We start from the raw sequence: 234,654 nt of genomic DNA, 5'->3' as shown, positions 1-234,654 counted from the left end.
GTAAGGAGGCCATAGTAGGGTCGGCTCCCCGGACTCTACTCTGATTTTCTTACTGAGGCCTCAATACTTTGGGCGTTTGGTCAACTCTTATATTTGAGGATATTGCTCTATGAAGTCAGTTGGTAAAAGTTTGTAAACTTTTTTTAATGTGGAGTGAAATTATGATTTAATGCTGTTGTAAACTAGCCATTTTTCACATAAAGAAAAAAATCTGTCCTGTCATCGCAGATCATACTCCTGACCTTAGCTGCTGTTGCTGCTGCTGCTAAGTCGCTTCAGTCGTGTCCGACTCTGTGCGACCTCATAGATGGCAACCCACCAGACTCCCCCGTCCCTGGGATTCTCCAGGAAAGAACACTGGAGTGGGTTGCCATTTCCTTCTCCGATGCATGCAAGTGAAAAAGGAAAGTGAAGTCGCTCAGTTGTGTCCGACTCCTAGAGACCCTACGGACTGCAGCCTACCAGGCTCCTCTGTCCATGGGATTTTCCAGGCAGGAGTACTGGAGCGGGTTGCCATTGCCTTCTCCGTCAACCTTAGCTACTTATCTGCAAATACAGGCAATTAGTCACAATGGGTAATGTGACAGGAAAGCCAGAGGCTCAGGCAATATAACCCATCAGCAGCACAGGGAAAACAGCTCAAGTGTCCAGCCCTGATTGCTGGTCCACAGTATCAGTTTTGTATTTGAAGGGCAACCCAAACCAAATTCTCCAAAAATTCTATAACTACTGTCTGCTAAAAGGAACTTAATTTTATCTATCAAAACAGAAGAATTAATATTGAAAGCATTTGTAACCGTTGAGAAACTAGATTAAAATCATAAAAACAAATCACACAAAGCAGTCCTGTTTGTACATATCCTTTTTAAGATTTTTCTTGATGTGTACCATTTTTTAAAAATCTTTATCGAATTTGTTACAGTATTGCTTCTGTTTTATGTTTTGGGTAGTTTTTTTGTTTGTTTGTTTTTGCATTGAGGCATGTGAGATCTTAGCTCCCCGACCAGGGATCGAACTCACATGCCCTGCTTTGCAAGGTGAAGTCTTACCACTGGACTGCTAAGGAAGCCCCTGTACATATCCTTTTAATGACTTCAGGGCTTTTCATCCTTATTGCTCACTTTCCTCTTTCTTACCTCCGATTGATTGATTTTACTCCAGTCCCTGTTTCCATCTATTCGTCTTTGTGGGGACAATAGTTCTTCCCATTTCAAGCTCTTTTATCTGAAAACTTCTCAACTCACACCCGCATTGTGACCTCTGTTAATCTAACCCCTCTTAGCCCCTCCTTTTCTTCTTCCCTCCCCAGTTTGCAGCCTTTGACCCTGAATATTCAAGCAAGTGAGCAGGCGAGTTGAGTTGGTGTGCAATTTTTAAAACTAAACACTCCAAATTTAGATTTGGAAAAACTGTTTATAGCAGAAATGGGATTACGTTTTTATTATTTCCTTTATGACGTCTGAGATACCAACTAATTCTATTTAGTATGTTTTACTGAGAAGTCAAGAGCATCTTTTTCAATAATTTTTAAGGTTATGACTTTCTGTGTCATTATATGTTCAGTCATGTCCAACTGTGGCCCCATGAACTGTAGCCCACCAGGCTCCTCTGTCCATGGAATTTTCCAGGCAAGAATGCTAGTGTGAATTGCCATTCCCTTCTCCAGGGTATCTTCCCAACCCAGGGATCAAACCTACATCTCCAGCATTGGCAAGATTCTTTACCACTAGCACCACCTGGGAATCATAGGAGTATTTTATTCCAGTTACAAGACACTTTGTTATATTTAAAAGCTGTAAAGAAGAATTTTATGAAGAATTTTATTTCATTTATTCAAAATATGTTTAATTTTCAGTATCCGGGATTTTGTCAAGGTTACGGCCACAGAGATAAAAGGGGTAACTTGTGACTTCAAGGAATCTGAGTCCAGGGAAGGAGGCAATAGATGATTACAAAATAAGCCCTGAGCTCCTAGGGACTCGGAACCAAAGCAGGGAGCGTTGGCACTGAGCTGGGGCTTACAGAGCTTGGGCTTCCTAGTGTGGGCAGGTCCAAGTAGAATTGATTAAAAAGAGCTAGGAGTGAATGTATTTAGCCCCAAAAGCCTGGGTGGTGACTCATCACCTTTGTGGTGGTGAGTCAAGAGAGGTGTGCTAAGGGCACATCACTAGGGCCTCATGGGTCTGACCAAAGAGTGGTTTGTTTTCTTTTTTTCTGTCTGAAAGCAGAAGGGCCATAGTGGGGGTTGGAGGAGCCCATGAGGGGCTGAGTGCTAGGAGATGAAGTCAGAGAGATGAATCACAGGTCCAAGCAAGATGAGAAGCCATTGCAGGGCTTAAACAGAGAGGAAACCATCTGATGTGTTTAAAGGCTCACCTTCCCGAAGTTCAGTGAACAGACCACAGGATGGGTTGGGGTGGGGAAATCAGATGAGAGGCTGAGACAGCACACAGGAGAGATGACAGTAGCCTGGACAAGAATGGGAGCAATGAAAACGGACTAGGTCACATTCTGGATAGACTGTTTTTAATCTTGAACTTAAAAAATTTCAAACATGCAGAAGTAGAATACTATGGTGGACTCCAGTGTATCTACCCATCATCCAACTCCAACAATCCACCATTCGTAGCCAATTTTGTTCTGCCTATACCCTCACCTGCTTCCCCTCTGTACTGTATTGTTTTGAAGCATATCCCAGACATCATACTATTTTGTCGAAATATTTCAGAATATATCTTTTTTTAAAAAAATAAGCATTTCTAATATAACCATACTATTATCACACCTTCAAAAATAATATTCCTTAATATTATCAAATTCATTCATTAAAATTTCTGAATATCTTATAATTGTCATAATCGTCTTTACAATTTGAATCAGCATCCAAATAAGGTCCCACACTACAACTGGTTGATATAGCTAAGTATCTTTTAATCTTTGGTTCCCCCATCGCTTTTTCCCCCTTTGTAATTTATTTATTTTTAATATTTATTTGGCTGCACTGGGTCTTAGTTGTGGTACTTGGGCTTAGTTGCTCTGCAGTATGTGGGATCCTAGTTCCCCAACCAGGGATCAAACCTGAGTTGCCTGCATTGCAAGGTGAATTCTTAACCACTGAACCATCAGGAAAGTCCCTGAAATTTATTTTTGAGGAAATTAGATCCTAAAGAGTTTCTCAGTACCTGTGAAGCAGCAAGACAACTTCCTAGGGAGGTTTGTATGGTCCAGCTGAGCTTAGGGATGTACTGAAGATAGGATTTGCAGGTGATTTAAGTCCTGAAAATGGACTTAAATCCATTTAAGTGGATGAGGAAAACAGAACAGTCAAGAATGACTCTGAGCTTTGGGCCTGAGCAATTGGAAGGATGGAGTTGCCAATAGACAACTAGATACACAGATCAGAAGTTTGTAACAGAGGACAGTCTTCAGGTATGTGTCTGCAAGTTATGTTTCATTCATTCAGAACATATTTGAGCCAAGTAATGAGAATCCGAGAGTGGGTGAAACCATTGGTCCCTGGAATTTGTGATCTAGTGAAAAACATAATACGCTAAATAATTACAACTATGGTAAGTGCTATAAAGAATAGATACATATTGTTATGGGGATATTTGATGGGGGGACCTAACCAAGTCTGGGAGTTCAAGAGAAGACATCCTTGAGGGAGTAATTTCTGAGCTGAAGTCTAAGGGATGAATGAGAGTTGAAATGGGAGAGAGTTTCCAGGTGGAATACAATACAAAAGTCTGCCTCTAGAACGAACAGGGTGCCCTGGAACCAGTGGTGGCCAAAAGACAAGAGAGATGGATCTGAGATGAGACTGGAGGACCACAGCCAGTCCACATGGCCCTCCCAGATCACACTAAGGACTTTGATCTTACACTCAGATCAGCGGGAAACCACTGATCTGTTTCCAGCAGATTGGGACAAAAGGAGGTATTGTCATCAGTTTTGTGTTGTTAAAAAGTCACTGTCACTGAAATGTAGAGCACAAACTGGAGGAGGGTAGGAAGCAGGAATAGAGCAGTTAGGAAGCTATTGCCATGGTCCAAGCTGGAGATGATGGCATGGGTTACATATAGACAGTAAAGATAGAAAAGGGGAGGATTTGAGAGCTATTGAGGGACTTCCCTGGTGGCTCAGGTGGTAAAGAATCTGCCTGCAATGCAGAAACCCAGGTTTGATCTCTGGGTTGGGAAGATCCCGAGGAGAAGGGAGTGGCTACCCACTCCAGTGTTCTTGCCTGGGAAATCCCATGGCCTGAGGAGCCTGGCAGGCTACAGTGCATAGGGTCGCAAAGAACTGGACACAACTGAGCAACTAACACTTGCATTTAGGTGACAGAATCAGCAGGGCTTGTTGGACTGGTCTGGGAAGGAGGGCTAAGAAGGGGTAAGGCTAACCTTTTGAATTCATAATTGTAGAAACTATGGGAATATAAGATGTCCTCTATAAAGCTTCTATAGGAAAAGACAGAATCTCAGAAAACACCAATATGTGAAAGATGAGTTAAGTAAGAGCCTATTATAAGAGGCTGAGGCAAAGATGGTGTCAGAGAAGTCAGAGGAAAACTGAGGGAGTGGCAGCTAGGAAGCCAGAGATGAAGAACCTCTAAGAAAGGAAAGCATGGTCAGTTGTGTCGAATGAATATAAAGCCAAGTAAGGAAAGTCTAGGAAGTGCCCTTTCACCCTCAGCAACAGGAAGGTGACTGGCAGGGATGTCCTGGTAAATGGTAACCCTGGCTCTTTAATGGGGAAAGTGAAACTGAAGTCGCTCAGTCGTATCCGACTCTTGGCGACCCCATGGACTGTAGCTTACCAGGCTTCTCCGTCTATGGGATTTTCCGGGCAAGAATACTGGAGTGGGTTGCCATTTCCTTCTCCAGGAGATCTTCCCAACCCAGGGATTGAACCCGGGTCTCCCTCGTTGTAGGCAGATGCTTTACCGTCTGAGCCACCAGGGAAGTCCTAGATTTATAATATGTGTCAATTTCTGTGGTGTAAATACGCCCACAGTGGATGATTTTAAGCCACCAATACGATGTCACTGGTGGCAGATATGAGCCTGCTCTAGGGTCTCAACTTGTAATCTTGACATGAGTGGCTCCAGTGTGGTGGTGCAGGCAGGAATGAGGGGTGGATGCAAGAATGGGGGTGCAGACAGTGAGTGAGGCTCTTCTGTCAAGATGCTTAGCTCTGAAGGGGAGAAGAAAAACAGGCAAAGGCAACTAAGATCTGAAGATTGAGATTCCACCTGAGTCGAACAGGATGAGGAGGCAAGGGAGTTGAAGAGACTGGCAAGAGACTGGTTATAGCCAAGAAGCATGCTGGTGGGTGTTATTTAATTGATAAGTTGTGTTTGACTCTTTTGGGATCCCATGGATGATAGCATGCCATGGGATTTCCCAGGCAAGAATACCGGAATGGCAAGAATGACATTTCCTTCTCCAGGGCATCTTCCCAACCCAGGGATCAAACCAGCAACTCCTGCATTGGCAGGTGGATTCTTTAACACTAAGCCACCAGGGAAGCCTAACAACTGTGGAGCTGGGGTTTAATTTAAAGAAATACAGACCTCAGTGTCTGATAAACACAAATGGAGGGTCAGACATGGGGTGTCTCAGTAAAGGTTAAAGAATCTATGTTCTACTTAGCGAATGCTTAGACTTGTAAGTTTCCAGGTTTTAATATTGTTCTAGGTGTTTTCTCTGTTTTCTTCACTGCTGTGTCTCCAGTGCTTCGGACATGGTCTAAGAGAGTAGATCTTTTTTTTTTTAAGAATTTTTTGATGTTATTTTAAGTCTTTTATTGAATGTGTTACAACACTGTTTCTGTTTTATGTTTTGGTTTTATGACTGTGAGGCATGTGAGATCTTAGCTCCTCAACAGGGATTGAAACTTCACCTCTCTGCAATGAAAGGTAAAGTCTTAACCACTGGACTACCACAAAGAAGTCCCAAGAGTAGATCTTAAACGTTCTCATCATGAGAAAAAAAAATTAACTATGTATGGTGATGAATGGTAACTAGATTTATTGTGATGATCATTTTGCTGTATGCACTGCTGAGCGCAGGACAGGCCATCCCCAAATAAGCCACAATGGCATGTTGATTATTTTGAATTAAAGTTACTTAAGAAACAGCCAAAGCAAGTGGGACGTGCTGATCCTCCTCTCTGTCTCCCTGGAAGCAGGAAATAAAGCTCTCAAGTGAGAAGGGCACCCCCTGTGTCTGGAGGTAAAAGGACAACCTTATTGCTGGAGACAGGGAACTCCATCCTTGAAGCCTGTGTGTAAGCAAACCTTGTCACTTCTTAAATTCCCTTCTCCAAGCTCGAACTCCATTTAGATTCTTCACTGAGAACACAAAGCCCAAGTTTCTTTGTCCTGTATGTAAAAAGTATAAAAGCTGTCCATTTTGGCCACTTCTTCGGTCCTATTTCTATGAGGCCTCCACACACATGAATTGAAATTTGTTCCTTTTTCTCCTATCAATCTTTCTTGCTGCTGCTGCTGCTAAGTTGCTTCAGTCGTGTCCGAATCAGTGTGACCCCATAGACAGCAGCCCACCAGGCTCCCCCGTCCCTGGGATTCTCCAGGCAAGAACACTGGAGTGGGTTGCCATTTCCTTCTCCAATGCATGAAAGTCAAGAGGGAAAGTGAAGTCTCTCAGTTGTGTCCAACTCTTCACGACCCCATGGCCTGCAGCCTACCAGGCTCCTCCGTCCATGGGATTTTCCAGGCAAGAGTACTAGAGTGGGGTGCCATCGCTTTCTCCGATTAATCTTTGTTAGGGCAATTTTATTATCAGTCCTGCCACCAGAACTCAAGAGAGGCAGGGGGGTGAAATTCCCCCTTCCTAATAGTATAAATATCGAATCGTTACGTTGTACACCTGAAATTAGTACAATGTTGTACCTCAGTTTAAAATAGAAGATGACAGTGTTAGTCACTCAGTCATGTCTGACTCTTTGTGACACCATGGACTGTAGCCCGTCAGGCTCCTGTGTCCATGGAATTCTCCAGGCAAGAATACTGGAGTGGGTGGCCATTTCCTCCTCCAGGGGATTTTCCCGACCCAGGGATCGAACCCGGGTCTCCTGCATTGCATGAAGATTGTTTACCATCTGAGCCACCAGGGAAGCCCTAAATTAAGGAAGCCGAGGGAACCACTAGCTGAAGATGATAAAATAAGTTAATTTTTAAAAAGAACAGGGTTTATAGCAAATAGCAATGTTTAATAAATATTTGTTGCACAACAGCAAAAAATCTATGTTCTTCAAAACTCTTTCACAACCATTTTCATATCTGCCCTCTTATCAGTCCTATTGTGGTAGCTGTGACCACTGTCTTCATTTAAAAGCTGTGGCCATGGAGGCATAGGGAAAGCCAGCGACTTGTTCAGGCTCAGGATCATGGGACAAACACTGAGCCTTTGGGCTTTTATGATACTGTTTACACCATCAACAGACTTTACACTGACTAAGGTATTTTTTGGAAGACCAAGGACTGGGATGGTAACTATTGTGCTTTCCTCAAAAAGGGTGTTTATTAGCATGAGACTATAATACATTTCTTCAGGGGCCTATGTCATTCACTTTTTCATTCAGTATGTTCTCATATGGCAATTAGTGTTGCCAGGCACTATTCTGAGCCTCTAACAAATATTAACTCATCTAATCCTAATATCCATCCTGTGAGGGAGACACAATTGTTATTATCTCCATTAATGTTCAGTGTAGTCACTTTGCTGCACAGTGCCACCAAACTTAGTGGCTTAAAACAACCATTTATTATAGCCAATGGAAACAACCCAAATGCCCATCAACAGAGGAACAAATAAAGACCATGTGGAACATATACAAGGGCATAGTACTCAGCCATAAAAAAGAATGAAATATGGCCATTTGCAGCACCATGGACGGACCTAGAGATTATCATACTAAGTGAAGTAGTTCAGACAGAGAAAGACAAATATTATATGATATCACTTACATGTGGACTCTAAAAAAAATAAATAAAACTATATACAAAATAGAAACAGATTCGCATAGAAAACAAACCTGTGGTTACCAAAGGGGAAAAGAAGGGATGAATTAGGAGTACGGGGTTAAGAGATCCAAACGACTATACGTAAGGGGTTTCCAAGGTGGCACTAGTGGTAAAGAGCCTGCCTGCCGATGCAGGAGACATGAGACGCAGGTTTGATCTCTACGTCGGGAAGATCTCCTCAAGGAGGGCATGGCAACCCACTCCAGTATTCTTGCCTGGAGAATCGCATGGAGAGAGGAGCCTGGAGGGCTACAGTCCATAAGGTCACAGAGTCAGACATGACTGAAGTGACTTAGCACGCACGCACACACTATATATAAAATAGATAAGCAACAAGGATTTATTATATAACACAGGGAATAATATTCAGTATCTTGCAATAACCTATAGAGGAAAATAATCTGAAGAAATATAACTGAATCACTTTGCTGTATACCTGAAACTAACACAATATTGTAAATCAACTATACTTCAATTTAAAAAACAACCACTTATTAATATTTAACATGTTCTGTAGTTTGACTGGGGTCAGCTGAACAGGCTTCCCATGCAGTTGTAATCAGATGGTGGTAGGGTGGAATCAGCTAAGGGCTTGACCTCACTGGGCATCAAAGGAGTCACAGCCCAGCCCAGATCCAATAGGGTGAAGGACTGGACCCCACGTCTCGATAGCGGAGTGGCAGTCACGTACAGGGAGGGAAGGAATTGCTGGCAGGTGTCTTTAGAGACAAGCTACTGTAAGGGATCATTCCCAGTGAGAAAACCAAGGCACAGAGAAGTTAGATCACTTACTCAAGCTCTTACAGCTTCCCAACTGTGGAGAAACAGAGTTAATCCCAGGCAGCTGAATTCCAGAGCCTGCTAGAAGAGGCAAAAGGGGCCCAAGAGCACAGCACAACCTCTCACAAGAAAAGCTGTGGTGGTCAAGAGCACAGAGTTATCCGTGGTAGAACCAGAGAGTTCCTGGGGCTCTCTCAGGAATTTGGGAGAGAATAAATTCTAAAAATACTATGAATGGAAAGAAATGAGGAGAGTAAAAATTGGGTCAAATTTCAAGGCTCTTTTTATGTTGAGGGTGAAAATATGGTCTTGTGTGGCCCAAGGCAAATGAAAGATTTCATACTTCTGCCTGTCTCCCTCCAATCAGGAAATGGAAATGTGTGTGTGTGTGTGTGTGTCTGTAGGTGTTATTTTTTCCTATAAGTAGTTGAAATCTAAAAATGTTACATATCAACTCAAAAGAATCTGACATAAAGGGAGCCTACAGCTGGGACCAGAGAGTTAGAAGTGAGGTGTAGAGCAGCCAATGCAGGAGACACGAGAGACCCAGGTTCAATCCTGGGTCAGGAAGATACCCTGGAGGAGGAAATTGGTAACCCACTCCAGTATTCTTGCCTGGGAAGTCCCATGGACAGAGGAACCTGGTGGGCTACAGTCCATGGGGTCCCAAAGAGTCAGACACAACCGAGCATACACACCCAGCAGAGCAGCCTCAGGAAGGTTTCCCAAGCCCCTTCAGCGCCCCCTGCTGTACAATGTCACAGCCCTGAAAATCTGCATCATCGCTTACTTTAGGTAGATCCTGGCCCCTCCATGGAAGGACAAGAAAGTGACATCCCTACTTCAAAAAGCTTACTCATTTCACTGGAGCAATGGGATGTTGCCAGAGAGAAGCTGATTCGTTCCCAAGTAGCCCTTCTCCCCAACTCTGACAACCTGAAAGAATGTATTGTTTAAATCCATCCTATTAATTTTTAGCTTCTCAGTTTTAATCAGATGGAGAAGGAAATGGCAACCCACTCCAATATTCTTGCCTGGAGAATCCCATGGATGGAGAAGCCTGGCAGGCTACAGTCCATGGGGTTGCAAAGAGTCGGACACAACTGAAGCGACTTCACTTTCAGTTTTACTTGGTCATAAGGCTAAGTCTGAGACTTCCCTGGCGATCCAGTGGTTAAACCTCCATGATTCCAATGCAGGGTTCAATCCCTGGTTGGGGAACTAAGATCCCACACACTGCGCAGCACAGCCAAAAATTAAAAAAAAAAAAAAAGGCCTGGTCGTACATTGACTGTGACATGCCCAGTTCCTGTATACATGCGGTGAGTGGGAAAAGCAGTGGGCCATTCTTAGGCGTTTTCTGATATTTTTCCTCCCAAAGACCAAAGGCGAAAATTCCGGGTCACAGTTTCTGTCATCTCTCATCACAGTGGGAACCAGCACAGCTCCTCCTCTGCTATTGCTCAGGCTGATATGACAATATTCCAGGCACTGGAAAGCGCTCACCACCCACTCAGCATTGTTCTTATACCAGGCAAGAGGCCCTCACCCCTTAGGGCAAAGAGTCTGAAGGGCCAGCAGAGATGCGCCAGCCCAGAGTCTGAGCCATCCCGCACACCACACTCTGAACACGCAGGACCTAAGATTCCCTGTCCCCTTCCAGGATCTGCTCAGGCCTGTTCTCTGCCAGTGTCACCCACCCCAGACCCCAGGGACCAGTAAGGGGCAGCTGTTTGCAGGGCATGTGGACAGAGTTGGGATGTAGTTTTAGGGTCCACGTGAGGTCCCCAGCCTTGAGGTAAGGAGCAGAATTGAGGGTAGGAAGCAATGGGAGGAAGACCAGGGCCCAGTCCTTCTTGTGCTGTCTTGTTCCAGTCTGAAACAATAAAGAAACAGGAACTGCAAATTCAAACCCGACCTTTCAGGTTGTTAGGAGAGTGTGTTTGTCAAGGGAAGAGAATAGAGTGTATTTAATTAAATGCTTGTTAGGCTGATTTATAACTTTTAAATATTTTGATATCTAGACCTCCGTCTATGTTCTTACCCTCAACCCTGCAAATGTTTGGGGCGGGGGAGGTGTAGCTGTCACTGTTCCTTAAAATGCCTGCCTTTCCATCACAAAGTCTGTGTACAAGCTCTGGGATGTATTGAAATGTCCGTACCCACCTTTACCCCACCCTTATCCACAGGCATAATCATTTCTCGATATCTAGGTCAAAAGCCCCCTTTACTGCAGCAACATGGATGGTCCTAGAGATTGCCATACTGAGTGAAGCAAGTCAGACACAGAAAGATAGATATCATATAGTATCACTTATATGTATATATATTTAAATATATTTGTGTATTTAAAATATTTAAATATATTTAACATATTAAATATATTTTATATATTTAAATATATCGTACATACTTAAATATAAAATGTACAAATGAACTTATTAACAGAACAGAAATAGAGTTGTGGATGTTGGAAACAAACGTATGGTTACCAGGGGATAAGGCAAAGAAGGGATACATTGGGAGATTGGGATTGACATATACACATTACTATGTATAAAATAGATAACTAATAAAAACCTGCTGTATAGCACAGGGAACTCCACTCAGTACTCTGTAGTGGCCTACATAGGGAAGGAATCTAAAACCGAGTGGCTATATGTACACATATAAACTAATTTACTTTGCTGTATGTCTGAAGCTAACACATTATAAATCAGCTATACTCCAATAAAATTTTTTTAAATAGTAATAAATAAATTAAAAGCCCCTTTAAAAGGGTCTTATTTATAGCACTGGGGGAGACAGCCCCTCACACCTCTGTTGGCCCTCCCCTTGGCCCCACACAGCAATCTGAGATCATCATTTTACATTCCAGCCCTGCTATCAGACAACCAACCCCTCCAGGCTGAGCCCAGAACTGGCTTATTTAGCTCCCTGTAGACAGCATCGGACAGCACTCTCAAACATGCGTCACCTATCAAGAGCTCCATTCTAGGGTGACCAGCCATGCCCGGTGCATCCAGGAAGGATCTTTTTCTCAAGATGCAGGTCTTGCAGTGCTAAACCAAGATAGCCTTGAGAAGACCAGGATGATGGGTCACCTTCATGGGGGAGAAGTCCAGAAAGAAACAGGACATCAGCAGCCAGCACACATGAACAACAAAGTGGCCAGTGTCCATCTGAAACAACGAACAGGACTGCTGGCTTTCCACCGCCCACCCCTGAGCCATGAGGAAATTTCCAGAGCATGCAGACGTCTAGCCAGGCTGTGCAGGTCTGGGCTAGCAGAATGGAGGGGCAACCATGGTTAAAGATGCCCTCATCTTTATTCTTTGGAAGAACCTGGAGAGAAAATCCTGTTTTTCACCAGTTAATAATTATTCATTTAATTTAAAGAAGTAGAGGATTTTTAATAGCGGCAACTCCTCCTAAAATCCTTTAATTATTTCACAAAGACCCCCCTTGAGTCTTTGGTTTCTCTGAAGGATCTTCTGGGGAAACAAGCTCATCATGCAGCTTCCAGATGCCCTCACAAGGGATTTCATAGAGTCCGCTCTAAGGAGCAGTGATAGTCTGACTGAGTCTTCCCAGCCCTCTCCCCGCCCCCAACCCCCATCCCGCATCTGTCCTTCAAATGTAGTGGATGGGCTTTCCTGCTGAGTTCTTTTCTGTTTTTAGGGTTAAAGCATCTGAATTTCCTTTAGAAACCACCCCTTAATCCTTCATTCCCCAATCCTGCCTTCAGGCCTTCAGACCATGGGAGTGGGATGGGGTGGGAGTAGGGGGCAGGGCCTGGATGGGTGGGAAACAAAAGATTTGGTTTCTAGCACACTGATTTCTGGACTTTCCAGGTGGTACTGGTGGTAAAGAACCTGCCTGCCAATGCAGGAGATGAAAGACATGTGCACTCGATCACTGGATCAGGAAGATCCCCTGGAGAAGGGCTTGGCAACCCGCTCCAGTATTCTTGCCTGGAGAAGCCCATGGACAGAGGAGCCTGGCAGACTACAGTAGTCTATAGGGTCTCAAAGAGTTGGACATGACCGCGCAACTTGGCACGCACGCACACTGTATTTCTACATCTTAACATAAGAACAAGAAAACTGAGTCAACCGCCATATCCAGTTGTCAGTTGGATCTTCTCAATTGCCATAGACAGAATACTTGGCTTTAAGAAAAACTGGATCCAAGGGCTCAAGCTAAATGATATTCTTTCTCTTCCACTCCTGTCTTTCCTCTGTCTCACCCTTTTCTCTCTGCTCTGCTTTCCTCTGACTTTAGTCTCAGGGTGGTTCTCTGTGATTAATGACAAGATGTCCATGCTGAATGGAATAAGGTTTTCCTCCCCTCAAAAAAGTCTTCAAAGAGAGCAAAGGCATTGAGGGAAGAGGGAGGTGCAGGGGTCGTTTTGAATACCAGCAAGTTGATATCCATGGGAGGAACTGCCAGCAATCTGGGTTCTTATGTTCTGTGTGGATTCTCATCAGAGAGGTGACAGCTTTGGACCTGGACCTTTTGCATCTATTAAACGATGAAAACAATACCTTCTTTTCAGGTACTTCTGAGGAATAGAGACGAAAGCATATGGCACAGTCACCAGCTCAGTCTTAGCTGAATGCCGTGTGTTTCGTGGTCCTTTTGACTGATTCTTCTACAATATGTCCTAGAAGGAGGTGCGTAGTCTCTACTAGTAGAGATTGAATGTCAGCCATGATGCTGGAAGTTCCTGCTTTGAAACCAAGAGAAGCTACCACAATGAATACTGACGCACCGCAACTGGAGAGTAGCCCCCACTTGCCACAATCAGAGAAAAGGCTGCACAGCAAGAAAAACCCAGGACACCCATAAATAAAATTACTAAAAAAAGAGAATATATTTTTTTTTAAATAGTATATCATGGAGAAACTTCCATGGTGGGACATACGGATCTGTCTTATTCTTTTAAGACCTGCATGGTACTCTTCCCTTACGTGAATCTCTAACCAGTCTCCTGATAGACATTAAGTTGTTTCCAATCTTTTCTTTACACAAGCATTTTAGGCAGATTTTTATAACAAAGGTTGGAGACACACAGAAAAAGAGTTTTCTGCTTACCTCTCATTTACCTGGAAAATCCAACTAATAAGAGATCTCATTCCATCCTAAGTATTCCTGGTAGTTTGAATCAACATAATTCAAATTCCGAGCTCTCAAGCAAAAGTTTTCAGAATCATTTTGCTCTGAATTGATTGCAAATTAAAGAGAAGCGCACGTGTCTTACAGGTCTTTTGTTGTTTAAGCAAAATGGAATATGGGAGGAAGATAAAGGTATAAGACAGAATTGAAGGGAGGATGGATGAAAACTGGAATCAGGAAGTAGAAGCCTTCTGTCTCTCCTTGTCACCCTATATCTGTGCCTGCTTCAAGTCACCTTTATTAAGTCCTCTCTGCACTGACTGGCCTTCTCTGCCTCTCCCTGCCTGCAGTGGAAGATGCTGGCCATCTCTGCAGGACAGGCAGAGTTTCCATCAGAGACTGTCTGCTGTGCCTGTGTTCTAATTGCCAATTTCTGGAAAAGGAAATCTAATTCCCACCCTCCCCTACTCCCCACTGAAGGGCTTGGTTCCCCTCCTCAGTTTACTCTTGATGGAATGAACTCTAGTTAAAGGGATGGAGTTCTATTAGAAGGTGGCTGCAGAGGCCCAACCCTGAGAGCAAACCATGATCAGAGAAGGCAAACCAGGTCAGAGAAGGCGGGTTGACTGGGAGGGGCCTTCAAGTGCCCAGCATGCCCCATGGGGACAAGAACTGCTTACTCTATCGCTGCATCAGAGTATCTCACAACACCTATCATGGGGACCTCCCTGGTGGTCCAGAAGCTAAGACTCCGAGGTCTCAGTGTAAGTGGCCTGGGTTCAGTCCTTGGTCAGGGAACTGGACCCTGCATGCCACAACTAAGACCCAGTGCAGCCAAATAAGTAAATTAATAATAATGTTTTTTAAAAAACTGTCATGATTGCTTCAATTTTGCTGCTCAGCTTTTTTTTTTTTACTAACAATTTTTTGTTGAGATAGAGTTGCTATGTAAGATTGTATATGCTTAAGGTATACAATGTGTTAGTTTGATACATTTATATATTGCAATATGATCATCACTGTAGCATTAGCTAACACCTCTATTATATTATTATATTTCTTTTTTGTGGTGAGAACAACTAAGATCTACTCTCTTGGCAACTTTGAGGTTTCTAATTCAGAAGTGTTGATATAATCATTATACTGTGCATTAAATCTCCAGAACTTATCTATTAGTTGAAAGTTTATACTCAAAATAACATCTCCCCACTTACTCCCACCCCAATCCCTGGTGACCCCATTCTACTCTGTTTTTTATGTTTATTTATGAGGCTGCATCAGGTCTTAGCGGCACACAGGCTTGTTATTGCTTTGGATCTTCTGCCATGGTGCAGATTCTCTAGTTGTGGTGCATGGGCTCTGGAGCTCCAGGGCTCTGGAGAGCGCAGGCTCGGAAGTTTTAGCATGCTGGCTTAGTTGCTCCGCAGCATGTGAGATTTTAGTTCCCTGACCAGAGATCACACCTGCGTCCCCTGCATCGCAAGGCATATTCTTAACCTCTGAGTCACCAGAGTACTCCTTCTACTCTCAAGTATGACTTCTTATGAGTTTGCTGCCCAGCTCTCTACTCCAGTCTCCCAATACAGATACCCATTTATTAAAAAGTCAGCCTGGCTAGAGGTAGGCTCAGGCCTCATCCAGCAGAAGCATTTCACAGGTCTTTGTGGGTGAGATGACACGTGGCAAGGTGAAGTGTGGGATTTGATGGAGGTGTTTGTAAAAAACACCTCATTCTTTACCTAAAAAAAGTGAACTTATTTTGACAGTGTTTTCACCTCACTTTGTCAAATGCAAACATGTTATTCTTAAGACATTTTGAAAGTGAAAGTGAAAGTGAAGTCGCTCAGTCATATCCAACTCTTTGCGACCCCATGGACTGTAGCCTACCAGGCTCCTCTGTCCATGGGATTTTCCAGGCAATAGTACTGGAGTGGATTGCCATTTCCTTCTCCAGGGGATCTTCCCAAACCAGGGATTAAACCCCGGTCTTCCACATTGTAGATAGACACTTTACCATCTGAGCCACCAGGGAATGTGAAACCTGTGTTTTCAATGTTCTTTTTGGGGAAAGTATTTTTTTTAAACACTTAGTTCAGTTCAGTTCATTTGCTCAGTCGTGTCCGACTCTTTGCAACCCCATGAACCACAGCACGTCAGGCCCCCCTGTCCATCACCAACTCCAGAGTTCACCCAAACCCATGTTCATTGAGTCGGTGATGCCATCCAACCATCTTATCCTCTGTTATCCCCTTCTCCTCCTGCCCTCAATCTTTCCCAGCATCAGGGTCTTTTCAAATGAGTCAGTTCTTTGCATCAGGTGGCCAAAGTATTGGAGTTTCAGCTTCAAAATCAGTCCTACCAATGAACACCCAGGACTGATCTTTAGGATGGACTGGTTGGATCTCCTTGCAGTCCAAGGGACTCTCAAGAGTCTTCTCCAACACCACACTTCAAAAGCATCAATTCTTTGGCACTCAGCTTTCTTTATAGTCCAACTCTCACATCCATACATGACCACTGGAAAAACCATAACCTTGACTAGACGGACCTTTGTTGACAAATGTCTCTGCTTTTTAATATGCTATCTAGGTTGGTCATAATTTCCTTCCAAGGAGCAAGCATCTTTTCATTTCATGGCTGCAATCATCATCTGCGGTGATTTTGGAGCCCAGAAAAATAAAGTCTGACACTGTTTCTCCATCTATTTGCCATGAAGTGATGGGACCAGATTCCATAATCTTAGTTTTCAGAATGTTGAGCTTTAAGCCAACTTTTTCACTCTCATCTTTCACTCTCATCAAGATGCATTTTAGTTCCTCTTCACTTTCTGCCATAAGGGTGGTGTCATCTGCATATCTGAGGTTATTGATATTTCTCCCAGCAATCTTGATTCCAGCTTGTGCTTCCTCCAGCCCAGCATTTCTCATGATGTACTCTGCATATAAGTTCAATAAACAGGGTGACAATATACAGCCTTGATGTACTCCTTTTCCTATTTGGAACCAGTCTGTTGTTCCATGTCCAGTTCTAACTGTTGCTTCCTGACCTGCATACAGGTTTCTCAAGAGGCAGGTCAGGTGGTCTGGTATTCCCATCTCTTTCAGAATTTTCCACAGTTTATTGTGATCCACACAGTCAAAGGCTTTGGCATAGTCAATAAAGCAGAAATAGATGTTTTTCTGGAACTCTCTTGCTTTTTCCATGATCCAGCGGATGTTGGCAATTTGATCTATTGTTCCTCTGCCTTTTCTAAAAACAGCTTGTACATCTGGAAGTTCACGGTTCACGTATTGCTGAAACCTGGCTTTGAGAATTTTGAGCATTACTTTACTAGCGTGTGAACACATCTTTTATTTGTCAACCAATAAATATGTATGCTACACCAAAATATTTAAACAATCAAGACTGCATTAGTAATGCATGTGTATGGTGAATGAAACTGCACCAATTTGAATGTTTTGCAAATAGCATAATCATTGAATAATACACCTTGAATGTACAGCTGTCCCTCATTATACATGGGGGATTGGTTCCAAGATTTCCCCTGCTCCACCCCTAGGATACCAAAATCTGCAGATGCTCAAGTCCCTTATGTAAAATGGTATGGTTTTGCATATAACCTATGCACATCCTCCCATATACTTTAAATCTCTAGATTACTTATAATACCTGTGTATGCATTCTCAGTCACATCTGACTCTTTGTGACCCTGTGGACTGTAGCCTGCCAGACTCCACTGTCCATGAGATTCTCTAGAAAAGAATTCTGAAGTGGGTTGCCTTTTCCTTCTCCAGGGGGAAAGTATTTTTAAAAATGAAAGAAAACATGCTTATATCTGGAATATGAGTTTTGTAAATAAGCTGTCCTCATCAGATAAAATTGATGGAGGCAGGAATAGGATCTGTGTTTAAATTCCTGACTGTGTCACCTCTGACCCCCTAGTAAAAGTTTTAGCATGAAAACCCAGTCTACCCTACCCACTCTGAGATCAATCTTGCAGCATCTCTTTGAACACTGAACCAGACACACAGACCTGAAGGAGATGCTAACACCGTGAGGACCAGAGAGGAAAATCCTACCAGCAGAGGTCACTGATGCTCCAGCTGCGACTCAGCAGGACAGTACACTCCAATAATGCTGTGCTTGCCCCTTCTACAGCCCCTGTCCGTTAACCTGCTCCCTGCTTAGTCTATTGAAGGGAATAAATGTCGCTGGTGTACTCCAAGTGTGTGCATGCTAACAGCAACTTTTCTCAGTAGTACCTCCCTTGATATCCTGAACCTCAGAGTTTTTCAGTTCAGTTCAGTTCAGTCGCTCAGTCATGTCCAACTCTTTGTGACCCCAGGAATTGCAGCCCGCCAGGCCTCCCTGTCCGTCACCAACTCCCGGAGTTCACTCAGACTCACGTCCATCGAGTCAGTGATGCCATCCAGCCATCTCACCCTCTGTCATCCCCTTCTCCTCCTGCCCCCAATCCCTCCCAGCATCAGGGTCTTTTCCAATGAGTCGACTCTTTGCATGAGGTGGCCAAGGTATTGGAGTTTCAGCCTCAGCATCAGTCCCTCCAGTGAACACCCAGGACTGATCTCCTTTAGGATGGAGAGTTTTTAGATTAACATTAATAGAGTCTGCTTCCCAGGTGGTGCAGTGGTAAAGAATTCACCTGCCAATGCAGAAGACACAAGAGATGCAGGTTCAATATCAGAGTCAGGAAGATCCCCTGGAGAAGGAAATGGCAACCCACTCCAGTACTGTTGCCTGGAGAATCCCATAGACAGAGGAGCCTGGCAGAATGAGACAAACAATAACAGGACATCAAGTTCCGCTTCAACCTTGGGTTGTACTTGACCAAGTGTTCCCATTCTAGAAACAAGTTATACTTACTTCTTACCTGGAAGACTGGGAGGTGACCCCACCACACACATGCACACACAGACACATACATACCCACTCACACATACATACACACACAGGGTGAAGTTACATGCAAAAACCCCTAGAGCAAGGTTAGACACCATGGTATGGAATGGCATGATGCTCCCAGAAGGGTAAAAAGAGGTGTTTGTAGATGGCCTGAAAAGAATGAGGAGCATCTATGAGCCATGTGTGTGCCAAAAGCTGCTGCTGCTAAGTCGCTTCAGTCGTGTCCGACTCTGTGCGACCCCATAGATGGCAGCCTTCAGTGCCAAAAGCTAGCCATGGACAATTGCTACAGACCATGGACCAGCTTGCCTGCATTCTCAAGTGGCCACCAATAGAACAAAGAGATGCTACCAAGGGTCATCTACCCATAAAGGGTAGAAAGGAAGAAACTGCATTTGCAGAATCGGGGAGGAAGGAATAGAGCACCTGAAAACCATTGAATTGCTGAACGGTAGCACCTACCTTCAGAGAAGGCAATGGCACCCCACTCCAGTACTCTTGCCTGGAAAATTCCATTGACGGAGGAGCCTGGTGGGCTGTAGTCCATGGGGTCGCTAGGAGTCAGACACGACTAAGCGGCTTCACTTTCACCTTTCCCTTTCATGCATTGGAGAAGGAAATGGCAACCCACTCCAGTGTTCTTGCCTGGAGAATCCCAGGGATGGGGGAGCCTGATGGGCTGCTGTCTATGGGGTCTCACAGAGTCGGACATGACTGAAGCGACTTACTGGGCTTCCCAGGTGGCACTAGAGGTAAAGAACACCACCTGCCAATGCAGGAGACGTAAGAGATGCAAGTTCGGTCCCTGGATCAGGAAGATATCCTAGAATAGAGCATAGCAACCCACTCCAGTATTCTTGCCTGGAGAATCCAATGGACAGAGGAGCCTGGCCTCCTATGGTCCACAGGGTCATGAAGAATCAGACACGCATGTTGCATACTGGCCAAGGCTAAGATGCTGCCAGCCTCTGAGGCCAAATGAGAATACCAGCTTTGTAAGCCATTAGGATATGTGGTCTGTTTCCCACGCAGACAGTCGGGCATTGCACCTCACAGTCACTGGGTAATCGATGTGTGATGGTCTCATGAAGCCAGAAGGAAATACAGAGGTACCTGTGGCAGCAGGAAGCCTTAAGGGAATGGGAGGAAGCTGTCCATTTGGAAAGAGTTCAAAGGAAGAAGTACATGAGCTAGGCCTACGCCAATCAATGCATTGCATTTTCATGGTCACAGTGATTGGATCAGCAATGTGCACGTGACCCACTCAGAGCCAGTGAGACTTAGTGACTCCTGGAAATGCTGTAAATGAGAAGAGGTGATTCTCTCCTGACTGGACTTGGAGCTGAGGAGATAGAGTCTGGAGATATTGCCTCCTCCTGGCCTGGAGCTGAGCGTGGCCACCTTGAGCTCCTGAGATCGTGACTGTCTCAATGGAAGAACCTCAAGATGGAGGGAAGTTGAGTCCTGATGACATTGTTTGAGCCACATCTGAGTCCAGCCACATCTGAAGTCAGTGCTACTCCTGGGTTTCCAGCGAGGCAATGAGCTCCCCTTGTACCCCTTAGGGCAGCATTCCTGTTTCTCCTGGTGTGAGAAAGAGGAGATGGGTGTTCTCTGAGCAAGTTCTGACATCTAAGGATTCCTGATATGCAGGTGGAACTGAGATAAATCCAGGCAGCTGAGGCAAGCTCCTCAGGCTCGAAAGGTCACCAGAAGTTGTTCTCTTACAAACATCCATGCCATTCTCAATCTTGATCAACATTCCTGACCCCAGAGTGGGAGCCAACAACTTCAAGGTATGAATTTGAACTCTAAGATCAACACCAAGATACCAGCATTTCTATTGCGTATCTCCCACAGAAAACAGCATATATTTAGAAGCATCTCACTGAAACTGAAATTGAAACTTCAGCTCCAGCTTCCAGCTGGAGACAAATGATAAATTAATTGGATCACTCCCATGATTACTAATTTAAATGTGTAAAGTCTCACACATTTAAAAAATGTGTGAGGGGAAGTCTCTGATTTTCCCTTTATTCAAAATTCTGCCTTTATCCCTTTCTTTGAGTGGTGGTTTAAAAAAATACATATGAAGGGTCATTTTTTTCTTCTGTTCTTTTTTGCTTTTTTTTTCTTAAAGAAAAAACATACACAAACTAAAGTGCAAATTTCAAGTGTACAGTTGCTTGATGGATGTAACATGTAAGACAAGCAACTCCTCCTCTCTGGGTGTGTGTCCTCTTCTACCAAGAAAGCACAGGAGCATTTCCTAAGTGTCTCCACAGAGACCTCTTCCAAGCCAGTGACACCCGTCCTGCATGTTTTGATGCAACAGCACCTCTATCTTAATGGCAGTGTCTTTCACCCCACACCTTACGCAGGGGCCCTGTGTGATTGGCCCCGGATCAATCCCTGTTAGGGTGAGTTCCCCCCAACAGCCACCTTGACACTGCCTCCAGAAGAGCTCAGCTTTGGGAGCAGGAGCCTGTTGACCAAAAAGCCCACGGCCCGTAGGGACTGCCACACTCGTCATAGTGCTCACAGCGCCTGGCTAAGGGGAGCCAGGCACCCCCGTCACAGCCATCCTAGCAAATGCTCACACACAAATTTAATACATAATTACCAGGTGGACGGATGAATCTCTGTTCCAAATCCTTCAGGGAGAGGAAAAGGACTAAAAGAAGAAAGACGATCCTAAGGTAAGCAGGCTGTTGTCTTGACGGGAAAGGGATTCCCTGGCCATCTCACCTGATGTTTATTTCCAAATCAATTTCCAGTTCCTCTGCAGTGTAACTGTGCAGTCAAACTCCCTGGAAATTCTCTGGAGTCCAGCATCTTGCTTTAAATCATAATGAAACCAGAGTGTGTATAAATTGTTTGCTGAAGGGTTTATGCCTAATACTGTTAGATCCCTTGTGATGGGGGGATATATGTCAGTTAAGATGCTTTGGAGAGCTATCTACAAAAAAACCAACTTGACAAGAAATTCTGAAACTTGGTTGTGTCAACAAGGACTCAGGCCTTGATTCACACCTGTCAGCGTTGTAGTGTGTACCCTCAAAGAGAGAAGACGATGGCCAAAGCCAGTGCAAGCATCAGGCCTTACACCAAGAGCCAGAAGAAAGGGCAGCGTGGCAAGGCCTTTCTCCCTTCTTCCAAGTCTCTCAGTAGTCCACAAGTTAGACTAATCCTCGGTAAAGAGGAAACAGATGGTTGTGATGAGTGTTATCCTGCAAACTGGGCTCATGGTCACCAAATGGCTGGAAACCTGGACTCTTTGAGCACAGAAGGAGAAGAAATGAGTTATGAGTAAGCAACCAACCTGTTTGCTGCAGCACAGCCACATGGGCAGTTATTGGCAATCATCCAGGTCAAGCCAAATTGAACTAAATAAATTATTTTTTAACTTTAAATAATCCATTTCCATAGTAAAATTGGATGACAGCCAATGGACCAGGCAGCCAAGGGCTCTGTGCAAAAAGCCCTGGTGGCTTCTGGAGGCCTTCAGTGACAATGAGGGCCTTCTTGCTCTGTTTACCACAGATTGTCTCCAGCAAATGCAGAGACTCAATAAGTGTGCTTGGCCTCTTCCTGGGTAAAGGTCACAGCTCTGGGAGAAAGCCGCTCATTGTATGGCCTCACAGAACAGTCATCATTTGTTCCTTCTCAGTGAAACTCAGCAGCCTGGGAACAGAGCTGAGCGCCCTTCAACTTCCCTGGTGAGCTCTGCCTCAAGAGCACACCCACAGGAGCCGGGATAAATGGCCCCGTGAAGGAGGCGTGGGGGAGGGGTGGGCAATGACCCTGGGAGGGCCAGAGGTTGAGGGCAAGGGGTGATTTCCTGGGAAGTACCAAAAATGTCACCTAAGAGGCTCATGTACTAACAATTCGCCTTTTATTTCCACCGTTTCTCTGCAGTTATGGAGGCAGGACCAAGGCTACCCTGATTGCATTGTGTGTGTGTGTGTGTGTGTGTGTCTTAGAGATCAGGAGCTGGGTATGTGTGTGTGAGTGAGAGGGAGGTGAGCAGTACCAGAGGGCCAGAGAGCAAGTGGCACCTGTTGTAATTAACCCACCCCCCACCCCTGGGATCACCCTGGGTCCACAGGGTACCACACTTTATCCTCCTTCCCAGGGTTGGGAGGAGCCCATGAGATCATCTGGGCAGAAGAACAGGTATATGCTGGCTCGTTGATCATTGTCATGTGCTCTCTGGGCCTCTTTTTAAACTTCATCCACTTCCTGCTTCTACTCTCATCCTTTCTCCTTGTTTCTAGACAGGGCTGGAGAAAAGTCAGGAGTCCACTTCCTCCAAGAACAGGATATAACCACTAGAGGCACCCAAGATTATTTCAGGATAAATGAACATTTTGTGGTTTAATAGACATGCATTTTTAAAAGTTTTTCAGTCAGTTCAGTCATTCATTCATGTCTGACTCTTCATGATGCCAGGCTTCCCAGTCCATCACCAACTCCTGGAGCTTGCTCAAACTCATGTCCATCGAGTCGGTGATGCTATCCAACCATCTCATCTTCTGTCATCACCTTCTCCTCCTGCCTTCAATCTTTCCCAGCATCAGGGTCTTTTCCAAGGAGTCAGTTCTTTGCATCAGGTGGCCAAAGTATTGGAGCTTCAGCTTCAGCATCAGTCCTTCCAATGAATATTCAGGACTGATTTTCTTTAGGATTAACTGGTTTGATCTCCTTGCAGTCCAAGGGACTCTCCAAAGTCTTCTCCAACACCTCAGTTCAAAAGCATCAATTCTTCAGCACTCGGCTTTTTTTATGGTCCAACTCTCACATCCATACATGATTACTGGAAAAACCATAGCTTTGACTACATGGACCTCTGTTGGCAAAGTAAAAACTAAAACTTTTTACTAAAAAAAAAAATTGTGAGTTGTATGGTAGTAATGAGAATTCCTTTGGTTCTTGAATTATTCCTTCAGGAAAAGAATGTTGAACTCCCCATAGTGCTAGAGGAAAATGAGACCTGGATGAAGGGAATTTGAGTGGATGGCATCTTGAGAATAAAAGTAGTGATTTCAGTATTAAAAAATCAAGTGTTTGGGCTCCTCCACATCATATTCCTGTTATATATATATATGTCTCATCTGGAGCACTTTCTCTTTGCACATTAACAAAAATCTTCCTGTAAATTATTCAATGGAAATAGCTGCTTTTTAGGGAACAATATAGGGAGTTGATAATTTTTTGATTGTACCCTGATTTCTAATTCTACTTTCATCTAAGTCTTTCAACAAACCTCGAAATATCTTTCTTTTTATTTCTTCATCCAGGAAATTATAGAACATTTCTGATGTTTCAATGAGTTTTTAGTTAAGAATTTTAAAGGTAATACCTATAGTCTTTCAAGGGCTTCTCTGGTGGCTCAAAAAAGAATATGCCTGCCAAGCAGGAGACATGAGTTCAATCCTTAGGTTAGGAAGATCACCTGGAGAAGGAAATGGCAGCCCACTCTAGTATTCTTGCCTGGGAAATGCCATGGACAGAGGAGCCTGGAGGGCTACCGTCTATGGGGGGTCACAAGAGCTGGACATGACTTAGCAACTAAACAACAGCAATATAGTCTTTCAAAGAAAGTTTAACTGAAATTAAATTTCAGTACCCTAGAGACTTCCCTGGTGGTCCAGTGGTTACTGCTCCGTACTTCCATTGCTGAGGGCATGGGTTCGATCCCTGGACATGGGAACTAAGATCCCACATGACATGTGGCCAAAAAAAATTTTTAGTACCCCAAATAAGAAGCTACTTCATATACAAGATTACATAGCTCACTTATCTGTGCCATTCTTTTTAATTAATTCTTCTTTTCTTGTTACAGACTCAATGTAACTGAGACATCTACTGTCCAATCCTAAGAAAAAACAAATTTCAACTGATTTCGGGTTTAAAGAATTCACCTAGTCAGTTTTATACCTGTGAGTAAAACTGTTTCCCCCCTACCCTGCACCAATCTTGGAAAACCTCTTCATGGTGCTTCCTGGACTTAATACTTTCCCAGATAATAAATATTTTCATATCACAGCAGCTCAAGAAATGTTTCCCACATTTATTGTTCTTGTTCTAATGAGTATTGCCATCTCCTCAGTCCCACTTCATCCTCCTCCCACTTTTAGAAAAATGTCTCAGGTTGAAAATGCCTCTCAGGTGTTCCCTGGCAGTCCAGTAAGGACTCTTTCACTGTCGTGGGCCTGGGGCCTGGGTTCAAACCCTGGTCAGGGAAATAAGATCCCATAAGCCTCGTGGCTCAGCCTTAAAAAAAAAAAAAAAAAAGAAAGAGAGAGAGAAAGGAGAGAAAATGCCTGTCTTCTTCAATGGAATTTGAACCTAGGGTCACATCTTGTTTTCCAGTCACTAAGAATGTACATATAAGCTTAAGGTATTTAAATTACTGTACACACACATATACAACTAACATCTATTTTCATATCATGATAACTTTTAAAAGTGAACTATATCTTAAATATGAGAGCAAAAGCAACAAAGGAAAAAAATAGATAAATTGGACATTATCAAAATGAAAAACTTTTTGCTTCAAAGGACTTTTCAATCATTTGGAAATGAAATACACCCCTCAAAATGGTAGAAAACATTTGAAAATCATTTACCTGATAACAGACTTATATCCAAAATATATAAAATACAGTGATAACTCAATAATAAAAAGATAAATAACCCAATTTAAAAATAGGAAAATGATCTAAATATACGTTTTCTCAAAGAAGGCACACAAATGGCTGGCAAGTACATGAAAAGCTGCTCAATACCATTAATCATCACGGAAATGCAAATCCAAACCACAGTACAGCACCCCTTCACACCCAGTAGAGTACCTATAATAAAGAAAGAAAGATAACAGCAAGTGTTAGGAAGAAGGCTGAGAAACCAGAACCCCCATACACAGTTTGTGACAGTGTGAAATGTTGCAGCCTCTTTGAAAGCAATCTGGCAATTCCTCAAAAGATTAAACATCGGATTACTATATAACCCAGTAATTACACTCCTAGGTATGTACCCAAAGAAATGAAAGTATATGTCTACATAGACTTGTACACGAGTGTTCATAGCAGCATCTGGCCATTCGTAATGTCCTCAAGGTATAAATAACCTAAATACCCATCAATTGATGAAGGGATAAATAAAATGTGGTCTATCCACACTGTGGAATATTATTTGGCATAAAGAGGAATGAAGTACTAATACTACAACATGGATGAACCTTAAAAACATACTAATAAGTTAAAAACAATCCAGACACAGAAGATCCCATGTTACATGACTCCATTTATATAAAATTTCCAGAATAGGCAAATCTATAAAGATATGGAGTATCCATAATCACCGAGAGCTGGCTGGAGGGAAGTGGAAAGTGACTCCTCATAGGCTTGGAGCTTCTTTTTGGAGTGAGGAAAATATGGTAAAATTAATTGTGATGACGGTTGTATGAGTCTGTGAATATATTAAAAACCATTGAGGTGTACACTTTCAATGAGTGAATGGTATTATGTGTGAATTTCACAGTTACTAAAAAGTGAATTATAAGTAGTAACACATTTTAAATAATCAGTGAAAAGATTTTCCCCCTCTTTACAGCTGCCTTAATTGTCTTGTGTTCAAGTATTCTGAAAGACCTTGATGAATAATATGAAAGGAGATAGCCTTTAAAATATTTAAAGCATCTTACAAACATAGGAAGTACACTCAATGTTGATGCCATTGTTATTTGGTCAATGTGTATTAGTTCCTTCATATCAATGCTCAATAAATACTTGTTGAATAGGATGGAAAGGGGTGAATCAAAGTTCTAAAGTTGTATTTGGGGAAAGAGCAAGATCATTTGAATAGTTCATTTGGAAGAGAAAACAAGAATCAGTTCAGTTCAGTCGCTCAGTCGTGTCCGATTCTTTGAGACCCCATGAATCGCAGCACGCCAGGCCTCCCTGTCCATCACCAACATCTGGAGTTCACTCAGACTCACGTCCATCGACTCAGTGATGCCATCCAGCCATCTCATCCTCTGTCATCCCCTTCTCCTCCTGCCCCCAATCCCTCCCAGCATCAGCGTCTTTTCCAATGAGTCAAGTCTTCGCATGAGGTGGCCAAAGTACTGGAGTTTCAGCTTTAGCATCATTCCTTTCAAATAAATCCCAGGGCTGATCTCCTTCAGAATGGACTGGTTGGATGTCCCTGCAGTCCAAGGGACTCTCAAGAGTCTTCTCCAACACCACAGTTCAAAGGCATCAATTCTTCGGCGCTCAGATTTCTTCACAGCCCAACTCTCACGTCCATACATGACCACAGGAAAAACCATAGCCTTGACTAGACGGACCTTTGTTGGCAAAGTAATGTCTCTGCTTTTCAATATGCTATCTAGATGGGTCATAACTTTTCTTCCAAGAATAGGTAATCACAATTCCAAAGGGAATAGTAATAAAGAAGATTTAGATGTCAAAAGTTATTAGTTATTGGAGTTAAATACGTGTGGTATTGACATAATAATTGACAAACTGCTTGAAGAAACAGAAATAAGTCACAAACTGATTTTTACTTATAAGATTATGCAGTTTGTAATAAAAGAAGGAACAGAAACCAATGAAAAGAAATTGGCCTGTTAAACAAATGGTGTCGAGATTACTGCCGATTTGGAAGAAATATGTGAAACTTGGCTCAAGCGATGCACTCAGTGTCAAATGAATTAAGGAGTGCAATGGAAAATATAAAATCAGAAAAAACAGGGCATCCCTGGTGGCTCAGTGGTAAAGAATCTGCCTGCCAATGCAGGAGACACGGGTTCGATCCTTGGTCCAGGAAGACCCCATATGCCGTGGAGCAACTAAGCCCGTGTGCCGCAACTGCTGAAGTCTGCATGCCCTAGAGCCTGTGCTCCGCAACAAGAGAAGCCACTGCAATCAGAAGCCCACACACAGCAACTAGTGAGTAGCCCCTGCTCGCTGCAACTAGAGAAAACCTGTGCACAGCAACGACAACCCAGCAGAATCAAAAATAAATAAATAAAAATCTTTAAAAAGAAATAAAATCAGAAAAACAAAATAAAAACTAAATGCACATATACCTAAGTCTCTGGTCAGAAAAGATATTCTGAGCACAAAAGTGGTGATAAAAATTATCACAAAGGAAAAGATTGAATTTGGATCCATAAAAACTGACAATTTCTATGAAAATATTACAGAGAAGGTTATACACACAAACACACACACAGAGACTAGGAGAAAATAGCAGCACATCATATACATATAAATGGTTTGCATAGTGGCAGTCCAAGCATTGGTTGGAAACGAATTTCCAGACACAGAGTATTTCAGAAAGGGGTGAGTTTATTAAGAGCAGGGAGCAGAGATAATAAGGGCACTGCAAACGCAGCGGACTGACCTCCTGATAGACCAAGGAGAGCCAACCATTAAAACAGCAGGCTGGCCTAAGGGCGAGCCGGCCCCTTTTGTGTGTTTGTAGCCAATTTTTATAGCCTTCAGACAAAGAAAATTACTGCTGGCAGGATGGCATCAGGTGATCGGTTAGGGTGCTGTATGGTGAATACCTGGGTGGGCGTTTTTGCCTAATTTAGGGTCAGGAAACGGGCTGGTAAGGACTGAGGGGCTTTTGGCCGCAGTTACTATGGGCCTCAATCAGTTCCAGAGGTGACTGGGCTCTGCATCTGTGGCCTTGGTACAAGGGCTCACACCTGTGACCTTGGGCTAGGACTCCACAGTTCTGCTGTATACATAGTTCAGATCTGCTGTATATAACTATTTCCTAGAAATCAGTAAGAAGAAAACATGCTTCTCCTCCCACCTCCCCAAATAAAAGAATCATAAAGAGGTTCCACTTCTGATATGGAACCTGGAATCAGGAAAGCAAATAAAAGATAAAATTTTGTTGTTCAAACAGTTGCTCAGTCATGTCTGACTCTTTGTGACCCCACAGACTTGCAGCATGCCAAGCTTCTCATCACCATCTCCCATCACCAACTCCCAGAGCTTGCTCAAACTCATGTCCATTGAGTTGGTGATGCCATCCAACCATCTCATCCTCTGTCATCCCCTTCTCCTCCTGCCTTCAATCTTTCCCAGTATCAGGGGTCTTTTCCAATGAGTCAGCTCTTCACATCAGAGGGCCAAAGTATTGGAGTTTCAACTTCAGTCCAGTGAATATTCAGGGTTGATTTTCTTTAGAACTGACTGATTTGATCTCCTTGCAGACCAAGGGACTCTCAAGAGTCTTCTCCAGCACCAGTTCCAAGGCATCAATTCTTTAGTGCTCAGCCTCTTTTATTGTCCAGCTCTCACATCCATATATGACTACTGGAAAAACCATAGCTTTGACTAGACAGACCTTTGTAGGCAAAGTCAAGTCTCTGCTTTTTAATACACTGTCTAGGTTGAATACACTAATACAATGTCTAATACATTGCTTTTCTTCCAAGGAGCAAGCATCTTTTAATTTCATGGCTTCAGTCATCATCCACAGTGATTTTGGAGCCCAAGAAAATAAAGTCTGTCACTGTTGCCATTGCTTCCCCATCTATTTGCCATGAAGTGATGGGACCAGATGTCATGATCTTTGTTTTTTGAATGTTGAGTTTTAAGCCAGCTTTTTCACTCTCCTCTTTCACCTTCATCAAGAGGCTCTTTAATTCCTCTTTACTTTCTGCCATAAGGAAGATGTCATCTGCATACCTGAGGTTACTGATATTTCTCCCCACAAGCTTGATTCCAGTTTGTGCTTGGTCCATGGGAGAAGGGAATGGCAAAACATTTCGGCATTCTTCCCTTGAGAACCCCGTGAAAAGTATGAAAAGGCAAAAGAAAAAGATAAAATATCAAATACCAAAACATTGGACTTTAAAAGAGAGTTAGGAAATCTGTCCAGACTGGCAAGTGAACATTTCCTCTTCCACACTGACTTGATGAGACCACTGACAGGGGCCCCTGGGAACTCAGCATCATTTAAGTCACACATTTCTCCTAGAACGGACAGATAGGCCAAGATGTGCACATGTGTTTGACATATAGTGTTTGAAAATATATGTGTCCCTATAAAGTATAATTAGTAACATCTTTGTTTGGAATTCCATTAACTGTTATGTTTGTGATTTTCCAGTTTAATAACAGGTGTTTATAATAATGACCAAGGCACTGCATGTTCTTGAAGTTTCCTTTCAATAATCCTTCATCAACAAAAGTGCTGTCACACCATTGTTCTAGAATGTATTGCTATCACAGATATCTGTGTCTTAAAGTCACTAATACATACACTGTTTTTTCTACTATACACTCCTTATGTGTAATGGAAATTTTACTATTTACTATAGAAGATTTCTTTCTCTGAAATGTGGTGAATGGAATTAAACAAAGCTACTATTTAACAGAGAAAGAGTTAAAAATGGTAAGTTTTGCTGAGGAAATGAAGCCAAATGTTTTTAATGTATAAGAAGAAAATGTAAATGACAGAGAAGATCCTCAATCAGCAAAAATTAGACGGGACTTCAGTGTGTTTAAAGAAATAAAATGATTGAGCAAAAAACTAGACTTTTTGTTTTCTCCAACAGGTGGCACTACTCTAGCACCCTGCCGCATGAACACAGGCTGGGGAAAGGCCACCAGAAACCACCAAGCCCATTTCCTGTAGCTGTGATCATGGGATCTGTTATTTATGTTTGACTGTGGCCCTCAAGAACCTCCTTCTGTCATAAAGCATAACCTAGCACAGGCCCACACATAGAATAGCACTTCATAAGTGTATCTGTGTATTTGTGGAGGATGATTCCAATCATTCTTCCTAAATTCACTCATTTGTTCACTCATTTACATAGTCAATAAATATTTATTGTGTGACCCTCAAATATCAGGTGGGCCCCATGCTTAGGGCTGGAGATATAATTATGAAGAAAATACATGGACCCTATTCCTATGGTTTAGTGGAGGACACAGACATTACTGAAATGCTCACTTTAAGGAACTCATCACAAATTACGATAAGTGATCCAAAGGAAAAAGTACAAGTCATTTAACAGTACAGACACCAGGATAAGATGAACTAAGGCAGAAAGGCTGCACAAATATGGATGAAATTCTGCACAGAATGAAACAGGAATTGTCTAAAATGTTCAAATCTACCCCGTGACGATCTATTATTAGGAGGATAAATAGCATTCTTCAGAATCATCCGCCACCCTTGCCATGGTAACCGGTAGACCCAATAACCAACAGGCATGGAGAACTGTCCCATTCATCTCCCACTAAAGACTGCACTTCAGCCAAAGTCTGGGGTAATTCCATATGTTCTCTCCTAAATGGCTTTCCTTCCTCTAGCTTTTCTCCCTTGGAATATACTAATTCCATCAGAGGCTACATATAACCTACAACTTAAATTTCCCCAACATGGTTTTCTTAATATTAGTTCTCTTCTCATGAAAGAGTCAAAAGCTCTGACTCCCTCAAAGCTGACATTCCAGTTTCTCATCACTTCACAGAAGGATCTCCATGACATGCTCTAACTTCCTTTCAGTCTGCTTCCCACTGGGCCCTCTATAAATATTGTAGGCATTTCTTAGTATACCTACCATCTTGGGATAGACATTGCCTATCTCTGTCCCCCGCCTCTGTTCCATGCCTTTGCTCCTTACCATTCCAGGCATTTGTGTGGTTTTCTTTCTTATCAATAAATGATGTTTTCCTTAAAAGAAAACCACCGGCTTTTTAGGTGTTGAAAGTCCTTTTTAAAAAGAAATAGACACTGGAGTAGAAAATGGCAACCCACTCCGGTATTCTTGCCTGGAAAATGACAGGGACCGAAGAACCTGGTGGGCTACAGTCCATGGGGTCACAAAGAGTCAGACACAACTTAGCATGCACACAATGTATAATATATAATTTTTACTGTTGTGTAAAGCAAATAAAATCTTTCTCAAAATATTATCACTTAATACAAAATCTTGAACACACAAAAAAAGAAGGAAACATGAGGATAGGAATAGGGGGTTTGTTTTAAACGTACTTGCTTGGCAAAGTAGAAGTTGATAACTCACATGTGGAATCTAAATATGACACAAACAAACCTATCTATGGAACAGAAACAGACTTACAGATATAAAGAACAAACTTGTGGTTGCCAAAGGGGAGGCAAATAGGAGAGCGACGGATCGCAAGTTTGAGGTGAGCAGATGTAAACTTTTGTATACAGGGTGGATAAACAGCAAGGTCCTACAGTATAACACAGGGAACTATATTCAATATCCTGTGATGAATTGTAATGAAAAAGAGCTTGGAAAAGAATGTGTATAGATGTGTAACTGAGTCGCTTTGCTATACAGTAGAAATTAACCCAACATAATAAATCAACTATATTTCAACAAATGTATTTTTAAAATCGTTAACTCTATGCTAGTCCCCTAATTAAAAATATTTTATTACACTGATCTTTTGAATTGTGGAGTCTGGGAAGCACAGCCCTACAAAGAAGTCTCCCTTGGCAGGCTCTGGCCCAATTTCATTTGGGAGAGAAAATCATCCCACACATGGGAGAACTGTCCTAGTCCTGAGGCCCTGTGATTCCAGGCCAAGAGAACTTAATGGATGGTAAACAGATCTCCTTTCTGTTCAGGTTTGCCCTCAGAGTTCTGGTTTCCTGTCTGAGGACCTACATCTTTTTCCGGCCATTCACCGGACAGACGCGGTCTACCCACAGGCTGCGGTCTTGGCCTTCCAGGCCTCTATGGAACAACCACATTAGAACATAACATGTGATAGAAAAAATGATCAAATTCATAACGGTGATAATTTCATTTTGGAATATCCAAATATGCTGATTCTTTTTTTTTTTTTAATTTCCTTATACTGCCCTTCCCCCTGCTTCATATTTCTAGCACTTTCTACTTGCCTCAGGGAGGTTTAGAGTTGTTACAGAAGGGAACAAAGAGAAAGAGGAAAAAAAAAAGTTAAGTATCAGCTTCCAAATAGGATTTTAGGATTTTTCCGCCAGATAATCTTGAAAGCTAGGTTTCATAAAAGAAATAAAATATGTTCTAGATTCCTTGATTTCTCTTGTTGGCATAGCTTGCAAGGCCTCCTCTGTCTGTGTAGGCTCTGGAGTCCTGAGAGCCACCTATCCCAAAGCCTTCTTGGGAATCAGCCCTGGGGTCCCCCGCCTGGGATGGGAATTTGCCAGTGCTGGTGGAAGCTGAGTGCTGAAGCTCTCAGGAGAAGAGAACAGATCTGTGCTGATGGAGACTGAGTGCTGAAGCTCTCAGGTGAAGAGAACAGATCTGTGCTGGTGGAGACTGTGCTGAAGCTCTCAGGTTGAGAGCAGATCTGAGGAAATGACCACTGTTGGCTGTTCAGCTAGCACAGAGGAGACAGGAGTGAGGGGCTCCGTGGCCAGGAATATCCCTAGAGGAAGCGTGGTCTGCCTAGGAAATGAGGTGCCAGTGCTGAGTGACACACGAGGGGTAGGGCCACCACCACCCCTACACACCAGAGCCTGCCTCCACAGGCTCTGGAAGGGGACTCCCACCAGAGCAAGCGAGCCCCAGTTTGCTGCAACTGCCTGCAGATCTCTGCCGCCACGGACGCTGTGTGCATAGCCCAACGTGGCCACCGTACCCCTCCCTGGCCTGAGTGAGCAAGTGTGTCCCAGTCAGCCACTTCTTTTACTCTCTCTCGTCTGGGCAGAGAACAGATGCCTGAGGGTGGCGCACACACAGAAGTAGGGCTGAAACCAAAGCTGAGCCTCAGGGGCAGTGCAACTAAGGAAGAGGAATGGAAATCTCTGTGCAGCTGCACAAGCCATGGATTATTATCCTCGCAATTAGCATGGTAAATCCTGTGTCTGGAATATCTGAATAGACAGCAAGCATTCCCACAACTGAGAATGGTCTAACTTCAGCAGGAGTGGACTTTATGAGCAGGTACACACAGGAGTTGGACAGCTCCAAGTCTGATCTGGCCCCACAGTGCCCACATCAGGTCCAGATATCTACCCTGAGGGTCTCCTGGGGCGGCAGGGGTTGGCTATGACTCACCATGGGAGTACAGACACTGATAGCAGAGGCCCCAGGAAAATACTCTTATTACAATTATTCTTTTTGTTTTGTTTTGCTTTGTTCAGTTGTTAGTGTTATTTTTATTATTTTGCTTTTATTTTTAAAATTTTTTTTATTTTTCTATTTTAACTTTATGGTTGTTTTTTGTTTTTATTCTTGCTTTTGCACTTTTTATTATTATTTTTATGAGTTTGTTTTATGTTTTGTTTGATTTTTTTTGTTTGCTTTCTGCTTTTGTTCTCTTTTTCATTTTTGTGTTTTTATTAGTTTAGTCCTTATTGATTATTTCCATTTTTTAAATTCTTTGTGCCGTGTTTTTTTTCTTTTTTTAATTTTCTTTGTGTGTTTTTGTTTTTTGTTGGTTTTGCTATGTGTCTTGGGTTTTTTTTTTTTTCTTTCTTTCTTTTTTCTCTGGCTGCACTGTGTAGGCTCTTGATTCCCCAGCCAAAAAGAGGTCAGGCCTGGGCCACTGGAGGGGGAGAGCCAAGTCCAGGACATTGGACTGCCAGAGAATTCCTGGATCCAGGGAATATTAACTGACTTGCACATTCCTGGAAGTATTCATCTCAACACCAAGAACTGGCTCCTCCCAACTGACTACAGGCTCCAATGCTGGACACCTCATACCAAACAACTAGCAAGATAGGAATACAGCCCCATTCATCAGCATACAGGCTGCCTAAAGTCATACTAAGCTCACAGACACCCCAAAATACCCCATCTGACACAGCCCTGCCCATCAGAAGGAAGATTCAGCTCTACCCACCAGAGCACAGGCACCAGTCCCTCTCACCAGAAAGCCTACACAAGCCCCTGGACCAAATTCACTCACTGGGGGATAGACAACAAAAGTAAGAGCAACCATAGTTCCTGCAGCCTGGGGAAAGATCATAAGCACAGTAAATTAGACAAAATGAGATGACAGAACTATGCTGCAGATGAAGGAGCAAGGTGAAAAAAACAAAACACACAAGACCAAATAAGGAGGAAATAGGCAAACTACCTGAAAATAATTCCGAGTGGTGTTAGTAAAGATGATCCAAGATCTTGGAAATAGAATGGAGGCACAGATTGAGAAGATACAAGAAATGTTTAACAAGGACATGGAAGAACTAAAGAACAAACAAGGATTGATGAATAACACAGTAATTGAACTAGAAAACACCCTAGAAGAAACCAACAGCAGAATAACAGAGGCAGAAGAATGGATAAGTGAGCTAGAAGACAGAATGGTGGAAATAAATGCTTTGGAGCAGAATAAAGGAAAAAGAATGTTTTTTTTTTAAATGAGGACAACCCCAGAGACCTCTGGGACGACATTAAGTGTACCAATTATAGAGGTCCCAGAAGCAGAAGAAGAAGAGCAAGAGGAAGGGGTCTGAGAAAAAATTTGAAGAGATTATAGTCGAAAATTTCCCTAATATGGGAAAGGAAATAGTCAACCAAATCCGGGCAGTGCAGAGTTCCATACAGGATACACACAAGGAGCAGCATGCCAAGACACATGTTAATCACACTAACAAAAATTGAATACGAAGAAAAATATTTAAAAACACAAAGGAAAAGCAACAAATAATATACAAGGGAATCCCCATAAGGTTATCTGCTGATTTTTCAGCAGAAACTCTGCATGCCAGAAGGGAGTGGCAGGATATATTTAAAGTGATGGAAGGGGAAAACCTGCAACCAAGATGACTCTTGCAAGGATCTCATTCAGATTGGACAGATAAATCAAAAGCTTTACAGAAAAGCAAAAGCTGAGAGAATTCAGCACCGCCAAATCAGCTTTACAACAAATGCAAAAGGAATTTTTCTAGGCAGGAAGCACAAGAGAAGAAAAAGAAGTACAAAAACAAACTCAAAACAATTAAACTGGTAATAGGACATATATATCAATAGTTACCTTAAATGTAAATGGATTGAATGCTCCAACCAAAAGACATAGACTGACTGAATGGATACAAAAACAATAACTTATATATGCTGCCTACCTAGGACACATACAGACTGAAAATGAGAGGATGGAAAAAGATACTCCATGCAGATGTAAATCGAAAGAAAGCTGGAGCAGCAATAATTATATCAGACAAAATAGACTTATAAACAAGAGACAAAGAAGGACATAACATAATGATCAAGGGAGCAATCCAAGAAGAAGATACAACAATTGTAAATATTTATGTACCCAACATAGGAGCACCTGAAGATGTAAGGTAAATGCTAACAGCTGTAAAAGGGAAAATCGATAGTAACGCAATAACACTCCACTTATACCAACGTATAAATAATCAAAACGAAAATTAATAAGGAAACACAAGCCTTAAATGACACATTGAACCAGAGGGACTTAATTGATATTTATAGGATATTCCATCTGAAAGCAACAGATACACTTTCTTCTCAAGTGTACACAGAACATTCTTCAGGGTAGATCACATCTTTGGTCACAAATCAAACCTTGATAAATTTAAGAAAATTAAAATCATATCAAACATCTTTTCTGACCACAATGCTAAGAGGTTAGGCATCAATTACAGGGGGGAAAAAAACTGTAAAAAAAACCCAAACACATGGAGGCTAAACAATATGCTATTAAATAACCAGTTGATCACTGAAGAAATCAACAAGGAAATTTAAAAAATTAGAGACAAATGACAGTGAAAACGACCAAAAACCTATGGGATGCAGCAAAAGCAGTTCTAAAAGGGAACTGCAATAATCCTACCTTAAGAAACAAGAAAAATCTCAAACAAATAACCTAATCTTACACCTAAAGCAAACAGAGAAAGAACAAAGAAAACCGCAAAGTTAGTAAGAGGAAAGAAATCGTAAACATCAGAGCAGAAATAAATGAAATAGAAACGAAGAAAACAATAGCAAATATCAATGAAACTAAAAGCTGGTTCTTCGAGAAAATAAAATTGATAGACCTTTAGCCAGATTCATCAAGGAAATAAGGAAGAGGATTCAAATCAATAAAATTAAAAATTAAAAAGAAGTTACAACAGACATCACAGAAATACAAAGGATCATAGGAAACTACTACAAAACTATATGCCAATAAAATGGAAAACCTGGAAGAAGTACAGACTCTTAGAAAAGCACAAACTTCCAATACCGAACCAAGATGAAACAGAAAACATGAAGAGACTGATCAAAGTAATGAAACTGAAACTGTGCTTTACAAAACTCCCATCAAACAAAAGTCCAGGACCAAATGTCTTCACAGGTGAAGTCTATCAAACATTTAGTGAAGAGCTAACACCTATCCTTCTCAAGCTCTTCCAAAAACCTGCAGAAGGAGGAACACTCCCAAGCTTATTTTAAGAGGCTACCATCATCACCTTGATACCAAAACCAAACAAAGATACCACAAAAAAAAGAAAATTAAGTGTTCTTGCCTGGAGGATCCCAGGGACGGGAAGCCTGGTGGGCTGCCGTCTATGGGATTGCACAGAGTCGGACACGACTGAAGCGACTTAGCAGCAGCAGCATCACTGATGAAAATAGACACAAATATCCTCAACAAAATACCAGCAAACCAAATCCAGCAATGCCTTAAAAGGATTATAATTAAGTGGGATTTATCCCAGGGATGCCAGGATTCTTCAATACATGCAAATCAGTCAATGTGATACACCACATTAACAAATTGAAGAATGAAAACCGTATGATTGGGTCTTCCCTGGTGGTTCAGCGGTAGAGAATCCAACTGCCAATGCAGGGGACATGGGTTCAATCACTGGTCCAGGAAGATCCCACATGCCATGAAGCAACTAAGCCCATGTACCACAACCACTGAGCCTGTGCTCTAAAGCCCAGAAGCCACAACTACTGAAGCCCACGTGTACAGCCCATGCTCTGCAAAAGAGAGGCCACTGAAATGAGAGGCCCACATGCCCCAGTTAGAGAGCAGCCTCCACTGACTGCAGCTAGAGAAAAGCCTGCACAGCAACTAGGACCCAACACCACCAAAAATACAAGGTAAATCATTTTTTTAAGTGTATCTGTTAAAAAAACCATATGATCATCTCAGTAGATGCAGAAAAGCTTTTGACAAAATTCAACACCCATTTATGATTAAAAAAAAAAAACCTCTCCAAAAAATGGGCACAGAGTATAATAAAGGTCATATATGACAAACCTATAGCAAATATCACTTTCAATGGTGAAAAACTGAAAGCATTTACTCTATGATCAGGAGCAAGACAAGAATGTCCTCTCTTGCCACTATTATTCATTACAGTTTTGGAATTCCTTGCCATGGTAATCAAAGAATAAAGAGAAACAAAAGGAATCCAAACTGGAAAAGAAGTAAAGCTGTCACTGTTTTCAGATGACATGATACTATACATTGAAAATCTTAAAGAGGCTACCAGAAAACTTTTAGAGCTAATCAATGAATTTAGTAAAGTTTCAGGATACAAAATTAATATACAGGAATCTCTTGCATTCCTATGCACTAACAACAAAAGATCAGAAAGAGAAATTAAGGAAACAATCTCATCTACCATTGCAACAAAAGAATAAAATACCTAGGAATAAACCTGCCTAAGGAGGAAAAAGACCTGTATGCATAGAACTATAAGCTGCTGATGAAAGAAAATAAAGACAACACAAACAAGTGGAGAGATATGCCACGTTCTTGGATTGGAAGAATCAATATTGTGAAAATGACTATATTACCAAAAGCAATCTACAGACTCAATGCAATCCCTATCAAATTACCAGTGGCATTTTTTCACAAAGTTAGAACAAAAATTATACAATTTGTATGAAAACACAAAAGACCCTGAATAGCCAAAGCAATCTTGAGAAAGAAAAATGGAGCTGGAGGAAACAAGTTCCCTGGCTTCCAAATATACTACAAAGCCACAGTAATCAGGACCATATGGTACTGGCACAAAAATAGAAATATAGATCAATGGAGCAGGATAGAAAGTTCTGAGATAAACCCACTCACCTATGGTCACCTAGTCTATGACAAAGGAGGCAAGAATATACAATGGAGAAAAGACAGCCTCTTCATTAAGAGGCATTGGGAAAACTGGACAGCTACATGTAAAAGAATGAAATTAGAACACTCCCTAACACCATACACAAAAATAAACTTGAAATGGATTAAAGACCTAAATTTAAGGCCAGACACTATAAAACCCTTAAAGGAAAACGTAAGCAGAACACTCTTTAACATACATTGCAGCAAGATCCCTTTTTACCCACTTTCTAGACTAATGAATATAAAAGCAAAAATAAACAAATGGGACCTAATTAAACTTAAAAACTTTTGCACAGCAAAAGAAACCATAAACAATATAAGACAATTCTCAGAATGGGGGAAAATATTTGCAAACATATACAATAAGTTCATGCAGCTCAATATCAAAGAAACAAATAACCTAATCAAAAATGGGTAGAAGACCTAAATAGACATTTGTCCAAATAATTTATACAGATGGCCAATAAACATATGAAAAGATGCTCAACATTACTAGTTACCAAAGAAATGCAAATCAAAACTATAATGAGGTTATTACCTCACCCCAATCAGAATGGCCATTATCAAAAAATCTACAAACAATAAATACTGGAGAGGGTGTGGAGAAAAGGGAACCCTCTTACACCGTTGATGGGAATGTAAACTGATACAGTCACTATGGAAAACAGTATGGAGGTTCCTTGGAAAACTAAAAATAGAACTACCATATGACCCAATAATTCCACTACTGGATATATGCTCAGTGAAAGTGAAAGTCGCTCAGTTGTGTCCGACTCTTTGCAACCCCATGGACTGAATAGTCCATGGAATTCTCCAGGCCAGAATACTGGAGTGGATAGCCTTTCCCTTTTCCAGGGGATCTTCCAAATCCTAGGATTGAACCCAGGTCTCCTGCATTGCAGGCAGATTCTTTACCAACTGAGCTATGAGGGAAGCCCAAAGTAAACTATAATTCAAAAAGATACATGCACCCCAATGTTTATTGCAGTACCATTTACAACAGCCAGGACATAGAAGCAACCAAAATGTCCATTAACAAAGGAATGGATAAAGAAGATGTGGTGCATATATACAATGGAACATTACTCAGCCGTAAAAAGGAACAAAATTGTCTCCTTTGCAGAGAAATGGATGGAACTAGAGACTGTCATACAGAGTGAAGTAAGTCAGAAAAAGAAAAACAAATAATCATATAATTAGCTCAGTTGGTAAAGAATCTGCCTGCAATGCAGAAGACCCCAGTTTGATTCCTGGTTCAAGAAGATCTGCTGGAGAAGGGATCGGCTACCCACTTCAGGGCTTCCCTTGTGGCTCAGCTGGTAAAGAATCCACCTGCAATGTGGGCGACCCAGGTTCGATCCCTGGGTTGGGAAGATCCCCTGGAGAAGGGAAAGGCTACCCATTCCAATATTCTGGCCTGGAGAAATCCATGGACTATACAGTCCATGGAATCACAAAGAGTCAGACAAAACTGAGCAACTTACACTTTCACTTCCACTTTTCAATGAATGACTAATGTATTAATCTAGAAATCTAGAAAAATGTGGAATCTAGAAAAATAGTAAAGATGATCTTATTTGCAAAGCAGAAATAGAAACACAGAGGTAGAGAACAAACGTATGGATACCAAGTGGGAAAGTGTAGGGGGAATGAATTGGGAGATTGGGATTGACATATATACTATGGGGATTCCCATGTGGTGGAGTGGTAAAGAATCTGCCTGCCAATGCAGGAGATGCAGAAGACATGGGTTTGATCCCTGGTTCACGAAGATTCCCTAGAGTGGCAAACGGCAATCCACTCCAGTATTCTTGTCTGGAAAATTCCATGGACAGAGGAGCCTAGTGGGCTACAGCCTGGTGGGCTACATGGGGTTGAAAAGAATCAGACACAACTGAGCACACACACACATATAGAACAGATAACTAGTGAGAACTGCTGTATAGCACAGGGAACTCTACTCGGTGCTCTGTGGTGGCCTAAATGGGAAGGAAGTACAAAAAAAAGGTGATATATGTATATGCATAGCTGATTCACTTTGCTGTGCAGCAGAAACTGAAACAACAGTGTAAAGCAACTATACTCTAATTTTAAAAAAAGAAAGAAAAGTAAAGGGGACATGCCTCATTCCCTATGCTGCTGCTGCTGCTGCTAAGACGTTTCAGTTGTGTCCGACTCTGTGCAACCCCATAGATAGCAGCCCACCAGGCTCCCCCGTCCCTGGGATTCTCCAGGCATATAAAATCGAATTGGTCAAATAAATAGGAATAGGCACAGAAAAAAATGTCCTCTGATGCTTCATACATAACATGCCCAACTTTTTGGTACTTTGCATATTTCCTTTAGTGACATGGTGGCTTATTCCTTTAGCACTTTTTTCTCTTGGAGTTTTGAATCTGTAAGTGATTGATACCATAAAGACATGTGTTTGTCCACTGGCTAAAAAAAAAAAAATAGACTTGTGGTTGTCAAGGGTGAGGGAGATGGGGGAGGGAGAGATAGGGACAGATTAGGAGTTGGGAATTAGCAGATGCAAATATTACATATAGAATGGATAAACAAGGTCCCATAAGGAACTATATTCAGTACCCTGTGATAAACCATAATGGAAAATAATGTGAAAAAAAATATATATATATGTAAAACTGAGTCACTTTGCTGTAACAGAAACTAACACAACATTGTAAATCAACTTATGCTTCAATAAAATAAATTAAATAAAACAAAACTAAAACAAAAGTCAACTTGATCATAGAGCTTTACACGGGGAAGTAGAGAAGGAAAAGAAAGAGGAACCCCCACCTCCCCACCCCCCACCCAATCAGTACTAGATTGTCAGAGATGACTCTAATCTCCCTTTCCCTGATTCCACCCAAAGTGGGCAGGTTTGTTAAGTAGGTGGGGGAAAGGCTGGGAGCATCTGAAGTCTTCCTCTTTGGGGCTTTGGGAGGGGCTCACCTTGCAGGTTGGCTGGCATCACCCTGGGAGTGGCTACATCCCAATTGAACTCAGTAGCATGGCATGATTCTGCAGGGAGAGAGGCAGAATCTAATTTCCTGGGCTGCCCCCAGGAATAAATTGGGTGAAGGAGCTTCCATCTGGTCCAGAGAAGAGGCCTGGGGAGTAACTGAGTTGAGAGCCAAGAGACCACACCTCACCTCTCAAGGGAAGGTGAGTCAGCAGCAAGACCCAGGGTGAACATTCTCAGCAAGAGCCAGGTGGAGGATGAGGGATCTGAAGCAGCAGCAGCCAGAGCAAAGACAGAGTCATCAGTGAGCTTCCAAGCCAGGAGGATTCAGACCACAGTTACTGTAAGCACAGCCTCAGCAGCAAGTCCTCACTGAACTCCCAGGGAAGGGGTAGATACAACCCAGGAAAGTCCAGACCCCTGCCCCCGACAACAGAAATCAGCAAGGAAGCAGAAGATGCTACATGGGTCTGAGGTTTCCATATTCTTCTCTCTGTCCCTCCAGGGTTGTCAGCCATAATTCCACCAAAAACCCAGACACCATCTCAAAAAAGGAGGATGCAGTTGCCTAAGAGATAGCATTTTTTAATACCTAAAAAGATGATAATACCTAAAGGTAAATACCATGTACCTAAAATGTCAATTTAAATTGTGCCAGAATATTTCTCCTTCTATTTAGTGGTTGGAAGCTTGTAGGAAAGATGAGAACAATTTTGGAGAAATGAAATGCTATGTCTTCTTTGCACATTTGTGAGTAGGGTGAAAAACTCTGCAACTCTTCACACATGTGCGTGCTGCCAGCTCTCCCTGTCCTCCTCCTGGCTGCTAAATTTGGTATAGCCTGAGCCGTTCAGTCCCTCCCATCCACCCACATCCAACTGTGGAGAAGAGCTGGGAAGGTCCAGATTACATCATTGGAGAATCAGGGAAAAGGCAAAGGGATAGAGTACAAGTCACAGGGGTAGATTCTAAGGGGGAATCGAGAGTTGGGGTATGACTTTATCAGAGGCAACAAGTGGAAGTGAGCAGGGGCCGCAGATGGATGTAGAGAGAGAATGGGCGGGTGAGAGCTGCTAATCTAGGGAGAGAGAGTGAAGAATGGAGGGTTGGATATTAGAGAAAAAGAAAGATATTTTGATAAAAACTGCTCTAGATTCCATACTGGGGCCTCATTTATATTCCTTGTGATAGAGGCCTCCTTGGTGGGATAGTGGATAAGCATCTACCTGCCAATGCAGGAGACACAGGTTTGATCCCTGATCAGGGAAGATCCTACATGGTGCAGAGAAACTAAGCCCGTGTGCCACAAGTACTGAGCCCACACTCTAGAGCCCAGGGACTGCAACTACAGAGCTCACACACTGCAACTACTGAAGGCCAGGTGCCCTAGAGCCCATGCTGGGCAACAAGATAAGCCACTGCAATGAGAATGAGAAAGCTGTGTGCCACAATTAGAGGATAAGGTCGCACAGTAACAAAGACCTCACACAGCCATAAATAGGAATATATGTATATTATATATTAATTATGTATATTATATATATATAAAATGTTTAATCTCTCAGTTGTCTCCAAATCTTTGCGACCCCATGGACTGCAGCCTGCCAGGATCCTCTATACATGGGGATTTTCCAGGCAAGAATACTGGAGTGGGTTGCCATGCCCTCCTCCAAGGAATCTTCCCAACCCAAGAATCAAACCCAGGTCTCCTGCACTGCAAGCAGATTCTTTACTGTCTGAGCCACCAGGGCTTATATATATATATTCCTTGAGATGAAATGTGTAAATCCTATCAGGACTTTGCTTCTTGGAACCCCATCCACTTAGGGCCTAGACCATGTGGATCTCAGTTTTGACAGGTCTCTGATTTACACACACAGTCACCCTGCTACTATATAAGAGATGCATTAATATAGATTTTGCCTCTGATTTTGCCTCTGAAATGACATTTGGTGATGTCTGAAGACATTTTTGATGGTCACAACTGAGAAGATGCTAGTGGCATCTAGCCAGGCATGCCACTAAACATCCTACAATGTGCAAGACAGTGCCTCCCCCAGCAAAAAATTCTCTCAGCCAAAATGTCAATAGAGCCACAGCTGAAAAAACCCAATACAGGAAAATGGAGGAAAGGGGCCGTTGTTTCCTTTCCTCTTCTCTTCCCAAAGACCAAGTGAAAGACAGTTTTTCTTTTTCATTTTAAACATTTTGTAATGTTAATTCTTAAAATGCACTACTTACTCACAGTTATATCAGCCAAATCATAGAATTCAGATTTCTGAAACATTTAGGATGGGAGAGGGTCCATTGAAGAATTTCACACCCTATGGAAAAATAGAGTTGAATATGAAGGTTTCTAGAAAGTTCATGAAAAGTCCTTATACATTTTTTATTCTTTATATAAAAATACAAAACTAACACACCAGATTAAATAACTATCACATTTTAGATGTGATCAATATGAGTAGTCATGGTTACTCTCCATCTTTTGTTCACTACTAGTGAATCCTAAAGGAAATCAACCCTGAATATTCACTGGAAGGACTATTGCTGAAGCTGAAACTCCAATGCTTTGGCTACCTGGTGGGAAGAGCAGACTCTCTGGAAAAGACCCTGATGCTGGGAAAGACTGAAAGCAAAAGGAGAAGGGGGTGGCAGAGGATGAGATGGTTAGATAGCATCACTATTCAATGGACCTGAATTTGAGCAAACTCCAGGCGATAGTGGACAGAGAAGCCTGGCATGCTGTAGTCCATGGGGTAACAAAGAGTCAGACATGACTTAGTGACTGAACAACAGGAAAATTGAATCCTCAGAATCTAGCTCTTCTCCCATCCCTCCCCTCAGGACACTTTCACTGAGATCCTAATAAATTCCTTTTGTGTCATTGCAGATAAGACATCTATTAAAATGGATTATTGGGGGTAAGGAGGTAGCCACAAGCTGATAAAGCCCTCTGGAGATCTCACCATAGTAACCAAGCATGAAAACAACTTGAAACTTTGAAATTAATTTTCCAGCTTCTACAACAACTCACAAAAAATAGAAGATGATTAGATTTAGCCGACTACTAGACAACAGTTCACGACCCATGAGCTTCTGCTCTCCTCCCCTACCTCTGCCAAAAATGAAAAAAATTAGCTGCTTGTGAAATACATAGCCTCAACTCAGGGGAAGGATTGCAAACCCCAGACCCTACCTCCTTCCCTTCCGCCTTCCTCATCTGACTTCTGAGATGTTGCCTTTTCTTTGCACCTAAGCTTTCTGCAATGGTTATGTGGTCTGATTGGTTTCCTTTGTGGGCTTTAAATTCAGAATTTTAAGCTCATTTGTTAACAGCTTCTCTGAACAGACGATCTCATTCATTTGCTCATTCATTCATTCAGCATTCAGCAATCATTGAGTAACTGCCTTCCGTGTTCTCCTGTGTTTTCTATGTGTAAGAGAGGCAAAGAAATAAAATATTGTCCAGTTGTAATAGGAAAAAGCAAATCTGACTCAATATTAGATCAGTTTCTTTAACTTTAACCTTTTTATTCTGTTGCTTTTTCTACAAGAGTGTTGCCTATAGTCTGAAATATACAGGATAGCCTGTTGTCAAGGCTCTGACCTTTAACTGTGTAACATTTTTCCATTAGTATAGACAGAGAATAATCAGCTTTGTGCTGCTGCAGGTTTACAGGAACCTCATAGCCTAACCTCTGGTGGACAGCTGCAAGAACAAAGGATACTGACACCAAAAAGTTTGCAACAACCAACACCTCCTCCCCTCTTAATATAAAAGAAGTCTGAATTCAAACTCCAGTAATATGATTGTTTGGGACGCTAGTCCACCATCTTCTCAGTCTGCTGGCTTTCTGAATAAAGTTGCTATTCCTTACCCCAACAACTTGTCTACAGAACAAACTTAGATGTGGTAACACAGTCTTTGAGAATCTTACATAGAGGTGAACAAATAGGAAAGGTGAATGTGTTTTGGGCATTACAGTGAATGTACACGCAGCGTACTACAGTGGAACCAAGAAGGAAGAGGCCAGTTCTACAGGGCAAGCCAGATGAATCCCAGGTGTCCATGTATTACAGAAATATTTTCGGTTGAACCTATTATTGAAAGATAAATAGGTATGTTGGTGTGATGCACAGAACTGGCTGCCTGTTCTGAGGCTGTTTCTCCTCCTTTTTTTGTCACAACACTAATTTTGTTCAGGTCTCAGGGCTCAGGCAGAAATGCATTTTGGGAAGGAAAGTCCATCTCCAGATTCAGGGGTATTAATGTTGACTAGACTAAGACAGTTATACATTCATCATGAGATGTTAAGGAGAAGAAACTTGGTCAGGGTTTGAAGGAGTATGGTGGGGATGACTTGCAAAAAAAAAAATCTGGGAAGGGTTTTCCCCTCTAATAAAAAATAAAAATTACATTTTAGGAGAAAATGCTCATTCCTGTCATTGGTTATGAGATATCTGGAGCTGCAGCAGTCATCTTGTGCCCATGGGCTCGAAGTAAGAAAAAGGCAAAGAAGATAACTCAGAACCTTGACATTGTTGTGTTGATAAATTAAGCATCCCGGGGCTGTGTACTTGACTATCCTCCACCCCAATTTTTATTGTAGTAAATACACATAACATAAAATTTACCATAGATTTGGATGTACACTTCAGCCGTTTATGTATAGTCATGCTGATGTGCAACCGTCACCTCTATTCATCTCCCGAACTCCTTTCATCTTGCAAAACTGAAACTCTGTACCCATCAAACAATAACTCTCCACATCTCTCTCCCCTCAGTCCTTGGCAACCACCATTCTACTTTGTCTGTAGGATTTTGACTACTCTGCTGCTGCTGCTGCTAAGTCACTTCAGTCGTGTCCGACTCTGTGCGACCCCAGAGACGGCAGCCCACCAGGCTCCCCCGTCCCTGGGATTCTCCAGGCAAGAACACTGGAGTGGGTTGCCATTTGACTACTCTAGGTTCCACATAAAAGTGGAATCATACAGTTTATATATTCTTATGACCAGCTTATTTCACTTCACATAACAGCCTCAAGGTTCAGCCATGTTGTAACATGTCAGATTTATCTTCCTTTTTGAGACTGAATAGTATTCCATTATATGTATATACCACATTTTGTTTATTCATTCACCAAATTTCCATTCATCAGTGGACATCTATGTTGCTTCTGCCTTTTCACTATTGTGACTAATGCTGCCATGGACGTGGGTATACACATTTTTTTGAGACTCTGCTTTCAGTTCTTCGGGGTATATACCCAGAAATGGAATTGCTGGATCATGTAGTAATTCTATTTTAAAATTTTTGAGGACCCATAGGACTCTTTTTTTATGGACAAAATAACCTGTAATTGTTTAAGCCATTTTCTGACAGTTTTTCTGTTACTTGCAGCCAAACACCTCCTACTTAGTATGATGGAAGGAGGGAGGGAATATTAGACAAAGAACACAGTTGAGTACAGCAGATCTGCACAGAACTACCTGGCACATTTAGGAAATGGCAAAGAGCTTGACATATCAGCACATAAAGTGCAGGAATGCCTCAGTTTTATTTGTTGTAGAAAAAACAGAGCCCACCCTAACTACTTTAAGCAGGAAACAAATGCATTGAAAGTATCTGCTACTGCTGCTAAGTCACTTCAGTTGTGTGCGACTCTGTGGGACCCCCGAGACGGCAGCTCACCAGGCTCCCCTGTCCCTGGGATTTTCCAGGCAGGAACACTGGAGTGGGTTGCCATTTCCTTCTCCAATGCATGAAAGTGAAAAGTGAAAGTGAACGCTCAGTCATGTCCGACCCTCAGCGACCCCATGAACTGCAGCCTTCCAGGCTCCTCCGTCCATGGGATTTTCCAGGCAAGAGTACTAGAGTGGGGGTGCCATTGCCTTCTTCGTGAAAGTACCTGGTAACTAAGAATCTCCTGGAGGGTCAAAGAGTCAAGTTGGAAAGTTTTTTTGCCTAATTACTCAATACCCAAGTAATCACAATCCCCAAGTCACACATCTGGTAAACACACACAGGCACTGTGGTTTGCACAGGATACAGTAACCCAGGCTTCTACCTTTACTTCCTGAGGTCTTTCTGCTGTTTTGCCACCTTCATCAGCAATGTCCTCTTCTTCCTCGTATTTCTGTCCTCTGAATTAAATTCTCTCATGGCTAAAGCTTGGAGAAGGAAATGGCAAACCACTCCAATATTCTTGCCTGGGGAATTCCATGGACAGAGGAGCCTGGCAAGTGACAGTCCATGGGGTCACAAAGAATTCAGTTCAGTTCAGTCGCTCAGTTGTGTCCAACTCTTTGTGACCCCATGAACCACAGCACACCAGGCCTCCCTGTCCATCACCAACTCCTGGAGTCCACCCAAACCCATGTCCATTGCGTCAGTGATGCCATCCAACCATCTCATCTTCTGTCATCCCCTTCTCCTCCTGCCCTCAATCTTTCCCAGCATTAGGGTCTTTTCAAATGAATCAGCTCTCCGCATCAGGTGGCCAAAATATTGGAGTTTCAGCTTCAACATCAGTCCCACCAATGAACACCCAGGACTGATCTCCTTTAGGATGGACTGGTTGGATCTCCTTGCAATCCAAGGGACTCTCAAGAGTCTTCTCCAACATCACAATTCAAAAGCATCAATTCTTCGGTGCTCAGCTTTCTTTACAGTCCAACTCTCACATCCATACATGACTACTGGAAAAATCATAGTCTTGACTACTTAGACCTTTGTTGGCAAAGTAATGCCTCTGCTTTTTAATATGCTGTCTGGGTTGATCATAACTTTCCTTCCAAGGAGCAAGTGTCTTTTAATTTCATGGCTGCAATCACCATCTGCAGTGATTTTGGAGCCCAGAAAAATAAAGTCAGCCACTGCTTCCACTGTTTCCCCATCTATTTGCCATCAAGTGATGGGACCGGATGCCATGATCTTAGTTTTCTGAATGTTGAGCTTTAAGCCAACTTTCCCCCTCTCTTCTTTCACTTTCAGAAATCAAGAGGCTCTTTGCTGCTAAGTCACTTCAGTTGTGTCCGACTCTGTGCGACCCCAGAGACGGCAGCCCACCAGGCTCCCCCGTCCCTGGTATTCTCCAAGCAAGAACACTGGAGTGGGTTGCCATTTCCTTCTCCAATGCATGAAAGTGAAAAATAAAAGTGAAGTCCCTCAGTCATGTCCGACTGTTTGTGATCCCATGTACTATAGCCCGCCAGGCTCCTCCGTCCATGGGATCCTCCAGGCAAGAGTACTGGAGTGGGGTGCCATTGCCTTCTCCTTCAGTTCTTCATTTTCTGCCATAAGGGTGGTGTCATCTGCATATCTGAGGTTATTGATATTTCTCCCAGCAATCTTGATTCCAGCTTGTGCTTCCTCCAGCCCAGCATTTCTCATGATGTACTCTGTATATAAGTTAAATAAGCAGAGTGACAATATACAGTCTTGACATACTCCTTTTCCTATTTGGAACCAGTCTGTTGTTCCATGTCCAGTTCTAACTGTTGCTTCCTGACCTGCATACAGGTTTCTCAAGAGGCAGGTCAGGTGGTCTGGTATTCCCATATCTTTCAGGATTTTCCTTAGTCGGACAAGACTAAATGACTAACACACATGGCTAAAGCTCCCTGGGGGAAACTGCATCCCAGTTTGAAAGGAGACTTTGACCTTGAGAAGGTAGAACACAATGTTCTGAGACTCATTCAAATTCAGTAGGAAAGAGGGACTTCCCTGGTGGTCCAGTGGTTAAGACTCCACACTTCTACCTCAGGGAGCACAGGTTTGACCCCTGGTTGGGGAATTACAACCCCGCAGGTCCCACAGGGCAGCCAAAATAACCCTCAACCAACTAAACAAAACAAAACAAAAAAACCCAAACACCAAATTCTACAGAAAAGAGTGCTCTAACTGAGTATGCCATGGGTATGAAAAAGGGAAATATGGGAGCTTATTATGGACTGAGAATTTCCCAGGTGGCAGAGTGGTAAAGAATCTGCCTGCCAATTCAGGAGACGCAAGAGATGCAGATTCGATCCGTGGGTCAGGAAGATCCCTTAGAGCAGGAAATGGCAACCCACTCCAATATTTTTGCTTGGAAAATCCCATGGACAGAGGAGCCCAGTGGGCTACAGTCCACAGGGTTGCAAAAAGTCAGACACAATTGAGCACACACATGCACATGTGGCCGGAACGTCTGTGTCTCCCTGAAATTCATACTGAAGCCCTAACATATATATGATGGAGTGTGGCTGTGTTTGGAGATGGGGCCTTTAAGGAAGTAATTAAGGTCAAATGAGGTCATAAGAGAGGGGCCCTGATCCAATAGAATTTGTGACTTCATGGGAAATAGATGGGGAAACAGTGGAAACAGTGGCTCACTTTATTTTTGGGGGCTCCAAAATCACTGCAGATGGTGACTGCAGCCATGAAATTAAAAGATGCTTACTCCTTGGAAGGAAAGTTAACGACCAACCTAGACAGCATATTAAAAAGCAGAGACATTACTTTGCCAACAAAGGTCCGTCTAGTCAAGGCTATGGTTTTTCCAGTGGTCATGTATGGATGTGAGAGTTGGACTGTGAAGAAAGCTGAGCACCAAAGAATTGATGCTTTTGAACTGTGGTGTTGGAGAAGACTCTTGAGAGTCCCTTGGACTACAAGGAGATCCAACCAGTCCATTCTAAAGGAGATCAGCCCTGGGTGTTCTTTGGAAGGAATGATGTTAAAGCTGAAACTCCAGTACTTTGGCGAAGAGTTGACTCATTGGAAAAGACTCTGATGCTGGGAGGGATTGGGGGCAGGAGGAGAAGGGGACGACAGAGGATGAGATGGCTGGATGGCATCACCGACTCGATGGACGTGAGTCTGAGTGAACTCCGGGAGTTGGTGATAGACAGGGAGGCCTGGCGTGCTTCGATTCATGGGGTCACAGAGAGTCGGCTATGACTGAGTGACTGAACAAGAAGGGACACCAGAAAGCTCATTCTCTTTCTCCATGTGTAAGCATCAAAGAAAGGCTGTGTGAAGACAGAGCAAGAAGGCACCATCTGAAAGCCAGGAAGAGTGCTCTTGACAGAAATAGAGTTGACCACAATCTTGATCTTGAACTTCTGGCCTCCAGAACTGTGAGAAAATAAATTTGTGCTATTTAAGCCACCCAGTCTGTAGCATTTTGTTATGGTACAGAGGTGCAGTACATGTGTCACATCGTTCCCATCAATGCCTGAAAACCTCCAGATTGCAACTACTTCATTAAAGATTTTTAGGTAGGAAAATGCAAATTGGCATTTTTGAAAGACAGCTCTGGTGGTAAAGCAGGTAGGATGGGAGAGGGATAGGAAGTAAAGAGCCTACTTAGGGGTATCTCAGTAACTGAAGTGGAAGATGATGAGAAGCTGAGCTAAGCAGCGGCAGTAGAAACAGAGAAGACCAATTTGAAAGGAGTTAAAGGGGCAGCATCTACAGAATCTGGTTACTGAATACAAAAGACAAGGAAGAAGAAAGTGATGACTGTCTAGTTTCTAGCTTGGGCAGTTGGCCAAGTGAAGATGTAATTCATCCAAGCAGAATATGTAAGGAGGAACACGTGTGGGGAGAAAAAGAAATTCACTTCTATTAAATCTCAAGTACCAACCCACAAGGTACTTATTTATGACATGGAAACAGAATGTCTCACAGAGGACAAAGCTGGCAGACACCACCTTAACCAGGTGATCAAAAAGGTAATGTCACCAATAGTGGAATGGGTAGTCACCAGGAGCTCCCCAAAAAGATGTACAGAGGAGAACTCAGCATTGCTTATGTAGTATTCCTGCCAAAAACGCATAACACAAACTGGGGGAATAGTCTGTCAAGTAACTGACTGGCCTGTATTAATAAAAAATGTCAAGGTTGTGAAAGACTAGGTAAAATCAAAGAACCTTCCCAGATTAAAGACATGTAACAGTTGAATGCAACTTGTGATCCAGGATTTTCTTTTTCAATAACGATCATCGTTGGGACAGTTGGTGAAATTTGAATGCGTTAGTCACTTTGTTGTGTCTGACTCTTTGCGACCCCACAGATGGTGTTGCCCACCAGGCTCCTATGTCCTTGGACTTCTCCAAGCAAGAATACTGGAGTGGGTTGCCATTTCCTTCTCCAAGAAATTTATATATATATATATATATATATATATATAGTATTGTTAATTTCCTGACTTTGATCATTGCACTAACTCATATAAGAGAACCCTTGTGTTTTAGGGTATATACATGCAAATATTTAGGGGTAGAGGCACTACACATACCCCAAAATGGTTGCAAGAGATGGGAAAAGGGAGGGAGGGATAGAAGAGAGGTGAGGAGAGAGAGATTCGGAGAGAATGGCAAAGCCATAAAGCAAATATTTTTAAATGACTGGCCTGTATTAATATTAACTGTATTCACATTTGGATGTATGCCCAGGTGGCTCAAGTGGTCAAGAATCCTGTTGCCAATGAAGGAGAGGCAGGCAGGAGACATAGGTTCAATCCCTGGGTCGGGAAGATCCCCTGGAGAAGGAAATGACTACCCGCTCCAGTATTCTTGCCTGGAGAATTCCATGGACAGAGGAGCCTGGTGGGCCACAGTCTATACAGTCACAAAGAGTCGGACATGATTGAATAACTTTCACCCTCACTTTCATCTATGAGCCTAAAATGATATCTAAAGACAAAGTGTCTTAAAGGAATTTTAAGAGTCTTTAAAGTCTTTTAAGAATCTTAAAAGTCTTTAAAAGAATACGTTTTGTGACTCAACAAATTAGATGTAGGTGCTTGCAGTTATCAGAGTTTTGTGCATTTTTTATTAAGTAAGCATCCTCCATTCCTAGAGAGTGAGCCCTTAGCAAACTCACCTCCTGGGTTCACGTCATCTGTCCTTCCTCCCCCATGCCGCTTTGCAGTCTCCCTGGAAGATACACATTCTCAGGCCTTCACTCTGCTTTCCCCAGGAACAGCCAGTCATTCAGATTCTGAGACTCCATGTGCCCCTGGGCTGAGAGTCCCCTGGACCTACAGCCTCTTGGAGGGAGCATCCTTCACCTGCTGTCCTCCTGGGTCAGTCTCAGAGTTCCAGCCTCATCAAGCTCATCATCCCTATGTCCCATCCTTTCAGACTATCCTCCTCATAAGAAGTCAGAGAGAGTCTCTGGATCACTCCCTCCCAAGAACTAGGAAACCTTCCCCAGCCAGTCTCTGTAAAGGCCCATCACTTTCTTTTGGAGTCTGGGGGTGATGAGTGGCTTGATCAGTCTCTCTTGTCTCACGTCTCACTTTCTTGGTGTGACAGGACAGTACTATGGGTGCCTCCTCACATCCTTATATGAGAGGTCAGATCTGTGCAGGATCCACAAGAGTCTGGGAGACCCATTCTGTGGGCAGGCTTTGGCTGTCTCCACGTTCTGGCCTATAACAGCAAGAGGCTAGAACAGTATACCCAAAAGAGTTGTATCTGGCCTATGGCATTTCTCCACGCCCTTCTAGGGGGCAAAGATAAGGAGGGCATTTCTTATTAAGACAAGTGAAAGTGACCTCCAAGTGATGCCTCATTGCACCTGGGGGATGCAATATGACAGATCTGAGAAATCTAAAGGCAAGAGGCTGAGGCTACTGCCCTAAGGTTTCAGAGTGAGGGAGAAGGAGGAAACTGGGATGAGGTGCAGTGGGAGGGAGCTTCTGTCTACTGAGAGGGCACACGATTCCCAGGAGGGATTGACCAGAGACATCTCTTAAGGGATTCATCCGAAGTGGGGGGTGCCAGAGGGATTGACCTAGCAGAGAGGGGTGCTGAGGAAATCTAGGGGCCAAATGTTTGGAGTTGTCAGCTGTTGGCTGGAAGAGACATGGCCAGAATTGAGATTCAGAACAGAATCTCCAAGAAAGTCACCTAAGTGGTCCACGAAAGAAAGAGGCTGCTTTGAGCATCATCAGGCTCAGAGAGCCACAGGGCCACATCATGCCAGGACAGGTCATCTAAGACCGTGTCATTCTCCATCCCCCTTCCCCTGGACCCCGCCTATCCCTAAGGAGTCAGCAACCACACTGAGTGTAGAAGGAGCTCAGGAAAAGGCAAGAAGTCAAACTCATCCTCCCTCGTCTCGACAACCTTCCAGCCTGTTGTCATTCAGTCACTAAGCCAACTCTTTGCCACTCTGTAGACTGTAGCACAACAGGCTCTTTTGTCCTCTACCATCTCCCAGAGTTTGCTCAAATTCATGTCCACTGAGTCTGTGATGTTACCTAATCAACTCATCCTCTGTTGCCCCCTTCTCCTTTTGCCTTCACTCTTTCCCATCATCAGGATCTTTTCCAGTGAGTCCACTCTTCACATTCAGCCTGGGGCAGGTCTAAATCAGGGCAGAGAAGAAGGCTTGATACTGAAGTGAGAAGTTTGGATTATTAGTTTGAACTAGACACTTAAATTACTGTCGTGAGACAGTTTGGGTCACTAAAAGTGACTAGACAAGCAGCAGAACCTGTATGACACTTCACCCCGGGCTGAAAGAGGAGACCCAGAGCAGGGAGAAAAGCACTTGGAATCAGAAATAAAATTGTTTTGTACACACAGGATTCAGCTTATGCAATAAAATGGCCAGTGCAGGCAGGAATTGCTAGCTCCTATTCCTCCGTCTCAGTGAACTCCGGGAGTTGGTGATGGACAGGGAGGCCTGGCATGCTGCGATTCATGGGGTCCCAGAGGGTCGGACACAACTGAGCGGCTGATCTGATCTGATCTGATTCCTCCATCTGGGCTTCCCAAGTGGTGCTAGTGGTAAAGAACTTGCCTGCCGATGCAAGAGATATAAGAGACGCAGGTTCTTTCCCTGGGTTGGGAAGATCCCCTGGAAGAGTGCATGGCAACCCACTCCAGTATTCTTGCCTGGAGAATCCCATGGACAGGGGAGCCTGTTGGGCTTTGGTCCATAGGGTCACACAGAGCTGGACACGACTAAAGCAACTTAGCATGCACGCACTCCTCCAGTCAGATCCTTTCTTTCTGGAGTCATTTTTGTCTCCTGTTCCCTTTTTTGTTCAGATAAGATTCTCCTAAGGGTTCTTTTCTGGAGCTGGTGTTGCTGCTTTGGAATTAAATGCCCAAACAGCTTTTTCACCTCCAAAACACCATGGAAGCTGCTCAGAAGTTACTCTCACCATCAGGAGTGACTGACTGCCTTTCAGAACCAGGGTCTCCCAAACTTTCACCACTTAGAAAACTGCCCATTGGGAGATGTATCTTCCTCGGATGACCCTGGAGTGGTGTGACTGGGAACGTGCACTGTGGTCAGAGCTGCATCAGTTCCTGCCCCAGGTATCCTATTTACTAGCTGTCTGACCTGCGGGACTTTTTAAAAACCATCCTGTGCTGAGAGATGCAGAATAACTACAACTACAAAAGCAATAATAAGCAACAATCATATCAACCTGTGTGGGTTCATATGAAGAGACTGGCTCAATACAGGGCACTATTAGTTCCTGTGTTTTGCTGGAAAATAGAGATATTTTTCAGAAGAGTTCCTTTGTTATTGAATCTCTCCACCACTGAGCTTTGCTGCCGGAGGAAGCTTTGGGCCAGTTCTGTAGCCAGCGCCTTTCAGTGCATGTATGCTCAGTCGCTTCAGTCATGCCCGACTCTTTGTGATCCCGTGGACTCTAGCCCACCAGGCTCCTCTGTTCATGGGGATTCTCCAGGCAAGAATACTGGAGTGGGTTGCCAGGCTCTTCTCCACAGCTCCTTTCTACTGCTACCCAAGTCTCCTTTCTCAGGGTTTGGAAGAACTCAAGGGTATCATGTACTGAAGCCCCACTGCATTATTCTCCCACAGCCCTGGGGAGGGATGAGCCAGTGGGTGACACATCGATCTTTAACCTGCCATGAGTAGAGCCTGGTGGGTCTCCAGCCCCAACCTTTTTTTTTTTTTTTTTGAGTTTAAATGCATTTTATTTTTAAACAACCTACATGATATGATTTTTTTTTTCCCTCAAAAACAATGCCTCCACTCCAAACAAATCAACTTTCAAAACAAATGAAGAGCTTAAGATGACATCAGTCTCCTTTGTCTAAGTCCTGGTGTTGCTGGATGAAAAGCAGCAGTCAGTTATGATCATGGTGAGAGATCCAAAGTCATTGTCAAATTTGTTAATGTTTTCCATTTCTAAGCCATCTTTAAAGAAAATCATCTATGGGGTCACATCATCCTCAGGGTAGTCCATCAGAGCAACCCTGCCATCTGGATCATTTTCACCGATAAAGAGCTAATAGTGTTTGAAATCAGCAAGAATGTGCTTGATTTGTTCTGCAGTCCTTGTCATAAAAGGTTTTACTCCTTTTGGTCTCTGTTCTTCAAATTTCCCTTTGATTGACTTCATGTAATCTTTGATGGCCTTCTTGTAGGCTTCTTTTGTGAAGCTGGTTTCCTAGAAGGGACGGTTCATGACAATCATCGACACCAATGATTACTTACTGTACTTTCGGTTCCTTTGCCCTCTGGGCCTTCAGGGGAGGCATTTCCACCAATGAGCCAGTCATCAATGTTACCTTCTGTCCTCCTGACCATCCTCCCCACTCCTCCAGACACAGATGTCTGGAAAACATCTCATCATGGCTGATAAGGTCCCGGTAGATTGTCATGGTAGCAACTGGAGGGACGCATTGGTGGTGTTAGCTTAGTATGAGCACAGAGCTCAGAGCTAGTGCAGTGCTGCCCGAGAAACACTGGAGTGAGATGGGGGACAGCAGCGGAGTGGGCGGAAAAGTCCTATCCTTCTTTGATGACCACTGGAGGTACAAACTCAAATGTGTACCAAGCAGGCAAGTGACACAGTTCTTGGCCTCAGAAGACCTTAGCTATGTCTTCAGAGCATGAAAATCAGCTGGGCCCTGCTCTGGGTCTTGCCAACTGGATAGAGCATGCTTCCAGTGTTCAGGGTGAATGGACAAATATACCCAGACAAACACAGAAATTTCTTGAGTACAGAGTAGGAGATGAGACAAGTGCATGATTGTTCAACTTTCCAGTTTTCTTTTCAGACCCATTATTGTATCAGTCTAAAATGACAGGAAGGGACTTCCCTGGCAGTCCCGTGTTTAAGACTTGGCCTTCCAATGCTGGGGACTCAGGTTCAATCCTTGTTGGGAAGTTAAGATCCCACATGCCTCCTGGCCACAAAACCCAAAACATTAAAAAAAAAAAAGAAGATAATGTAAAAAATTCAGTAAAGACTTTGTAAAAAATAAAATGACAAGAAAAGTCACTGTCCGCAGTGGAGGCGGAGTGGATATACCATCACAGTTTAAAAGGAAGGAGGCTAAGAAGTGACTGAAGTCAGGCAGGCTTAAGGGCATAGACTGTGCCATGCTCCAGCATTCTGGCCTTCAAGGTCCTGTTCTGGAAGCTGGGCAAACACGAGAATATTTTTAATGGAGGAGCTAGAGGCTTTGGGATAAAAATTGGCATGTGTTTTTTAACACATCCCTGTCATGGCCCTGTTTGATCTTGAGGTAAACTGTTAAAAGAACGTTTTGAATATTCTGCAAAATATTCTGAATGTTAAAGGTATTGCTTCACCTTTCACCACTGTAACTTATCAAAAAGAAAAAGGCCAGTTGCATTTAGAGGCAAGTTGTACAGTGTAACCGAGTGCATAATACTTGAGATACAAGTGAGATGAATAGGAAAGCAAGTCATCAATGACCAAAGGAATTTGCCTCTCCACTAATTCTGCCTAATGAGTGTACAGCCCTATGGAAATGATCTACATTTCAATATTAAAAACAAGCACATTTCTCTTCCCCATGACTCACCAGAAAGAATGCAAATAAATACTCAGGGCCAGGAGGTAGCCCTTATATTGCTGTTATGGGTTGGTGGGTGCTGACTCAAAACACTCCTCTATTTAGGGATTAGTTCCTAGCTGCAGGGCATATTCTTAATGAGTTCCCCTACTTTAGCCACCATGATGCCAGCCAACTTATGGCGAAATGACTGAATGGGTTAAAAACTTGTGAAGAAATAGGAAAGGGCAGAGTAGTGAATGGAGGGGGTAGAGATAGGAGTGAGGGCCTTTAAACACATTCATTAATAATTTGAGGAAGGAAGTGAAGGGCAAGTTTGTGTATGATGCAATATTGTTCCAGTTACTAAACATCATGAAGAAATGAGAGGAACTGTAGTTGAATTTAAAACACAATGCAAGGGCCATTAAGGGAGGGGGATACAACAGGCTTCTTGTCATAGTGAGTAAATCTTGACAGAACCTTATTTCCCAAATATTTTACATTAAGGAAACACTGACTTTGCTAAAAATCTCTGCAAAACAGACCAGTACTAGCAAAAGAATAGTAATGTCCTTAAATGTTTATTCAGAAATAGAGTAATTTAGGAATACTTTCAGATGGAGAAAAAAATGGAGTTTTTGAGTTTTAGTGAAATAGTATGATAATTCTGAAATCTGCAACAGGATGTCTGCCTGGGAGGGAAAGGGTACTTTTACACTTTATGTAAAATTGTTTTCAAACAGTTTAGTGATAGAGCTATGCACTTGAGGTTAAACTGGTGGAAAGACAGAAAATTAAGAGAATCTGTACAGACAATATTTTAAAGAAAGGAAGAAACCTTGAAAAACTAGCCTTCAATTTAAAATTACAGGTTGTTATTAAGGTGTCCCATTCTTATCTTAACTATTTGGACAGGTATGAAAAGGAATAATAAATACAAATCAAGAATTTCCCAAACAGGAACATTTCAAGTCTGCAGAGTGGAGGAATAACTGAGCTAATACGATTCAAATCATTCATTCAAAAGATATTTATTGGGAGAGTTAAAAAAAAAAGTGAACCTAGAAGAAGAGATAAACAAGTACACAGGTAACAAAACACCAGGTGGAAAACGATCAATGCCACAAACAGGTACAAATCAGAACCTCTGTCCAAGAGAACCTCTTTCTGAGAGAAAAAAAGAGATGGATGGGGCAGCATTTGGTCAGGGAGGAGGAAGAACCGTACTAAAAGAGTCAGGCTGGTTGGAAAAGTGGCTCAGGGTGGTGAGGGATGCAGCGTCAGGTAGGCCTGGTCCAGGACCAACCCTGAAGACTCGCTCGAGGAATCTGAACTTTACTCTTCATTTCTAGTACTCTTTATGACCTGTAGTGTAGCTTGCTGCAGGCTGAAGGGATGAATGAAGCCATTGAAATGCTTTTTTGAGCAGACAAGCGACAAACTCCAATTTTTGTTTTAAAAAGATTAAGTGGTGTGTAGGAGGGAGGAGGATGGGAGATCTATTCTAAAAGTTTACTGAGTTAACCCTACTTTGTGCCCAATACTCCATTAGATGCTTCACACACACATTCTCAATAATGATTTAATCCCGAGAATCACCCTTTGAAGAAGGAAGAATAAGGACAGAAATTTCCATTTTACTGTTAAAAAACAGGTTCAGAAAGGTTGCATAACTTTCCAAACATCACACGTGTAAAAGTGATAGAATTAGTCTCCAACCCAAGTTTGTCTCATAAGCTCCTTCTTTTTGAAAACACACACAAACACTGCACGTTGACACTACTCAAATGAGGACACGATGGTTTTAATAAGGACAATGACAGGGAATGGAAAGGAAGGAAGAGAGAGAAGAGATTTCAGCAGAGTCAGAAGTATGTGGCAACTGAAAACTGTAAGGGGATAAGGGATTCAAAAAAAGAGTCTAAGTTTCCAGTCCAGATAACACAATACGGCTGTGAACTCAGATCTGCAAATGAAGATAAGGAATTAAGTTGAGGGTTTATTGTTTTTGAGATGACAGCAAAACATTCATACAAGGGGAGGCAGGTTCATTTTCTCCAACATGTGTAAAAATCACATAGAGGCCACTGGCAACCCACGCAGAATGTAAAGTGTCAGTCCTAGGCCACAGATGCACACCAAGGCCATTGTCTCTGGCTGTCCAGCCTTTGCACAGGTGGCTTCTGCTCCTTGGTACCTTTCTACCTCTCTCCATCTTCAGTTCATCCCTAGGCCCATTTCCCAGGACAGCCTTCCCTGACTCCCCAGTTTAATCATCTTAATTCTTTTCTCCCAGTGCCTCTGTCCTTTTCTGCGTCTCCTCCCAGACTGACCAGCTGGAGGGCTGGGGCTGTCTTCACCTTGACATTGTGCAGTCTCTGAAGGTATCTATTGTTAAAGTCTGACCCTCAAAAAATATTTGTTGGCAGCCTGACTGATTGCTATTGTTGCCCTAGAGAACAACCCTACCCTGCCCTGTTAAGTCACAGTTTCTTCCTTCTTAGGACAGTGCAGTTAACCTCAAGACTAGGAAATCATCTTCCTCCTCACATACCAGGCTATTATTCATGCAGTTTACTCACTGCAAAAATTTCCCTTGAAAAAAAGCTAACAACTAGTCAAAGATTTACGAGCTTCCTAGTGTCAATCAACTTTTCCAACAGATCACTTCTGGGCTGGGGTGTGGGGGATGAAACCCTTCTTTGCTCTTTGTTTTCAAAATACAAGTGGTGGTAGAGGCTCTTCAAAATTCCTCTTTGGGAGGGTCTCAGGCGCTGCACTCAGGTTGTGATTGGGAGTATGGACCTTTTTTTGAACCAGCTTTCGCAGAGTAAACAGTGTTCTTACTTGAAAGTAAAAATTTCTCTCTGTGTGGTCCAGCTTCAGGGTGAGGGCATGTGGCTATCACTGGGGAAGTGGGGGAGTCTCTAAGGCACCTCGGCTCCTTTTGAAAAACGTAGCTTTGAGGTCCAGTGGCAACTGTCAAATTCCATTCTATGTTCTTTCCGCAGGGATTTCCCTTGAGCGTTAGATGTATAAATCCGCTGAGGGGCGGGGAGGGGGGGGTGCGGAAACCAATTCCCAGAAGGGTTTGGGGAATCTCGGGAGGGCTGGGGTTTTCTCAGTGGGGTTTTAAGGCTGCTCACAGCCACGACTTGGAGCCACACTTGGCTAGAGTGTTGGCTTTTACAAGGCTAAGCCGAGGAAACGCACGAGGTGGGTTCGCGCCGGGCTGTCCCGGTTCGGTGGAGCGGGGGCGGTGACTGTGGGGCCGCGGGTGGGGCGGGGGCGGGGCGGGGCGGGGCTAGCCAGGCCGAGGTCCCGGGGCGGAGCAAGGCGCGCGGCTCGCCCTCGCGGAGGCCGCGGGCTGGGCTCCGCCTCGCCGGGCTACGCAGGCGGCGGAGCTGCGGCACAGGCCGGGCGGCACCATGGCGGCGGCGGCGCCTGATGCTCCTGCGGGTTTTTCCGAGGCGCCGGCTCCGACTGCGACGGCACAGCCAGAGGCCGGAGGCGAGGACAGTCGTGAGGTCCGAGTGCTGCAGAGCCTGCGGGGCAAGATCTGTAAGCGGGGGCCGGGGTGAGGGAACCCACCCGGCTGCGACGGCGGCCGCGGGGCTGAGGGGGGCGGCGGGCGCGCGGGGGTGGCGGCGCCGGGACCGCGGGGCCGAGAGGGGCCTGGCCGGTGGCCGGGAGGAGGGCCGGCACAAGAGGCTGGAAGTGGGGGTGTGTTGGGGGAGGCGTCGCTCAGACGGGGCGGCGTGGACTGAGGCTGCCCCTGTCCGGGGAATTTGCCGGGGACGGGGATGGGGGTGGGGGGAGGCAGTGCTGGGGCAGCGCCCGCGCGAGGGGCTTGGCTTTGGGGCGCGGCCTGGACGAGGGGACGCCCCGGCCCGGGGTGCGGCCGGGGGCGCGGGCCGGGGGCGTGAGGAGCTTCCGGCTGTCCTCCGATGCAGGCCTCCAGGCGGCTGAGGGCGTCGGGAGCGGCACCGTGGTGGGAGCCGGGCGGTAATTACCGGGGGGCGCGGCCGGAGGAGGAGGGCGTGGAAGTGGGGCTGGCCCGAGGGGAGGGGGCTGCCTGTTTTTCTGGGTTCTCGAGGTTGGAGAAGGCGCCCAGAGCTGGAGGAAGAGATACGCCCCGGGACTCCAGCGGCCGCACGGGTGCTCGAGAGTGAGAGCGCCGGGAGGGGCAGGGGCCGGACACCTGTACTCGCCCCACCTCGCTGCGGCGGGGACTTGAATCGAGAGACAGCGTGACTGACAGGTTCTTGAGGCAGGATGTAGTGGCTTCCTGTGAGCAGGTCTCAAAACACAGTCATCCAGCCCTCACTTAACCCACTTAATTCCTTTCTTTCTCATGCATTTAATTGTTTGTGAGTAAGCCAACCTACTTGCCTTCACATTTTTACTTAGAGGCCCCGAGTAATAGACAGACTATTTGAGTTCAGTCATTTGGACTTTATTTATTTTTTTAAATGACCCTTTGGCTTTCGATTTCCAGTTTTTTTTTCATAGTAGTTTATTCAGAAGAAACGCTTTTGGGGGGGGGGGCTATTTGTAATTTATATCAAATACAGCATATTTTTGCTTTGGTCGATAATTAGCTTTGCTTCCTTGATTCTGTATCCTCAGATTGGAAACATGCTTCATATTTCATTTAAATAGCCCTTAGTCATGAGTATTTTTTGCCTTGAAGAAAATCAAATTGCTTTAATATGGTTAACAATGCTCTTTCTTGCACAGGGTGTAAAATTTTCCTCTTTCCTAATAGTGATACTATTAATTGAGCTTAAATTTCCCCACTTTATTTTTTTCAAGTTGCTCCCCCTTTCAAGAATTTAGGATTTTATTAAACCTCAGAAGCAGACATCTTAAATTCTCTCACCTTTTTATTTCCACAAGTAATCCTGGGGTTCTTAAGAGAGTACAGTTCTCAAAACCTGAAAAAAATGACAGCAAAGAAGAAGATCTTGTCAGTATCTGAGTTACCAACATAACCTTCTAGGATATAAAATGTTTTCAGTATTCAAATTAAGTATTATGCTTAATACTTAATAAATCTAATATTTGGGAAAACTATAAATGAATGGGTCGGAGAAGGCAATGACGACCCACTCCAGTACTCCTGCCTGGAAAATCCCACGGACAGAGGAGCCTGGTAGGCTGCAGTCCATGGGGTCGCTAAGAGTCAGACACGACTGAGCGACTTCACTTTGACTTTTCATTTTCCTGCATTGGAGAAGGAAATGGCAACCCACTCCAGCGTTCTTGCCTGGAGAATCCCAGGGACGGAGGAGCCTGGTGGGCTGCTGTCTATGGGGTCGCACAGAGTTGGACACGACTGAAGCCACTTAGCAGCAGCAGCATAAATGAATGGGTAGAGCACCTCTCTTGATCTAGTTTTTCAGATTTTCACTGCTTTATATTTTAGTGGCACTCGATGTTAGGCAGCATCTATTGGAGCCTTGCTGATTTATATAGCTGCATGTTATACCGTGGAACTACATATACACATGTCTTGGAGTTGAGAGTTGGGCCGTTTTCCAGGAGTTAGCTGCCCAGCACCACATTCTCACCTCCTCCATGGCAAAGGTAGCACTGTAAATGATAACATTGTGAGTGAAACTCTAGCCTACAAATAAAAAAACACAACTTTGTTTCTATGGGAGAGAGCAGCTCCACTCCCCCAGACTTGGAGATTGAACATCTTATTGCCCAGAATGCAGTTACCTCTTTAGCCATAGTTAAAGTATTACATCTGTTATTTCAAGTCAGTTTCTTGCTTTTTGAATTGCTCAGCCTATAGCTCAGGTCATGGAATGTCTGTTGCATAGAAAAAAGGTATTAGGACATTTATTTATGAAGGTTCTCTCTATTTCCCTCTCTGTTTTCTTTGCCCTCCTTTTAGCTGGTCGGTTGACCTTCAGAACCTGTGAAGAGATGCAGTTTTCTGTTTCCCTGAAACTGACATGTGGGTTTTGCAGGTTGGGGGCTGGGGGGCTGGAAGAGTCATTATTAGCAGGTGCTAAAGTCACAGAAATGGGATGATAGTGGTTCTGACAGTGCAGATATTAAGCAGCTTGGGGATGGGGGTAAGCTTGTCAGCTCTCCTCTTCACAATGCTAGGAGACCTTGGAGCCACTGGCTTGGAGATGTGGTGGCAGATTGCAAAATGCTGATTGAGAGTCTCTGACTTGGGGAACTAGAGATTCATAGGTCTGAAAGTGAGCCTGAAAGGAAATGTCCTTTTTCATGGACTTGGACCCTTCAACTCCAAATTGTGCCAGCATAAAGTGAGGAGGAATGGGTTTATGTATACACACACACACACACACGTATGTATATATTTAGGGGGCTTCCCCAGTGGCTCAGCAATTCCCGTGAATTGCTCCTGCAATTCAGGAGATGCTGGTTCCATCTCTGGGTCAGGAAGATCCCCTGGAGGAGGGCATGGTAACCTACTCCATTATTCTTGCCTGGAAAATTCCATGGATCTTTAGACATTTCATTCCAGTATTTATTAATTTTCCCACATCCCATATAATTTTCACATGCATTTCCCATATACTCCTCAAGGTGAAATGACATTTTGTGGTCACTCTCCAACAGTCAACTTACATTTGCAAATCCAGGGTTGCTATAGTGTTTGAGCTTATATGCTGATCCCCAGTTCCCTGAGGTCATATTAGTGCAGTAGGAAACCATGGAAGCTCCAAATATTAATAATCAGGGAGCAGGTTTGGTTGTTGGATGTCCTAGAGTTGTCGTATGAACCTTTGATACAGGAAAGTTAAGGCTTCTCCAGACTCCATCCTTTCATCTGAACTCTGTGCAGTGAGTGACTGGTATGTTAGACTTCTAGAAGCACTTTGGCCCCAGCCCTCTAAAAACAGCATACATAAGTGAAAGATAGGGATTAGGGCTTTCTCCTTTATACTCTCAAGTCTTCACGCTCTTATTGTGTGATGTCTTCCTTTTTGGTTAGTGCTTTTTGTGAAGTTTGCTCTCATCCAGTTAAATCATGTTGTAAAAATGTTACTCAAAGAGCCCACACCACCTTATGCATGGATTTACCTGCTCAAGGGAGACCAGATTGATAAGGGAGCCAATGAGAATTTGTGTGAATATTGAGATGTTTTGTACAGTTTGAGATCTGTGGGACCGTGATATGTCCCAGAACTTACATGTTCTCCCTGGTATCTTCAGATGAAGAATGACCTAGGACTGTTTGACAGAGTAGGATGGTTAAGTGCTTGAGTTTAGATGCTTGGTCAGGGGAGTCGCCTAGGTTTGATTCTTCACTTAATTTCTGACTTTTGTTAACCTCTGTGTGTCTCTGTATTCTTGTGTGTAAAGTGGGGGTAATAAAAACACGTCTGTCTCACAGGATTGATGTGAGGATTAAATAAAACCCCTTCTCTGATCATTTCTCTTTCTCCTCCCAAGGAGGTGAATCAGACTCGGACCATCTCTTAGGAAGGAGTAAAGTAATAAATAAAAACAAACGTTTATGTTCTTGTACAGTATGTGCTGGCATTTCCTGATGTACAAAGCTGATTAGAATCGAGAGTCCTGAATTCTGTTTCATACACTGTTAGTTATTATTCATGTGACTGTAGGCAGCTCACTTACCTCTGTCATCTTTAAAATGGAAATAAATGCCTCATCACTAGGCGTTTTTACTTGTTGTTCCCTCTGCTTGGGAGTGCCTTCTCCTTTCCTCCACCCCATATTTATGTCAGGGAACCCCTGCTCATCCTTCAGAAGCTTTCTCCATGTGATCTCCTAACTAGAGTCTTTTGGGGGAGCATTGCTACCTTCATTCCTGGAGAGACTATGTTAGGCCTTTGTACTGTTGGGGGATCACAGTTTGTTGTTGATTTCCTTATTACGGCACATTTTATAGAAATCATTTATTTCCTCCATTAGACTGTGAATTCTTCCAAGGTAGAATTCATTCTTGTTCATGTTCTCTCTTTTTTTTTTTTAAAAACTATCCAGGTGTCAGCATGGTGCCTAGAACAAAATCAGCCTTTAGAAAATGCCTTACTTCTCTATATTATCCTGAGGGAGATTTTAGATACATGCTAGACATGAAAGTGTTCTGTAAATTTTACAGCTAAGCAAACTAGTGTATTCTTAAAAGAAAACTACATGGGCCTATGGCAGGAAGTTCATCCCTTTCAAAATCACAGTGCCAGGTGACCTTAGGTTTGAACTGTTGCCAAAGTTACCACATTAGGAAAAGTATTAAATGTTTCTAAATGCTCAGATTGCTTGTTATTAGGGGATTGAATATTGTTATCTGACTGTATTCCATGAATATTGTTACTAATTGGTCCTGACCCTGTAATAGAAAAATCTCATAATCCCACCTTACACATTAGATGTTTTTATTTGTCATAGCAGGTTTAATTTTTTTGGTAATCAAATACAAAACTAAGACAATTTATTGACCATGCAATAGAATTGAGGAGAGATTAAAAAGTTTATTCATGCTGAGAATTTTTTATTATCAGATATTTGAAATGAGATGAGTTATTTAATAAGTTAGTAGAAAGAGAGAGGTTGAAAGGGTTTGTTCATGCCAAGAACTCATTATTGTCAGAAATTTAAAATGAGATGATGAGTTATTTACGATGGAGGAAGAATCCATCTTTCAAATGGATAGAAATGAGAGAAAAGGGTTCTTTGTAAAAGTTCACAGAGCAGTCTGCTAATCATTTGCTCTGAGGAAGACAGGAGGTAAACCTCAATGAGTTCATAGAATTTTTCTTTTTTAACTTAGGACTCTTTGAATAGACTCTTAAGAGACTGTGGAACTAATGTAGCTAAAATAAAACTATTGCTTTATCCTTTAATCGTAGATGCTAATCCTATTTCTTGTTAATGTGCTTTATGAAATTATTTGACTGTAATAGCAGATTATGTTTTACCTGCTATACTAATGAAATTGTGTGTGCTTTTGAGAGCTGCTAACAGTTTTGTTGTAATCAGTTAATGCAAATTCAGAAACTTTCTGAAATTCAGAAATTTCTGTGATAATCTTTAGTTTTGTATGTCATTGTCACCAAAAATCCCTAGCTAAAATAATTACACTTTATAAGGTTATACTAGTACAACTCATGCAAACATGAGTGTACAGTACTTGATAAATTTGTTACTGTGAACTTGGTTCTAAGAATATCATTAATGACAGAATGGGTTTGGGCAAATTCTTTAACTTTGCTGAGTTTCTGTTTTCTTACTTGTAAAATGAGAGATCTGGATGTGGTCTTTCCCGTCCCTTCCAGCACTGAGTCTTTGATTGTTGCGTTTTAACTTGAACCAATTAGTTTGAGATAGCACATCAGGCGCTTTATTTTAGTGCTTAAATGTATTTAGTATACTTACTGTGTATGATATTTAGTATTTTTAAAAACTTAAAAACTTATGTAAGATTTACTAGATAAGATTGTTTGAATGCTAACAGTTTTTTTTTTTTTTTCTGTGACTGTTACTTTATTCAGCAGTACTCAATGCATATCTGAGTTTCTTTGAGGACCCTAGCTTACTAGACTATGAAATGGGCCTAAGTGGTAAATGAGATGAAAAAAGGTTCTTACTAGTTTATCCTAAAGTGATAGTTTCTTTTAAACACCTGTATTCTTAGAGAATTATAGAAGGTTAGGTGGGGGAAGTGGAGAACATATCTTGTTCAGTCCTCTCACTTTACAGATGAAGAGGTTGACACTCAAAAACCCCATTAACGGCCCGCTGGGTATTAGTCCACTGCTATCAGTTTTTGCTAAAATGCTACATGGGATGAACTCATTAGTGTGAATGTTGCAAAGGTACTGTGTTTAGTATATGAAGATGACACTGACTATCTACTGATAATATCCAGAAGTAGTAATAGATTTTCACTGTACCATCTACACACTCTCATCTGTTCCTTTTTAAGAACTGCGTGAAGTGGTTAGGGTTAGCAGTGAAACTGTGTTTGTAATTTAAGTAGAGAGTGAGCCTGGATGTTTACCTGTTTGTGTCACGCTCTTACCTCAGTTGTTTTCAGACGTGGCTGTCCATCAGTGTCACCTGTGAACTTAAAAAAATTCTGATGCGCAGGCTTTACCCCAGACCTACTGACTCAGAGTCTCGGAGTGGTACTTGGACATCTGTCGGTTTAAAACATTCTGCAGGGTGGGCAGCTAGAATGGTGGGCCTCTGCTTTTACCCATTGAACAGACTAGCCACCCACTACTTGAATGATAGCAACCTGCTGTGTGTGACTGTTTAAAAGATACCAGTAGAAATGTCAGTGTGATCACAGGGAGGTTTTCATTTGATTGTTTTTAAATGTTTTCCTTTTATTTGATTAGATAGTACAAATACTTGGTACCCTATTCAAAAGGTAAGTAATGGCATACATTAAAAAGTTAACTGAGACTTCTTTTATCCTCTAGCCGTTCCCTTCCCAGAAGCAAGCATTACCAGTTTCTTGTTTATCCATACAGAGTTTATTTAGGCACTTACACTTAAATGTATGAGTATTAGTATCTCCCTCTCACCAATATACACATCACAACAAAATATACACATGGTTTGCATCTTGCTTTTTTATGCTTAATGGTAATCTGAAGATTTTTCACAAATAAATGTGTGTGTGTGTATATATGTGTGTTTATATATGTATACATATATATGATTTGCTTTGCATGTGTGCTCAGTTCTGTCCCACTCTTAGTGACCCATGGGCTATAGCTTGCCATGCTCCTCTGAACTTGAGATTTCCCAGACAAGAATACTATAAGAATTTCTGCTCTAGCGGATCTTCCCGACCCAGGAATGGAACTGGCGTCTCATATGTCTTCTACATTAGCGAGCAAGTTCTTTACCACTGAGTCACCTGGGAAGCCCCACATTTATGTGAGGTCTCTCTCTCTCTCTCTCTCTCTCTCTCTCTCTCTCTCTCTCTCTCACACACACACACACACACACACGCGGGAGAAGGAGGGGAGGTGAGGGAAACTACCTCATTTTTTTAACAGCTGCATAAAAGTTCATCATCTCAATACACCACAGTTTATATAGCCAGTCCCCTATTGATGGACATTTAGATTTTTTCTGATCTTTGCTATTACAAACTTTACTGAATAAATAAATATGTTATTTTAAATATTTTTTAAAATATGTAAGTTTATTAATATATAAATAAATAGGTATGTTATTTTTAATATGATTGCATGTGTCTATAAGATAAATTCCTAGATATTAAGTTGATGAATTGAGTGGTATGTGCATTTTTATTCTGGAAAGACAGTGCCAAATTGCTTCTCATAGAAACTAACAATTTATGCTCCCATCAGCAATGTATGAATGCCTATTTCTTTATACCCGGATAGTGTGTATTTTAAAACTTCTTGATCTTTGTTTGTCTGTAAGATGAAAAGGAACGCTAATTTTTAGTTTTAATTTACACTTCTAAAACAAAGTTGAGAATCTCTTTATATTTTTAAGAGTCATTTTTATTTCCATTTTTTGGTGTTGATTTGATTTGCCTTTTTTCCTGCTGAATTATCAGTCTTTTTACTAATTTGTGGGGACTATGCTAGTAAGGAAGTTAGATTTCTTTAGTGGAAAGATTTTTTAAATTTAGATGTCTTGGCTGATGTCTGCTTGTATTCTTGAGAAGTTGGTTGTGAGATACAATGAGGGGGTCTTGTTGGTTTTGTCTACTTAAATAATTTCTGATATTAGAATAGGGATGGAAAAAGAACTGTTTGAGGAAAAGTAAGTGAAGACTTACTGTAAACAGGAACTAAAACATAAACAATAGATTGGGAGAAGATATTTGCAACAAATTCTACAGACAAAAAGAAAACTCTTATATAACACTTAACCTGTGTGCCAAGCACTGTTTTAAAGCACTTTAAGTATTTCAACTAACTTAACCCTCATGGTGACTGTAAGTACAGTTATTATCCCCATTTTTACAGATGAGGAAACTGAGGCATGGAATAGCTAAACTAAGTAACTTGCCAAGATCTGTCAGCTAGTGAGCCCTGGGCAGACTGGCTCTGTTACTCTTAACCTACTGTCTATGCTCCCTATATGTTCATATCCAGAATATATAAAAAGTTCATCCAAATTTTTAAAAGGAAAAGGCCATTAGAAAAATAAAGGATATAAATAGGCATTCCACAGAAAAGATACAAAAGGCCATAAACATAAGAAAATACTGGAAAGATTTAACAAAAATTAATCAGGGAAATAAAATTTTAAAAAGTCATCAGTTTGTGAAAAAATAAAAGCTCATTAATTTCAGTACTTGGTGAAAGTTTAGGAAAACAGGTACTTTCTTCACTGTTGCTTGAGTTTAAATTGGAAAGCAATGTTGGAGAGCATTTTTCCAATATCTGTTAAAAATTTAAATGTGTATTGCGCTTCCCTGGTAGCTCAGCTGGTAAAGAATCTGCTTGCAATGCAGGAGACCGTGGTTTGATTCCTGGGTCAGGAAGATCCACTGGAGAAGGTATAGGCTACCCACTGCAGTATTCTTGGGCTTCCCTGGTGGCTTAGATGGTAAAGAATCCACCTGCAATGCAGGAGACCTGGGTTCGGTCCTCCTCCCACCCTCTGGAGGAGGGCATGCAACCCACTCCAGTATTATTGCCTGGAGAATCCCCAAGGACAGAGAAGCATGGAGGGCCACAGACTGGGTTCACAAAGAGTTAGACATGACTGAGCGACTAAGTATAACACAGCACAGCACACCCTATATATTTCTACTTCTACATATCTGCCCTACAGAAACACTTAAACATTTGCAGAAGAGGTATATACAAAGATGTTTATTGTTACCTTGTTGGTAAAACAAAACAGAGGCAACTTAAGTGTCCATCAGTAGGAAAATGACTAAATAGTATATTCATGTACATATTTTATAACAGCTAAAAAGAATGAGATGTATCTATAATGTGAAAGGAAAGAACTTCAAGAAGTATTATTGTGGAAAAAGGAAGCCTGTCTTTAGGGTGATATGTATAGTTATATGTATCTTATCTTCTTTATATGTATATGGAAAAAAAGACAGAAAGATGTTTGAAAAGATGAACACCATGGGTTGTCAGTGGTGGACAAAGGGAATTGGCCTTATAATGATTTACTTTTCTAGGAAGTATATTTATGTATGAGCTATGTTATCAAAAAATGACTATTTGTATAAATGAATTTGATTTAGTATTAATCTTATGCTGTAAGAGCCTCTCTTTCTTTAACTGTTGAAGAGTATTCTGTCTGCAAAAACAGTAACCAAAGGTTAGGTTGGATAATATTTTGAGTGCACATAAAGACAATTTTTCTCTGAAGTTTTTGGGTAACTGATAAAACTTCACACCCACAAAACTGTAAGAATAATATAGTGAATTCCTATTTGCTCTGCCTATTTTCAACAGTTGTTTGCATTCAGAAAGTTGACTTTAAAAAAATTCAGTGTTTCAGAGGAATGTAGTAAAAAGAATATTCCAATCTCTTAAAATACTTTAACATGTGAGTGGTACAAAACCTTTTCATTTTGAATTTGGACAGTTTTATTTTATAAAAAAATTTTCCTAGTGGATGGGGGAAGTGGACTAATATTTATTATTTACTCTTTTCCAAGCACTTTCCAGGATATTTTGTAAATTGTTTCATTAATTCAATTTCATGAAGAAATTTGTGATTAATTCCAGTTTTAGCAAAGGAGCACACAGAAAGGTTATTTGCTCAGGGTTCAATGGGGCAGAGCCAGGTATTCAGAATGGCTTTTAAGACATCAAAAGCCATGTCTTTTTCTCTGTCAAGTTGCCTGTCATGGCATATTGGGAAGAGCTGATGAGTACATTTCTTTTGTCAAGAAGTTGATAATTATCACTAGATTGGTTTCTGTCTAAAGTAATGGATAGTCAGTAAAATTAAAATGTTGAAATGCTATAAAAATTTATATTTAGTTCTGTTTTGAGGATCACAAAAAAATGTTACTCGTCCATCAGCTTGACTATGCTCATGTGAATTTCGGCATGTTAATTGTTCTCTTAGAACACAATACTCACATACATTGACCTGTGTGGTACAGCTTCTTTATATCTTTTTCTTTTTTTAAAAAAACACTAGGTCATGACTGAATCCCATTTTACCTTCCTGGATGCTGTTACTAGAAATAGTAGCCTTATCCCATGTATGACTTGTCCAAGTAGCCCTTAGTTCTGCCACCACCTGGCTATGGCCTTTAATTTACTTGCCATAGGAGGCTCTCCTGGTCAGCTCAAAAGCCTCTAAAGATTCATGTCACCATAGGGACCATGGGTCTATCCTAGGAGAGCTTTCTACCATATGTGTTTCAGAGTTTGGGCTGCTCCTCGAGAAGGGGGCTGTAAGAAGCTTGGGATCAGCACACGTTCACAACTGAAACCAGAAGTGGGTAAGGCAAACCACAGGAAGATCCTGCCTGCAACTTGGTGACGTTGCTCTATGACCCATGGACGTTTCCTGGCAGTACCTTGCGAAACTTGTCTTTTCATGTACAGTCGTTGGTTCTGGACTGAGCTGCAGTCAGAGGTGATTAATATGATAGTGATATAGATAACTGTATGATAATTATTGTGCACATGACTTGTGTAAAACAATCGGACTCTAATTACATTTCTGTAGATTTTCACACTGAAGAGCTGCATCTTCACTACTAGGACATTCTGAGGAGTTGCCATGGAATTCACGCTTTAACCTTGGCTTTCTGCCTTGTCAAGAATTGTTCAGGTATTAAAACCACCAAGCAGTTCTTGGCTCACCACCTGAACTGTGCTGGATTCTGGGAGTCCTTTGCCCACTCAAGTGCTTGCTCAGTGCTATTACCTTGTTTGTGTTTTCCTAGGAATTGCACAGTACCTTATTTCCATGATGGAGCAGGAGTGCAGTGTTAGTGACACTTTATTATTCTGTATTTATTTAACCTCCAGGTCCTAGGTTAATATCATAATGGCCATTCTTAGGTAGAATCAGATTTATGATAATAATTATGTAATGTGTTGATTTTTTTAAGGTTGCCAGTTGAATGGGATTATAGAATCTCAGATGACTTTTTTTTTTTTTAAAGGTAATTTTTCATTTACTGGGAGTGAGAAAAGCTGCTTGACAATCCAGTTCTCTAATCATGTTAATTTTAGACACTGGAAAACCCTACTTACTAGATATTCCAGCAGTCTCCATATGCCTGTTTGTGACTCATTCTCTACCTGAATAATATCACAAGTATAAATGTCTATCTTTTCAGTGGTGCTTTTAAAGTGACAACTAAAGATGAGGGAAGTAATAGCTGTGTAACATTTGTCTCTCTTCAGTAGTTCTTAGGTGAGCTTCCAAGGTGTCTCAGTCGTAAAAAATCCACCTGCCAATGCAGGAGAATTGGGTTCGATCCCAAGGTTGGGAATATCCCCTGGAGAAGGAAATGGCAATCCACTCCAGTGTTCTTGCCTGGAGAATCCAATGGACAGAGGGGCCTGGCGGGCTACAGTCCATGGGGTCACAAGAGTTGGACATGGCTTAGCAACTAAACAACAGCAACAGTTCTTGGGCGCCCCACCTCCTCGTTGGCTACTGTACACCTGGGGCAGTCTGACATACTCTGAAGAGGGTGCCTGAGAAACCATTCGAAAGGTGTTTTCTGGCGGTTTTTCTCTTCTGTTCTTCTTTGAAAGCTGTAAAGAGAAATAAATGAGAGAGCTCTTGTGTCAGATTTCTTTATTCTGTAGAAAGTATTTATTAGATTAGGTATATAGAAATTGGTTGAATGATAAATGAAAATGGAGCGTGTTGAAAGCATGAATTTTCTGCTACTTTTCTAGTAATCACCTAACCTCTCTGAGCTTCAGCTTCCTTTTGTATAAATTGGAGGTAGTAGTTATTCTCATCTTACAGAGTGGTTATGAAAAGATTGGATGACTTGGTGTACTACCTGGCACATTGTGCTCAGTTAAGTGCTGGCTGTAACTTGAGTAGAAGTGAGAATTGGTAAAGTTTATGTTCATAGTTTTCTTGATGAACAGTTTATTTAACATAAATGTGTATATAGTTCTTGTAGTGTTTATCAGATTCACCTGGCCCAGGGTAGCAATATCTAAAAACATTTGAAATCAGTGTTGCCATGTGCTCTTTTTACAACTTTTCAGGATCTTAAAGTTAGGGGAACTTAGAGGATTAACTGATTAAGGAGTTGCAAACTCCAGTCTACAGAGACCACCAGGCATAGTGAAGGAAAGCCAGGTGGGGATTGTTAGGATTTCAAAAGAGTATCTTGTCTACAGTTTCCATTCAGAACCTCATTGCCAGGACTCTGATTGTTAAAGAGAAACCAGAAATGTGGATTTATTTATTATTAACTCTTCCAGTTCTAGATGTTGGCTACATTTTTCCTAACACTGTGCAAGCCAAACAAATCTCTGGCTGGCTGACCCCCAATTTTTGTCCTCCCCCTCCATCTGAAAGAGTTCAGGCATCTCATTTTAGAGATTTGGAGCCTGAGATACAGAAAGGCCAGGTGTTTTTCATTTGTTTCTTCCAATAGAAATGCATTATTTCTGTAATAGAAGTTCATTAAAAAAATGAGCTCCTCTGGTGTGTCCAGTTATTAAATTACAGGTTATCTTTGGTCAGACCTAGTAGCTTGAGTGAAGGGAATTGTGTACAGACGCTGTTTCTTAGGGATCTGTAACCAGGAAGGGCACTGCTAGTTACTGTTTACTGAGTGCTTATTTTGTTCTAGGCATTATGGTAAGTGCTTTACCTCAGCTGGGCTTCCCTGGTGGCTCAGCTGTAAAGAATTTGCCTGCAATGCAGGAGGCCTGGGATCAATCCCTGTGTTGGGAAGATCGCCTGGAGAAAGAAATGGCTTCCCATTCCAGTATTCTGGCCTGGAGAGTTCCATGGACTATATAGTCCATGGGGTCACAAAGAGTTGGGCACGACTGAGCGACTTTCACTTCACTTACTCAGCTGATGGCCACAGTAGCCCTTGAAGCGTTGTAATGACTTCTTTTTACACAGGAGGTTGAGACTAGGGCATGTAGAGAATTAAGTACAAAACTCACACTGAAACTCCCGTCTCCAAAATGAATTTGTTCTAACTTGCTGTACTATGGCAGTACTGTAGATGTTTTCAGAATTATTTTCAACTTTTGTCTTACTGGGAAAGTTAAAATTAAACTTTATATGAAAATTGAAAGATCTTATATGTTAACATTACATAGGATTGTCTTGAGACATCCCTGCGGTCCAATGGTTAGGACTCTGTGCTTCCACGGCAGGAGGCACTGGTTTGATCCCTGGTTGGGGAACTAAGATCTCACATCCTGCATGGTGTGGCCAAAAAGAAAAAAAATTATATAGGATTGTCTTATGTATCTATAACTAGATGGTATAATAGCGTTTTATTCTAAGCTTGTGTATACCGAAACTTATGTTTTTAAGTGTACATTTGATTCCTTCACTCCATTTTTTGGTTGAGTACATAAATGATAATGTTTGCATATTTTCATATCTTCCCCCCATCTAAAGTTCTAATCCTCTGCTTAGGTTGATACTCCAGTTATTAGAACATCATATCCTGAGTCTGGCCAAATTCTGGATTTTCCCTCTGCAGTATCTCTTCCATATTTCTTTTCCTCCATTTCCCCTTTGTTACCTTAGATTAGGCCCTGTAACTGTCAGTGGTTTTCCTGAAGCATAGATTTGATCACACGGAAACTTCTAGTGACTCTGTTGCTTGCTGAATGAAATTAAAACTCCTTGGCTTGACATCACAGGTTCTGTGCAGTGCCACCTTTCTTTTACAGCTGCATCCTTTCTACTCCCCTTTCATCTCTCTGCTTGAGTCAGTTAGTACTGTTAACTGCTTTCTTGAAGGTGCTCCTGCTGTTTCCACCTCCTGAACTTGTTCCTGTTATGCTTTACCCCTGCAGTGTTATCCCTCCGTCCCCAATTTCTCTATTTAAAAAAAATTGCTTGGAAGAAGTTATTACGAAGATTAAGTGACATACGTGTGAAGTCCCTAAAAAACATCATCTGTGTGTGTGTGTATAATGTAAATATTTGATAAATGGAAACTATTATTATGATTCAGCGTTCCTCCCACTGCAGGTAATCTTTTTCTTAGGATCATCTTGTCCAGGACCCTGGCCCTTTGCAGTTTCTCTTGGGAGTTATTCACATTCTGAACCTCTTATTTCTGTGTTTAAGGTATCCTTTGAAATAGACTGGAGATCCTACAGGATCTCTTAGGATAGTTTCAGAAAGGAATAGCTGTCTGTTCCTCTAGGCACTTCTCTGTTCAGAAAGACATGAATAGGAATGGAAAGACTAGGCTTTGGAATTTGATTTTTGTCAATTCACTGTACTGCCAGTGTAACTATGATTTTTTTTTTCAATTTATAAAGGAGAACAGTAATGCTTATGTCAAAGGTTGTTGTACCAACCAAGTGGGATATTTTAGAAAATGTTTAGTATTGTTTTGGAGCATGCAACTGCTTGAGAAATACTTGTCTTCTATTCTTACTTATCCCAGTAATGTCTCCCTCTAGGACGCAGAAACACACATGCAAACCTACAGATAAAATGCATGCACATAGTCCCTGCAAAACATCCACATAAACACGTATGTGCATACTTGCATTCATGCCCAGAAGCATATACACTGGAATCTCTCCCAGTACCCTGATATTTGGAATTCTAGATTTAGGTAAAATTATATGGTAGGATCTGGATTTATGCCCTTTGACCTTTGCATAGAATCACTGATCTTGTACACATAGAGTGGGCCATCTTTCTATTTCTGTTAATCTAGGTTATCAGTTTTGATTTCCAGTGGTATTTATCTTCTTGGTTTAAATTGTTTACTTTTTGCCAATGACTAAAAGCTATTTTCTGTAAAATACTTACTTGGCTTCCCTTTTTCTTCAGATATTTATGCAGAAGTTACCTTGTGGGTGGAGCCTTCCTTGGCACCCTTCCCTCTGCCATTTCATGTGGTACCTGTTCCTTCTTAATACTAACATACCATTTAATTTATTTATTATCTGTTCATCTTACTAGCTCAGTGTGGACACGGTTTTTGTGTGTTTTTCGCACTCATGTGTCCTTACTATCTTAGTAGGCACTCAGTAAATGAATGTGTGCATCTCAGGAGTGTTTTGTTTATTTTCAGTACACTGTCTCTGTTTTCGTACTATGGAGATTTTTAAATTTAGTGCTTTTGGTAACTATACAGGAGACATTTTCTTTTTAAACCTTTGGAGCAACTGACATGGATCAGCTTATATCAAACATATAAAAAGAAGTTTATTTGCAATTTTGTAACTTGTGATGTGATGTTAGAACCTCTTCTTTGCCCATGCTAAAGTTATAAACATACACATTAGTAGATATTTCATTATCTATTATAAGCTAAGCATGGTGCTAAGAATTGGTTCGGTGAGTTTATATTCAGTGAAGAGACATACAGCAGTCTCATTTGCTGGTTCCTTCTTAACTCGACTAACGCAAAATGATGGAGAACTCTGAGGCTCAGTCGTCAAATCTCTTCTCTTTTTTCCATATTTACTGTTCTTGTAATTGGATAGTCTTATGGTTTGAGAAATACTATGTAGTTGCTAATGATTCTCAGGTTCTATCTCTGGCCAGCACTTCCTTGCCTGCTGCACATCTGCACTTGGATATGTAAAGGCGTCTCAGACTTAGCACACTCTCTTTGCCAACAAGAAGCTCTTTGCTCTGGAAGTGGCATCTCTGTTCATCCAGCTGCTCTGGCTGAAACTCTTTAAGAAGTGATCCTTGACTCCCTTCCTCTTACACCCACATCCAAAATATCCGTAATCCTGTTGGCTTTGTCTTCAAATTATATGACCAGTTGGCCACTTCTTTGCATGCCAAGACTGCCTGTCTGGTCTAAGTTAACTGTAATCAAAATTATTACAGTAGCCTCCTGTCCAGCTTCCGGCTTCCACCTTTTACCTTCTGCCATGATTCTTTAGAACAAAGTAAGATCATGCCATTCTTCTGCCCATAATCCTTCAATAGCTTCCCATCTCATTCAGGAAAGCCTAAGACTTTCCATTGGCCACAAGACCCTATTTAACCTGCTTCCTTCCCCACTCCTATCTCATCTCTTACTGTTTCCTCCTCCTTCCTACCTTGTTTATTGTTTTACAGCCGTACTGGCTGCCTTGCTGTTCCTTCAGTATGCCAAATTATCCTCTGTCATGACCTTTGCATATTTTATTGTTTCTGCTTGTGTCTTTCCCTAGGTATCTGGGTGACTCATTCCCTCACTGACCTCCTTCAAATATCTCCTCGAATATCTCCATATAAAGGCCTTCCTCGTATAAAATAGCATTGCTGTCCTCCCTCTCTCTCCCCTCTGGGCGTGGCACTCCCTAAGTCTCTTACCTTTATTTTCTTCCATGGCAATAAATATTATATACTTGGTTAAGAGTTTATGATGTTTGTTTCCACTGTCTAGATTGTACAATGGTTCCATGTGGGCAAAGACCTATATTTTTTATTCATTGTTATATTCCCAGTATTTAGAAAGGTGCCTGGCATCCTGTAGGCACTTAATATGTTAAATGAAACAGAACAGGTGCAATACAATATGATCCTTATAGTAGAAGTACAGATACAATGCAGTAGGAAAGAGAGGAAAAGGTGACATGACTACCTAGGAGTTGAGGGAAGATTGTACAAAGATGCCTTAAGCAGAGCTTTGTGGGGGAAAAGATCAGGTGAGAGCATCTCATGCAGTGAAAATAGCGCTGTAAATGTCCAGAGGCATGAGAGAATACAGTGTTTTCAAGGAACTAAAAGTGCAGTACTGTGGAGCATAACTTGTGTGGTTATGATTAAATAGTAGATGGTGCCAGATCATGAAGCATTTTTATACCAGACTAAGGAGTTTTAGATTTTATCCTGCAAGGCGGGCAGTGGTAGGTAGTGTGCAACCACTGAAGGCTTGAGCAGGAGTGCTATGTAACGTATTTAAAAAAAGGAACTAGCAACAGTGTGAAGGATGGGGATCCAAGCTAAATATACCATTTTATTACATGCTGTGTATTTGATGTTATAAGGTTTCAATGATGCAGAGAAACAATTACTATCACATGAATGAACAGGCGGCTGTTTCATTTTATGGTTGAACAAAACCAGTGATGTGTCTGTCATATGAAGGTGTTCTTGGCATACTTGCAGCCCATCTGTGAGGGGGAAGAAACAAATGCCCGGTGGATAATTAGTTCATCTCTAAAACCCTTGCTTTAAGAGAGAATGTGTTTTTTTTTTTTTTTTTTTTTTTAATTTGGTTAACAATTAACGTTGTAAGGCATGTAGACTAGAAAAGCTCTTAAAGAGCTGTTGTTTAGTTGCTAAGCATGTCCTACTCTTTTGCGACCTCATTTACTGAATGTAGCCCACAAAACTCCTTCTGTCCATGGAATTTCCCAGGCAAGAATACTGGAGTGGGGTAACCATTTCCTTCTCTGGGGAATCTGCCCGACCAGGAATCAAACTGTCATCTCCTGCATTAGCAGGCCAGTTCTTTACCACTGAGCCACCAGGAAGCCCTCTTAAAGAGTACCAGTTATGAATTCAACAAGAAATGGTCTTATTACAGAGTAAAAGATGTTGTGCTTGAAGGCCAGGCTCCTTTCTTCATAGAGGAACAGTTGTTTTGTTAGTAATATGCCTCCTGATAATTGATTCTTTGTTGAAGGAAATAGCGACACTTCTAAATGTAATCAGATCTATACTGTTTGCTGTGGGGCCAATAATACATCTGCCTTTATAGGACAAGTTCCTACCTTTGTGTATGCACAAAATTTTTAAAATAAAGACTAAGCTAAAAACATCTCCTACTTTCATTCAAATGCAGGTAAAAATTATTTCCATTATTTCAGCTATCTTGCTCAAGTGTTGTATCTTAGCAATTTATTGAATGTCTTGAACACTTTAATCTTAATAGAGTTAAAATAGGATGTGTAAATTTAAGGATAAGATGGAGGTACACAAAGTAGTGCACATGGTTTACATATTGAGAATTTGGGAGTTCCAAATTCATGGAGACATGATATTGTATTATCAAGCATGTTTTAAAAATCACATTTTTTTTCAAACTTAAAACTTTTTATTTTGTATTAGGATATAGCTGATTAACAATGTTGTGGTAGTTTTAGGTGAACAGCAAAGGGGCTCAGACATACATACATATACACGTATCCATTCTCTCCTGAACCCCGCCTCCCATCCATGCCAGCACATAATAGATTATAGTTCCGTGTGCTATAAAATAGGTCCTTGTTGGTTATCCATTTTGAACATAGCAGTGTGTACATGACCTTCCCAAACCTCCCAGCTCTCCCTTCTCCCCGGGCAACCATAAGTTCATTTTCTAAGTCTGTGAGTCTCTTTCTGTTTTGTAAATAAGTTCATTTGTATCATTTCTTTTTAGATTCCAAATATAAGGGATGTCATACGATATTTCTCCTTTTCTTTCTGACTTACTTCACTCAGTATGACACTGTCTAGGCCCATCCATGTTGCTGCAAATGGCACTATTTCATTCTTTTTAATGGCTGAGTAATATTCCATTGTATATATGTACCACATCTTTTTTATCCATTCCTCTGTTGATGGCCATTTAGGTTACTTCCATGTCTTGTCTGTTGTAAACAGTGATGCAATGAACATTGGGATGAGTGTAACCTTTCGGATCGTGCTTTTGTCTGGATATATGCCCAGGAGTGGGATTGCATATGGTCATATGGCAGCTCTATTTTTAGTGTTTTAAGGAACCTCCGTACTGTTCTCCATAGTGGCTGTAGTAATTTACATTCCCACCAACAGTGTAGGAGAGTTTCCTTCTCTCCGCACCCTCTCTGGCATTTATTGTTTGTGGATTTTTTGCTGATAGCCATTCTGACTGGTGTGAGGTAATACCTCACACCAATTTGCACAAATCACATGCAAATATTTGATTTGCATTTCTCTAATAACTAGCAATATTGAGCAGCTTTGCATGTGCCTATTGTCCATTTGTATGTCCTCTTTGGAGAAATGTGTCTTCAGGATACTGTTAAGCATCATAAGCTGTTTGTAAATTTTGGAGACTAATTCCTTATCAGTCACATCTTTTGCACATATTTTCTCCCAGTCTGTGGGATGTCTTTTCGCTTTGTTTATTGTTGCCTTTGCTGTGCAAAAGCTTTTGAGCTTAAGTAGGTCCCATTTGTTTATTTTTGTTTTTATTTCCATTATTTTGGGAGATGGATTGAAAACGATGTTGCTGTGATTTATGTCAAATAGTATTCTGCCTATGTTTTTCTCAAGGAGTTTTATAGTGTCTGTGTAGGTCTTTAATCCATTTTGAGCTTATTTTTATGTATAGAGATAAGGAATTATTTAATTTCACTTTTTTACATTTGGCTGTCCAGTTTTCCCAGCACCATTTGTTGCAGAGACTGTCTTTCCAGCATTGGGTAGTCTTGCCTCCTTTGTCAGAGATTAATTGGCGGTAGGTGCATGGGCTTATTTCTGAGTTTTCTGTCCTGTTCCACTGATACATATTTCTATTTTTGTGCTAGTACATACTGTTTAAAAACCACATCTAAATGCTACAATAAGAAATGCAGAAGTGTTCTCTGAAAGCAGATAGTAACAACCATGCAGAGAGTCAGGCTGTATCCTTCTCCCGTTTCCAAGTTGACACTCACCTTTTGGGTGTGCTGTGCTGTTCAGCTCACTGTCTAATGGAACACAAAAGTCGTTGCAGTGAGATATTACTTTATAATTTCTGAGTCCATGTTTGATCCAGATAGCCACATCTATTAATAGCTGAAAGATTTACCAAGCTCTGATGACCAGTAATATGAAATGGGATTCTTAGATTTTTTAGAAAAGATAGAAAGGATAAGAAAAGAAGCTAGTCAGGATTAGGTTACAGAATCAACTCTAGCTAGTGTAAGCAGAAAGAGATTTAATAAATGATTTTAAGTGACTTATATAGAATTGTTGGAAAGACCGAAGGAACACACTTTAGTCAAACTTTTAAGTGCTCAGTTGCTTTAGTTGTGTCCGACTCTTTGCGACCCTAAGGACTGTAGCCCACCAGACTCCTCTGTCCATGGGACTCTCCAGGCAAGAATAGTGGAGTGGGTTGCCATTTCCTTCTCCAAGGGATCTTCCTAACCCAGGAATTGAACCCATATCTCTTACATCTCCTGATTGGCAAGTAGGTTCTTTACCATGAGCACCATCTGGGAAGCCCTTAAACTTTCAAAAATAATGTTCAAAAGCCACATTGCATCGGGGCCATGATGGGAGTTACCACCTCTTTTAGGATCAGAAAGGTGCCTGAAAAATTAGGAAATTGTAACTTTTAGCTGCTAGTCTTTAGAACCTTGTCACCTGGGCCATGATCAGAAGTCTGCCACTGTTAGGAAACGGCCGGCGACAAGTAAATGGTTGTCACTGCTGCTGGCTTGTGCTGCTGCCGTCATGCACACGACCTGTGTGACAGAATGGATGCTGTGTATCCTTCCTGATACCTGTGAAACCTGTGACTGGATACCAGGACTGCAGCAAGTGCTGCTATAGAAAACCTAGACATCTCCATGACAGTGCTTACTAGTAGAAGCAACCTAAATGCCACCTCCATTCTCTTTTGTCCTCCAAATTTCCAGAGAGCATCTAATTGATGGAATTTAAATCACAGCCACAACTCTAACTGCACGAGAGGCTGGGAAATGTAGTTTTTAGCTTTCTAGTCTCTGCAGTACAGGAAGTCATACTGACCCACCATATCTACCACAGATACAGACCCTGATTTTCCTGAAGGCCAACCATCGCCAAATAGGCTGCAGATAAATTGAGAAAGATTGCAAGTAATACCATGAAATAATGTTGAGAAGCTTGTAAGTTTGTATTTTAGTATATTTTTATTGTTTTATAATGAAACATTAAAAAAATAGCTGAAATTGGTTCTCCACCTGTATGATGAATTTAATGGTCTGTGTATGCCCAAAGTTTCCTGACATTATTACCACAGAGGTGGCTCAGTGGTAAAGAATCTGCTTGCCAATGTGGAAGTCGTGGGTTCAATCCCTGGGTCAGGAAGATCCCCTGGGGAAGGAAATGGCACCCCACTCTAGTATTCTTGCCTGGGAACTCCCGTGGACAGAGGAGCCTGGCAGGCTACCGTCCATGGAGTCACAAAGAGTTGGACCCAGCTGAGCAACTGAACACACACATCCACACGCACAGTATTATTAGCAGAGCTTCCCAGGTGGCTCAGTGGCAAAGAGTCAGACGTGATTTAGTGACTAAACAACAACAAATATTATTAGTGTTCTTGGGAGTTACAGTAAAGAAATAGGTTCAGAAGCCAAATTGCAGATTCAGGCTGTGAGTAGGAGGGGAAGAATTGGAGCAGAGATTATAGAATAAGTTTTCCAGATGCTTGCCTTTTAAGGAGCAGTAGTTTTTTGTTTGTTTATTTTTTGACCAGTGTACTTACTTATTTATATACAGTAATTTACTAGAACTAGTGAGGCCCTATGAAAATACCATATGCAGGACAGGTATCTTCTCAAGTTCCTCATTTCTTTTTGTGTAGCTTAATATAAAGAGTGTGCTCTTAAAATAATCTTTTTGTTTAGAGATGTATGGAGTGCAACATTATTTTTGTGAATTCTCTAACCTTTAGTTACTTCACTTTTGATCTTTTTAAATAATGTGGCAATTAATTATTTTGATTAATGCCAGTTAGTTACTGCTGCAGTTTGAAGGTACAGTTTAAAGACTCGAAAGTTGACTTAACCTATTAGCATGGTCGATTGGTGATCTAGCATTGATTAGATGATTTTACTTTATTTTGAACAGCAGTGACAGATATTCAAAGATTATGAACAACTTTTTTAGGAAGTGATGTTGAGTGCATTTTAAATTTAAATATTCTGTAGAATTTGAATTTTTCCTTATTCTAAGTAAATATCTAATAATGTCACTTTCATTGGATTCTGCAGAGAAAATAATCCCGTTTCCCTCTTAAAAAGGTGGGTGGCGGAATATGTGTACATTTATATAGTGTAGTTTCTCAAGTTGCGCTTGTGTGAATGAAATAGCAACATGTTCAAGGGCAATGATTTAGTATTCCAGATTCCCTCATTAGATATGGAGCATGTTTATTATGATTTTAATTCCAAATTTGTTTATATTGCAAGCCCTTTATGGTGACCTAGGTGGATTTTTCGCTAAAAAAAAAAAAAAAAAACCCTCAAACCCTCTGGATTGTACAGAGGGGAGGCAAAAAAGGAAAGACTTAAAGGAGAAAGTCGAAAATAATGAAAATGAAATTGTTGGGCAGTGTGCTAGAGTGAGAGAGAGGAAACGGGGATGAGAGAACACAGCAGAGGGATGAGCTGTGGATAATAAGGGCGGACATGTAATCTTCTGAGGAAGAGGAGACTAGATGGATACAAATTCAGATGTACAGTATTTTTGCCTTTTAGAAAACTAGTGAATTTGTAAAGGCCAACCCATATTGGGCAATTTAGGGGTCATTTAAAAGATTAGATTCCTTTATTTTGACTTGAAATGAATATGTTTATTTTGTGACATGGTAACTTGATTTTTTTTTCTAATCTCTCAGTGGTGAACTAAATAACAGTATCTTACTGGTGCTCTTCCATTGATTTTTCTAATTTTACTTTTAATTTTTAAGAAGTATGTTTTATTCAATAGTGGACTTACTCAGGACTTAAGCCGGAGAGACAGTCTCCCAGATGGCTCTGAGGGACTTCTCCCTGATTTTTCTAATTTTAATTAAAAAAAATCATTTGTGTATTGAGTTTTTCGCAGGTACTTAAGTTTCTGATAGACTTCTTTAAAGTAAATTGGTTCAAATGGCCTTTTGTTTTAAAGTTGGTAAGCAGAAAGAGACCTGGGTTTATCCAGCCCAGACTTTTTTGTCAGGAAAACTTGTTCTTCCCAGGTTTGTCTGAAGCCATTTGGCCACTTAGTACCAAAGGTAATATGGAAATACTTAGTTTCATGATTCTCCGGGAAATGCTCTTTCCCTAATGCCTACCACCTTTTTTCCTAATTTAGCGGGTGTCTGATTTCAGCACCCGCTTCTCACAAGAACTTCAAAACTAGACTTACTTGATTCTTTAATATTCATTCAGCACATATTTCTCAATAGTTGACAGTCACTATTTGAGATCCTGAAGATCAGTTAAGTTCTCAGGCCTTGAATGAGGTAGCTAAGAACTCCCTAAGAATGAGGGAATCAGATATAAAAATGAAGAGTTTCAGATAGTTGTAAATGCTATCAAGAAAAGAGAGAAATAGAATATAGTAGCAGGATTATTTTTGTAGATAGAATAGTATGGACGGGTTTCTCTGAGGAAGTGGCATTTGCACTGAGACCTAAATGAGAGGAAGAGACAGCCATATGAAGATGGGTTAGAGGACTCCAGACAGAGGTCCTAAGCTTGAACAAGTTTGACATGGTTGATGAATGGAGAGAGGGTGAACACTGGGGAGAGTGGGAGGAAAGAGGTCAAAGAGAGGACAGTTGAGTGGGGCTGGGTAGACCAGGGGAATTTAGAAATGGATTGACTTCTGTTCTCTGTTTAGTTGCTCAGAAAGAATCTCTGTCTGATTCTCTGTGACCCTGTCCACAAGATTTTTCAGGCAAGAATACTGGTGTAGGTTTCAGTTTCCTCCTCCAGGGCATCGTCCCAACCCAGGGAGCAAACCTGAGTCTCCTGAATTCCTGGTGGATTCTTTATCCTCTGAGCCATTGGGGAAGCCCCGGTGAAGTCAAATGGTATTGGAGTAGGGGAGTGATTGATCTGAATATTGTGTTTAAAAGATCACACTCCTTGATGAGTGAATTGTAGGATTATACTGATTAAGGCAAGGAGAAGTGATTTCATTTGGGATTTATTATGGAGTTCAGTGGATTTACTGATGGACTGGATGTGGGAGTGGGAAGTATGGGGAACAGGTGAGAGAAAAAGAGGAAGATGGTGGTAGACTGGGGAAAACAGTGGGTTTTAGGGGAGGAAATCAGATGGTTTGGGACTTAAAAAATTTGAGAACTCTACTGGATATTCGAAGAGGCAGTTGAATATTCACATCTAGTGTTGAGGAGGAGAAATCAGGCCTGGAAATGACCTCAGGCCTCTGAGAGGCATGGGCGTTAACACCATATACTGAAGGAATTTGCTTAGGGAAAGAAGAGAAGGTGGCCCAGAACTGAGCCCTGAGGCACTGCAACATTTATAGGTGAGCAGGGAAAGATGTCAGCAGAGGGCCAGTGATGTAGGAAGAAAACCAGAAATACTGTGTTATGGAAGCCAAGAAAAAATGAGTTTTAAGGAGAGATGTTAGCCTTCACTTACATTAAACAGTGCTGTCAGATCAGGTATGATGAGGACAGAGCAATGTCCTTGGGTTTGGCAATATGAAAGGCATTGGTGACCCTGCCTAGAGTAGCTTCATTGTCGTCATGGAGTTAAAAGCTGATTGGATGGAAGAATGAATGGAAGGTGTGGAATTAGAAACAGTGACTGTAGATGTTTGCTTTTGAGAAGTTTTGCTGTGAAAGGGAGTCTAGAAATGGAATGATGTCATGAGGGGGAGGTGGAATCAAAGGAGATTTTTTTCTTTTTTGTGCTGTTTTTACAATTGGGAAATACCAGAGTTTATTTATGACCTGATGGTAATGATCCAGTAGAGAGGACAGTTAGTGATACAGGAAAGAGGGATTAGTTGTGGAGGCAAGTCCTTGGGGTGGTGCCGGTGGGATGGGGTAAGAGCACAAGCTGGGGGCATTGCTCTTTCCTGGGACCAGGGATCCAGTGGTACAACATATCTCACGTGCCCCGTTACACACAGCTCCTCACCTCCGTCTCACCAGACTATTTTTGACCAAGTTTATTATCTTTCTGTAATCACTAATACTATTTTCTGTGCTATATCTTATATGTTCTTTTTCATTTAATGCATCCCATATAAGGTTTAGCATGAAGCAGCCAGTGATATTTAACACCAGTTTTAATTTTTGTGCCAACAGGTGAAGCGAAAAATTTATTGCCGTATCTTGGACCCAACAAGATGAGAGATTGTTTCTGCACCATAAATTTGGACCAGGAAGAAGTTTATCGTACCCAAGTTGTTGAAAAATCTTTAAGGTTTGTAAAAAATTAGTAAATTATCACTAATACGATATGTATTGAATGATAGCTTTTATATGTTTTCCTGACTGTTACCAAGAAGTCTTTCTTCATCTGAAACTTTTATTTTCCTTTTCGTTTCTGAATTTATTTTTAGAATTACAGAATCTGAGAGTTTGAAGGAGCCTTAATGTTCATTGAGCTGGACTAAATCCATTATGCTTAGTTCCTCCTGACAATTATTTTTGACAAGTCGTCATCTGGCATTTGCTTAATATTCCAGTGACCAAGGATTTCACTGCCTCCTAAGCAGCCTGTTAGGTCTTAGAACTATTCTGACTCTTAGATTTAGTTGATTAATGTCTATCAAAAGGAAAACCTACTGTATGCCAAGCACTTGCCAGGCGCTATATATTCATACATCCACGAGAACAAGATGGACACAGAACTTGCTTTCATGTGGCTTCTCATTGCCTCAGAAATGTGTCTTCCTTTTAATTGTTCCTAATTCTGTCCCTTGAATATATGGGGAACAAGTTTAATCCATCTTTCACATGATAGTCTTTGAAGTTTTTGAAAACAACCACCAATACCTCAGTTTTTTTCTCTAGGCTAAATTTTGCCCACTTATTTGAACTTTTCTCAAAGTACATCATAATTTTATTTCTCTTGAGAATAAATTACCCCTTAACGTTTATACAAGTCACTTAACTAAAGTAGTGCACTGTAAGGGAACGAGCTCTTAGGTAGATTTCTCATTTTTTGAAAGTGTAGTAGCACTGCAAGAGTATCAGTAAATTTTAATTCATAAAATTGAAATGTGCCACTCTTCCCTTTAATAACATCTGAGGATATAATTCTAGTGCAGAGCTGTGCTGGAGGGATACAGTCTTGTCCAGAGATAAAAGTTAAAATAAGGGAATCAGAAGTTGTTGGAATGAACATATGATGGATGAAATATTTAGTAGCCCAAGAAGATTTGAATATACTTCACATCTTTAATCATAAATCACCTGCCCTGTTTTATTAGAATTCTGTAATTCTTTATTAGAATTTACATAAATGATGAAACTGAGTCACCAAAAGACTGAACAATTTGCACACTTAATAAAGGAAGTTAGAAGCAAAACTGAGATTGGAACCTGAAACTGTTTGTTTCTAAATGTATGTTGATTACATATCACATAAAAATCAGTGATATATAAAACTAGTAATTTTCAATAAGTTGAATACTTGTTTTAGTTTTCTTCTACATAGCCTCGTAAATGAGAAACTAAAATTAGCTTACTTTTTGTTTTAAGCCCTTGCCTTGCCAGCTGTTTGTGTTGGGGAAAATGATAAAATCAATTATTCTTGCTGCTGCTTAGTTGCTCAGTCATGCCCAACTCTTTGCCACCCCATGGAATGTAGCCCACCAGGCTCCTCTGTCCATGGGGATTCTCCAAGGCAAGAGTACTGGAGTAGGTTGCCATGCCCTCCCCCAGGGTATCTTCCCAACCCAGGGATCGAACCCAGGTCTCCCACATTGCAGGTGGATTCTTCACTGACTGAGCCAGCAGGGAAGCTCAAGAATACTAGAGTGGGTAGCCTATCCCTTCGCCAGGGGATCTTCCTGACCCAGAAATCAAACCGGAGTCTCCAGCATTGCAGGCGGATTCTTTACCAGCTGAGCTACCTGTCCACCTTAAGTTATTTTTCTAGATTCATAGCCACTTGGAAGCTATTTTAAGGCTGTCAGTGGTTACCTTGCTGCTGCTGCTGCTGCTGCTAAGTCGCCTCAGTCGTATCCGACTTTGTGCCACCCCATAGACGGCAGCTGACCAGGCTCCCCCGTCCCTGGGATTCTCCAGGCAAGAACACTGGAGTGGGTTGCCATTTCCTTCTCCAGTGTGTGAAAGTGAAGTCACTCGGTCCTGTCTGATTCTTAGCGACCCCATGGACTGTAGCCCACCAGGCTCCTCCATCCATGGGATTTTCCAGGCAAGAGTACTGGAGTGGGGTGCCATTGCCTTCTCCAGTGGTTACCTTTGCTATGCTATGCTATGCTATGCTAAGTCACTTCAGTTGTGTCCGACTCTGTGCGACCCCATAGACAGCAGCCCACCAGGCTCCCCCGTCCCTGGGATTCTCCAGGCAAGCACACTGGAGTGGGTTGCCATCTCCTTCTCCAATGCATGAAAGTGAAAAGAGAAAATGAAGTCGCTCAGTCATGTCCGACTCTTCACGACCCCATGGACTGCAGCCCACCAGCCTCCTCCGTCCATGGGATTTTCCAGGCAAGAGTACTGGAGTGGGGTGCCATTGCCATCTCCGATGGTTACCTTAGGTCATTTCAATACAATTAGGCTAGATGTTTTTTGGATTCTAGGTGCCTCCTAGCATTCTTGCGGAACAGGGTGAAAGAATCTGTAGTATGAACCCTTGCTCACCGTGGTTTCATTTCAGTGTTTCTACTCTTCTGAATGTTGTGATAAGCTGTTAAGTCAAAAGACAGTAGATATCATTTAGATCTGTTATGGGTTCTGAATATTACAGTTTTTATAGAATTTTCATAGCAGGTAAGTAGGAGTCACATGTGGAATCCATAGCTCCTAAATCTCTGTCTCAATCCTTCTGAGAAGTAGGAGACCTATAAACAAACTAAGTAGCAATACTTCTTGTACCTTGTGCTTCTCTTCCCCCACCAGGAATTTCCTTGGGAGTGATATGCATAATCATGGGTCAGTGGTAACGGTAGAGTATAAGTCTTGTCATGGCTCCTCACCAACCTTGTTGAAAACTTTTCTCAAATGGATTGATTAGTTACCTTACTTATTTATAAAATAAAGATGTGGGCACCCAGATGTGGGGATTAGGTTGTTGAGATTGTGATGATACAGTGATACAGGTGACTTAGTGAATAATTTTCATCTTGTTCTTATTTGGCTTTAGAATGTGTTTTAAAAATAGTATTTGAGAGTGGATACATAATCAAATCAGATCAGATCAGTCGCTCAGTCGTGTCTGACTCTTTGCGACCCCATGAATCGCAGCACGCCAGGCCTCCCTGTTCATCACCAACTCCCGGAGTTCACTGAGACTCACGTCCATCAAGTCAGTGATGCCATCCAGCCATCTCATCCTCTGTCGTCCCCTTCTCCTCCTGCCCCCAGTCCCTCCCAGCAGCAGAGTCTTTTCCAATGAGTCAGCTCTTCGCATGAGGTGGCCAAAGTACTGGAGTTTCAGCTTTAGCATCATTCCTTCCAAAGAAGGAAATTCTCAGTTTTATCATTTTTTATAAAGTGACACAAAGGAGAAAACAATACCTACGCATCTTTGCCTAACAGTTGTTTTATATTAATTTCTATGTTGAGACTAATTCAGAAGACTATTTTGACAGACCAATTTTTAAAAGTTTATTTTGGTTACAATTTGAAGTGCAGTTGTAATGAATTTGAAGTGAAAAATATATTGACAGAAATTGACCAGGTTTTATAATAACTGAGAAGCTGAGTCAACTGTTTCCTGGATAGGGTCAGAAATGACTTCTTTAAGAGTCATTTGGGCTTCCCTGATAGCTCAGCTGGTAAAGAATCCGCCTGCAATGCCAGAGAATCCAGTTTGATTCATGGGTTGGGAAGATCCCCTGGGGGAGGGCATGGCAACCCACTCCAGTATTCTTATCTGGAGAATCCCTACGGACAGAGGAGCCTGGAGGGCTACAGTCCACGGGGTGGCAAAGAGTCGGACACGACTGAGCGACTAAGCACAGCACAGCACAAGAGACATTTAGTTTGCATTTCATCTTCTTTTTAAGTTGTGACATCCTGAAGAGATTGTAAGTTATGGTGACATTTTAAAAATATCTTTTTAATTCTTTAAACATTACCAGGAAAGAGGTACTCTTGATAAAGGATGTTGACTAGTGTTTCAGAGATTCATGTCTTAGTAGGAGAATTTAAATATCAAAATAGCATTCTTACAGTGAACTTAGAAAAGCTGTTTCGTAGGAGAAAATCTTAGCAATTTGGGGGAAGGCAAAGATTTCTTTACTTAGGTGCCAAAAGCATCAGTCATAAAAGAGGAGAAATAATAAATTGGATTTTGTCAAAATCAGAGCCTTCTGCCCTTTAACAGATACTGTCAAGAAAATGAAATGGCAGGCCACACCTGCTAGAAATGTTCTGACAAAAGACTTGTGTCCAGAATTTATTAAAACAAAAAACAAAAAAACCTGATGAGAAAACAGACAAACCTTTTAAAACCTGTGGTGGAGACTCCAACAGTTCCTAAAATAAGATATACAAATGGGCAACAAGCACATGAAAAGATATTCAACATCCTTATTCATAAGGGAAATATAGTTTGTATATTTTTGTCTCCATACAGTCTTGAACATAATGTGTCATGATAGAAATCAGATCACTGGTTCCCGTGACAGTATGGAGGGAATGAGTACACATGGGAACTTTCTAGGGAGATGGAAGTGTTCTTTATCTTGATTAGGGTAGAGATTACACAGGTGTAAGCATTTATCATGTCATTCACTGGAATAGCTAGTTTTTTTCAAAATCACTTTTAACTGATGTATAGTTGAGTTATAATGTTGTAGAGTAGCTAATTTAAAAAAACTTCCCGTAGCAAAAGTTGACAATGATGTGGAACAGCTGGAGCTGTCACACATTGCTGGTAGGAGTGTAAAATAGTATAGCCACATCGGAAACAGTCTGACAGTTTCTCATAAATTAAAAACTCACCTACCTTTTAACTCAGCAATTCTATTTTTAGTTACCTCACCAAAAGAACTGAAAGCATTCAAGAGTTTTATAAAAATGTTCATAGCCGCTGTATTTTTGATAGCCTGAACTGGAAACAACTCAGATAACATCACTAGGAGAATAGACTGTGGAATATTCAACAGTCAGTATTCAACAATTCAATATTTTATTGTCCCAACAATTAGAAGAAATGAACTAAAGATATACGCAGCAAAATGGAAAAAAATCTCATAGGTATTAAACTGAGTGAAAGAAGCTGGATGCAAGTGTACATATTATTTGATTCCATTTATAGGAAATCTTACAATAGATCTTTAATGACGGAAGTCAGATCACTGGTTGCCTGTGGCACGTATGATGGAGTAACTGCAGAGAAACAACAGGAAACTTTGTGGGGAGTTAGAATGTTCCTATATTTTGATTGGGATGGATGCTACACAGGTTTGTAAATTTATCACAAGTCAGTAACCTCTGTACTTTAAGTTACATGTTATATGATTTGTACCTCAATAAAGCTGATTAAAAATAACCTAATTCAGTTTTTAAAAATATGTTTTAAATAACATTTTACATAACCATATTCATTTTAGGTATTATATATTATTGTGATTTACATATTTTTGAGATAATGGTGTGAATGACACTGTCCTCAGCTCTCAACTGTGTCCACTTTAAGGTGAGCATGACCTCAGGCAGTTACTGGATCTTCTGTCCATAGGACTCCAGAAAATCTTCCGAGCCCAACCTGGCAGTCAAGGTCCTTTCAGAAATTCAGCTTAGTTTGTACAGGCTTAATTGAAACTTAGTATAGAGAATTATTTTGGAATTCTTGATGTTTTTCTTTATGGTTTAATCTGTAATTTTATTTTATTGAAAATAAAATACGAGGACACTGTCGAGTTTAAATTTAATGAGCTTTCCCTCTTTTCTCTCTAGCCCGTTTTTCAGTGAAGAATTTTATTTTGAGATTCCAAGAACTTTCCAGTATTTGTCTTTCTATGTTTATGATAAGAATGTTTTACAAAGAGACCTTCGTATAGGTATGTACCATTCATAATTATCTTTTAATCACAACATTGGTGTTTATATTCATTCTTTTTCTAAGTATAAAGTATTGAAAACAACAGAATAATATACTCTCAAACTTCTAATCCTTCCCTCTAGACTTCATGTTCATTTGCGGATCTGATTTTTAATTTGTATGCTCAACTTGGGCGACACTTTGTCAGGGAATTGACATGACCATTTTCCCCTCTAGTCATGGTGCCATATATTTCTGTAGTGCCTGATGGGCCCCTTTTCTGTAGTATTCATTATATTTGTTCATCAGTTTGTTGTTTAATGTCTAGATGTTCTAGTTGAATATATATATTTATGAAGGCAGAGACTGTCACTCCCAGAGTGCCTTAAATTTGGTGAATGATCAGTACAAGAATCGTTGAATGATTCAAAGAATGTTTTTATACAAAGATTACAGTATTTGATCCCTACCAAAGAACAGCTGTTTTTGAAGTTTTTCTAATAGAAGTAATAATTCACTTTAATCTGATCACATGTTTTCTCTCTGGCTGTATTGGTGACCAGTAACTCTGTTTCTTAAATAATTTCCTGAGGTATGATCTGTGAGCATCAACTTGGACAAAGCTAACTGACCACATATGTGTCACATTTATGGCTTTTGCACCACTGTCTTTGAATAACAGATAGAGGTCTTTCACTTACATGCATTAGTCTCCGTTTTTAGTGTCCTGAGTTTCATCATCTCCATCTCTCCTTTCCAGTTTCAAATATACTCATCACCTGCAGTTTAAATGATTAAGCTTTATTTAACTTTGACCTCTTGACTACCATCTAATTTGCTTCTGCTTTTACTGTTGAACTCCTGAACAAGTGATTTATATCTTTCTGCTTACTACTTATTTCTTTCTAATTCACTGTAATCTGACTTCATTTTTGAAGTTTACCAAAGTCATTTAAAAATACCTTTTTAAAAACAGTAATATTTTCTCTTAATTCTAAAATTATTACATGTTTTAAGGGACTGGTAATGATTCTGCCTAAGAATAGCTACGGTTAATGCTTTGTGTCTTCTCATTCTTTACTTCATGCATTTATATTATTATACTGTATTGTTTATTCAGCTGTTTTTTCCTCTTTCACTTAATTCACATTCCTTCAAACATGACATGGGCATAATCATTTCACTGTACCTTGGAAATTATCATTGAAAATTTGTTGTTCTTGGATATTACTGAAAAATTTTTTTCTGACTTGATCAGTGAAAGTAATATTTGATTTTTTTAAACCTGTATTTTCTGATTACTAGTGAATTTGAGGAATTTTTATATGTTTATTGGTCTTTTACATTTTTCTTCTGTGAATTAGTTCTTTTGCTTATTTTTCTTTTGGGTGGAATTTTATTTATTCTTCTGCCTCCATATTTGATAAATCCATTAACTTTTGTCAACTATATGCATATCAAATACTTTTCTTCTGTCGCAGAAGGCATTTCATAGTTTTCAGTCCTCATCTGCCTCTGTGTCACATTAAACTCTTCGGATTGCTTATTCAACTTGTTGAAAGCCAAGGAAAAGGCAGTTTAATATTATTGTATTTTCCTAATTATCTTCCTTCTGACTTCTGCTTTACTTATATGTAGACTTTTCTCTGTCCAGCAAACCCTTAATTATGGATCATCCCAAGGCTACATCCTTAAACACTTGTCTATGTGGTGTACAAAAGGTGGGAATATTAAGGTGAATAAATTTCAAGTTGCTCCCAGGTTATCTGGCTGATTAATACTAATATATTTAATAGGGTCTGTGCTGGAGGTCAGAGAAGGCAATGGCACCCCACTCCAGTACTCTTGCCTGGAGAATCTCATGGACGGAGGAGCCTGGAAGGCTGCAGTCTATGGGGTCGCTGAGGGTCAGACAGGACTGAGCGACTTCACTTTCACTTTTCACTTTCATGCATTGGAGAAGGAAATGGTACCCCATTCCATTGTTCTTGCCTGGAGAATCCCAGGGATGGGGGAGCCTGGTGGGCTGCCGTCTATGGGGTTGCGCAGAGTCGGACACGACTGAAGTGACCTAGCAGTGCTGGAGGTAGGAACAAAGTAGTTGGGAGCGTAGAGGAAAGAAGAGTTAATTTTGTTTGGTGAAGAATTAACAGAGACTACCTAGGTAGGAAAAGAAAGAAGTTTCAAGATAATAGGGATTAGCAGAAGCACAGAAGAAAAGGTGAGTCGTATTTGTGGTGTATCTGCTGATATATGTAAATTACTTAGGCCAAGGTTGGTAGAAGGTGAATCTGGGAATGTAAATTGGAGCAAGTTGTGATGGACACTTAAAGCCTTGCTAAGGAATTTGGACTTCACTCTGTAGACAATTTAACCTTTTAAGAATCGGGAACCTTTTAAAAATTATGTATAACTGTATATATGAATATACTTGTGTATTTTAACAACTTCCTATGGTCTGAACAATAATAAACTCAGTGTCCATAGATAACATATTTAAAATGTGTATACATATATATAACTATATATACACATATTTTTAAAGTATGAACAATCTGGTTTAAATATATCATGTATGGTTTATGTTTTAGAATAGAGAGAGATAAGAGGCAAGGAGGCCATCAAGGAGGCTGTTATCAGATGAGATGAATAGGGCAGTGGCAGTGGAAATGCAGATGAGGGAATGTCCTTCACAGGAATAGCTTCACATGGGATTTAGGGACTGAGGAGATAAAGGGGGGATATAAGAAAGGAAAGAGTTAAAAATAAGCTTGTTTTAATTGCTGTCATTAACTGAGATAAAGAGCATTCAGGATGAGAAAGGGAGAGGATGACTTTGGTTACAAACAGGTTAAACTTGCATTACCTGGGGAGCATCTTGGTGGACATGTTTGTTGATTGTTGGAAACACAGACCTGAAGCTCACAGAAAAGATCTGAATTTGATGTTTGGAGATGTGATATTGAGAATCATTAGCATTATGTGAAACTTGAAGCCTCTGTTGGAATGAATGAAATTGCCCTAGGAGCACTTCTGGAGGCTTAACAGGGGAAATGAGGCCTTAGTGAAGATTGATGAAGTGTATCAGGAAGATTGGAAGAGAGAGAGGAGGGAAAGCAAGGAGATCTCTTAATGGGAAAACAAGATTTGATAGAGGCTTTTGGTGATTATTAGCAACACGAGAGAGTGTGTATCTTTAATTGACTACTCTGACTTTTTAAGAAAATGTTTTGTAATTTTCATCATCTATTTACTCATAGTCATCATATAGTATTTGTTGAAAAGGCCTTTAGTTGAGGTTTATAATTATTTCCAAACATTGCTTGTTTTGTTTTTTAATTTTTAGAGTAAAAATCAGTCCTTCATGGAGTGGTATCAGAAGGTCATAACTTGTTGTAGGAACTGTAAAAAAAAAAAAAATCTTTACTAAATGTAGAAATTTTTGTTTTTTCTTTTATTAAAGTAAAGTACATATGTAGCCTTTAAAATTGGAAGGTAATCTTGATATTTTCACTTATTTTACAAGTCTTTGCCCAGTTGTAGGCTAAATAGTACCATAGCATTTTCTGGGAATTAAATTTGAGCTAGAATTGAGAGAACCATCTTTTAAACTTAAGAAGATCTAAAAACGTGTACTGGTTGGATAGCTTTAAGAACTTGTTTGTTTTTTATTTTTAATTGTTTGATAATACATGGAGAACTTTTCTGGTGGTCCAGTACTTGAGAACCTGCCTGCCATAGCAGGGGACATGGGTTCCATCCCTGGTCCTGGGAGATCCCACGTGCCTCAGAGCAGCTAAGCACGTGTGCCTCAGCTGCTGAGCCCACAGACTCTAAAGCCTGTGCTCCAGCTCCACAACAGAAGCCAGTGCACTGAGACGCCTGTGCTCTATTTAATTAAAAAAAAGAAACTGGCATCTAAACCCTGATTAGATGTTATTTTGAGATACTAGTCTGCCATCTTCTCAGTTTGCCGCCTTTCCGAATAAGTTGTTATTCCTTTAAAAAAAAAAAAGAATATTTTTCTTTTTGTAAAAGAAAATTTTTAGTTATAATATTACAGACAATTAATTTTGGTCACTGACCCCCCCCAGCCGTCCCCTTCCTGGAAGTGATAACTGTTATTAATATGAGGCATAATTTTTTGTATTAGAAACCTTTATATGCCAGAACAGTTAGGATGAAAACTGATTATAGATTAATTGAAAACTTGAGACCGAGGAACCATGTTAGAAAAATATAGGAAATTGTAAAAGTAAGGCTTTGAAAGTCTTTCATTGTGTGATGTGTTGTCCTATGATATAGTGTCTTCTTCCCTTAAAAAGGGAGAAAAGAAGAGAAAAACTTTTTGTTAACAAAAAATTCCATTTCCAGTAAGGATCCTAGTAATATTAAACATATACATTTTACCTTCTAATGTATATTTTCTAATTATTTTAGTTTTCAGAGGGATCTAGGCTCCAACAATTGAACCATGGTAGACTGGTTAACTTGTATTTCTTACCTCTTGATTCAGAATGTTGTAAGAGAATTTCACTAGGATATCAGAGACCTGAATTCCATTTATGACTCTATCACTCACTGGCTTTGTGACCTTAAGCAAGTCACTGTACCTTCATAGCCTTGTTCACCTATAAAATGAGGTTGGGTTTAAGACAGCTAATGTGTTTTTCAACATTAGAATTGTCATTTCTGCTGGCACTTACTTAGCTCTTAGGTCAAACCTACTGTTTAAATAGCTTAAGGCTACACTTCTGTGTCTGTTTGCATAGGAACTGTATCAGTTATCTATTGCTACATAACAAATCACCCTAATACTTAGTGGCTTAATTTAGCAATCCTGTATTTGCTCATGGTCCTGCAGGTCATCAGTTTGGGCCAAGCTCAGTGGGTGGTTCTTCTGCTGGTCTTCCCTGGAGTCACTAATATGCAGTTACTTGGGAAATTGACTGGGCTGAGTGATCTGATCCATGTGTCTGATGGCTGGTGCTGGCCATGTGCTCCCCCTCCACATAATGTTGAGGGCAAGTCCTACTGCAGATGTTTATTAAGACTACTTGCATTTACATTTGCTGGTATCCATTGGCAAAAGTAAGTGGCATAGCCAAACTCAGAGTCAGTGCTGGAGGAGACGACACAGTGGCATAGACAGGGAAGTATGATTTTTTGAAAGCCATTACTAATATACTAGTCTGCCACAGAAACCAAAAGGAATCATCTAAACCCTGTACACTAAGGTTCCTAAGTGTTGCCATTGACTGAGTTGCTGTTATTGATGCTGCCAGAATCTGTTTAGTCCTCTGGTTCTTTTTCATCTTGTATAGGCAGTCACACTTATCCCTACATTTATCTACCGTTTCATCATTTCTACTAGTAATCAAGTAGGAACAAGGCCATCAGGATGTTGCCAGTTGGTGATCTGTATCAGGATGAAATTTCTAAGAATATGTTGTATCTAAAAACGGGGCCCTAGTAGAACAGAGTTTTTACAGATGGTAAGAAAATGCTGCCTAGAAGTGGTACTGGAAAGCTAAGAATATTTATATATTTTTTTACTTAGAGACCAACAAGGATGGTTTCTGTGTCCACAGTTCCTTCATTTCTTTTTGTATTTCCTCTCCTTGTCTGATTTTAAGAAACTGATACAGCATCTGGTATATAAATGTGTGTATATGTGGTCTAAACTTTTTCTGTGTATGAGTTTGTCAGTATAGTGGGGAAATGAAATAGTACCTTTAAATAATGTGTTTTGTATTTGGTTCCTGTGTTGACTGGTTAATTATTTTTATTTTTTTGAGTTTTAGAGCCAAGCAAATGTTTAATCAAAAGTTCTATTCCTAAGAGATATTTCCCAGTTTAGGCAACTGTTGAAATGACTACTCCATGATTTATACATGATTTTACCATATACTTCCTTAAATAAACAGTGTTTGCCAAAGACATAAATTTGCTGTCAGAAAGAGAATAGGACTGGATAAAAGTTATTTTCAAAAGAGCCCAGTTCCCAAAGTTGTGTCAAGAAACATGGTTTCCAGACATACCTTGTGTGAAGCATTGGGAGTTATTTGTTTATTTTTGATGTTGCTGATCTCATAGCTAGTGAAATAATGAGTTACCTTTGTTTAAAATAGTAAACATTAAAATGCTGTTGGAGACCATGAGGATGCACAGAATAAGTTTTTAAGATCATTGGAACTGAAAGTTGTTACAGAGGAGGTAAATGAGATATAGAGTTTAAATCACCCAAGATTACACAGCTAATAAGTAACAGAATTGACAGTCGGCTGAGAATTAGTGTCGTTGGAAGAAACCTGAACAGGAGTGCCTTGGTTTTGAAATCGGGCTCTAGCACTCATTCGTGTGCGGGTTTTTAGTATCATTCAGCTTTCCTCATCTGTAATACACCATCTACCCTCAAGATTGTTATGAAGATTAAACAAAATGTGTAAGAATGTTTACTCCCTGGTAGATATTCAATAAATTTTGGCTTTTCTTTTCAGTTCCGTGCTCATTCCACTATAATCAGGCTGCTTACATTTTGTATTTAATAGCTGCCATATAACCTGTTTAAGGATAGCTCACAACAAGAATGAGGAACGATTTTTTGGGTCTTACTTGTATTTCAGAAACTTGTTCCTCCCTTCCCTGCTCTTTTCTTCCTTCCCTGAGTTCCCTTCTCCTTTACCCTCCAACCTTTCTCATTCATTCATTCATTTATTTACCTTCCCTCCTTCCTTTCATAACTCCTCTCTATCCTGTTTGATTCCCTAAGGCTGATGACATTTCTTTTTCAAGTGTTATATTGCCCAATGAAATGCTGAATGTGTTGGCTGGTATGCTAATACCTAATGACTTCAAATATTTTTCTTTGTTTTTCTGTCGTGCTTTGTCAGTTTCTTTGACTTCTTGAGATCCTGTGCTCTTCCCTGCTTCTTTGGACTGACTAGTCTCTTGCAACCAAATCTTCACATTTTACAAATTGATGTCTTAAAAGGAACTTGATAAGAGTAAGAGCTGGCAATAAAATTGCAGGTTTTTCTCAACTTAAAAACAAATGGCTTATTTATACAGCTAGTCAGAAAAGGGTTTTTCTCCCAGGGGATATGAGCCATTCAATTCTTTTATGACGTTGGGTACCATGGACACATGAGACATGAAGTAAGAGAAGAGGGTCCTCTCTTCTGGGCTTTTTTTTTTTTTTAACCTTTGAACTAACTTTTGGTTAGGCACTTGTAACAAAGATGTGTTTCCAGTGATCTGTGTTGTGAGTCATGAATAGAACAGGTATTTCTTAGATTTCTACTCTAGTTTTTAGAAGCATTATTGGTTAAGTAATACTCTTGCCTAGAAAATCCCATGGACAGAGGAGCCTGGTGGGCTGCAGTCCATGGGATTGTAAAGAGTTGGACACGACTGAGCGACTTCACTTTTCACTTTTCACTTTCATGCGTTGGAGAAGGAAATGGCAGCCCACTCCAGTGTTCTTGCCTGGAGAATCCCAGGGGCAGGGGAGCCTGGTGGGCTGCCATCTATGGCGTTGCACAGAGTCAGACACAACTGAAGCGACTTAGCAGCAGCAGCAGCAGCAGCCTTTAGTTGAAGAATTCTGAAAATCAGCTTACCATTTAAAATATAGTGTCATTGTGATTATTTGTTGAATGAGTAAATGAATCCATCAAACCAGTACATTTCCCAAAAAACTTTTTTTTTTTTTTAATGGGCGTGGGTTGCCGTGCCCTCCTCCAGGGATTCTTCCCAACCTAGGGATCAAACCTGTGTCTTCCTGCGTCTCCTGCATTGCAGATGGATTCTTTACTGCTGAGCCACCAGGGAGCCCCCTAAAAAGCCTTTTTTTAAGTTGAGGGCTTGCTTTAGTGATGTTTGGATGTATTGTACATGCATGCATATGTACACTTACATACATATTCATAAATTATGTATAAAACTAAAAATCCCGGAAATTGTCCAATAGGGTCTATATGATTACTTTTTAATTAATAGCTTTATTGATGTGCTGTATACATGCCATAGAATTTACCCTTTTAAAGCATGCAGTTCCGTGGTTTTAAGTATATTCATAGAGTTGTGCAACCATTACTACTAATCTAATTCCAGAATAAAATTTTAAAGACAGTTTTTCTGTGTTTGCTTTCTTGTTATGTCTTTTCTTTTCACTTGATACACTAAAATTGATATATCTTGACAGAAAACTTTTTTTTTTTTTTTTACTGTTTTCCGTAAGTTTTCAAATGTTGAACTGAAAGACCAAGCTAGGTCATAAAGTGAAAGGATATGAAGTATAATTTGGGCACTTAAAATGAAAATTTTTATTTGGTAAAATCAAAGAAAGTGAGCTATTTTTTACTTTAACGTATATCCTTTGTTGACGTTTTTGTGTTGAATGTTGGAATAAATTGTCAGTCATATGCAAAACTGTCTACTTCTTAAAACTTGAATTGAGGAAGGAAATGCTTTGTAACCAACATGGCAAATACTTCATTATAATAAGAACATTTCTGTTTCTTCCTCTCATACTACTTTGTTCATTGCTCTGTGTCTGTTTCTGAGACATAGAAACTCTTTAGGGAACTGCTTTGATTTTTTTTTTTTAACTGCATTGAAGCAACATAAGCAGTGTTTACAGTGTTTTGATAAAACCAAATTTTCAGTAAAATTATTTTAATCTCATAATTTCAAGTCAGTTTTCAAAATTATTAATGACCATATGATATTGTTATTTTCTGTTCTCTTAATTGGAGCTTATAAACTCTTATTAAGTGCAGATATGTCTGTTTAGACAAAACACGTAGTCTATTCACAGTGTTAAAGAATTGGGAGGATTAGTTTGCGCTGTCATTGGACAATCATTGTACATTGCTTTTTATACTGAGTGTACTCTGGGTAAAAAAGTGAATCTGAATAAGTACTAAAAAGTGCTGCTGCTGCTAAGTCGCTTCAGTCTTGTCCGACTCTGTGTGACCCCATAGACGGCAGCCCACCAGGCTCCACCGTCCCACCGTCCCTGGGATTCTCCAGGCAAGAACACTGGAGGGGGTTGCCATTTCCTTCTCCAGTGCAGGAAAGTGAAAGTGAAGTCGCTCAGTCGTGTCCGATTCTTCACGACCCCATGGACTTCAGCCCACCAGGCTCCTCCGTCCATGGGATTTTCCAGGCAAGAGTGCTGGAGTGGGGTGCCATTGCCTTTTCCACTAAAAAGTGCAATTGTATATAAATACAACTGAGTTTTGGTCTAATCCCCTAATTCAAAATGGCACAGAGAAGGGTCAGCCAAGCGGTAGAGGAAAATGAGGCACCTTTTCATTCTTTAAAATACAGAAACTGCTTTATAAGAATGGATTTGATATCAGCAGATAAAAATTATTTTTAAATGTTTTTTTAAAAAATATGTAATGGTGGTGATGATTATAGAAAATATGTTTCCTCATTGTTTTACTTATTTATTATAGGAAAAGTAGCCATCAAAAAAGAAGACTTGTGTAACCACAGTGGCAAAGAAACTTGGTTTTCGCTACAGCCTGTTGATTCCAATTCAGAGGTTCAGGTAAATATTAAGGAATAAGTAATGGAAGAAAAGGAATGAAAAATGAACTGATTATACTCGTTCATACAGAGAGAACTTATCATACTTATTTTAAATTCTGGGACCACGCATTATACATCTCTGGGTGACATATAACTGGAAGAAAATGCCTTACCACATGAAATCAAGAATAATTTATGTATGTGTATGTGTTTGGGGGGATTATATTAGGAGGACATTTGTTTCCCTGCCTTAGTTCTTTTGTTTGAGTCACAGTAGCAAATTAGTAATTTTTTTAGATAAGGAAGAAGTTTTAACAAAAAAGATATGTTTTATTAACTCAGAGGAGAATCCTTAGAAGTGTGTGATTTCATCTGTTCTGATCACGATGTTCTCTTTGCTGCTACTAAGTCACTACGGTCGTGTCCGACTCTGTGTGACCCCATAGACAGAAGCCCACCAGGCTCCCCTGTCCCTGGGATTCTCCAGGCAAGAACACTGGAGTGGATTGCCGTTTCCTTTTCCAGATGCTCTCTTTATTGTGGAATAAACTAGATTTGGGCCAGTGTTATTCATTCAAACCATGCCTAAGCCCACCATGGAGAGCCTTCATACCCACCGTGTTTCCTGTTGTTCACCTTTCTTTTTATTTGAAAGGATATCATTACTCATTTCAAAGCTCTAGCTTTAAATAAGAGGTCTTTCCTCTTGCCAAAATGAGAGATCTTAAAGATTCTGTGCGTGAGTAAAGAAATATGTTTGGCTGTGTAGCTTAACTTTGTATTTGTTTCTGAAAAGTGTGAGCTGCTCTTCGAAATTGTTATTTCTATCTAAAGGGAATCCTTTTTCTTTTTTCTGGTAACCCTGTTTATTTATAAAATATGGTAAGGATTGTGAAATTGTTTCCCAAGGGCATAACTGCAAGCAGAATTCTTCCTCTCTTAAAAGAAGTTATAATTTACCACTATGACTCAAACTGAAGTTTAAGGCAAGAAAAAAGTACTGCACGCACACCCACAGATGTTTGCAAATAAAGTGCCCGTGTCTCTGTTTCCTCAAAACCTCTCAAGCATTCTGTTTGATTAAATTCTCAAAAAATTATTTGTTTGCTAAAACCCCTTCTTAAGTATAAAGTATAATTGAAACTTCTCCTTTGCTCACTCTATCCCATTTTAATGTTCTTTTCTTTACATCTGACAATAGCTTTTATTCTTATCCCAGTTATACAATTTGGTAAATGATCCAGGTGAGAGGCAATGTGATGATATGGAAAGGGTTTTAAACTTGAAGTGTAAAAATGTAGGTCCTAATTTTCATATGTGGTTATTTTACTGACCTTGAATTTTATTTCTGTAAAATGGGAATGAAAGTTACCATGTTGACTCAAATGACTATGAGAATTAAGTGAAATACCTTTAAGAGTATTTCAGAAGCTGTTAATAGCTATACAAATGTAAAATGTCTGTTTACCGCTAGTCAGTCAGGTGTTCATTTCCCTGATATGCCTTTACCAGAAGGCAGACCGAAAGTTTTGAAGTGCTTATTTTTCTCTTTAATAGTTGTAACAAAAAAAGATATGGAAAAGACTTTGATAATTGGTCTAAAAGGAAGTTTGAGGATTATTTTAAAATGTAGTTTATTAAAGTCCAGTGTTTTTCTTATGACTAATGTGATTTGTTAAAGGATTTAAGGGACCCGGCTCTCCAAAGTTAGTTATTTCTGTAGAATACTGTTTATATAATTTATTGGAGGTAGTATTAGAGATCAGTACTGGGAAACAGACTTTTTATTTGATGGTGTATATTTAATGGTATGTCCAAAACATGAAAATCTGAAAATAGCATTTAACTGTTAGATATTGTTATATATGTTTTATTTGCTATGAATAATTTTCATGACCTTGAGTTATTAACCTTTACAGTTCTTTTGTCTTAAATGATAGTTACTTTGTAAGATCCGCTCACTATTTAAAATAAATTTTAGAAGGAAGAGTATTTCAGTGGTTGGGAGGGATGCATAACACTGATCACATTAATGTGTACATTGGAAATATTGTTTGGCCCCCAAATGGATCTCGGAATATTAAATTAACCTTGTGAGTCTGAGAAAGATAGAAAAGCAGCTTGATTCATACAAATTCTATTTTGTTAATAAATTTGTTTCTTGCATAAGTTTTATAAAATTTCATAAAAATGTCATGGAAATAAGAGCAATTGTGGAGCCTTAGGAGAAAGCGATGAAACAGGTTGAATTCAGCAGGAATTTAAGCTAATAATTACCATTAGTAATTAGAACAGCATATACCGTGCACAGTACTAAGGACTTATATTATTTAATAATATATTTAACTTAATAATATAATTTAATATACAATATAATATATATTATATAATATAAATAATATATTATACAATATAAATAATATAATAAAATATTTAACTTAATATAAGTTAAATAATTACATTATTTAACATATTATTTAACTTAATCTTCAGATTAGCATTGTGAGTTGTAGGTAGCATTATGTCCATTTTATAGATGTAGAAAATGGATTCATAGAGGTTAAATGATGTCTGCAAAGTTACAAAACTATTAAGTGGTGGAGCCATGATTCCTATAAAGAGCTTATCTGATTCTTAAATTCCTAACCATATGGTTTTACTGCCTGTCACTTTTCTGTACTGTTGGTCAGAAAGACTCCAACAGATTATTAGGAGAATCACTTAGGAAAATCTGAGTATAAGGCACTGAAGTGTACCAAATTAGCTCAAAGAAAAAAGGGAAGGATGTTAGAAAGTTCCTAGGGAGCTCCTTGGAGTATGATTATAGGAACTTTAATATGACCAATGAGAGCTAGAAAGTTGTCAGGGAGTTACAAAGGAGCTGCAGGTCTTACTATAACAGACCAGATACAGTTCACATAGTCAAAATTGTTTTTGAGGTTTCTCATAAAGTACACTAAAACATTGTTTTTAATTTCTCATAAAGTACACTAAAATATTGGGTGGTTTATTTGTTTTTGGTTGACCACTGCATAAAATAGCTGGCCTGCATTTGGTGCCATGGCAGATAAAAAATATATGCTGCATAGAGTTTCTCTCAGTACAGCAGTAGGTACTGCAGAAGGGACATAGGAATGAAACTCACTGATGCATTTCTCCCTATATCATGTGTTTATTGTGCTCATTGAGTATAAGTGCTTATTATTTAAATACTGTTTTTTTTCTTTCCCTTTTATTTTGTAAAGTGAATAGTTAATGTTTTCTGTTTCCCCTCTAGTTTTAATAACTATTCACTTTGTAAAATGAAGAGGAAAGAGAAAAAAATTGTTTAATGATGAGATTCCATTGTATTCCTTTTATGTGTCTGATGAGACTACATGTCTCCCCCTTCTGCTTCTCTCCATAAACCCACTCTAATTTCTTATTGACAGCTAAAAAAATGCCAAATCAGTCTTTAAGCCTGTTTGACCATATATCCCTGTCATGCTAAGGGCCGTAGTCAGGCCTTTAGACCCCTAAAGGACCACTCACCCTAAGACCTCTAAGGTCTGACTCAGTTCTCTGCCACAGTTTAGAGGGAAAATTTGGCAGACTTGGGTTAGCCCACTGCAGTCTAATTTGATATGATTGGGGAGTAAAGTTTTGGGCTTGTCCCATAAGGAAAGGGATTAGGGTTGAGGAAATGATTTACCTGCTCCAAGGGAGATACTTGATTTCCTAGCTCCAATTGGCATTTGTACCCAAAAGAGTTGCTAAGTTATTGTTGCCTAAAGATTTTCAACTGTGCATGAGAACTTCACTCATTCTTCAGTAAATAGGATTCCTTTCAGTGCTAAAGTTCTAGGGAACATGCAGAAACATAAATAAGAAGCTCCCTTAGTAGTAAGATAGATTTTTTATCAAAACAATTCAAAAATTGCTAAGAACACTTAACCCCTTACCTTGAATTATTTCCCAGATGCTTTATTAATTGCTGTTAATGTTAATTTTTTTCAGTTTTCTTTTCAAACATTCAAGATAAATAATATTTCATGAGTGCATTTTTCTATACTTTTTGTTTGTTTGTTTGTTTTGTTTTGCAGCATTCCTCTGTGGCTTGAACTATTCTTTTCTCAACCTACTCTAACCTGCCTTCAGACCCCACAATGGGTTGGAGGGAATGCATGGACAGCTCTCACTAATGTTACTGTGTTACTGAGTCTGGTGGTCATATTTCAGTCCTCCTCTTACATGGTCTTTCAGCATCTTTTGGTATTGTTGACTGCTCCCTGTTTTATGAAGCATGTTCTTCCTTAATTTCTGGTTCTGGTTATCATCGTACTTCATTTGGTGTCCTTTCTCTGTATTCTTTGCCACCTAAACAAAGTTAATGAGTTGTGTTGGTACCCCTTCCTATAAATTCTCTTTTGGCTAAGGTGATCTGCAGCCATGCTTTTAAAGCTGTTTGGTCCTGGAGTTCACCACAAACTCCTTAAGTATTTTTCCTTTTTTTATTTTTCAAGTGCTATGATTTAAAAAGTATGCTTTTATATTGATATGACTGATTAAACCAAATCGCTCATATGGAGAAGTTCTCATTAATTAAGGGTGTTTGTCTCAACACAACTTGTAAAGCAGTAAATCCAGATGCAGTGTCCGTCACATCCTTTTGCTGTAATTGCTTAGTTAATAAGTCTTTACCAACAAGCTTATCTTGAATTTCTGGATCATGCCTTAAGTTATTGATTGTTTTGTAGGTTTTTTTTCGTGTGTGCGGGGGTGGTAATATGGCTTCTGCCCTATCTATTTAAAACAAGCATTAAAAAAAATACAGTAACAATGTATTCTTATATGCAACTATGTGTATGTTTTTTGTTATAAATTTATAGAAAACATTTTTAAAAATAAATAAAAACTAAAAAGTACAGTGATTATAGCAAATAATGCATACTTTAGGATTTCTTTAAACATGTCCAGTTAAGACATAATGAGTATGTAGGTATTTTAAAAACTGCATCTGTAGATATTGTAAATTTATAAACATGGACTAATAAAGGAATGAGTCATTCTAGATCATAATAAATAATTTTTAAAGAGAAAACAAATCCATCTGTAAATAGAAGATAATTAAGTACAGCCTTTATTTTTACATCAGCTAGGCAGCTGTGTCCAAAATGATTTATAGAATTAATTATTATATAAAAGAACATTGATCAGAAATCTAGAAGTTTCCTTCAGATGAAGAAAATTTTTCATCAGTTGAAAATTACTGAGTTCTGTGAGATTATTGTTAAAATTTAGTGTTTTTGTGATTGAAAACTAAAAAAAGTTTAGACTCATGCAGTTTTTAAGTGTATGTATTGTGTTTTGCCCAAATATCTGTATTCATTTGACTTTCCCAAACTGTATGCAAAAATTCACGTAATATTTACTGTATGGTATGAGAATATATGTACTATAAAATTAAAATAATCCCAGATTTTTCTATGTGAAATTTTTATAATACTAGCTGAAATAAAGTTAGAATATAAACCCTCAGATAGTACCAGAGTAATATAAGCTTCAAGTATGCTGCTTATACATATTAATGTGATATAGTTGCTTATATTAACCTACCATGATTAGTGCTCTGAAATATATATAGAATAATGCCCTCTAAGAATTTGATTTGTTTTTTAAATGAGAATATAGAAGATGATCAGATATTTGATCTTCCATTATTTCCTCACATATAAAGGATATATTATTTTGTTATTGAACCTTCCTAATGAGGATGGATAATAAGAAAGCTATGGTGGATTGAATCACACTGCACATTTTTATCACCAGATATAGTTTCTTGTCAGCATCTTACAGTTATTTCTTTGTGAGTACCGTCCCTGTTTTTTTTAGTCGCCTTAGGATTCTTTATCTTCTGTTTTCATCAGTTTTACTATGCCCTGCCTACGTGTGGTTTTCTTTATATTTATCCTACTTGGGTGTTCCTAGGGGCTCTTGGTTACTGTGCCTTGATGTCTGTCTTCAGTTTAGGAAAATTCCAGGCAGTTATCTCTTTCCATTTTTCCCCCTTGTTTGTTCTTTCTCTTTTCTTCTGGGACTTCAGTTACATGAATAATAGACCATTTTACTATGTCTCATATGTCTCTTATGCGCTCTTCCTCTCTGACTAATCTATCATCTATTTCACCAGTCCTCTTTTCAGCTATGGCTAATCTGTGGTTAAATACATGTTCATTTTGGTCATTTTATTGCTTAATTCTAAATTTTTCATTTGACAATATTTTAGCATTTCCAGGTATTTGCTCAGTTTTTCATTTCATTTTCTATCTCAAAAAAACCCAAAACCAAACTCTGTCAGTTAAATCCATTGTCTGTGTCTGTCATGAATCTGATCCTCTTTGTCAGGTTTTGATTTTTGGGGTTTCGTGGAGGGGGGTTGGTGTTTGGTCTAATGGCATGTTTCATAATTTTTGATGGAATGCTGGATATTGAAATATGAAATATTTTAGAGATAACTTGAAGCTCTGGATATTTTTTCCTCCCTCCAGAAAAATTTGCTTTTGGCGTGTGGTTAGGCTAGAGGCTGATCTCTTTAATCCAGTTAGGGATTTGGCTGATTCCAGGCTAGATTTCACTCATCGTAAGGCTGATCTATGTTAACAGTTCACCTTTCCTACTCAAGCATAGGCCTTCAAAGATGCCAACAGAAAGCCTGGGTGTTTACAAGGGCTTCGCTATCTTGGTGGGCCCTGGGCTCCCACTTTTATCATTTCCAGCATGAGATTATAGAAAGTTTTGAGTAAGCTTTTTAGCCTTTCAGGCCACTGCTGAAGTTAGTGCCTTTCAGCAGCTTCTTTGGTTGCTCTACCGGCAGCTTCTGTTTACACCTCATTGGCCAGAACTGTATCTTTTGGCTAACCTTAGCCACTGTCCCTGGCTTCAAAGGAAACTAGGAACTGTTTTGCTGAACTCATAATGTTCTACTGAAACCTCCCCCCTCTCAGCCCCAAATAAACTTGTTTTAATACTCTCCAGATTTATAAAATGGTGACAGATGTAAATAAAACTGAACTTGCAGGTGAATATAGTAGGGAATACCAGATTTTTCTTAAGTGTTTTCAAATATGGGTTTCTAACACTAAAAAGGACCTTCAAATAATTTTTTAAACTTTTTGTTCATTTTTTTTTTTTTACTAGAAAGCAAACACCTTGGTAGTAGAAACTTTAAAAATCTAGATGAACAGAAAAGAAAAAACTTGAAATCCTACCAACCAAAGTTTGATCAATGTTTTGGTAGGGAGCTTTATAGTAATTTTATATAACAATACATGTAGTATGTTTTATTTTTACAAATTAACTCTGAGTTATATACCCTATTTTGTGATTTGTTTCTTTTACTAAGTATCATATATATATGTGTGTATTTCCATGTTAAAGTATATAATGAGGGTAGTACCTTACAGTTTAGAAATTCGTTTCCTTAATTCAGTTCATAATGCTTTTTAATTTCAGTGTTCCACCCTAGTAGTATGTATCTTGTGTATGCTTGTTCTCTCTCACTCTTTTTTTGACCAGGTTAATATGTAATTATGTTATTGTTGACTAATACCAAAAGAATGTTCTGTTTAACAGCCAGTGGAAGTAATGAACATATTAGGTAGGCTCTGACTCAATGGCAATGATTCATGTTAGAACCCCGTTAAATATCTTTTTTTATTTCTAGTCTTGACTTGATACAGTGTTCAATACATTTGATACAGTGCATGATACATTTTTCTGTCAGTGAAATTATTATACTGTTTTTCTACTCTTTATTAATAGTTTTTATTGTTTTCAAAATAGAGTAGATCCTAGACATTTTCTGAGAAGCATTTGGGAGTGCCTTGCTAGTATACAGTTTCTACCATAAAATACATACATGTTAAAATGGTACAACTGCTTTGAGACGTAAATGTTGATGCAGTTGGCTAGGCTCACTCGTGAGTCAAGTGACACAGATGCTGGTGTGACAGCAAATAGGATTCAGAATTTTAGTTGAGTCATAAATTACTGCATATCATGGACCTTCTCAAGATCACTCTTGAATAGTAGGGATTGTGAATATTAAATGCCTGGTGAATGAAAGACCTGTTTTATAAATCACATATGATTTTATAAATAATTTGTATCTAGGTTTTTAGTGGAAGGTTTGCTAGATCTAGTTCCAATTCCACCTAACTGCAGTCCACGGGGTCGCTAAGAGTCGGACATGACTGAGCGACTTCACTTTCACCTTTCACTTTCACGCATTGGAGAAGGAAATGGCAACCCACTCTGGTGTTCTTGCCTGGAGAATCCCAGGGACGGGGGAGCCTGGTGGCTGCCGTCTGTGGGGTCGCACAGAGTCAGACACGACTGAAGCTACTTAGCAGCAGTAGCAGCAGCCACCTAACTGCTAATTTTATGGCAACTGATGCCTTTGTTTTTTAGAGCTTAACTTATGCAGACTTTTATGTTGAGATACATCAACATATAACACAATATGTTGTGCTTATTGCTCAATCCCTGGAGCTTTATAGTCAGTGAACCTCAGGATCTCTCATATAAAATATGCTCATTAAAAATAGGCTGATTCAGGTTAGATTTCTGCATATGTCTAAAGGCTTGTTTCAAAGAAGAATAGTAACTAGATAATAAACTTTCCATCCTCTGATGAAATTACTTACGTCATTAGTCTCTAGATATCACACCCTTGAAATCTTCACTTGGCAGCGTGACAGTTTGTCATGTCAGCTGGGTGGAGGTAATCTAGCACCAGCTCTTAACCAGCTCTGAATTGCTCATAACCAGTTTAGAGTTGCTCATTACTGGTGGCAGGGTAGAAATAATCAAGTTCTGGATTATATTGTTCCTAAGCCTTTGTTTCTTGAGAAGTTGATAGTTTGCTTTAAACTTTTACTACTAAATTTTTTAAAAGTCCATTTATTAATGGCTTTTTAAGAAAGTAACCCTTTATTTTCGTTCTCAGCATCCTATGTTTTCATCAGTGTTCTTCACCTGTTTATTGTCTATCCAACTAGATTGTAAGTTCTTATAAGCAGTGACTTTGTTTTACCTGTTTTTTTTTTTCCCCCTCACCGCATGGCTTTGGGATCTTAGTTCCCTGACCAGGGATTGAACCTGGGCCCTGAGCAGAGAAAACATAGAGTCTTAACCACTGGCCTACCAGGGAATTCCCAATGACTTTATTTTATACTTATGTAGATTCCTACCCGCTCCTACAGTGTCTCCTAAAATATAGTAAATATTCCATAAATCTTAATTATTTGAGAAAAGTAAGTGTGACAAATTGAATCTTACCAGTTTTAAGTTACTTTTATTGTTTAGCCTTGTATGATACTATCTTTATACTTGTCTTTTCTGGAAAAAGCATTCTGTGTCTTGAATTTGTTAAATTCAAACTTGCCTAAAATGTGTGTTATCTTCCTAATTCATGGTAATTGAGATAAATAAATATTTGTTGAATAGGGCATAGAATTCTTAGATTTGAATACCATGTTCGATATAAGCATTTGACTGCTTATCTCTCAGATTTTGATCTGCATTGTTGGTTATAAGTCATTTAACACATACTTGATGTAGACAAAGCCATGTGCTAAGGATTACTAAAATTTGGTTAGTGGATAACTAAATATTATGACTGCCATTTGAAAAAGAACATACCTTTATAGCACATGGAACTCTGTTCAGTGTTATGTGCCAGCCTGGATGGGGGAGAATTTAGGGGAGAATGGAGACATGTATGTGTATGGCTGAGTCCTTTTGCTGTTCACCAGAAACTACCACAGCACTGTTTATCTGCTATACCCCAATACAAAATAAGAAGTTAAAAAAAAGAATATACCTTTACTTAATATTTTGTCAGTAAAGTAGACTTCTCAGTTTGTGATTTTTTTTTTTTTTTTGTCTTTATAGGGTAAAGTTCACCTTGAATTAAAACTGAATGAACTGATAACAGAAAATGGAACTGTGTGCCAGCAGCTTGTTGTACAGTAAGCATGTTTCTTTTGCCAAAACCAACTAGAAATAATTCTCCATCTTGTATTCTTTGACTCTTAAGACAACTCCTTATTTTAAATACTTCAAAAGTTTTTTTTTAAGAAATGAACTCTGCTATGCTATTCCTATATTAATTTGTTTTCCAGTTTATTTTCTCACATCTAGTCCACTCAGTTTATATATGAGTCATTAATTCATTCAACCAATAATTTATTTAATGTGTGTTAAATGATAGAGGTAGGGGGTTTTCATAGGATCACAGATAAACATGTATGTATAGCCACCTAACAGGAAGGAGTTGGAAAAGCTTCCTAGTAGATGGCCTCTAGAAACTCCAATAGATAAAACCCAGCAGGGCATTAGGGACCCTTAGGGCTAAAACTGAATGCGTACCTTGAGATTACCAGTGTTGATTCTTACCTGCTTTGAATTCCTTTTTTACACTTTTGCTCTTAACTCATTTTTATCACCCAGACTCTAATCTTCTAACTGTTCAGTAAATCTGTTTCAGCCTTTTCCCTCTGTCCAAAACCCTTCCTCTGGGCTGTCAATGAACAACTGAATATCCCTGACTTCTGAATGTTTTCTCTATGTCTTAACTGATACGTAATGAATATCGCCTGAAGTACTTACTGTTCCCTCTGCTGCCTTCTTAGTTCAGTTGCTCAGATGTGCCTAACTCTTTGCGACCCCATGGATTGCAGCATGCCAGGCTTCCCTGTCCATCACCAATTCCCCAAGCTTACTCAGACTCATGTCCATCGAGTTGGTGATGCCATCCAACCATCTCATCCTCTGTGATCCCCTTCTCCTCTCACCTTCAATCTTTCCTAGCATCAGGATCTTATCCAATTAGTTTTTTGCATCAGGTGGCCAAAGTATTGGCGTTTCAGCTTCAGCATCAGTCCTTCCAATGAATATTCAGAACTGATTTCCTTCAGGATGGACTGGTTTGATCTCCTTGCAGTCCAAGGAACTCTCAAGAGTCTTCTCCAACACCACAGTTCAAAATCATCAATTCTTCGGCGCTCAGCTTTCTTTGTAGTCCAACTCTCACATCCATACATGACTACTGGAAAAACCATAGCTTTGACTAGATGGACCTTTGTTGGCAAGGTAATGTCTCTGCTTTTTAATATGCTGTCTAGGTTGGTCATAGCTTTTCTTCCAAGGAGCAAGCATCTTTTTAATTTCATGGCTGTAGTCACCATCTGCAGTGATTTTGGAGCCCCCCCAATATAAAGTCTGTCACTGTTTCCATTGTGCCCCCATCTATTTGCCTTGAAGTGATGGGACTGGATGCCATGATCTTAGTTTTCCGAATGTTGAGCTTTAAGCCAACTTTTTCACTTTCCTCTTTCACTTTCATCAAGAGCCTCTTTAGTTCTTCTTCACTTTCTGCCATAAGGGTGGTGTCATCTGCATATCTGAGGTTATTGATATTTCTCCCGGCAATCTTCATTCCAGCTTGTGCTTCATTCAGCACAGCATTTCGCCTGATGTACTCTGCATATAAGTTAAATAAACAGGGTGACAGTATACAGCCTTGACAGACTCCTTTCCCACTTTGGAACCAGTCTGTTGTTCCATGTCCAGTTCTAACTGTTGTTTCTTGACCTGCATATAGGTCTCTCAAGAGGCAGGTCAGGTGGTCTGGTATTCCCATCTCTTTGAGAATTTTCCACAGTTGTGATCCATACAGTCAAAGGCTTTGGTATGGTCAGTAAAGCAGAAGTAGATGTTTTTCTGGAACTCTCTTGCCTTTTCAGTGATCCAGCAGATGTTGGCAATTTGATCTCTGATTCCTCTTGCCTTCTCAGTCTGAGGCTATGTATTCTAGGGGCCAGGGAGTAGGGTCAATAGTACTCTTCTACTGCTGCTCCTAATGGGCTTCCTAGGTGGCACAGTGGTAAAGAATCCACCTGCCAGTGCAGGACATGCAAGAGACTTGCGTTCCATCCCTGGGTCTGGAAGATCCCCTGGAGGAGGAAATGGCAACCCACTCCAGTCTTCTTGCCTGGAAAATCCCATGGACAGAGGAGGCTGGTGGGCTACAGTCCATGAAGAGTCAGACATGACTGAGCCACACATATACTATACTGCTGCTCCAGACTATGTTCTCCTAAAAAAATAAATAAATAAATAAAACCCAGCTCCTTTGATGTATTCTCTTTCTGTATAAATATATATTTATATTATGTACTTATATATGTCTACACACACATAAAATACTATATGTATTACTTACTTAGTTAATTTCTTCTGAACTCTTTTAAAGAAGGTTGCACATACCATAATCCTTAATATATCAGTGTGTGTTTTCTAAGAATAATGACAGTATTATAAATATTATAAATATAATATTTAAATGTACTCTATTTCAGTTTTTGAATTTAGGAAGTGTAACATTGTTACAATAAAAGTTTTATCTATAGCTTTTATATTTCAGTGCTTTACAGTTACTACATTTTACTTCTGTCAACTGTTCCAATAATGTCCTTTAGACATCTTTTTTTCTCCAAAAAAGTACACAGTCCAAGATCATGTGTTACATTTAGTTGTAATGTCTCTAATCTCCTTAACCTGTAGTAAGCAGTCTTTAGCTTTTTTGTCTTTCATGGTATTGAAATTTTTGAAGATACAGGCCAGTTATTTTTTTTAGATATTCCTCAATTTGGATTTGCCTACTGAAAACAGTTAAGATTTGTTTATAGTTTTTCTTCTAGACCGAGAGCGTATAGTGAAGGTATTTGGATTAGTCCGCCTTCCACTATTCTCTTGACTCTGTTCAGTTTGGTTATGTTGTACACGTGAAACACAGTTAAGTGGATTGATTTGGTTTGTTTGTATTTAGTTTAATGTTGTTTTTCCCCATCCTTGTTGGTTTACTTTTATTTTTTGAATATGTAGAATATCTGGATGACTTCAGAAGTCAAAACTATACCAAAAGGCATTACTCAGAGATGTGTTAAATTCCCCTCTCCTTATATCCAACTCTAGGCAACCATAGGGGCTTCCCTGATAGCTCAGTTGGTAAAGAATCTACCTGCAATGTGGGAGACTTGGGTTCTATCCCTGGGTTGGGAAGATCCCCTGGAGAAGGAAAAGGCTACCCGCTCCAATGGGTATTCTGGTCTGGAGGATTCCATGGACTGTATAGTCCATGGGGTTGCAAAGAGTCAGACGCGACTGAGTGACTTTCAGGCATCCATGATCTGGTTTCTCTCCCTGTAGTTTTCGCCTTTTACAGAATGTCATATGAACAGATTTATGTAATATATAATCTCTTGTGTCTTTTACTTAGTATACTGCTTTTAAGATATATCCACATTATATATCAGCAGTGCATCCTTTTTTTAGGTATTTTTTATTTCGTGTCATAACTTATTAGTAGATACTGTTGTCCTTGTTTTACAGGTGATGAAACAATGCACAGATTGGTTAAATAAGTCCAAGTTCATATAGGAAGAGTGGAGTCTGGTTTTAAACTCTGGCAGTTTGATTTTTTTTTTTTTTTAGTTTTGAAATAAATCATAGATTTACATGGAATTACAAAGTACAGAGAGGTCCTTGGTACCCTTCACTTAGTTTCCCTCCGTGGTTACATCTTACATAACTATAAATACAATATAAAAACCAGAAAATTGACATTGCAGAGTATACATTTTATCATTTTATCGTGTGTAGATTTGTATAACCACCACCACAATCAAGATACGATATGATTCTATCACTGTAAATATCTCCCTTATGCTAGCCCTTTATAGTCACACCCACACTTCCCCTACCACCATCCCTAATTGTGCAACATCTGATCTGTCTCCATATCTAAAATTTTGTCATTTCAAAAATGTTATGTAAATGGACTCTTATAATATGTAACCTTTTGAGATTGGCTTTTTTCCCAATCAGATCCAGCCAATTTTTGTGCACAGTTTTTAAAATCTGTTTTGCCAATTTCTGTCTTTTATTTAGTGAATTTATACCACTTACTTTTAATATAATTACTGATGTTAAGCTTCATTTCTGTTCAATTCAATCGCTCAGTTGTGTCCGACTCTTTGTGACACCATGGACGGCAGCACACCAGGCCTCCCTGTCCATCACCACCTCCTGGAGCTTGCTCAAACTCATGTTCATCAAGTTGTTGATGCCATCCAACCCATCTCAGTCTCTGTTGTCCGCTTCTCCTCCTGCCTTCAGTCTTTCCCAGCATCAAGGTATTTTCCACTGAGTCAGTTCTTCACATCAGGTGGCCAAAGTATTGGAGTTTCAGCTTCAACATCAGTCCTTCCAGTGAATATTCAGGACTGATTTCCTTTAGGATGGACTGGTTGGATCTCCTTGCAGTTCAAGGGACTCTCAAGAGTCTTCTCCAAACCACAGTTCAAAAGCATCAATTCTTTTTTTTTTTAATCTAAATTTATTTATTTTAATTGGAGGTTAATTACTATACAATATTGTATTGGTTTTGCCATACATCAACATGAATCCACCACAGGTATACACGTGTTCCCCATCCCGAACCCCTCTCCCTCCTCCCTCCCTGTACCATCCTTCTGGGTCATCCCAGTGCACCAGCCCCAAGCAACCAGTATCATGCATCGAACCTGGACTGGCGATTCGTTTCATACATGATATTATACATGTTTCAATGCCGTTCTCCCAAATCATCCCACCCTCTCCCTCTCCCACAGAGTCCAAAAGATTGTTCTATACATCTGTGTCTCTTTTGCTGTCTTGCGTACAGGGTTATCGTTACCATCTTTCTAAATTCCATATATATGCGTTAGTATACTGTATTGGTGTTTTTCTTTCTGGCTTACTTCACTCTGTATAATAGGCTCCAGTTTCATCCACCTCATTAGAACTGATTCAAATATATTCTTTTTAATGGCTGAGTAATACTTAATAGTCCATTGTGTATATGTACCACAGCTTTCTTATGCATTCATCTGCTGATGAACATCTAGGTTGCTTCCATGTCCTGGCTATTATAAACAGTGCTGCAATGAACATTGGGGTACACGTGTCTCTTTCAATTCTGGTTTCCTCGGTGTGTATGCCCAGCAGTGGGATTGTTGGGTCATAAGGCAGTTCTATTTCCAGTTTTTTAAGGAATCTCCACACTGTTCTCCATGGTGGCTGTACTAGTTTGCATTCCCACCAACAGTGTAAGAGGGTTCCCTTTTCTTCACACCCTCTCCAGCATTTATTGCTTGCAGACTTTTGGATCGCAGCCATTCTGACTGGCGTGAAATGGTACCTCATTGTGGTTTTGATTTGCATTTCTCTGATAATGAGTGATGTTGAGCATCTTTTCATGTGTTTGTTAGCCATCTGTATGTCTTCTTTGGAGAAATGTCTATTTAGTTCTTTGGCCCATTTTTCGATTGGGTTGTTTATTTTTCTGGAATTGAGTTGCAGGAGTTGCTTGTATATTTTTGAGATTAGTTGTTTGTCAGTTGCTTCATTTGTGATTATTTTCTCCCATTTTCTGAAGGCTGTCTTTTCACCTTGCTTATAGTTTCCTTTGTTGTGCAGAAGCTTTTAATTTTAATTAGGTCCCATTTGTTTATTTTTACATTTATTTCCAATATTCTGGGAGGGTCATAGAGGATCCTGCTGTGATTTATGTTGGAGAGTGTTTTGCCTATGTTCTCCTCTAGGAGTTTTATAGTTTCTGGTCTTATGTTTAGATCTTTAATCCATTTTGAGTTTATTTTTGTGTATGGTGTTAGAAATTGTTCTAGTTTCATTCTTTTACAAGTGGTTGACCAGTTTTCCCAGCACCACTTGTTAAAGAGATTGTCTTTAATCCATTGTATATTCTTGCCTCTTTTGTCAAAGATAAGGTGTCCACAGGTGCTTGGATTTATCTCTGGGCTTTCTGTTTTGTTCCATTGATCTATATTTCTGTCTTTGTGCCGGTACCATACTGTCTTGATGACTGTGGCTTTGTAGTAGAGCCTGAAGTCAGGCAGGTTGATTGCTCCAGTTCCATTCTTCTTTCTCAAGATTGCTTTGGCTATTCAAGTTTTTTTGTATTTCCATATAAATTGTGAAATTATTTGTTCTAGCTCTGTGAAAAATACCGTTGGTAGCTTGATAGGGATTGCATTGAATCTATAGATTGCTTTGGGTAGTATATTCATTTTCACTATATTGATTCTTCTGATCCATAAAAGCATCAATTCTTTAGTGCTTATATCTACCAGGCTTAAATCTGTTAGGCTTAAATCTACCATTTTATTTTTTATTTTCTGTCCCCTATTTTCTTTTTCCTGTGAGTTTCTTGAACATTTTTTAGAATTTAATTTTATCTATAATTTTTTTTAAATCTACCCTGTATCTCTTTGTTTAGTTTTTTTTAGTGTTTGCTTTAGGTTTACATTATACATGTGTAACTTGTAGTCTACTAGTGTTGACATTTTGTCAGTGAGAATAAAATGTAGAAACCTTACCTTCTTTTAGTCCTCTACCATTTGTAATATAATTGTCTGAAGTATTTCTTGTACAACAGTAAGAACCTCCATCAGTGTTACAGTCTTTCAGCTATCTAACACAATTTAGAAAAGAAGAAAATTTTAAGTCTCTTGTATTTAGTTACATATTTGCTCTTTCTGTGTTTTTTCCTTCCTGTCATTTCAGGATCCCTTCTTCTATCACTGTCTTTTATGTTTAGAGAATTTTCTCTTACCATTATTTTTAGGATTGGTCTACCGGTTACACTTTCTTTTAGTTTTTCATTATGTGAAAATGTCTTGATTTTTTTTCTTCGTTCCTAAAGGATATTTTCACTGAATATAGAATTCTTGGTTGATAATTCTTTTTTTTCCTCAGCACATGAAAAATGTACTATTTCCTTTTGGCCTCCATGATTTTTGATGAGAAATCCACTATCGTTCAAATTGTTTTTCCTATGCAGATTTTCCTATTTTTCCCTCTGGATACTTCCAAGATTTTTTCTTTGTCTTTCATTGTCTAAGTGTTAATAGTTTGACTGTAGATTTGTTTGAGTTTATCCTGCTCAGCTTCTTGAACCTACATACTTATATCTTTTGCCAGATTAGGAAATTTTTAGTCATTTTTTTCTTGTTACATTTATCAACCCTGCTAGATTTCTCCCCTGTCCTTTGGAGACTCCAGTGGCTTGAATGTTAGATCTGTTATTATCCCATACATAACCTGAGACTCTGCCCACCATCCCCTCTCTTTTTTTTCTGGTCTGTTTTCCCTCTGTTGTTCCTATTAGGTTATTTCTTTAAGCTCACTGATCCTTTGTTCTGTCTGTTCTAGTCTTGGACTCATCTATGGAGTTATTTTTATTTTGGTTATGGTATTTTTAAGTCCTAAAATGTCCACTTGGTGGTTCTTTATTTCTTTGGTAGGACTGACTTTTTTTTTTTTTTTGCTGAAACTTTCTATGTTTTTATTTATTTCAAATGTGTTCATAGTTGCTCATTGAGTCATTTTTATGATGCCTGCTTTCACATTTTCTATCAGATAAGTTCAACATCCATGTTGTCTCAGTGTTGTTGTCCTAATGATTGTCTTTTATCATTTAGGCTGGAGATTGTATGGTTTTCAGTTCTATCCTGTACATTTTAGGAATTATGTAATGAGACTGTGACTCTTATTAAATCTTCTGTTTTAGCCAGATTCTGATTCTCTGCTGGTGGGGGAAGAAGAATTCTTATTCATTACTATCATGTAGAAATAGAAGCCCAGGTTCCTGGGTCAACTGCTGTTGATACCCCTGGAGGAAGGAGAAGAGTTCCTTATAACTGCTGAATGAGAGCTGGTTCAGGCTCCCCTTTGCTTCTTCCTGTTACCACTCTGACTGGGACAGGGAGGAGTACCTTATTACTGTTCCCTGTGGCCTCCAGTGATATCCTGGTTGGGAGGAGTCAGTTACACCTACAAAGTGGTGAAAGTCTAACCTTCCCGCTCAGCCTTCTCCGACGCCACCCTGACATGGAGGAGGAGGAATGGTTAGACTTGGTGGTGATGGAAATCCAGGCTCCTCATGTGGTCTCTGCTGACTCCACAAGAATAAGGGCTTATTACAACTTGTCAGAGGTTGAAGTCTAGGTTCTCACATCGACTTTAGGCCTTTGTTGATGGGGGTGTGAGGGTAGAGCCAGTATTTTTCATGGTGTTTAATTGGAATAGATGGTTATTGTCTAAAAATGGCTTTTATCTTGCTAAGCTGGCTAGAGAAAGCAGGCTTTTCTCTGGGCACTTTTTGTCTCTTCCCATTGGTACTTCTGGATTGGTAGCTTCTCTGGTGCTCAGTCTGGGATGTATAAGGGATAACAAGAAAACCTAGGGAATTCACTTCCAAGTCCCAATTTTGTTGGTTTCCAAGATCTCTGATTGACTTGCCTTCTTCTCTTGACTTTTTAGTTTTATTATGTTTGTTCAACATCCTGGGCTTTTAGCCATGCTTGTTGGGAAGAAGAGGAAGATAGGCATCTACTCCATCTTGTCCTAGAATTGGAAGCCAGTTCATTTCTTTTTATTTAAGAATAGTATTCATTTGTACGGAATTTGTTTACGCATTCACTAGTTAATGGATATTTTAATTGTTTCCCATTTGAGGCTGTTATAAAGAAAACTGCTGTTAAGTATTCACAAACAGGTCTGTATGTGGACATATATTGATCTGCATTCTTTTTTTCCTTGCCTTTTTCACTTAAGCCTTCACTGTCCATACTCAACATCCATAGAACAATGGAACGCCAGTAGTAGCTCTGTGGAGTTTATTGCTGATTTCTCAGCTTTAGAGGTATTTTGAAGTTCATAGTATTTTCTTTTTTTCAGTAATGTTCAAGCCATGGCTTTCTGTGCTGTTTCCTTTGTGCTCCTTGCTGAACTTAACAGTTCTGGGGAGAGGTCCGTGGAAAGTTTCATATCCCAGTAGTTGCTGTTACTCTTCAGGCCTGGAAAGCTCCCCATTGTAGCATTTCTTGAACTTCAGTAAGACTTCCATCCACTGATCTTTACCACATTCTTTTCTTCTCCTATTTTACTTTCTTCTAGGCCTTTTCCCATGATCTGTCACTATAGTTATTTTCTTACAGGTTACCTGAACTCCCCTGCCCTTCTCTTCCCTTTAATATAAATGAACTCAACCTCTTCCTTTATGTTCAGTGTGCACCTGAATATTGCTAGAGAAAAATCACACAGAAAGACTAATTTTACTTTAAATTCATGATCATAAACCTCACATGGGTACTTAACAATTAATGTGGAGTTTTACTGTGCTTCTCATTATACCTATGAGATTCTCCATCTCTGCAAACTGTAAATTGGTCACAGCTTCCTGAATCCAAATCTGCAAACCTGGATTGGCCTCCATCTCTTTGTCCTTAACACTTAGTAGATGTGGTGCCCCTTATCTTGTTGTGAGTGAATTCTTCCATTTGAGCTCTGGGTTCTCTGTCTTTATCCTACTAAAGGACTTTGCCCCTTCATTTATCTCTTCTTCTGTTTCATCAGTCTTATCTGCTCTTTTAGGTTATTCTCAGTAGCATATAAACATGTTCTAGAATCTCCTATTCTAAAAGACATGTGTTCCCAGGCCTCGTCTCCAGTCCCCTTTCCCACTACCATTCCTGTTTATTTGCTCTCCTTTGAAGGCAGACTTCTCAAAGTAAGATTGTCTAATAGATATGGCGGGGGGCGGGGGGGGGTGGCGCGGGTTATGTGTGTGTGTGTGTGTGCATGCATGTATGGATACTAGCTCTATTCACTGTAGGCAGTATCATCCCAGTAGCAGTGAATATGCTTACTTCCTATATACTTGATTTCTAAATAACATTCTCCAGTCAGGATTGTACACTAGATTTTTCTGTAATTATGAAAATGTCTTTTGTCTTAATTGTTCATTTTAGTGGCCAGTAGCTGTGTGGCTTATTGAAAACTTGAAATGCAACTAGTGCAACTGGAGAACTAAATTTTAAGTTTTGTCTAATTTTAATTAATTAAAATTTAAATAGCCACATGTGGCTACTGGCTGCCTATTAGACATACTCCAGTGAAAAGAAGGTGAACTTTTTTTGAAGTAGTGACTTGTTTGAGAGTCACTGAAACAGAGAAAAATATAAAAGATGAGCCTAGAGCATCTATGGAGTCAGAAAGTAAGGAATTGCTCAAAAAATAATGAGGGCATGTAGAAAGGATGTTGAAGTCAATTAGAAAGTGCTCCAAATAACCAAGTCTGGGACAGTTTGAGCATCAAAATGAATAATGATAATAATAGATTAAAGTCTGTAAAGTAAATATCAGTGAGCCAATGCTGATGTAACAAGTACATGGTAGAGAAAGGACTGCTTTTCCTTATTTGTGAATATAGGACAAATGATAGAAATAAATCACTATTAGCAAGTACTACAATATTAGTGCAGGGACAGATTATCTATAGATACTGAATAAGTGGGCATAAGTGTAATGACAAACAGCATATATGCATAGTCTCAAAGAATAACACTGTAAGATGTCTGATAGGTACATACCATCTTAACTGGTGGTGGTATTCACTTGTGTCTGACACTTTGCAACCCCAGGCTCCTCTGTCCATGGAATTGTCTAGGCAAGAATATTGGAGCTGGTTTCCATTTCCTCCTCTAGGGTATCTTCCCATCCCAGGGATCAAACCTACGTCTCTTAGGTCTCCTGCTTGGCAGACAGGTTACTTCCTACTGTACCAGCTGGGAATCCCCATCTTAACTGAGTGCTCAAAACTAATGTCACCAATAATGAGACATTCAGTACCTCCTGGTAAGTTGCATTAAGAAGGATACCAAGATGCATAACCTTCGTCTAATCATAAGCAAACATCAGGCAAATTCAGTTTAAGGAATATTTTACAAAATAACTGGCCAGTACTGGCAAGTTCATGGAGCAAACAACCATTTTGGATAGAGGAGACTAAGTGGACATGACATCTAAATGCAATTTGAGGTCCTGTGTTGCATCATGCACCAGGAAAAGGACATTGGTGACGTTTAAGTAATGTCTGTAGACTAGTTAACTTTATTATTAACTAACATCGTATCAATAACTGTTTTCTGTTTCTATAATTCTGCTCTGATTACACAAAATGTTAACATTGGGTGATGGGTATACAGGAACTCCAAACATTTAACAGCTTTTTGAAAGTCAAAAATTAATTCAAAATAAAAAGTTTTAAAAATTGTCTACAACTTGTGCATCCCACCCAGATCTTTTTTCTAGCTCCAGACTCATTGTCCACCTGCCTTTTTGGCTATTCTACTTTGATGTCTCACAGCACACAAATTTAACACATTTAAAACTGCAATATTGATTCTTATATCTGTTAATATCTAACTCTTCCCCACAGCCTTAGCAGATAGTACCACCATCCACCTGATTGATCAAGCCAGAAATCTAAAGTCACTTAAAATTTTTTCTCCTCTACCCCACCACAGATAGGATTGTTTTTTATTGGTTCTATAAAATTTTTTCTTGAATTTTCTAATTTTTAATAAATATCTACTGACATCTCCTTATTTCAGACCACCAATCATTTCTTACCTTGACTATTTCAATAATCTTTTAACTCTTCTTCCATTCAGCAGTCCATTCTGTTTGTAAGCAGCCCAGAGCAGTCTTTTGGAACATAAACTAGACCATGGCAGTCCCCTGCTCAGACACTTGAGTTTGCAGTGCATTTATTTAGAATAAAATTCAGGCTCCTTATCATGGCCCATAGATCCAGCGACCTCTCCTGCCTCTTTGATCTTGTTTTGTTGCATACTTCGTATAAATATGCTTGTTGGCCTTCTCTCAGTTCTCAGAGAGTGACATTACTCTTCTAGCTGCCTTTCCTTTTCCCAGGAATGTCCTTATGCCCATTATTCTTCTATTTGGTTCATTCTTGTTTTTTAAGTTTCAACTTAAATGTCACTTATCGTAAAATAGGGCACACTGTTCTTTGTCTTCCACAGCACTCGCCACTATTTGTAGTTATTATTAGTTTTCAGTTGTTGCTTGTCATCTCTTTCTTCAGGCAGACTCTAAGCTCCATGAGGGCGGGGCTGTGTTTGTCTTACTCACTTCATGGCCCCAGCATCTGGCACTTAACTAGGCACTAAATAAATTTTAAAACAGGTAAATGAAGAAAGGTTAACATTTGACTTCTTAATGGATGAATAGAAAGTAGCTTGTCTAGAAAAAGTGTTTTTTTCCAAAAGGAAAAAAATAATACAAACAAAAATACAAAGTCAAGAAACAGCATGGTATTTTGTGTGTGTGTATGATTAAAAGCAGTTTGATGTTGCCTGATATATGAACACTGAGTCAGAGATTGATCAGAAATTGATGAAATAGGCTGGAGCTAGTTCTTAGAGGCTTTTATGTACCATATGAACTTATAAAACTTAGGAGCTTATGGAACTATTGGAAGGTTTTAGACAGTAGAGAGTGGACAGATTTGTATCTGGTGCTGCCAAAGCGAGCACCTGATTTGCATTTTAGAAAGATCAGATTTGTGAGAGCAGTAAGTATAGAAACTAGGAGGTGAACTTGAAGAATATTACACTGATGCTGGAGAAAATTCTTGAGAATCCCTTTGACTGCAAAGAGATCAAACCAACCAGTCAATCCTAAGGGAAATCATTCCTTAATACTCACTGGAAGGACTGTTGCTGAAGCTGATGCTCCAATACTTTGGCCACCTGATGCGAAGAGCTGACTCATTGGTAAAGACCCTGATGCTGGGAAAGAGTGAAGGCGAAAGGAGAAGGGAGCAGTAGAGGATGAGATGGTTAGATAGCATCACCAACTCAGAGGATATGAATTTGAGCAAACTCCAAGAGATAGTGGAGGACAGAGGAGCCTGGCGTGCTGTAGTCCATGGAGTCACAAAGAGTTGAGCATAACTTAGCGACTGAACAATAACAATAAAGGGTTACTGGATTTACTTTGTGAGATCCAAGGGAGAGTGGATTCTGTGCCAGAACAATAGTTGCAGATATGAGAAAAGAGGCCAGATGAAGTAATGTTTAGAGAGTAGAATCACTGAAATGTATTGATTGATTAGATATAGAAAGTGAGGAAGGAGGAATTATTCCAATATGGCTCCTAGATTTCTAGCTGTGTTATGGGGGTGGTGGTGGTATATACAACTAAGAAAAAATACTGGAGGAGGAGCTGCTTTAGTAGATGGTAGTGAGTTGAGTTTTAGCCACTCTTGAACATCTATGTAGGGATTTCCATCAGACATTCAGATACAGAAATCTTTAACTCTGTGGTGAGATCTCATATTCAAGTGTATTGTTGATAGTTGTGGCCATAAGAATAGATGTGATAGATTGTAGTAGGCTTAAGGGAGGTTATGTAGCATAAAGAGAGCAGTTGTTAGCAAATTCAGCAGTAGAGGGCTTCCCTGGTTGTTCAGATGGTAAAGAATCCACTTGCCAATGTCAGTGCAGGAGACCTGAATTCAATCCCTGGGTCGAGATGATCTCCATCATCTTGAGAAAGGAATGGCAACTCACTGCAGTATTCTTGCCTGGGAAATCTCATAGAGGAGCGTGGCAGGCTGCAGTTCATGGGGTTGCAAAGAGTCAGACACGACTGAACAACTAACACTCAGTTTTTTCCAGAAGTTAGAATTACAAAAACATGTGCGAAAAACCTGAAGCATACAGATAGGTGTTACAAAGGAAGTTAGGGTCAAGGGAACCAAGAGAGAAGAGAGTTTCAGGGAGAGAGTGATCAGGAATATTGCATGCTGCCAAGAAATCCAGTGAGAAAACCCCTGAAAAATATGGATAGCATTTGACACTCAGGGGACCTTAATGAGGAGAGTTTCCATGGAATGAAAAACAGAAAAAACTGGATTTCAGTAAGGGAAGGAGTGAATAGGAGGTCAAGAAATTGGGAGTGAAAATAGAAAAATTAGATAGGTGCAAAGTGACTTGAGGTCCAGGCAGTAATTTTTATTTTAGAGAAACAGACTGAGGTAAAGAACCTCAGGAGGGAAAATTGAGACAAATTGAATATATGGTTGTTGCTGGTATATGAAAATTTTAAAAATTGTTTTATATCCTGCAACCTTTTTACATTCACTTATTAATTCTACTAGCTTTTTAAAATAGATTTCATTCAATGTTGTACACAGACAGTTATGTCATCTATGAATAGATGGCTTTACTTCTTCCTTTTCAGTCTGTTTCTTCCTTTATTGTACTGGCCAGAAACTCCAGTACAATGTTGAATAGAAGTTGTGAGAACAAACATTCTTGTCTTATTACTTATCTTAGGGGGTAATTTTTCAATTTTTTAACCACCAAGTACAATGTTAGCTATCCATCATCAGGTTGAGAAAATTCCCCCTTTGTTCCTAGTTTACTGAGAATTTTTACCAGAGATGGATATTCAGATGATCTTAACACTTATTTTTTGTTTTTATCTGTTAAAATGGTGAATTTTGTTGACTGATTTTTGAATGTTTAAACTACATCCACTTGGTCATGTTGTGTTAATATTGTTACATATTTCTGGCTTTGATTTGCTGAAATTTTGTTAAGGATTTTTGCATCTCTGTTCATGAAAGATATTAGTTTGTAGTTTTCTTATAATGTCTTTGGTTTTGTAATCAGGATGTTAATGGTCACTTTGGATGAATTGGGAAATAGTCTCTCCTCTTCAGTTTTCCAAGTTTTTGTAGAACTCATGTAATTTATTTTTTACATGATTTGTGTAAGAATTCACCAGTGAAGCTATCTGGGTCTGGAGTGTGTTTGCTTTGTTTTATATTGTATTTTTATGTCTGCTTGATAAATTGAACTCGTTATTATAGAATATCCCTCTTTATTCTAATATTGGTAATATTCTTCATTGTGAAATCTAGTTTGATATTAATATGCCCACTCTGGCTCCGTGGCTGGTTGTTTCACTTGCTTTCTTCCTTTTTTCATGTTTGTAATTTAAATTTAATACTAGAAGATTTTTAGTCCAACTTTGATTTTATACTTGTATTTCTTTCCCCTTACATTGAAAATCTTAATCCTTAACATTACATACTTAACAATATGATTATTTATTTACATTACTTTATAAAATAGAGACAGTAGATTCAAAATAATAATACCAGTATTACCACTGATGATTAGGTTACTGAATGAAGTTTTAGAGGTCTTAACTGTTCTATTTGTTCTAAGACTGTATATCACTATGGATTAGAATCAAATACTGTGCTCTAGTCTTTTGAACTAATTCTAGTTATCTCTTTATTTTCACTTTTGAAATGTAAAAGTTTTCTGTTTGCAAACTCAAAACTGTGTCAGATATATCTGAATAAGTCCCCATTCCCAAATTTTAGTCTTTTCAGTATTTTTACAAATACAAGCAAATAGATTTATGCACATATATTGATATAAATAAAAATATATTAATGTTTCCCATTCCATTCTTATACAAAGTATAGAGTTCTGTAACTTCTTTCTTCACTTAAGAATATATACTGAAGATCTCTCCATAATCAGTGTAATCAGAGAATAGATATTTACTCCATTCTTTAGACAACTATGTAGAATTCCATTGTATAGATTTACCATAATTTATTCAGCTAGACCCTTGCTAATGGGTATTTGGATTGTCATTACTCATTCATTCAGCTTTCCTTTAGTTAGTATTAGCATGGCATATATTTTTCTGTTTTTTACTTTTATTTTTATCTTATATTTAAAAGAATTTCTTAAAGACAGAGTAAAATTTTTTTGTCCCATCTGAAAATTTATGCTTTAGTTGACATGTTTAGACCATTTACATATCTGTATAATGTGTCTTTTACTCTACCTTCATGTTTACTAATCTTTTCTTCTGCCATTTCTAACCTTCTATTAATCCCACTCAGTATTTTTCATATCAGAACTTGAGGACGTTCAGATTTTAATGTCTTCTGTGTTTCTACCAAACATATGAAATATAGTTATAATAACTTTTTCTATGTCCTCATCTACTAATTCTATCATCTGTGTCATTTCTGGATCTGTTACTGTTGATTTGGCTTTTTTCCATCCTGGGTTGTATTTTCTTGACTTCTTTGTGTTTCTAGTTATTTTCTGTTGGATGCTAGACATTGTGAAGTTGCTGGATACTTTTGTATGCTTATGAATATACTTGACGACTTAAATTATTTGGAAACAGTTTGATTCATTTATGGTTTACATTTAAGCTTTGTTAACTGGAACCAGAGTGGCCTTTTAGCCTGTGGCTAATATTTTCCCACTACTGAGGCCAGCACCCATAAATTACCAGCTTTTTACCATGCCCATGGGATCTCTTGATAGTCATTTGTAGGCTTCAGGAATTGTCCCCTCTGTTCTTTTCTAACTCCCCCCCAACGCCTCACATGTATGTGCTTATTAGCACATACAGTTTCCTCACATGTATGTGTTTATCAGCACTTAGCTGAAGACTGGGGATGGGCAGGTGGTGTGGGTAATTTTGTAGCTCTCTGGCAATTTCTTTCACTCTGTGCAGCTCTGTTTCCTCCAGTACTCTGTCCTGGGTACTCTAGTCACCTTGGCCTTCCCCAACTGACAGCCTCTCTCTTTCTTCTCAAGGAGACCATCTAGCAATAGGCTGAGACAGTTAGAGGGCTCACCTTGTTTATTATCCCCTTTAGATTACTGTCCTGAACTTCTGGTAATTATGCTTTTTTTTTTAAAGGTATTGAAGTGGGAGGATAAATGTTAACTCCCTGTACTACAACATACTCTTGTTGGTCAGTTCAGTTCAGTTCAGTCACTCAGTCGTGTCTGACTCTGCGACCCCATGGACTGCAGCATGCCAGGCCTCCCTGTCCATCACCAACTCCCGGAGCCTACTCAGACTCGTACCCTTTGAGTCGGTGATGCCATCCAACCATCTCATCCTCTGTCATCCTGTTCTCCCCCTGCCTTCAATCTTTCCCAGCATTAGGGTCTTTTCCAATGAGTCAGTTCTTTGCATCAGGTGGCCAGAGTATTGGAGTTTCATCTTTAGCATCAGTCCTTCCAATGAATATTCAGGACTGATTTCCTTTAGGATGGACTGGTTGAATCTCCTTGCAGTTCAAGTGACTCTCAAGAGTCTTCTCCAACACCACAGTTCAAAAGCATCAAATCTTTGGTGCTCAGCTTTCTTTATAGTCCAACTCTCACATTCATACATGACTACTAGAAAAACCATACCTTTGACTAGACAGACCTTTGTCAGCAAAGTAATGTCTCTGCTTTTTAATATGCTAAGTTGGTCATAGCTTTTGTTCCAAGGAGCAAGTGTCTTTTAATTTCATGGCAGTAGTCATCATCTGCAGTGATTTTGGAGCCCCCCAAAATAAAGTCTCTCACTGTTTCCATTGTTTCCCCATCTATTTGCCATGAAGTGATGGGACTGGGTGCCATGATCTTAGTTTTCCGAATGTTGAGTTTTAAGCCAGCTTTTTCACTTTCTTCTTTCACTTTCATTAAGAGGCTCTTTAGTTCTTCTTTGCTTTCTGCCGTAAGGGTGGTGTCATCTGCATATCTGAGGTTATTGATATTTCTCCCAGCAATCTTGATTCCAGCTTGTACCTCATCCAGCCCATCAGTTCGCATGAGGTACTCTGCATATAAGTTTAAATAAGCAGAGTGACAATATACAGCCTTGACAGACTCCTTTCCCAATTTGGAACCAGTCTGTTGTTCCATGTCCAGTTCTAACTGTTGCTTCTTGATCTGTGTACAGATTTTTCAGGAGGCAGTTCAGGTGGTCTTGTATTCCCATCACTTGAAGAATTTTCCAGAGTTTGTTGTGGTCCACACAGTCAAAGGCTTTGTCATAGTCAATAAAGCAGAGCAGAAGTTGATGTTTTTCTGAAACTCTCTTGCTTTTTTGATGATCCAAAGGATGTTAGCAATTTGATCTCTAGTTCCTCTGCCTTTTCTAAATCCAGCTTGAACTTCAGGAAGTTCATGGTTCATGTACTGTTGAAGCCTGGCTTGAAGAATTTTGAGCATTACTTTACTAGCATGTGAGATAAGTGCAATTGTGTGGTAGTTTGAACATTTGCTGGCATTGTCTTTCTTTGGGGTTGGAATGAAAATGGACCTTTTGCAGTCCTGTGGCCACTGCTGAGTTTTCCAAATTTGCTGGCATATTGAGTGCAGCACTTTCACAGCATCATCTTTTAGGATCTGGAATAGCTCAACTGGAATTCCATCACCTGCACTAGCTTTGTTCGTAGTCATAGTCATGCTTCCTAACGCCCATTGACTTGACTTCACATTCCAGAATGTCTGGCTCTAGGTTGGTGATCACACCATCATGATTATCTGGGTTGTGAAGATCTTTTTTGTATAGTTCTTATGTGTATTCTTGCCACCTCTTCTTAATATATGTAGAAGTTAATATTTGTCTTTTAGTTTAAAAATCCTAGGCAAAGAATCAAATCATTCTGTATTATAAACAAATTTGAACTAAATTTATTTTCCTTTGTAATTTCTAGAAAATGTGTCATTATCTAATGCTTTATATGTCATATATAAATAAAATACAAGATAATTTGGTGTAGTAAGGTTATTTTAACATTAATTTTAACTCATTCATGGTTTACGATGTGAAGTTGTTTGATTTACCAATTAGAAGTGTAGTTAAATAGGAAAATATTTCATAATATATGTAGCAAATAAAATAATCTGTATTTAATACTACTACTTGTTTGTCAGAAAACCTAATTTTTATACTTATATTTTAAAATTATTTAAGAGTACTTCTGATGATTTTTATAGACTCATATTTTTGGGTTATGGGTGTTTTTTTGGTTTGTATACTGAAAAGCATTTTTCTCATTATTTTCATACTTCAATATTTTTGGGTTATGGGTGTTTTTTTGGTTTGTATACTGAAAAGCATTTTTCTCATTATTTTCATACTTCATAAAATTATAGTGACTTTTTATAATTAAGATTTCTCATAATTAGTGTTTACATCAGATAAATTTGGTATTATGAAGAAAGTATGCGTTGCCCCAAAGTTCGTTCGGGTTTTTCCTTAGTATGTTACGGAAAAACCCGAACAAACTTTGTGGCCAAGCAAATACAGTATATTCTGGCACAGTGGGAATGTAGGAGGACTTTGAACTTTAGAGATGGAGTTAAGAAAGTAGAAGTTGAGTCCCACTTCTTACAAGTTGTTTTACCTCTTTAGCATTATTTTGTTATTTTCTCACATAAATTTTTTAGCCTTACTTTCTTCTTTAAAATGACATGATTATACCTTTCTCAAAGACAGTTGTGAGAATTAGGTGCATTCTGTGAAAATAAATAGTAAACTGCAAAAACTGTATAAAAATCAGGTATCATTTTGAGATTGAGCCTAAGAAGTATACATTTCAAACAGTATGTACAGTGGGAAAATTTGACTATACCCAAGCCTGACATTAATAACCAGAATTGTTGTCTTGACCTGTACTTTTCATCAGTTAGTTTCAGAAATTTTTTTAATTTGATTTTTGATACCCAGTTTAATAGAAATGAGTCATATTGTCATTTCTTTCTTTACTCGGCAGCATACCATTTGCACTTCACACACATATATGATCTGTGGGTTGTAGAGAGAAATTAGAATGTCGTTCAGTAGCTCATATCTTTCAGCCAAGAATGCTTTTCACCAACAGTCATGAATTTATTGTAGGCACTGGGAAATGTACACCCTTAGATGGTCAACTGAATTGTGAACCTCAATAAAGAGAAAATTTGAGGAGCAGGTCATTAAGTCAGATTCAGTGTTCTTTGTAAATACCAGTGACCATTATCCATGAAGTAGATGAGATGATCTTGGTTTTTATGGTCTAAATCATTTTCTGCAGAATGATGCAGGAGCTGTTACTGAGAGTCAGAATAAAAGGCTGCAGGACTGTATGTGGCTTGCTCTTTATTTATGAATCAGATTTTAAGTGGAAACCACAGTTGTTTCCTTGTTTCTCATTCATGCTTTAGCAGAGGATATGATGCTACAGATTTGACTTGGTTTGTAGTTTCTCCTTTAAGGTTCACACCCTTTTCTTTTCCTTTTTAGAAGCCACAGTCGTTTTAATGTATTAGCAAACCACAGCATGTACCTTGTTGGATATGCTTTGTGTGCTAAATATTACTTGGTAGTCTCAGTACTAATTGTGGTGGTCTAGTCCTGTTTTGGAAGTATAGCATAAGAAAATGAGTTCAGGGAGCTCAGCTCAGTGCTTTGTGATAACCTAGAGGGGTGGGGGTTGGAGGGGTGGTAGGTTCACGGGGGAGGGAATATATGTATACATATAGCCGATTCATGTTGTTGTACAGCAGAAACTAACACAACATTGTAAAGCAATTATACTATCCAAAAAAATCTAAAAAAAATAAGTGCATGCATACATATGTTTGGGATAAGTGATATATATATAGGCATACAACTTTCAGTTCAATTCAGTCGCTCAGTTGTGTCTGACTCTTTGTGACCCCATGAATCGCAGCATACAACTTTAGACATGTGAAAATCAATTTTAACCCTTTGACTTTATTAACTTGTATTTAAAGATAATGTTTTATGTTGTTTAACCTGAGTGTAATAATGTTAATTTTCCCTTATTCTTCCTTAGTGTCAAGGCGTGCCATGGGTTGCCTCTAATAAATGGACAAAGCTGTGACCCTTATGCAACAGTTTCTCTAGTGGGCCCTTCCAGGTAATGTTTATTGAATTAGTATTAGATTTTTAAGTTTAAAAATTACAAATTAAGTTTCTAAGAGAACATATTAAATATCTATTTATGAAATAGACTAATGAATGCTTTTTGAAAGAAAAATCTTCAGTTCTGTTATATACTTGCAAATAGCCAACTCTTCTTTTATGAAGGAAAACAAGTGCCATTTCAGATCTGCCAGACTCTTAGGCTATGGGGAGCAACCTCTTTTACAGTATTTAAAATGTACTTTAAAACATGAACTTGACCTTCTTTCATCATCAGCCTTCTTATTTTCAAATGTCTTAGATTTTATTGCAGGTAGAATCCTGTTTTAAGAAATGTTAGCTCAAAATAGCAAGGAAGTTTCAATATTTTTATCTAGAAAGCAACTCAGGACTAAAAATACCTTTTCTGCTTGTGCCATCTGTGCTGTTCAGAGAGAATTCCAGAACATGGTGAAGCACACTGTATCATTGATTTAAATTACTTAACAATAATTTATAGAACATCTATAGCAATTTTTAGTATTTTCTATTTTATAATTTCATTATGGTTTCTTTCAGAGCCTGACTAGTTGAAATTTGTCTACAACTTGAAGGCTTAGAATCAAGAAACAAAGAGCATAATAGTGCCACACAGAAACATATATATATACATACACATACATACATACATGTACTGCTTCTTCCCAGCCCCAAACTCACTATGTATCTTATTTTTAAGAAAATAACCAGTAAGTCACTTTGAAAAATGTATTTGTCCCTATGGTATGTCAAGCACCATGCCTGGTACTTACTGGGTCTCAAGCAATAGTATCCTATTATTAGTAAGATGGTTTTAAATTTTAAAGCAGATACTCAGTTGTATAACATTCATGCTGTCAAAGGGATTTAGTTCTCCATGTTTCAAGTGTTTAGTGGAATTGTTCTTGGTTTTTGTTCTTGTTTATAATCAGTGCCCAACAGATTCCTTAGTGTAAATGCTTAGTAATGTACAGATAGAAACTGTTTAGCATCTGAGTTTGTTTTAAAAAGTCACTATTGGTTTTGATACTGTGCTGTGGTTGTGGAGGATGTTATTGGGGAGCTGGTCAAAGTCTCCATGGGACTTCCCTGTACATTTCTTTGCAGCCTCCTCTGCATCTCTAATTATTTCAAAGTAAAAAGTTTTTTTAAAAAAAAGCCACATTGTAGCCAAAGTCCAAGAGGTAAACTGAGTTAAATGTGTTCCTGGGGTATTTTTCAACATAGAATAAGGTATTTGAATCTCATTGTCTTCCTTCTGCTATTTATTTGAGTTGCTTATATAATGGAACGTGTTATTTAAAAACCCCTGAAGGAAACTTGACAGTCAATCTAATATAGCCATGGAATAATAAAATCTTGGCATATATCACATATACAAAATTTGTATCTTCTTTGGTTTGAGTTTTTAGAGACACATCAGTTTTTCCCCTCAAGGAATGTTTAAAGCTACTGCCTTCCCTGAATCATCCTAACAGTTAAACAGAAAGAGGCCTGGCTCCCTGGTTGGAAATAGCATGTTTTATAATTGTGTACTGTTAAGTTCTACAAGGTAAAACTCTACCACATTGGAACAGGAATGACCAAAAGAAGACAAAAGTAAAGAAGAAAACAAGCAATCCGCAGTTTAATGAAATCTTTTATTTTGAGGTAACTTTTTGTTTTATTTAAATGTTAATACAACTAAGCATTTTTTCCCTGAAAACTGTGGGTTCATGGTGTGACACAGTGGAGGCCCAGTGCATAAAACGAAGGCAGAGTCTGATTAATTTGAGGAGGGGGAGGTCTAGGACCACACCCGTTCTTCAGTCAGCCGTGGTATCACACCCCACTTCACACAGAACCCCACCTTATCCAGCCCCCCAGGACTCTTTGGCAGAATACTGCTTGAAAGCCATTAGTGAAATAAGTGCAACATCCACTTGTTAGATCTGGGTTCTAGTCCCAGTTTAGTTTGGACAGATCACTACATGAGAGACTCAAATTTCTTGTGAAAGGATAATTTTGTCAGAGAGAACAATAGCATCCCAACCCAAGTCATAGAGTTTCTATGAGGTTCAAATGGGAAAATGCTTTGAGATTATAAAGTACAATATGATTAAGGCCTTGTTATTAGCTAAATCACTCTAAGGACACATGCTTTTTTCATAGAGAACTTCAGCTGCCTTGAAGTTGCCCAAAATACAGGGCTTTGAAGTTCCTTACTATGGAGCATTGTTAAATAAATCCTTTTTCATATTAGAAAACGACAGGAAAAAAACAAAAATAATTAAGCTCTATTCTAAAAGATTGTGTTCTGCCCATAGGATATGTTGCAGTTGAAATTAACCTGTAGGAAAGTTTTGTTTTTGGTTTTTTTAAGTTACATTTTGTGCTTTTCCTTTTTTTTACATGGGTTTTTTTGTTTTTTTGATATTTCGAAGTGAAGAGAGTGAGGGCACATCTAGCCATGCCTGATTACTGTGCTTTAATAAAGGAACACAGTTGAAGAAATGCCAGAATTGAAGTAGGAAGAATTGTGGGGGTGGAGGCAAGGAAAAAAGAAAAACAAAAGAAAATGTACCAGTGTGAGATTTTTCCATTTTCCAGCCAAGGACTTACTTAATTCAGTTGTTCCATATTTAAAAATGGCTATTACATCTAGCCTGAAGAAAATCCAAGAAGGGGCAACATGTAGCAACAAGCAGATGGTCCTTTGAAAATCAAGACCTGACCTGTTTGGTATATGCAAGCATGCATATCAAGCCTCAAAACATTCATTCGAAGGGCCCTTTTGTTGAGTTGATTATAAAGATAAAAGTTCAGTCTCTGTCCTCTAGCTAGAGTAAGAGACCCAAAGCATGCACACGCATGCAGACATGCAGCAGTAAAATGCAGTAGTAGATGCTGGGGAGCTCTGCTGCCACTGAGTTAAGCCAGGGGAAAGAGTATTAGAGATGGAATATTTTGAACAAAGACATAGAAAGTTATGTCCAAAGAGTAGCAAGTAGTGATTTGACTGAAAGGGAATAAAGGGAGTTAAGCTTAGAAAGATAAAGTAGGACCAACTAATGAAAGACCTTGAGAGCAGGTTGGAGTATTGGACATTGAATATTGTTGAGCCCAGAGGTAACAAGAGTAATGAAGTATTTTGAGAAGAATTAACCATGATCTGTTGGCCAGATGGCTGCGAGAGAGAACAGAGATCAAGAGACTATTGTAGTCTAGGTGTTTTTTTTAAAAAAGGAAAAAGCAAAAGTGGGGGAAGAGTCTGACTCAAGAGAGTAATATGGAAACAGGGCGGAAGAGAAAGATGAGAAACTACAAATGGCAAGATAACAAATTGGTTACAGAAGAAAAGATAAAAGGAGGAGTCAGATGTTGTCCTCATGATTTCAAATCTGGAAAAGTTAAGAAGGAAAACAAGTGGTTCAGTGTGGGGCATAATGAGCTTGAGCTCTGACATGTAAAATCCTCCCATAAGAACTTCATGACTAAGATGGGTGATGACTGTAGATAAAGATTCAAGAATTGTTTACAGTGAGTCAAGAAAGCAAGCCAAGGGCGTAGAGGTATGCAAGAAAGGAGAGAAGTGAACCAGCTAAGTTCTGCCACATATTAAATATTTGACTTTGAATGTGTTTCTTAATTTCTGTACTTTAGCTTCCTCATTTTCAAGATGAGGATAATAAATCTAGCCCTGCCTGCCTCAGAGCAGTGTTCTGATGAACACAGAAGATAATGAACATGAAAGCACTTTGTTAACCATACAGCCCTGTGTAGCTTAAAGCAAAATAAAATATAAAACCCTGGAGAAAACCCATGTTTGTATGTTCTGAGGAAGAAGTAATGGCAGAGGTAGAAGCAAGGAGAGCAGAAGGTAGCCAGGATCGTGCTGGGTAAACTCAGAGAAAAGAATATCTCTGGGAAAATGGAGGATGTTTGTATGGTCACTCATTCAGATAAAGGGGTCACGGAAGGTGAGAACTCAAAATTTCATCATCAGACTTGATGATTAAGAGAGGGGTTTTAGGAGGATGATCTATGAGGAAGCCAGATTATAAGGAGTTACTGTAGTGAGTGGGTGGTGAGGAAGTGGAGGCTGTAAGGATGGGTAGCAGTTTTGAGATACTTGTCTGTGAAAGGAAAGAGATAGGAAGACCATAATTTAAAGGGAGAATTTTTCTTAGACTTGAATGAGGTGAACAGTCTGGTCAAGAAAGCTGCAATTAAAATAGATCGAATGCTGACTGCGTGTTTACTGCATACCATGTGGGGGTGGAGCTGTCTCAGAAAAGAGGAGGATCATCTCACCCTCTGATTCAGAAAAGGGTGAGAAAAGTCATCCAGGAAACAGGCCTCTATGGGAATGGACGTGTTCAGGTGGACAGTAGTTGAGGAAGTTCCTGCCAATGGCCTTGATATTTTCAGTAAAAATGTGAGAAGGAAGTGTGAGGGTGGCATTGTTATCTTGAGAAATGTGGGAAAGTCTTCAAACAGTTCCTAGCTTATGCAGTTTCACTGAAATAGAACACTTTTACTCTGAGTCACCAACAGATACATATGAACCAGAGAACCCAGTGTTCCTACATATTGAATCGATAAGGAAGGGTATGGAGGTAAAGTTGATTTTGATGTTTTATTTACCACCTTATCTTTACCTCTCTCTGCTACTTCCATAGCTGTTTGTGTATTTAGATTTGGGGTCAGATATTACATATGCATTTTCTTCTGTTTATAAGAAACACAAACACTTTAGGGATGGTTTTTTAAAGTTTGTGTAGGAAAAACATTAAAAACTTTTTTACTAAAATTTTTTGTTTATAGGTGACGAGATCCAGTAGTTACACCAGAAAGTCCCAGTTCCAGGTAGAAGAGGAGGACATTGAAAAGCTGGAAATTAGGTATGTGAATTGGATTTTAGAGTTGCTGTTTTCTGTGCCAAAAGAAAAATCCTAAATTTAACTGAAAAAGATGACTCAAGCTTAACAGAATTCTCTTTAGCAAGTTCATCAATGAAACTTAGAGGAATGTGCATTAAATTTAAATTATCTTCTAATTTAAATCCAAATTATCTTCTCAAAATCTCATTTCTTTGCAGAAGTAGTCAAGGTGTATTTATTTTAAAAATGACCTTATTTTCACCCATTTTATTTTTACCTATTTATATTTTTAGTTTTTCCCAAATTTAATTGCTCCTTAAAATTTTAAATCATAACATAATGGATGCGAAGAATATATAGAAAAGTAATTATATACTAGCCAATTTAGAAATAATTTTTTTATTCTTCTTAACATATCTGCTGTCTAACAGAAATTTCAGTGAGGTAAGAAGTCTTGTAAGATAACCCATCAGGTGCATGTGTTTGAAGTTTGTGCTATTTCCTAGGTCTTAAATATCTATGCTGTTTGGGAGGTGAAAGTTTTGTAAATGCATGTATAGGTGTGGTGTTAACAGTGTGTTCATCTGAAGGGTGTATTAATCACATGTTTGGAATGATCAGGTAATGTATTTTTTAAAAATCACCTATCTTTACATATTAACTGGTTTTGAGAAAGAAACTATAGTCTTGTGTTGGTTTCTTTTCTCAAATTCAAAAATGTAATTCTGTAGTCCTTATTTCTACAGGTTAAAATAAAACCTAGATTTTGGAACTAAGAAATTGTTTAAGATAGTTAAATTCTGTGCTTTTAAGTAAAACTAGTATAGTTTTCTGTAGTATTCTGCTGTCTTAGTTTAGCTAGTGAGGTGTATGGCTAACATCTCTTATTTTTAAGCATGTGAAATTACTTGTCTGGTACTTTCACCATAAGCATCTTTGCCATAAGCACCTTTACTGTAAACATCTTTGCCACAGACATTTTCACCACATAACTAATTGGCTATAAGTCAACTTCGCTGTGAAAAATAAAATAACTGGTTGACAGTTTGGTTTCAACTGGTTGACCTACATTAGTGTTTCTTCTAGTTATCTATGTAATTGATAGCTTTATTGATCAGACAGGTGACAATGATTTGCCCCAGGAGTTGGTTTCTTATGTGAAACACACCACATTGGAGGAGAGTCTGAGGGCCTCAGAGGCATAGGGTTGAACCCACATTTCCCATAGAACTTGGAAACATCTGTCAATAGACATGGGACACTGTGCCAAGAATGAACAGTAGTGTGGATGGCTTTCCCAATGCAGTACAAAGCTCAGAAGCAAGTAGTGTTTGGAAATGGACACCTCTCTTAACAAAGGAAGGAATTTTAGCAAAACAGTGTAATGCCAAATAAGGAGACCAATCAATAAGCCAAAACAAAAACAATGTGTAAAATACTGTGAACGAAGGACTTAGAAGACAAGTGTTTAGGTACAGCCCACAAAATAAAGTCAGTTATTTGTGAATTATTGCCATGAATTTATACATATTTTGAATGTATTAAAATTTTGTATTTTGCAATGAAGTCTTTTTAATTTTATTTTTTATGTTTGTGTCTTTTGTAATGTCTCTCTTTTATTTATTTACTTTATCTTTTTATGACAGAATTGCCTTATAACCAGTTAGTTATGTGGTGAAAATGTGTGTGGCAAAAATGCTTGAGGGAAAGATGTCTGTGGCAAAGGTGCTTATGGCAAAAGTACTCAGAACCTTAAATTAATGCTATAATACAAATCATAGTAGTTTGAAGCTATTTGGTCATGTTTGTTCTCTTACACATTGTTTGCAAAAAAAATCAAGCCAACTTGAAAATTTTCAGGATCGACTTGTGGAACAATGGAAACCTGGTCCAAGATGTTTTCCTCGGTGAAATCAAGGTTCCTGTGAATGTATTAAGAAATGATGCCTCTCACCAAGCCTGGTAAGAAGACCGATGCTGTAGTGAACTACACATTGGTCAGCCCCTTTCATTCACTGTCTATGCAAATAAACGGTTCTTCTAAGCATATTTTAAGTTTTGAATGGATAAGCCCAAAGTCATTAACACTGATTTGGCCATTAATTTATTGTCGCAGAAATAGAAGTACAATTATTTTTATTTTATGACTTGCCCTCTGGTACTGAGATAAAAGAACTGAATTGTCTGGAATATTTTCCTGTTCAAAAACTTAATCTTAACTCTGAAGGGAAAATGTAGAACATTTCAAACATTACATAAGAGTTGCTCTTGTGAGAGAAAGTTTGATCACAGATCAACATCTGTAGTTCAAAAACTTTATTAACAGGCACGGGAATTGTGAATGTTTGAAAGCAAAGGGTTTATTGTAGAGATTCAGCTGTTATGAAGTCTCACCAGTGATTTTTCTTCCCCAAACCCCATTGAAATGTACTGTGACTGGCTCTGGTGTTATTTTCTTAATGTCTGGGATCTAGATGTTGAGCTCATTCAGTTAATGAGCTTTTCAGGGGTTCTGGTGGCTCAGTATTGGCTACAGTATTAAACCTTTTCTTGACTTTTAAATTCATGTTAATGTTCAGACATTAAACTGATGTTAGCTTCCTTAGCAAAATCAGTGTGAAACTATTGTTTTTTTCCCCCTGTCTACAGCACATAAGAGCAGGTATGTCCTCTCCCCTCCAGTAGGTTGCCCAGTAGCCATCATGCTAAACTTGGGTTTCAACTGAGTATAAAACAACATGCCTTTCTCATTTGCCTTGTGAGGCCCCCTTTTAGTGCTCAGCTTCAGTTGCCTGGAAGAGGACTTGAAACCAACTGTTCCGATGTTTTCTTACTGCGGGCAGCAGTCTCCTTTGTCTGCAGGATCCTGCCTCTCCTGAGTGCCTGCCGTTAGGCATTCTTCAGTTTTGTCTGTGTAGTCTCAAAATTTTTCTTTTATTTTTTACCTTTTGCTAATGCAGATCTAAGATTAGTCTTTATGGTGGTGTTTTATATGCTGTAACTTCCAAAACGTGTCCATAGATGGGGGAAAAAAAAGAAAAAAAAAAAACGTGGTCATTTTTTTTATTAACATTTGAGGCTTGTCATTCCCTCCTGCCGAACTTCTTCCACCTTATATAAAGTTAGCATACATTTTTTTAAATGAAAATTTCTGAATTCAGTTCATTGTCTTTAAAGTGATACGCCATGTGTGCCAAGTCACTTCATTTGTGTCCGACTCTGTGCAACCCTGTGGACTGTAGCCCACCAGGCTCCTCTGTCCATGGGATTCTCCAGGCAAAAATACTAGAGTGGGTTCCCATGCCCTCCTCCAGGGGATCTCCTGACCTAGGGATTCTGTGGCTCCTGCATTGCAGACTTACCACTGACCCACCAGGGAAGTCCATAGCATGCTGCTTGGTACAAAATAACAGATAAGTTGTTGTGCCTCCCAAGGCTCCTCCAAGTGAACTTGAAATGTGCCCTTATAGCCTGTATTTTAAATAAGATGTCTCCAAACAGGCCCTCCAAATTTGGCAACAGTTTGTCGAACTACCAAGTCAGGATGTATGAGCACTAACAGAAATTAATTTTATTCTATAGATTTATTTTTGGCCAGTAATATGTTAAAGGTGACGTGCCAGAAGTGTGTGTTAAAATTTATGCAGCGTGAAATAGAAACATCCTGCTCGTTCATTTACACTTCCCTATACGTGAGGAAATATAAAAATGTGAATGCAATTTCCTTTTAAGTCAGATTAAAACACAATCTCCTTTGTCAGTTGTAGAACTGCAGCGTCCCCTTGTGGGGTTGTTAGTAACTAAATGAAAACTCAAGAAAAGCTTTACCTTCAGGATTTCAAGTGTATTTTTTCTAATCTTAATAGTAGGAAAGAAAGTAATTATCAGTAATATAATTCTGTTGTTTGAGAAGTATTCATTTGCTTTCCCTTTCCACATTATTTCTATTTAGCATTTACTATTAGAGTCTTTTCCTGAAAACTGATTTTTTTTCAAAAAATATTTATTATTTTTATCTATTTGGCTGTGCTGGATCTTGGCTGTGGTATGTGGGATCTAGTTCCCTGATCAAGTATGGAACCCAGGCCCCTTGCATTGGAAACATGGAGTCTTAGCCACTGGACCACCAGGGATGTCCCCTGAAAACTGATCTTTTGTGGTTTCAATTTTGTTCTCAAATTATGACATGATTCAGTTACTTTCCCTTTCCTTTGTTAACTAGTCAGTTCCTTAGTGATAGTGTGTATTCTTTATTCTGAAACTTCTGTTAAAGTGTTAGGATTAGCTCGTTATTGTCGCTATTAGCTAGTTTTAACTTTCACATATGTAAACAACAGAACTCATTCACATGGTTCACAGTTCAGAAGATAAAAGTCTTATCTCCTGCCTCTGTCCCGCAGCTAACCTCTTCTGAGGCAGCCCCTGTTTTGAGTTCCTGGAAATATTTTATGTAAATACAGGCAAATGTGGATATGTCCATCTTTCCTCTTCTTTACATGAATGGACACATGTTGTATCATGTTCTATACCTTTTTTTCAGTTAGCAGTTTAGTAGAACTTCATTAAGTATTTGTTGACTTTTTATAGTGGTTAAGAGTATGGATTCTAGAATCAGACTACCGTGGTTCAAATCCCATCTCTGTCATTAACTACCTGGCTGATCCCTGACAAGGTGTTCCACCTGAATGCTTTTATTTTCTTTGGCTATGGAATGGGGGTGGTACACTTAATACCTGCCTCTCAACACTAGAGGATGAATTGGTTTCACATAAAGTAAGTGCTGTGACCATGGGTATCTCTCACACTCATCATTACAGTTATTGCTGCTGTCATCACCATTATTCTGCATCAGTACATACAGAATTTCTGCATCTTTTTTTTTTCCTTTGGTACCAGTATTCCATTGGTGTGGAATGGTATAAATGAAGAGAACCTTAGTGCTAATATAGTTCTGTCTTATTTTACCAGTAACCTGGTGTCAGAGAACTTAATATGTGCGAAACCTTTGTGTGATTGTATATATTGGTACAATCATTTCCTCCTAGATGATCCAAAATGAACATTAAGAAAATTGATGCAAAGATCTTTTCATGTTATAATTTTTTAATTTTGAAAGTAAAATTCGAATAGAAATAAAGCACATGGTTGGAGGTTTTTTTTCAACATAAGCACTTTATACAAATATAAAACTGGATTAATATTTACTTAAGATGAATTGGTTTTCTAGTTTGCTAGTTTTGCCACCTGTCTTTGGTAAAAATCCATTGACAGTGATTATCTTTCTGAAACCAGAAGTGACATTCACGTATTGGAAAAGCTGCCTCTGAACAGTTGTTTTCCAGCTTAGGCAGCATTATTCACAAATAATGGTAATCTTTGTCTACATACCTCAATTTTAATTATACAGCCTTGTTAAAACTTTCAAATGCTTTTTTTTTTTCTTTTAAAAGCCTGACTCTTGAGATCATTAGAATTGCTTTTATGCCCAACTATAAATTGGAAAAAAAAAAAAAATGTGAGCAACTGAGTGCCCTTTTCAGTTAATAACTTCTTTTTAATTCCTGTTCCTTATTCTTTCAAACTGAAACAGTTCATTTAAAAACTGAAGAAAAATATACTTGAGATTTTTTTTGTATACCTAGACCTTAGATACACCAGATACCCTCAATGTAACAAATCTTGAGGTTTTTCTCTTTAACTCTAATTCATACAAGATTGATTAATTCACAAGGGATCCTTCAGTTGGTTGAAATTGAGCTTTTTGTAACAGTATTTTAAGTGGTAACAGTTATATGTATATAAATGTTTTATAAATCACATTTACTATGTGCAAAGCACTATTCTAAGAGCTCCACTTATATAACCTCCTTAGGGTTTTTATAAGGATTAATCATTTAAATACTATTTTTACTCCTTATGTAACAGATAAGGAAGCAAGCACAGAGAGATTGAGCAATTTGCCCAAGGTTGCAGACCTGGAATTTGGACCAAATTCTTTTGACTCCAAAGTTTGTGCTCTTAACCAGTGTACTATAATAAGTTAGTACTTTTCACCTAAATGCTTTTGAGTATGTTTAAGATTCAAAAATATTCTGTTTTAAATTGCCAATTTTTTTTTAAATTGCAAATATTTGAGTGTCCCTTTTAATATTATTAAAAAAGAAATCAAGTGAGTGATCCCTTCTCATTTAAAAAAAAAAAAAAAGATCTTTTCAAGGAATGGGTAGGACAATTTTGTAATTCTGTATTTTGTTCCAGTAGACATGGATGAGATACTTTGTCCATAGGAATTTCCCGTTCCTGCCAAAGAAACCCAAGGAGGCAAGTTTAAAAAGAGTGTCCAGAGAGAGCCCTTCTGGAGTTCCTGAGCATCCTAAAACAGTGTATACATAAAAATCAGTAACTGTCATATCACTGCCTGAATCCCTCCCTGTTAGGACTGTAGACCTATTTTGCGGATATTTTGTAGTTTTATGAGAATACCAGAGGGATAAGGCATTCCTTCCCCCAGCAATTTGGAGATAAGGGAATAATATACTCTGAGGATAATTTCTATAGAACAAACCAAAATAGAGTCTGTAAACCTGATTAGAGTGTGAGGATACTGTTTAGAGTGGGTAGATGCAGTCCCTGGGAGGCAGAAGCAGGTTTTAACTGTAATACAAGTAATCTTATTCTACCATATATGAAAAACAGGAGTTACAATAGAAGGGGCAGTTAATCTAGAACAGTAAAAAAGGCTCCCGAAGAGGCAAACATGGGTGAGTACTGCCCATTCAAGCCCAGTCGTGGGGTAAGAGCAATCTGTTCTAGAAGCATTGTTCTTTCCTTGGCAAAGTTGTCTTAGCTGAGAGATTAAGATTCCATAAATCTCTGTGTTATGTCCCTGTAGTCACCACAGCACACCTTCTGATAGATAATTTGACTTTCCACATAGCTTGCCAGTAGGTAAAAAAATGTATTGACCAAACATAAAAAACTATATGTTAACAGGTAAAAAATGTACTAGTTGAAATGAGAGATTTAGATGAAACACTGTAGAAAATGGTGATAATAGTTAAGCCAGGTGATAAATGCATGGGGTTGATGGTGAGGGTGTTGCTTGTTAATAGTATCACTCTTCTCCCTACTTTTGTGAATTAACATTTCCGTAATAAAATACATCAGTCACGATAAAGTACAGGTATCTTTGCCACACGAATGCGGTACAGTCTTCCCTCTGTATTCGTGGGGGATTGTGTATTCCAGGAATTGTGTAGTTTGAACCCATGTTGTTTGCATGTCAGCAGTATTTCTTGCCATAAATTTAGTAATTGGCCTTCTATTTTAAATATATTGGTCTCTGCTCCGTCATTGTGATTCAGATTCACTTCTAGATTTGCTGATTGAACTAGGTATCTGAATTTGCAGAGCTACAGAACATACTGCACGACACTGTGTAGTGTATGTATGTACACATACATATTACACTGTGGGAAATTGACTAAAGTGATGCCCACGCCAGAATGATTGGGGATCTGCCACCTAGACTTCCATTGGAGGCACTTCAGAGTCATCTTTGCTGACAGGCTTATTTCCAGTTATTTCCATAGGCAAATTATTTACATCATTATTTCTCAAATCAGAGAGTAGAAGTTCTGAAGCTTGGTTTTCTGAAACAGGAATTCCTTTTTTGTGGGTAGTGCTATAATTTCTATATAATTTCTTCTTATATTACCATTCCTTCATTTTTTAAATATTGCTTGGTTAATTCTCTATTCTCATTTATCTTTATCATATCTTTCTCAAAGCTAGTATTCTGTTAAAACCTCCTCTCCTATTTTTAATCAAGTTAGTGTATTAGGGGAGGACATAAGTGGTAAATGTCAGGAGTAAATATCAGAACTACTGACTTCTTTATAAAAAAACATTCTGGCTAATGATTGAAGGAGGAATGATAGAATTATAGTTATCATTTTGAAACCTGTGCAGATTAATGACTCTTGGCAGTGATCATCAATAATTGCAAATATCACAAAAAGGAGAAAACAATGACATCACTGCCTCCTGGTGTAACTACACAATACTATCAATGTATTCCTACCAGAATATCAAATTCAATCTAACCAAGCCCCTAGATATACTCCCAGTATCCAATATACTCCAGGATACAGGAAATGAGACAGACGAATATGTTAAATGATACCATGGGGATAGAGTTAACATAGTCCTAAGACTGGAAAATTCTATAGATAAATTATCTGATTTCTTAATTGCTTGAATCCATCAACCAATTACAGTCTGTGAACTTGGATTTGAATAGACTATTAGAAAACTGTTCAGTAAGTTCAGGAGAATTTGAATACTGACTGGATAATGTAGTTATATATACCAAAATATTTATAGATGAAATTAGAAAACACCTGTACATTGCTTTAAAATAATAAGTGGGATGGGAGGAGTGAGTAGAGATGTGGCTAAAACAATAATGGCTTTGAACTGATAATCAGTAATGTTAGATGATGAGTACATGGAAGTTCAGTATTCTGCTCTTCTTACTTTTGTATGATTTTTAAATTTCCATGACAAATAGTCTTTAACTTAGATTTCTGGTTTTGATCCTACAAATTCATGTGAATCCAATTTTTGTAGCTGAAATCATTTTCAATATAGTTGCAGTGCTAATCCTTTAACAATATAAAAAACTCTTTATAAACCTTCAACCACTTACTCTTAAAAAATTAGTTCAAATTTTTACAATATAGGATTTACTTTAAAATGAGATCACTTACATCTTCTTATAGTATGTCTTATCTATTTTAACCAAATGTATCTTTCTTAAATTTAGTTAATGAAAAGTTATTTTTGATAATACATTGGATTTTAAATCGTTTATAATATTTTTCCTAACCTGCAGGCTAATCAAACTCTTACTCAGTCCTTTTGAGATATTGACTTTTGTACTATCTATTTCTTTTTTGTTTCCTGGATAAAAATCTATTTTTAGTTTTCTAGTTCCATTTACAGCCACCACTTAGCCTCTGAAAATTAATACTCTGCTATTTAATGAATTATCCTAACATTAAATACTGACTTTTTGGATTCTTTTTTATAGCTTAGCTGTTTAATTATCTCTCTAGCTTTGATGCACATTATCATTGCATAGAATTGATTGTATTTTTTCTTTAGGTACTTGCTACAACCAAGAGACAATGGAAACAAGTCATCTAAAACTGATGACCTGGGGTCCCTTCGATTGAATATATGTTATACAGAAGACTATGTGCTTCCTTCAGAGTACTATGGTCCTTTGAAAACACTGCTGCTAAAATCACCAGATGTTCAGGTACTTTAAAAATCTTGTGTGTTACTTAATAGTCCAGTGAAAGTCGCTCAGTTGTGTCCAACTCTTTGTGACCCTGTGGACTATAGGGAAGTCCATGGAATTTTCCAGGCCACATTACTGGAGTGGGTAGCCATTCCATTCTCCAGGGGATCTTCCCAACCCAGGGAACAAACCCAGGTCTCCCACATTGCAGGCAGATTCTTTACCAACTGAGCCTCCTGTGAAGCCCAAAATGAAAAGGCTAAAATAATTCTATAAATGATGAGAAAAAGATTTCAGAGTATCAAATTTTATTAAAACTATATATATGTGAGATAAGAAAGCCTTCTTCAGCGATCAGTGCAAAGAAATAGAGGAAAACAATAGAATGGGAAAGATTAGAGATCTCTTCAAGAAAATTAGAGATACCAAGGGAACATCTCATACAAAGATGGGCTCAATAAAGGACAGAAATGGTATGGACCTAACAGAAGCAGAATATATTAAGAGGTGGCAAGAATACACAGAAGAACTATACAGAAAAGATCTTCATGACCCAGATAATCACGATGGTGTGATCACTCACCTAGAGCCAGACATCCTGGAATGTGAAGTCAGGTGGGCCTTAGGAAGCATCACTATGAACAAAGCTAGTGGATAGTGGAGGCGATGGAATTCCAGTTGAGCTATTTCAAATCCTAAAAGATGATGCTGTGAAAGTGCTGCACTCAATATGTCAGCAAATTTGGGAAACTCAGCAGTGGCCACAGGACTGGAAAAGGTCAGTTTTCATTCCAGTCCCAAAGAAAGGCAATTCCAGTCCAGTCACTTCATGGGAAATAGATGGGGAAACAGTGGAAACAGTGGCTGACTTTATTTTTGGGGGGCTCCAAAATCACTGTGGATGGTGACTACAGCCATGAAATTAAAAGACGCTTAGTCCTTGGAAGGAAAGTTATGACCAACCTAGACAGCATATTCAAAAGCAGAGACATTACTTTGCCAACAAAAGTCCATCTAGTCAAGGCTGTGGTTTTTCCTGTGGTCATGTATGGATGTGAGAGTTGGACTGTGAAGAAAGTTGAGCACCAAAGAATTGATGCTTTTGAACTGTGGTGTTGGAGAAGACTCTTGAGAGTCCCTTGGACTGCAAGGAGATCCAACCAGTCCATCCTAAAGATCAGTCCTGAGTGTTCATTGGAAGGACTGATGTTGAAGCTGAAACTCCAATACGTTGGCCACCTGATACTAAGAACTGACTCATTGGATAAGACCCTGATGCTGGAAAAGATTGAAGGCAGTAGGAAAAAGGGATGACAGAGTATGAGATGGTTGGATGGCATCACCGACTCAATGGACATGGGTTTGGGTGGACTCCAGGAGTTGGTGATAGACAGGGAGGCCTAGCATGCTGCAGTCCATGGGGTCGCAGAGTCAGACACAACTGAGCAACTGAACTGATATGTGTGTCTAGATATACACACACATACTCTACACGTATGTATGTTTTTGTGTGTTTTATTTGAACCAGAGTACTATATACCAATATCTGCTCCAAATTTCATCTCTGATAAAAAGTTAGAAAATTATTTTTGTCAATGTTATGTGCCAGCCTGGATGGGAGAGGAGTTTGAGGCAGAATGGGTATATGTATGGCTGAGTCCCTTTGCTGTTCCCCTGACACTATCACATTGTTTATTAATCATCTATACCCCAGTACAAAATAAAGTTTTTTTTTTTAAGTTAAAAAATTTAATATTATGCTATATAATAATTATAGTTAATGAGCATATTTGAATTACTTTTTAATGGATAGTGATTGAACATTTAATCATGCGTCTCTGATTTTGTGCTTGTTTTCCACCTTTCTGTATTCTAGCCAATATCTGCCTCAGCTGCTTACATTTTGGGTGAAATATGTCGAGATAAAAATGATGCTGTTTTGCCCCTTGTACGACTGCTGCTCCACCATGATAAACTTGTTCCTTTTGCCACTGCAGTGGCGGAACTAGACTTGAAGGAAACACAGTAAGAGTTTTATTTTATTAAGTGTTAATTATGCGCCACTGAAATTGGGCCTTAATTTAACAAAATTTTTCACAGTCTCAGTTTTTTTATATTGACCAGCCTTTCTGTAGAGAGGTCTAAAAGGACTATGAAGCAAGTAATAAAAGGCAGTTCTTTAAGTTAACAAGCAGTGTCCGCCAACAGTAAACTTAACAAGTAATGAAGTTTTTTTTTTTCCATTTAGTGTCAAAATTTCCTGTTCCTGATCTTTGCTTTGTCATTGTAATGATTCATGTGTCACAAATAAAACACCAGGACAGAAGATTTTTTTCCCCTTATCCATTATATATATATCACCCTGATATGCACATGTGTATCACTACAAACAAAGCTAGAGGAGATGATGGAATTCCAGTTGAGCTATTTCAAATCCTAAAAGATGATGCTGTGAAAGTGCTGCACTCAATGTGCCAGCAAATTTGGAAAACTCAGCAGTGGCCACAGGACTGGAAAAAGTCAGTTTTCATTTCAGTCCCAAAGAAAAGCAATGCCAAAGAATACTCGAACCACCGCATAATTGCACTCATCTCACACGCTAGTAAAGTAATGCTCAAAATTCTCCAAGCCAGGCTTCAGCAATATGTGAACCGTGAACTTCAAGATGTTCAAGCTGGTTTTAGAAAAGGCAGAGGAACCAGAGATCAAATTGCCAACATCCGCTGGATCATGGAAAAAGCAAGAGAGTTCCAGAAAAACATCTATTTCTGCTTTATTGACTATGCCAAAGCCTTTGACTGTGTGGATCACAATAAACTGGAAATTCTGAAAGAGATAGGAATACCAGACCACCTGACCTGCCTCTTGAGAAACCCGTATGCAGGTCAGGAAGCAACAGTTAGAATTGGACATGGAACAACAGACTGGTTCCAAATAGGAAAAGGAGTACGTCAAGGCTGTATGTTGTCACCCTGCTTATTTAACTTCTATGCAGAGTACATCATGAGAAACGCTGGACTGGAAGAAGCACAAGCTGGAATCAAGATTGCCAGGAGAAATATCAATAACATCAGATATGCAGATGATACTACCCTTTTGGCAGAAAGTGAAGAGGACCTAAAAAGCCTCTTGATGAAAGTGAAAGAGGAGAGTGAAAAAGTTGGCTTAAAGCTCAACATTCAGGAAACAAAGATCATGGCATCTGGTCCCATCACTTCATGGGAAATAGATGGGGAAACAGTGGAAACAGTGTCAGACTTTATTTTCTGGGCTCCAGAATCACTGCAGATGGTGATTGCAGCCATGAAATTAAAAGACACTTACTCCTTGGAAGGAAAGTTATGACCAACCTAGATAGCATATTGAAAAGCAGAGACATTACTTTGCCAACAAAGGTCCGTCTAGTCAAGGCTTTGGTTTTCCCAGTGGTCATGTATGGATGTGAGAGTTGGACTGTGAAGAAAGCTGAGTGCCGAAGAATGGATGCTTTTGAACTGTGGTGTTGGAGAAGACTCTTGCGAGTCCCTTGGACTGCAAAGAGATCAGTCCTGGGTGTTCTTTGGAAGGACTGATGCTGAAGCTGAAACTCCAATACTTTGGCCACCTCATGCGAAGAGTTGACTCATTGGAAAAGACTCTGATGCTGGGAGGAATTGGAGGCCGGAGTAGAAGGGGACAACAGAGGATGAGATAGCTGGATGGCATCACCGACTCGATGGACATGAGTTTGAGTGAACTCCAGGAGTTGGTGATGGACAGGGAGGCCTGTTGTGCTGCAGTTCATGGGGTTGTGGAGTTGGACACGACTAACCGACTGAACTGAACTGATGCACATGTGTTATTAAAAGCCATCAGATGGCTTCCCGTTCCTATCAAGTCTAACACTTGTTTAGAGACACACACTACTTTTGTAGTTCAAATACAGGTTGCTTTTCTTGTTAGCTTGTTTTTTTATATTTTTGTTAAGGGATTTTTATAAGTGTGAAAATCCTTAGAGTAGCAAACTTTTAAGTGGTTGGTAAAAATTATTAAAATTGTATACACGGTCAAAGTCAAATGCCTGGTTATTGATTTTACAGCCTTTGTTTATTGCACTTGGTTTTACCTTGTTTCTGTTTGTATTTCAGAGATGCAAACACAATTTTTAGAGGAAACTCCTTGGCTACCCGATGCCTGGATGAGATGATGAAAATAGTGGGAGGGCACTACCTGAAAGTAACATTAAAACCTATTCTAGATGAGGTACAGAATATACCTCAGATAGTAATATTTTGTCATTCTTATAGTGTGTCTTCCATCAAGTGATCTGGTGATATGAATGACATATCCATTCATACATTACTGAAAACATAAGGCTGAACACTAAAGTAAAATAAATGATTTACTTTTCCTTTAATGTATTTTTAGTTGAATGCACATTATAATGTACTCTACATAATTATTTATTCCTTACCAGATGTATAGTAGCTAGAGTTTCAAATATGTGAAAGTTTTTTTGATATAGTTCTTTAGGTGTATACATTATCTCTGGATGAGGGTTTTAAACTTGATTACAGTTTAAATTTTTATAATTAATTTGTATGATCAGAAAAATAATAGTTATTGGGTTGGCCAGAAAGTTTCCTTATGCTGTTAATTGAAAAACCAAAAAAACTTTTTGGCCACTATGAATTTTTCATTTTTCCAAATTATTTAGAAAAGAGCATTAAATGAAAAATTACCTGTTTTCCAGATATGTGAATCCTCAAAATCCTGTGAAATTGATCCTATTAAATTGAAAGAGGGAGATAATGTAGAAAATAATAAGGTAAGCCTTTGCTGTCTTTACAACTGCGTTAAAATTGGTCTTAATGGTGTATCTGTCTCTCACTTGTGTTGTAGTAATGCTGTTTGGAGGGAAGCAGTGCTTTTACTTACAGGATGCCCATACTATTAGCAGCATTGCCTCCGTCTAGTTTTCAGAATGCTGTTTCCCTGATTTCTCTTTGTATCGTTTTATTCTCTGTTGCTTCCTGTGAATTTTCTTCTATACATTCACCTCTTGTATCTAACTAGTCTAAATCTAACTTATTAAATGAGGTCAGGATGAAAATTGTCCTTTCACTGAATGAATTTATAGAAGGGAAGCAAAGCTTTAGAATACTAGATAGACTAGTATATCTCATTTTCACTGCATTTTTTTCCATAAAGGGTATTGAAGATGTGTAAAAGTCAAAATCTTAATGTTCACCTTTTTAAACCCTGCAGGAGAATCTGCGCTACTATGTAGACAAGTTGTTCAGTACAATTGTCAAATCAAGTATGAGCTGCCCCACTGTAATGTGTGATATCTTTTATTCTCTAAGGCAAATGGCTACTCAAAGATTTCCTAGTAAGTGCCTTGTTTTACTAAAATATGCCATTTCTTTTACTGTATGATTTTATGTAGACTTATGTATTTGGTTTATGTAAAAGGTTTAAGGTTTTAAGTACAGTTTGTTTTTAAAAATAGTTCTAGCTCATTAATGAAATGTATGATTTAATTTAATGGCAACTTTTTACATGCCAATCAGAATCACCACTATTTTTAAGAAAGGCAAAGATTACAAACTACATATTATATAAGTAAACATTTATACTGGGTGCTTATAAGACTATTAAATATGATAGATAAAAACACCTTTGTCATTTGTGCCAGCTGTATTTTCCACTTGCATGCATTCAAAATAGTGAGAATTTTTAGTTCCATACAACTGACTAGATTTGACAGTTTGAGAATGCTAAGGTTTTATTGGTGAGTGGTTTTTACAGAAATGACTTTAGACATTAGAAACATCTCCGTTGCAATATACCTAGAATTTTGAGGTACATATATCAATAACTGTCATGCTTTAATTTTGCAAGAGCAGCTGTGTCCAAGCTTTGCTTAGCAACATTTCATAAAATTAATAGTTGCTACCTCTGGTTGTCAACACTTGGAATTATTCTGTTTATATGCATCTCTGATAAGTAAATAAACTTATTTACTATGGCTCTTTCCTGATCTGCTTGTAATGGGGGGAGGGTAAAGGAGATAAGGCAGCTACTTAAATTATCAGTCTTACCCAGATGTGTGAAACTATAAGTTTATTTCTGTAACCATCTGAAGAGATTTTGCTACTTTATCATATTTTTCAAGTGTGCATGTGCACACAGGTGTTTGCAGTTATCTGCCCCTCCACTAAATTAACCAAAGCTAAAATGAGCCTGAATTCTTTACCTAACAAGTAGATAAATTCAGCCCTAGACGTCTTTACTAATTACAGTAAGGCTGTAAACAGTTGGCTTGAAATAAGCATACTAAACCCAGACTTTGTAACAAATATCGGGGGCAGGGGGGTGGGCAGAGACATTAAAATATAGAAGGGTGAAGTGCTGAGATTTTATTTTTAAATAGTGAGTTAGACCATAATAACCATATTGAGGGCTTAGTGAGCAGGACAGTGCTAGCCTGAATTAGCTCCTCTCTCACCTGCACACCACCACATGAGTCAGGGACGTTCTCCTTCATCAGTTAATGAAACGTAGGTTTAGGGAAGTCAAGTGATTTGCCAAATGGCCTGTGACATGGCCAACAGGCATGCTGGGTCTCAAACCTGGGCCCAACGCACTCCAATGTGTTACTAATCACTGTAGTCTACCCAGGGATTTTGACCTTCAATATGCATTAGCTGTTTAATTCTTGTTTATATGGATAATCTAAAATACATTTTTTATTATTTTAAATAAATGTAAATGTATTTCCTTAACTATCTCATTGTTGTCCTGAAATATTAACGTGTCTTCTATTCTCTATAGACCCCAGTAGTGATAGTTTTGTTCTCATAGAGTATTTGCATTATTTTCTCATTTGTACTTAACTATCCTGGAAAGATGGGTGGGGAGCGGGGAGGAAGCAGTCACGGAAGCAAACGTTATTATATTACTATAAAGTATATTGTACTTAGTCGCTCAGTCATATCCAACTCTTTGTGACCCCATGGACTGCAGCCCACCAGGCTCCTCTGTCCATGGGGATTCTCCAGGCATGAGTACTGGAGTGGGTTGCCATGCCCTCCTCCAGGGGATATCTTCCCAACCCAGGGATCAAACCAAGGTCTCCTGCATTGCAAGCGGATTCTTTACCAATGAGCCACCAGGGAAGCCCATAAAGTATATTAGTATATTATTATGTAAAGAACTACATAGTAAATGACTTGGTGACTACGTGCTGAGTGGCTCAGAAGAGTTACTCACACCAAATGCAGACATTGTTTCCCTCACCACCTGCGTCTCTGCCATCTGATTGATTGTTGTGTTAAGTGTTGACTCCAGTCTGAAAGCTACTCAGCTGTAGCTGAGTGATCAAAGCCACAAGTTGTCTCAGTTCATCTGCATTTTTATAGGTAATATTGGCAGATTTTTAAAAGTAAAGATTTCTAATTATTTTGTTATCCAGCCTTTGATTTTATCAAGATTTCTGAGGGGGAACTGAAACAGTATCCCGAAACTGAAGACAATCTCCTGTCCTAGTCTTAGGGGCTTAATTATTACTACTGGATAGTGCTGCTGCTGCTGCTGCTAAGTCGCTTCAGTCGTGTCCGACTCTGTGCGACCCCATAGACGGCAGCCCACCAGGCTCCCCCGTCCCTGGGAATCTCCAGGCAAGAACACTGGAGTGGGTTGCCATTTCCTTCTCCAGTGCATGAGAGTGAAAAGTGAAAGTGAAGTCGCTCAGTCGTGTCCGACTCTTAGCGACCCCATGGACTGCAGCCCACCAGGCTCCTCCGTCCATGGGAGTTTCCAGGCAGGAGTACTGGATAGTACTAGATACTACTTTTATTTTTGTTGTTGTAATTTCAGGAGTTTCTTCTTATAGATGAGGAAAGAGGTATTTTTCCAAATTAAATTATTTCTCACAACCTAGCAGCTTTGCCTTTCATTTTCTTTGTTATTTCTTACTATTTTTTTTTTCAAGTTTCATTTTTTTAGTCATAGGATTTTTTCCCTTTAATTTGGTCATAACCATTACTATCATTTCATCAATTCAGTTCTTACTAGCCAGGTTATATTTATCTCCTATTAAGTTTACATACTTTTTTCCGATACTTTTTGTCATTTCGTTTTGTAATTCAGTGTTTTGTGCATGACATTTCACCATTTTTTTTCCTGCAGATGACCCTCATGTTCAGTATTCTGCAGTGAGCAGCTTTGTATTTCTTCGTTTCTTTGCTGTAGCAGTAGTATCACCTCATACTTTTCATTTGCGACCTCATCATCCAGTAAGTGTTGTTCTTTTCAAAGCTTTATTCCATTTTTGTTTATTTTCATTAAAATAAGAAAAAACAAAATAACAGGCCAGTTGCACTTGGCTGTGTTTTCTTATAACCAGTACTTAAATTTAACTGGTTATTTTCCTTAGCCATTTCATTCTTTCAGAAAAGGCTGAAAGTCCCATTATTTTTGTTGTTAAAAGATACTTACACATGGGTAATACAGTGTTGGTGTTAGTTGCAGCTTGTTGATGGGCAGGAAGAGAGCTCATCATCTTTTCCCTCTGCTGTTGTGTACATTTGTAAATTTCTTTACAACAGGGTTGTCTTTTTTTTTCTTTCATTAGTTGTAGGTTTAATCTTGCGGATAGCTTTAAATCTCACAGACATTTGAAGAGGCTCATTTCTGGAAGGTGTAGAAACTTTCATTGGAATGTAATTTGGTATCTCCATATTTACTTTTTATTCACCTGAGATATTACAAATGTATGAGATTTAAAACTTAAGGCATATAATCTTTTTGTTCTAAAGTCATATTTACTTAAATCTTAATCAACACTACGTAGATTGACATGTTTCTTAACATTTTGTTGTTTAGTCACTAAGTCGTGTCCAACTCTTTGCAGCCCCATGGATTGCAGCACGCCAGGTTCCCCATCGTTAACATTTAAAACTCATTAATTTTGCTGTTTCTTTTTCCTTCTCATACAGTATTTTTTTGCTAAGTCTATAACCTTTTATGTTCCAAACATTTTATAATCTTATCTAATTGTTTTTTTGCTGATTTTTGTAGCAAGTAATAATAATAAAAGCCAACATTTATTTAGTGCTTGCTTTGTACTACACCTTGGTCTAAGTACTTTACATGTTGTAACTTAGTTCTCCCAGTAACCTTATGAGGTAGGTTCTGTTATAATCTTCATTTATAGGTAAAGTGAAAGTTGCTCAGTCACGTCCAACTCTTTGCAACCCCATGGACTGTGTAGTCCATGGGATTCTCTAGGCCAGAATACGGGAGTGAGTAGCCTTTCCCTTCTCCAGGGGATCTTCCCAACCCAGGGATCGAACCTAGGTCTCCCACATTGCAGGCGGATTTTTTACCAGCTGAGCCACAAGGGAAGCCCCATTTATAGATTAGAAAACCACAATTCAAGAACTTTTTTAGGGTCGTACAATTAAAATATTACGATTTGATCTCAGTTTGAACTGGATTAAATGAGAATTCTGACCCATTCAGTCCTCCCAGACTATGAGCTTACCCGTGTTCCTTACTGCCTCTTAGCAGGTCAGGTGTGTGAACACCTGCAGTGTATTCAATGCTGTGCTCAGCCCTGGAGAGGCATTGATGAGGAAGACACACCTTCCCCTAAGGAAACTTGCTAATACAGTGTAGGGGAGACACAGAGGTTTTGTAGTTAAACTAGGCTCTGAAGGCCACCTCTCCTCTTAGCAACTACACATTGGCCACTCATTTAACTTGAGAACTGAGTATAACCACACTGCTGTGGTAGTAACACACCTTTTCTTGTCAAAGAATGAATGATCTGTGAGTAGCTGCAGGGGACCAGTGTCCTTTGTCTTTTCTGTGGTTCTGTACAGAGCTCTGGAGCAGCGAAAGCGTGATGGCATTCTGGACAGAAACAGAACTCCTACCTCTGAACATGTGACCTTGCCTTGTATTCAGACTTGGATTTGCATATCCCTATAACAGATGGGTTGCAGTAAAATCCTTCTGATCACAGACTCTGTATTTTAGGTCACCTTTCTAATCAGTATGCCAGAAGGACTGCTTCACACTGTCATATAACTTTATTGTTTGTTTTTATTTTATTTCTTTATTGTTTGTTTTTAAATGAACCTTTCCTTCTAATTGGGGAAATAAGGCAAACACTTAAGACACAGTCTAAAACTGCAAGCATAAATCTAGCACCTGATTAGTACCAGGTGAGCAGTACAGACAGTTCATACTACAGAAATTGAGAGCAAGGAATAATCCTGGTGACCTGAGAGTGATGACATTGTCAGGACCAGTAATGAAAGTTACAGAGTGATTGAAGAGGAGAACCACCATTTAGAGATTCTTTGAATTTTGAGAAGTCAGTTTTAGTAGAGGAGAAAAGAAGAAAATCCAATTGAAAAAGATTAAGGAATAAGTAGATAAATGCAGTTTTACCCAAATTTGAGCAGGGAAGTCTTGATGAAATTCAGTTCAAATTCAGCTTGTTAGCAGATTGTTAAGAATTTTATATTCTTCAAAGGCAGAGAATTGGAGGGACCTTTTATAGATATAATGGAATCCTGGATGTTGTAGCTAAAATGTTTTCTGAATAACTATAATTAAGGTGTGTAACTATTTCATAAGTATATCATAACTTATCATATCTCAGATATTCCTTCTTTTTCAGAATTGCCTTACATCCTTAGCCATCTCTTCACCTCACAGTCACTGTCTATTTTCAGTGTGGTGATACTAAAATATTAAGGAGTATCAACCACTTTAGTTTACAAAAGCATTTCTGTATCTAAATTTTCTTGAATATGTCTTTTGATGGCAAATACTGTTTATCTGAATCTCCAGAACAAAAAAAGATGTTTTTATATAGTGATAGAGGAATTAGTTATACAAAATGTATGGATGTGTGAAAACTCATCAGACTATATACATTTAAAATTTGTTCATTTCACTGTATGTAAATTATACCTCAATTAAAAAAAAAAAGCAGCAAGGATTTGTTAGGGAACACTATTTGGTCAGTTTTATTTATATTTACTTCTTTCTAGCAGACAGCCCTGGAAAACACCTTGGATTGTAGACTCAAATAGTTACTTTCTGCTAAAATTGTACATGAACTGAATGATTTCTCATTTCCTAAGCTGAAGTTAGGTTTTTGTTTCCATGGTGAAAACAATTGATTGCAGAAGCCATAAGATTATTGAATATGCTTACAAGTGAGTTGAGTACAAAAAATTTGGAAATTGCCATTTTAAGTCATAAAGTAAAAAGAAGTAGATGCCATTGACATTCCAAAAGTAAATAAAATTTTTTTTAGGTAGTCCCATCTACCATACTTCCCAGTCCCTGGGATTCTCCAGGCAAGAACACTGGAGTGGGTTGCCATTTCCTTCTCCAATGCATGAAAGTGAAAAGTGAAAGTGAAGTCGCTCAGTCGTGTCCGACTCTTTGCGACTCCATGGACTGTAGCCTACCAGGCTCCTCTGTCCATGGATTTTCCAGGCAAGAGTACTGGAGTGGGGTGCCGTTGCCTTCTCCACTACCATACTGTACCCCTCCCTAAAAAATAATTGATTATGACTTTCAAAAGTAACACATCATTAGATATATTTACTTCAGGAGGGATTATCAATTACATATGGCTTCTTTAGTCTTTTAATTCCTTAGTCCAGTGAGCTGTGCCCATCTTTTGCTATGTTTTAACTTGTTTGAATGCACATTGTTGAGTCACTGTTTTAGAGCATTGTAGCCCATTCACTCTACTTTTTACACAAATTCTATTCCTTGAAAACCTAACAAGACTTTTTGTGTCTTTTCTATGTTCTTTAGGATCCACAGACAATCAGAACATTAACTCTCATCTCAAAAACTATTCAGACTTTGGGAAGCTGGGGGAGTCTGTCCAAAAGCAAGGTGAGTGTTACTTTGTATTGCTTTGTGTTCACACTTCTAAATGTTGTTAAACCCTATGATCCCTGCTCACTCACTGCTCCCTCCCTTCCAAATTAAAAACAAAGCAAAATCAAAAAACTATATATAGAGAGAGAGATGCGATAGTTGTCTTTTAAATGTCTTATCTTAGTCACCTGTTAAAGAAGACAGTTTCATTTAAACTAATGTGTCTAAGATGGGGTAGAGGGTCTAGTTAACAGATGTAAGAGCCTTGTCTTTATCTTTTTGTGCCATAATCATCAGGCAGCTCTTGAGAAAAATCTTTAGCTCCAAACCCCATAACTCTCTTGAAATATATGATTGAACCCCTTTGGGCCCTAATCCTAAGCTTAAAAATACAGCCCATTATATTCTGTATTCTTAGTTCTCTACTTAACATATATAAGTTCTGTGTGTGTGTTTTTTTTTTTTAGTCAAGTTTCAAAGAGACATTCATGTGTGAATTTTTCAAAATGTTTCAAGAAGAAGGATATATTATGGCAGTTAAAAAGGTAATGATTGTTTTACTCTGGAAATATTAACTTATCAAATAGCATTAGGGAAATAACATTTTATATTGTTCCTGGGAACCAATCCCCAGTTAAAAAAAATACATTTAAACTATCTGTCAAATATAAAAAGGCTCTCTTTTTCGGCTGTTCTCCCTCCATACATAACTATGGGTTTTTTAGCTATGGAAATACCTAAATGAGTTTTAGCAACGCTAATTATAAATATCTAGAGTTAAGATTTCTTAACAGCAGCACCGTTGACAGTTTGCTTGGGTAATTCTTACTGTGAGGGGCTTTTTTGTGCATTGTAAAATGCTTAGCAGCAGCCCTGGCCCCTACTATTGGATGCAAGTGGCATAGGCCCGGTTTTCACAACTAAAAATGTCTGTCTCTAAGCATTGCCAAAAGTCCCCTGAGGAGCAAAATTGCCTCTGATTGAGGATCTCTGGTCTCGGGAGAAAGGCTTAATGGTACCTGGTATAAAGTGGGCACTTAATTGACACGGGAAAAAAATATATGAATTATTGAATATCTCATATACAGTATAGGCTTGTGGTTAGTAACCTGAGGAAAGTTCATTTAATATGTATGAAAGCCTACAGTATATAATATCCTAACAAAAGGCCTACAACAAACCACAGTTGCTATACTTAGAAGCTGAGAATGTTTTGAGAAGATTTTTACTTTCTGAGTCTTTAGTTCTGAGTCATCCCAAACAAAATACGCCATTGTTATAAAACCCTAAAATTTTGTAAAGAAAAGTTATTTTGAAGTATATCTAAGCTTAGCTTGAAGAAAGTACTGTCTTATTTTTCACAATTCTCACTTAATGAATCCAAACTAACAAGGTCAGATTTTAAAGATTGCATTCAAGTTCTGTAGTGATTCACTGGTGACCAAGGGGTTGCTAAGCGTCGGACAAGACTCAGCGACTTGACTTTCACTTTTCACTTTCATGCACTGCAGAAGGACAAGGCAACCCACTCCAGTGTTCTTGCCTGGAGATTCCCAGGGACGGGGAGCCTGGTGGGCTGCCGTCTATGGGGTCACACAGAGTCAGACACGACTGACGCGATTTAGCAGTGGCAGCAGCAGCCAAGAGTATATTTTGTTGAAGAGCACATTTTGTTTGTATTTTTGTGTGTGCACTTTAAAAATTCTTACACACACACAAAAAAAAATAAAAATTCTTACAGAGACTCATGACTGAAAATGATTATTGAAAAAATTAAAGCCAGTTGGAACTTTTTCATCTAGAATAACAATGTAAGTTCAGCCAAAAATATATATATATATTTATTTAAGCAGTGATTGAATGCTTTTGAGGAAGAAGTCTTTCAAAAGAATATGCAGAGTGGTACAGTGGGTGAGAATCTGCCTGCCAGTGTGGGGGACACAGGTTCAGTCCCTGCTCTGGGGAGATTCCATGTGCTGCGGAACAACTAAGCTCACACGCCACAGCTCCTGACGCCTGCACACCCTATGGCCCACAAGCCGTAACTACTCCCCTGCGTGCTGCAGCTTCTAACGCCCATGTGCCTAGAGCCTATTCTCTGCCACAGAGAAGCCACTGCCACGAGAAGGCCACACACCACAACCAAAGAGAGCCCACATGTAGCAGCAAAGACCCAGCACATCCAAAATGGAAAATAAATACGTAATTTAAAAGAAAAAAAGGTAACTCACATGTCCCCTTTAAAAAAAACACACACTAAAAAACGTTCAAAAAAAAAAAAGAATATGCAAAGAACAAGCTGGCTTTTTTATTTTTAGGACATTGTTAAAACAGTTGTGGGACAGTGTAGGCAGACTTCTGTTGGCAAGATTATAATGTACTGTCTTTTGTTTTGGGGGCTGTTTTTCCATTTCCATGACCTAGGCTCTGGCAGCATCTGATTTCTTTTTGCTGATACAATCATCAGAATGTGTAGTGGGTAATGTCAGTGGAGAAAGTATTTAAGGGTGTCAGGAGTTTAGTCTGCTCATGATCTGCTCTGAGTCACCCACTCACGTTCCCGTGAACTATCACTGTGGTACATCTCCTGTCTCAGATTTGTATAGGATATTTTGCCCTAACATATGAATTTTATTATTTACTGGCTAAATCTAGATATGTGCAGCACTAGGAATAGCAAAAGTTTATGAAACCCAATTTCTTATTTAATTAGTAGTACTCTCACTAATGACATTGGTCACTGCTCCAGAAGAGAATAGTTTATAACTCTGAATCCTATACTTAATTTCCACAAAGTCTAGGAAGAATACCAGAATAGGTCTATAAACAGGTTGACCATATAATTTAGTGTCCAAACCTACAAAGTTCTCAAGAATAAAAAGAAGTACTTTGATTATGCCACGACCAAAGTTGTAGACAGAATGGCCCTGAACAAATTGAGGCCTGTGTTCACCCTGCCTAGAGTCTACCTTAATTATTATGTTTCCTTTTGCTTTATATAACTAGGTTTACCTCATATTCCTTAACAGTATAACAAATAAGTAATAAACTTAATAACTATAAATAAATAATAAATATTAAATAAGAAAATTAGTGCCCACAGGCAAACACTAAGAAATAAAATATTCAAGTAATTCTTTCTCACTGCATTAGTGGATGGTCCATTTGTGAGAACTGAAGACGTAATAGGACCCTTCTTTAGTTCCCTTGAATACTTCTTCTTTGTCACCCACATATGCTTCAAAAGAAACTCTGTCCTTGTTCTTTCACTTACCAAGATTTCTTCCAGCGAACTTGAAGTAAACATTATACTGGAAAATACCACAAATGGAGATTCTCACGGGCACTCGATAGCCAGTCTTAGGAGAAAATGACTGTGCCCACAAATTCTGCTTTAGATTATTCACTATCGTCCTTACTGGAATGTACTTTGTTTTTGTTTTAAACCCTAAGCGGGACAACACAGAAAAGTATAAAGGAAAAAACAAGGACTAAACAAATAGTTCACTTATGGGGCAAAATAGGAGTCTTTTCTAAGAACAGGAATTGTTCCTGAACCCTGAATTTTCCTCTCCTATGAAGAGAAGGCCACATGTCAGGAATCTCTTGACCAGTTGAGGTAACATATTCATGAAGTTGAATGCTGCTCATTGGGTGGTTTGCCATTGCTGGATTTGGGTAATCCAGATTTTCTTGAGCCACCACATTCTCACATTTTCCATAGGAAGTTTCTAAATGGTTATTAGATTTCCAGGTTATTCCAGAGAACCCAAATTATACTTTCGTCATAACTGAAAATATTAGCTCTGCGGGCTGAAGTCAATTATATATAATAAAAGTCAGCAAACTTTTCTGTAAGGGCCAGTGAGTAAATACTTCAGACTGATGGCCATGTAAAGGCAGTGCTGCATATTTCGCTATGATTTTACAACTCTTTAAAAATTTTAAAAATGTTCTTAACTTGTGGGCCTTGCAAAAACCAGTTGAATCTGGCCTGCTGAACTATAGTTTGATGATCCCTGACCCACAATATAGGTTCACAACCTGTGTCAAAAATCTTTGGTAACAGAAGTATTTCAGAATTCAGTTTTTCAGAACTTTGAAAGATAATAAGTATATGCTATATATTATAGGGGGTGTCATGTTATAACACCCCGTAATCAAACATATCAGTGTTTATGTAGCATATTAGTGAATATCCACCCTAAGTAGGATAAATGGCTTTAAATAGCCTTTCCCCAGTTCACATTAAGTTACTGTAAGTGAGTTTACTGTAAATCAGAAGCAAAAAGGTCTGTGTACTCAGAACTTTACAGGTTTCAGAGTTGCAGTTAAGGGATTGTGGGTTGAGTTATTCCTATAGGGACACATATTCTGGGTTTTAAGTACCTTTAAGCTGTATTTTGGGGTCTCCTCTACAATTAAATACGTGTTTTGCTTGTTAATGAAGAACTTCACTATATTATCTATCTGTGACACTGATAAACTGAATTTATGATGTACCTTATCACAAAGTGTAACATTTGCCCCTTTCTTCATTTAGTTCTTGGATGAAATTTCATCTACTGAAACTAAAGAGTCCAGTGGTACAAGTGAGCCTGTGCACCTGAAAGAAGGGTAATTTAATGAAATTAGATACTAAAGTCGTATTTCAGTATAGACAGTAAGTAAGTACAAAGAGCATGGGTGCAGAAGTGAAGAAGACTGGGTTTTGTTCTGAGCTAAAACTGCCCGTAACATCAGTCAGGTAATTCATCCTCACTGTCCTATTAACTTCATGCCATACGGACATGACTTCTTTCCATACAGTGCGAGAGTTGTTTTCAAAAATAGTGAGATGGTGGGTGTTAGAGTACTTTGAAAAAAAAGTAACAGCATTGTTCAGTCCTAGTGTTTTCATTGGAAGTTAAAGGGGAAAATTACTCATTTGGCCTTTTTAGTTCTGGATAGGACAGTTGTAAATACTAAGTTATTTGAAGATTTTATTCCCTTAGTATGGCCAAAATAAATGTAGCAGTTATAGATGGCAAAGACGTTTCATCTACTTAATATAGTCTTTGACAACTGTTCATGTCATTTAAAATTAAAAGAGGAAATGACTGTGCAAATTTTTTTTGTGTTTTGGATTAATTCTTTTAATATTTGTAGCTAAATGTTTACATCTGTTGTTTTGGCAGTGAGATGTATAAAAGAGCTCAGGGAAGAACTCGGATTGGAAAAAAGAATTTCAAGAAACGGTGGTTCTGCTTAACAAGCAGAGAGCTCACCTACCACAAGCAGCCAGGTAGTTGTGCTTATGCTTTTCTGTGAGGTCTCCTCCTGCTTCCCAGTGAAGATGGCTTTTCCCGCTGCTCAGTGTGACTAGTGAACCTTTTTACTAACGTTAATAGTTTATGGTTTCTTACAGTGACGCATACACCCTAAAAATATAATAAATATGTGACTAATGACACCATGTAAATAACATTTTTTCTCTTACATTGACTGTCTTGTGTTACTTAAAAATGATGTTCCTAAAAAAAAAAAAAAAATGATGTTCCTACAGTATGCTCTGTTTTCTAAAAACCCATGGTAAATCCATTTTTTTTTTAAATTAGTATATAAAGAACAACAGTTAGATATTTTAGAACTTAGAGGTTTCTTGAACTTCCAGAATCAGATTGGATTCAGTAGTTTGCCAAAAATTCAGATTTCAGTAGTTTGCCAAAAATTCCCACAGTTATACCATAGACAGTGTTTCCTATTCAGTTAAAACATTAATTCATTTATATTAGCCTGGCTAACTCTTAAGATGAAAATTCTAGTAATTTGCCTCCTGAAAAGGCACAAATTGTCTTTCTGGGTAAAGAAAGCCATCTTCCTATAGTGTGATTTGAGAGTTTCAGAGAGGCAAAGTTTGTCCCTCAGTGGACTGACATAATGCTTATCATCTCTGCCTTTTGAGTGTATTCCTTTGGGGTAAAGCATTATCCATAGAAGGCCACTAGCCTCTGATACCTTGGCAAGAACTTAGTATCTTGATCATAGGTCACATACAGTAAAATCCCTTCTATTTGAAGTGATCAGGACCCAAAGCGTCACTTAGCCAAAAAGGTCAGTTAAAGCAAGAATCACTTTAAGACAACAAGAACAAAAGATGCATGCGTAGCTTAAGTAGTTATATGTTTGTTTACCAGTCTTTTGATAGAGAGCCAAGATCTTTTCTTGGTTGATTTCTCCAAAGTGAAGCTGGAAATTATTAATAAATATTTGAAAAGTGACCCAATTATAGAATCCTTTTAGAGTCATAATAGTTACCCTAAGCTTTTGCCACTGTCTCGCAACCATATAAATCAATTTGATTTGTGTGGGTGCTGGTCTCCTTTTTTGAAAAGCTTTTCAGAGTGCCTGATTTTCAGATAAATATATGCCTCTTGGTGTCACTTACTGTGTGACACTTACTGTGACACTTACTGTGTCACTTTACATAATGTTAAGTAAATTATAATTACAGCATGGAAAAAGGGCATAAAGTCTGGGAACAAACCTAGTGGACTCTGTAATCAAAACAGCCTAACCAGTGGAGATCAAAGGGTACAAGCTTAATAGAACCCTAGCAGCCACAAGGATTCAGTGTCTCATGAGCATCGCTCAGGATGTTTGACAGAGGAAATGGAGTCTTGGTTAATCTGTCAAATCTGTTAGGTGAAGAGTGCCTGGTATAAATTCTGAAATGATAAACACTAGACATAAGATACTTTCAAGAGAATGTCCTTTCAGTTAAGTATGGGTGCTTCAGTAGAGATTCTTAAGGAGGAAAGTGAAAAGAAATTCTGTTTCATAATTCCTTAGAATCTTTAGCCAGAATGACCAAGTATGTCCAAATACAGTAGTAAGACATATGAAGCCAGATGCACTATATTTTTAGGCACCTAGATGTTTTGTTGTGGAATATGAATATTCTAATGACTAAAGATCAGCAGGCTGCATCCCTGCACTTCCAGACAGCATTCTTTAAGCTACACGTTTCTTAAAGTTTTAGTGGTTATAGTTTATATTGAATACTATATAAATGCTCTCGCATATATAGTAACATTTTAATAATAGCTGGTATAATATGCTGATTATGTTTTCATAAGTTAGTCATTCTCTATGAATAAATTGGCTGTTTTCTCCTCATTTAAAGTATTTTCTAATCTAAACCAATATTCTGAAGTCTTTGCTTTAAGACTTCAGGAATCAGATGATAGTTTCAGATCCTTTTCCTCTAGAAAAAAATGCATGTACACACAAGAGACACAAGGTCTCACATATAATTCCAGGAAGTTCATAGTTCCAGAGGCTATACACAGTTCTTAGGAACTTCTGTTCTATCCAGTGATCTTATGAGGATAAAATTCTGTAGAATGATTAGATTGGTCTAAGCTATAGAATAGACACATTGGAAGTTCCATTATTTTCAGGCCTTAAGAAATTTAACATGTTGGAATGGCATTGGAGGAATGAGCTCTGTTACATGAAGTTTCGAGATTATTTACCAAAGCCAACAGTTCTAAGCACCCATGCTTTTTGTTTTTAACTGTTTTGTTGGATTTTTCCAAAATGTATTACATGCTTCCCTGCCTTCTAAAAAAGAGTTCATTGAACGTAAGTTAACATTTTCTAGATGACTTGGGGCTCTCATTGATAATGTTAATTATCATTTAGTACTCTGATTTAGTGATGTTTTCAGGGCTGCTTATGGATGTGTGCAGCTGTTTACTTCCCAGCTACATGCCTTGGACTGCTGTGCTATTTTGTGTTCCTGTGTTTGCTTTATACAGTTTTTCATTGTCCCCTTTATGTTCAGGCTGTCACCTTAAGTTTCTTGTGCTGTCAGTGAATGGTAATGTAACATCTCACTCCCATCTTTACCCCCAATTCCATTTTTACTGCTAATATACTGTGAGTAAGGATGTAGGTACTGTGTTTGTTAAAATTATGCATATGATTAAAAGGCTTTGACTGAACATTTCAGGACTTTCCTCTCTGACTAAAATACATAGGCTTTGGATTCTCCCTTTGGTTGCTCTGCAAATGTTTTGCTTACTTCCTGGTTCCTTGCAATTTTCTGCATAGCTAAGACTGCTAGTTAGGTAGTTTCTTATTACACTTTATGACTTTGGTGTTTCAAAGAGTGCCTCCCAGATATTCTGTAACATAGCTTTAAATCATTGAGTCTTCACTGTTTGCTCCTACTGGACACTAATATTCTGAATGAAGTATTTCTGTCACTTAGAATCAAATAAAAGATTCTTTTTCTAATTTACTAGAAAAATAATTAGAATTCTCTCAGTTTTAAGGGTTTTTCTCAAATTAGTTAAAAATTGATGCCCACTTAGTAATCAGTTCAGTTCAGTCGCTCATTCATGTCCGACTCTTTGCGACCCCGTGAATCACAGCACACCAGGCCTTCCTGTCTATCACCAACTCCCAGAGTTCATTCAGACTCATGTCCATAGAGTCGGTGATGCCATCCAGCCATCTCATCCTCTGTCGTCCCCTTCTCCTGCCACCAATCCTTCCCAGCATCAGAGTCTTTTCCAATGAGTCAACTCTTCGCATGAGGTGGCCAAAGTACTGGAGTTTTAGCATAAAGCTAAAACTGGTTGGATCTCCTTGCAGTCCAAGGGACTCTCAACAGTCTTCTCCAACACCATAGTTCAAGAGCATCAATTCTTCGGTGCTCAGCCTTCTTCACAGTCCAACTCTCACATCCATACATGACCACTGGAAAAACCATAGCCTTGACTAGACGAACCTTTGTTGGCAAAGTAATGTCTCTGCTTTTGAATATGCTATCTAGGTTGGTCATAACTTTCCTTCCAAGGAGTAAGTGTCTTTTAATTTCATGGCTGCAGTCACCGTCTGCAGTGATTTTGGAGCCCAAAAACATAAAGTCTGACACTGTTTCCACTGTTTCCCCATCTATTTCCCACGAAGTGATGGGACCAGATGCCATGATCTTTGTTTTCTGAATGTTGAGCTTTAAGCCAACTTTTTCACTCTCCTCTTTCACTTTCCTCAAGAGGCTTTTGAGTTCCTCTTCACTTTCTGCCATAAGGGTGGTGTCATCTGCATATCTGAGGTTATTGATATTTCTCCTGGCAATCTTGATTCCAGCTTGTGCTTTTTCCAGCCCAGCATTTCTCATGATGTACTCTGCATGTAAGTTAAATAAGCAGGGTGACAATATACAGCCTTGACGTACTCCTTTTCCTATTTGGAACCAGTCTCTTGTTCCCATGTCCAGTTCTAACTGTTGCTTTCTGACCTGCATATAGGTTTCTCAAGAGGCAGGTCAGGTGGTCTGGTATTCCCGTCTCTTTCAGAATTTTCCACACTTTGTGATCCACACAGTCAAAGGCTTTGGCATGGTCAATAAAGCAGAAATAGATGTTTTTCTGGAATGAGGTTCATGACATTGTACATGAGACAGGGATCAAGACCATCCCCATGGAAAAGAAATGCGAAAAAGCAAAATGGCTGTCTGGCGAGGCCATACAAATAGCTGTGAAAAGAAGAGAAGTGAAAAGCAGAGGAGAAAAGGAAAGATATAAACATCTGAATGCAGAGTTCCAAAGAATAGCAAGAAGAGATAAGAAAGCCTTCTTCAGCGATCATTGCAAAGAAATAGAGGAAAACAACAGAATGGGAAAGACTAGAGATCTCTTCAAGAAAATCAGAGATACCAAAGGAACCTTTCATGCAAAGATGGGCTCGATAAAGGGCAGAAATGGTATGGACCTAACAGAAGCAGAAGATATTAAGAAGAGATGGCAAGAATACACAGAAGAACTGTACAAAAAAGATCTTCATGACCCAGATAATCACAATGGTGTGATCACTCACCTAGAGCCAGACATCCTGGAATGTGAAGTCAAGTGGGCCTTAGAAAACATCACTACGAACAAAGCTAGTGGAGGTGATGGAATTCCAGTTGAGCTATTCCAAATCCTGAAAGATGATGCTGTGAAAGTGCTGCACCCGATATGCCAGCAAATTTGGAAAACTCAGCAGTGGCCACAGGACTGGAAAAGGTCAGTTTTCATTCCAATCCCAAAGAAAGGCAATGCCAAAGAATGCTCAAACTACTGCACAATTGCACTCATCTCACACTCTAGTAAAGTAATGCTCAAAATTCTCCAAGCCAGGCTTCAGCAGTATGTGAACCGTGAACTTCTTGATGTTAAAGCTGGTTTTAGAAAAGGCAGAGGAACCAGAGATCAAATTGCCAACATCCGCTGGATCATGGAAAAAGCAAGAGAGTTCCAGAAAAACATCTATTTCTGCTTTATTGACTTTGCCAAAGCCTTTGACTGTGTGGATCACAATAAACTGTGGAAAATTCTTCAAGAGATGGCAGTACCAGACCACCTGATCTGCCTCTTGAGAAATTTGTATGCAGGTCAGGAAGCAACAGTTAGAACTGGACATGGAACAACAGATTGGTTCCAAATAGGAAAAGGAGTACGTCAAGGCTGTATATTGTCACCCTGTTTATTTAACTTATATGCAGAGCACATCATGAGAAATGCTGGACTGGAAGAAACACAAGCTGGAATCAAGATTGCCGGGAGAAATATCAATAACCTCAGATATGCAGATGACACCACCCTTAATGCAGAAAGTGAAGAGGAACTCAAAAGCCTCTTGAGGAAAGTGAAAGAGAAGAGTGAAAAAGTTGGCTTAAAGCTCAACATTCAGAAAACAAAGATCATGGCATCTGGTCCCATCACTTCGTGGGAAATAGATGGGGAAACAGTGGAAACAGTGTCAGACTTTATGTTTTTGGGCTCCAAAATCACTGCAGACGGTGACTGCAGCCATGAAATTAAAAGACACTTACTCCTTGGAAGGAAAGTTATGACCAACCTAGATAGCATATTCAAAAGCAGAGACATTACTTTGCCAACAAAGGTTCGTCTAGTCAAGGCTATGGTTTTTCCAGTGGTCATGTATGGATGTGAGAGTTGGACTGTGAAGAAGGCTGAGCACCGAAGAATTGATGCTCTTGAACTATGGTGTTGGAGAAGACTGTTGAGAGTCCCTTGGACTGCAAGGAGATCCAACCAGTCCATTCTGAAGGAGATCAGCCCTGGGATTTCTTTGGAAGGAATGATGCTAAAGCTAAAACTCCAGTACTTTGGCCACCTCATGCGAAGAGTTGACTCATTGGAAAAGACTCTGATGCTGGGAGGGATTGGTGGCAGGAGAAGGGGATGGCAGAGGATGAGATGGGTGGATGGCATCACCGACTCTATGGACATGAGTCTGAGTGAACTCTGGGAGTTGGTGATAGACAGGGAGGCCTGGTGTGCTGTGATTCACGGGGTTGCAACGAGTCGGACACGACTGGGACTGATCTGATCTGATCTTGCTTTTTCCATGGTCCAGCAGAGTAAGCAACTAATCTTCAATATCACAAAACTAACGTGGTAAATGAATATCATAGGCATTCATTCGTCCAGCTATCACCATGGTTACCTTGACAGTTTGGATGGATCTGTGTGCCTGTGATTACGGTTTTATATTGCTCTACTGTAATGTGGTCATCTTCTACAAGTAGTTCTTCTAGTTGTATGCTGTAATCAGATGTTATCCACGTTGCAGCCTTTTCCCGTCTCTCGGTGCAGCCTCATCTTTTGCATTCTCCGTATGTTGCTTTGCCAGGTTGACTCTTGAAGTTCCTTTCAGTTGTGCTCTTTTACATTCATGCTTTTGCATTGGCTCTGTCGAGAAATCTTTCTTTCCTTCTTTAGCTGTGTAATTTTTTGTCCTTTAAGCCTCAGATCAAATGTCAGCTCTTTATGGAAGTCATTTTCATAAAGCTCTGGCCACTTCAGTTGGGTATTCTCTTACTATATTTCTGTAGCATGTTAGTGGTAACTTCTGTCACAGTGTGTGGTCATTATTTTATGTCTTTCACCCTAGTCTTTCACGATCCTCAGTGGGTAAGGACCATGTTTTTACTGCTATCATTAGGCATTTATTAATTTGTAATAAATGGTATTCTTCAGAAAATACCATGTCTTCCAGATATGCTGTTTTCTATATTAAGAACCACTTTCTAAAATTTCCACCAAGCTTACTAATAATATATGATGAACAAATTCATCTCTGAAATCCCATATGTGTTCTCCAAATTTGATTAGATCTTGTCTACTTGAGGATGACCTTTTATACACAGATATGTATGTAGAGCCTACACAATTTCCATATGCTCTCTGTGGTCTAGCTCATATAATTGATGGACAATATAAAAGAAGTTTTCATGATGTTTTAAACACAAATCTCAATACTTGTTTTTTACCTGCTCCTAATTTGACACACGGGGCTTCCCAGATGTCTTAATGGTAAAGAATCCTCCTGCCAATGCAGGAGATGCAGGTTCGATCCCTGGGTCAGGAAGATCCCCTGGAGGAGGAAATGGCAACCCATTCCAATATTCTTGCCTGAAGAATCCCATGGACAGAGAGGAGCCTGGTGGGCTATAGTCCATGGAGTCATGAAACAGTTGGACACAACTTAGGGACTGAGCACACATTTTGATACACAGGGCTCTGAAGTATTTTTTTCTTTAATGTGTCATGTTTGTGGATTTGAAGCTTGGATATTTTTTAAGAATTCACTTCTCAAGTTCATCTTGATTTTAACACAGTCCCACTACAAATCTACAAGTTTTTTTTGGTAAAAATTGACAAATTGATTCTAAAATTGATGTCAGTGGGGGAACAGAGGACTATAATGGCTGAAGCAGTGTTGAAAAAAAATGAACAAAGTTGAAGGACTAAGACTAAGCTACAATATTCAAGTCTGAGATTTTGACATAAAAGCTGGAGGTGAACAGTCAAGAGTCCAGAAAGACACACACACATATGGTCGATTTAGTTTTGACAGAAGTGTCAGGACAGTTCAATTGGGAAAGGAATGTATTTTCAACAAATGGTGTTAGAACAACTGGGTAAACACAGAAAGTGAACTTCATCTTATGTCATAGTACACACAAAATTTAATTCAAGATAAGAGGATCAGTGAAAGCATAAGAGAATATCTTTGCAACCATGGAGTATGCAATGATTTCTTAGGATATTAAATGCACTGAACATTTTTTAAGATAAATTGAACTTCATTAAAGTAAGACTTTTCCATATTTCCCCCTTTCTATCATTGCTCCTTCTTTCTTTTTTGTTCTAATAATGGGCATAAAATGTATTGCTTGGCAGTTGAAATTTTTCAATAGGTTTTTGGGATTTGAGTTTCTTTAAGCCATAAGCTAAGGGTTTTCACCAAACCCAAACTTAAAAAAGTTTTTTCACTTATTTCTGTTCATTTTCTCTCCTTCTTAGGACTTAAGTTATACTTATCCAGGCATGCTTGAGACCGTTTCACAGGTCTCTGTGAGACTCAGTTCATTTGTCTTCATTCTTTATCTTTGTTCTTTAGCTTGGATAATTTCTATTTACATTCATTGATTTATTTACCATCTCAAGTCTTTTTAGCTAAATGTGATGAATTTGTCATTCCATTTATTGTGCTTTTCAGCTCTAAAATTTGTTTGATTCTTTTTATAGTTTCTGTTCTCCTGTTTAAAGTCCACATTTGTTCAGTCATCATTAGCATATTTTCCTTAAATTGTTTAAACATTTATAATAATGGCTTTGCTTGCTAATAGAATAAATTCAGCATTTGAGCCCACTCAGACTCAGGTTGTTGGCTACTTTCTTTCCCAAGTATGGGTCACACTTTTCTGTTTTTCACATCTTATTTTTTTGGTTAAAAACTGAGCGTTGTATGTAATAAAGTGTGTCTGGATTCTGTTTGTTCTTCTGAAGGCTTGCCTAGATTCACACTGCAGTGTCTGTTTTGTGCGTCTGTCTGTCTGTCTGTCTCTCTCATTCGCTCTCTCATTGTATAGCTGCTGTTGTCTTTACTCAGGTTCTGTTTTATTCCCTAATCCTAGCTGCCTCCCTAGGGGTCTCACCTGAGCTTTTTTAGCTTAGTGGTCAGCCAATGATTTGCGCATAGAGCTCAAATGCCTGAAGTCAGTAAGTCTTCTACCTTTTACCGCCTGTGCTGTTTTTGAATCAGAACATATTCAAAGGCACAGCAGATTCACAAGTCTTCCCAAGCTTTCCACTTTTGCCAGACTCTGGGATGATCCATATACAGGCGTCTTGAGCAGTCAGCCAGGGATGTAGTGTGTTTATGATCTCAGCCTTTCTGTAGCTCTGTTGTTTCTAAAATCTCACCCTTAGGCTGAATCTGTAACCTTCAGCCAGTAAAGCTGTTGAGTTTTCATTGAACTGAGGAGTTATGGAAACACCTCCTCCCTGGAAGACAATAAATCCACAGGTTCTAACCTATGCTATAGCAGTTGTTCATGGATGAACACTTCTCAGATTTTTACTTGCGTTTGGTTATTTTCCAGCACCCTGAAGTGGTTGTTTTTAATAATTTTCCCAGTCTTATACTTATTTTCTGAGGAATAGAAGTATGCAACCTCAGTATACTATCAAAAAAAAGATTAACAGTTACTTTATTTCAGCTATGTTCCTTAGGACCAGTATCTAGCTGGACTTCTGTTTTTCTTGGGGTAGTAATTTTTTTTTAATTTTATTTTATTTTTAAACTTTACAATATTGTATTAGTTTTGCCAAACATCGAAATGAATCCGCCACAGGTATACCTGTGTTCCCCATCGTGAACCCTCCTCCCTCCTCCCTCCCCATACCCTCCCTCTGGGTCATCCCAGTGCACCAGCCCCAAGCATCCAGTATTGTGCATCGAACCTGGACTGGTGACTCGTTTCATACATGATATTATACATGTTTCAATGCTATTCACCCAAATCTCCCCACCCTCTCCCTCTCCCACAGAGTCCATAAGACTGATCTATACATCAGTGTCTCTTTTGCTGTCTCGTACACAGGGTTATTGTTACCATCTTCCTAGAACTGCCTTATGATCCAGCAATCCCACTGCTGGGCATACACACTGAGGAATCCAGAAGGGAAAGAGACACGTGTACCCCAATGTTCATCGCAGCACTGTTTATAATAGCCAGGACATGGAAGCAACCTAGATGCCCATCAGCAGATGAATAGATAAGAAAGCTGTGGTACATATACACAATGGAGTATTACTCAGCCATTAAAAAGAATACATTTGAATCAGTTCTAATGAGATGGATGAAACTGGAACCTATTATACAGAGTGAAGTAAGCCAGAAAGAAAAACACCAATACAGTATACTAACGCATATATATGGAATTTAGAAAGATAGTAATTTTTTTTAATGGAAATAGAATTCACATACCGTAAAATTCACCCATTGAAAGTATATAATTCATTTTCAGTATATTCACAAAGTTATGCAGTCACCACTGGTTACATAACATTTTCATCGCCCCAGAAAGAAAACCTGTACCCATTAACAGTCACTGCCCTGTCCTTCCTTCTCCCAGCCCCTGGCAAACACAAATCTGCTTTTTGTCTCTGTGGATTTGCCTGTTCTGGACATTTCATTTAAAGAGTAACCTTTTGGGCTTCGCAGGTTTTGGACTTTGCCATCTTCCTAGTGGTAAAGAACTTTCCTGCCAGCGCAGGAGACATAAGAGACGTGGGTTATTTCCCTGGGTTGGAAAGATCCCCTGGAGGAGAGCATGGCAACCCACTCCAGTATTCTTGCCTGGAGACTCCCATGGACAGAGGAGCCTGGAGGGCTGCGATCTATAGAGGCATACAGAGTCGGACACGACTAAAGCGACTGAGCACGCATTAGCACACAGCCCTTGTAACTGCCTTCTTTCACTTAGCATGATGTTTTCAAAGTTCATCTGTGATATGGCATGAATCACTACTTTATGGCTAAATAATATTTCATTGGATATATTCCAGATTTTACCAGTTTATCAGTTGATGTACCTTTAAATTGTTTCCAGTTTTTTATTATTATGAATAATGCTGCTGGGTGAACATTGACATACACTTTTTTGTGTGGACATATATTTTCACTTCTCTTGGGTCTGTATCTAGGAGTGAAATCATTGAGTCATACAGTAACTAACTTTATGTTTAACTTTTTGAGAAGGTGATGGTGATTTTTAACTAAAACTGGATTTGGCATTTAATAGGGAAACTTAATACCATCACATTTATTGTGATTACTGTAACCAATATTTTGTTTTGTGTTTTCTGTTTATTAAGCTCTTCTGTTCGTTGGGATTGTTTTTTTTTTTTCCTGCATTTTTATTGGAATAATCAGTCCCACACATATTCACTCTGTCTTATCTAGTGAGAGAATTTGGACATTCTGTTTCTACTTTTAAATTGTTAACAGATAGGTTTAAACTTGCGTGTTCATCTTATTGTCTGCAGTTAATCACCATCTCCATTCAAGCGGAGAAGGACCATAGCATGCTTTCAAATTTATTTTTCCTAACACTACCTAGTGAAGTCATCTTAAATTTTAGTACTAGTTTCTGTTTCTTTTACCTTTTTATGTTTTCATCATTGTTTTCTAAGCATGCATGTGTGCTAAGTCGCTTCAGTCGTATCCAACTCTTTGCAACCCTGTGGACCATGCTGTCCATGGAATTTGCGACCAGGCTCCTCTGTCCATGGCAAGAATACTGGACTGGGTTGCCATGCCCTCCTCCAGGGAATCTTCCCAACCCAGGGATCGAACCCACGTTCTCTTATATCTCCTGCATTGGCAGGCAGGTTGTTTACCACTAGTGCCACCTGAGAAGCCCTTTTCTAAGCATTCTTATCAGTTTTTCTGATGTCTTTGCCCAACACTATTTCTTATATTAACATACTTGTCTTTTTCCTGGATTCTTACTTATTTTGCAGGAGTTATGTCCTCAAGGAATTACTCCATATAGCTTTAGGGCTGATAAGTTTTCAGAGTTCTTACATATTAAAAAAAGTATTTTACCCTTACACTTGAATGATAAGCAAGACCAGATTTTAAATCATTTCCTATAAGATTTTTAAGATATTTCTCCACGATTTACTGGTTTCCATTGTTGGTGGTAAGGATTTTGATGTCATTCTTAGTCTTGATTCTTCTTGGAAACCCTCTGGACTTTCTTTAACCTTCAAGCTCTAAAATTCTGCCCAGTGTCTAAGTATTACCTTTCTTTCTTCCTACACTTTCATCAGCACTTGATGGGTCCTTTCAGTCTGAAGATTTCTATCTTTATTCTTGGACATTTTCATTAGTAATTTTCTTCTGAACAACTCAATTGTTTCTGGAATGCTTGTTACAGCTGATCTCAAAACTTCTAAATTCAGCCATCATGGCTCTGTCCTTTTGTACTATATATTTGGAGAGTCCTCAGTACAATCCTCTGCTTTACTGATTCACTTTGCAATTCGTTCAAGTTAACATTAGCAACTTCAGTTAATTTCAGTTAACTCTGATAATAATAACGTCATGTGTGCCTGGGAACAATGCATTTTCTCTCTGTATGCTGTGATATAATTTGTCCAGAAATGAACAAACACAGCAATTCTAGGATGTGGGCATGCTTTGTGTATTCAACAAATCTAAAGAGTTGTTGAAAATCTACAGAATCTACTTCCTGCACAATTTTTAAATTCTCTGGACCCTGTGGTGCCCCATGTAAATTGGCACCCAAAGGCATGTCTCCTCTGCCCCCTCATGTGTTACACCCCTGATCTCCTCCAATGTTATTCTCTTTGTTGTACGTGTTTCCTTCAGAGTGCTGATTTTCCTCATCCGTTTGGTGATTTTTTTGGCAATTTGCTCATTTTTGTGTTACAGTGCATTCACCTGCCTGAGGATCCAGTAGCTCATGGCCAGTGTGATCAAGGGAGGGAAAGGATGAGCTGCTGATGGGCAGGGGTGCTGGTGCTCGTCCCCTGGCATGGGCACTGTCAGCAGCCTGTGGCTACCCCGCTTTCCAGCCAGTATGCATCTTCACTGCTTCAACCTGGGACTGTGCCTCTGTGGACTGCTGCTTAGTACAAGCGGGTTGAGGGGGACAGTATGTGAGGACCTAATTGACCCAGCTGCTCCAAATGCAGCTTACCACATAGTCATCCTGATAGACATCTAAGTATGCCCCCCCCTCCCCCCAGCTCGCTGTGTCCAGTGACTCTGGCTTGAAGCTCTTCTGACCAGCCCTCCTTTTGCAAATGTGTCTTTTCCTCCATGCGGCTCCAGCTGTGGCTTCTTGCAGTTTCCTCCCTCCTCGCCTCCCCTCACCCCTTCATAAATTTGATCTTGTCTGCTTCCAGCAGACCGCTGATAGTCTTTTCCTATTTTCACATGTATATATAATTTGTAATTGTTGTATTTAAATGTCATTTCTTCAGAAAAGTTTTCCCTAACTGCCCAACTTAAAGTAACATCCCAATTACTTCCTGTCGCATCACTTTATGTTGCTATCTTTATTGCATTTATCTCTACCTAATATTTGTCCTCGTCAGTCTTTCCAGACCTAAATGCAAACTCCATTAGGGGCCTTATATGTTCTATTCACTGCTCTATCCCAAGTGGTTAGGATAGTGTCTGTTATAGGATAGCTAAACGTGATAGCTAAATTAAGTGACTGTATATTGTATATCACACATCTGCTTGAATCACACGTATTTTAGATTTTACAGCAGGAACTAAGCTTAGCAAATACTCTTTGTTAATTTCTCTGTTCAATAAAGAAAACCTTTTTAGTGTCTTTAACCCCAAAGCTGTACATTAATCCATGAATAATATAAAAGATCTTCACCTTCAGCACTTCAGCCCACAAGTCATTAAACTGAAGTTTGTTGGGAGGAGGGAAGCAAAGCTTTCATTTTCTAAGAACCACATTTTATAATGTAAATGACCAGAAAAGTTCATGATTATATTTGCTTAGTTTCTATGATTATATGACAGAGAAGGCAATGGCACCCCACTCCAGTACTTTTGCCTGGAAAATCCCATGGACGGAGGAGCCTGGTAGGCTGCAGTCCATGGGGTCGCTAAGAGTCGGATACAGCTGAGCGACTTCACTTTCACTTTTCACTTTCCTGCATTGGAGAAGGAAATGGCAACCCACTCCAGTACTCTTGCCTGGAGAATCCCACGGATGGGGGAGCCTGGTTGGCTTCCATCTATGGGATCGCACAGAGTCCAGCACGACTGAAGCGACTTAGCAGCAGCATGATTATATGAATGTATTTTATTCAAGTAAATTTTAAGTTGAAATGCATCATAGCCTCATGCTATTGTGGAGCCCCTTTAGCAAACAAATTTCCAAATTCTTAAATTAGGTTAATGATTCACTCTACCAAGTAAAATTTTTACTTTTATTCCCTGTATCTCTTAAATTTGGTAGCTCTAGTCAGCTGACCAGACAGTACGCAAAAGTAATGAACAATTTTTCAGTTTCAAATAATTGTTTTGAGGGTTAGTTCCTTAATTAAATATTAGGTTGGAGAAGCAGAAAAATCCACTTAGGTACAGTCAGATTCTTTGTTTATGTAATAACTCCATGAAGAAAATTCCATGTCTCAGCAAGTTTTGAGTAGGCCTTTATTGTAAATTATGTATTTTTTCAGTCTCCATATAATTAATGTTACAAAGTACAATAATATTTTTATTTTCTACAGAGATCAAATTTATTCCCTAATTTTTCCATGAAAATGTTTTAATTTTAATTAAAGAGGAAGTCATATCGTGGAAAACAATGAAGATTCATTTGGTCCATAAAACATATTTATTGTGCACCATTTGGAAATGTGTAGGTCACTTACACACCCACCGTCAAGAGAATGATCTTAAACCATATAGAGTTAACCTTTCACCTTTATAATTCTGATGAAAATTATTTTAATTTTATCTTCTTTTATAATTTAGGCAAAGATGCAATTTACACAATTCCAGTGAAAAACATTCTTGCTGTGGAAAAACTGGAAGAGAGCTCTTTCAACAAGAAAAATGTAAGTTATATAATTTAAAGTTTTTTAAACTGCATATATTACTTAGCTGAAAATTTTACAAGAAGTTTAGTATTTGTTTTTAATCATTAATATCTTATAATTCGTAGCTGGAACTCTGTTTAAAATTGTCCATTACTGTTGATGCTTTGTATAGTCCACCTCACCTATTAAGTTAAAGGCACTTTTTTCATTTAAGAATTCTGTGCTCAATGGGCTCAGTGGTGAAGAATTCGCCTGCCAGTGCAGTAGATGCAGGTTCGATCCGTGGGTTGGGAAGATCCCCTGGAGAAGGGAATGGCAACCATCTCCAGTATCCTTGCCTGGGAAACCCCATAGACAGGAGCCTGGTGGGCTGCAGTCCGTGGAGTCGAAAGAGTCAGAAACAACTGAGAGACTAAACAACTTCTCTCAATACTTGAGTTTTATCAAATTTCTCAGCTTGACCTTCAAAATATAGTCCCAGCCTGTCTGTGCAGCCTAATCCTCTGCTGCCCTTCAGTACATACCAATAGATACCAGTGCACTCAAGTAACCAAGATGATTTCCTTGTTTCTATTTGCCCACTGCTGTCTTTACCCATAGGTTTTCCTCTACCTGAAATTCTCTCCCTTTATTCCTATGTGTATGATAGCCCCTTCCCTAGGACTTGTGTGGTTTCTAAACACTATATTCTGTTGTACTGTTGAGTACCGTATAACTCCAGCAGTCCTGGGGACATAACCGTTTATGATGTACCTGAGCAACAGTTACCTACACGCAGACTACATTTCTGCTACGTACCTTCTTGTGTTCTGTACTGTGTTTGATTTTTAGACTGTTACTAACTTTTTGTCTTAATTGTCTGTGAAGATGTTCCAAGTGATACACACGGAGAAACCACTCTATGTCCAGGCAAATAATTGTGTAGAAGCTAATGAATGGATAGATGTGCTCTGCAGGGTGAGCCGATGCAATCAGAACAGACTCAGCTCTTATCACCCCTCCGCATATCTAAACGGAAACTGGCTCTGCTGTCTGGAGACTAGTGAAAATGCTCTCGGCTGTAAGCCGTGTACTGCGTAAGTTTCTTTTTGATTACAAAGGCAGTGTCTTAAATGCTGTATCCATACAATGAGATATTATTCATCCATAAAACGGAATGATGTCCTGATACGTGCATGGATGCACCTTGAAAACATGCTGAAAAAAAGCCAGAAAAACATGCTAAAAGAAGTCCGACACAAAGGCCATGTACTTCAGGGTAACACTTACATGAAGTATCCAGCATAGGTAAATTTATGGTGACAAAGTAGATTAGCAGTTGTGAGGGATTTGAGGGAGGGAACAATGGGGAGTACTTAATGAATACAGAGATTCTTTTGGGGTGATGAAAATATTCTCAGTAAATTGTGGTTTCACAAGTCAAAAAAAGGGCAGTGTTTAAATAGATGTGCAAACTTGAGCAAGGTATTGAGGAAGAAGGGCCTAGCATTCTTGTTGTAATTGCGTGGAACAGCCATGGTAGCTTTACAGACTTATAAAGTAATATGATGAAGCACAAGTAGTGAAAATGATTGCACTTAAAATCCTCTTCCTTTTGAGTATAGTCACATAATGACCAAACCTAAGAATCTCAATCTATTTAATTATCAAGTTAGACTAGATTCCTAAGGTTCCTTTTACAAAATTCTGTGTTTCTGTTTTCAGTCTCAAACAGTCAGAAGTCTTTAGCATGTTAACAAAATGATATTTTTCCAGTATGTTTTATTTCATTTTTACACAGAGGTGTCCCTGCAGACATACAAATAGATATTGATGAAGACAGAGAAACAGAAAGAATTTATTCCCTTTTCACCCTCAGTTTACTTAAGCTGCATAAAATGGAAGGTAAGTATATAATTAAAATTCTTTTATATAATCATGATCCTTCATTACCAGTACCTGAAGTGTTGCTTTGGCATTATCTTAAAGTCAAAAGATTCTCATTCAGTTCAGTTCAGTTCAGTTGCTCATTCGTGTCCAACTCTTTGCAACCCCATGAATTGCAGCATGCCAGGCCTCCCTGTCCATCACCAACTCCCGGAGTTCACTCAAACTCATGTTCATTGAGTCGGTGATGCCATCCAGCCATCTCATCCTCTGTCGTCCCCTTCTCCTCCTGCCCCCAGTCCCTCCCAGCATCAGAGTCTTTTCCAATGAGTCAACTCTTCGCATGAGGTGGCCAAAGTACTGGAGTTTCAGCTTTAGCATCATTCCTTCCAAAGAACACCCAGGACTAATCTCCTTTAGAATGGACTGGTTGGATCTCCTTGCAGTCCAAGGGACTCTCAAGAGTCTTCTTCAACACCGCAGTTCAAAAGCATCAATTCTTCGGCACTCAGCCTTCTTCACAGTCCAACTCTTACATCCATACGACCACTGGAAAAACCATAGCCTTGACTAGATGGACCTTTGTTGGCAAAGTAATTCCTCTGCTTTTGAATATGCTATCTAAGTTGGTCATAACCCTCCTTCCAAGGAGTAAGTGTCTTTTAATTTCATGGCTGCAGTCACCGTCTGCAGTGATTTTGGAGCCCCCAAAAATCTGACACTGTTTCCACTGTTTCCCCATCTATTTCCCATGAAGTGATGGGACTGGATGCCATGATCTTAGTTTTCTGAATGTTGAGCTTTAAGCCAACTTTTTCACTCTCCACTTTCACTTTCATCAAGAGGCTTTTTAGTTCCTCTTCGCTTCCTGCCATAAGGGTGGTGTCATCTGCATATCTGAGGTTATTGATATTTCTCCCGGCAATCTTGATTCCAGCTTGTGCTTCCTCCAGCCCAACGTTTCTCATGATGTACTCTGCGTATAAGTTAAATAAACAGAGTGACAATATATAGCCTTGACATACTCTTTTTCCTATTTGGAACCAGTCTGTTGTTCCATGTCCAGTTCTAACTGTTGCTTCCTGACCTGCATACAGGTTTCTCAAGAGGCAGGTCAGGTGGTCTGGTATTCCCATCTCTTTCAGAATTTTCCACAGTTTATCGTGATCCACACAGTCAAAGGCATTTATCAAAATGTTACCTATATGGAAGGTGACAAACTCCCAAAGGAGTTCTTTAAATAAAAATATTGTTTTTGCATATGTAATTATAATTAATAAAATGTATGGATTTTGGTTGTCTATGCATTTCCAAGGGAGCTTTTCCCAGCTTGAGCCCCTCTTGAAAAGTTCTTTATTTATATTACAGATTATGCTTAATGAATTTAGTTGTCTGATCAGAGATTTCATTTCTTCTTGTAGAGGCTTGTGGAACTATAGCAGTCTATCAAGGACCACAGAAAGAGCCTGATGACTATTCCAACTTTGTAATTGAGGATTCTGTAACAACCTTCAAGACAATTCAACAAATAAAAAGTGTCATAGAGAAGCTAGATGAACCTCATGAAAAGTATAGGAAGAAAAGATCAAGTAGTGCAAAATACGGGAGCAAGTAAGTACTGTTAAGATACTTCAGACATTTTTGAACACAGTTTGCACTTTCCTCTGCTACCCTCTACTCACACCCGAAGTGCAGGTCTCCTGCCTACCTTCCTCTCTCAAGACCAACTTAGAACCTTTCTCTTGTGCAGGAATCTCCGGAGTCACTCCTGCAGGAGTCTTTTCAATTCTAGCATCATTCATTGTGTTGGGGCAGTACCTTATCGTCACCTTCAGTGTTATATTTCAGTTTAATCATTGAATTGAATACTTAGTAGCTTCTTGTTTTGATTTTTACTGATCCTCTTCTTTATCTGTCACAGTACCTTTATACATCCTAAGTACAAAAAAAATTAGCTTTGACAGTGCTAGAAGTATTTTATAATTGATGCTTTGGATCCATCTCAGAGGCAGATGGACACTGATAGGAACAGCAACAACAGTTATTAAGGACCTTCCTCCTCACCACTAGACACTGTGCCAAGTACTTTACATTCCATCAATTAGATTTTTTTTAGCAGCAAGTAACAGAAAATCTCAATGGCTTAAATAATAGGAAAACATTTAATCTCACAAATTATAAGTCCTGATTTCTACATTTAGCTAGTTTAGCTCAACACTGTCATCAAGGATGATCCAGCCACTCAGCCATTAGAAATCAAACAAGATGATTTCTGTCTTCCTCAGGCTGGTGCCCTTATGGTCACAGCTGGGCTGCAGTAGTTCACATTTATAATAATAGTGTCTAGAGGCAGAAAGAGCTGTTTCTTCCTCAAAAGGAAAGAAACCTTGTCTGAATTTACCCTGGCTTCCCCTGAAGCATGGGGGCTACCCAGCACCAGCACTAGAATCAGGCTTCTGTTTGCACAGAGGTACAGTTGGGGTTGAACCCAGGTCTCCCGCATTGCAGGCGGATTCTTTCCAACTGAGCTATCAGGGAAGCCATAGAGCTGATTCATAAGGGGGCTTTGAATCTTGGCCCCAACCATTTTAAGTATTTTTTTTAACTTATGTGGATTGATCATTTTAATTGTGTTTTATAAACAGTAAAAATCAGTTTGACCGGTATAAATATTTGTGTTCTGCCTAGATGGAAGGCTCAGTACAGTAAAAAGGTTATTGTAAGCATCCTGTTACTGTCTTTTCTACATTAGTATATTTTGTTCTCTTCCAGCGGTAAAGTAATGCAGTTTTCTTGGAGCCATGGCAGGTTTCCGTGAGGTTCTAGCCAGTGCTTGGCATCCTTCCTGAGTAGTATTCTCCCCCACCGTACCCACACACACTATACCCCTTCCAGTTGTATTTTTCTCACTTAAAACCTAGCACTCTTTCTTGTGCTAAATATTTTATTTGTTTATCTTATTTTCTCTGTAGCAGAATATAGGCTCCACAGGGCCAAGGGTTTGTCATTTGTCTTCACCTCTGTGTCCACAGTTGCTCAAACAGTGCCTGACATTTACTGGGTAGTCACAAAAAGCTTGCTGAATCAGTGACGTAGGACTTGGCAAGAGAGAATTACAGACACTGGATACTATGAGATATTTGTTACTTTTTACAATTTTCTTCAACATTTGAAAAATTATTTTTATTATTTTCTAGGGAAAATCCAATCGGGAAAATGTTTTAGAGTTTGGCCAATTGATTCGGAAGAACTGGAAGATATTTTAGTTGGAGTTTTTCAATTCATCGTGTATTTTGTTCATAGTATTTAAGAATGAACATCGGCTTCACTGTCATCTGCATTCACATTGTATTTAATATTTAATAATTGAAACTAACTGTTTGGAAATTCTGGTGTGATGTTTCACTAGAGAATTTAAAACCCAGGATTCCCTTCATATCTTATGTGTCGAAAGCCATGTTTCTGCAACTTCTTTTTAATAGAAAGACTCTTCCTAAAGAAGCTTTATAACAAAAGGAGAACTCCTCCATAGCAAGAAACCATCTCTTCTTGTAACACTCCATGTTCTGTGGACTTTTCACTACCATTAGTGCCTGCTCTATACTGCCAACATTGTGTTTTACTAGAAAATTTCAATCCATGACTATTCAGAGCTTTCCGTTTAGTTCATCTAGACCCTTCCTCTTCAAAAAAAAACAAAAAAGATCTCCCTTGGCCCATCGGTCATTACAGATTACATTAGAGACAGTGACAGAAACTTTAGAAACTACCACAGTATCCTTGGAAGTTGGTGGACCCTTTTACCCATTTAGAGATGCAAACAGAGCTCAGATAGGAGAAATCAGGGAACATGTACTGTTGTCTGCATCTTGTTTACATGTGGGATGAGTGATGGCAGATGAAATACAACCAGACCACTAAATTTTTTTTCACCGTTTAAACATCAGGTACTCATATTTTTGATTTGAGAGTTCAGGTTGTTGTGACTTCTAAGGACTTCACTTCTGAAAAAGAAGAGAAAGTAAACAGTGGGGACAGGTGGTGGTACAATCACTTGACTTCACTCGTTGCCCCGTCATTATAAGGGCCGCCACCACGGGACGCCCTCCTCCCCACGTGAGGGTGAGATCCAACTCGAGGACAGTCACTCGGTGCACTTTACTCATCTGGGCGACCCCAGATTATGCTTCAGATACTCCATGGTATCTAACCTTTATGATCAGTTGAATGATCAGTGTTTAAGTCTAGAAATAATGCTTTCTTGAAAATGTTTATATTTCACTGCTGTTTCCTTATTGCCTGCTAGCCAAATGGAATTGGGCAAGCAACTGTTTGAATCCTGTTTTTCCCTAATAATTTACCTTTATCCTAAAAATCACAACTGTAAATAAGCAGTCGAAGCAAGTGGCCACCTTGAAGTTAAGAGGAATACACTTCGCTTCATCAGTGTTAAAAACCATGGTACTCTTACTACGTGTTTTTAAATTCAAAACATTTTCTAAATGTGGTACTTTGAACCTTGGAGTATTTTACATGTTTCTGTTTAAAACTGTGACTTATTAATGTAAGTCTAGCTAGTAGTGCTTTTTTGTTTCCCTGAACATAAGCTATATTTCAAGATACACTTTGCCAATTATGTTATTGGTGAGTAATTGTTTTTAAATTATAACGTTACTGGGTAATTATTTTTAAAGACCATTGGCAAACAATCAAAGTTCCATAAATGATTACAACTAAGCAATGTATTTCTCTAAAGGACTTGTAAAAATCAGTTAGTTTTATTTAAGGATCAGTCCTAGTCTGCATTAAGTTATTCCTGGCCCATTTTAAAGACAAGTTTGAAAAAGACTTTTAAATTTTATGAATTTGTAGATTCCATAAACTCCACTGATTAATCAGTGTGAAAGAATTTTACTGTTTTAATCCATTTCTCACTGTTGAATTTTATTCAGATTGAAATTTCCTTTTCAGAGTCTCTGAATGTCCGCCTGGAAAGGCCATGTGAGCATTGCCAGGTACCACTCATTGCTCTCCAGTGGCTTCTTGACTTATATTCTGACATTTCTAATATCAAGCCCTTGGTAACATAATACCAAGTTATGACTGTTTTTAAAGATCACAGTGTTCTCAAAGGGACCAAGGCTGTCTGAATATGTAACTCAGAATTTGAAAAGAATTCAGTTACTAGTTCTTCACTTTTAAACAGCCAGTTTGACTGAAATTAACCACCTTGGCACAGCCTAAAAACAAGTAATGTGAAATGAAATTTTCTTTGAAAGTCTTCTGAAATAAGAGACCATGTCAGTGGGACCCAAAGATAACCGAGGTACTTTTACTTGCTTCCAAGGGCCTCATTCTTCCACTGTTACTTACGAGTACTTTGATTTTTACTACCTGATCTGCTTTCTCTCCCTTTTCCAAACTTGAAAAATACATGGCAGCTCACTTTACCCTAACGCCGTGAAAACCCCAAGAAAGCAAACAAAGGATGATCCGGAGGAACTCTTGCCATAAATGCCGACTTGGTTCTTAGTTTAGCCATTTCCATCATTTGAAATTATGGTGGCGTGTCGCTTGTTTTGTTGTCATCGTTTGTTCTTTGTTTAGCTTTGTTTTTTAATATTCATTTAATATGATAATAGGCAATAGCAACATTTTTTTACTCCCAGGAATATAATTTATCAAATTGAACTATTTTCTTTGCCAAAGAAGTATGTTGATAATATCACGGGTAATGATTTACGTGTCAAAACAAGGCTTTGCTAATTGTACAAAAAAAAAAAAAAGGGTGATGAATGATGTAGCTTTTGTTTCTGTTTCTGAAGCCTAATTTCATTCATTTTTCAGAAAGGCTTATTCATGCCAGGTTTTAGAAGACAGATGTCATTTTTAAGTAAAAGCACCTTTAATTTGTTCTAACGGTACATCCTGTAAAGACAAAAAGCCTCAAAGCCTTTTAGGTGTCCTTACAGTATGTGAAAACTACAGGACTCATTCTAAATTACCAGTCTCGATTGATACTATCTGCTTCCATTTTTATTAACTTGGAAATTAATATGTTGCTAGTAAATATTGGTTTTTACAGTGTCCAGTTTGAAAATGTAAGTTATCAAAACTTAATGTAGTGAATTTGTGTAACCATGTTGTACTGTTGAGAATGTATTTTTATTTAAATTTTATTTTCTTATCAAGAGTATTATAAAAATTAAAAACTTTTGTAGCTGTTGCTTGGAAATAACAAATAAATTACAAGAAGCCTGTCCACTCTCTGCGTGACCTCACTTTCTCACTGATGTGAGAATCTCTGCTCATTAGAATGACCATAACTCACCTATTAGGAAGGGAATAGCAAGTGAGGAGTCCTCAATAACAGAAGAGCAAGCCATCTGAAAAGGGTGCAGAAACCTCCTGCGGCGTTTATCTGGGCTGGTTGTTTGGACCGAGGCCCTTGTTTGTTCATTCAGCAGACTTGTCTGGAGGACCTGCCGTGTGCAGGTGCCGTGCAGGACCCGTCGTTCCCGAGAGCCGTGCACGTCCAGTATGTGGGGGTATGTTCCACTCATCTGAGTCCACAGTTTAGAGCTGACTTGTGCCCCCAGTGAAAGGAGCCAGGATCTTCCCCATTACTACCCTCAGCAGCCTCTTATTATTTCTAAACAGACCTTGATAAGACCTAGCCCCTGCAACCCCAGAGGAATTGCAGGTTGGTAAAGATGAAGGAATAGGGTTCTGAATCTCTTAAGCATCTTCTTTTTATTGAAATACCAGACTTCCACATAAGCCCATGTATTAGAACAGACCTTAGAAAAACTGGTAAGGGGGGCATAGTTGAACTCACCATCGGTCAACTGGATATAATGGGCATCTATAGACTCATCATTTTAAAGAAAAGAATAGACCTTAGAATAGAAGCATCAAGAGGTTCTATGCAAGTTTTATTCATGATACAAGCTAGTTCTTCAGATAGAGGAGACCATATTTTTGGTGGGTTTCCCTTTTCAAGTTTCATGATTCCAAAATAAGAGCCACCTGAGGCCAAGCAGAGTCCCTTCCTGTTGCAGTTGCCATGTGAGTTTCCCTACTACCCTAAGTCTCAACGGCCAGCGTGGTCCTTCAGAGAATACCTGCCTTGGGTATACCTGATGTACTTTAGAAATAAACTGACCAGAGACCGTGTCCAGAGACCATGAGTCTTCATTCCTCGTTCACATCTTCACCTGAGGTTTAGTCTCTTGTGGCTGAAAGTCTCTGTAGCTTATCGTTTTGCCATGTGACATCTTAGTTTGGTGAGCCATTTGGTGCCATGTTTTAAGCTTATGTCTAGGTATTAACAGCAGAGAAGGTATAACCTGCTTAAAGCCCTATTTGGATTTATTTAGTTTTCTGCGTTGTCTCAAATTGTCTTTATTTCATACTGTCAAAGCCTTTGTGCTTTCTTTGTATTGATCTACTTTTTGACATGGTCTTAGATACATGGAGTTTTTGCTCATCAAAAAAAAGTTCTGTCTAGAGTAGACAACATTGTTTTCCAAATTTAACACATATTCTCAACTCCACCCAGAACTGAGAAGGCCACACTGCACTGTTAAAAAAGCACCCATCATTTTAGACAGACTCGGTGCTGGGCAGACTGAGGGATGCTTCGAGAGGCATGTCAGAATCTCCCTGAGGAGATAGAGGGCTCAGACATAGTTTGAAAAGGCATAGTCAATAAAATTCATACACTTGAAAGTGCAAACACCTGTTTTTGTACTTCATACTACAGAAAAATCTCAACAAAATCTTGACCCATACAAATGCGTAGGTGAGACCACAGTTTTCATCCAGAGGCCCTTTGCAGTATGGAGCCTGCAATATTTATGTTAATATGGGGCGTTTTTTAGAAGTTTGGGAAACACTGCAATATGGGCTAACATGAATTCCAAATCCTGATCCCCAGTCTCTCAAACTCTACATCAGAAGTTGGTGTCAGGTAAGAATACAGCCACAACCACTGCCTCCTTGCAGCTTGCATTCTGAGGAGAGGAGGCAGATGAGACGAAGAGGTAAAATGTGTCTGATGGTGAGAAGTATTATGGAGCAAAGTAAAGCAGGGAAGGGAGACAGTGCTGTGTATGGAGCTGGAGGGGCTGGGATACAGTTTAAAATTAGGGGCTTCCTTAGTGGTCTTGTGGCTAAGACTCCACTTTCCCAATGCAAGGGACATGGGTTCAATCCCTGGTCAGAGAACTAAATCCCACATGCTCCCACTAAGAGATTGCATCCCTCAACAAAAGACCCCACACGCCACAGTGAAGGTCAAAGATCCCGTGTGCCAGAAGAAAGACCTGGCACAGCCAAATAAGTAAATGAGTAAATATTTAAAAAATAAACAGGTTTATTCTAAGTTTAAAATAAACTTAGAATTCTAAGATTCTCCAGCAAGACCTCACTAGGAAGGTTACATTTGAACCAAGATCTGAGGAAGATGAGGAAAGGGAGTCTTACAAAAATGTAGGGAAAGATCCTCCCATCTCAAAAACAGCAAGGAGATGAGTGTGGCCAGAACAAAATGAGTAAGAGGGACTGGTAAGATCCTGCAATGAGGGAGGGTTTTGAGCAGTGGGATGACATGATGGACTTGGCTTTTTCAGATTGCTCTGGCTGAGAGAAGTCTCACAAGCATAGGAGGCAGTTGGAGATTGGGTTGAATCATGTGAGGTTCATATGGAACACAGAGGACCCCAAACAGCCAAGGGGAGCCTGACAAAGGAGACCAGCAGCTGGAGGAAACTCTGCCCTTGACTTCATATTCTGAAGCTACAGAAATAAGACAGTGTAGAAATGGTACAAGAGATGCATGGGCCAGAGGAATAGAAGAGAACGCCCAGGAATAAACCCACAAATACGTGGTCAGTTAGTTTATGACAAAGCTGCCATATAAAGGACATAGAGTAGCCAAAGAATGTTGTTCGTCACTAAGTCGTGTCCAACTCCACGACCCCGTGGACTGCAGCTCGCCAGGCTTCCCTGTCCTTCACTATCTACCGGAATTTGGTCAAACTCATGTCCATTGAGTCAGTGATGCTGTCTAACCATCTCATCCTCTGCTGCCCCCTTCCCTTTTTGCCTTCAATCCTTCCCAGCCTCAGGGTCTTGAGGCAGCTCTTCCATCAGGTGGCCAAAGTATTGGAGCTTCAACATCAGTCCTTCCAATGAATATTCAGGGTTGATTTCCTTTAGTACTGACTAGTTTGCTCCCTTGCAGTCCAGGGGACTCTCGAGAGTCTTCTCTAGCACCACAATTCAAAATCATCAATTCTTCAGCACTCAGCTTTCTTTATGGTCCAACTCTCACACCGTAAGGATATGTCCCTCAATAAATCGCTTGGAAAATGGAACATCACAAGCCAAAGGACACTGCACATCATTTGCTTTGCACACAAAACTAAACACACAACTGTGCACATCAAGCCCTTCCTTTGCTGAGTCCTCTAATGACAGACCCCCAGCAGTCAGCCACTTAGAGAAGATTCTCCCCAATTTTTCACCACTTTTTCTCCCATGGCATAACCTTACAGCAGGTCCTGAAGAAACAGATCCACTAAATGTGGTTCCAGCTCTGAATTGTCATGAAACCAAATCCCTGGCATGTCCTGTCATCTGTGCTAAGTCACTTCAGTTATGTCTGACTCTTTGCAACCCCATGGACTGTAGCCCACCAGGCTCTTCCATCCACAGGATTCTCAAGGCAAGAACACTGGAGTGGGTTGTCATTTCCTCCTCCAGGGGATCTTCCTGGCCCAAGAAGTGAACTCCCTCTCTTAGGTCTCCTGCATCGACAGGTGGCTTTTTTTTTTTTTTTTTTTTTACCACTAGCGCCACCTAGGAAGCCCTCCTTGTCAGCTGTGCACAGAGCCAAATCTGCGGCCAAGTCAGGCAGGTCCTGCACTGCTAAGAGAGGTAGGCTTATCGCCCTCTGCTGGCCACTTGTGAAATGCAGGCCTCACCCGCTCAACAGTTCCCATGGAGGCCAAGATCCCTGCTGACAGTCCTGCTGAATCTATTATACTTTGGGAATTCAAAGAGATGGAGGCCAGTATCCCATGATTTCTCAAAGAGTTCTAAAACAATTAGAAACCATACACAATGAAATGAACGTACATACAAAGTTTACAACTCACACCTAAAATCACTCAAAATTGTCCACAGACACATTTAAAAATATAAACATTATAGAAGAAAATAAACATGGCCATGGGTTTGTCACATAGGTCAGGAGCTTTGACTTTTAATGTACAGCATGAAAAGCCCACACAGAAAAGGGAGTGGGGAATTAATAACATGTACTGTCTACAACTAAAAATTTTTACTTAGGGATACTAAATTCAAAAACCAAAAGATAAGCCTCATAGTGGGAGAAAAATATTTGCTAACACATGTCTTATAAAGAATTTGTAATCACATTAAAAATCAATAAATCATGCAGATAAAAGTACTTTCTTTTGTTAATGCAAAGTTTTATGTTTGAAATTACTGGGAAGTCAGTAACATTCCAAAACCCCATGTCAGTACCACACCAGAAAACACAGAAAACATCACGTTACAGGGAAAAACATTTCTCTACAAAGGCCAAGCCTTACCCACTTCAGTTCACACAAAGAAACATCACCGCTCTCCTAGGAATTCACATGTAACTGACAGGAACTGTGAGAAGGTTATATCAGGAGCCACTGTGTCTTCCATATTGCAGATGACCAGGATGTGACAAAGAGTGAACTCTTAACAGTTCCAATTTTCTGCATTATTCCAACAACAAACTATTAGAACTAATATAGGAATTCAGTAAAGTTACCAAATCAACACACAAAAATCAACTGCGTTTCTCAACACCAATAACAAACCATCAGAAAGAGAAAATCAGTTTGCAGCTGCATCAAAAATAACAAAATACCAAGGAATAAATTTAACTAAGGACTTGAAATACGTGCACACTGAAAATATTGAGACATTAATGAAGAAGTCAAAGATGCAAATAAATGGAATGATATCCTGTGTTCGTGGATGAAAAACAATCAGTAGTGCTAAAATGTCCATTCCACCCAAAAGAATATATAATTTTCAATGCAATTCTTAGCCGAATTCCAATGGCATTTTTCACAGAGACCAAACAACCATCCTGACATTTGTATGAAACCACAGAGAACTCTGAACAGCTAAGGGAACCTGAGAAAGGACACCAGCAGCTAGAGGAAACTCACTCTCTGATATTAAACCAATTAATCTATGACCTACTAGATGTCTCCTGATTCAAAGATCTCACAGTGTGAAAAGACATGTGCTTTGGAATTGCTGTGAAACATGGATTCTCAGATGAACAAAAATAAAAATAAAGCTGATTTTGTCTTTGAACTCCATCTAGATTCATGGATTCTCAGACGAACAAAACAATAAAAACGTCATACGTAAACCTCCAAACATACATGATGTTAGTAAAAGATTAATATCGCAGATAGTTGGGTAAAGAGGGATCTTTATTGAGAAAATTGTAACTGTCTAGGAAAAAAAGTCTCCTATCTCACATGTGATACACACACACTCCAGCTCGACCAAATATGTGAAACCAAGAACGTAACAATTTTAAAAGAACTCAAGGTACAACAATTGTTATATTATCAGAATAGGGAAGGTTTTTTCAAATATGTCAAAAATCGAAAGCCACACAGAAAGACTGATAATCCGACTGCTTAAAAACAAACAAAACCCAGTGGCAAGGCCAACCCTGTGCCACCATCAAAGTGAAAAAACCACAGGTGAGCTGGGAAGAAGCCTGGCCACTCACCCCACAAGGCCTTGACACCCCATCATGTCTCCAGGGTCCTCATTCTCCCCAGAGCCTCACCTACATGCCTGCTGCCACGCCAGGTTATACAGACCTCAGTCGTCTAACACGCAAGGGTTCTTTTATTACAAAGACAGTGCGTTGAATGGTGGCCCCAAAAGGTGTGTCCCCCAGAACATATGAAGGGACCTTACCCGAAACAAAGGGTCATTGCAGACTTAGTGAAGAAGCTGAGAAGAGGTCATCCTGGATGAGGGTGGCCCAAATCCAATGCCAGTGTCCTCATATGAGACAGAAGAGGAGAGCCCGAGAGAGAGGCCGTAAGAAGATGGAGTTGAGAGGGAGGTCGCCACAAGCCCAGAGATGCCCAGAGCCCCCAGAATCTGGTAGAGGCAAGAAGGAACATTCCCTGGAGCCTCCTCAGAAAGCATGGCCCTGCCCACCCCTTGATTGAGAGGTCTGGTCTCCAGAGCTGGGGGAGGATGAATTCCTGTTGTTTTAAAAACCCCAGCTTGTCATTTGTCATAAAAGCCACAGGATAGCCACACACACACAGGCCCTGCCCTATAGACTTCTGGAAGCATTTCAGGCTCCTGATTGAGAACCTTCAACGTTACCATTCAAATCACTAATTAAGAGGCAGGCAGGACTTCCTCGGTGGTCCAGTAGCTGAGACTCCACGTTCCCAATGGCGGGACCCTGTTCAATCCCTGGTTGGGGAACTGGATCCCATAGGCCACAACTAAGAGTCTGCATGCCACAATTAAAGATTCCCGCATGCCACAACTAAGCCCTGGTACAGCGTGAATATTTTTTGAAAAGAATAAGCAGGCAGTTACACAGATGAAAACCCAATCGGGCTACTTGCTGTGCTGAGGAGAATTCTGCGGTTGGTCAGAATTCTGGTACTTTCTCCCACATGGGCCAGCAGCTCCCCACAGGGAGCGTCCTCATTGGAAAGCTGGTGCATGTGTGGAGGCGTGCCTGAGTAAACATTACCTGACCCGTGAATTAGTGGTTCCTGAAGCTTATCTCCCCTTTCTGGTAAAACACCCGAATATGTGCAAGGACCTTAGGGGCTGCAGGAAAGGGCTTGGAGCAACACCAGCGACAGCTCGCATGCTGAATCGCAGGCCACACGGATGGTCGTGGCCTGGGTGTTCTGGAAATTTTCTGTTTACCTGTCTGGGCTACCCCTCCTTTCTTGGCCCCCCGCCCCCACTGCTTTTTTTCTTTCCTCGCATCTGTCTATCGAGAACTTCTAGCAGCAGGTGAGGCGATACATCCTCTTCTTGGCAGGTGGCAGCCGGGCAACTCCTGACAGGCCCTCTCAGGCCACACTCACAGTCAGGGTCCCTTACCAGCCCATCCACGGCTGACGGGGCAGCAAGTATGGCTTGAGGTGCACCCGGAGGTGCTCTTGCTGCCCGGAGGCGGTGCTCACAGTTCCGGGGAGGCACACCTGGGAAGGGCTGGCCGGCCCAGTCAGGCTGCCCAAGTCGGCCAGCTGTCACCCATCAGGGGCTCACGGTTATAGAAAATGGGTTTTGCTGTGCTGGTCTGCTCCAAGGAATGTGGGGTTCTGAGGGTCAGGATGAACATGATCTGCAGCTCTGGCTTGTTTTCTAATCATTTTACCTGGCCCACAAGTGGGAGGTAACTTCCAGAATACCCACTCCTTGCGAGACAATCCCAGGAGTCAAGAGAGGAAGGGGGCTGGGCGGAGACAGGCCTGGTGCCCCAGGGCAGTGGAAGCCTCTGGAAGAGCCAGAGGAGGGAGGCTGCCCAGACTGAATCCCAGGGTGACAGACTTGTCCAGGAGCTGCTGCTTCTTAGTTCGGGTCCTGCTCTGAGGTGCTCAGGGTCAGCTCTGACCAGCAGGTGGGGCTAGGGGTGCTCTGCAGAAGGGCTCTGTGCATGGTTCCTTTGCGCTGACCCAGGCCAGGGTGCCCACCCAGAGGGCCCCGGGCCCTGGAAGGGGCCTGCCCAGAAGAGCCCCGTGAGCTGCCCAGGTGAGTCCTAGCCTCTGGAAGGGGCCTCCCCTCTGGAGCCCCGTGGGCAGCTCAGTGCCGGCCCAGGTGAGCTCCTTATCCTGGGAGACGCCTGCCCAAGAGAGCCCTGTACGCAGGAGGGGCATGTGAACGAGCAGCCTCTCTTTGCAGCCAGCACAGAGTTGCTTAGTGACTCACCTGTGGGCAGTGCTGGGATGGGATGAGAACCAGGAGATCCTGCAGGCCCTGAGCACCCCTGCTGCTGTTGCTGCTAAGTCACTTCAGTCGTGTCCGACTCTGTGCAACCCCAGAGACGGCAGCCCACCAGGCTCCCCCATCCCTGGGATTCTCCAGGCAAGAACACTGGAGTGGGTTGCCATTTCCTTCTCCAGTGCATGAGAGTGAAAAGTGAAAGTGAAGTCGCTCAGTCGTGTCCGACTCTTCGCAACTCCATGGACTGCAGCCCACCAGGCTCCTCCGTCTGTGGGATTTTCCAGGCAAGAGTACTGGGGTGGGGTGCCATTACCTTCTCCAGAGCACCCCTGGGCCCATCTAAATAAAGAAGGACAATAGGTGAGACCTGGTGGCTGTGAGACATGAGGGAGACCCCACAGGTACCTCTTGTTTCATCCACTTGACACCACGAAGCCTCCCAAGGACAGGACGGACAGCCTGCCCCAGGCTGGTGGGAGCTCCTGGTGACCCTGCAGTGGACACGGGAAGGAGGGACCAGGCAGGAGGGGAGTGGGTGCCAAGGCAGAGCCATAGGGCTCAGGGGACGAGACTTTCTGGGTCTGAGCTGGGAGTGGATGACCACGCGGTGACTGTGACCCAGGAAAGCTGCTCCGGTGACATGATGCTGAACCCACATCAGGACAACAGGTCTCACAGGTGACTCCCAAAATAGGACTGTAAGACGAATCCTATTAAAAGAAGGTTTTATAACATGAACTTGCTAGAGGAGAGGTTTTGCAAAGCTAATCCCCCTACCAGGAGGCCCTGGTCCCCTCAGAGGGGAACGAGGAAACAGCTGGGAGCCAGCAGCTCACTGGATGGGTGGTGGGTGCAGGCCCCACACGCTAGCCCCATGTCTCCGTTTCTGGGTGTTACTTGGCTTCCCAGAGAGTCAGCTGTGTTCATGTGAATGAGAGCTGAAAGCCAGTCCATTTAAATCACTTGGTAAGTACAGCATGTAGTTTATGTCCTTATTGCATCTTCCTCACTAGATGGTCAGTGATTCCAAGGATAGGAAGGACCTCCATTGTACCCACAGCTTCTCGCCCTTTAGATGAGGAAGACTGAATACATACTCCGTGAATGAATGACGTTCTGTGGCTGATGGAGAAGCAAGGACTGTGGTAGAAAGTCAACGAGTCAACTGGAAACAACGTTCATGATCTTGGTCAGATAACCCCTTGGGGGTTTGGTTTCCCTACACATGTAAAATGTAAAAGTATCTTCAAGAACAAGGTATTGGGCCCTTGCTATGCACTAAGCCCTCTGCTAAACCCAGGAGCCCCTGGGATACTGCCCTCCAATCAAGCCAAAGACTGGAGCAGAGTTACCTGAGGTTTTTCTACAAGTTCAATACCCAGGCAACCCCGGGGGCCCTCCCACACACCCACTACCTCAACTAATTGTCAGTAATTCAGTTCCTTCATGGCCCTTTCCTGGCAGAATGTTCCCAGCTCTCACCCAAAGCTCCATGATTATGAACCAAACCAGCAGTGCAGACCCTGTTAGACCCTTTATCATCCTTTAAAGTATTATCATCCTTTAAAGAATTAATGGCCTTCCCAGGTGTCTCAGTGGTAAAGAAGCCGCCTACCAATGCAGGAGATGCAGGTTTGATCCCTGGGTTGGGAAGATCCCCTGGAGGAGGGCATGGCAACCCACTCCAGTATTCTTGCCTGGAGAATCCCATGGACAGAGGAGTCTGGCGGGCTACAGTCCATAGGGTGGCACAGATTCAGACATGACTGAAGCGACTTAGCATGCATGCACACACACATTATTGAAACAGCTGATTTACAAATGAAACAGTCTGGTGTGGGAAATACCCACCAAGGTGTTAATTAAACAAGGAGTCTGTTATATTTAAGTGACTCCAATGCCATGGCACCCACATAAGCAATCCAAAATCCAAGACTGTAAATGCCTCAGCATCCTGACAATGCTAAGAACAACGAATCAGAAACAGCCAACCAGGCTTTTAGTGATCACAAATCAGTGTCCTTTCTTCACTTCTGCAATTGACATGAAAGTCTTTCCCTGGCTCCCGTCTGCAGAGCCATCTTAACCTCTTCCAGTTTGGTGCAGCCCCATCTGAATTGATTTTTGCTTAAATAAATTCTTAAAATTATTAATATGCCACACGGGTCAGCTCATGGGGGTCTGTGCGATTGTGTCCTCTGCTGAACTAGGCACACGATACATTTCTAAACAAATGTCATCATTAAGACTGCGAAGCCTGAGACTGAGAAGCCTCAGTCTCAAGAGACCGGCCCAAAACCCTGATGACACTTCCTTCAGCCCCTCAGGTTCTCTCTGAAGGGGATATCACCTTGTTCTGTCTGAACTATAAGCCCCTCATCTTAACAGATCAGGGCATCAGGCAACCACCCCCTCCCCACCACCCCAACCAAGTGCCTGGAGCTCTCCTCCCAGACTTCAGCCTCACGGGTAGAACCCATGATGATGTTCTTGTCCACAGGCAGAGGCATTTGGGACCCAAAGGTCCTGACCCATGCTACCAAGAAGGCCTGTTCCTTCCACAGGGACACAAACAGGTGGGGGCTGGAAGATGCCACGTGAGTGGCACCTGCGACTATCGTGGCGCTACCTGTGTTCCTGTCCCCCAGTTGCCCTACGGAAGAGCCCTGGCAGCCTCCTGGGATGCCCCTGAAGATGCTTCCGACTAAGTGACAGAGAAGGTTCCTTTTTCCTTTGAGTCAGGCTTCTGTCCTGAGGGTCCAGAGGAAACCTCCCCGGATCACTGATGCTGATGACAGGGATTCAGTTCGTGGTGGTGGTGATGCCCTTCTCCAGGGCACGGGGGCGTCCGTCTCTGCACTCACTGCCATGGGCTCATGGCCCAGAGTCTCCCAGCTCATGCAGCTGCAGACCCAAGTGCCTACCAGACTTCTCCAACAACAAGATGTTCACTAAGGGGAGGAAGGAAGGAAGGAGGGAGGGGAGAAAAGACAGGAAATCCAAGTTGGGATTTTAGTGAAACTACAATGAATTTTTTAGTGTAAGTAGGTTCCATGCAGTATTTCCATATTTTCTGTGGCACCCCCAGCTTCTCCACATGCCTCTAGAGGACAGTCCATAGGAAGAAGTGCTCTTCCCTCGGTAGCTCCTAATTTCAAGTCTATGGCTAAAGACATCGACTCACCCAGCCCTCACTCCGATGATGGAATCAGGTATTCTTCCTGGGATGAAGGAGCATGGGAACAGCAATCCAGGCTGCTGTGGGTGCATCCCAGAGCCTGGCTCCATTGCTTGCCAGCCTGTGCCCTTAAGGCAGGTCCCCAGCTGGCATCAGCCTCCATTCCTTCCTCCAGAGACTGGAGGGTGAGTGTGCTGCTTCCATCAGGGGCCAAAAGTCTGTGGTCAGCGGTAAAGGATGATGCCTGTGTCAGGATGGCTACTGTCCTCTGGGTCCCTAAATCCAATCCATGCAAGGGGCCACCCACTTACTCTTTGTTCTTCCCCATTTGAAACATAAAGCATCGGTGCAGGTGGTGCTACTGGTAAAGAACCTGCTTGCCAATGCAGAAGATGCAAGAGATCTGGGTTCAGTCCCTGAGTTGGGAAGATCCCCTGGAGGAGGGCGTGGAATTCCACTCCAGTATTCTTGCCTGAAAAATTCCATGGACAACAGGAGCCTGGCGAACTACAGTCCATGGGGTCATAGAGTCAGACACAACCAAGCAACTGAGCACGCACATATATACACACAAAGAATCCATGCAGTGTGAGGCCCCATAGCTGAGGGAGAGGTTCAGGACCCCTTAAACTCTAAGGGAAAAGATGATCTTCCTGGGGGGTGTGTCACCAGAATTAGTGCTCCCTCAGAGTAGAATGGCTGCCTCAGTCCCCTGGTTCCTTCCAGTCTAAGAACCCTCTCTGTGGAGTCTTTATATCCAGGAATTGTATTTTCAGAGCATCTTCTACCATTTTTCAGATTCCCATATCATCTGAACTTTCACAACCTGGGGGAGAGTCCTGACCACCCTTTCAGCCTCACTGGGTTCTGTCTCAATGCCCACGTCTCCCCAGCATCCAGCCCATGCTCCAGATTGCCAACCAGGGGGCAAGGTTTTAGTGTTGGACACAGGGGTCAAAGTGGACCACAGTGCTATAAGTGGGGGCAGAGACCAAGGAGGCCCTACCACGCATGTTCTGAGTAGTCTCTTAGGGAATCTTCACAAGAGTCCTGACACCACGTCAGAGTCTTCATCCTGAGAGGTTGAGGGACCTGCCCAGGGAGGAAAGTGTGGGTCCAGAGGTGTCCTGCTCGCTAGACCAGTGGGTGGAGCTGGAACTCAAGGCTTCAGGACTTGAAAACAAATGGATGAGAGCCTCAGTGGCAGCGAGTCCCCTCCTACCAAGAAGCAAGAGATAGGATTTGGCCCAGCTCCCTGCCCAGCCTCTGAGTGGGACGGACCCAGAGGGGTCACCAGGGACCAGGAATCTGGAAGCCGGACGGGGAGACACGTAAGCAGCAAGGGTCCGCCTCCAGGGTGTCTGACTTCAGACAGACCAGGAGTGTGTCAATTAGAGGTTTGTGGGCACCTGGGGGAGTGCGGACCACAGCCAGGATAAAGGGGTGCTATCAAAATCTGCGATCAGGAGGCTGGGCCAGAATCCAGGGAGACAGGTGGGCCAAGATGGCAGCTCTGGGACCTAGAGCACTTAGGTCAACAAAGCACCCTAAGGGCTAGACACACACCTCATTTGCTGAGCCCAGACACAGGGCACTGAGCTGGGATGGGGCCTGAGTCACCCCTACCCTCAAGCTATGGTTCCCCACACCTGCCTGCCAGCTCCTCAGTGAGCCCACCTGGCAAGCCTCTTATCCCCACACAAACCCAGATCTCAGGGGGCTGGACTCCCCACCATGACACATTCCCAGTGTATATATGCATTGGCCTGGCTTACTGATGGAACTTCCTGCCCAGTCTGTGGACACATTCTGGGGCAGACGGACAGACTAGGGCCCAAGGCTCAGGCCTCAGTCTCCCTCCTCTCTCTGGCTCAGACACCCTGCACTTTGGATGGCCAGAGAGAGTCCAGGATAAACCTCTTCTCAGGGAGTGACCATTTCTGGGGACCTTCTAGAACATGGTCAGCGACCATAGTCGGACTCTTGAGCCCCTTCAGACAACCCACCTTTATCCAGGCCTGGGAACCAGCTTCTTACCTCTCCCTACTAATCCTCCCATTTAAGCACAAATCCCTAGGGGAGGGAGGAACACCTCTTCTTGGGGCTCTGCAAGTCAGTTCCCCAGCTGTGAGTTAACATTTTGGGGAACTTTGGAAAGAAAGAGAAACATTAGACTAGTGGTTTTCAAAGTGAGGACCCAGGACCAGTAGCATCAATATCACCTGGAAACTTAATAGAAATACAAATGCTCAGACCCTTCCCTGCCAGACCTGCTGAGTCAGAGCTCTCGGGCAGACCCCAGCCATCTGGTCAACCTGCCTTCCAGGAGATTCTGACAGTTAACTCAAGTTGGAGAGTCCCTGCTTTAGCCATCAGGAGCTGCTCTGCACAGATTCAAGTGCTGTCAACTCCATGTAGAGGGGTCCACGTCTGGGGGCAGAAGCTATTCCTAGAAGCACCAGGTGATACCCCAATGCTCTCTGACTTACTTAGGTGTTAACATTGAGGGAAAAAGCCTGAAGCTGAATCAAATTGGCATGGAGCCACCAGAGATAAAAAATTAAAGTTTCCAAAATATTATTGTTGGGAGTACTTAGGAAGGCGCTAGTGTGGTGCCTTTTACACAAATATTGTGAGTCACAATAACTGTGTTTATCTTCTTTTTCCTTCAGCAAATAAGGAAACATCAGTGGGGGTGCTGATATTTATTTATTTTTGGATGAGCATCGTGATAGTGGAAATATTTCCTACGTGATTATAGAACCCTGGAGCTAAAGCACTGCCCCTGAGGAGGAGCAAGGAGTTAATTGGTAAATAATGTAGACATTTCCTTCTGGTTAAAAAGATCCCAACGTGTCCCATTTGTTTCTAAGTCACGTCACTCCAGGCATCTTGCTTCTTAGTAAAAAGCAAGAGCAGGTCAGTGGGAGGAGGCAAGCAGTCCTGACAGAGGGTGCCTGGCCCAGCAATCTCAAATCACACTGCCTTTTCTGTGTTCAGTTTCGCCTTGTTTCTTGGCCTCGTGGTGGAGCTGAGAAGCCAGATGCACTGCAGACTCAGACCTCTGACCTTGTCTAGAGCCAGGCTCTCAGGAAATCCTTGAGTATGGATCCCTACAGTGATCGCCATAAACCTCCTGCCTAAAATTCCAACTGACCCACAGGGCTCATGCACTAAATGTAAGAGAAAATGGAGCCCCTGCGACCTGTGATGGTGAAGGCCTATTAAACACATGAGCAAAGTTAAACCCAAAGACAAGGTGCCTCCTCTGACTCTATATCCTTGAGAGTAAAGCTGGACATGTGTGGCATTTGGAGATAAGAGTGATTTTTAAGATTGGATTGAGAGAAACAAAAACATATGTTTACACAGAGACATGTCAGTTCAGTTCAGTCACTCAGTCATGTCTGACTCTTTGCAACCCCATGGACTGCAGCACGCCAGGCTTCCCTGTCCATCACAAACTCCCAGAGTTTACTCAAACTCGTGTCCATCCATCCATTCCTGCCATCCAACCAACTCATTCTCTGTCATTCCCTTCTCTTCCCACCTTCAATCTTTCCCAGCATCAGGGTCTTTTCCAACAAGTTGGTTCTTCTCATCAGGTGGGCAAAGTATTGGAGTTTCAGCTTCAGCACCAGTCCTTCCAATGAATAGTCAGGACTGATTTCCTTTAGGATGGACTGATTGGATCTCCTTGCACTCCAAGGGACTCTCAAGAGTCTGCTCCAAAACCACACTTCAAAAGCATCAATTCTTTGGTGCTCAGCCTTCTTCACAGTCCAACTCTCATATCCATACATGACTACTGGAAAAACCATAGCTTTGACTAGATGGACCTTTGTTGGCAAAGTAATGCCTCTGTTTTTTAATATGCTGTCTAGGTTGGTCATAATTTTCCTTCCAAGGAGCAAGCGTCTTTTAATTTCATGGCTGCAGTCACCATCTGCAGTGATTTTGGAGCCCAAAAAAATAAAGTCAGCCACTGTTTCCACTGTTTCCCCATCTACTTACCATGAAGTGATGGGACCAGATGCCATGATCTTAGTTTTCTGAATGTTGAGTTTTAAGCCAACTTTTTCATTCTCCTCTTTCACTTTCATCAAGAGGCTCTTCAGTTCTTTGCTTTCTGCCATAAGGGTAGTGTCATCTGCATATCTGGGGTTATTGATATTTCTCCTGGCAATCTTGATTCCAGCTTGTGCTTCATCCAGTCCAGCATTTTGCATGATGTACTCTGCTGCAAATGGTGACTGCAGCCATGAAATTAAAAGACGCTTACTCCTTGGAAGGAGAGTTATGACCAACCTAGATAGCATATTCAAAAGCAGAGACATTACTTTGCCAACAAATGTCCGGCTAGTCAAGGCTATGGTTTTTCCTGTGGTCATGTATGGATGTGAGAGTTGGACTGTGAAGAAGGCCGAGCACCGAAGAATTGATGCTTTTGAACTGTGATGTTGGAGAAGACTGTTGAGAGTCCCTTGGACTGCAAGGAGATCCAACCAGTCCATTCTGAAAGAGATCAGCCCTGGGATTTCTTTGGAAGGAATGATGCTAAAGCTGAAACTCCAGTACTTTGGCCACCTCATGAGAAGAGCTGACTCACTGGAAAACACTCTGATGCTGGGAGGGATTGGGGGCAGGAGGAGAAGAGGACGACAGAGAATGAGATGGCTGGATGGCATCACTGACTTGATAGACGTGAGTCTGAGTGAACTCCAGGAGTTGGTGATGGACAGGGAGGCCTGGCGTGCTGCAATTCATGGGGTCGCAAAGAGTCGGACACGACTGAGCGACTGAACTGAACTGAAGAAGGGTTACAATATACAACCTTGATGTATTCCTTTCCAATTTGGAACCAGTCTGTTGTTCCATGTCCAGTTCTAACTGTTGCTTCTTGACCTGCACACAGATTTCTCAGGAGGCAGAGCAGGTGGTCTGGTATTCCCATCTCTTTCAGAATTTTCCAGTTTGTTGTGATCCACACAGTCAAAGGCTTTTGGCCTAGTCAATAAAGCAGAAGTAGATGTTTTTCTGGAACTCTCTTGCTTTTTCAATGATCCAACAGATGTTGGCAATTTGATCTCTGGTTTCTCTGCCTTTTCTAAATCCAGCTTGAACACCTGGAAGTTCATGGTTTGCGTACTGTTGGAGTCTGGCTTGGAGAATTTTGAACATTACTTTGCCAGCGTAAGAGATAAGTGCCATCATGTGGTAGTTTGAGCATTCTCTGGCATTGCCTTTCTTTGGGATTGGAATGCTTTAGTGTAATTGCCCAAAAATGGAGACAACTGAAATGTTCATTAACAGGTAAATGGAAAACGAAGCTGTGATATGTCTGTCCCAAAGATGGAGTACTCGCTGCCCGGCAAAATGAAGACACGAACAACCAACACAGCCAACAAGGCGTCAATCTCAAAGTTGCCGTCTTGAGCGAATGAAGCCAGTCATAAGAGATAATGTGCTGTGTGATATATTTGTATACGATTCTAGAAAGTGCAAACTAATCTACAGTGACAAAACGCAGACCAGTAGTTATCTGGGGGAGGGGAAGGGGACTAGGGGAGGGTCACAAAGCCTCAAAGAAATGTTGGTGAGGGCTGGATCCCTTCACCCTCTCCACTGGGGTGCTGGTCACACGAGAAATTTACATATGTCAAATTTTATCAAATTATATGCTTGAAGATATACTGTCTATTATATACCAGTTAGATGTCAGTGAAATTTTTAAATATATGGGTTGGCAATTTTGACGGTTTCTTGGATAAACTGGTTACATTTCTGCTAGAGTCCCTCCTCTTTCTGGCTAAACTGGAAATAGATTCTTGTTGACATCAAGAGAAATAGTGAGGGGCCTTTCCTGGTGGTCCAGTGGCTAAGACTCTGTGCTCCCAATGCAGGGGGTCAAGTTAAACCCCTGCTCAGGGAACTAGACCCCACATGCCGCAACTAGGAGTTCACATGCTGAAGACTGGAGATCCTGCATGCTGCAACCAAGACCTGGTGCAGCCAAATAAATTAAATAAATAGATATTTTTTAAAGAGAGAGAGAGAGTATGTATTTCAGGACAAATGGAACAAGAGTTTATGAGTCTGTGGGGCAGGGGAATGAAGAAATACATCTCTTTCATAGCAACTGTGCTATTAATCATCACCAATCTGAGCATTTTTTGTCTGCCAGGCTGATCATTGTACATTACCTTATTTAATACTCATGCAACCTTGAGAATAGATGTTATTGGACTCAATTTACAGAAGAGCAGACTAAGGGAGATACCTGACATCCTAAGGAGTGGCAAGCAGATTCAGGATTTGAAACAGGTATTTATTTATTTGTGTGTACTTCTTAAACTTTCTACAAAGAAAATAAATTACTATTAATCAGAAATCTTTCAGTCTTTAAAGTTATTAAAATCACTTGGTAACAACACTTGAAAATTTCTTCTCGGAGAAGGCACTGGCACCCGACTCCAGTACTCTTGCCTGGAAAATCCCATGGATGGAGGAGCCTGGTAGGCTGCAGTCCATGGGGTTGCTAAGAGTTGGATACGACTGAGCGACTTCACTCTCACTTTTCGGTTTCATGCATTGGAGAAAGAAATGGCAACCCACTCCGGTGTTCTTGCCTGGAGAATCCCAGGGACGGGGAGCCTGGTGGGCTGCTGTCTATGGGGTCGCACAGAGTCGGACACGCTTACTGAAGCAACTTAGCAGCAGCAGCAGCAGCATAGGTAATTCCTACTGCTTATTGAACCTATTAGGTAACACATACTTAATTGTTCCTTTCTTTAATAATTTCTTTTTAAATATTTATTTTTATTTATTTATTTGGCTGCAACATGTCTTAGTTGTGGCACATGGGATCTTTAATTTTCATTGCAGCATGTGGGATCCTTTTCAGTTGCGGCATGTGGGATCTAGTTCCCTGACCAGGGATAGAACCTGGGCCCCCTGCATTGTGAGCGTGGAATCTCAGCCTCTGGACCACCAGGGAAAGTGAAAGTGAAGTCACTCAGTCATGTCCGATTCTTTGTGACCCCATGGACTATAGCCTATCAGGCTCCTCCGTCCATGGGATCTTCCAGGCAAGAGTGCTGGAGTGGATTGCCATTTCCTTCTCCAGGGGATCTTTCTGACCCAGGAATCAAACCCAGGTCTCCCGCATTGCAGGCAGACGCTTTACCGTCTGAGCCACCAAGGAAGCCCCTAATTATTCCTCTTCTCTGAGGCTGAGACTCAAGAGTAGATGAGCTTGTGTCACAAATGACAAAGCTAAGAAGTGTAAGAGCCAGAATGTGAACTCAGAACACTTTGTGTGTGGAACACTTGTTCTTTTTATGTTCGTGGACCCAGATTTCATGTCCACCAAATGCTTGCATGGCCATTTTAACTCCCTGAGTCCCTTCCAGTCCAGGAGGTGTGTGCACGGATTTAACATAGCTGGAGTCACTCTGGCCGTCTGTCACTGACTGTTCTATTTTCTATTTAGACCAGTGGAGCAATGTTTTCCATACTGTTACATAGACTTCTCATTTATTCTTTAAAGAGATATGTAATATTTCATGCAATTGATGTATTATAGTCACTTGCTTAGCCATCACTTTCTTGTGGTCTGTTTTTATGGAAAACCATGCTATCTGTCAAGGAACCAAAACGATAGCTGGTAACTTATAGTGGTCTTCAAAAATAGCAGAGAGAGAAGCAGAAGAGGAAAGATGCTCTGATGATTTGAGGCAGATCATCCACATCCCAGCTCAAAACAGGGAAAGGCTCGACAGCATTACCTCTTTTGTCCTTGAGGAGGAAGGCCACCGGGTTTAGGGAAAAGTTCGTAAGGATCTCTCCATGGTGATGTTTGCAGAGCATGTGTCAAAGTTTATTTCTGCTTTTCAATAACATAGCACATTTTTCTTACACTCACTATGAATAAAGATTATTCATCTACCCTCTTCCTTATGGATGACATTTTTAATTATTTGCCATATGGGATTTTTATCTGAATTAGGGAGGATTGGGCTTCCCTGGTGGCTCAGACAGTAAAGAACCACCTCCAATGTGGGAGACCCAGGTTCAATCCCTGCGTTGGGAAGATCCTCTGGAGAAGCATCTACCCATTCAAGTATTCTTGCCTGGCAAATCCCCATGGACAGAGGAGCCTGGCAGGCTACAGTCCATGGGGTTGCAGAGAATCAGACACGACTAAGCAACTAAGCACAGCCCAGCACCCATTTCAGTATTCTTGCCAAGAAAATTCCATAACAGAGGAGCCTGGCGGGTTACAGTCCATGGGGTCACAAAAAGTCAGACAGAACTGAGTGACTGAGTACACACACACACACACACACACACACGTATGTGTATGTAATTCTATTTTTAATTTTTTAAGGAACTACCATATTGTTTTCCTATATAATTGACATATAATGTTATATTGTTTCAAGTATATAACTTGAATTAGTCAATACACACACTGCAAAATAATCATCAAAATAAGTCTGGCTAACTTCCGTCACCATACGTCGTTACAAATCTTTTTTCTTATGATGAGAACCTTTAGATCTGTTCTCTTAGCAGCTGTCAGATATGTAGTACAGTACTATCCGCTACAGTCACCATGCTGTACTTTACATCTCTATGCATGTGTGCTTAGTCACTCAATCGGGTCTGACTCTTTGTGACCCATGGACTGTAGCCCGCCAGGCTCCGCTGTCCATGGGGATTCTCCAGGCAAGAATACTGAAGTGGGTTGCCATGCCCTCCTCCAGGGGATCTTCCCAACCCAGGGATTGAACCCAGGTCTCCCACACTGCAGGTGGGTTCTTTACCTTCTGAGCCACCAGGGAAGCACATCTCTACGACTTACTTATTTTATAACCATACCTTCTCCCTCGTCTCACCCCCTGCCTCTGGCAACCTCCAATTGTTCCGCATGAGCTTGAGTTTGGTTTTTTCTTCTAGATGCCACATGTAAGTGTGATCATACAGTATTTGTCTCTCTCTGTTTGACTTATTTCACTTAGCATAATGCCCTCAAGTCTCATTCATGTTGTTGCAAATAGCAAGATTTCATTCTTTTTTATAGCTGAATATCATTCTATTGTGTATATATAGATAACTGTATATAAATATCACATTTTCTTTATCTATTCATCCAACAATGGACACATTATTTCCATGTCTTGTCTGTTATAAATAATGCTTCAATGACCATGGGGGTGCATACATTTTTTGAATTAGTATTTTCATTTTTTTAAGATAAATACCTGAAAGTTGATTACTATATTATATATGATAGCTCTACTTCTAATTTTTTGAGGAAGCTGCAAACTGTTTTCTGAAGTGGCTGCCCCAGTTTACATTCTCACCCACAACGCTCAAAGGTTTCAATGTTTCCACATCTTTCCCGACACATATTTTCTGTTTTTGTTGATAGTAGCTTTCCTATACATTTTTAAATGGTTTTAAAAAGTTGAAAGAGAAATAATATTTCATGACATATCAGTTGAATTTCAGTGTCAGGAAGAAAGTTTGCTTAGAGCTCATGCATGTTCGTTCATTTACGTATCTGGTTGCTGCTTTCAGACTCCAGTGGCAGAATGGAGTGATTTCAACAGAGATGATGGCCTGCAAGCCTAAAATATTTACTGTCTGGCTTTTTACAGAAAAAGTTTGCCAACTCCTGCTGTCGGAGCTTCTCCCTGGGATGATGGTGGGTCAACTTGGACTGAAACTTGAAAGCCAGACATTAATACACTAGTGGCCATGAATCTATGAAGTCCGTGCTTCCCACCTGCCTTCTTGGCCCTCAGTTGCTTTCTCAGTAAAGACCTCAGCCACGCTGTGGTCACCTCGTCTCAGCTCCAGCATGCAGGCTGTTCTCTGGATTGGCCTCGTTCAACCCTGGATGCCGGAACCCCCTGAGACTCTACACCTCCACCCCCTCTCTCCTCAGATGACATACATGCTTCAGAGCCTGGGATCTGCTCCCCAGGAACTGCTGCCCCGAGAGCCGCTACCTGGAAGCCGGAGGACCAAAAAGTTGATTCTTAGAGCTGACAGTTGAATTTCCTGGCTCCTCCCCGCCAGTTCCGGGGCCATCAACATCCGCAGAGCTGCACTGCTCAGGATGGCACCACTTTGCACTCGGTCTTCATCCCTGTAGGCCTTTCCCCTCATACTAGCTGCAATGGGTTTGCCTTCTACGAGAGCCTGACTATGACACCCATAAAAGTCCTTTGTTGGATGTAGTAATTTCCCCAAGGATTCGCACACTTAGACTATTATACAGCCTTAAAAGCATGCCTCTATGCCTGTGAAAAGTATCTTATGAAATACTGGGTGGTGGATTTGTTTGTTGGTGTGTTCTAGATTTTCCTGAAAGGTACCATATCATTTATGTTGTAGAGGGAAAACAATAACACATGGCATATGTTATATTTGATCACAATCAATACAACAGAAATTGCTTTGAAAAATTAGTTCAGAACACATTTTGGGGAGTAGATGGTATCTGCCAAATGTTTGCTAATTACTCAGTATAAAAATATTCCATCTCCCCTGATATAGATGAGCTTCCAGAAATCAATATAAACACCAAAATAAGAAAAAAATTGAAAAAAATAATAAAAAGATATGTACAGTAGGTTCACAGGAAGGGAAATGTGGCTTTTTTATATATGAAGAAATGCTAAATCTCACATGTAATAAAAAATACAAATTAAAACTTGATGAAGAATATCATAAATTTTCTATGGCAAGACAATCAAAGAAAGAAAGGGGGAAAAAATTACATGCTCCCTTTGTGGAAGGCCTTTCCCAAAGCTCAGTGTGCATCTATATTATATGTTAACCAGACCTCAAAGCAGGAGAATGAAATCAACCTTTGAGAAAAAGTTGGCCCCTTTCTTCAGGTGCCAGCATTATAATTCTATGATTAATGTATTTTTTTTTCATCTGAAATAAGGGGTTGCATTGCCCAAAGGCTTGTCTGTACATGCATTATTGACAAAAAAAAAAAAAAATTTGATGAATTGTTTACACAATGCTAACCTGTCAGTATGATACATAATTTCTTCATTTCAAATATGTATAAAACTGCATCTCTAACTCTTGATCCATGGATGAGAACCTGTTTCCTGGGTTGGAGTCCTCAGTTTGACTCAAAATTCTCTTTCCTTTTTCATAGCTTGATTGTTATTTGATTTTTCATCAACAAACTACAAGGTACCATATTCCACCTACCAGTTTGAAAAAGAATTTTAAAGTCTTATACCATATTCACTAGAGTGTGAAGAAACAATTACTTTTAGAAATTGCTGTAAGAATTATTTGATACAGAGGGTAATTCAGCAATAGCAATCAAATTATGAATATACATCCCTACTGATGAAGCAAGTTTCACTCAGACATTTGTCCTATGAGTGTGTAGACAGACATGAGCATGAAATCTTATGCACAAGGTTTTTCTCTGCAGCCCCACGTGAAATGGCAGAAGACGATGAGCATCCTAATATCCTAAATATCCACCAAGTCTATTCAAAAAAAGTGTTATTGAATGAAGAAAAAGATGGCAGAGGAGTAGGTGGACAAGGAGTACATCTCTCTCCACAGATACATCAGGAATACACCTTCAGACACAGAAGTGCATGCAGAACACCAGTTGAGAGCGGACAGGAGTACCTGACCAGTGGAAAAGAATATATAGAACCACGCAAAACTCGGTAGGACAAAGGAACTAGGGGGAAAACAGGAGTGTTAGTAGGACCGGACCTGCCCTCAGCGGGTGGGGGAACTGAAGCAGGGGTCCGATCCCCACACAAGGCAATTGTCTGAGTCAGAGGAGAAACAAAGCGGAGAGTGAAACAACTGATCTGTGGCAGCCTAAATGGAATGAGAATCAGACCGTCCTTGCTGCAGCCATACATACCCCAGACGGGGACGAGGGACCCCTGGAAGGTGCAGCAGTTGGGAGCTCGAGTTTCAGGATTATGAAGCAATCCCAGGCCAAGGGCTGCTGTTGACTGCGGAGAGACAGATCAAGGGGAAGTGAGGGAGGAGATCGTGATGGGAAATGCTGGCAGAGAAAAGCCAGGCAGCCATGGAAGCAAGGTGGTACTGCTAGTCACACATAGAGGGTGGAGCCATCACCATAGCCTCTCTCACCTCACACGCCAGCAAAGGCAGCTGAACAATAGAGAGGCTGGTCCATCAAAGGCCTGATGCGCTGAACTACAGCATAGGACCTCACCCAGGGTGCCCCTTTAAATGCCTGACCGCCGATTTACAGAGTAGGGCCCCAGCCAGGGGTGCCCCTCTATGTGCCTGATGTGCCGAACAACAGAGAAGGACCCCAGGCAAGGGAGCCCTCTAAGTACCTGAACAGGCGGAGCTGCAGAGAAAGACTGGCTGAAGAGGCCTTCTGAACACCAGCTACAAGATGCTCAAAAAAAGACTCTGATACGGCCATAACTCCTGCAGTGGAGACAGTCTGTGTCCCTACACACTTGGCACCACCAGGGTCCCCACAAGCCAAGCAGCTGAGCCGCCTTCACGCTCAGGGCTCACTGGGGCAGAGCTGCCACAGGCAAAAATAGTCTTATGTCTATGCACGCAGGGTCGCTTTGGTCATGTCTGACTCTTTGCAGTCTTGAAGACTGTGGCCTGCCAGGCCTGTCAGGGAGGGCGGTTCTCCAGGCAAGAATACTGGAGTGTATTGGCCAATACTGGTTGCCATACCTTTCTGCTGCTGCTGCTGCTGCTAAGTCGCTTCAGTTGTGTCCGACTCTGTGCGACCCCATAGACGGCAGCCCACCAGGCTCCCCCGTCCCTGGGATTCTCCAGGCAAGAACACTGGAGTGGGTTGCCATTTGCTTCTCCAATGCAAGAAAGTGAAAAGTGAAAGTGAAGTCGCTCAGTCGTGTCCAACTCTTAGCGACCCCATGGACTGCAGCCCACCAGGCTCCTCCATCCATGGGATTCTCCAGGCAAGAGTACTGGAGTGTATTGGCCAATACTGGTTGCCATACCCTTCTAGAGCACCATATTTCCTGCTGCCCTAGCTGCCAACCCCTCTGGGTATCTGGTGCTGCCAGAACCCCTGTGACCCAAGCAGCTGCACCACCTCCACACCTGGCCCTCACAGGGACAAGCCCAAGTCCTCCAGGGCAGCTGCAGGACGACCCCAGTGGACGACCCACATGCAGAGGTGGAAATAAAACCACAACTGAAACCCAGGGGCAGTGTGGCTAAGGAAGAAGACCAAACCTTCCCACCAGCTCTATAAGCTGCAGATTAAATCCACATGATCAACTAGGCAGACTCTGTGTCTATGGAATATACAAAAAGTCATTGAGCGCTCCCACAAAAGAAAACACACTAGTTCTGATAGCTGTGGATTTTGGAGGCAAGAACACCCGGAGTAGGACCAGATTAGAATCTGAGCTGCCCCCACAGCAGGTCCAGAGATCACCACAGTGTTTGAGGGCATCCTAGGGAGGTGAGGTGGACTGTGACTCCCAGTGAGGGAAAGGACTCTGACAGCAGTGACTCAAGAAAAACATTTATTATTCTTATGTTTTAACTTGTTGGGCTTTTGCAGTTCTGTGGAATTTTCCTTTCTTTCTCTCTTTTTTTAATTTTAATTTTTTAAAAACTAATGTTACTTTTTCCTGCATTTATTCCTTTGTTTGCTTTTCCTACTGTTCTTTTCTCCTTGCAGTTAATCTTTAACATATATAAATCTTCTTTACCTACCTCTATTTAACTTTGCATATCTATTCTTTTTTTCTTTGCGTCTCTCTTTTCCTCTCAACATATTTGTTAGTTTTATTTTCATTGCTTTGTTACCCTATTGGCACCTTGCTTTAGTTTTGTTTGCAGTTTGTGCTTTAGTTTTGTTCTGGTAGATATAATTTTTGATTTCCTTTGTTCACCGAGTCAATCTATTGTACTTTATTTTTGTTGGAATGTTTTGATTTTGCTTATGGATGTATACGCTACTGCTAAGTCACGTCAGTCGTGTCTGACTCTGTGTGACCCCATAGACGGCAGCCCACCAGGCTCCCCCATCCCTGGGATTCTCCAGGCAAGAACACTGGAGTGGGTTGCCATTTCCTTCTCCAATGCATGAAAGTGAAAAGTCAAAGTGAAGTCGCTCAGTCGTGTCCGACTCCTAGCGACCCCATGGACTGCAGCCTACCAGGCTCCTCCATCCATGGGATTTTCTAGGCAAAAGTACTGGAGTGGGGTGCCATTGCCTTCTCCGATGGATGTATATGTATATGTGTATATTCAGCCATAATTTTTAATGTAATAAATCTCTGCCTCTATGTTGAGCTTTTGCAGTTCTGAGGTGTTTTTCCTTTTTTTCTGTTTTTTCTTTCATCTTTTTTTTTTCTTTTTCTCTTTTTTATAATTTTAATTTTTAATTTTTTAAAACCTATTATATTTTTTCTACATATATTCCTTTGTTTGCCTTTCCTGCTGTTCTTTTCCCCTTGCAGTTAATCTTTAATGTATATAAATCTTCTTCATATACCTCTATTTAACTTTGCATATCTATTCTTCCTTTTTTTTCTTTCTTTCCTTTTCAAGAATATTAGAGATACCAACGGAACATTTCATGCAAAGATGGGCACAATAAAGGACAGAAATGGATCCAACGACAGCAGAAGATATTAAGAAGAGGTGGCAAGAATACACAGAAGAACTATACAATAAAGATCTTCACAACCCAGATAATTCCGATGGTGTGATCACTCACCTAGAGCCAAACACCTTGAAATGCAAAGTCAAGTGGGCCTTAGGTAGCATCACTACAAACAAAGCTAGTGGAGGTGATGGAAGTCCAGTTGAGCTATTTCAAATCCTAAAAGATGATGCTGTGAAAGTGCTGCACTCAATATGCCAGCAAATTTGGAAAACTCAGCAGTGGTCACAGGACTGCATAAGTTCAGTTTTCATTCTAATCCCAAAGAAAGGCAATGCCAAAGAATGCTCAAACTACTGCACAATTGCACTCATCTCACACGCTAGTAAAGTAATGCTCAAAATTCTCCAAGCCAGACTTCAACAGTACATGAACCATAAACTTCCAGATGTTCAAGCTGCATTTAGAAAAGGCAGAGGAACCAGAGATCAAATTGCCAACATCTGTTTGATTACTGAAAAAGCAAGAGAGTTCCAGAAAAACATCTACTTCGGCTTTATTGACTATGCCAAAAGCCTTTGTGTGGATCACAACAAACTGTGGGAAATTCTTAAAGAGATGGGAATACCAAACCACCTGACCTACCTCTTGAAAAATCTGCATGCAGGTCAGGAAGCAACAATTAGAACTGGACATGGAACAAAAGGCTGGCTCCAAATCAGGAAAGGAGTACATCAAGGCTGTATATTGTCACCCTACTTATTTAACTTATATACAGAGTACATCATGAGAAACACTGGTCTGGATGAAGCACAAGGTGGAATCATGAGTGTCAGGAGACATATCAATAACCTCAGATATGCAGATGACACCACCCTTATGGCAGAAAGCAAAGAAGAACTAAAGAGCCTCTTGATGAAAGTGAAAGAGGAGAGTAAAAAAGTTGGCTTAAAACTCAACATTCAGAAAACTAAGATCATGGCATCTGGTCCTATCACTTTCATGGCAAATAGATGAGGAAACAATGAAAACAGTGACAGACTTTATTTTTTTTTAGGCTCCAAAATCACTGCAGATGGTGACTGTAGCCATGAAATTAAAAGACGCTTGCTCCTTGGAAGAAGTTATGACCAACCTAGATAGCATATTTAAAAGCAGAGGCATTACTTTGCCAACAGAGGTCTGTCTAGTCAAAGCTATGGTTTTTCCAGTGGTCATGTATGGATGTGAGAGTTGGACTATAAAGAAAGCTGAGCACTGAAGAATTGATGCTTTTGAAGTGTGGTGTTGGAGAAGACTCTTGAGAGTCCTTTGGAGTGCAAGAAGATCCAACCAGTCCATCCTAAAGGAAATCAGTCCTGACTATTCTTTGGAAGGACTGGTGCTGAAGCTAAAGCTCCAATACTTTGGCCGCCTGATTCGAAGAACTGACTCATTTGAAAAGACTCTGATGCTGGGAAAGATTGAGGGCAGGAGGAGAAGGGGATGACAGAAGATGAGATGGTGGGATGGCATCACTGACACGTTGGACATGAGTTTGAGTAGGCTCCAGGAGTTGGTGATGGACAGGGAAGCCTGGCATGGTGCAGTCCATGGGGTTGCAAAGAGTCGGACACAACTGTGATTGAACTGAACTGAACAGCATATTTGTTTTGTTTTCATTGCTTTATTCCCCACTTGGCACCTTGCTTTAGTTTTGTTTTGCAGTTTGTGCTTTAGTTAGTTTTGTTCTTAACTGGTAAATATAATTTTTTATTTCCTTTGTTTGCTGGGTCAATCTACTGTACTTTATTTTTGTTGGACTGTTTTGACTTTGCTCATGGGTGTATATGTGTACGTATATATTCCATTATTTTAATTATTATTTGCCTGACTTATTTTGCCATTTGTCTGGGCTTCATCTTTGGCTTCTCATTTTTGGATATTTGTTTTAATCTCACTTAATGCCACTTGTGGAATCTTTGTTTTTGACCAGAGATCCAAGCCCTGAGCCTTTGGAGTGGGAGCACAGACTCCAAGACTCTAGACTACAAGAGAATTAATCCTAGGGAGTATCAAATTGTGTGAACTCACACAAATGAAACCACTTGAATACAAGACCCAGCATCACCCAACCACCAGGAGCAGCACTCTGTGCCGGACATGTCATCTAACAACAGACAAAACAAAAATACAAACCCAGTCATCAGCAGACAGGATTACCACCTCACTCAGCCTTGTGCAGAAAGACAAGCGACAAACAAAAACTCGGCACAAATCTCACCCTATACAAAGCTTACACAAACCACTGGACCAACCTTAGGAGGGCAGAAACCAAAAGGAAGAACGAATTCAACCTTCTTCAAGGTAAGAATTCAACTTTCCTTGAAGCCTGGGAAAAGGAGACCTCAAACACAATAAGTTTTTAAAAAAATAAGGAAAAGGCAGAGAAATACTACACAAATGAAGGAACAAACTAGAAACACAGAAGTCCAAATAAATGAAGAGGAAATAGGCGAATTAACTGAAAAATAATTCAGAATAATGAAAGTAAAGATGGTCAAAAACCCTGAAAACCAAATGGAGAAAATGCAAGAATCAATTAACAAAGACCTAGAAGAATTAAAGAATAAATATGCAGAGTCAAACAACAGAATTACTGAAATTAAAAATACTCTAGAAGGAATCAATAGCAGAATATCTGAAGCAGAATAACGATTCAGTGAGCCGGAAGATAAAATGGTGGAAATAAGTTCTGAAGAGCAGTATAAACTAAGAAGAATGAAAAGAACTGAGGATAGTCTCAGAGACCTCTGGGACAATATCAAACACACCAACATTCAAATTATAGGGGTACCAGAAGAAGAAGAGAAAAAGAAAGGGTATGAGAAATTTTTGGAAGAGATTATAGTTGAAAATTTCCCCAAATGGAAAAGGAAATAGTCAATCAAGTCCAAGAGGAACAAAGAGTCCCATACAGAATAAACCCAAGGAGAAACACACCAAGACACATACTAATCAAACTAACAAAGACTAAACAGAAAGAAAGAATATTAAAAGCCACAAGAGAGAAGCAACAAGTAACATAAAAGTAACATACACTTAACAGCTGATCTTTCAACAGAAATTCTACAGGCCAGAAGGGAATGGCAGGATATATTTAAAGTAGTGAAAGGGAAAAATTTGCAACCAAGATTACTGTACCCAGCAAGAATCTTGTTCAAAATTGATGGAGAAATAAAAAGCTTTTCAGACAAGCAAAAGTTAAGAGAATTCAGTACCACCAAACCAGCTTTACAACAAATGTTAAAGGGACTTATATAGTCAAGAAATACAAGAGAAGAAAAAAGATCCTCAAAATCAACCGAAACAATTAAGAAAATGGCAATAGGAACATATATCTCAATAATTACTTTCAATATAAATGGATTAAATGCTCCAACCAAAAGACAGAGACTGGCTGAACAGATACAAAAACAGGACCCATATATATGCTGTCTACAAGAAACCCACTTGAGACCTCAAGACACATATAGACTGAAAGTGAGAGGATGGAAAATTATATTCCATGCAAATGGAAAGCAAAACAAAGCTGGAGTATCAATCCTCATATCAGACAAAATAGACCCTATAAAAAAGATTACAAGAAATGAGGAAGGACATTACATAATGATCAAGGGATCAATCCAAGACGAAGACATAACAATTGTAAATATCTATGCACCCAACATAGGAGCACCTCAATACATAATACAAACACTAACAAGCATAAAAGGAGAAATTGACAGTAATACAATAATAGTAGGAGACTTTAACACCCCACTCACACCAATGGACAGATCATCAAAACAGAAAATTAATAAGGAAACACAAGCCGTAAATTATGCATAAGATGAGACAGATCTCACTGATATCTTCAGGACATTCCATCCAAAGCCAGAAGAATACACCTTCTCAAGTACACATGGAATATTTCAAGTACACATGGAATATGACCCAGATCACATCTTGGGTCACAAATCAAACCTCAGTAAATTTAAGAAAATTGAAATCGTATCAAGCATCTTCTCCGATCACAACAGTATGAAACTAGATATCAATTACAAGAAAAAAACTGTGAAAAACACAAACACATGGAGATTAAACAACATACTTCTAAATAACCAACAAGTTACTGAAGAAATCAAAAGGGAAATCAAAAAATTTCTAGAAACAAATGACAATGAAAACACGACAACTCAAAACCTATAGGATGCAGCAAAAGCAGTTCTAAGAGGGAAGTTTATAGCAACACAATCCTACCTCAAGAAACAAGAAAACCATCGAATAGATAACCTAACTTTATACCTAAAACAACTGGAAAAAGAAGAACAAAACCCCCCCAAAATTAGTAGAGGGAAGAAATCATAAAGATCTGAGCAGAAATAAATGAAAAAGAAATAAAGATTAATAAAACTAATAATAAATAATATAATAAAAATAATAAAACTGGTTTTTTGAGAAGATAAACAAAATTGACAAACCTTTAGCCAGACTCTTCAAGAAAAAAAGAGAGATGAATCAAATCAACAAGATTAGAAATGAAAAAGGAGAGGTTACAACAGACAATGCAGAAATAGAAAGGATTATGAGAGACTATTACAAACAACTATATGGCAATAAAATAGATAACCTGGAAGAAATGGACAGATTCTTAGAAATGTTCAGCCTTCCAAGACTAAACCAGGAAGAAATAAGAATTATGAACAAGCCAATTACAAGCACTGAAATTGAAGCTGTGATCAAAAATCTCCCAAAAAACAAATGCCCAGACAAATGGCTTCACAGGAGAATTTTGTCAAACATTTAGAGAAGAGCTGATGCCTATCTTTCTAAAACTCTTTCAAAAAATTGTAGAGGAAGGAACACTTCCAAACTCATTCTATGAGGCCACTATCACCCTGATACCAAACCCAGACAAAGACAACACAAAAAAAGAAAACTACAGGCCAATATCACTGATGAACATAGATGCAAAAATCCTCAACAAAATTTTAGCAAACAGAATTCAGCAACACAACTTGATCATACACCATGATCAAGTTAGGTTTATTCCAGGGATGCAATTGTTCTTCGACATACGCAAATCAATCGATGTGATACACCATATTAACAAACTGAAAGATAAAAACCATATGATAATCTCAATAGATGCAGAAAAAGCCTTTGACAAAATGCAGCACCTATTTATGATTAAAACTCAAAAAATGGGCATAGTCTACCTCAACATAGTATGATAAGCCTACAGTAAACATTATTCTCAATGATGAAAAACTAAAAGCATTCCCCTAAGATCAGGAGCAAGACAAGGGTGTCCACTTTCACCACTATTATTCAACATAGTTCTGGAAGTCCTAGCTACAGCAATCAGAGAAGAAAAAGAAATAAAAGGAATCCAGATCAGAAAAGAAGAAGTAAAGCTCTCACTGTTTGCAGATGACACGATATTGTACATAGAAAACCCTAAAGATAGTATCAGAAAATACTAGAGCTAGTTGGTGAATTTAGCAAAGTTGCAGGATACAAAATCAGTACACAGAAATCACTTGCATTTCTTTATACTAACAATGAAAATTCAGAAAGAGAAGTTAAAGAATCAATCCCATTCACCATTGCAACAAAAAGAATTAAATATCTAGGAATAGACTTACCTAAGGAGACAAAAGAACTGTGCACAGAAAATTGTAAGACACTGATGAAAGAAATCAAAGATAATATAAACAGACAGAGAGATATTCCATATTCCTAGGTAGGAAGACTCAGTACTGTGAAAATGACTATACTACCAAACACGATCTACAGATTTAATGTGATCCCTACCAAATTATCAGTGGCATTTTTCACAGAACTAGAACAAAAAATTTCACAATTCGTATGGAAATACAAAAGACCCCAAACAGCCAAAGCAGCCTTGAGAAAGAAGAATGGAACTGGAAGAATCAACCTTCCTGACTTCAGATTATACTACAAAGCTACAGTCATCAAGACAGTATGGTACTGCCACAAAAACAAAACTATAGACCAATGGAACAAGATAGAAAGCCCAGAAATAAACCCATCCACTTATGGGTACCTTATTTTTGACAAAGGAGGCAAAAATATACAATAGGGCAAAGACAGCCCCTTCAATAAATGGTGCTGGGAAAACTGGACAGTTACATGTAAAAGAATGAAATTAGAACACTTCCTAACACCATCAGTTCAGTTCAGGTCAGTCGCTCAGTCATGTCCGACTCTTTGCGACCCCATGAATCGCAGCACACCAGGCCTCCCCGTCCATCATCAACTCCCAGAGTTCATTCAGACTCATGTCCATCAAGTCAGTGATGTTATCCAGCCATCTCATCCTCTGTCATCCCCTTCTCCTCCTGCCCCCAATCCCTCCCAGCATCAGAGACTTTTCCAATGAGTCAACTCTTCACATGGATTAAACACCTAAATGTAAGACCAGAAACTATAAAACTCTTAGAGCAAAACATAGGCAGAACACTCAATGACATAAATCAAAGCAAGACCCTCTATGACCTACCTCCTAGAGTAATGGAAATAAAAACAAAAGTAAACAAGTGGGACCTGATTAAATTTAAAAGCTTTTGCACAGCAAAGGAAACTGTAAGCAAGGTAAAAAGACAACCCTCAGAATGGGAGAAAATAATAGCAAATGAAACAAGGAACAAAGGATTAATTTCCAAAATATACAAGCAATTCATACAACTCAATACCAGAAAAACAAACAACCCTATCAAAAAGTGGGAAAAAGACCTAAACAGACATTTCTCCAAAGACATACAGATGGCTAACAAGCACATGAAAAGATGCTCAACATCGTTCATTATTAGAGAAATGCAAATCGAAAATACAATGAGATATCACCTCACACCAGTCAGAATGGTCATCATCAAAAAGTCTACAAACAAACAAACAAAAAAAGTCTACAAACAATAAATGCTGGAGAGGGTGTGGAGAAAAGGGTATGCTCTTGCACTTTTGGTGGGAATGTAAATTGATGCAGCCACTATGGAAGATGGTATAGAGATTCCTTAAAAAACTAGGAATAAAACCACCATATGACCCAGCAATCGCACTCCTAGGCATATACCCTGAGGAAACAAAAATTGAAAAAGACACATGTATCCCATTGTTCATTGCAGCACTATTTACAATAGCTAGAACATGGAAGCAACTTAGATGTCCATCGACAGATGAATGGATAAAGAATTAGTGGTACATACAGACAATGGATGGAGAAAGACATGGCAACCCACTCCAGTATTCTTGCCTAGAGAATCCCGGGGACCGAGGAGCCGGGTAGGCTGCTGTCCATGGGGTCGCACAGAGTTGGACACGACTGATGTGACTTTGTCGCAGCAGCAGCATAGACAATGGAATATTATGCAGCCATAAAAAGGGACACATTTGAGTCAGTTTTAATGAGGTAGATGAACCTAGAACCTATTATACAGAGTGAAGTAAGTCAGAAAGAGAAAGATAACTGTCATAATCTAATGCATATATAGACTATGCACTAGTCTAGAAATCTAGAAAATCTAGAAAAATGGTACTGAAGTATTTATTTGCAGGGCAGCAATGGAGAAACAGACCTAGAGAATAGACATGGACGTGGGGAGAGGGTGAGATGCATGGAAAGAGGACTATGGAAACTTATATTACTGTATGCAAAATAGATAGCCAATGGTAATTTGCTGTATGGCTCAGGAAACTCAAACAGGGGCTCTGTATCAACCTAGAGGGGTGGGATGGGGACGGAGATGAGAGGGAGGTTCAAAAGGGAGGTGATATATGTATACCTATGGTTGATTTATATTGAGGTTTGACAAAAAACAACAAAATTCTGTAAAGCAATTATCCTTTAATAAAAAAATAAATTTTTAAAAAAGTGTTATGTCTATATAAGAATTTTAATGGGAAAGATTTTATGTAGTATGAAACTGAAAGGCTGCGGTTGCAAGCCTTGTGCTACACTGGGATTCGTGACCTCCAGAGGAGAGGATTTCAATCCGGGGCCAGAGACAAGGCTTGACTACTCAGAGCTTTTTGTATAGAGAAGTTTTATTAAAGTATAAAAGAGATACGGAAAGCTTCTGACAGACATCAGAAGGGGACAGAAAGAGTGCCCCTTTGTTAGTTTTTAGCAAGGCATTTTAGGAGAAGGAAATGGCAACCCACTCCAGTACTCTTGCCTGGAAAATCCAAAGGATGGAGGAGCGTGGTAGGCTATAATCCATGGGGTCACAAAGAGTCAGACACGACTGAATGACTTCACTTTCTAGGTCTGTTAGCAAGCTGCTAATCAGATAAGGGAAACACCTCAAGGTTGAGGGGCCCTTCTCCTCAGGCCCTTCTCCCAGAATATGCATTTTTGAGATAGAATGGCACCCCCACAGCCATAAAACAATTGACGTGAATACTGGTTTGTTGAGCCATTATCAGCCCAAGATTTGAGAAAAGAAAAAAAGGTTAGTCTTAGGTAGAGCCAAAAGGCAGATTTCAAAGCAAATACATAGTTTCATAAGAAAAATGCTTTGGTTCACTCAAGGTTTGAGAAAAGGAACCACGTGTTATCAACACAGAATTAAAAGAAGCCTCTTGTAATTTTGTATAGAGAAGGGGGGGAAAAAAACGTCTGCCACTTGGAGTTTATTTACTCCTGCCTCCTGAGGACCTCTGGTCTTGCTACCTGTTGCTGCTGCTGCTAAGTCACTTCAGTTGTGTCCGACTCTGTGCAACCCCATAGACGGCAGCCCACCAGGCCCCACCATCCCTGGGATTCTCCAGGCAAGAACACTGGAGTGGGTTGCCATTTCCTTCTCCAATGCAAGAAAGTGAAAAGTGAAAGTGAAGTCGCTCAGTCGTGTCCGACTCTTTGCGACCCCATGGACTGCAGCCCACCAGGCTCCTCCGTCCGTAGGATTTTCCAGGCAAGAGTACTGGAGTGGGGTGCCATTGCTTTCTCCATGCTACCTGTTAAACCTCTCAAAACTAACTAAAATTTAATATTAGGTTAAAGAAAAAACAACATATAGAACAGTGGGTTCAGTATGCTATCATTTGTATAAACCTATGTTTCTCTATGCATAGAATTTCTTTGAAAGACTATGTAAGAAAAACTTAACATTGGCTGGAGAAAATGGGGGAGGCAAAGGGTGAGACTGACTTTTCTTCACTGTATACTCTTTTGTACCTTTGAATTTTGAAATATGTGATTATATTACCTAGGCTTCAAAAAACTGTTTTTAAAAATTAATTTTAAAAAATGCTCCCACATAGAGCAATATGGTAGACTGGATGACACCAAACCTTCCTACCATAAAACACCTAATACTCTGGGGACATATACATATATTTTAATATTTTAAAATTTGTGGCTAAGTTGACATGAAATTAAGAGAAAACCTCAGAAGTCAGAATTACGAGCGAATACAAAACTAAGAAAGCCAACTAATGCTAAAGCATGACTGCACTAAGGCATCAGTAAAATCCTGCACAGAAGGACTTGGTGTTCAAGACTCAGGGAGAAGGGCAGAAATACTGTGCAAGGCCCTGGCAAGAGGAAGTCAGCACTTAGAGTCTCAAATAAAGCTGGGGCCTTAAAGAAGATCCTTAATGAAGGTGGTTTCCTTGGTGGCTCAGTGGTAAAGAATCTGCCTGCCAATGCAGGGGATGCAGGTTCCATCCCAGGAATGGGAAAATCCCCTGGAGAAGGAAATGGGAACCCACTCCAGTATTCTTGTCTGGGAAATCCCATAGACAGAGAAGCCTGGTGTGCTACAGTCCAGGAGGTCGCAAAAGAGTCAGATATGACTTAGCGACTAAAAAACAACAACAAGAAATCCATCGAAACATCTATCCCACAAAGGGTGGTAGCAAGAAAACTTGCCGATATGGCCTTGACTCTGGGTAGAAGGGCCATTAAGGTCCCCTGGAAGCCTTAACTCTCCAACTCATTATATAAAGGCAACATAATTTTGATACCCAGACAAGAAGCAAGAAAAGAACTCAGAGATAGTTTTGCCCATGAATGTATATACAAAATCCTAAATAGAGTGGCAACAGACCAGTTATTGATCAGCAAATATAATACAACATGACCAAGTTGGGCTTATCTCAGACCAGGTTGGTTAAATATTATAATCCAAAATCAAAATCCAACTGAGAAAATTTTGAAGATTTTATTGGCTTTATTTAATGATTCATGAAGCAGCATTCCATTAGCAGATGGAAAGGAGCTCCAAGGAGCTATACAATATGAGAGACTAGGCAGAAGGGAGCAGGAACAAGGTAATCATACTAGGCTAAAAGCAGGCTGGTTATTTCAAGGTCCTTTTCCTTTAGGGGATAGCAAGAGTCCAGTCAGGTAGATGACCTAACTAATGCTAATCAGGTGATTCCTGACTGACTAGTTTAAGACTGCAGTTCTGGGAGAGCCAGAAACTGTAAGTAAGTCTTAGTTTGGTGACATGGGGCTTAGCATGACTGACTGCATTTGGGGCCTGGTGTCTGGTTTTTAACATTAGAAAATATATTCATACAACTGACTAAAGAAGGAAGGTAATGATCATCTCAAATATGGACAGGAAAAGCACTGAATAATGATTATAAATAAAACTATAAAAAACAAGGACCCCAATGAACGATGTCCCTGAAATACTATGGCAAATGCCATTCTCAACGATGAAACACTGAAAGCTTAAAAAAAAACAGAATGTGAAAATGCATGTTCTCGTAACTAATCAGTGTTCAATAGGTACTCACTAGTACAAATAAGAAAATAATAAGAAATAATAGATGGAAAGGGAGAAAAACCAAACTGGCATTAAATCAGGTGATAGTCTTTATAGTAAAGCACAAAACTCTACAGCCAAATTAATAGAATTAATAAGAGATCTGGTCAAGATTGTTGGACACAGGTCACATAGAAACACTAATTGTATTTCTGCATACCAGTAATATTGGGGGAAACATTTTTTTTTTTATAAAATACCACATATAACTGCAATAAGAATATTTGAAATGGCTCAAGGGCTACTACTGTGAAGCCTTCTTCTACAAGTTGACAGTCAAACTCCTAGAGCCGATTCCTGTCTCTGCAACCAGATGTTCCTTTAGAATCAACAATAGCACACGGAACCTTCAGATTCATGCAGGGCAGATCCTGACATTCTTAAAAAAGAAGAAACCCAAAGATGCCTTTTGTGTTGTGGAAATACCGATGATCGATCTTTACCCAAGAGACTCCTGGAATTTTGTCTTTGGACAGGCCTCTTTGACAGAGGGTATTCCTTTTTGACATTGTTGGTAGAAACTTGCTCAGCTTGAGACCAATTACAGTTTAGATGTGAAGGCCTTGTAGTATTTCTGGTGCAGCATCCTGCCGTAGTGGAAAGGATGCTCTGGATAGGCCCTGATGATCTGGATCCGTTCCCCTCCACCCAGCTCGGCCATCCATTCACTGCCTGCACCACCTTGGAGCTAATAATACCTGTTTCACTGTGTTGTTTTGAGATAATTTACATAAAAGTGCTGACCCATAAAAAAAAAAAAAAAAAACTGATAATATACCTAAAGAAGAAATCTAACAAAAGACAGATTTATGGAAACAAATTGTGTAGTGTAATTGGGAGATCATTAGTATAAACTAACGCCAAAGCCTTTGACTGTGTGGATCACAATAAACTGTGGAAAATTCTGAAAGAGATGGGAATACCAGACCACCTGACCTGCCTCCTGAGAAATCTGTATGCAGATCAAGAAGCAACAGTTAGAACTGGACATGGAACAACAAACTGGCTCCAAATCAGGAAAGGAGTATGTCAAGGCTGCATATTGTCACCCTGCTTATTTAACTTATATGCAGAGTACATCATGTGAAATGCTGGTCTGGATGAAGCACAAGCTGGAATCAAGATTGCCAGGAAAAATATCAATAACCTTAGTTATGCAGATGACACCACCCTTATGGCAGAAAGCAAAGAAGAACTAAAGAGCCTCTTGATGAAAGTGAAAGAGGAGAGTAAAAAAGTTGGCTTAAAACTCAACATTCAGAAAACTAAGATCATGGCATCCAGTCCCATCACTTCATGGAAAATAGATGGGGAAACAGTGACAGACTTTATTTTTTTAGGCTCTAAAATCATTGCAGATGGTGACTGCAGCCATGAAATTAAAAGACGCTTGCTCCTTGGAAGAAAAGCTATGACACACCTAGACAGCATATTAAAAAGCAGAGACATTACTTTACCAACAAAGGTCCATCTAGTCAAAGCTGTGGTTTTTCCAGTAGTCATGTATGGATGTGAGAGCTGGACTGTGAAGAAGGCTGAGCACTGAAGAATTGATGCTTTTGAAGAGAGTCCCTTGGAGTGCAAGGAGATCCAACCAGTCCATCCTAAAGGAAATCAGTCCTGACTATTCATTGGAAGGAGTGATGCTGAAGCTGAAACTCCAATACTTTGAGTACCTGATGTGAAGAACCGACTCATCTGAAAAGACCCTGATGCTGGGAAAGATTGAAGGCAGGAGGGAAAGGGGATGAAGAGGATGAGATGGTTGGATGGCATCACCGACACGGTGGACATGAGTTTGAGTAGGCTCCAGGAGTTGGCAATGGACAGGGAGGCCTGGCGTGCTGCAGTCCATGGGGTCGCTAACAGTCGGACACAACTGAGCGATTGACTTGAACTGAACAATTCTAACAAACTCCAAACTCTGGATGGTATAACACAATAGAAGGGTTGTTTTTGTTTTTTTTGTTTTCTTGCTCTCCCAAAAGTTCAGTGTGGGTATTCAGTGAGAGACTTCCACACAGGGACTGGGGGACCAGATTCTTCTAATTTGTGGCCTTCTGTTTCCTGCGGCCTCAGAATCGTTTTCATGATCCCCTGCATCCCTCTACACTAAGGGGAATAGTCAAAGGGAGGAGGATCCCAGAGGAGGGCCGGGCCTGGCAGTGCGGCACAAGGCGATTTCTGCTCTCATTTCATTGTTCAGAGCCCACCCATGGGCCCCATCACCCTTAGGAAAGCTGGAGGGGGGTGTAGTCCTGGTGTGAGCTAAACAAAAGGGAAGTAGCCTGTCCAAAACACTAGACAGTTCTCACCACAGACATGCTGCTGCCGCTGCTAAGTCGCTTCAGTCGTGTCTGACTCTGTGCGACCCCAAAGACAGACAGCAGCTCACCAGGCTCCCCGTCCCTGGGATTCTCCAGGCAAGAACACTGGAGTGGGTTGCCATTTCCTTCTCCAATGCGTGGAAGTGAAAAGTGAAAGTGAAGTCCCTCAGTCGTGTCCGACTCTTAGCGACCCCATGGACTGCAGCCTACCAAGCTCCTCCGTCCATGAGATTTTCTAGGCAAGAGTACTGGAGTAGGTTGCCATTGCCTTCTCTGCCCCGGACATGAGACAAGATCAAAACAAATGTTTATTGATAGGAAGACTCCATATCACAAAAGCATTCATTATCCCCAAGTTAACTTTTAGATCTGATGCAATGCTCATCAAAATCCTAACATAGCTTTTCATGGAACTTGAGCAGCTAATTTTAAAATGTATTTGAAAGAGGAAATGGCCAAAAATAGCCAAACTTTTCCTAAATATGGGGGGAGGGGAAACCTGCCTTGTCAGGAAATATAAGTTACTATAAAACTGTAGTAATGGTATAGTATTGGCCCAAGGACAGAAAACTATACCAAAGGACCAGGAACAAAGGCCCATAAGCAGAGCCCCACGTGTGTGGGTGACACCTGACAGAGGAACCACAGGTCAGCAAGGGAAAGATGACTTTCCAACTAACAGTGCTAGGATCCTTTTGTCCACTGTATCATTTTTATTGTTTTATTGCTTTTCTTGATAAACTGTTAAATATGAAAGGCTGAGCTCTAACAATTTTAAAAGAAAATACAGAATATCTTTAAGACCAATTGGGAAAGGATTTTTAAACACAGCACGGGGACCTCCCTGCTGTCTTGGTCCAGTGACCAAGACTCTGTGCTCCCAACGCAGGAGTCCTAGGTTTGACCCAGGGAACTGGGTTCCCACATCTGCAACTAGGAGTTCACACACCACAAATAAAGTTCCTGCATGCCGCAACTAAGACCCGCTGCAGACAAAGCAGTTTTTTAAAAACACACAACACAAAAATGTCAAACAAAAAAGAAAATTATTGACAAAATAAACCACACTAAAATCAGGAGTTGAGTTCATCTGAAAAAGTCATAAAGAAATTGAAAAGGCAAATGATAGGCTCAGAGAATATGTTCTCAATACAAATAACTGACAAGGACTTAGTATCCAAATATAAGAATAAATCAATAAAGAAAACAACCCTGCAGCAAAATAAAGACAAGAACAAGTTTTCGCTAAAAAAGGAGACCCAAATGACCAATAAACACATTTAACTACACCTCAGCATGGTTTATGAGCCTCACCTCATTAGTAACTGTGAAAATGCAAATTAAAAGTGCAACAAAATACTGTTTTCCAGTCACTAAATGGGCAGTTTTAAATCCCCAATCGAACAACTGGGGACAACAGGCATTTTTTCACAAGATGTATACATATGTTGTAAATCTATAAAGAAAAACAAGGGAATAATACATACCTGAGAATAGGGGTTACTTCAGGATGAAAGACAGAGGGAGGGGCCCATGGGACGGCGTCCCAGTGTCTGTACTTAAATGAAGGTTGGCTACACAAATTTTTTATTATTATTATTACATATATGTGTTATATATATATATATATTCTATTGTATATACATGTTCTACTGTATGTAGAAAATATTTCATAGTTTTTAAATCAGAAATTGATTTAAAATGAATGTGTTACATATATATATTCTATTGTATATACATGTTCTACTGTATGTAGAAAATATTTCATAGTTTTTAAATCAGAAATTGATTTAAAATGAAATAGACACTATCTTTAGTGACTTTCCTGGTGGCTCAGATGGTAAAGCGTCTGCCTAAAATGCATAAAACCTGGGTTCGATCCCTAGGTCAGGAAGATCCCCTGGAGAAGGAAATAGCAACTCACTCCAGTACTCTTGCCTGGAAAATTCTATGGACGGAGGAGCCTGGTAGGCTACAGTCCATGGGGTTGCAAAGAGTCAGACACAACTGAGTGACTTCACTTTCACTCACTTTCATAGCAGTGTTGCCCTGCTTTGTTCCTGAGACACTATCTTGCCTCTGGAAGACTTGAAGCACAGTCAAGAAAACAGAAAATCAATCATCCCAATTCAACATAGGTGGGTATTAATGCTCCAAGAGCACCAAGAAGAGAGAGGAGTCAATTCTGCCTAGGAACATGGAAGCAACCTAAATGTCCATTAACAGAGGAATGGATAAAGAAGATGTGGTACATATATATGATGGAATATCAGTCATAAAAAGGAACGAAATTGGATCATTTGTAGTGATGTGGAGGGACCTGGAGTCTGTCATACAGAGTGAGGCAAGTCAGAAAGAGAAAAACAAATATTTATATTAATGCATGTATGTGGAATCCAGAAAGATGGTAAAGATGAGCTTGTTTGCAGGGCAGGAATAGAGAGGCAGTTGTAGAGAACAGACATGTGGAAACAGAGGCAAAGAGGAGGGTGAGACAAACTGGGAGAGGAGGACTGACGTATATACACCATATATCTATTTAGAATAGATGGCATCACCGACTCGACGGACATGAGTTTGAGCAAGCTCCAAGAATTGGTGATGGACAGGGAAGCCTGGTGTGCTGCAATCCATGGGGTCGCAAAGAGTTGGACATGACTGAGCAACTGAACTGACTGAACTGATCTATTTAGAAATCTAGTGGGAAGCTCGGTGCTCTGATGACCTAGAAGGGTGGGTGGGATGCGGGGAGAGGGACAGAGATTCAAGGAGAGGATACATGTGTACATATAGCTGACTCACTTTGGTGTGTAGCAGAAACTAACATAACATTATAAAGCAATTATACTCCAATAAAAAACATTCTGCCTGGGAGATTTGGGGCGCCCCTCCAGATGAAAGAAAACTTTGAGTGGAGCCTTGAAGAGCGAGTAGGAGTTTCCAGAGAGAGACAAGCGTCCACATCAGCAAGACTAGATTTACAAAGTGGGGTAGAGGTGGCAGGAGAGACCTCGAGGAGGAACTGCCCGGGAACACAGACTCTGCTCTCACAAGGGTGTCCACACGTCCATTTTTGCTGTTAGACTGAAGGCCAAATGGTTGTTGCTATTGTTCTTGCTGTTGTTTTCCAAGCCACCCACAAGCCTGGCACCTATAAATGGAAAATTGAATCTCTGAAATAAATGAGACTGTGAAACAAGTGTGAAATGGTCAGGTAACCATGACAAGCGTGGGTCCATCCGTCATCAAGGTGGTGAAATTCCCCCACCCCGTCAGACTGCAGGTCTCACTGTGCACCCTTCCTACAAAGCAAACAGAATGAGCTTGTGACGGCCTTTGCAAAGCCCAAGAAAAATGTTGTGGTTATTCTGTGTAAACATAAGGGTGGCTTTGAGAGGAAAAGACATTGTGAATTTTGAGATCTGCCTAGATTTTAGATACTTCACATCTAACCACATCACAGTGCCAAAGAAAGGTAGCAATTTTTCTTCCCCAGCAAAAAAATAGCCAGACCTATTAATTAACAAAATAACTAAATCGGCATCTAGCTTTCCCTTGACACGCCTTTCTGTTCTCTGATAGAAATACTAAAAGAGGGAAGGGGGACAGTACAATTCTGGAAGGCAAGTAACAGGCCAGTAGGGTTTGCCACATTCACAACCAGTCCATCCATATAGAACAGAATGGGCAGAACCATCCGTACAGAGGGCCTGAGGCAAAGACCCACAAGAATCCCTTCAACTTTGACAATTATCTTCCATTATTGTCAGAAAACCATGTTCAGTTCAGTTCAGTCGCTCAGTCGTGTCCGACTCTTTGCAACCCCAGGAACTTGAAAGGTTGTTGTTGAATCACGCGAATACACCGGGATTCTTGGCCCCTGGAGGAGAAGAATTCAATCCGGGGCCAGAGACAAGGCTTGATCGCTCAGAGCTTTTGTGTAATAAAGTTTTATTAAAGTATAAAGGAGATAGAGAAAGCTTCTGACATAAGCATCAGGAGGGGGCAGAAAGAGTACCCCTTGCTTGCTAGTGTTAACAATGAGGTTATATAATCCAAAGAATGTCTGGAGGTTGTAAAGACCTCATCAGACCTACTCCCATAATTTACATTTTAAGATAACACTGTCCTCAGGCAAGATACATCCTTGTAAAGACCAGGTCTACTCCCATAATTAACATTTGAAGATAACAGAAGGTTTAATCCAAAGACTGTCCTTAGGCAGGATACATTATTGTTATATAATCCTAAGGAATGTGGAGAAAGAAAAAGTTTGTCCTTTCTTCCTCCTTGAGAATTCTAGACCCCTCTCTCCTTGGGGACCCCTAGACTCCCTATCAACCTGCCTAGGAAATGACTCTCTCAAACTGCAGCACACCAGGCCTCCCTGTCCATCACCAACTCCTGGAGTTCACTCAAACTTATGTCCATCGAATCGGTGGTGCCATCCAGCCATCTCATCCTCTGTCGTCCCCTTCTCCTCCTGCCCCCAATCCCTCCCAGCATCAGAGTCTTTTCCAATGAGTCAGCTCTTCGCATGAGGTGGCCAAAGTACTGGAGTTTCAGCTTTAGCATCATTCCTTCCAAAGAACACCCAGGACTGATCTCCTTTAGAATGGACTGGTTGGATCTCCTTGCAGTCCAAGGGACCCTCAAGAGTCTTCTCCAACACCACAGTTCAAAAGCATCAATTCTTCGGCGCTCAGTTTTCTTCACAGTCCAACTCTCACATCCAAACATGACCACTGGAAAAACTACAGCCTTGACTAGACAGACCTTTGTTGGCAAAGTAATGTGTCTGCTTTTGAATATGCTATCTCGGTTGGTCATAACTTTCCTTCCAAGGAGTAAGCATCTTTTAATTTCATGGTTGCAGTCACCATTTACAGTGATTTTGGAGCCCAAAAAAATAAAGTCTGACACTGTTTCCACTGTTTCCCCATCTATTTCCCATGAAGATGGGACCCGATGCCATGATCTTCATTTTCTGAATGTTGAGCTTTAAGCCAACTTTTTCACTCTCCTCTTTCACTTTCATCAAGAGGCTCTTTAGTTCCTCTTCACTTTCTGCCATAAGGGTGGTGTCATCTGCATATCTGAGGTTATTGATATTTCTCCCGGCAATCTTGATTCCAGCTTGTGCTTCTTCCAGCCCAGCGTTTCTCATGATGTACTCTGCATAGAAGTTAAATAAGCAGGGTGACAATATACAGCCTTGACGTACTCCCTCTCTTCCTATTTGGAACCAGTGTGTTGTTCCACGTCCAGTTCTAACTGTTGCTTCCTGACCTGCGCATAGGTTTCTCAAGAGGCAGGTCAGGTGGTCTGGTATTCCCATCTCTTTCAGAATTTTCCACAGTTTATTGTGATCCACACAGTCAAAGGCTTTGGCATAGTCAATAAAGCAGAAATAGATGTTTTTCTGGAACTCTCTTCCTATTTCAATGATCCAGCGGATGTTGGCAATTTGATCTCTGGTTCCTCTGCCTTTTCTAAAACCAGCTTGAACATCTGGAAGAAAACCATGTTACCATTATCTAAATCCTCCAGTAATTCTTTTTCTTTAATCAGTCTTTTTCACATACCCTGGGTTTGACTGAAGGTCTTTGGTGTTTGAATTACATTATGGGTGACCCAGTAAGGCAGGCAGAAGCCATGGAACCATAAGCTGACATTGTTTTAACTTTTATCTGTTTTTGGTCTCTCAGCAGGAATCAGGCAAAGAATTTCAGAAGAGTCTACTAATCTCTCAAAACTGACAGTCGGGCTAAGGATGTCAGGAACCCCTTGGCTAACCCTCACCCTTGAAGAATGGGGGTATCATATTGCATTGGCTGTTTTTTATTAAGAAACCTAACACGTTTTGGAAGATTTTCTATTGCTTTTGCTTCTATTGTTGTGAATGCTTTTGTTAAACCCAAGGAGGAAGTAGCGGCTGACATAGTGGGTTTGAAGTCAGACAGAAATGATTAGAAGCCAGCTTTTATGCCTTAGTTTGTAGTTTCTTCATGCAAACAAATACATTGTAATTTTTTAACCCCAGAGTTTCCATTTCTTAATGTTTATGAATAACACTACACCAAATATATTGTATGAAAATTTTAATTTCCAGTGACAGACACTGTCGGCTGCTCACCCAGAAATCACTCGCCTTCCTTCCCTTCCAAAAGTACCCTGCTGTTGTGTAGGCAGGCACATCCATCATGGAGACCTCGGTCCCTTTGTTAATATGTCTGAGGGGCAGGCATGTTGTCCTACTTCGAACAATGAAATTAGAAGTTAAGTGTTTCAGAGGCTTCTGGGAATGCATTTCTTGAAGAAAGTCTGTTTTCCCCCTTCTCTCTTCTTTTCTGCTTGGCCACTGTCTTGTAAAAACAGGACACTTTGAGTTGCAAACAGCTGATAGTGCCACCATCAGGAGAGAAGACAAACTGTGGATTGCAGAGTGGGAAAAGAAAGCTCTGAGGTCCTTCCTTACATCATGGACACACCAAACCAACTCTGGGACCTCTTTCCACCAGACTTTTTGTTGCCTGAGTGCCAAGTTGCTTCGTCATGTCTGACTCTGTGATGTAATGGACCGTAGCCCGCAAGGCTCCTCTGTCAGTGGGATTCTCCAGGCAAGAATACTCAAGTGGATTGTTATGCCCTCTTCCAAGGAACCTTGTTTCTCCTGCATTAGCAGGCAGCTTCTTTACCACTAGTGCCACCTGGGAAGCCCAGACTTCTTGTTACATGGTTAATAAACATTGGACTACTGTTGCTATATTAATTGAATTTCTGGCTGCTGGCAGCTGAAAGCATTCTAGTTCCTACAATCTAAATATAAATGATTTCCTAGAGTAGGATCCTAAGTGGGGAATTTCTAAATTATTGATACATACACACAAATCACTCCTGTGACAATAGTGAGACACATTCTCACAGCAACCTTCTTAACACTGAGTCACCAAGGAGGAAGAGCTTTCTTTAAAAATCACTGCTAATTTGATAGGCAAACTTACAACTCAAAACTGGTGTTTGTTCATCTCCATTTGGTGAAGCGAGGCATGATCAGACTTGGTGTACGACAGCCCCGTGGCATCCCACCCAGGAAAGGGGTAGCGTGGTTGGTCTCGAGCTTTGAGAAGCATTCCTTTACACTCAACGTTCAGACTTTCTAAGAGTGAAGATCCCTAGGGCTGATGGGGCAAAAGAGTTGGTAAGTATTACACAAGGAGAGAAAGTGGACAAAAGGAACTTCCTGGGGCTTCTTATTGTCTCCTAGGTTGATGGATTCTAGCGTGATTGGTCTGGGGTAGGGTCCCAGGCATGGGCATTCTTTTGACCCCCAGCTAATTCTAATGTGTAGACAACGTTGAGAGGCACTGATATAGCCCACCTTGAAGACTTAGGTTTTTTTTAATCATTATCCTGCTCACCTTCAAAGACTATTTGAAGCCTCCATGGAGTCTCTCATTGGAAAATATTCCTTGACCCTTTTCATTACAATCTTCATTTGGGATCTTTTTTCTGATCAGATCATGTTTCAGAAACACCTGCAAATGACTGCAAGGCCAGGGCTCAGTGAGCCTCCTATATCTAATGCTGACGAACTTCAGGCCTGCCCAACCCGGGAAAACCTCCTCTTCCTAAGAAACTCCCAGCTTCCCTGCCTGGTGCAAGGGCCTCACCATTTCTCCCCTGAACATTTTGTCTTTTTTCCACATGGACCCAGTCAGGACTGACTGATGAGAACAAACAGGAGAGGGGAGCTTCCCAAGAACTCTGGAGGGGGACGAGGGCTGGGGAAGGTGATGGTGGCCGTCTCCGCTCTTTTTCTTATGCCTCCAGTCAGTGCTGGAAGAACACACAGGTGTGGAGACAAAGTTACAACAGCTCCAGTCCTGAGTATGCTGCCGGGAGCTCTTGGCACCCATTCCTGAACCTGTCTTTGGACCACTAGAGGGTGTGTATGTGTGTGTTTGTGTGTGTGTGCACTCAGTCACTCAGTTGTGTCTGACTCTTTGCAACCTCATGGACTGTGGCCCACCATGCCCCTCTGTCCACAGGATTTTTTGGGCAAGAATACTAGAGTGGGTTGCCATTTCCTCCTCCAGGGGATCTTCCTGAACCTGTGTCTCCTGCACCTCCTGCATTGAAGGGGGATTCTTTAACAGTGAGCCACCTGGGAAGCCCTACTAGAGGTGGTAGGGGCTTATAACTTTGGCTTTCATGTAATCTATTAAAGTCAGTTGACCAAAGATTACCAGGTGCTCACCTGCAGTCAAAGATAAAGACAGTAGATTTACTGGGCTTGCAGGAGAGGATGGGCCCAGAGGCTCAGGAGAGGGGACCTGGGAGGGACTTCTCACAGGACCACACAGTGTTGAGTGATTCTCAGATGGCATGAGGAAGGTGGGGGGCAGTCCTAGCCAGATACAGCCAAGAATAGAGCATTTTGGTAATTGAACATCTAATGTTATCTAGAAAACAGGGGGCACTAGACTTGGTTGTAACTGATGAAGAGGTAGCAGTCAGATATCTCAGAAGAAGGGGGTCGGTCAGTCACTCTTGTGTTTAGAGAATGGCCTTGCTCAGTCTCCTGCCAAACGTTTTGGAGGGTGGGGGGCTTGCCTGAACATCGCTGCCATGCAGGTGGGAAAACCAACAGTCTGGCTGCCGGCAGGACTGGCTTGGCTTTCACGTTTTTGGTTTAAAATCCCATGTTTTTCTTGAGAACTCAAAGAGATTATGTCATCA

General features: G+C 40.2%; 1 protein-coding gene, 1 non-coding gene and 1 pseudogene across 11 annotated transcripts; 2 read left to right on the top strand and 1 right to left on the bottom strand.

The window, feature by feature from the left end:
• Positions 1 to 55,995: 55,995 nt before the first annotated feature.
• On the bottom strand, positions 55,996 to 56,566 carry LOC133252885 (translationally-controlled tumor protein-like; annotated as a pseudogene).
• A 4,127-nt stretch (positions 56,567 to 60,693) lies between these two features.
• On the top strand, positions 60,694 to 187,172 carry RASA2 (RAS p21 protein activator 2). Of its 10 annotated transcripts, XM_061419934.1 has the most exons (25): positions 68,659 to 72,286; positions 72,380 to 72,484; positions 86,847 to 86,964; positions 92,640 to 92,743; positions 102,192 to 102,286; positions 112,201 to 112,277; positions 132,917 to 133,000; positions 134,601 to 134,673; positions 137,830 to 137,906; positions 139,746 to 139,847; positions 147,054 to 147,210; positions 149,069 to 149,217; positions 151,320 to 151,434; positions 151,925 to 151,999; positions 152,440 to 152,563; positions 155,365 to 155,471; positions 159,025 to 159,108; positions 159,561 to 159,638; positions 163,637 to 163,710; positions 164,271 to 164,380; positions 178,982 to 179,064; positions 179,914 to 180,122; positions 180,827 to 180,930; positions 182,334 to 182,523; positions 184,110 to 187,172. In XM_061419934.1, the coding sequence occupies exons 3-25, from the start codon at positions 86,888 to 86,890 to the stop codon at positions 184,135 to 184,137; spliced, it is 2,376 nt and encodes a 791-aa protein (XP_061275918.1). In that variant the 5' UTR covers positions 68,659 to 72,286; positions 72,380 to 72,484; positions 86,847 to 86,887; the 3' UTR covers positions 184,138 to 187,172. The 10 variants fall into 10 exon arrangements, with proteins under 10 accessions (XP_061275887.1, XP_061275881.1, XP_061275901.1 ...); XM_061419903.1 differs by lacking the exons at positions 68,659 to 72,286; positions 72,380 to 72,484 and adding an exon at positions 60,694 to 60,928 and having other exon boundaries at positions 164,271 to 164,377; XM_061419897.1 differs by lacking the exons at positions 68,659 to 72,286; positions 72,380 to 72,484 and adding an exon at positions 60,694 to 60,928.
• Positions 187,173 to 227,734: 40,562 nt separating this feature from the next.
• On the top strand, positions 227,735 to 227,807 carry TRNAF-AAA (transfer RNA phenylalanine (anticodon AAA)). Its single transcript has one exon. It is a non-coding gene; the product is annotated as a tRNA-Phe (tRNA).
• The last annotated feature ends 6,847 nt before the right edge of the window (positions 227,808 to 234,654 follow it).

This window comes from Bos javanicus, chromosome 1 (assembly GCF_032452875.1).
Source record: "Bos javanicus breed banteng chromosome 1, ARS-OSU_banteng_1.0, whole genome shotgun sequence".
In the NCBI taxonomy this organism is placed as follows: Eukaryota; Metazoa; Chordata; class Mammalia; order Artiodactyla; family Bovidae; genus Bos; species Bos javanicus.
Note: the sequence above shows the minus strand (reverse complement) of the source record. Positions and strands in the feature narration are given on the sequence as shown.

Coding starts and splice junctions, on each gene's coding strand:
- RASA2 (XM_061419897.1), top strand. CDS start 60,709: ATGTTCTTTCCGCAGGGATTTCCCTTGAGCGTTAGATGTATAAATCCG. Junction 147,211..149,068: donor TAAAATCACCAGATGTTCAG/GTACTTTAAAAA, acceptor TCTGTATTCTAG/CCAATATCTGCCTCAGCTGC. Junction 151,435..151,924: donor TAAAACCTATTCTAGATGAG/GTACAGAATATA, acceptor CCTGTTTTCCAG/ATATGTGAATCCTCAAAATC.